The sequence below is a fragment of the Caretta caretta genome, chromosome 25, assembly GCF_965140235.1.
Source record: "Caretta caretta isolate rCarCar2 chromosome 25, rCarCar1.hap1, whole genome shotgun sequence".
Lineage (NCBI taxonomy): Eukaryota > Metazoa > Chordata > Testudines > Cheloniidae > Caretta > Caretta caretta.
Genome location: NC_134230.1, coordinates 16,425,148 through 16,693,009, shown reverse-complemented (window position 1 = coordinate 16,693,009; position 267,862 = coordinate 16,425,148). Strand labels below are relative to the sequence as shown.

The window sequence follows — 267,862 nt, the reverse complement described above, 5'->3', positions numbered from 1 at the left end:
CTCTGCAGGGTGCAGCGGTGGGCAGCAGCTGAGCCCTGGAGTCAGGGAATCGGCAAGGGAGGGCCATGGCCAGTTTGAAAAGGAGTCTCCCCTTTTCACAGCTCTCACCCCCATTTTGCACTGGAGTTCAGGGCTGCACCATGCCGTGGTGAAGCAGGCCCCTGCCTTTAAAGAGGTGCTGTTGCAACTGATGGTGAAAACTGGGCCATCAGCTCAGGTGGTGCCCGTCTATCCGACAACTTTTCACTTCCCACCCAGCCGAATCCGGGGTGAAAATCCTGCCTCCCAGAGCGCTCGGGGGAGAGAGGGTTTGAGGAAGGGATTGTGGGGGAGAGGGACAGCAAGGACGGAGGAGAGATGCAGAGAGGCTGCTGCAGAGGAGAAGCTCTCGGGCCAGGTTGGGAGCAGGGAGGTGAGTAGGACATACACAAACAATAACAAAGATGGGGGGGAGAGGGGGGAAGCAGCCTCTGCAGCCTCATGAAGCAGCTGTTGGGGGGGGGTAGCTGCACTGGGATTTCTGCTGCCAAGGAGCCCTCTCATAAGAGTCCCACCCCTCTTCACGGGGTGCTTAGCTGCACAGGGAGTTCCAGCCCCATGGGGCTGGGGGAGCCCTGCAGTTAGTGCTTAGCACAGTCCCTGCTGGGGATGGCCTGCATGGCCCAAGCTGGGACCCAAGACCTTAGTGAGCCAGGGGAAACCCTCTGCTGGGAGGCTGCTCCCTCCCTTAGGCCTGGCCTCACTGGTTTGGGCCAGACTGAGCCAGGCTCAGCTGGGAGCTGCTCTGTGCAAGGCGTCACCCAATCCAGCCCGCTGGGGAGTGGCCATCTCTGACCCCCGGCTGGGGCATTAACAGCAGGTGGCTGGAGATAAAGGCAGGGAGGTGCCTTGCTGAATCTCAGGGACCCACCTACCAAAGCCCAGGTCACACAGCACACGCATGCCAGAAGCTGGCAAGGTTCCCAGGCCTGCCTCCCCAAGGCTGGATTAGCAGCCTTGCCCACTGCTGCAGGGGGCAAAGGGCCCAGCCTGAAGCCCAGAGCCAGACCGTGGGAAGATCTGGGGGATCGCTTTGTAGAGCCTGGCCTGCTCTTACCAATGAAGCATCAGAGTTGTAGGCTCCTCGGGCTGCCCCTGCCCATAGTGGGAGCTCCCTGCAGCACTCTGGCACCTGGGAAGCTGCCCGGCCGGCTCTTATCTGGCTGCTCTGGACAAGCCTTGGTTCCAGCGAGTAGCACGGAGGGGTCGCCTCAGCCCCCAGCTGTCCGCCTACTACAGCTAGTGCAGGCGAGGGGCTTCCAGCCCCCAAGGAGCAGCCAGGCTGAATCGTAGCTCAGGCAGACGCCAGCTGGTCTCTGCGCAGGACAGCAGCAATTTGGTTACAGGGGGTCAGTACAGCCCCGTGCACCCCACACTCAGGCTTCACTTGGAGGGAGGCAAAACCCAGCCCCAACCTCTTCCCTTCTGCTAGTGGCTGGAGCAGAGGCCTGGGAGCCACGTGTAAGGGGCTCCATGCCAGTTTCTGGCACTGATCTGCTGCATGACCTGGGCCCAGTCATATTCCCTCTCTGGCTCCGTTTTCCTGCCTGGGGGATGGGTACCTGCCTCTCAGGCCAGGACTGGGGTTAACAAACATACCCTGGTGCTGTGCTTTGAGGGCACATGCCGTTACACTTAAAACACCCACAGCTGGAGCACCACCTTTGGACCAGATTCCCAGCAGGGCTGAGCACCCACAGCTCCGGCTCAGGGCCTTGAGGCTTACATGGGGCTCAGCCCCTCCAAGAACCAACTGTGAGGTTAGGCAACAGAAACGTGGCTGCTTCTGAAACTGGGCCTGAGTGCAGGAGCTCGGAGGTACAGGGCTGGGACAGGCCTACTCAAGGGCAGGATTCAAACCCTCTCCCCTTCCATAGGGCTGCATGAAGGCCGCAGAGCTGGGCATCCCTCTGCTTCACCCCCACCTCGCTGGCTGCAGGTCCCACTCTGGCTGAACGGACACAGTAGGACCCGGGCCAAGAGCCAGCATGCTAGGACAGTGCCCAGCCGGCAGCCCCTCTCTGCTGGGTGGATGGATGAGGGAAGGGGCTGGTGTGGCCTAGGGGACCGGGTTAACAGGGCTGGGCAATGCCCAACCAGTCAGCAATGAGCCCCCTGCAGTGCACTCCGGCTTCCCAGCGCAGCCAGGGGCCCAGGGACTCCTCAGCATCTGTGGAGTGGCTGTCTCTTGCCATGCAGCAGCAGCCGGGGGTGCAGGAACGGCAGGGCGAGGCAGGCCTGCATAGCCCTACGGCCTTATAAATGTACCAGTCCCTGCACATCACCCCGCCCCCCCCTCACTCCCCCCGTCCCTCTTGCTCCTGCCCCCAGACTCCCACCCCACCCCAAGCCCTACTCCCCACCACCGAAGCAAGAACAGGCCTACAGCATGCAGCCCCCCCAGCTGCCCTGCTCTGTGTGTTGGGCCTTAAAGGCTCCCCCCATTACTGGGGAGGGAAGCTCTTACAGCTGCAAGCCAGGCACGCCCCCCCCCCCCCTTCTTCTCCAAATGCAGGGATCTCAGCTTCAGAAGTTTCCCAGCCAGTTGCCATGGCAACTCCTCACCCCATCCCTGGCCACTGTAGCCAATGGCAACGCTCGGGCCCAGGCTTCCCAGGCCTGATTTCTGGAGCTCTAAAAACAAAATCAAAAAAACCCCGAGTCAGGGATTTCCACCCCACCTCCCCAAACTCCTGGAAGGGCCTGTGCTCCCCCCAACCTGCCCAGCGCCAGGGCCTCGGCCTCAGCAAGCAGCGATGACGGTGCATGCAAGGCAGAGCCCCGACCTGCACAGCGCGTGGGGAGGGCAGCTTGACCGTACAGCCCTGCTAAGATACCCAGGGCTGCCCTGCTTGGCTCCCGGCAGCCACACCAGGACAGGGGCGAGGGGGCAACACCCAGCTGGGCCAGGTCCTTGGGAGAGCTAGGCCTCCTGCCTAGTCTTAGCGAGCCTGGCCCCTCGTTTAGCCAATGCCCCTTGCTGCTGGAGATTCACCCCACGGGCATCTCCCGGGGGGAGGTGAGGGGAGTTCACTTGAGCTGAAAGAGGAACAGGGTTCTGGCTGCAGCTGCATCAGGCTGCTGCTGGGCCACAAGGGTCCCAGCAAGGATTCCCCACCCACCCAGCCCCTGATCTCCGAGAGCCAGGGGTGCAGGCCAGGCCGGCCTCCAGCAAGGGATGCAGAGGCAGCGCCCCCTCCTGGAGCCACAGCGATTGCCTGGCCCGGTTCTAATCCAGCCCTGCCCCATGTCACCACAGAGGAGGGACAGGGGGAAATGCTGATTGCAGGCTGCTCCTTCCCCCATCCCTCCCATCCAGGATCTAATCTTCCCCTAGGATCAGGAGAGGCAGGATGGCACCCTAGGCTGCTGAGCAGCTACATCCCTCGCCACCAAGGGCTGCCCCACAAAGGGAGCCCAGGAGTAGCCCCCAGTGTGACTGTTTGAACCCTAGGTACAGACACAGGCTGGCTGGCCCCTCCCAGCGGTATGACACTGCAGGGTTTAGCATGCTCTCACAACCAGGGCTAGCATGGGTGGCTCCTCAAGCCAGCAGTTACACCTCTAGTGCAGGGGGAGAGAGGGCCTCAGGGCTGAAGCATAGCTATGTGCAGGAGGCAGGGGGGAAAACCCACAGCCATGCCCTGGCGTAGACAGCGCTACGCTGCTGGAAGAATCCTAGCTCCTGCCCCTTGGGGAGGTGGATTAGTTTACAGGGAAGGGAGAACCCCTCCAGGCCCTGTAGTGAGCAGACACACTGAGTGGTATAGCAGTAGGGCTGCTGCATTTTCACTGTAGATGCACCCAGGGGTGAGTTTTGCACTAATGACCCCAGCTAGCTCTGGCAGCTGCATGGTACAGGCTGCTGCTAGCAGCACTTACCTGGCCCTACCCGGGGTCCTCACATTGTGGCTTGGAATAGTTAGATCAGAGGGCAGTCGCCAAGGCTAATTCAATCCATCATCCCCCTCTGCCGAGGCTGCGAAGCACAGGCCACTTCCACCAGGGTCCGACCTGAAGGACCCAGCTTGATGTCTGCACGTCCCAGGCTTCGCCCAGCGAGGGGAACTTGGTGATGTGAGAGCTGCACCCCCATAGCCTGAGGCAGGAATTTACATCAATGAAAACCAGTGCAAGAGTCTGTGTGAACAGCTGCAGCCTGCTGCACCAGTTTGAGTTCTCTGGCAGATCAGCCCCTGAACTTTCACTGGCCACCCCCAGGTCTTGCTCCAAGAACCCCCACAAACCCCACTGCCTCCCCCTCGTTGTGCATTTGGAACCAAGGCCGCCTGGCCCTGCTGGCAGCCACAGAGCACACAGCAATTTGTTGGGCTAGTGTCTCTTTAATGCTTGTTCAATACATTTACCAAACCATAACATCGTGTGTGCAACATCGTGGCGTGTGTCGGTGTCTAAAACTTCTAGCAAACCCACCCCCTGCCCCGGCCTGGGAGAAGTCACAAAGGGGTGGAGAAACAGGTGGTTACCGCCCCCCACATTTTGAGCTATAAGAAGGTGGGGCAACCTCATGATCTCCTTCCCTCACCCCCTCTTTAAAAACATCTTCTAGCTAAGAAAATATATAAAGCACTAAAAGGTGAAACATTCAATTCCCCTTTCCCCACCCACCCCCCAAACATCTCCTAGACACATAGTACAATACAATCAAATGTAAAAAGGCCTCCAAGCCCAGCCAGGCGAGCACTGAGAACAGGATTAAACCCTTCTGCCATGGATACAAGAGGGGATGAAATCTGCAAGGAGCTGCAGAGCCCCCCTTCCCAGCAGCTCGCCCGGGGGGGACGCACTGGTGCCTCACAGTGGTAATCAGATAAATAAGAACCTTCTGTGTGTAGCGATTTTGGTTTTTCTTCATTTAAAAAAAAATTTACAAAAAAAGGTAAGTTGCAAACTTACAAAACAGGTTAGTGTCACATTCTCTCCCCAAACTTGCTCTTCAAGATGAGTTAGAGAAAAAGAAAGATGCGAAAGCTGTGGAGAAGCTAGAACGTGGCTGGGGATTCAGGCCCCCCACAAGTTTCATGCCTAGCGGTGCCCCCTGAGATCTGCTTGGCCCACGCAGACTGCTGGGGTCAGCAGCAGGGACGCAGGGTACAGGAGACAGGAGCGGCAGGGTTTGCAGAAGGGGGATGTTAGCTGAAGTCAGGAGCATCCCTGGTTAGTTTTGACACAGAGATTGGAGAAGGGGAGGGGGGGCTGTTACAAGACAACTCCAATTCCCCTCCTCCCTGGGAGACATTCACACCCCCCACGCCCAGGCCCTCTGCTCCCAGCGATCACACTTAACATGAACTTTCAAAAGGCCCGTGAAATTTGGCTTTAAAACATTTACAGCAACATTAGGGCTTCTGAGGTCCGCCATGGGGTGGGGCTGGGGTTGCCAGCCCAACCACCCCCACCAGGCAAGGGAGACTGGGCTGGCATGGGAATGCTCTAGCAGGGTTGGGTCACAGTTCCACACCCCATGCAGGGAGAACCCACTCCATGCTCCACTGCTTTGGAAGGCAGGAAAGCATCAGTCCAGTCCAGCCCCCCCCAGCCCCAATTCAGCTTCAAACCTCCCTTAATCTGGGTCAAGAGATCGTGTCCACCTGGGAACCTGGCATCTCTGTGGGTGCAACAGGACAGTTGGGACTTTAGTTTTGAGGGGCACAAGAAGGAGACTAATAGCAGCTGGGGGAAGGGCAGTCAACTGGGATACAGCCCCCCACCACTATAGCAGCCCCCCTCCCTGGCACATGGTCATGCTGTCAGGGGCATCACTGGGGTGTATGACTCGCAGACTCGTTTCACTTGTGCCCTCAGCCAGAGGATGAGACTCCAACTGGCTGCCAAACAACAGGGAAGCAACTGGATGCTACCAGTGATTGGAGCCCCAGTCCAGGCTGCCCATAGGAGCCCTGGGGCGATGCTGCAGTGGGGTGGCCATTGCTGCATCACCTGACCAGTGTAAGGTACCTGCTTGACATCAGGGAGGGCAGACTGGTCCCCTTTCCATCACTGGGGCGGACAGAAGAGGGCCGTGCCTGTCCCGACACAGAGGCTGTGGGGGCAGTGGCTGGGCTGGGGAGAGAGGCAAGGAACAGCTATCCTGTAGCACACCTCGGCCCCCAGCCACAGAACCTGCTCCCCACCTCTGCCAGCAGTGGGGATTACAGACCCTGCCAACCCACGATCCAGCCCCCCCTCCCCCTGTAGGGATACAGAGCAAGAGGCTGGGGCCTGTGTGCATGCAATAACCAGACGGTGAGTGTCTGTGGTGCACAGGATAGGAGAGGCAAGCACTCAGTGTAACCCTTTCCAGTCCAGGGGAAATTCCCTCCCATCTTGCAGGAAGCTGGCCATGCAGAGCTCATTCCAATCTTACAGTGCCTCTTCCCAATGACCCATGGCCAACAGGGCCTTGCCAAGCCCTCCCCCCTTCCAATGGGTTGCGATGTGCGATGACTGTGGGCGATCTCCCCTCTGCAAGGTCCAAAGCACCTGCTCCAAGTCTGGCTAGAAAGGGTTAACGCGGGCCGCCTTCAGAACTCCACTTTGCATGCTGGGAAGGTCTCGTCCTGCATGGCCACTGTACTGTTGCTGCCCAGCACTGTGATGCCCAGCTCCTGCTGGCGCTCGTGGGTTTCCTGGTACCATTCGTGCATCACCAGCGAATCAAAGGTTGGGATCAGGGTCACCTGAGGAGACCAATTTGAGAGTCACTCGGAGGCAGCAAGGTCTAGTGGGTCTGGCCCTGATGGAGCCAGGGCACCAGGGCTTCTATTTCTGCCACTTACCTGCTGGGGGACCCTGGGCATGTCACATCTCTGCCTGTTTCCCCTCTCCCCCCCTTTGTCCCGTCTGTTTCAGACCCCAGCTCCTTGCAGTGCGTCTGCGCAGCACCCGGCCCATGGGGCTCTGATCTCAACTGGGGACGGGGCACTGCTGTGTTAAACACTCTGGTGGGGCAGACGGAGGCCGGAGCAAGGGGAGGTTCTGCCTCCCTCAAAATATGGGCACAAACAGCCTCACCACGTCTCCAGCTGCTTCTGCCCCAGCTCAAAGCCACCCTGCCCCAGCCGCCAACACTTGTGCCAAACAGGGACACTGAGGCACACCAGTGATTACCCCCCAGGTGAGGTCACAGAGTTAACAGTTCAAAGGTCAGGGCCCCTCCTGCCTCAGGAGAACCCAGCTGCCCCTGCTCCAAGCCATGGCTACGTGGCCGAGCCCCCTACGTCGACACGCATAAGACCACAGCTTTTCCGCCGGCATGGTACCGCCACCTCCCCCACAGAGCCGTGCCATGCCAACAGATGCAGCTGTGCCCCGAGTGTAGGGTGACCAGATGTCCTGATTTCATAGGGACAGTCCTTTTTTGGGGTCTTTTTCTTATATAGGCTCCTATTACCCCCCCACCCCACCCCAATTTTTCACACTTCCTGTCTGGTCACCCCACCCGAGTGCCTCTGCACAGCGGGGTTGTCGGGATTAGCTGTTCTGGCAGGGGGCGATCCCCCCCCCCCCCCCCACTCCTCACCGACACAGCTACGCCGGCATAACTCTGCTGTTCAGACCAGGCCAGAGTCCAGTTCCCTGGTGGCCTCTGCTGAGTCCCCCCTCCCGCTACAACCCCCCACAGCAACCCCCGCCCCGCCCGAGCCAGATGCCCCGAACGATACACACCGGGGACTTCTTGGATCCGGCCAGTAGGGGGAGCAGGTTCTCCCCACAGGACTCTGCCAGGGGAGGAGGCGGCCAGCAGCATCCACAGCCAGCTGGATGGCACAGCCCATGCAGTGGGGCAGCAGTCCCGGCTCCCGCTCAAGGCAGAAACACTCCCCCCAAGCAGAGGGCTCGGGATTGGAGCATGGGGCAGGGATATGGTCACCCGAGACCCCAACCAGGCCCCCCCGCAAGCCTGCCTGGCCATGCTCAGCGCTGCCCCCTGCTGCTGTCCTGCCAAGCCCCACCTGGACATCACTCCCCCAGTGACGTTTGCCCGCCAGCAGCGCATCCAGGATGGGTCGCATGACACCCTCTTTGACATGGTCGTCTCCGCTGATGACGTAGCAGAGGGAGCGGATCCGTCGGAAGAACTCCTCGTCCACCGTCCTGGCGCTCCAGGAGCCAGGGATGTAGGCCAGGTCCAAGTAGATTGGCGGCTCAGGGGGAGAAAGGGCCTTGGAGCCTGAAATTGCAAGACGGGGGACCTTTTAGACACAGGGGGCAGGGCCAGGGCTCCAGCAGGGAATGCCAGGCGGCCCGGTGCACAAGGGCCACACTATTGAAACATGATCAGAGATTTTGGGAACCTTGATTTCGGGCATCGCAGAAGGGCTCAATTTGTGCCCAGTGCTGAACGCCAGCCCACAGTCTGGCCCTTCCAGGCATCTCCCATTGGGACACCCAACAATGGCCAGTCACTTGACACATTCGATCCAGGATCCCAGGCTCTCTCTTGCACACCCACACCTGCTAGGGCACTTCCAGCACTGTCTCTTTACTGGAGTTTTAACTAGATTTTAAATCCAGCATCTCGCTCCCTTTGCTATTAGGGATGGTCACTCTCTGCATCTGGCTGAGCCTGGCTGTGCAGGGAATGGGTCACTAGCTCCCTGGGTCTGCAATGCAGCAGGGGGGCTCCAGAAGCTTTGCAAGAGGCTCTTCTGGAATCCACACATCTGGGCCCTGAGTTACGTGGGACTCGGGCTCACCAGCACGCAGGAACACCAGCCTTTTAGTTCCTACGCGCTGCAGGATTCCCCAGGATCCAGACAGCCCAGGCCAAGCCCCCCCCCCAAACTACTGTGCTCACATGCCTCAACTCAGCCCCGAAGGAGCCAACATCTGGGGCATGGCCACCCAGTCTGTGGCACACTCCCCCGGAGCAAGAGCAGCTCCCACCTGGCACATGCAAACTCTGGTGGTGCCATGGGCACCGACAGCAACGCAGCTCATCCCACAGGCCAACACACACCCGCAGTGACTGCCTTGGGCTGCAAGGCCCCATATATCCTCCACCCCCCGAGCCAGCCAGTCCCCTCTGCCTGGGGCTGGGTTAGCATGGGAGTGACAGGCTCTGCTCCTGGCCTGGGATCAGCTGGACTCTACGCCCCATCCCCATTCAGCGTGACCGCGGCAGTTACCTGCGGGAGATGATCTGCCGGCTCCCGAGAGCGGCCTGGCCCCAGCGCTGCGGCTCTTGAGCGATGCTCTGGTGTCCCCGCCGGCCACGAGGCGTGGGCCCTTCTCCATGGGGGTGCCCTTGGCTGGGGGAAGCGTCCTGACCTTGTCTGCTGAGCCCATGGCGCCTCTGGCCTTGCTGCCCAGGGTCGAGTGTTTGGGGTTTTCGGCTTTCTGGGACATGGGGGCCGAGCCCAGGCGGGAGGGAGTCCTCTTCACCTTGCTAGCGGGCTCCTTCTTCCCCATGCAGGCCTGCTCTGAGGGCACAGCCTCTGGATCCACCATGCAGATGCCAGGTTGGGCAGGAAGGGGGCAGGGGTCTTTCAGGGGGCCAGGAGGAGGGTCTCTGGCCCGGGCAGGGCCCCTGGCCAGGTGCTCCGACTCTTCATCTGAGTCCAGCCCGCCATCGGCCGTGATGGAGGGGCAGTCGTCGGTGGCAGGAGGGATGTCTGAGTCTGAGAGCGTGGGGAGGGACTCGCTCCCAGAGGTGGGGGGGGTCTCCGCGGCGTGCGGCGGCTGCAGCCGGCGGCCCTGGCTCCTCAGGCCTCTCCTCTGGGCCAGGGGCTTGGCCAGCTCCTGGGAGAGGTCGCTGTCATTGGACAGGTCCCGGGGGCTGACGTTGAGGGAGGGGGGGCGCTCTGACTTGGGGTGCTCAAACTCGCAGGGCGATACCAGGCACAGGTCCACGTCGTGGGGGGAGTCGGAACGGCGCCCATGCCGGCGCAGTCCGTCCGCCCCGTCGCTGCCCAGCTGGGCGTGGTGGCAGGGCTGGATGGGCAGGGACAAGCTGCCTTTGCCCACCGAGGCATCTGGCTCCGGGGTCAGCCCGCCCGCCTGCGGCCGGTTCAGCTCCTCTTGGGGCGACTCGCTCACCGGGGGTAGCACCTGCTCGAAGGAGACCGACAGCGACTCATCCACCTCGGTGGAGTGGGGGGAGCCCACCTCAGCCGGCAGCGAGGGGGTGGTGATGGTGGGCGAGACGTCAGGGAGCTCGTCCTTGAAGGGGCTGAGGGACAGGCAGCCCGCCTGCTTCTCCTGGGAGGAATGACAGGAGTTGAACTGTTTGTTGTCGTTGTGGCCCGTCGTCAGCTCCTCTACCATGACTGCGTTCTCCACTGGGGACTGGTGGAATGGGGTGTGCCTGGCACTGGCCGGCCCCGAGCTGGAGGGGGACATCATCTCCAGGGTCTTCTCCTCGGAGCTGCCGCATGGGTCCTCGGCGCCCTCCTGGCAGTGGTTGAGAAGCCCCGTGGGCGTCAGGTCGAAGTCCACACTGTGGTCGCTCTTGGGGGTCTTGGCGAGGGGGGAAGGGGGCCAGATGGCCTTGAGCGGGCTAGTCTCTAGGTACCGGAACCCCTGGGGGCTGTCCAGCTCTTCTGGGTCAAGGCCGTTCTCCTGGCAATCCATGGGCCCCAGCCCGGCACAGCCAGCTGGGCCCTCAGTGCCACCACACTGCCCAGCCTCCCCGTTCTCCAGCGGGGACGGCTCCAGCTCACTCTCCGCTGCGGTGATCCCCTCGTCTGTTGACTCCTCCTTCTGCCTGGCCTCGGTGCCCGCCCATGCCGCCTCCTGTGTCAGGGCCTCCAGGGACAGTGACTTGGAGCCTTCCGACCCACCAGCCTCAGGGCTCGGGGGCTTCTTGCCAGCTGCACCTGCCTCCTTGGCCGCTTTGGCCTTGGGCTTCTCTGGCTCCTTCTTGAGAGTGGATTTCTTAAGGCTCCCTGTCCTGAGGGCCAGCTTGCGGGGCTCCAGCCCAGGTGGCTTGCGGGCAGGCGGCTTTGCGGCCTTCCCCTCAGCCTTGCTCTCCTTGGCATCCTTCCGCAGCAGCTCAGCTTTCCCCTCCCTCTTCACTGCCTTCACCTCCTTCCTGCCATCCGCCTTCCCCTCGGCGCCATCTTCCTTCTTCAGAGGCCTCTTCTCCTCCTTCCTCACCTCCTGGGGCAGGGACTCTTTCTTGGGCAGGGCCTTCTCCTTGCTCAGCTTCAGCCTCACATCCGGCTTGAGCTTCTCAGCTGAAGAGTCGAGCTTGGCTCTGGGCTCCTCGGCTCTCTCCTCCTCTGGCCTTGCCTTGGCCACCTCGCCCGGCCCTCTGGCCTTCTCCTTGGGCGCTGGCTTCACCTCCCTCTTCTCTGACTTGAGGGCTTTCTCCTTGAGAGCCGGGGGCCCAGCCTCCACCAGGCTCAGTCTGGAAGCAGACCGGAGGCTCTCCTTGGACGCCGACTTGAGGCTCTCCTTGCTTTCTGCCCTCTTTGGCGTGAGCTGCTTCTCGGGACGGGGAGCAGCCAGCGCCTTCAAGTCCTTCTCAGTGACCACCGGGTGTTTCAAAAACTCCAGGTGCTTCACCTTCTCCAGCCCCTCCAGGATCCTGCCCTGCGGGGTGCAGCCTGGGAACAGGACCCGGATGATCTTCTCCAAAGGGCTGGCGGGATGCCAGACCAGCAGGGCGCAGATGGAGGTCAGGCACTGCAAGGGCAGCTCCTGCTCACTGGGGTGGCCGTTGCCGGACCAGTGCTGCAGCAGGAACTCCAGCTCCTTGCTGCCCCGCACCGGGTTCAGCACGTACATGTCCAGTCTGCCAACACCCATCTTTTGGAACAGCACCGTGGGCCCCACCTTGGGGCCGCTGTCCCTGCAGAGTGGGTTGGGCCTGATCCCCAGCTTCTCCAGGTAGCGTAGAGTCAGGCTGGCTTCATCACAGCTCTTCAGCACCCTAGAGTTTCCCTCAATACCCTTCAGCTTCTCGGACGCATTGAGGAACATGACGCCCAGCTCGGGGGAGATGAGGTTCTTCACCCAGTCCCCGTTACTCTGGGAGCCCTGTGAGGAGGGGTCCTCCTCTAGCTCAGCGACCTTCCTCTGCAGCAGGCTGTTGACCCCCGGCAGGCTGTCCGTGCCGATGTGCGTCACCAGGATGGAGTCAATCCGGTCCAGGTGGCGCACCAGCTTCCAGAAGGAGGATTTGGGGTTGGAGCCCCCGTTCACCAGGACGTTGAACCCGTTGACAGCAAAGAAGGCTGTGTCCCCCCTCCCGCCGGGGAAGACGTAGCAGCACGGCTTGGAGAGCTTCAGGAAGCCCACCATGGTCGGGGGCTCCAGCAGGTCAAAGGGGGACTGTGGCTCCAGGGACTCCGAGAGGTATTCCACAAACTCCTGCAGCCCCTCCATCTCCGGCAACATGCAGCCTGGGTTGATCCGCAGCTCAATGAAGTCCTGGAGGTTGTACTGCTCCAGGCTGGAGTCCTGCCACTCCCCAAAGTCAGGGCAGCTGACTGTCAGGCTGGCCTTGGCCGAAGGATCTGCAGAGCTCAGTATCTCCCCAACCTAGAGAGAGAGAACCCATGGTCAACGCCAGCACCTGGCTGAGTTCAGTGTAAAGCGACAGGCTGCTGAGTCATCCCTTGTCAGCCGATCCAGAGCTCCAGCCTGGCCATCCCAGGGGTTAGACAGACACGCCACCTCCGACCCGGACTGAGACACGAGTTCCAAGAGGGGTGAGGCCAGTCGGCAGCCACTAGACAGCCCCACCCTGCCCTCCTTCACCAATACGGGGAAGGCCATCCCATAGCAGGCTTGGCCGTGACACCGCAGTGTCACTCAGCTCAGCATCATTTCCCCTGTGGTCTGTGCTATCAGATGATTGTGCATGGGGGCGATCATCACTGCGAGCCCAGACTCTTCCCTTTGCATCCTGGGAACATGCCCCACGAGCGCAGAGGGCAGCAGCCCACCTACCCTGCACCCGATCCTCCAATTCCCACCCCTGCACTTCCTAATTGAGCAGCCCTGGCTGCTGGTGTGATTCAGAGCGCGCTCCCTGCTGGGGAAGGAGAGATGCTACTGCCGAGCAAGGCCACGTTTGCACAGAAGCGTGGGCCTGGGATGGGGAGCAGTTCCAGGGCTGCTGGAGAAGCAAAGCCTTGGCCACACACAGCAAGGGGACCTGAGGCTGCCAGACTTCCAGCAAGACTGAACCTGCTGCTACGCCTGCTAGGTGGTGGGGATGAAGAGGCCTCATATGGACAGTTCTGGATGCAGCACTGAGCAACAGCCCAGCTCCATCAGCACCACTAGAGAGTGGGACTCCGCCAGCCCCACGCCCTTCCCACAGGGCTTCGCTGCTGGTGCCTGGAGCTGCACATTCAGCCAGTTTACAGCCACTCCAGCTGGGGCTCAGGATCCATGGGGCTAGTGAGAAAAAAGTGACTAGGGTCCAGAGGGGCCCACAATGGAGTCACCTTCACTGCCAGCAGCCATGTCAAGGTTCTGCAATGTTTCCTCCTGCAGCCAGAGGTGGAAAGGCACACGAGCCCTGAGCCGGGAGAGAGAGACACACATGTCTCCGCATCAGACAGTAACGGGATTACCCAGGCCTCTCCCCCAGCCCCATTAGGAATCAGAGCTGCCTGAAGGAAGGTGTTTCCTGGCCCAGAGCTCACGGCCACGAGGGTTAGCCACCAAGGGACGGATCACGGGCACGGTGCCAGGACACACCTCTTTGTCCGTGAAGATCTGGATGAAGTCCCGCAGAGAGAAGCAGCCTGTCTGCAGCATCAGCTCCCCGGTCTGCTCCACGCAGGGCCCGGTGAACACCAGCAGCTTGTGCTGGGACACGTCCGTGATCAGGTTCCGCAGCTGGGGACCGAGGGCTCGGGGGAGTGAGAATGGTTGAGTTCAGCTGTCCCCACCCACCCCTACCGCGCTCGGGCCCGCCACCCAGGCACACCGGCCTACACCAGCTCTAGGGGATCTTTGCTGCCACACAATGGAGCAGAGACCAAGCCCCGGGGGGGGGGGGGGGGGGGGGGCGGGGGAGGAGGTATCTGCGGGGGAGGTGTTTGGGCTGGGGAGGGAGCAGGCGCCTGGCCTGATGGAGTGGGAAGGAGGAGGACAGGACGTGAGAAGATCATGGAGGGGAATGCAACCCCTACACTCCTGCAGGGTGCTCTTGTGGCCAGTGGCCTGGCACCTCCTTGCCCCCCCCCCCCCCCCCCGAGATGGTAAGGGCCCCATTGGAACCCAGTTCCCTGCCCACCTGCTCACCTCATCGCACAGGGACTTATCCGAAGGGTTGAGCAGCACCAGTGTCTCCAGGACATCTCCCCGGTGGTGGAGGGTCCGCTGACCTGCCCAGGAACAAGAGGCCTCGGCGTTGAGACCAGCTCCCCTCCAGGTTTTGGCCCCCACTCCCTCCAGGGAAGGGCCAGGCTGGCCCGAGAGCTGCACAGAGGGTGGCTGCCCAGGGCACAACGAACTCATGGAATGGCGAGAGGCCGGGCAGCAAGGAGCCTCCAGATAGGAGCCTGGCAGCATACCATGCAGCACTCAGCTGGCATGGTCTGCCCCAACGTATGCAACCCGTCCCAGAGCAGGGAACCCCAGGCAGCTCTTGGCTGACCCAGGAGGCTGTTCAGAGCATGCACAGTTCACCTGCCTTCTGGACCACCGCTCCCCTCTGCAATGCCGCAGCACTGCCCCCCAGCACCTCTGGGACCCTGGGCATGGAGAGCACACCCGGGTGGCGTTTCAGGGAGATGTCTGTGCCGGACAGTAGACAAGGCTGGCTAAGGAGACAGCTGTCAGGCAGTGCAGTGCAGAGACAGCTGTCAGGCAGGGCGCAGGGAGGGGCAGAGGAAGGCCAGTCTTGGGGCTAAGGCCCTGGAGCCAAGAGATCTGGGTCCCTGGCTCTGCCACAGGCTCTGAGTAGCTTGAAGCAAGGTGCCAAGTCTGTGCCACAGTTTCTCCACCCAGGAAGCAGGGCGATCCAAGGCAGGCCCTGGAAGGGCGGTGGGCGAGTACGAGAGAAAGGGGTACCCGTAGTTCCTGACGGAACACACCACAATCCCAGCTAAAGCTAGAGGTGCCGGACGGGATTGGCGCGCCGGCAGCTACTGCAGAACCCAGCTACGACGGAGTTTGCCCAGCACAAGCTCTGGCCATCCCCAGGCAAGACCAGTCATTCTGGCAGCAGGCAGCCTCCCCAGGCAGGGGACACAGGCCCACACACAGACCCCGCTGCTGCATGCCCCCTTCCCAGCCTCCCCCACCCCTTTCAGCCAGGCTGAGGCAGGAGTTCAAGGCTGGAGGCACGGCCGCTGCAGGACCCCACTGGCCGGAAAGCAGAGCTGTGAGCCCGGATGCCACAAGAGGCCAGCAGATCTGCTGAGTCGAAGGATGAGACTCCCCTCCCCCCCACACACACACTTCCTTCCCACTGCGGGGGGGAAGGAAGGAAGCGGAGGGGCTGACTCAGCCCACGAGGGACCCCCCACCCCTGTGCTCTGCTCCCGATATGGCAACAGCACAGGAGCCGGACAGGGATTGTTTTTAAGCTACGAACACAACCCTCTGGGCTCCCTTACCACTCTGGCTGGAATGGGAAACGTAGCAGCCTTGCTAAGTGGCCGGCTCTGCCAAGGCCCCATGGGTACCTCGGCCCCTTGCCCCCATTACTCTCAAGGCCCTGGGGGTCCACAGATGGGGAGAGGGAGGCCCTGGCCTGAAGAGCTTAAATGGAAAGCAGAAAGAACGCACATCTTACTGATTGAGCAGGGCCCGTGGAGGGGAAGTGACTGGCCAGGTCACCCAGGCATCAGCAGGAGAGCTGGGAACCACACAGACCCCCTGCATGATTGACCATAGCGGCCACTTCAGCCTCCCTTCCCCCACTGGCCCCCCCACCAGAAGATAGGCCAGGCCCAGAGCAGCTAGATGACTTGGCCCTGCCAGTCCACTGCAGGGTTGGGAACACACCCTGGGAGCCCTCTCCCTAGGCACCCTCTCCCTAGGCACACCTGAGTGATTCTCCCCTCCACGAGGAAGGTCATGGGCCAGCAGAGACCCGGGCCCACACGGGGCTGGCCCCTTGCAGCCCCAGCTGGAGGGCAGCGTTATGACCACTGGCATTTCCTGCTCTGTGCCCGGACGATGCGGCCCCAGCTCAGGAAGGCCAAGCGGACAGAAGCTGCCTTCCGGAGGCCATCAGCGCACCACCACCTCCTCCCTGCAGGCATTGGGGGGGCAGACTCCACCTTTATTTTCTGGGGTTGTGGGGGGTGGTCCAAGGCAGCACAAACTGCTCCCCCAGCCCCATTTTCCTTCCCAAGGGTAGAGCTGGGGCATGGAGCAATGCGTGTCCAGGGACCACCGAGTACCGCTTCTAAGCCCCTCCCAGCCAGCAGTTGCATGGGTCTCAGCTCACCCGACCTCCCAACCGGAGCAGAGACTCCCAATAAGCCAGAGACCCAAGCTCTGTGCCCCCGGGCATGCAGTCGGGCACCATGCAAATGGCATCTAATGCAGACAGCTGCACTGCCCTTCACTAGAGGGCAGCAATGGGGCAGAGAAACAGCTCAGTGTGGAGGAAAGGAAAACAACCAGGAAGCCCAGCCCCCTAGTGAACTGGGCTGGAGGCTCAACGGGTTTAGTGCCCCAGGAAGGGAACCGAATTGGCTTTAACTCCACATGTGCAGCGTAATCCCAGAGCATGGAGGGAAGTGGTTCCATTGGGCTGCTAACAATCTGCTCTGCATGCCCCAGCTCATGGGGCTCCAGGCCCACGAAGGCCAATTTATGGTCTGGGGGGCAGGAAGATCCGAGGCACAATTAGGCCACAGGGCACCTCAGGGTGTTGGTGCCAGTGAGCTGAGTGGTTTACTACAGCTCAGTCCCAGGAACGAAGAGAATTCACAAGCCTGCCAAGCACAGGCCTGTCGGGGGTTAAATTCTGCCTCCCTGAGCCAGCTGGCTGCTGGGCTGAGTGCCTTGGGGTCTGGAGGCCTGTACTCCACAGCACGGGGGAGCTGAGTCGCTAAGGGCTGGCCTGGGACTCAAACCCACGTTCAATTCCCTGCACTGCCAGAAACTGACCCTGGGCAAGTCACTGACTCAGTTTCCCCATCTGTACAACCGGGCGGGGAGTGAGGATTTCCCTGCCTCACAAGGGTGGGGGATGGGCTGAGGGGCTCAGACACGAGAAAGCTGGACCCATTTAAGCCAGCCCAGTATCATTAGATCAGACCAACCTCCCAGTGCCGACGCAGCTGTATCAGAGTGAAGGCATTTCACACCCTGCTAGCTATTCCCACACAGGAATGGTCTTAAACCTTCCTGGCACGTGGCACCTTTACAGCACCATCCCGTTGTAACAGGGGCCACTGTCCATTTAGAGACGTCCCCTCCCAACCCAACCCACAGTTAAATCAGAACAAAAACGGTTCAGTCCAGGCCTGAGCACCTGAGCTGGGCTGGAAGCTGCAGCCCCCCCGGAGTGGTCCATAGTCCCTTCCACCCTTGGCCTCCCCCAGAGCAAAGGCTGATCGAGCACCTGGACTGGAAATGGGACACCCCTTGCCACGCCCATGTCACAGGGCCACCGAGCAGCTGCTGGCAAGCAGCGATTCCGTTACTGCTGGTCAGTGCTGCCTCTGAACCAGCAGCCGGGGGGGTCAGCGGCTCCCTATCTGGTTACCAAGCCCCCGAGCCACTCAGCCCCGTGCACAGAAGGGGCCTCTGAGTGCAGCCGCCCTAGTTTCCAGAGAGCTCGTTTGGAAGAGCAAACAAACGAACCGTAAAGGAAGTACCCGGGGAGGCTGGTCTGGCCAGACTGGAGGAGCCCGCCGGAGACACCTGGGCAGGAGGGAGAGCAAGGCGAGTGCAGCGCTGGCTGCAGGGAGCCCATTTCACGGCCAGGGCACCCAGAAGGGATTTTAAGCTCACGGCTTTGGGGTGTAAGCCAGCCCCTTAGATCTTGAGCAAGCCAGACACAGGCGGATGTGGGACACCAGCCCACAAGGGTATTTCTTCCACCTTCCTCAAATGCATCCAGGGCCAGCCGCTGCCAGAGACGAGCCCGAGGAAGGGCTCTATGCAGGTGCCTGCATTCGCAGCCCAGCTCCGTTACACGCACGGCAGCCTGAGCTGGTCAGGAACGAAGGCATTTCTACTCTCCCATGGCCAGTCACTTCTGCAGAGAGGCCCGTAAAACCCTCAGCACACTAGTTCCGGCAAGGAGACCCTGTGCTGGGCTGCAGGCTGTCGGGACCCCTGTGCACGGCCCAGCCCCTCGGACAGGATCAGCGGCTCTTCCAAGACCGACAGCGAGGGAACGACGCCACACAGCGCTAGCCCACGAGCCACCTCTCCCTGCGCCGCGGTCACGAGACAGCCACACCAGCAGGGAGCAGAGCCAGGGATCTCCTGGCAGCTGCCCCAGCCCCTTTCCCCTCCCAGCCAGCAGCTGCACGGGTCTCAGCTCACCCCACCTCCCAACCGGAGCATGTGCCACAGCCCAAGTAGATCACAAGGCAACAGATGAGCCCCGACACCAGGCCGGAGCCAGCAGCTCAGCAACTAGCTGCACAGAGCCGGCCTGTTCCCCGGCGCGGGAATTCACAGGACCAGGGATCAGACACGCGTCCAGCCCCAGCAGCAGCCCGGGGCGGTGGGGACAATAGTACTGATGGAGCAGCCCTAGGCTCTCCCCAGGCTGGACGCGTGGAACACGGCAGTGTACGTGCTGGTCTCTCTCTCTCTGGCGCCCCATTGGTAGCCGAGGCTGGGGGAGGGTTTTACCCATAGCAGCAGCACTAGCTGGTGCCCACATTGTTTGAACCCAGCCCAACCAGTGCCTCTGCTCTCCCTGTGCCACAGGAGAGGGATGCTACCAGCACGGGAGGCTCTTTAATCTCCTTGGGGAAGGGGCGCTGTTCCGTCTGTACAGCACCTAGCACCCCCGGCAACAGCCACGCTTCTCCCCGCTCCGGAGCACAAGGTCTGGCTTCACCTCAGCCAGCCTGCAGGGGTTATGCTAGGAAAGCACAGCCAGGCCAAAGTCCTGCTCCACCCATTGGGGTCCTCGAGCTCTTCAGCCCCCCGGAAAGGGGATAGTCCGCAGGACCCAGCTACGCCTGACAAGCAACAGGGAGCTCAGACCCTCATGCAAGAAGCTCCCTTCCGTGGATGCCTTAGAGAAGGGCATAGGGGAAGCAGTACCAAAGTGGATTAACCCCACAGTGGAGCAGCAGGGATCCCCCCAACACTTGTGTCTAGGCACAGATGTGGTGAACCAGCGGTTCCCCCCCTACAAGATGAGCAGGGGAGTATCTTGCTACAGCATGGTTTTGACTTGGAGTCAAGACGTCCCACTGCGAGCGAGGTAGACGGAACAAGCCCGTTCCTCGATCGGGGAGGGCCGGCTCGAGTCTAGGCACTGCAGCTGAAGGCGGTGGGGCAGCGCAGCCAGAAGCCAGCCTGGGTGTGACAAGGCCTCACTGGAAGGTGCGTGGAGAGGGCCGCCGGCCCATCCTCCCAGCCCGGGAACCCCTCTGCGAGCAGCTCCCCAGGAAGAATGAGCGCATTTGTCTGCTTGGAGGGGCCAGGACAGAGGCATCAGCTGAGGGAGAGCACACGCAAGCAACTCTGCACAAAAGCAGCTTTGTAGCCCTGGCTAAATGTTTGCCCAACCCAGCAAAACACCATCAGGAGAGGGCAAGGTCCGGGTCTGCAGCCGACAGGCAGCCCCCGGAGCGACCCCTCCCCACACAGCAGGAAGGACTGCACTGCCTCCGTGTCTATTTCCAACTCCCTGGGCAGCCTGGCCAGAGATACAGATTGCAACACGAATTAAACACCCAGATCCAGGCCGGGCATGCGTGGAATGGGTCACGTGAGGTTTCTGCTGATGCCGAGCAGAACACAAGCTCCCAGACGCTGCATCTGCTGCTGGATGTGTCCGGGCACACGTTGCCATCTGCTCCTGGTGGGCATAGCCAGCATGGATCCAAGTGTCATACAACCCTGCCCTCCCACCGCAGCCCCCCAGAAACCGGAGCAAAGGGGACCAGCCCTATGCACCCCCTGCCTCACAGGGAGCAGTCAGGAGTTGAGATGCTCAGATACTGGGGGGCACTGGAGTACCCCAGACAGGTTATTTCCAGTGCTGCTTCCACAGCAGGGTGGGTGTGTTTGTGAAACCCACCCCCAGCTCACGGCAGGGCCCGCTCGGAGCAGAGCTGCTGCCTCACTCCAGCAACATTCAGACAGTCAGTTGGGTTTGCAAGAGATTCCCCCCGACACCAGAGCAGGGCGAGTTCTGGGCCAAGCAGCCTGGAGAGCTCCTTTAAATACTCCAGGGATGAGTGAATTCGCAGGGTGCAGGGACAGGACAGTCCCTGGAAATTCACACTGCGGAGTACCCATCTGAAAGCAGCAACGTGCAGACAGGGGGCCATCTCCAGCAAGGTGCCAAGCCCACTACAGCTGGGCTGCTGTTCCCGGCAGAGGGCTGGGCCCCTCACAGCCCCCTCGGGGACTGCACAGCTGGGAAGGTGGAGACAGGAGAGGCCTGGCAAATCGCCCTTACCTTTCACGATGCTGGAGAAAGTGGCCGAGTGCCGGGACACAAACAGCTTCAGCTGCTCGTCCAGGTTGCAGGAGGCGAGGTCGATGTCCCAGCAGCGGATCCCTGGGGGGAGAAAGAACAATCAGCACCCACAGTTCTCAAAGGGGTGCAGAGCCCACCCCACCCCAACGCTGCCAGGAGAGGCACAAGGCTCACGGAGACCAGCCACCGCTGGGATTCCCAGGGGCTGATCTTGGCTGTGACACTAGCCCCGCTGGGCAAACAACTTCACCCGCAGTGGCTTCTGCCTCCCTGCCCACCCGTGGAACGAGGCCAGCTGCCTTGGCACGGGGTGAGCAATCGGTCTGCTCTGAGGGCTTCACCCCTGGGGAATGCAAGCACTGGGGACCCTGCGCGAACTTGGCTACAGGGGACAGGGAGAGGACATGCCTAGCTGGCAGGGCAGATTCCTCTCCAGCAGCACGGGCAGCGAGTCCTGGGGAGAAGGCAGGACCTACGGGACATCCTGGGCTATCAAATGGGTCAGCCCCCAGCCATCTCCTACTGAGCCATTTAAGGAAGAGCTTTCCCAGCACCCGGAGCAGGCCCCTATAGGGCCCCCTTTGCCCAGGCAGCTGCAAGGCCAGGACAAGCCACGGAAGGGGAACCAGGACCAGCAGAACTGCCCCAGATGAGGAATATGCTGAGGGGGGAATGGGTCAGCAGGGAGCCACCTAGCAGTGGGTCTGCTCTTGCTCTCCTCTTGCATGTGGGGGGAGGATCAGTTACCAGCCAGGTAAGCCGGGGGAACCAAGCCCCCCTGCCAGGGTCTTTAATCCCTGGCACAGCACTGTCTTGCGGAACAATCCGGATCAGGCAGAAAGGGCTGAAAAGCAGCCGCAGGCCCCTGCGACAGCCTCCGCCAAAAGGGCATGCCGCACCCAGCCCCATCCGGAGAGAATCCTGCCGCCTTACAGGGACCTTCGTGCCCCACGCCGGGGGAATGGTGCCCTACTCAGCTAGCAGCCCGAGGAGCAGGGATGGGAGCTCTGCCCAGGGCTCGCTGGCCCCTCATGGCAAGTTACAGGGAATACACAAAATGGACCGGAGGGAAGAGCATGTGACCCTGCACTGTAAGCCCTCAGGGTCACACAAGCCGCTCGCAGCCAAGGCAGGTGCTACTCCCCGCTCGGGGACAGAGCGGATGGCCAGGTTACAGCGCACGCAATAGAACAACCCTGCCGTGCACACAGAGCCCTCCCCACCGCCATGCGGGGAGGGGAAGGGGTTATGCAGACACACGCTGTGCAATACGACGCACTTGCCGTCACTTCTGCAAGAGCGGGAGGGAGAGAGAAAGTGACTAGAAGCCGCAGCCCCTGTGCTAGGCCTGCTCCCAAGGGCTGATCAGAGTGAGTGGCACTAAAGGCTTGTGCTGACCTCCCCCCGCCCTCAATCCCACAGGCAAGCATAAGCGTTCCCAGGCAGGGCCCACAACTCGCCTGGCTAGTGTCCAGCCCTGCAGGCGTCGCCTATAAACATGAGCAGCTTTTAGGAGACCAGAGAGTTCCTTCAATAAAATGCGGCATGATCCGGGCGCCCTGACAGCTCCGCACAGCTGCCCCAGCCCAGGGCACAAGCTGCTGCCACTGGCCCCCATTGCTGGAAGCCCCTCAGGTTCCTCATCCTCCCTCTTGCCTGGCAGGGTGTGTCCTGGGACAGACAAGTCTGGGGGCCTACGAACAGCCACAGGGGAGGAATAGGCTTCCGGCTCTGGCAACAACAGGCCATTTCCCTCTGCCACTTGGCTAGTGAAAGGGCAAAGTGCCAGCAGATATCCACAGGGGCCGGGCTAGTGAGAGCCGCTCCCAGCCTCACGAGGGAAAGGTCAGCGCAGAGCAAAGGTAGCAGGAGCCCCCCCGTGCCAATCGAGGGAGCGTCGAGTCAAGTGCTGCCCTGAACCCTTGCCAGAGAGAGAAGGGACTTGTGTCCAGCAACGGGCAACCCAGCAAGCCTGGCCTTTGGAGCAACAGCTACTAAGGCTGTCCTGGTGTAACGGGGCTGTGTCGATGCTCAGCAGCAAGGAACATGGAGATTCCAGCCGGGATCCCGACTCCTGGGACATTCAGCCTAAGGCAGGTTGGACCCAACAGGCCAGTGCTGTGCCACCCGACCCTGCCTCAGCGTCCTGAGAACCCAGGCCTCAAACAGGAGTCCAGTCGCTCTGGTGAGGGTCTGAGCCGCTCCCCTCAGTAAGTGAGGGAGTCGGACGCTGCCGTGCTGCAGCTGACAGAGGAGGAATTGCCCAATCACGCATGGCCCCCCAGACTGCTGCAGTCCCAGTCCACAAGGCAGCTGCACGGCCTGTGCCTGCGGGAGCTTTTGCCTCCAGCCTCTCTGCAGAACCTGTCTGGCAGAAAAGAGGTAGTGAGCAAAGGCACTTCTACCTTCCCTCCCACCGCCACAAGACTACCAGGCTGGCTGGCACAAGACACAGCCTTTTCCATGTCTGCATGGACCGCCCCTCTAGTCCAGCCCAGGGCCCCTCTCGCCCCCTGATCTGCAGCTGCCCCAGTGAGATTCCCAGACCGACTCTTCCTCACAACCCAGAACTAGAGACATGAGCAACAAGGGCGGCCCAGATGCCATGCAGCCCGACCAACCAGCTCCAGCTGCGTTCCAGGCTAGGAGTCAGTTTTGCGGCCTTCTTCCAGAGTGACGGTCCCTCAGTCTCCTTCCTGGGGGTCACGGGTTCAAACCCTGGCCCAGATGAGTAGCGGCTCAGTCATTACCAGACGCTGTTTGGTGGCCCCCATGGGAGTTCAGTTGCTCACAGGCAAGCTCCCCAGGGACAGCTGTTCACATCACAGCACCCTTGGCCTGTTCAGCCCTTGGTCTCTGCCAGCAAACAGGAGCCCCCCTTGCCAAGCAGGGCTACAGTGTGCTGGCAGGGCAGTTTAGGGAAGCTGGCACGGCACCAGCTGTGGCTAAGTAAAGCTCAGTGACGATGGCTGTCACTTCACCTGCATTTGGAGTCGCTGACTAGTCCCTGCTCACATACACTGACTGGGTTAACACGGGTCTCTTGCAACGAATTCAAGTCACATCCTGCTGCAAAGCAGGGTCACTCTGCAACTGGCTCCCACACCTCCTTCAAGCAGAGTCTGGAGGCCAGGCACCACACAGCTGGGCTCTGTGCTATTCTGCAGCTCAGCATTTACCAACCCATCCGACCTGCCCATCTTCTCCCCAGCTCCTTACTGCACGGAGACTTACTGGAACTGCTCTGATCTGCACAAGGCAGCAGAGCCAGGCTGCCTCATTCAGCACCTGTGACTGAAGAGGCCTCTTGGGGGCACAATACTAGGACGGCCCTGCCTTTCTCAATGAGAGCCTACGCTGCAGAGACCTGCGCAAGCCGGGGATGACCCAGCTGCATTGCATTCTGCCTCCTCGGCCACCCATTCCAAGCGGAGAATTTGCTGGGGCAGCATCCGGCCCAAAACTCACACCGCAATGGGGAGAGTGTTTTACTGCTATGTGAACTCAACCAACATGCTAGGAAACCCCCCTGACAGACTGTAGCAACAGCCCAACGGGGCAGGAACTTATCGCCACCTCGGCTGTACACAACACTTGACTACAATCCCTTCGTGGCTCGCTTCCTGTTTGGTGTCAGGAGAGAGGCCTGCATGACAGGGCAGTGTGTCAGCCGGAGGCTGAGCTCATCATGGGGCCTGGAAAACGGAAAGCAACATCCACAGCAAGCCAGATAAGAACAGAGCCAGTGCTAATAGTGTCACCCAGGCTTTTAAGTAACTTAAGAGGCTTCCCCTACATTTGCATTAGAGCTACTGGGTGACTGCCCGCCAGGCCAAAAGAGGGACAGCTGGACCACCGGCACAGTACACTATGCTAGCTAGGCGTGGTATCAGCGTGCTTGCAACAGAGAAGAGATCCGGAGTCTGCCCCCAACCCCGTCCCTGATACTTTTGTCCATGGAACTGAGTCTCGAGGCTTGTAAATAGTCTCCTGTGAAATCATCAACCCTATTACACTGAAGGGAAACTGAGGCATGGATGTCCAGTGACATGCACTTGGGATGTGAAGGTCAGTTCCTAGCAAAGCCAGCAATACAGCCCAGGGGTCCGAACTCCCAGACTCCTGCTCTAAGCAGAGTCCCCCCCACCCCTCCAGTGGTGAACAGAACCCACTGGGATGACTGCTGAGTGAGGACAGGTCTGGCTGCCATGGGGGGTGGGGAGGGTGGGGGGGGGGGGGAGAGAGAATCTGCCATTACATGACTACGACCATACTAGGTCAGACCAAAGGTCCATCTAGCCCAGTAGCCTGTCTTCCGATAGTGGCCAATGCCAGATGTCCCAGAGGGAATGAACAGAACAGGGAATCAAGTGATCCATCCAGTCACCCACTCCCAGTTTCTGGCCAACAGAGGCTAGGGACACCATCCCTGCCAAGCTTGGCTAATAGCCATTGATGGACTGATCCGCCATGCATTTATCTCGCTCTTTTTTGAACCCTGTTGCTCCCACTCGGGTAGGGGACAGGACACCAGCAGGGGAAGAGCCCATGGCAATTTGGACAGTTCTGAGATGTGGGTCAGATGCAGGGTGACCAGGGCCCCCAGAGCAGCATGGTGGGGAGACTAGGTCCCAGTAGGCTGCCCCGCAGACAAAGGGGGACCTGATAACATATCTGGAGACAGCTACGGGCTGTTATAAAGAAGATGGTGATCAACTGTGCGCCACGTCCACTGAAGGTAGGATGGGAAGTAATGAGCTTCATCTGCAGCAAAGGAGACGTAGGTTAGATATTAGGAAAGACTCTTCAACTCTAAGGATAATTAAGCTCTGGAATAGGCTTAATTAGTCCCATAGAGTCAGAGCATCTATGGCATTTGCCGCATTTCCTAGATGCCAGGACCGGTGACACATGCCGACGCCCCAGCTGACCCCCAGCCCCGGCTGAGTAACATCCTTCTCCAATTCAGGTTTGAAAATGAAAGGTCAGAAGGGGTCACAGCCCAACTCCCTTCAGTCACTGGCTCTAGAACACTCACGGTGAGTCAGCTCGAAGACACCAGGATCAGATCCCCCTGCTGTCCACAGACAGCTTTATCCCACAGCTCAGAACTCCTGACCCTCACCAAGCGGCTCCTCAGGGAAAGGAAGCCAACCGCTTACTGTGGATCTGCATTTACTGCATCTATATATATTTAGATATATATTCCCCCTTGGGCAGCCTCCCCAGAGAGTTCAATGAACCTTGGTTTATAGCTGCATGCTCCCTGCCCCAAAGGGCTGGTGGAAATCTTCACAATTAGACTTCTGCCCCCTTCCTTACAGGCATCCATTTTTAAGCATCCATGGCCCTTTGAGTCAGCACCAGGTGAAATGCACAGAGCAGCTCACTCCTCAGCTGCTGCTTCAAGCTCCCTTAGACATCACATGCTGTTGGTTTCTTTGCAGACATAACTGCCTGAGGCTTTGGGGTTCAGTCTTGGCTCTCCATGCGCCCCCACTAGCCCTTCACAGCTTCCTCAGCCCCTGGGGAGGACAGAGCCACTCTGCAGGTCTGGCTGGGACATGCCTGCCTCATATGGGATGTTAACGGAGGTGGGTCAGGAGCGTCTTTAAAGGCAGCACCAAAGACGTGCCTTCAGGTTCCCACCACATTACAGGTTCCTTGACGTTCACCTCTTAAGACAGGTGCACGCTTGCTTCCCCTGGAGGCACGCACCTTGCAGGAGTGACTCAGCCGCGCCGGCCTCAGCCAGACAGAAGAGCATTCCCTCCGGCTGTGAGCGCAGCCGCCTTCCCGGGCTGTTCTGTAAGAGGCGGCACGTACAGCCATCAGCTGCGTTAGAAGCGGTGTTCCAAAAGCCAGCAACAGTCTCTGCGTGTCTCTGCGCTCTGCCTCCCCAGCTACCAGACGCCCTTGTACAGCAGCCATCTGTTCATTCCTGTCCCACGCTGGCCAGTCACACTAGCCAACTGGGCTCCTCTCCCCCACCCCAGGAGAGTGGGTTTGATCCCTGCGGCCATAATGCTTCAGGAATTCTAACCCCAGTTCAGCAACAAAACACAAACCCCAGGCCCCTGTGCGGGGATTACAGAGAAGCAGCCTGTTTCACTCCCATCATGTCGAGTCCCTGGAAAGCAGGCTCCTGAGTAGTGATTTACAAACCGGCTTAGCAGGCAGGCCTCTTGCCCATCGCATGAGCCACCAAGACAACAAATGAGGAAAAATACCAATTCATTCCCCCACCATCCCCCAAGTCTGTAGAACGGTCCTTCCAACCAAAGGGAGATGGTGCAAGATTAGGGCATTAGAAGCGATGGGGGGGAAAAAGATGCAGAGTTGCACAAACCTTGCTCAACATAACTGTTTTGGCCTTCTCAGGCTGCTTCCTCAGTTCATGCATGGTAGATACATATATTTTTTTAAAGATCACTTCCAAATTTGTGCCCCCTTCCTGGCCTTGAAAGCACCTTCCGCAGAAGGAGACACTAACTCTTACCCTGCTCCCAGCACCTCAAGTCTCCAGCATTTAATACAAAAAGAAAAGGAGGACTAGTGGCACCTTAGAGACTAACCAATTTATTTGAGCATAAGCTTTCGTGAGCTACAGCTCACTTCATCGGATGCATTCATTGGAATGCATAATGCATCCGATGAAGTGAGCTGTAGCTCACGAAAGCTTATGTTCAAACAGATTTGTTAGTCTCTAAGGTGCCACTAGTCCTCCTTTTCTTTTTGCAAATACAGACTAACATGGCTGCTACTCTGAAACCTAGCATTAACACAGTTTATGCCAGTGCCATGCTAAGAATGCAGAACCCCAGCAGCCAGCCAGTTCCAAGACTGGAATTCCTTGACATCCCGTTCCAGGCGAAGGTTTTAATCACCGGTTCGTTAACAGTAAATGCAGATCCACAGCAAGTCCTTGGAGGAAGCCATGAAGCAGGTTTAATTACAAGTCATCCCTTCCTAGTTTCAGCTGGCAGTTTCCTCAATCCATGCTGGCCCACTATAGCAGAACACACCCGACAGACCAGAGCTCCAGATCACTTCCCGATGCCAGACAAGCTTCTCCAGGCAGACGGCTCCCGAGGCCCAGTGCAGGCCAGCTGCCCCATCCATCATGTCTGATACTCCCCCGCCCCGCTCTAATTTCTTGAGTTGAAAACAGGTCCCAGCCCATCTCAGCGTTAACAAAGCAACCCCCAACCTTTGTCTGTTGCTGCTATGCTCAGCACCACGGGCCTCCATGCATAGGGTGCCGAGGTGAAAGTCTAGAGGGGGAAATGGGATGGAATTATACATATGCACTAAGCAATAAAAGCGTGCGAAATTCACACAGTTGGGGACAGACCTGCTATCACCCCCACCCATGTTAAAAGCACCATGAACTGCCCCCCCATAGGAGAGATTCCCTTTAAACATAAGCAATAATCTGGGGGGGCAAGAAGGGGGGAAGAGGAGGGCTGCACTAGACCACCACAACTGGATTTTGCATACCTATCCCCCACCTAGTCTGAAGTATCAATGCCCCCCCCACCCCCCAACCATGCAACTCAGCAAGAAAGGAAAGGAGACGAGGTGCTGCAATGAATCGAGGGGCGCTACACCCACACACAGGGCATAGCTACATCTGGGGGTGTTGCACCTTGCAAGTACGTAAACCAAATGCAAAGGGGGAATTGCCCCAGTGCATCAATGCACACAGAACAGCACAAAATGCAGCAGGACAAGCGGAAGATCCGGGCCACGCTGCCCAGGGGGGGTGGGAAGCAGGGCCACCCACCAGCGCATAAAACAGCACCCCAGGGGAGAGCCCCTGCGGAATTAGGGCATGGGGCACCAACGCGGACAAGAGCAGCAGAGGAACGCTGCATGGTGCACGAGTGCGGCCTTATACCCTGGCGCATGGGGGAGCCCCGGGAAAGCGGGGGGTGCCCTGGACACAGGAGCTGCGCGCACCGGCGCAAGGGGAGCCCCGGGAAAGCGGGGGCGGGCGGTGCATTGGGTACAAGCAGGACAATGAATGGGGCCCGCGGCACCTCGGCCCGTGCTGCTTGGGGGCTGCAGCGGCGCCCGGCCGGGGGTGCTCGGCGCTGCGCGGGCCCGGGCGGGGCGCTGCTCACCTCTCTCCAGCGCGGCCAGCACGGCGCCCAGCAGGCCGGGCCGGTGGCAGCCGCCGCCCACGATCACCAGCAGCGAGTAGCGGCGGGGCCCGCGGGTCGGCGGCGGCGGCTCCCCGACCCGGCTCGCGCGCTCCACGGCTCCCGCCGCCGCCATCTTCCGGCCCGGGCTCCAGCACGACGTGCGGTGGCTGGCCCCGCCCCTCCCCGCTTTTACGTCGCCGCGGCGAAAGCCCCGCCCCGCTGATATCATCGCCGGCCAATCAGAGGGCACGGAGAGGGGCCAGGCTGGGCGGGACTCTTAAAGGGGCCGGGCACTAGGAGGGGACAATGGGGGTGGAGGTGTCAGAGAGGAAAGACCAGGGACCAAAGGGGGTGGGGCTGGGGGCAGCATAGATTGGGAGCTGGGGAGCTTCAGGGCTTGGGAGACCTGGGGGGTATTGGGGTTGGGGGGGTATCAGGGTTTCGGACATTGGGGATGGGGCATCAGCACTGGGGGGCATCCGGCCTGGGGGTATCAGGGCTGGGGGTATCAGAGGTGGGGGCATCGGGGCTGGGGGTATTGGGGGTGGGGGTATCTGGCCTGGGGGCATCAGGGCTGGGGGTATCGGAGGTGGGGGCATCCGGCCTGGGGGCATCCGGCCTGGGGGTATCGGAGGTGGGGGCATCCGGGCTGGGGAGGCATCAGGGCTGGTGGTATCAGGACTGGGAGATCAAGGGGCATTTGGGGCTGGGAGGCATCAGGACTTATGGAGACTGGGGGGCATTGGGGACTGGTGGGCATCAGGGCTGGAGTTTGGAGGAGTATCAGGGCTGGGAACTGGGGAGGAAGCGGCGCTGCTCCCGCAGGGTTGCCATAAGTACAGATAAAAAGCACTTAAGTCTAGATGCCAAGTACAGCATTACAGAAGTACATAGGAGTACAAGTATGCAGTGGAGATAGTATTTATGTGTTTAAAAGTATACGTGCAAGTATTTCCAGCTCCTGTATTCCCTGCGATTGTCTAGTTAATATATGGACAACTACGTAAACTATAAAAGCACATAGTGGAAGAGAAAGAAAAAGAGCAACAATGACTTTTTATTCATCTACACAAGGCAGCACGGAATAAGAATGAAAAAAATCTCTTACCAATGTAAATAAATGTATAAATTTCCTTTCTGTTACTTACAGCTAGGTAGCTTTGGATGCAGTAGCTTGATCATTATGCTTCAGTAGGTTTTCACAACAATCCAGACCTTATTAAAAAACCCAGGTCCTTTACATTTTTTCTCTAATCTTGATTCTGCAGCCAACGCAACTTAAAAAATGTCTGGGATACGGAAGCAGCAACAAATGACTTTGTACTTCTGCTAGTCACAGCTGTATCACAGACCAAAATATTCCGAAACCGTTTTCTAAGTCCTGCCTTCACATTTTCTACCAAGCAAGAAAAAAGCCCTGGCAGCCAGAACTCAGGGCCTGAAGCTCCCAAGCCAGGTTCTAAGGGCCAAACAGAATATGGGATAGTGGGGAGGCAGGTGATTGTTTCCAAAAACTATTTTGAAAAGGTACTCGAAGATAAAAGAAAGTTATCCTTTCTGTACTTTTAGAATGTATTGAAATACAAGCACTAAGTACAGAATATGTAAAGTACTTAAGTACAAGCACGTAGAGTACTTTAAATACTTAAGTACAAATGTACTTACAAATAGGTGAACGCAGGGTTGGGAGCAGTGGGGGCGTCAGAGCAGGGAGCTGGGGGGGGTGGGGGGAGCATTGGGGCAGGGACATTTGCAAAGAGCAGTACTCCCCACTGTGCCCATCCCTAATGACCTCTGACCTTCCCATAATATCTTTCATTCCCATGCATCCTGACTGTCTACTCACAGCCCCACCAAAATGCAGCCACTTCTGGGGAAGGAGTGGGACATGCTGCACAAGGCCGACCCCATAGTCAAGTGAAACCAGAAAACATACAGGCGGAGTGATTTCTCTACCATCCCTTCAGAGACTTGCATTGAGTAAGTCTTGAATACAGAGCCATATTTACAGACTCAAAATCTGACTAGAGATTAAAAGTTTTGGCTTGACATTCTCCCAACCAACCCTTCATTTAAAGAGGGCCTTTCAACACCTTCTGTTTAACAGGATATGAAATTCCCATCAAGCGAAACTACCCCCTTTATTAATCACACGTCATTCATAATAATACATTACAGCCTAAGTTTACAGCCACAACTCCATGAGGGTGACTATTTCTCCTCCGCTGCTGGGGGTTGCAGCCTGGCCAAGGGAGGACCATCTGAGTGGGAGTTTGCTATGTTGAGGGTGGATTCCCCTGCCAGCCTCTTTTCTGGGAAGCAAGTTGGAGCATTCGACTTCCCACGACTCTGCTCGAGGAGCTACAGCAAAGGTCATCTGTTGTGAGCTTCCCCCCACCCTGTCATCACGTTGCCCGGCGAGGATGCCCCAGCCCTGGGAACTGCACGCTCCCCCACCTGGCTCTGTGCATTCCTCCCGGGAGGGGTGTGCAGCCCAGGTGAGCACCCACCCTCACACGCAACCTAGGCTTCCTTAATAATTCCCCTTTGCCCTACTCAGAGCACTAGACAGCAGCATCAGGACAGGCAGACAGCTGCGGCTGCCACTTCCCCCATGTTCTGCTCGTTGGGCTTTTTGCAGTCAGGACAGTTGAACTGCCACTCCCTCCAGGCTGGCCCTGCTTCCCATGCCCAGGCCAGTTTGCATCTTGCATCCTCACCCTGCACAGGCTGGCCAAGGACAGGAGACAGCTTTCCCAGCTGGCAGCCAGCCCCACGCTCTGCTGGGTGTGGAAGGTGGAGAAAAGCCAGTCTGAAAAAACCACCGGCATGCGCATGTGTGTGTGTGCGCATGCTAGGGGTGCAAGTCAGTCTGCTCTCAAAGGTTACCTGCTCCTTGGCCACTTCTTCATTCCCAGTGGCATCCAAACCACAACATGTTTGCAGAAGCGGGGCTGAAAGTGGGTTATCAAACCTTACCCCACACCTGCTGCTGCTCTGGTGCATTCTCCTTGGGGGGACGCCCCAACGTGCACAGCTAGGAGCCTGTGTGGGTTTCTGCCCCGTGGCAATTGGTGGATTAGGTTATACACTCCCAATATGGATTTGGTTATCCTATAGCCCCAGCCCTAACCACAGGAGCCATTAAACACTGCACGGAAACACACCCACAGAACTGAAATACCTTTGGGGCTAATGCAGCCCCCTCTGGTTTTGAGAGGGTGGCCTTCTGCTTTGGGAGCCCCGAGACCTGGGGTCAACTCCCGCTTCTGCCACCTCCCCGACTGTGTGTCCTCAGGCCAGCCACTGAACCGCTCTGTGTCTCCGTTCCCCAGCTGCCCAATGGGGACTTGTCTCTTGCACTAACAGGGAGCGTCGCTCACGATGTGAATATCCAGCATCAAGCACAACTGCTCCTTGAGTTCAGAAGGGGCCTGGAGGTGCTGCTGGAATATAAACCGTAGATGTGGCCTTCAGGGGCCAATGTTACGTCGTGATGCTGGTGTTGTCACAACGTGACATCCTTGTCCCAGAGGATGACATTTGAAGAGTTGCAACTCCCAAGGTCAGGCTGGCAGTGGCCAAAACTTGTGACCATCCAGTGGTTCTTTGTGGGTTAGGTGGGTCTTGGTCCAGGTGGGCACCCATGACACACGGCCCTCTGATGGCAGGCTCAGCAGAGAGGTGAGGATGAAATGGGCCGTGGAGTTAAACTCCCACATCTGACTCTGGGGAGGAGCCATGGCACAGGGAAGGTGCTGGGGGAAATGGACAGAGCATTCATTGGGAAAGTCAGTTCCAAGTGAGTCCCCTCTGTGAGATACCTTGGCCACATTCTGTGCAATTCTATTTTAAAATCTAGCACCTGGGAGAAGGGACTTGTAGCCATTAACCCAAGGAAGTTGCCCCTGGGCAGTGAAACTGAGGAGACGAAAGCTATAGCTAGTTACAGTCCATAACTAACATCTAAAGGTCTGTGCTGAAGTGAAACTGATTTCACCGCTGCATGCTAGAGCCCTTCACTGGGAAATTACAACTGACAGCTGGCACCTGCTGATCTGACTGAGAAACGAAGCACAAGACTGGATCTCTAGTACACACATGCCCTCATGCCCACACACACACTCACTCAGCTGCCCAACTGCAGAGGGAATTTGGTGTGCTCTATCCTTGTCTGATCCTTCCCATTTTACAGATGACAAAACTGAGCCACAGAGCAGGGACGTGACTTGCCTAAGTTCACCCAGAATGGGATAGGCCCCCAGGTCTCCTGCAGCAGAGCATCTGCTTTCACCCATAGACCCCACTGCTTCCTTTCAGAAGTGAATGAAAATGTTTCCTGATGTGGATTTTAGGCATTTCCCCGCACCTGTATAACCCACAGCACGAGTCAAACACCGGCTAACCCTAGGATGTAGCTCAACATCATTAGCAGAGACAGAACCATATCAGCAAGGCAAAACCCTATATATTTTTACTGGCATTAAATGTATGCAACTTTGCATAAAATGCATAATCCGCATGGATTTACATAGCTGAATCCTGAGGTGCCAAGATGGGGTGTTATAACAAGGGAAGCTGCCTGCCAAAGGACCTCCCCTTCGGGATGGAGCCTGTAGTGGTTTAAGGGCTATAGACGATTGCCTTGGAATTATGGGAAGGTCTTTTTCCCTTGAAGAAGACTCATGGTGGGAGCTCCTGCTGGAGAACTGGGACACTGTCTGCTGGGAGCACAGGTGGGCTACTGCTGAGGTGGAGGTTATGGCTGGTTGAACACTTTCCATCAAAACTTTGAAAAATGCACCCCGTGCATCTGGAGAAGTGGGGTTTTTACCCACAAAAGTTTATGCCCAAATAAATCTGTTAGTCTTTAAAGTGCCACCGGACTCCTCCTTTTTGAAAAATTGGGTTTTCCACCGCACACTTTTTCTGAACAAGTGCCTGTTTTCTACAGATAATTTTGATTTTTCACGAAAAAAGAAAAAAACCCTCCAAACACCTGACAACCAAAATATTTCAGTTTGGCTATGCTGCTGCAATGCCTCCTGAGAACTGTAGTTCAATTACTCCACATCCCCATTTTCCTCTATGGGCCGGGCTCCCTGGCTGCACTGCATCTCCCACAATGCACCATGGCCATGGAGTCCCATGATGCCTCTCCTTTCCAAGATTTTGAGTTTTGGCCGAATTTTTCAGTTTTTAAATTTTCACCAAAAAATTGAAATTTTTACAGGGGAAAAAAAAACATTTTTGAGCAGCTCTGGCAGGTCTGGCCCAGCCTATAGGAAACATGCCTGTTTTCCAGGCAAGTCAAGGCCCTGATGCTCACGAGAAGTTGGCGTGAGAACCTTCCATCGTTGCCATGGTGGCTGATGTGACCCATGGGTAAAGAAGGGATATAAAGGAATCCCCAGCAAGAGTTGCCTTTTTCACTTTGTATGTTGGTGTCTCTCCTTTTTCTTATTTGCTGCTCTGCAGTGTGGGTCTAGTCACCATAACACCCAGATCTCATCCAGCACATTTCATCCTTTCATCTCAAAGAGCTTTACGAAGCAGGTCAACCACCATTTTACAGACTGGGAAACTGAGGCACAGAGAGCAGAAGTAACTTGCCCTAGGTCATCCAGCAGGTCACAGCTAGGAATAGAACTGACATCTCTAGTGCCCCAGCCCAGGGCTCTGGCCAATAGGCCACACTGCTGCCAAGCCACCTGAGTTGCAAGCCCTGGGGTCTGTCAGGTTCGGGTGATGGGCCCCTGCCGTCCTGCAGGAGGCTCCTGCTGGCCAAGCCCTGCTGAGCCTGTCAAGCTGACCTGCCCTCCAGCCTGGCCCAAATGGCCAGGAATACAGGTGCCCCTGCCTGCCCCGGAGAAGGTGCCAGTCTACAACCAGCCACGTGTATCTGCCCATAGCAGACCTTGTGTCTTTCCCTTTGCCGGCTGTCTGTCTGTGTCTGCTCTTTGCAGGGTGCGGGGTGGGGGGGGGACTGACTTGACAAAATCCCAGCTGTGCCAAGGAGCCGAGATCATTTCAGTCGCGACCCGCTGAATGGGATCAGCGGTGCCTCGGTGATGTTCCCCTCACAAGCTGGGCCAGGCCGGCCTGGCAGGCCGAGAGGCCCAGGTCCTTCGTAAGTCGCACTTTCCTGGGAGCGCCTGGCAAAGGAGGGAGGTTTCTGTCCCCTAGGGGAGCAGAGGGGGGCCCGGTAGAGGAATTGGCGCGTGAGCCCATTGCAAAGTCAGGCCTGGGCTAATGCCATCACCACCACGGGGGTGTGGCGAGACGCAGGCACACGTGCAGGGAGGGGCAAAGCGTGGGGCCCACGGAGGGCATGTCTCCACAGACCAGAGCCAGCTTTGATCTAGCTAGCATGGGTACCAACAGCAGCAAAGCTGCAGCAGCAGGGGTCTCAGCACAGGCTAGCCCCCTGAGTAAGAACCCAGGGGCCCAGGCAGGCTTGGACAGCCTATGCCACATGGCTTTGCTGCTCCCGTCCCCGAGCTAGCTGGGGTACACCTATGTGTGCTGCAGTCACCCCCCTGGATTGCAATGCAGACGTAACCTGAGGGGGAACAGGATGAGAGGAGAAAAGTGATCCTGTGGGGGAAGGAGAGGCTAGGCCTGGGGAAGCTGCAATTGGATTAATTTGCACAGATACGTCTCCCATGGGAGGGAGGGAGAGATAAGATTGGGGCTCAGTTTACCCCTCTATAAATAATAAAACCTCCTAGCACTTTATAGTCATCTGACTAAAGGAGTTCTCAATCTCCAAAGCACTCTGGCTTTCTTCCCTTTCCACACTTGTTGTGTTTTTTTTCCAGCCAATAAATAGCCCCTCACCCACTAAGTACCTCTTCAGCCTTCAAACACTTTATTTCCCTTTTTAAATGTTTCCTTTTGAATTAGCAAAACCTGTACGGGTCTTAACAAGGGCTTGGGGATGAGAAAGAATCAATAAAACACTTTAGAAGGAGTGTGGGATGGTTTTGATCCATTTGGAGCAAGTGCAGTGAGTTTCAAATCAAGGCCAGTTGGAAGGTGTAAACTGACTGCTGGCTAGCTGGAGTCACACCTGGTCCATATGGGAATTTAGACCTCAGTGCTGGCCAATCAGAGCTCCTTGAAAGGTATAAGACCCGTGCTAATGGCTTGGAAAGCAGTGAGTAGCTGCATAGGTGGGCTAGTCTGTGAAGTGAGGCTGATGGATAACATGATGTTTTGGCTCTTTTGTGGCCTCTTTTTTCTGATTGAGGGAGCTCAGGGTGGCTTTAGGAATGGGGGGGTTCTTTGGAATATTAGCCAGCTGACCTGTGGGCAGAGAAGCTTGGTATTCACCCTGCTCCCAAACCAGACTGAGATAGCTCCCCTTGTGCTGAGAGCTCTGGGTAAGTTGAACAAAGCTTAAAATCCTTTAGTCTCTCTAAGGTGTTGCTGGGATTCTGGGAGGAAGTTTCCCCTAGCAGGTAAAGCTGAGATGGTGCTGTGGGGTCTTTGATTATGAGTAACTTCCTGGGGTGTTGTCTTCTCTGCTTGCCTCCAATGAGGGTACAAATGTAATACTTATTGACTGTCCCCAAAGATTCTAGATGCTAGACCAGGGAATGCCTTGGGAGTAATTGGCTCAGTTACTTTGCAGAAACTGGCAAGTGCCCAAAGGGGGCTAAAACACCTGACTGCTGGTGCACTAATGAAGCCAGTAATGCATAAGAACATAATGGTCAGACCAGAGGTCTATCTAGCCTAGTATCCTGTCTGGCAATAGTGGCCAATGCCAGGTGCCCTGGGGGGAATGAATACACCAGGGAATCATCTGGTGATCCATCCCTTGTGTCTGCTGGAGACCTGGCTCTGGAGTGAGGTGCATTAGATGCTGAATGACTTGAGTTGGCTAATATTACTCCTTGGCTACAGCTGTAGGGGCGGGGAACTCCTCCTCCCTGAATATGGAGGATGGATGCCAAGCTGCTGAGGTGGTGTGAGGAAGTGGCAGAGTGGCCTTTGTGAGGCCAAATGGAGTGAAACTAGCCCTAAACCACATGGGCTAGCCCATGGCATTGGCCTGTCTCTGAACAAACTCCTTCTGTTCCCTGTAAGGAAGGCTCCTACTCCATCCCCTCCCCAACCACACTGCTGACCTTTGAGGCACTGCCAGTTAAGGTCAAGTGGTAGTGGAAGGGAGGGGTCAGTGGCTCCTCAAGGCCGGTGTGACTCCTCTGCAGAGCCTCCCTGCTCAGGGTCTGGCAATGGGGGGCAGATTTGGGACTAGGAGGAACAGGGCTGAAGGTGCTTTGTCTGATGCTCCTCTCGGCCTCCAGATGCAGAAGGCAGGCCTCGTGTTCTGCAGAGCAACCCTGCCTGTGGGACGCGTGTCGAGCAGCAAGCCAATAGCTCCGTGGTGGTTGAAGCGTCCTATGCTGGATGTTATGTCAACGAGAGAGTAAGGCCCTGTCTGGGAACCTCCCTGGTGTGAATGGGATGGGTAGCAGTGCTTATGAAGGGGAGTGTGAGGAGACCATGGTTGGATCTGTCTGCAAGGGCCTAACCACTAGTGCACAGAACTGGGAATTGGGAGACCTGAGTGCTAATCCTGCCACTAACTTCCCATATGGGGCAAGTCTCTTCACATATGTGCCTCCCAAGCCTGCTCCTGAGCTTCCATGCCCAAGCCTGCTCCTGAGCTTCAGGAAGGCTGAGGCTTGGCTGGTGTCCACACAGTGTCCTGAGAGCCTAGGCTGGCCAGTGCTGTGAACATGCAGTGTTACTAGCCAGGGGGACTTGATATGTGTTCACGCTACTCTCCTTCCCCCACCCCTGCCTTGGAAACACTTACACTGGCCTGGTTTCCATCCCTGGAGCTGGGAGCTAGTGATCTCTCTGCTTCCAGTGTGATGTCATTGCAGCTGGCTTGTCTTGCCCTTGGATCTGCTGCTCTGGCCAGCAATCCCTCTGCTGGCCCAGCTCAGAGGGTGGAGTCCCCCACTCAGGAGAGCTTGGCTGCAGCAATGCGGTGAGGAGGAGGACCCCAGTCTGTACTGGAAGGCCTGAAATCTCCCCCTTGTTGCTTCTCTCCCCATAAAGCTGGCTCCGTCTCTTGGTTAGACCATGGCTCAGCGCCTGCCTGTGTGGGGAGTGGCCTGGCCTAGCAGCTAGGTCAGGGCGTGAAAGTCAAATCTTGGTTTCTTGTCTGATCTGCCACTGAGATGCTAAACCCCTCCAGGCCAACTGGTGCTAGGGTCAGTGACATGGCAATGCCAATCCTCTCCCCTTGAGGAGCCGTGGTACCAAAGGCAGAGTGTCAAGGCTGGGGCGGATGATCTTGGCTTTGCCATACTCCCTCCCCTGAAACTGAAACCTGCTTTAGTGTTTGCTTAGCAGCTGCCGGCTCATGTCAGCTGCCTGCAGCCCTGGTGAGACTTGTGGGCCCATGTGCCCACCCAGGGGATAGGTTGGGCTGCCTGTAAATCCTGCTGTCCCCCTAAATCATTCATGTTCCTGGCTCTCCTTGAGCACATGGTGCTGGGGAGGGACTCTGAATACTTACACCACAGTGATGGTTCATCCTCTGCTTCCTGCCTAGGATGGCAGCTTTGTGATGACAGTCCAGACCGAAGGCCCTGTGGCTTCCTACAAGGAGGAGCTGAGGTGCCCAAACCACCTTCTAGGTAAGGGCAGCACCCATGCCTTGGCCAGGGATGGGACTGCACCATTGCTGGGATCTTCCTGAAGGATACTACTTGGTGTGGCAGGAGGCCTTGTCTCTGGGCATGCTGTACCAGCTGCCAGGAGTTAGCCACCTCCCTGAGGAGGGACTGGGCCATGGGAGATGCTGTTGTCTCCTGGTCCATCCTTTGGAGTGGATAACTGGGGGTCCAGGCACTGACAAACCTCTCCTGCATGGCTAAAGAGAAGCAGGAGTTCCAGCCTGTGGTGCTGGAGGAGGCCAGGCCTCTCTCAGCCACCCCGTGGGGCTTCCTCTGCCCATGGACAGGGTCTGGTGGTTTGGGGGGAGGGCAGCTGTCTGAGCAAGCACTGTCTTTGCCTCTCTCCCTAGCCCGGGATGCCCCGAGCCCTAGCATATGCTCTGCCATCCAGGCCTCAGCTAGGCTGCCGTGCGCTGCCCCACCCATCACACGAGGCGACTGCGAAGCGCTCGGCTGCTGCTACCAGCCCGGTGACAGGCTGACTCCCTGCTACTATGGCGACAAGGGTGAGCGGGGGCTTTCCTCTGCCCGAGGGACCTGCTGGGGATCTCCGCAGCAGACCGATACTGGAGGGTGTGTCCGGGGGGGAAGAACCCTGTTGGGGCCTAGGGCCACCCAAGGGCCTTGGTAGGCTTTAGGACCCAGTGATGGAGTTCCTGTCCCTTTGCACTCAGGCCTGTCCTGGCACTCTCTCATCCCAGTGACTGTTGGGGGCAGGACTAGTTCTAGCAAGTCAACTCCTCCACTGTGTCTAGAGACTCCAGTGAAGCAGGGGTGCTAGCCTGGAGTTTTTGGGGGAGTCCCCAGGCAAATGGCTCCAGCAGAGGCTGCAATTCCCTGCTGAGAGGCTGTATGGCTCTCCCCCAGTGACCGCGCAGTGCACCCCAGATGGCCAGTTCTCAGTTGCAATCTCAAGGGATGTGACCACACCACCCCTGGACCTGAGCTCCGTGCACCTGGTCAGCGCTCACAGCAGCAGATGTGCCCCGGTGTCTAGGAATGAAGACTTCGTTGTGTACCGCTTCCCACTCTCAGCCTGTGGGACCACTGTCCAGGTAAAGAAGGGCACCTGTTGGTCAGTCCACCCTCTGCTGGGCAAGGCACTTCATGAACTCTCATCACTCTCTGATGCCAGCTGATTGCCCTTGAGGTTATGGGGGGGTCACTCAGTCACCATGAGGCTGTATTTGATGTGTCCTGAGACCATCAGATTTGTCCCTTGCAGCCTGGGGTTCTGAGCCTACAGCCTCTGCTTATGGGTGGTCTCCTAAGGTTTGGGCCCTACAACTCTGAGGTGGAGTTGTGGTGAGGCACAAGCAGCCTATCAACCCTGCTCCCCAGTGGCTGCTAATGCTTGTGGTGTAGAAAGGCCAAATAGCCTTGGAGCTAAAGGGGACCCATGGGCAGGAAAAGGGGGAACATGGCACCCATTGATCTTCCTGGGTCCCTACATGGAACAACCTTACAGTGTCTCTGGTGTCAGCTACAGACTGGCCATGAAACCAGCCTGTTCAGTGTAGCTGGAAGTCTAGTGGGTTTGTGAACACTGGGGGGTGTGCTTGTCCTGGAAGCGGGTGGGGACTGGCATATTGACTGGTTTCTGGTTGACTTGAACTTGAGCCAAGTAAAGCTGGGCTGGATCTCTCCTATGCAGATTGGCTCCAGTCAATCCTCACAGGACACTACTCCTGCAAAAGCATGGCGGGGCAGGGAGGGGTGTAGCCTGGGCCATTAGATCTCAGACCTATTGTCTGTGAGGGCTAAGCTGCTGACCCCATTGGAGCTGCTGAGTTCTTGTGCAAAGGAGAATTCATATGTGAAGGCCTTTCTGGTGCCTCCAGCCTCTCTTCTCCCCCTGTGCAGGCATCTGGTGACCAGAGGGTGTATGAGAATGAGCTGGTAGCAGACCGCAAAGTGCTCACATCCCATTCTGGCTCAATCACTCGGGACAGCACCTTCAGGTAACAGGCCTGGCAAAGCTTGGAGGCCTCTGCTGGAAATGGGGGGGGGGGGGCATGTCAGCCAAGCAGTGTTTGGGTCCCTCTCCTAGGGGGGGCACCTCCCCTGCCAGGGAGAGCTAGGGGATATGCACTGGCTCTGTCAGCCCACTGCTGAGCTCCCTGCCTATATCCCCTCCTGCTGGGGGAGGCCACCTGATCCCCTGGAATTAAAGGGGGGAGGCACTAGCCATTCACTGAAGTCTCAGGTCTCCCCCTGGCATCTGAGTGTGCTCTCTGGGGAGTCCAGAGGTGACCAGCTGTCTGGCCTTTCCCCACCCAGGCTGACCATCCGCTGCAGCTACTCAGCTGAGGACTTCCTCCCTGTGAACATCATGGTCTCCACCCTTCCTCCACCCCTGCCTGCAGTTGGGCAGGGACCCCTGGCCTTGGAGATGAGGATTGCTACAGGTGACTGCATACAGGCCTGCCAAGCACTTGAGATGCTTCTGAAATGTTGACATGTCTGGCCCACTTCCATGCCTGGCTATCTCCAGAGCCTTGGGCTGCTGTGTGGCACTCAAGACTTGAATCACTGCTCCTTGGGAGTGGGGGGCGGGGGTGCCACTTACCTGGATGGTGGGGATGACTCTGCTCCTAGAGCAGCTGGTACCCACTGGGAGGGAAGGAAGCTTGGCTTGGCCATGACCTAGCCTGGGTGGTCTCTCAGCATGGCTGCACTGGCCTCTGGCCCTTCAGGGAGATCACTGCTGTCTGAAATGACTTTCCTGGTCTGCCTCCTGTAGTGTCCCAGCTGGGTCCCAGGGCACAACTGCCCTTGCTGATCATGGCTCTGATACTATACCAGTGGGACCTGGTCACCAGGAGACACAAGCCTCACCCCATGCTCCTAGAGCAAATAGGAACCAGGGGGAAGTGGGTGATTCTGCCCCAGTACTTGCCTTGCAAAGTACCCCATGAAATCGGTGATCCTGCCAAGGGTCAGGGCAGAACTTGGTCATCTCATTTCATTCTTGCTGCAGATGAGCATTACAGCACCTACTACACAGACCGTGAGTACCCAGTGGTGAAGCTTCTCCGGGACCCAGTGTATGTGGAGGTCCGCATCCTCCAGAGAATGGACCCAAGCCTGGTTCTGGTCCTGCATCAGTGCTGGGCCACCCCAAGCACCAACCCCCTGCAGCAGCCAGAGTGGCTGATCCTTGTAGATGGGTGAGTCTGGGTGGGGATGGGAGCGGGGCAATCTTCTGCCAGGTGAGAAGCCTCAACCATCACTGCTTGGCCCCTTCTAGGTGCCCTTATGAAGGCGACAACTACCAGACCCAGCTGGTGCCTGTGGGCGAGGCCTCAGGGCTGCAGTTCCCATCTCACCATCAGCGCTTCATTGTCAGCACTTTCACCTTCGTGGACATCACCTCCCAGCGAGCGCTCTCAGGCCCGGTATGGTCCCACTCCCCAGAGGATTAGTCCTGAGACTTCCCGTGGCCAAGCCAGTAGGTCAGGGATCCTCCTGCAAATGCAGCTGAGACTGACCTGAAGCTGCTTTGCAACCTCCCAAGGCAATTCTGCCCCTCTCCTGATAGCTTGGGTGGGGAGCACCTGAGTGGACAGATTCTAGGCTACTGTGTAGCCTCAAGTGACCAGCACTAGCTTACCTGGCCTAAAGCAAACACCATCCAGTGTCAGGGGCAATCATGACCCTGTTGCCATTCTCATGGCCTTAGGCTGCAAAGCCCCATGCTGGATCATGCCTGTGTAGCCACATGGCAAACTAAGTTTTGGCTCTTAATGGCTCTGCAGGAGGCAAAGAATCCCATTGCTGTAACTGGCTGGTGATGTCCTCTCTGGCTTTCACAAGAGCTGGAAGCAATCTTAGGGTAGAGGGAGGCAGTGACCCTCTGGTGCAGGTCCCCTTAGTTCTTCCTTGCCAAGCATGAATTCTCTCTGCTTCCAGGTGTATTTCCACTGCAGTGCCTCTGCCTGCATGCCCTCTGGGCTGGAACACTGTGCAGTCCAATGCCCCACAAACCTGCAGGGAAGAAGTAAGTCTGTTCCTCCTTGGCATCTGCCTCTGGCTCTCAACCGGCCTGAGACCCTTGGGTCTTTCCCATTCACCCTCCTTGGCAAGTGCCAGCTCTAGAACCCAGCGCCCCAGACCCATGGGGTGCTGGTTAAGACAGGCCATGGCAGGAAGGTCTCCACTCTAGGGATACACAGGGCATGAAGGCTTGGCTAGATTGAAGCCACCTTCAGGCCTCCTGCAGGTTACCCCTACAGGGGATATGACCCTGTTGGGAGGGCACCTAAGACACCCCCCTGCAGATTGGTCATAGGCCTCTGGCAAGGCACCCAGGCACTAGCCGGGGGCTTGAAGTGAGACCATGGATCTCCCCTTCCCTGCCTGTGTGCACAATGACCACTTCTATTGAGCCTCTCCCTCAACAGTGACCCTGGGCACCTGAGTGTCATCTGGACTTTCCCATGGGGGCTGGAACTGGGCCACAGGCCTTGCACTGGAGACAGCCTGCAAAGCCCTAGTCCATATGGGGTTGGGGGATTGCCTCTTCAGGAGCTGGGAAGAGAACTGTATTCTCACTTTCTTCTCTCCTAGTGAGAAGAGCCTCCCAGAGCCAAGCCTGGGGGGAGGAGCCCCTGAGCCTGGTGACAGCTGAGGGGCCTGTGGACTTCCAGGCTGGCCAAGAAGCAGAGGATGACCTTGCCCAGGAAGGTAATGGAGCAGGCCCTGGGGGTGAAATGGGACTATGGCACCCACCTGCCTCATGGGTGGGTGTTCATTAAACTGGGGGGTTGAGTATTCTGGGAATGGGGGGCCAGTTCAGAACCTCTCAGGTCCCCTCTCCTGGAGGGGGGGTGATGAGGATCCATGGAAGGAGAGGCTTGTCCCTCCCTCCATCCAGTGGTGAGGCAGCTGAGCCAGGGAGGAGGCACAAAACAGCCCCCAGGCTGCTGGTGGCACCATGAGGCAGTGCTTAAACCTGACCAGAGATGTGAGGAGCCCCTCACTTCCAGTCAGGGCCTAGTGTAAAGCCACTTCACGCTTCAGCAGCTCCTGAGCAGCCAGTCACCCCTGCCCTGGAGACTATCTGAGGGAGCCCCTCAAAGCCAGTGCACCTCCTTTGGCAGAGATGGCTGAGCTCTGCCAAGCCTTGGCAGGCCTAGTGTGGAATGGAAGGGGGCTGTGGGGAGTGAGGCCCCTGCAGGGCAGGGGGAGGACTAGGGCAGGATCTGGCAGTGACCACCTGAGCACTGATGTCTGGCTTGCTGTGTCCTTGCTCCTAACCAGCTCCTCCCTCCACAGGTTCCCATGGACTCAGGCCCCTGGTGGAGTGGGGAGAGGTGCTGGTGTCCCTGGCAGGGGCTGTTGCTGCTCTCTCGGTTGCTGTTGTGGTGGCTCTGGGCCTGAGGAACCACTGGGGCAGGTGGGGACATGCCAGGGGGACCGCAAGTGCCTAAGGAATAAACCAATCAAGTGAATGATGCCTCCTGTCATTACTGATGGTGCAGAGTCTGCTCTGCAGTGTGGGTCTGCCATTGTGCACTGGGGAGGGTGAGAAGCACAGAATCCAGAGGGAATCAAGGCACTGGGGACCCATAGCACTGCGCAGTCCTGGCTCCTCACACCAAGAGGCAGCTCAAGGGTGCAGGCCTTGCTGATGAGGGGAGTGGTGCAGAGGGGACCTGTAGGGCTGGTAGCAGCTAGTGATTAAGGGAGGCAAATGCCCTGCACAAGAAAGCAAAGACCCATAGGGAGAGAAGGGTGGCATCTTGTCAGGTCTTGCCTGCTAAAGCAGCTGGTTCCAGAGCTCTGCTGCTGAATCTCCAGTTCCCTGGGCTCAGCAGGCCCCCCTGTGCCTGGCAGCTTGGAGGGTGGCAGAGCTGGGACCAGATTCCTGCATGCTGGTGTCTGCAACCAGCTAGACAGCCTTGGCCTGGTGCCCTCAGGACATGTCTTCCCTCCATAGAACACACTAATCAGCTGTTACATGGGGAAGGTTAATGGCCAGGGCACTCTGGTGGAAATTAAACCCTCCACCTACAGGAAGGCAAACAGGGGCTGCTGTGCTGGTAGAGTCAGGGACCAACTCCAATTTGTCCAGCTCTTCCTGCTGGCAGGGAAAACACTAGGTCAAAGACCCAGCAGGCATGGGGCTGGTCTTACTGCTCTGAGCCACATTCTGCTGTTGTGATTGCCACTATTGGAACAAGTGGACTCTGTCCCTCCCTATGGGGTGGAGGGGATGTGTGCTCTGGCCTCTCAGCTATGGGTCTATGCTGGGCCCAGTCCAGGGAAAGGGTGTTTCTAACAAGATAGACCCTTGTGCAGAGGGTCTGTGGTGGTAACTCCACCCTGCCACAAGGCAACCTGTAGTACAATTTACCTCTAAGCTCCTGGTGGCAGCTGGGGTCATCCCTGTCCCTGGGAAGGGGAAAGTCAATCACCTTTCCAATTCACTGGAGTAGCTGTGAGTAGCTGCAGGGATGGTAGAGGATCAAGCATGTGCTGCCCCAGCTGCAGTGTTTCCCATACAGCACTGCAGTGCCTTGGCTAGATGTAGCACAGTGAGTAAAGTAACTGGCTACAGGGGAAGTCTGGCTGAAGCCTTGCCTATAGAATTGGACAACATGGTGCCAAGTCACTCCCACAGCTCGTGCTTGAGCCAGGGCACCCAGGTAATCCACTGCTGGGCTGAGAGGAAGGGGAGCAGGTCCAAGAGGGAGTCTCTCTGGGCTGGTTCTAGGATACATCTGTCCTCTAGATCATGTTGGGAGTCTCTTGTATGCAGGGGTGGTGCTTTTGTGCTCATGCTGTATGATTTTAAAAACAGCCTAACTAGAATTGGAAACCAAGTTGAGCAGATCATGTAGAATAACTTTACCATTATGGACCATTGACCTTCAAGAAATCCCTGTTATTTATCAGGGCCAGATACCAGTGGTAGATGGGGCTAAACTTATCAGGGAACTGTTCCCTTTTAAGATTGCTGAACTGTCAGCAAAAAAGCATGCTGAATTTTCTGTGTCAGTGTTGGGATATCTGTGCCTGTAGTTCTGGGTCCACAGAAGCAGTTTAGGCAAAGTTGTGTTTTTAATATTTGCCCTCTAATCATTCTCTAGTTTCCTGCCTTATAGGACCATAAAATAGTTTGCATAGTTTAACAAATCATGTCTATTCTACTGGTACTGAAGGACTCTGTACCATTTTGCACAGCTCAACCTTTAGCAAGTATGTTCTCTTTCAGCTGAGGCATTCTGCAGTAAAACAGCAACTATATTTAATTTTAAAGGGAGGGGGAGCAATTCCCCTTCCTTACGCCAGGGCTAGGCTGCTCAAGTAACCTGGCCTAGGGTCAATACCCCACTTGGCCTGCAACAAACAGCTTGCAGGGGGTGGCAGCAGAGGCTGGTAAGGGGCAGGTAATCAGTGGTTTCTCTGGCTACATGGGAGCTGGTTGAGCCTTGAGGGTGCTACATTAACACTGGGGGAGGCAAAGGCTCATGGGTAGCCCCCTGTTACTGGGGGGGCAAAGTACTAGTTGGGCAGGGGTCTGCCCATTCCACAGGCCACGTGCTGGTGGGGACAGGGCTCCAGTTGCTATGCGTTGTAAGATTCTCAGGACCAGCGTGACCTAGTCTCTCACCCCACCAGCTGCTGCAGGCTGTGGGGTTTCCGCCGTGGTGGGACTCTGGCTCCTGCCCCATCTAACGCACACAGCTCAGCTGCTGTATGTCACACGACAGAACTGCAGCAACTGACCTGCATGGCCCAAGAGCAGGTTTGTTTCTTCCCCTGGGGGGGATTAGGTCAGCTGTGTCATGCCAGTGTGAGGAAACACCCTTTCCCCTCTAGGGCTAACAACCACCGTGGGGTGTGCTGGGTCCTCTTGGGGTATGCCAGACAACAGGGCCTGGGCTGAAGAGGGAGGAGAAGATGGCCAGAAATGGCTGCTCCCAGAGAGGCCTGAAGGCTGGTGTGACATTCCCACAGGAGCAGTGTAGGGATTTTTCTTTAGCGTGAATACCCTTTGCTGCTGGTGCTGATTCTGAACCCCACCTTGGGGCTCAGGAGCGAGGCAGGGGAGAGAGAACCTTCCTTCTCCTGAGCCCAATCTAATAGCCTAGGGCCGGAGCAGGAGGCTGGCCCTGTGCATCTGGTATTTGCATGGTATCTTCCCTCTGTAATGGAACAGAGCTGGTGAGGGCAGGGTCCCCTGCCTCTCAAAGTGGCAGATCCCTAACGAGTTGCAGAGAGCCTGGGGGGAGAGAGGATCATTAGCATTTCCTCCTCAGGCTGTCCAGACCAGCTGGTGCCTAGCCACTGAGCAGGGCAGGTCTGTGCCAGCCACTGTGGGGTGTATACTGCCAGGGCCTACACTCCTCCAAAGCCAGCTGGGCTGGAGGCCGCTCTGGGTCTGCACCCTGTTTGTTGCCCCTGCTCCCCTCCCAGGCTAGGTTCTGCCAAGCTCCCTGTTCCTCTCACGGTGTTTCCCAGCGTGTGGCCGGAGTCTGACTGGACACGCAGTCCTGTGTTGATGGGGCTAGACCCTCCCCATCCTGCAGTGGTCACTTGGAAATTCTCCACGGGCCGGGCCTGTGGCAGGGTTTGCCCTGGCCAACAAGGCCCTGATCCTGAGCAGTCCCTGTAGGAGGTACTGCTGTAAATACCAGCTGACCTAGGAAGAGCTAGACAGAAGCTTTCAAGGGGCATGTAGGTATTATGGGCCCACTGTGAGTCAACGCCTCTGAAAAGCTCCTCACCGTGCCTCCAGGGCTGACAACGTGAAGCGGTGCCCCTGAGGCTGGTTTAAATACACGCTGTCCTGCTTTGGTGCCGTTTGTAGACACCCCAGGGTGGAAGTGGGGCTTGTACCTGTAGACCTTTACGGGAACAAGGTCTACGTTGTATGCTGGGTCGGCCCCACCTTGTATCTGCTAGAACTGTTGGTTTTACCGTGACCGATACGCTTCCACTGGTACAAACTCTGTGTAGAGCAGGCCCGGGAGGACGGGGAATCCTTCAGAGCAGGAACAGGGTCCCCTGAAAGCCCTGGGAGGTTGGCAGGCAGGGAAGTGGAAACGGCGCATCACTGAAAAGAGGAGGCTTGAGGCAGGGGCTTGAATACAAATCATTTAATAGGAACCCCCATCCTTGTCCATTACTGTTTGGGCTTCCCACAGGCTCAATGTGCTCTGGAAAACGAATGGGGAGCGGGGTGGAATTTCAGGGCAGATGCAGCTTTTGAAATAAACTGACCCCTTTAAGGGCCACTCACTATTTCTTTCCCATTCCCCCTTTGCGCTCCAGTCCCTTTGTGGCCTGCCCCTCCCTTGACCTGCCCCTTGTTTGGCCATTCACACAACCAGGCGACGTGCACAGCAGCTGTTTTACCAGGCTGCTTCGGGAACGTTTCTCATACCCAGCTGGCACCGGGGCTAATAAACACCTGGTGAATCAGGGCCTTCAGTGTGATGGTTTCCCTTCTGCTCCGGTACTGGGAGCTCTGATGGTCATTGCAATGGGCGGGTCTATGTGCACACTTCATACTGTGTCTGGGGAGGGGGGCGGGGGGCAGGTTTCTTTGCTGCCGCTACAGGCGGAGAGCACAGACAGGGCAGCTGCCTCCTGTATCTCCATGGTGCATGCTGCTGATGTGGCATGTCTTGGGCTCTGTTTATTTCCCAGTGTCAGTTTGAATTGCAGAGACAGGCTAAAGCAGTTAAGATCTGGAAGCAAGACAAAATCCGCTCATGCATTGACTGCTGCCTTTGGGGAATGCTAGAAGATTACCTGGAACCAAGACTGATTCTCTAAACAGGGATGGGGGCCCTGTTTTCTGGGTGCTGTGCAAACACAGAGTCTAAACAGAGCTCACAGTCTAAACAGACATGATGGGCCAAGGAAGCGTTGTTATCCATGTTACCGGGGGTCCGTGAGGTTGAGTGATTTGCCCCGGTCACACCAGGAGTCAATAGCAGAACTGGGGCTTGAACCTGGATCCCAGCCCTGTGCCTTAACCTCCCAGGCCAGCCTTCCTCTCATTACCTATTGCCTCCAGCTCTCCCCCTTCCCACACCCCATTTGCTGCCATGCTGCACAGCCTGGCTCTTTGCCTAGTGTCAGGGTGAGCGGGTTTCGTGCAGCAGCTGGGGAGCAGGGAGCATGGTTGGCTGGGGGGAGGTTTTAGACATGCGTGTGGGGGACGTTCCTTGGGGGTCTGTGGATCTCCAGTGTTTGCATGCAGCATGGTTTGCTCAGGTCCCCTCTTCCTGCTGCTCCTTCCTCCCCTGGAGAGACAATCCAAAACCACCCCTACTGACGCTGCAGGGATGCCTCTGGTGCTCAGATAACAGAGAACTCAGAGACCATGCCTCAGCAGCCAGCCCCTGGGAGCAAAGCTCCTTCGCCTGCTTCCCCTCCCCTGGCATGAGGGATTCCCAGAAGGCACTGAAGTCTCCATAGCTGGCTCCTATGCTAGCTTCCTCACGGCCTCTTGTGCAGGAGCCACGGCAGGGTGAGATGGGGCAGGAGAGCAGCGTGCTCGTGGCTGGTACCTCGGTGCCATGTTAGAGCAACCCCCAGGCTACTCTACTGACAGCCAGGGACCAAGCAGAGACACGAGAGGCTGCAGCCAGCAACCTCCCCCTCTGCACTGAGCAGAGAATCTTTGGTCACGCGTCTCCAGGCAGGGAAAGCGGGAAGAAGGGATGTGGGAAATGTAAGTGAGGCTGGAGGCTGATTCTCAGAGCTGCTGAGCCCCTGCTGGCCCCACTGAGATCAGGGGCTTGGCACCTCGGAAAAGCAAGCCAGGCTGGCTTCTCCTAGCACCTTGCGGGGCAGCAAGGGATCAAAGCAATTACAAACTGTGCACAGAGAGCTCCTTCCATCGCAGGCACTGGAATGAGGGGGGAGCCTTAAGGGCCGTGGGGGAAGTGACGAGCTACATTTCCTAGCACAGGAGAAAAACCAAACCCACCTCCTGAAACAGGCAAGGTGGAGATATTAGGACCAGAAGCTGCTCCCCAAGCCCCCTTCCCCCCACACCATCCTGTCTTCGTGTTCCTGTCCTCCTCACAAGCACTTGAGGATGTAGAAGTTGCAGGCCGTCCCGCGGGGGCACTTGCAGAGTCTCCCGATCCTGGCTCCTTTCCTCACGGCACACGGCTCGCCAGCGTCGCACTAGGAGAGAGAAGGGCCACTTGGGTTGGAACAGCTGGTCGGATGCCCCTGGCTCAGAGCTGCCGCCCGCCTGGCTGACAAGCCATTCCCAGGCACCGATCTGTCCTGTCAGGGCTTACACAGCGCTGCAGATGTTCATGGCACACGGCCCCCACCCCGAGAGCTCACAATCAACTCCCTGTAACACTAAAAAGAAAAGGAGGACTTGTGGCACCTTAGAGACTAACCAATTTATTTGAGCATAAGCTTTCATGAGCTACAGCTCACTTCATCGGATGCTGTTACTCTGAAACCGCCCAGTAACACTGCAGCGGAGGCTGTCGGGTAAGGACCTTGGAGTAAACGGAATCGTGAGACTAGAGGATCACGAGGGACCCTGCTGGCCTGAGAAAGTACAAATCTAAGGCTGCCGAACAAGGAGTTTATATGGCAAAACCTTGTCTCGAGGAGCCACGTTGGATGTTGCATTGTTTGCATTTGGGTTACTGGGCGTTGTCCCTTTAAGAAGTGAGGGGGGCCCTCTGGACTGTGGAGTGTGTTTGCAGAGAGCTGGGAGATGGCTGGCCTGCTTCCAGAGCATGAGAGACCTGCCTGCGTAAGCGCAGGCAAGGGCAGAATGTGTGTGGGGGGGAGGGGGTTAACCGTATCTTTCAAGGAGCCAAATACCGGGGGACATGGGGCTGGGGGAGCCCCCATTGCTCACACTCGTGGGGGAACACGGGGGGCCGGGGGAGCCCCCCCCTTGCTCTCACTGGCAGAGGCACACGGGAAGTCTCCATTGCTCGCCATGGGAGCTGCTGGGGGCTGGGCCCTACAGAAGATTTGGCCTCGTCATTCAGGCTCCCAAGTGGGAGCTGAGCGCAGCAATCTGGCGGTGGCCGTGCCGAGGTGGCACTCGCAGCTGCAGGGACATTTACTCACCACCTCCCCAGGGCAAAGCGGCCAGGTCACGTTTACCCCAGGCCTTCGTTAAAGCCTCGGCCCTGAGCCAGACATGGGCGGAGCAAGCTGCGAGGGCCCGAAATAAAGGCTCCTTACCGAAGGCACTGAGCCCAGCTTCTTCTCTATGGAGGGCAGCCTCTCCGTCTTCAGTTTCTCCAGCACCTCTTGGAGAGCTTCAATCTGTGGGTGAGAAAGAGCGAGTCGGGCGGGCACCAGTCGGGTGAGCAGGGCGCCAGGGTCCTTCTCCATCCACAGCCAGCACTGCAGCCCGCCGTGCAGTGGGGAGCTGAGATTGGTCGCACCAGCTATTAGCGTGGCAAGAGGATCAGCTTGTCACAAGCACCGGAGTCTTCAGCCACGGCTATGCTTATGGGTGCCATAGTGTAGATATTTCCTGCCGTGGCTGAAGGGGTTTCCATTCCACCTCCCCGAGCCGCAGTAGGCTGGTTGATGGAAGAATTCGCCCATTACCCTAGCAGCGTCGATACAGGAGGATTGGGGGTGGAGGGGAAGGTTGTCTTAACTCCATCACTCAGGTGTGAATTTCTCACGACTGAGCGACGGAGCTAGGGTGCTAAGAATTGTCCTGTGAATTGTCACTGTGAAAGTCAAGGGGGCTTAGGAGCCTCCAGTCACTGAGGTGGGCTGGAAAGCTTCACCCCGCATGGGGCTGCATAGATACACACGGGACATCTGCATGAACAGCATGGCTTGGCATACCGGTGCCAGCCTAAATCTAGCTCGTGCTGGTAACAATGGTAGTGTGGACATGGCAGCACGGGCTGGCAACTGGAGTACAAGCCCACAGGGGAGCCTGGGTAGTCTAGCTGCCCCGGCTACCCTCCTGTTGTTACCCACCCTAGCTAGATCAAGGCTAGTCCGGGTGTGCCGACCTGGCTGTAATCCCATTTCCTTGGCAGTGTGGATGGACGCTGAGCGAGGGATGGTCCCTGCCCCAAAGAATATTTGCACCCTGAGAGATTCAGTGAGTCCCCCGAGGGACTGACCCCAAAGTGCCAGCCCTGCGCCGTGGCCACAAACCCGACCGCTTTACTTGCAAAGTCCCTGAATCAGTGTCTCGAGGGGATCGTTTGGGTGGCTGGAGCAGCCAGTGGCACCAACAAACCAGGACTGGTGCTGCCTGCGTTCTCTTGGTGCTTTAGCCTCAACCCCCCGTCCCAGCAGGGAGGCACATTTATTCTGCAGGTCCACTGGCGTTTTCCTGTCGCTTAGGATTTTAGCCATCGCTCCACAGAGGAGGACAGTGAAGGGCATGTAATCGGAATGCCTTCTGGGGTCTTTTATGGAGAGAGGTTGTTCTCTTGCCCAGTTCCATCTTCCACCCTCTGCAACCCCTTCACTTTAAACACCGGCTGGGCATCTCATGTATCTGTGCAACCTTGGGCGAGTCGCATGGCAAGGCCCAGATTTTAAGAGCCACTTAGGCAGCTAAGGATGGAGTTACAGGTGATCTTGAAAACCCCACTAGTCACCTGTCTGCACCTTTACAAAGCTGGCCCTCACTTTGTACAAGGGAGAGGATGAATTGTCTTTTCACCTCCCCGTTCTCTGTCTTGGCTGCTTAGACTGGGAGCCCTTTCGAGCGAGGACCATTCTCAGGGCACATCTGTGCGGCGTGTGGCACAATGGGGCCCTGACCTCCGTTCAGGATTCTAGATGCTGTGACAACACAGTAAGTACCCTCCCTCGCGCTCAGTACTTTGACGGTCCCTATTACTGCAGTATCCAAGTGCCTCCTGAAGTCGTATTTCCCATTCTACTACCCAGGACAAGCAGGGACCTCTGTAGAGCTCTCTCAGGTGGTGAGAAGGGATCTTTGTAGCTTTCCGGCCCTGTCCACTATTGTTACGGTAACTCCTTGAAGCTCTACCACCTCTTGCTACTGCAACCCTGGATAAAAGGTGGCCCAAAAAGGAGCAATAGATTCACATGCACGAGAACAGCCGTTTGCTGACAAACTTTAAAAAGGGAGACCCGACAAACAGCATGAAAGCTCAGAAATTCAGAGCCCTGGTCCATATTTCTTGTTCCAATAGCCCACCTCAAGCACTGGACTGCTAGTTAAAAAGTTTAAAACATTCATTAAAATACCAGACCCAGAAAAAAATCACCCACTCCGATACATTTGCATCCAGGTCAAGAAATGAAAGGATCCATTGTGGGATCCATTCCGTTTCTTTATGCAACAATCTGTACGCAGAGGCTGGGTGTGTTTTAATCTAATCATACCGGCATATTTAGGGTTTGTTTCATGTCGCTTTTAACCAAACAATATCTCTAAATCCGTGCCATAAAAACCAATCAGCTTTTTAAAGAAAGTGCCTGGTTCTCACTGGACAAACCTTTAGCAAACCAACAGCCGTGACTGATCTCTGGCTGGGCGAGAGCGGAGTCTAGTTGTCACTGTTACTTCGCTAGACCCGCTTCCTAGACTCTTGCTGGCCTGTTTGTTCTGGACGCAGGAAGCCCCTTTCTAGCTAGCTGAGCTGATTGCAGGGCATGCCAGCGCCTCCCGAGCACCGGTGACTTTATCCTTGCAATACCCAAGCGTCACCCTGGCTCAGCAAAGGACTTGCGCCCATGCGATTGACCTGGGGCGTGAAAGAGACCAGAGTACAGCTACCCTTGAAGCGGGAGCTGTGATTGCCAGCGGGGGGAGAGGTGCGCAGGCGGGCACCAACGGAACTAGTATGCTAAAACCAGGGGGGTTGCCACAGATATCTACCTCAGGTCCCAGGCAGGGCAGTGCTCGGGGCAGCTGGCCCGCTCAGAGCTAGCGGCCTAGGGCCGCGTGAGCTGGAAATAACACCTCCAGGGGTGGCGGCGGGACCCGCTGCCAGGGGTTTTCAGTGGGAGCTGGGCAGGGCCGCAGGAAAAAAATCTCAGCCTAAGCGACTTGCCCAAGGACCCACGGTGTCAGTGGCAGAGCCGGGCAATGAGCCCAGAGGCCCAGCTGAGTGTCTGAGCCACGCGCCCACCCTCCCACCTAGCCCTTGAGGAGACGGGCAGCCCCTTGCACGCTGCCCCCAGTCACAGCGTCCTTCCCCCCTTACCAGCTCCTTTTCTTCTTGGCTCTTGCTCGCCGGGCTGCCCGCAGCCCTGGGCCCCAGGGTCTCCTGGCCGGCGGCCAGCAGGGAGAGCAGGGAGCAGAGCAGGCAGAGCCGGGAGCTGGCCATGGTCCTGAAGTTCAGGCGTGACCCCCTTGGCTCGCCCCGGTGCGGCAGCTCGCCGGCTGCTCCGTCGGCTCCGCGCGGGGGGCGGCCGGCTTTATGCAGCGTGTCGCCAGCTCTTTGAATGCGGAGCGACACCTCCGCAGGCGCCGGATTGGTGGAGACGGGGCGGGGGCGGCCTTGGAGGGCTGGCCGGGGAGCTGGAGCTGGCTGGTAGCACCAGGCCTCCTGTGACGGATTTTAGCCTCCTGGCCCCAGGGCGCCCCCCCCCCTTCGCCCGCCACCAGCCAGCTCCCCACAGGACGCAGTGACCCTGAGTGCCAGGAGCACCCTGCCAAGGGCTGAAAGGCAGCAACACCACAGTGCCCCTGGGCCCCGGGCCCGGCCCTGGGCTGCCAGCACACCGCCAGGCAGGGGCCCTTCCGGGGGCTAAAGCTAGCCCTGGCAGCAGGGTAATTAGGCCTGGCTCAGCGGGAGCAGCACAAGCCAAGCGGCTCTGGACCAGTTGGATTCTAATCCCGTTACCACCAGGTAACTGAGCCAGTCCCACTTTTCCTGCCTCAGTTTCCCCAGTCTGCACAATAGTTAATGATGCTTGAGCTGCCTTTGCGAAGAGCTGGAGCCCTGAGGCCGGGAACCCCGAGCACTGGAGCCAGTTGTGGGGGAGGCGAAACCCCTGTTTCATTTAGGCCCTAAGCTCTGCAAGGAACCCAGCTCAACAGAGAACCGAGTGGAAGGGGCAAAGGCTGCTTGAGAGACAGGCAATAACTCAGGCTGCCTGGCTCAGAGAGTCTTAAGTAGGTGGAGACAAGGCCCAAGAGCTGCACTTAGCAGCTTAACTCCAAAGGGTGGAAAATCAATGGATGAAACGGGCCAGGGTTGGGACCCTGAGAGCCTCATCACAAAGTAATTCCGCCTTGTCAAGAAGCATCAGGGCTGATCCGCCAGGACGCTGTGTCCCTGCCAGTAAATCACTGGAACTGTCCAGCCCACACACATTAATGGGCCTGTGGGGACCAGCCAGCCTCTGGGCGGCCGTATGAGGCCAGAGCACGGGATTTCCTCGGTGCATGGTGGGGGCTGGAAAGTGGCAGACAGGCCGGTGAAGGGATTTCTCTTTGAAGGCTACATCCTGGCTCATCCCTCAGTGCAGAGTGATGGGGCTCTGGCTGTGTGACGTCACCCTTCAGGGGCTCACAGACGTTAAGGTCAGAAGGGACCATTGTGATCATCTAGTCTGACCTCCAGCACATCGCAAGCCACAGAACCTCACCCACCCACTGCTGTAATAGACCCCTGACCTCTGGTTGAGTCACTGACGTCCTCAAATCACAGTTTAAAGACGTCAAGTTACAGAGAATCCACCGTTTACACTGGTTTAAACCTGCAAGTGACCCATGTCCCATGCTGCGGAGGAAGGCGAAAAAAACCCCAGGGTCTCTGCCAATATGACCTGGGGAAAATTCCTTCCCAACCCCACATATGGCGATTAGTTAGACCATGAGCATATGGGCAAGTCCCACCGGCCAGAGACCTGGGAGAGAATTCTCTGTAGTAACTCAGAGCCCTCCCCAGCTAGTGTCTCATCTCCGACCATTGGAGATATTTGCTGCTAGCAGTCGCTGATTGGCTACACGCCATTGTAGGCCGTCCCATCAGACCGGGATCTAGGGGGAAACTGTGAAAGGGCTAGGACATCCGGGGAAACTGTGAAAGGGCTAGGACATCCTGTCCCCGCGGGCTAGACATACTCCTGCTTGGACCACAATAGGTGCGTCTTCACTGGGGGGGAAGGGCTTGCAGGACTCACATTAACACCTGCAAAGTAAAATCCGAGGGCCGATATGGCAAGCTATAGTTTTTACATGAATTAGTAGGTTGAAGTGCAGACACTGGGGGAGTGCAAGGCCTGTCCCTTTAAGGGCTCAGGGCCAGCCAGTCCTGTTTAGTCAGCCCAGCCTGCCACCTCTGCTGGGCAGAGGCCTCAGGAGGAAGCCCGGTAGTACGGGCTGGCGGCAGAGGGGAGCCATGGGGCTGGATTTGGATGGAGGGCTGAGCTGCCAGAGTGGCACTAACTCCTGGGCAAGGCCCTCCAAGAAGGGGCCAGGCCAGCGCTCGGTGTCCCCAGGAGGAGAGAGACCGTCATGGTCCATGTTGTACTTGGTGTCCCAGCGGGGAAAAGCCCAGGGAGTCAGAGCCCCACACGGAGCAAGACCCATGAGCTGAGCCCAGGAGGGCCAAAAGACCTTTGGTTTGTTGACTGTGGACTAATGGCAAAGTCGGGGTTTGCTTTGGGAGCTAGACAGTCCATCCCTTCCAGGTACTACAACGCTCCTTCTACACTACGAGTGAGGGGTGAATCCCCTGCTCGGGGGTACATGCTCTCTCCATGCTGATCACACAAGCTGACAAGCTAGCGTGAGTATAAATAACCTCGTAGCTGCGGTGAGCCATGCTGAGCGCGTATCTACTGGTGCCAGGTGGACCTGTCCCTGGCATGGCTCAGCCGTGCCCCCAGGGCACTACCATGGCTACACTGCGACTTATACTCCTGTTTGCTCCACGAGTGCACCCGCACACGAGCAGAGGGATCACGCCGTAGCGTAGATGGAGCCTGAGCCACCTGGGCCAAGGGTGAGACCAGGGAAGCCCCAAGAAGGTGCAGGCCGGGGAATCGGTTCTGTGCACGCGGGGCTTGAGCTGGGGCTGCCAGGGAGCCGAGCGTCAGCCAAGACCTGCAGAAAGAACAAGGAGGACTTGTGGCACCTTAGAGACTAACAAATTTATTTGAACATAAGCTTTCGTGGGCTACAGCCAGACCTGCTAACTGAGGAACTACAAACGTATCAGGCCTCACTAGGATTTTGCCCTGTGTAGTTCCCACGGGTGAAGACAAGGCCCAGCAGCCCGGCAGGAGGAGGAACGTTCCTCTGAGGCGGCTGGTGCCGGCTGGCGCTGGGCTCTGCTCCAGGCTGAGTCCTGGGTTCCTATCACACCTCGCGGGCGCTGAGGAGGTACGTAAACAGCCCGTGCGCGGCCACCGAGCCGGTCACCCCGCAAAGGGCCCTGGAGCTGCAATGAAATTAACCAGCCAGGCTCCCCCGCCCCAGGACATCCCGCAAGGAGCGAGCAGCATCCGCCCCGCACCTGGGACCAAGCAAACAGTGAGGCAGGCTTTCTGCGCAGCCGGCAGCCATGGGAGCAGCTAGGTCTGCGCACACCCCCTCAGCCACCGTCACCCTCCCAGGGCAGGGGCAGCCAATTCACTGAGCCAACATTACTCCCCCCTCCCCAACACACGACGTCTCAGCCTCCTGTCCCCTCCCCAACCAGGCACAGAGCTGAGCCCGGCAGGTCCCCGCAAACAGCAGATGGCTGCAAGCTTCAGCCATGCTGCGGCTAGGGAGACCGCGGCTGAGTAACTGTGTTTGTCAGATTCTGGCAGCGCTGCCTCTTCTCCCCTGCCCCAGGGAGACCTGTGCCGAGAGCGGCGCTCGGCCCTCTGCTCTGGCTGGGCAGATCAGCCCCATCTAGTGGCAAGGAGTTCCCCACACCCAGCTGGTTTCACCCGGGCCAGTGTTCGGGGAAGGCCAGCTGGAGAGCAAGGCAGCCCTTTGTGTAGCTAGGACAGTTACTTTGCAAGTGGGCCTGGGTGGGCGCCTTCCAAGGGGGAGCTGGTGAGACTCAAGCAGCTGCGGGTTTCGGTTCCTTTGCAATAGATTTGATGATATTTTGTTTCACTCTTCGGGGGCAGGGGTGGGGCACTAGCGGCTGGGGTTACAAGGCCTGAGTGGGGAGCAGGGAGAACAGGCTCCTGCAGGGCCAGGCCCCGTGAGTCATGGGCAGGCATGCCCAGCCCCCCGGCCGGCTGTAAACACGATTTGTTTTGCTGAGTCCTTAATGGCACCTGCAGCCGGGCCCCGAGCCATAAATCCTGGCAGCAGGAATAACAGCAGTTAGCCGCTGAGCGCTGGAGGAATCAACTGGCCATCCCCGAAGGGGGGCAGCTCCATCAGCCTCTCACGGCTCCAGCCCCCGTGTTGTGGCTGAAGGAACCGAGGGAGCAAGCAGGGGCTGAGGGCAGATTCCCTGCTGGGCCCGCAAGCTAGAGCAGCATTGAAGGGGGGCGACCCAAGGCTGCTGCTTGCTGGTGAGGATGCGAGGCTGGGAGTGCGGAGGACGTTACCTGTCAGCTCTGTGACTTGGGGAACCAGGGCGCAGTATCCAGCCTGTCTGACTCATGAAGGACACCTCCCTCCCCCCAGCCTCTTGAACCAAAACCCATCAGAAGAAAGACTTACAAAAAGCAATGACAAGGCCGTGGGAGACACCTAAACCCCTGGGACAAGGGTGACAGAATTAAGGGAACTCCCCTAGCCTCATCTGCAGCGAAGATGGGACAGGGAGGCATCTCCATTAGCGCACAGACTGGAGAACAGAGATTTCAAGGCAAGAACCGCCTGGAACGCAGGGACCAGAAAGGCAGGGAAGCAGTGCATGATGGGGGAATCTCTGCTCCAGACGTTAACGAACCCACCTCTGCACACACCCAGCTCTGTAGTTATCAGACCAATTTGAGCAATAAGTCCTTTACTGGCATCCAAAATACTGAAGCTGCCGAATTGCATTGTGAGCTCCCTGGAAGGAACACCGCCCATAGCCAGGAATGAGCAGTTCCTATTGTCTAGCCTGAACGAAACTTTGGTATTCTCCCTTGAGCCATCAGTTTACCCACAAACAAATCTAGTGTTCTCCCTTGAACCATTGTTCTTTCCCGACAAAAACCCTGACCTACGCTCAAGTTCTCTGATGCCTGGATCCAAAATCTGCATCAGTTCCATTGGGACTTCATCTTCTCCTGAGTGATCGTGCCAGGGGCTCTGCCTGGCTCCACCCCTCCGGACCCTCAGCTACCGCCACCAACTTGGACCCTCGACCGATTCCAGCTTCACGGAGAGGTGAGAACCCAGCTCTCTCGCTCTCTCTTGGTGCAGCCTTCTGACCTTGACTTGTGTGATCAGTTATAGCTTTCTAAACCTGATTTTGTAATCAAATTTCAGCTAGATTTACTATTGTAACTGTTTTGTTTGTTTGGCTCCCCTTGTAGCGTTATTACTTGGCAATAAATAACTTTTATGGTTAAACTGGTTGCTTCCCTCCCTCTCTCGTGTTTTTGGCTTCCCCATTTGCTCTTCAGCAACTCTCCTCGTACTTAAACTAAGATCCCTGCAGCGCCCAAAAATCCTGTGGGGTTTGCTCATCAGTGGGTTATGACCAGAACAACTGTAACGTGGAAGTGGGGATAGGGACGTGCTGAACCTGGGGCATAGGAGGGCAGCAGCTTGAAAGAGCTGCTCGGCGGAGCCTGCTGAGTCCAGGGACATATAAGGGGTCAGTCAGACACGCGCTGTAAATGTGTGTGTGTGTTCGTCTGATTTGGGGCTGCAGGACCCAGCCCTGGGGGCCCTAGGTCCTGCAGGATACCTCCATTGGGAGGGAACTTGCAGCAAGAAGAAGCAGAGCTCCATACAAAAACACAAGTGACACAAGCAGGACACTGATAGAATTACAGAACCCCGCCACCCTTCAGAAGAGTAACCCTCATAAATGAGCATACCCCAAAGTAACAGGCAAATCTGGAAACAGGGAGATTTAAGGCACCAGGGCAAATCCTTGCATTTTCTAAGGGCTCATGACTGTACAGGCAGGACAGGGACTTTGGTTTCACCTCCAAGCCAGGCACAGAGAGCGTGCGGCCCAGGCCTAGGCTCACAGGCCCTAGCAGGGCGAGGGGCCCGGATCTGACCCTGTGCTGATGCGGAGTCGCACCACGGCACCTCCTTGAGGCACTGTGGCGCTGGGAGCTGCCCAGACACAGGCCCGAGCCCCAGGTGCAAAGACGAGACAGACGCGCGAGGCGGGGTGGGAGGGACACAAAGGCAGGAGCATTCTGCCCATTTTACAGAGGCCCGGAGAGATGTAGTGACTTGCCCATGGCCACCCAGGGAGTTTGTGGCAGAGCCAGGACTCGAACCCAGGACTCACAGGGACCATCTGATCGTCTAGCCTGCTCCTTTTGTGTGTCACAGGCTCAAGAACTTGTACCCAGTGACCCCCCCATGGCCTCTCCCCCGAAAAGCCACCCAGCCTTGGAGGGGTGCGAACTCCTACGGGCGTAGGGCACAGCCCAGCACCTTAGCCCATCTCGGTCACAGTGAGCGTGTTTCAAACGCGGGAGCCCACTGACATCCCCCCCTCCGGGTCCAGCTGATGGGAAAACCCCTCTCCCTCCACCCATCCAGAGCAATAACCTCCCTGGAGCCCAGGGTCTGACAAACACCTTTTATTGGAAACCACCGACGGGCACCAGCCCTCCCGTCTGCACACGCCTGCCGCTGGGGAGCGATGCCTCCACACCCAGGACGCCAGCCAGGCTCGGAGCCAGCGCGGGACCAAGGCTGCCTCCGTCCTCTCCCTCCCCGGGGTGCACGGTGAGCTGGTACCCAGCACTGCAGAGTCCCAGTCCTCTAAGCATGAGCACCGGCACCAGCATGGAAACCTCTGGCCGACGGTGCCGCTGTCTCCAGCCTGCCGGGGCGGAGCAAGAAGCCAGACCCAGCTGCAAGGAGGAACGGGGGAGGGATGAGGGGGAGGAGACGAGGTGACGCTCCTACCTCCTGCGGGGGGGCTCCCCCAAAGCTTCCCCGCTGACGGGAGGAGCCTGTGAAGGCAGCAGAGGGATGGATTGCCCTAGAGATCCCTGGGGTGCAGGGGCTGCCGTGCGTGGGGCAGAACGGGCCACAAGGACTCATCCGCTTCCAGGGGAGGTTTATCCACATCACGGCGCAGCTTGGCACAACTGGCCACGTCCGCAGGCACCTGGTGGAATAGCCGGCTGGGGGGGGAGGGATAAAGACTGAGGGGCACTGGCAGATCTGGGGGCGAGGAAGAGCCCTGTGCCACATGGACCTGCTCACTTCCTGCCCCACAGCCAGGAGCCAGTGCCCGGTAAACACCCCCAGCATCTCAGCTCCCCCCCCAGTGTCCACACAGTGCAAACCCAACCTGCCCCTAACTGCGCGGGGACGACTTCTTCCACCGTGGTCCCTGCTTTGCAGGGGGGACTGCCGCCTCCGCCCGGCCTCGTCTGAGTCCCTGCAAGGCACAAAAGGGTTAATGTGTAGCACTCAAAGGCTGCCAGTTCAAATCCAGCCCTAGGCACGTGCCAGCTCAGCACCTGGACACACCCCCGTTCCTCTGCCCACCAGCCCCACCCCCACCCCAAAAAACCCCCTACAGTGAGAGGAGCCCCTAAGGGCATCCAGCCCGTGTCCCAGCAAGCCGCTCCCCCATTTAGCTCCGTCCCAGGAGGCTAAACGCAGAGCTGCAAGCAGCACGGCTCACGCCCAGCACCGCCAGCCACCCTCTGCAGCGAGGGGGGGTGGTACCGCAAGTGGCCGGTGCAGCCTGGCCCCCACCCGGCAGCACCGGGGAGACGGGCAAGACAGCCCCACTGTCTAGGGGGCAGATCCCCACCCGGCCAGGCCTTACCATGTAGAAGCCAGTGTGGTACCCGCTCATGTACCAGGCCAGGAGCATGCAGGCCAGGGCGCCCCCCTCATCGTCCTCCGCGCACAGCGGGTCCAGAAGCAGCGGTGGAGGGGGAGGGATGACCTGGAAAAGCAGCAGCAGAGTTCCTGGTCAGGGACCTTCCCTAGCAATAAAGATGCTTACAGAGATCCCCCCTCCCTGGAGGGGGGGGGGGCAACTCACCCGGGATGCACAGGGACCCAGGAGCTTTACCTGACACCCCCCCAGGAGTCCTTCCCACAGTGATACACAAATCAACGGCCTGCTGGCGCCACCTAGTGGCTTCTTTGTGCTCCAGCCTGCGGGGGCTCCCTGCCCCCCTTGCCTCCCAGAGAGGGCAGGGAGAGCCTGGGCAAAGCTGGGGGTGCCCCAGCGCTGGGCTCCTATGCCAGGCTCAGGGGGGTGGGCTCTGGCTCCATAGCTCATGGGGCTGGCAACCCCGAGATCGGACGCTGCAGGATGGCAGCTCGCCCTGGAAGTCTGGCCAGAGCATGGGCTACCAGAGATGGCAGTGGGCTACCAATACTGCCCTTTAACAGCCACCAGGCTTTGGGTTCTGCACTGGTTTGCCCCCTCCTCCAGCCCCGGGGGGAGGGCTGGGGCAGGAGATCAACAGCCAGGGCCCTTTCCCGCAGGGCGGGAGTCGCGGAGGCTCTGGGTTTGCCGTAGAAACAGGTCCCTGACGAGGAGCGTGTACACTCACCGGGGGGCAGGCGGATCTGCGGGGCCGGGGGCCAAAGGGCAGCAAGGGACCAGGCCACCAGGAGCCGCTCTGAAAGGGAGGCAGAGAGAGCGCCCAGCAGGCATGAGCCCAGAGAGAGGACGGGGATGTGACCCCAGTGAGCCAGGGATGGAGACGGCCCCATGGTGTGATCCCAGCATCTCCCACCAGCTGTTCCAAAACCCCAGCAGGGCATGGGTCACTAGCCCCCAGACCTTAATGGGCTGCCCCTGTCCTTCCCCTCCCCTCCCCACACTGCCCTGGGTCTGGGCTAAGTGGGGAGGGGGCCCTGTTACAGGGCCATGACATTTAAAGGGGAACCAGGGCACTCGAAAGGGCTAATCCCACTAGTCCCCGCTTGAAGGGCCATGGGCCCAGGCCCCCCATCGCGCTGCTCCTCTGTAAGGGCAACAGTGACACAGCGCCCCCTACTGCACGGGTACAGGAATGACTCCCAGGGACAGTGACCCCCCCCCCGCCCACCTACCACCAGCACAGCACCCCCCAGCTCCACCCTGACTGCCAGGGGAGAGCGCCCCCTAGTGCCATGTTGGGCACTGGAGTCAGCACCCACTCCAAAGGGACCATGCCCCCTACTGGGCCCCCTGCCCTGCTTCCTGCCCCCTAGCACCACCCTGGGGTAGTGGGGTCAGCACTGACCCCCGGGGGAGAGCTCCCCCCTCTGAGACACCTCGTTCCCATGCAGCAGCCAGGGCTTTCCCCACAGTCTCCCCCACAGTCTCCCATTCAAGGCCTGAGCAGACCAAACCCTGCTTAGCTTCAGGGCTGTGAGGCGCAGCTTGCGTTCTTCTCCCTGCGACGCGGGGGGGACACGACGGGACGACACGTGGAGTGGGGGCTGCGGTTGAAGCTCCCCCAGGTCACTGTCCCGCTGGGGCAAGCCCAGGCACTCACCTTGGGCGGCGGGGGGAAGTAATGCGCCCACTCCCCTTTCGTGCTCGGCCTCCTCCAGCTGTGGGGCGGCTCGCGGGGGAAGCTGGGGCTGCATCCCCTGGGCACTCCAGGGGCGTCCGCTTCAGCCTTGCCAAGGAGACACAAGGATCAGAGCAGAGCGTGCCCCTGGCGTGCCCCGCACCAGGCCTTGCACTTCCACCAGCACGCAGCAGGGACCTGCAACCCCCCTCGCCTGCCCCAGGGGACCCCACAGAGAAGGGGGGAGGCGCAGAGCTGGCAGGGGATCAGACAAGGGAGAGAAGAGGGGACACTAACTGCCGGGGAGAGCGCCCCCTACTGAGCCCCCCCACACCCGCAGCACACCACCCCCTAGCATTGAGCTTTGGGGGTAATCAGGGGGGATAAAGGGAAGTGAAGAGAAAAACGGGGTGTGGGAGGGCGGATCAATGGGCAGAGTTAAGGGGAAGGGAAGTTAATGAGGGATTCGGGGCTTCTGCAATGATTACAGCCAAGATCTCCCCTCCCACAAATCAGTCCCTCACTAACAGAGCCCCCTTTGCCCCCCCAGCCACTCAGTCTTGGGGTGGGGGCTCCTTTAATGGCCCCCACTCCCCGTCCCATGGGGGGCCACTCACCCTCCAGCTGCCCAGGTCCCCATCCACGGCCCCGCACGGGGACAGCAGCTCCTCCAGCACTTGCTGTTCCTTGTTCCCGTAGCCGACAAACTCCACCAGGCACGTCCCCGCCGCGGCGTCCACCGACCGCACAGTGGCCGGGTAGAGCAGCCCGTCCTCTGACCAGATGGCGCTGCAGGCATCGCCCGCCTTCCACTGCGGAGCGGCACCAACCGTGGCTCACACAAGAGCCCATCACACAGAGAGCCTGGCTGCTAGGGACCCCACGAGGCCCCAGAGTCTGTGTCTGCCTCGGGGTCCCGACCAAACCCCAGCTCGGGACAGCACCTTCCACCTCCCCCTGCAGCATCAGAGGGAGGCAGAGCTCTGCTGTGTGTCAGAAATCGGACCCAGGTGTCCTGAATCCCAGACCCGGGCTCTGGTCATGAGGCCCCGTTCCCCTTCCCACACTGGGAACAGAACCCAGGCATCCTGACGCTCTCCCCTGCTCTAACCATTCAACCACACTCCCCCCACCCGAGAGCAATCCTGGCTCCCAGTCCTGTGCTCTAACCACCACACCACACCACCTCCCATTGAGATGGGTGAATCTGAGAGCAGACAGTTCCCCCGTAGGGCGGGCCCAGTGCCCAGGTTAAGGGGAGTGAGCCAGGCCCCTCTGGCTAACCCTGCCAGCACCCCCCCCCACGCAGCCCCACCCCACAGCATCTCACCATTCTCCGGGGCTCCAGCGAGTCGTCTGGGCTCTCGTCGGGGGGGAAGAGGTCCCGCAGCCTCTGCTCCTCCCGATTGCCGTAGAGCTCGTACTCCACCACGCAGGCATCCCCCTCCTCGCTCAGGGAGACGACGTGAGCCGGGTAGAGAAGCCCATCTCCGGACCAGACGGCGCAGCACGTGTCACCCACCTTCCACTGCGGAGACAGAGGAACAGGGCCTCAGGGCTGCAGCGGGGTCACTGGACGGGCCGTAGCCCACGCTACCCAGCATGAACCATCATTGTGCAACGCACATGCTAGTGCGGCATTTGCACTATTCCACGCGCCGCCCTGACTCCAGCGTTGGATCCTGCAGATCTCTTCTTGCTCTGTACTCACCTGGGAGCCTTCCTCCTCTTCCTCCTCCTCCTCCACATCTCCTTCACTCTCGGCCCCGCTGGAGGCTGAAGACTCAGAGCTCTTGGATGCCTGGTCCTTGTCGCCAGTTCCCAGGGTGTCCTGCAATGTTGGAGATACTGAGGCAGCTGAGAGGAGGAGGGGAATTTGGGAGGAGTAGCTGCTCTGTCCCCCCGCCCCACTGAGACAGGCTGGAAGGACCAACCTTTCCCCACAGGGCTGGGGGAGCATCAGACATGGAGAGGGAGGGGACATCCCAGAGCAGGAGGGCGAAGGCAGCTCTCAGACCTGTGCAAGCAGCCAGGTCATTGCCCCATAGGCAGCACAGACTGCAGCCTCTGCCCCAATCCCCAGGGGGCTGGGGTCAGCAAGACCTGGAGCAGGTAGCTCATGGGGCACATCCAACAGGCAGGGACACAGGGGGAAGCATCCCCAGAAGTTCAGCACAGCCCCCCCGCGTGCCTCACCTTACAGGAGCGGACGGCTCGGTCGTAGGAGCGGATCAGAGCGCAGTCATCGGACGCTGTGCAGTCGGCATTCTGCAAACAGCACGCACCCTGTCACGGAGGGTCGTCTACACACACGACATGGGGCTGTGTCCTTCAGCTGAGCCCAGCCACCAGAATCAGCTACCCCGAGAGCATGACACACGCTGGCAGGCAGAGGGGCAACTGCGAGCCCCAGTCCTGTACTGGGACCTGGTCACGCCGACCCACGCAGAATAGGGCCCTTAGCACTAGCAAGTAGGGACGTTCTCTTTGTTCCCTGGCATGCTGCTCGGCCGTAACCGTCCGGCCAATTCGCATGATTGGTTTGAAAGCTCCCAAGCTCTTGAGATCCTGGGATCACAGGAGCATCTTGGCTTCCATTTAAAAATCCAAACAGTTTCTAGCCCACTGAGTTACAGAGGAAAGCTTGAAAACATGACCCTAGAAATCTCAAGCCTCAGAAACCCAAAAAAAAGAGGACCCCAAATCTTATTATTTTTAAGGCAATCACACGCTTTCTGATCCATGATTAAACTCGATAAGTTTATGGAGGAGATGGTATGATGGGATAACATGGTTTTGGTAATTAAATATTCATGGTAAATAGGCCCAATGGCCTGTGATGGGTTTTTAGATGGGGTAAGATCCAAGTTACCCGGGAAAGAATTTTCTGTAGTATCTGGCTGATGAATCTTGCCCATATGCTCAGGGTTTAGCTGATCGCCATATTTGGGGTCGGGAAGGAATTTTCCTCCAGGGCAGATTGGAAGGCCCTGGAGGTTTTTCGCCTTCCTCTGTAGCATGGGGCACGGGTCACTTGCTGGAGGATTCTCTGCTCCTTGAGGTCTTCAAACTACAATTTGAGGACTTCAATAGCACAGATATAGATGTGAGGTCTTTTTTAGGAGTGGTGGGTGAAATTCTGTGGCCTGCATTGTGCAGGAGGTCAGACTAGATGATCATAATGGTCCCTTCTGGCCTAAATATCTATGAATCTATGAATCTATGATTGTGCATGCTTGGGGTTGGCGATGCTGAGATAAGAAAGTAAAGGCATGCCAGTGGAAGTTCATCCAGACCAGCCGGCACCTCCCCGAGTTCTTACCCTGAAAAGCTACAGTCCTGATTAGCCTGGACACATTAAACCATCCCCCCCGGAGAAACTCTGATCCACAGCCGGAAGTGGATTAATGACCCCTCACGCTTCCCCATGTGGTACAAGGCAGGGCTGTGTTTCCCCTTTTACAGATGGGAAAAGTCCAAAGTCACACAGCGTGAAACCGGTAGAGCTAGGAACAAAAACCCAGTCCGCTGCTCTTCCCACTAGGCCATGCTGTTTCCCAATCAAGGTAAATATGAGTGCTGCCCGAACTCAGCAGGGGCTACTCACAGGCTTAAAGTTAAGCACCTGCTTAGTTCTGTGCAGGATCAGGGCCTCCTGTAAACAAATCACAAAGCAAGCAGAGCAGCAGTCGCCCCCCACCCCTACCCCATAATATGGGGCAGGGGCTCATTCACCCCTCTAAAACCCAAGACAGGGAAAACCCCGCAAGTAAGAAGGTTTGGCGCTGTTGAAACCTGTGTAACAAACCCATCCGCGTCTCTGCTGTAGTATGAAAACCCAAAAAAGTATCCGGGCATGTCTACGTGGTACCCAATCCTGGGGGTGGGAACTAAACCCTACCACGACACTCATAAAAGCCACCAGGCTTCCGCAGCCGCTGGTTTCCCAGGGGCTGCTACCACCCCGCAGCTGGGGCTGGATTGCAGGGTATTCTAGCCAGCCCCCCCGCTAACACCCCCTTGGGGGCAGGGGGCAGCCCCCGCGCTCTCGTGTCCCCCCTTTGAACTTGGTGTAAAGCAGGGAAATGAACGACTCCAGCTTTGGCTTTAAGTGCAGCTTCTTCACCTTGGTTTGCAAGTGGCGGGGGGGGGGGGGGCCACACTGAGTCCTATCTGTGAGTCCCCCCCAAAAAAGGCCTGGGGAGGAAGCCCCCCCCCCCCCGGGATTTTAGAGGCCCCAGTGGGGTCCTCCAGCAGCTCCAGAGCCTGATGCATTCGGGTTGCAACCTGCCCCCCACGGCTTACCTGGTGCCCCTCCTTCTGGTACACGATCTCCCCCGCACACTCGGCCATTGCACGCGGAGCCCGCAGCCCCTAAGGCGCCATCGCAGGGCAGGCGCAGCCCGCTCCCCGCACACAGCTTCTTGCACCGAGCCCAGGCACGCACGCGGGGCCCGTCTCCAGGCTCCCTGGGAAACGTAGTTTTCTTCGCCCTCACCCCTGCCTGCGTTCTGCAGCGCAGCCGGGGGAGGCTTGGACTACAGCCCCCAGAGGGCATTGCTCTCCCGCCACAGAGCGGCGGGGGCTGGCAGGCGGCGCGCCGGTCTGCTCTGCACAGCGCCCTCTGCGGGTAGGAGGTACACGGCGCCGCCTAGGGATGGCCAATCTTCACAGGCGGGGCCGCGGGGAGAGGGTCCCCCGGTGTGACGAGCTGTGTCGGGGCTCAGCTCAGGCTGGGTTAGGCGGATTAGGACGTGATCTCAGGCTCCACACAGGGAGGCTGACAAACAGAGTTCCCCCTGGGATGCAGGCTCCCTTGTGGTTCGGAGACTAGACGGAACCCAAGAGACTGGAGCCCAGGTCTGCTCCGGATTTCCTGGGCAAGTCACTACCTCTCTTTGTGCCTCAGTTCCCCCTCTGTGAAGCGGGGATCATGATCCTGTCCTGTCTAGTTAGATAGCAACCTCTTTGGGGCAGAGACTCTCACTCACTCCGTGTCTGTGCAGCACCCCGCACGACGGTGCCCCGGTGAGCTCTCTAGACCCTCCTGGAAACGTAAATAAAAATACTAAACAAATTCTAGCTGCCGTGAAACAGGACAACTATTTAATACCATGCAGCTGTGACCACTGCAGCCCCTCTGCAAGGAGAAGGAAAAGCTCTGGCAAACAACGGTTAAAGCTGCCAAAACTCTGCAACACCCAAGGCTGCATGGACAATTTCTCCAGGAAGCTAAGGCACCTCTGTGTGGCCTTCAGTCCACTGCTCCCTGGGATGGTTTGTGCCGGGGGGGGTGCCTCCCTTTCTCCTTGTCTGAGCAGCACCGCCTGCTATTGGCGGGCCACGGACGGGGCTCCCAGACGGCTGTAACACTGACCCTCTTGGTGGTCTGTTCTTCCGAGCGACCGCTGAGCTCTGAATTCATCAGGAGTGAAAGGTCCGCAGCCCGGATGAAAATCAGGCCCCAGGTACCTCAGCGCTTCCCACCGTTCGAGTGGCTAAAGTGGGATGCCTTTAAAAAAAAATCAGTCGAGTAATTCCACTCTGGAGAAGGTTTGGTAGAGCAACTATTATAACAATATGTTCAAAATAACAAAAGAAACTAAGCCCGACAAAGTGTCTGTCTGTCTGTCTTCACTCCTGGCAAATTCTGAAACGACCGTCAGCACCCAGATTGATTCTGTTAATGAATTTTACAGCCAGTTTTGGCTAGAACAAAAGTAAGTGTTCACCCCAGCAAAAGAGCAGCTTCTGTTCCTCTGCAGAGTGTTCCCGGCGGGGGGACAAACTGATCCATGCAGCAGGTTTTGCAGCTTGGGTGAAGGCTAATGCTGCTGGCACTTCATGTGGGAAAGGATATTTGGTTTAGCACAGAATGGAAAATACTTCTCACCCTCATCCGAACTAGCATCCAAAGCACCATATCATTCAAGGCCTTCGATCGCACAAGGTTCATTTGCAAGTGCTCTAGGTGCGACTGTCCCTTGTATAACAGGGGTTGCTTTTGTGGAAGCACATGCCTAGCTCTCAGCAATTGGAGAGTCTGGGAGCATGGTTTTAAAGAAAGGACTAACATGGTCACTGCTAGCACGAGGGACGTTATGCTCCAAAAGACATTCTGTAAATCAAATTTCAGCATTGGTGATGCGATCACTCGTTTTTGACCCAGCAGATGGGAGCAAAGTTGCCCATGATTTTGACTGTCACAGCCTTGGCACCGGTCGCATGTTTCTCCACAGCAATATGTCTTGAAGTATCTTTGTATTCGCCATGACTAGCAGACAAATCAGATCTGCAACGCTCATGAAAAGCAGACGTTCGCCCTCACCTAGATTTTTGTAGAAAAGGGTGCCGGGACTGCCAAGTGTCTTTAAACAGACATAGACTTTCACTTTTGTCTTGGCCAACCCTCAGTGTCTTCATCAGTTATGGCTGTTGCTGAGTCTTTTGGGGGGTAATTTTATTTTTATTTATTTGTTTGATAATCCTGCAATTTCTGACCTATGCTCAAGTTTCAGTTTTAATCATGTGAGACTCTGCTACCGATACGATAACTCAATCCTGGCTCTGACTCATTTTAACACTCTCACGGTGTGGCCAGCTGAGGCTCTCTGAACTCCTTCTCACATTACAACTCAACTCCTCCTGGGCATGGCATTCCTGGCGGAAGTGGGGGGTCTAATGACACAGGGAGGGTGAGAGTCATAAAAAGAAACATGAGTGTAACCACCCAGTAGAAACACGTGGAGTTGTGACTTTGCGCAAGCGAAATACCGCTTTGCGGCTACGATTGCACACTCAGTTTTAATTGTATTTTCATTCAGTCATAGTAACTGATGCTACTGTATCGTAGCAAGCTTAATGCAGGAAATGTTCTGCTTCAACCAGGAGAGAGGGTTGTGGGGGTCAAAGTGGGACAATCCCTCAAAACCCAGGACTGGTGGGAGGAACGGTGTCTCAAGTAAGGCTCCCTGAAATCAGCAAACAAAAATGTCTCTGTACTTGTACACTAAAGACAGGCCTAAAATGTGACCCGCTAAACTCATTGCACTTGTGACCCAGAGAGGATCTGAACCCAGAGCTCTAGAGAGTAATTACCCAATCACATTACCGACGCCTCGCCTGTCTCACACTGATGGATGATGAGATGATGGGGACATTTGGGGATCGCTAGCTAGATTGGGGCCTCTTTCTCAATTTCCTTACACCTTATGTAGTCACTTACATTAGTGCAAACTGGCTCACTGCCAGCGTGTCACCTCCGTTTTGCAATCGTGTAAATACTCGCCCACGGTGCAGGTCATCGGAGAACCAGGCCCAATAGCTCTGATTTGTTTGGTCTCCTGTCTCCACAGGAGCCCATATTTTAGATGAGCTTTCCAGACACACACAGAAACTGCAAAATTTGAAACAACTGCTCCTCATTAAACTCCGCTCCATGTGCTAGTCAACAACTAATTTCCTTTAACGAGCCAGGGACAAGTTTTTCACTCTTCCCTGCCAAAAAATAATAAGTCATAAATATTTATTTCAAGTGTAATTGATTAGAGTCATGATTTTATCCTTGCCTGCCAGGTTCTGAGCAATGAGAATAACTGCGGATACAGCCAGGAGACAGCTTATGGAGCACGTGGTGCTGTCCCAGTCTTTCACCCTGAAAAGAACAAGACACAAGGACTGAAAAGTGATGGTTTTTCAAATGCGGGAAGTTTCTAAGTCCATATTTGGCCACCTGAATAAATGGTCAGATCTGCCGAGGCCCTTTAGAAGCGACCTCAGTGGAAATCCTGGTGAGCAGCCGACTTATCTCAATCCCTAAATCTAGTCTCAAAGGCGCCTAAGGGAATTTGCTACTCAGCCCCCAGGGGGATCTGGGCACCCAACTCCTTTCGGAAAACCCCAGCCTTAAGTGCCTATTCATTTTAGGCACCTTTTGAAGTGATGGTTTCTGAAATCCCAACCCATCATCAGCTGAGCTGCCCCCACGGCCTTTGCATGAGACACCTTGATTCCAGTCTCACCCCCCTCCCCAGATCAGCAATATCCAGATCAGCAATACTGCCCAGTGCCTCGGTGTCTCTAGTTTTCAACCGACTGGCAGGAGCTGGATTGTCCCCATGTTCCAAGGACTCACTGAAGTTCCTGGAGTGCCACCCAAGGTCCTCAGCGTGATCTTCCCCAGGCAGCTACAGGTTGCTCCCAGTGGTCTCACAGCTGGCTGTGCCCGTCTGGCTTTGAAATGGAATCCGCAGACGGCCACACTGATTTGCTCTCCAGTCGTTCAGTCCTTTGGGCCAGATGCTAATCGCAGTTAGGCTGGACTCCCTCCAGGGGGGTCAGGGGGGTGACTCTGGCTTTGCACCATTGTAACTGAGATCAACCTCCGGCCCTTTACCAAGCTGCCATGCGAGCCGTGAATGATATTTTCAGTTCCTCTCTGAACAATGACTGTTCAGCTCAGGAGGGCCTGGAAGAGGTGTGGAACCAGCCCTACTTTCCTGGAGACAAGAGGATGCTTTCTGCCAGACACACTCGGAAACTGGAACTGAGGCAGCCCCGTGCTGCAGGCAGATCGTTCTTTGTGCCAATTTAGCAAAGCTGAAGGCAATGAAAAGAGGGTGGCTCTGGCTCTAGGCTGGGACCCAGGGTAGCTGGGTTCCCTTCCTGGTTCTTCCTGCATGACTTTGGCCAAATCCCTTTGTCTCTACTTCCTTTCTTGGAACTGGGGATAATAATCCGTCCTTTCCCCCCACACTTTGTCCGTCTTGGCTAGTTAGATCACAAACTCCTCAGGGCAGAAACTGTCTCTTACCATGGATCTGTGTAGGGCCAGGCACACCGGGGCCCTGATCCCAATCAGGGCCTCTCCACCCGGCTCCAAGACAAACAATGACTGAAACTTTGACACGTGCTGAAAATGCCATCTGGGGCACTGGCCCGTTCCACAATCCACACCCAGGGGAGGGAGACATCAGTTCTGCTGGATTTCAGGCCCACCTGAAAAGCTTAGGGAGAGAAGCTTGGAAATGTGGGTCCCAATCAGCTCTCGCAAAATACAAGAGACCAGCTGCTGCTTTTAAAAATCCTGGGCAGGGTCCACAGCGGGAGGAATTCGCCAGCGCTCTGGGGGTGTCAATGTTGCTATGCTGGTGGTTTGCACTGATTGGTCCATTTCCCCAGCTGCCCTTGCAACCAGATGGAAATGATTTGCATCCACATCACAGAAGAGAATCATAGACATGCAGGGCTGGAAGGGACCTCAAGGCATCATCAAATCCAGCGCCCTGCACTGAGGCAGGACCGGAAACCCAGACCATCCTTGAGGGTGTTTGTCCAACCTGGTCTTAAAATCCTCCAATGATGGGGATTCCACAACCGCTCTAACGCTTAACTAGCCTTCTAGCTAGAAAGATTTTCCTAATACCTAACCTAAATCTCCCTTGCTGCAAAATAAACGAATGACTTCTTGTCCTGCTCTCGGCGGACATAGAGAACGGTTGATCCCCACCCTCTTTATCACAGCCCTCAGCATAATCGGGATGCCCTTTCCCATTTGCATGGAACAAACTGCCTGTGGGATATTGTGATGATTAAAGTATTACTGGGTTCAAACAAGAGCTCCATCAATGGCTATTAGCCCCGGGGGTCAGGGATGATCCCATGCTGGGGGTGACCCTCAACCTCTGAGTGCCCGAAATCAGGAGGGGAATTCAGGGGTGGATCTCTCCAAAATTGCCCTGTTCTGTACACTCCCCAGGAAGCTCTGGTACTGGCCGCTCTAGGAAACAGGAAACCGGGCTAGATGGACCATGGGTCTGACCTAGTACGGCAGCTCTTATGAGTCAGAAATTCCCTTTCCCTTGGAAACCAAAGTCAAAAATGAAGCAAATAAGTCTGAGAACCTGGAAAACCCCTCAACTCTAGTCTTTTTTAAGGTGCTGGTGTTTTTCCATTCATGAGTTCTTCTGGGCCCAAGATTTATCTTCTAGTCCGGCCTCGGGACAGCTTTATGAATGGCAGCGTGTACCGTGCAGCATCCTGAGCACCCGGAGATGGGGACAAAGCATGGAGAATGCTCATGTGGAGGAGCCGGGGGCTGAGAGAGAGGAGCCGGGGGCTGAGAGGGAGAGACGTGGTTACAAGAAGAGATGTTAAGGTGGAGCTGCAGTCAGAAAAGTGGCTGTAAAACTGGTCCCTTCTTACCCAGCGGGGACCTTTGTGATGTGTAAATGAAATAAATATAACGGTCAAAACGACGTGCCTTCCTGCCACATACACACCACACTCCCTTGTTCACTCGCGGTGTGCACTGTCCCCTGGCACACTCACTCTGTGCACCACCACACCGCACACACTCACCCTGTGCAGCCTGGCCCGGCACAGCCCCTCGCACACGCATGCTATGCACCACTGCACAGCACACTCTCCTGACACATCCACACGCTGCAGAAACACTTCTACAATCCTCCCACCCTCAGTCCTCCGATTCTCGCACCTTCTCACATGCCCTCACACAGCACCTTCTCCATGCCCTCACACAGCACACCCGTGCACACTCGCACCCCCCATCCTCCACCGCAAGCTCTCCCCTTGCACACCGTCACCACACACATACATGTAACCGGAGAGAGAACCAGCCCTGCCGCCTCCCCCAGGCACCTATAAATACCCACGGCTCATAACCTATGCTTTGCCAGCAGGTGCTTCCCACACAATGGAGCATGTCTGTGCCTCGTCTCCGTGCTGGACGCACACACCCAGCCCGGCAGCCTTGTCATCACAGCCTCCCCCCTTCCCCGCAGCTGCTCACACTCCTGCCACGCTGCTCCTTGGATGCGCTGGGGAGTGAGCAGCTGCCTGTCGCTGCCCGTGGAGCCCATGTGCTCGTTTGTCCCTTCTGGCACATGGCAGCAAGCATGGCTGGCCACGTGCCCCAGCAGCCCCCCTGCCCCCTCCCCCGGGTCGGAGGCCTAGCTCTGAGCAAAGGACTCAGGTGGGGGGGACATGCTCTCTGTCTCCATAGCAAGAGGTAGCGGGGTCCATGCAGCTGCTCCCAATCCCATCTCCAACCAACCAGCCCCGGGAGCCCTCTGGCCTGGAATCCCATCTCCAAAGCTCTCCTCCCTGTAATGCCCCTAATTCCGCAGCTCCATACGCTGATGGGCGGGAGGAGGTTCCTTCCTGACCCTGCCCGCCCCCATATCACACCCTGACTGGTGAGCACCAAGAGCCCACAGCTGCAAACATTCTGGCCCCCAGCCAAGGTCCCCTCTTCTCCAGGGCTGTTTGCCTGGCTCAACCCCTGCAGCAGCGAGTTCCACAGGTGAAAGCGACAGCATGGGGCTGAAAGTCACGATCCACCTGGTGTCAAGATGGGGGCAGCCTGCTGGGAGCGGCTTGTTTCATTCCTGCACCTCACTTGGCTGGGGTGCCGAGCAGACTGGTGGCCTTTCGCTCCAGGTTGTGGGGTGGCAGACACAAGTTCCTTCCGGGGCTAGCATCTGTTTCTGCCAAACTCCTCTTCCTCTTACACCAGCTAAATGGGCCGGGCCTGATCTCCCAGCCCAAGGTTACTGTCAGCAAGGCTGAGCTGGTGCCCGCGGGGTCTGGCTGATAGGAGCCGCGCTGAGCTGGCGAATAGGATCCGTGCGAGGCCTGGCTGGCCCGTGACTCCTCCTCATCAGGATGGCCACTACAGCAGCTCATCTCAGTGCCAAGCCGGGCAGCCAGGGTCAGACACCCAGGTGAAGGTGTTTCTCTGATGCCAGGATCTGCAGACACGTAACACGTGGACATCCAGGAATACAAGAGGCATGTACACATGCAAGAGCAGACGCAACACACACAGCTGCACCCTGACCAACAAACAACACATACGCCCATGCACACCCACAACACACACAGCCTGCACAGACAACACCCAGAGCGCACACAACTCATACACCTGCCTCCACCCATGTGCACCCCGCACACAGCTGCCCACCCAATGTGTACACAGCCCCGAGTACACATAACACACACACGCGTGCCTACTCAGCAACTGCCCACACCAACACACCTGCATGCAAGCATGCACGCTCCCCCACCCACCCACGTGCATGCATGTAAACACTGCCTGCCCCCCACCTCCCTGACCAATCGCCAGATCAGCCCCTCAGTCCCTGGCCCTGGCAGCCCACATGGGCGCCACCTGGCAGCCAGAGACACGTGTGTTTCCGTGTTTCTGGCAGGCACCTCAAATCCAGGGATTAAGAACAAGAATGAAGCAGCCACAGCAGAGCCGGTTGCCTAGAAAATCTGGGCGGGATCAAGAGGAGAGCGGGGGGCTTCCCCCACATGCCCCACACATCACCTGGTCCCAACACATGCCGCAGCTGGGACGGACATATGCCCAGCACGATGCAGTCACTCAGGCAGACACGCATGCTGCTAATCAGCCCCTGCAGCTGGAACAAAGCCAAGTGAATGGCCCCGGGGCTGGATCCACCGCTGGGGTCAGCCAGCCTCACTCCGATCCCCGAGATGTTCCCAGCTGCTGGCTCTGAAGTCCCCTCTGTTAATACCCCGGGGCCACTGGTTCGAAGGTGTTTGCTGCTCTGGGCAAGCCAGGAAACAGCCTCTCCCTGGTGCACCCCGGCTTCCCACGCAGGGAACTGACAGGTTCCAGGGCACCCACCTGCAGCTACAGCAGAGCCAGCCCTGGGCTGCCCCCCTGGCTGAGCTGGGCAAAGGCTGCCCTGGGGTCCAGCCCACCCCCACCTGCCAGCCAGGCACATTCATGCCGGTTCTACCTGCACCATGGAGCCAGAGCTGCCTGGCTGGCGAAGCTCGGGGGCTTCGTCTCTTGCAGGCGAGGGCCAGGTGTCTGGGGGTCGCTAGTTTCACGTACGGCAGTGATCAGAGATAGCGAGAAATGTGGGGGCCAGAGAGAGGGTGGGGTGTATACGGAGAGTAGATGGGGGGGGTGGACAGGGATAAAGGGAGGGGTGACATGCTCCAGCCTCTGTCCTGACTTGCAGAGGACATGGCTGGAGCTGGGGGTGTCTCAGTAATTACCCCCCTTCCACAGCATTGCCATGGCAGTAGCTGCCTCCAGCCCCATCTGGCTGCCCAGACCAAGTGGCAGCCTCCCACGGAACACAGGTGAATGGAAACTCTGTCGCCCTGGCAACCAGGTGGGAGCCCCAGATGCCACCTGAATGCCGCATGCAGGGAGCACAAGGGCCTCCGGCACTAGGGGAGCGGGCCCTGCAGAGCGGGCCCCACGCAGGGCTGGTGGGAGCCAGGCCAAGGCCTGGGAGGAGCGAAGGGTTTGGGGGATCAGAGTCTGTCGCAGCACCCCAAGCCTGTGGAAGCAGCTGCCCGGAGCTGCCTCCTCGCAGGAGCTGGGCTCTGGCTCCAGACAGCACCTCCCAGGGAGGGCTGAGGGCCTACTGCCGCGGCCAAAGTCCCCTGCTCACGTGGTCCCCACCTGGCTGTTGATGGCAGCTGCATGCGCTGACGTCCCAGTGCCCACGGACCCAGCAGGCCCACTGCAGCATGCCTGCACCCACCACTACCCTGCCCCCCGCCATCCCTCTGCACCCAACACCGGGTCCCAGCCCAAAGCCCTAGCCACAAGGCCAGGCTGCACCCCTGGCATCCTGGGGAACCTTTGGCTGACGTCAGACACACGCACTTCCTGCAGCCCCAGAAACACGCCAGCTGCAAACTGCGTCCCCAGCCCCGTCTCTGCAGCTCCCGGGCCGAGTTTGCTGCAGGATAAATCCCAATCAGTGTACAGAAAACCACTGTGCTGGCCAAGCCAGAGCACGGCTGGCCGGTGGCAGGGAGCAGGGACCTGGCAGGGTGCCCTGCTCCTACCCTGGGCCGACACAGAACGTTCTCTGACTGCAGCCGGAGGGAACAGAGAACAACAGGATGGGGAGGCTGGGCCTTAAAAACAAGCCGAGCGGAGAGGGAAATCGGATCCGCCTGGGGCATGCAAGTAGAGGCAGTTTCGGTGGGTCTCTGCCTGCCTGCAGCTCGTATTAACCAGATAATACAAACACCCGGACACAGCTCAAGCCAAGCCCTTCGATTGTTTCACCACCAGATCCCAGCGCGCTTTGCAGAGCCAGTTTCATCCACCCCATTGCACAGAGGGGGAAGCCCTCGGATACTCCGGCAAGCAGTGCGGTACCCAGACCTACACAGAAGAGAACTGCACCGAGAGCAAAGGTGAGGCCAACACAGGAGGCTTTTTGAGTCCCTCAGTTCTGAGGGTCACACCTCAAGACACCTGGAAGAGGAGCACCTCTGAAAATCAGGCCCCTTTCAGCTGTCTCAAGTTGCACCCCCACAATCAGCACCCTCTTTCTGTCACCATATCTTGCCGTGACCGTCTGTGAGCTGTCACCAAACTAGGTCAGCGGGTGGCAGCAACCGACCACAGTTCCATCCCGGTGAAATGCCCTACCCGGGCACCCAGCCCCCCCACTGCAGAGGATGGCGCTGTCGGGGTGGGGGTCGGGACCGACACACAGAGATGCGTGGCAAACTAACAATACATGGAAACAACAGGAGGTTTAAACTGGAACACGGCCTGGAGCCTTCGCCGTTTAATAGACCTGGGGCTTGGAGACTCAGGGACGCACAGATCCCAAGGTGAGGAGGGACCGGCATGATCAGCTAGTCTGACCTCCTGCACATCGCAGGGCACAGAACCTCCCCAGCCCACACCTGGAACCGCCCTCAAATAATTCCCGTTGGAACCAGAGCAGATCTTTTAGGAAAACAGACAGTGTGGATTTTAAAATGGCCAGCGATGGAAAACCCACCATGATGCTTTGCGAATTGCCCCGATGGCTACGCTCCCAGTACAAGATGCATGTCTTATGTCCAGGCCAGCTCTATCCGGCTACACCTGACAGCCATGCGACCTCGCAATACCATTGTCTGCGAGAGGGGAAAGCCCATTAGCAAAGGTTTGTTCCCCGGGTCGGTACTCGCAGACTGTGATCAAGTCACCCCTTAGCCACAGGAAGGAGGCTTGTCGTGCTCAGGGCAGGGGGAGCGTTCTGAAAGCTCCCATCGGCAGGAGCCACCTGATCACCTGAGAATCTCAGCTTGGACCTTTGTAGCCCAGAGAAAAACTTAAACACGTGGCCCCTGGAGGCTCCCAGACCAGGAGCCAAATGAAAAGGATCTTGTGATTTTTAAGTTAACCTCGTGATTTGTGGGGGGTGACTCCGATTTTGGAAAGCTTGGGGATGGCGGTACTCTGTGTCTGCCCAGCGCCTAGCGCAACAGCGGCCCGGCTCAGGAAAGCAGAGGAAGAATGCTAACGAGAAGCATGGCTCATCAGCAGGGGCAGCCATCCCCGAGCTAGGATTTAGGGTGATCTCCCCCTATGCCCACTACAGCCCGGCATACCAGTGGGGCTGTCTGCAGGGCCGGGGATGGCCAGCGTGAGCCCCTTGGGACCTGCTGTTAGCTCCTATCCTTGCAACCTCCTTATTCACATGACCCAAAACGCTACAGCCTTCAGCTAGGGCCACTCCCTACCGCCTAGGACCTCACAGCCTCAGTTTCCCTGAGGGCAGCAGTACTTACCCCAATGGGGGAGGGGTTGATTAGTCAATGTCTCTAAGGCACTTTCAGAATAAAAGCGCCATGTAAGGGCTACATGTGATTAACTTATTGTTATAATTGCTGCAGTAGGGTTACTATGGAGTCTGGCTCGATCACCGTATTTAGCTACCTTATCTATCCATCCCATATACTTCCCTCTGTCTATCCATCCAGCCCTATACACACCCCCATCTATCTATCCATCCATCCATAACCCCATACGCACCCCTCTATCTATTCCTTTTCACACCCCTCTATCTGTCCATCCATCCATAACCCCATACGCACCCATCTATCCCCATATACTCCCCTCCGTCTATGTATCCATCCATCCACCTCCATATACACACATCTACGTATCTATCCCCATTCACACCCTTTGTCTATCCATCTATCCATTGATCTCCATACACACCCAGCTATCTATCCGTCCACCCAGAATCCCATACGCACCCATTGATCCTCATATACACCCCTCTGTCTATGTATCCATCCATCCATCCATCTCCATATACACCCCTCTACCTATCTATCCCCATGCACACCCTTTGTCTATCCACTGATCTCCATACACACGCCTCTATCTATCCCCCCACACCCATCCACACACCCTCTTATCCCTCCAGCATAGGTCTAGGGTTCCCATCCCAGCTGTCTCTCAGGCCCAGAGCCTCCAAGGTATTTAGGGGCCTCCCCAGCCTGGGGGCTCTGGGCGGATGCCCGCGGAACTCCCACTGGGATCAAGGGAGGGGGTTTGCGCTTCAGGTCACAAGCGGAGCCGCCAGCCTGCTGTGCACGCCGGGCCCGCTAGGCGGCGGCCTTGCCCGCCGCGAGCGGCCTCCGCCGGCTGGTTTGGCAGCTGGTCTGCCCGGCGCTGCTGGGCGCCTCGCGGCAGCTACCGGCCGGGTTTGCAACGACAACACACGACCGCAGGGTGCAAAGCAGCCACGCCCGCGCGCCCCGGGCAGGAAGGGTCAGAGGGGGGAGAAACTCGGCCCCCTGCAGCCTGAAGCCCAGGTCCTGAGCACCGCCCCCTGCAATGCAGAAATGTCATTCATTGCACCCCCCTCGGCGCTGAGCTGGGGGCGCTCCCCGGAGCCACGTGACGCGCCCCCCTGCCCTGTGCCTGCGTCTCCAGAGAGACCAGCCGGGCAGCAAGCTGCCAGTTGCACTTTCTGTTTTTTTGCAAATCCACCTGGGGCTAAATCTCCCCCGAAACGTGAGCCTCGAGCAAGCCTATTGCAACACGCCCTGCTTTGCACCGGGGACCTTTTACCTCTGCAAAAGTTCAGGCTCCAAGCTCGTCCTCCCACGTGCTTTGCAGAGCGGGGCGTTATGCGAACCTTGCAGCTCCCCCCCCCGCCCCCCATTCAAATACAAACTGAAGGCCAGCCCAGCAGCGCTCCCTGCAAGTCCCCTGGCAGCTCCGCTGCTCGGGAAAGTACACGGTGTCTTGTTTGCGTTCCCAGGTTTGTGAGGGACCCGGAGATTTGGAGGTTGGTTAATTCTCGGCCTGAAATCAATCTTGCCACCCAGGCAGCTCCCATCGTGAGCGCGAGCCTGAAGCGAGTATTGTCTGCAGCCAGCAGCGTGTGTACCCCAGTAAAGACTGTACGCCTCCCCCCCACACACACACACCCCCGGGGTCTAAGGAGCGTTGCAGAAGAAGAAAAGAGAGGACCCCTAGAAGGTCCAAGCCAAGGAAACATGATGCACGCTGCAGGGGTTGTTGTGAAACAAGTCACCAAGTTTTTGCAAGCTGCAGAAACCATGACTGGCTCTAAAACCTCATGATTAACTCACCCTTTCCCCTCCGCCGCCTACACAACACTATAGACTTGGTGCTCTTCGTTTTCTGCCTGCGAGGTGGAATGGGTATCGCCCTGATCAAATGGGGGTGCGGGGAGGCAACGTACCCCTGCATAGCAGGGAATTCACCAGACAAGTTTGCTTTTTGCAGCTCCAGAGCTCAGTCCTGGGAATATAGACACCTCCTCCCCTCCCACCCCCCAGCATCTCGGAATTTGCTCCGGAGTGGAAGAGAATACTTGTTTTCCCTTTGCATAATGTCCCTGCTTTTCCTTTGCCAAATGCATCCTCGCCTGGACGTGGCTTTTTGGTCCCTGAACAGACTCAGCCCGGGTCAGGGTGGCCGGGGGCTTCCTGGGAAAGCGGCGCGGGGGGGGGGATTTCCAGGGGCATGCATTTCCATGTAAACCCTTGGGATAGTTATCTCCTCTGAACATAGCACGGCTTCCAGCCCTGCCCCCACGGCTGCAAGCCCAGGGCTCTGTGGAAATCCCACGCCTCTGCCCAGCACAGGAACAAAACCTGCTGAGAAATGTCTATCGAAACTCTCGCTCGTGTGCTGTGTGTTTTGTGTGTGTTTTTTTAAGCAAATCCCTCCCTTGGAAAACTTCCCCCGCCCCACGTGGGGCTACTCGCTATTTTCCCCCAGCGGGAGAACCAATCAGCTGGCACCGGGTTTTTTTCCCTTTGTGGCCGAGGAACCAATAGGAAAGGAGACGCCCCGCCCCTTCTGCAAGGCTATAAAAGGCGCCCGCAGCGGCCGCTGTCCCTGAGACTGTTTGGAGGAGCCGGGGTGTTGGAATCGGAGTGGCGCCGGATTGACCCGCAGCTGGAGCGTCTGACGTCGCGGGGAGATTGCTGCCGGGAGGAGCGAGCCTTGTTTCTCCAGTGGATTATTGCACGGCTCCCGCCGGCCCTCTGCGCCGCTGCTGAGGCCCTTGGGCTGAGGGTTGCTGCTTCTCCCCCCCCCGTCTCCTCCTGACTCCAAGCCGCTGTGGATTATAATTGCAACATGACCCTGGAAGAGCTGGTGGCTTGCGACAACGCTGCCCAAAAGTAAGTGTCCCCCTCCTTGGCGGCGCTGCAGGAGCATGCGGCGGTCCCGGCGCTCCCCGCTGGCCCTGCGCCGGCCGGGCTTTCCAAAGCGGCTCCGCATTAACGCCGCCCCCCCTCTCTTGTGCCCTCTCCCAAAGGATGCAGACCGTCAGCGGAGCGGTGGAGCAGCTGCTGGTGGCGGCTCAGAGGCAGGACTGCCTGACCGTCGGCGTCTATGAGTCGGCCAAGCTCATGAATGTGTAAGTCGCGCTGGCCGTGGCGTGTGCAGGGTCTGATCAGCTGATGGGGCGGGGGGGTGCTCAGCTCACTTAGCTCTGCTGGAGCTGGGGGGGTGATGGGGAGCTGGGGGTGGCAGATGCAAGAGAGACGCACTCCGGCATTGGCTGTTTGCTCAGGAGCAGCTGCGGGGGGGGGGGGGGTAGGGCTGAGACTCATTTCCTTAGATGGAGAGTCGATTTGTGGGGCCTGTCTTCCCCCCTGATCCTGACCGGTCTGCTTCCTCCCCGTGCCCTTCAGGGATCCCGACAGCGTGGTGCTTTGCCTCCTTGCCATTGATGAAGAAGATGAGGGTGACATCGCCTTGCAAATCCACTTCACCCTCATCCAGGCTTTCTGTTGCGACAACGACATCAACATCCTGCGGGTGTCCGGCATGCAGCGGCTGGCCAAGGTCCTCGGGGAGAGTTTGGAGGACAACAGCGAACCCCGGGACCTGCACTGCATCCTAGTGACGGTAAGTCCCCTGTGGTGCTGGGTGCCAGGGGTTGGGGAGGGTGTCCATCACCTGGGAGTCAATCCCATCCCTGTAGAGGGGAGCCTGTATTGTTCAGTGGTGCTGATGCAGGGCCATGTGACCTGGGGCTGAGCCAAGGTGCTTCAGTGATGTGTATGTTACCGAACAGCCGTGGTGTGGGTCACCGCTCAAGTATGTCTCCTGAATGGGCGGGGGTGACGTCCAAGAGGCTTGCGTTTTGTTGTTGCTAACGGTTGGATCTGTGTGTCCTCTCCCACCAGAATCCCCACACCGATTCCTGGAAGAGCCAAGGGTTGGAGGAAGTAGCCAGTTACTGTGAAGAAAGTCGCTGTAACAACCAGTGGGTCCCCTATGTCTCGCTGCTGGAGCGTTGAGCCGGGCACTGCCTTCTCGTTTTGTGCTGAATTCATGTTTTTTAACAAAAAAACGACAACATTTTAAAAAAATAAAAAACCACCCCATCAAAATAAAAGCTAAGGAGTAACGGAGAGGAGAGAGCCTGGGCCGGCAGCGACAGTGTGCGTGGAAAGGGAGGAGCGCCAGGGGACTGGCGATGGCAAAGGGGCTGTGACAGCAAAGGGGCTGTGACAGCGTGGAGACCGTTAAAGGAGGAGCAGGCGGTCAGGAGACATGCTTGGGGGAATGGCTGAGTCAAGGTGACTGACTCCTCGAACGTGAAGAGTGCTCGAATCCTGTACGCAAGGCACGACGTGTTTCTCTGACGTGTTTCTCTGTCTGCGTGGGGTGTGGATGCCACTGATCCATGGCAAAAGACTGGATTTCCCTCCGCTCCCTTTCTCTGCAGCGGGAGGGGGCATGACCACATTTTGCTAAGGACTTACTGTGGCAGGGTGGGGAAGAGACTGGATTTTTATTCCATTTTTTGCATCTGCTTTGTGTTGTGGATGGAAGATGCGAGGACTGAAAAGGACAGTTGCAAATGAACTCTTTATTTTTTAATGGACAGAATGTCTTATATTTATAAGCTCAAGATTGCAATTTTTTTTCTTTGCACTCAAGCCACTAAGTGATTCTATATATTCTTGTACAATGAACTTGCAATAAATTTCTGAACGCTAAATATCGCTTCCTCTTGCATCCTTTTTTATTTTTTTTCCCCGTCAAGCTGTGACTCTTCCTGGTCCCTGCATGTTGCATCACGGCACGTCCTGTACTCTGTGAGCGGCTCAGGATGTAGCTGTGTTCTTAAACCAGCTTCCAGGAGGCAGCCCTGTTCTCGCTCTTTGCAAAACACTGTGGCTTTCTGGCTCCATGGCGCCACCACTTCTGTAAATTGACAAAGAGGCTTAAACAAGCAGCAATTAAGGGCTGGCCTGTTGCAAAACGCCATGTGAGCTGCTGGCTGGTGCAGCCTCCTGCCTACTTGCAGCTAAACAGGATTTTGTCTGGTTTCGGGGTGTGGAGGAAGGAGTGTGGGCCAAGTTTGGAGAGTGGGGGGCTAAAGAGAAGTGCTAATTAGGTCCTTAAATTGACTTGCTCAAAGCCCCCCCCCCCTTCAGGATCATGGATAATCAGTGTGTAGGTTTGATTAGACTTACTGAAGTGCATGAAGTTTTTTTTTCCTGGCATCTCCCAGCCCCTCCCTCTCAATGGTGGTGCCCCCCACAAGGCTGAGCTGAAAGCACCCCTTGTTGGGTGTGCGTTTCCTGGGCCTAGCTGCTCCTGGGCAGCGTTCGCCAGCACAGCTGCTGCTGCAGACCCATTTCCACCTACAAGTTCTTTTGGCAGGAGCCTGGTTCTGCCCCGACTCCGAGAAGCAGGGAGCACCTAGGAACAAGCCCCTGACTCATGCTAGCCCCTTTCTGTTGAGCCTATCAGGGCGGCTTACCCTGCGCATAGCACTATGGGGGCGAGTGCTGGCTTAGCACAGGCTAGCTGGGGTGTGGCAGCTGGGCCCTCATGGGGCAGGGTTAGATGGGGCCCCAAGTGTCAGGGGGGGCAGGGTTGGTTCTAGGGCAAGACCATTCCCCTGCATCCAACCCACTTCCCCAACCCCCCTGGGGCATCCAGAGTCCTTACGGCTGAGGCTTTCCTAGGCTGGGATCGAAGCGTATTTTCCCCTCCAATCTGCATGCATCTCTTCCTCCTCTGAGCCTTGTGGGCAGAAAAGCCCCCCCATGGCCCTGCTGCAGGGTGGGGGCATCAGCTGTTCTGTGCTAAACCAGCCTCTGCCTGTGTAGTATAAACGGGGAACTAGACATAGGGGGTTTTTTTTAGATGCCAGGTATTTAAAAGGACATGAGCCAAAATTGTGGGCTACAGCCAGCAATGACTGGCTGGCAAAAGTAGCCTTTAATTCAAACCAGCCATGCACACAGGCTCAGCTAATGGGAGATCTTGCCTAACATCACCGGCTGCGTCAGTGTAACGGGGGGGGGCATCCCACCCATTCAAGATCACTCTACTGCTTTAAATCTAGTCCACTGCTGGATTGCCAGTGTCCCCATTTTACAGAGCGAGAAGGGGGGAAACTGAGGCGCAGAAAGGGGCTTGCCCAAGTCGCACAGCAAGACTGTGGCAAGTGGAGCCTTGGTCTCCTGAGCCTCACGCTAGCTCCTCCTGACTGGGTGAGGTAATTGGTCAGGAGTGACCTGCCCCATGGTTTGGGGGCTTGTTTGACCCAGGGGTTAATGGGGTGGAGGAGACACGAGGGTTGGCTGCCCGGTGGCATCTGCCTTGCAGCTAATCCCCTTGGCTGCCAGTCAGCGGCTTTGCACTTGCAAGCACTGCTGGGGCTGCAGAAAATACGCAAGTATGGAGAGGGGGGCCTGATTCTTCCCATGGGGGTAGGGAGCCCATGCCTTGGACACCACACCTGGTGGAAGGTGCAGAGCCCCTGCTGCTGAGAGCTGCTTTCAATTCCCAAGTCCTATCTCCTATTGCGGTGAAGCCGACCCGCGCAGAGCTCTTGCTTTCAATTCTGGAGGGTGACCTGCATCCCGAAAGCGAAATAGAGGCTGAACAGCTGATTTCCTGTGGTCAGGGCTCCCCAAGAGCCCTGCGGCAGGGAGTCAGGTGCCGGCTGTGGGCTTGATGGGAAATCCTGTTGTTTCTGCAGGGAGCAAAGCGTCTGTGGAGACCTAAGACAAGAGGAGGGAAGCCGACATGAGAGAATCTAATGGAGTCAGGGTTCTTCTGCACAAATAATACGCTCCCTGCAGCTCTCCCCCCCCCCCCCGCTGCAACCTGCAAGATTTGCAACCCCCCATCCTTGCAGCTTTGTGCCCGAGCTTGAAAATCTGGAAATGCAGCTGAGTGGGAACTACAAGAAACAAACATGAAACTGATGAATCTCCCCAAACTGGAAGAATGTAAATAAATAATATGGAAGAAGGAGGGGGCTGTTTGGGGAAAAAGGGCAGGTGTATAAATTGCACATGCAGATAGCCAGGGCGGGGGGGGGGGGTCATTGCACACACACACAGCAGTGGCAAGTGTCCATGATGCACCTGTTTGCGGCCAGAGGGGGGGCCCATCCTGTATGTGTGTGTCCCTGTGTGTGCTGGCACATGCATGTTCCTGTGGGCACATGTGTGGGTGGGTGTCCATGGGGGTGGGCTCACCTTGTGTGTCATTGGCCTTCAGTCTCCACTGCCCCTGCACTCCTGTTACTAAGGCCCCATTCTGTTCTCCCAGCTCCACCCCCTCCCCTGGGGGCTGGGAGGATTGGGAATGGGAGATGGGGCCTTGCCCCCCTCTTAGCCTGCTGGTTAGAATCCAGCCAGAGGGTGACCTCCCAAGCTGTCACCAACCCCCCACCAGAGAGCTGCCCATGGTCCTGGCTGGGCAGCCCCGGCTCGTGGGTGTGGAGAATGAGGGGGTGGCATGATGGGCGCTGCTGGGGATTTCGCTGCCATGTAGGAAGCTGCCCTTTGAGCACACCCCCTCCCCCCTTCCCCAGGCTGCAGGGGCGGGGGGGTTCTTTAGCCTTGCCAGGAGCAGGCTGCCTCAGCCTCCCTGGCTAGGGAACCCCCCGCGCTCCTGGCAGACCTACTGTCTGCTGGGCAGCCACATGCTCACCCCCTCCACGCCCACGCTCTGTGCTGGGGGGGGGGCTTCTCACAGCCACACGGGCTCAACAGAAATCCCCTGAGCCGCCTCCAGCTGGAGGGACTCGGAGCCCAGTGTCTCCGTGATGAAGTCACCACAACCACCAACCACACAGGAGGCAGCTGAGCAGTGAGTGATGCTCACAACCCAGAGGGACAGAGCGGAGGCCGGGGGCTGACACCCAGGCTCCATCTGATCCCCAGGGGCCAAGCGAGGGAGGGACAGAGGAGAGGGGGATTCGGCACCCCCCTTACGAGAGACACGTCCCCGCAGCCTTATGCCCGCCCTAGGCACCTGACCCAAAACCCATCACGGCAGCCGACAGGAATCTTTCCACCCGGGATCAGGCCCCCTAAGGGAAGCGGCCGCTCAGGAGCTGCGAATCCTCCAGCCCTGCCCGGAGTCTTGTTAGAAACAGGGCGGGGAGCTGTGTTGTGGGGTGGGGAGCTGAGCTCTGGAGCCAGAGCCCCTCCCCCCTGCCTTGGCCCTACGGCGGGGCGTGGGGGGTGTGTGGGTGCTGGCATGCAGGGCTGAGATCCACCAGCACCGAGCAGGCTATGAGGGATATCTGACCCATCACTGCCCGTGCCACACCCATTCTGGGCCTAAAGAGAGGATTTGGGGGGAGGGGGAAGTATTTTCTAGTGGTCAGAGCAGGGGCCTGGGAGTCAGGAATCCTGGGTTCCAGGCTCAGCTCTGCCACTGACTCACTGTGTAACCTTTGGGGACATCCCAGCCCTGCTCCGTGCCTCAGTTTCCCCATATCTGACATGGGAGTGATAACCCTACCTAACCCATACACCCTCCCTTCTTGCTGGGGAAGGAGCAAAAGCTGCTCGCTGCTTGGAGAGCCTCAGGCGCAAGGCGCTGGCAGCCCGGGCAGTGTAGCTATTTAATGACTCAGCCACCAGGGCTGCCGGTTTCCCAGAACAAACTCCATGGCCAAGGCCGGGCTGGAAGCATTCAGGAAGGGGGAAGAGCTGGGGATTCCCCTGGGAGAACGCAACAGCCATGAAGCATTCTGCGTCTGGCCTGCCAGCCGCTGCCGAACAGGTGGAAAGGGCTATGCAAATAAAGCCAGGTGGCCAAACAAGCCAATGAGGAAGTGACGCAGGTGATTCCAGCTTAGCTCTCACCCTGGAGGCCCTTCTGGGTTCCAGCCCCACTCTTTCTGTTCAGACCTTAAATCCTCACTCAGACGTGTAACTAGGTTTGGTGGGTCTCAGCCTATCCCCCCTGGTGGACACATGCCCACAGCAACTGGCCTGATTAGCCAGCTCCCCCCGGGGACTATCCTGGGAGCAGGGGTGGGTGCTGTGGGTCAGGAGTGTGGTGCAGTGGGGAGCCCGGGACTGGACAATCCCAGGGTGGGGTGGGAAGCCCAGGGTGAGGCCTAGGATAGCAGCTCAGAAGCTAGGTCTCTGGGGAGGCCCAGTGGCCCCACAGCCAGCAAATCTGATAGTGCTGCTCACGCACGCTCCTAGCCCTGCTAAAGGAAGGGTCATCTCCTATTCATGGGGTGTCCTTGCCCCTGGGACGCCACTCTCCTTTGGAGCAGGGCACAGGGCGGCCGGCTCGTCACATACCACCTCAGAGAGCCCTGGTGGACTGAGATGGGGGGGCGAGAGCAGGCGGTAGTGTGCAGAGGCACGAGCCTAGGCGTGCACACATTTTCACGTGCACCTCCACCTGCCGTCTCACCTTGCACATGCACAGAACATACATGTGCATCCCCAGTTTGTGCACAAGCCTCAAGGTCTTGCACACCTGTGCAGGTTGCATGCACGAGTGTGTGTGTGTGTAGGCTTCTGCCCATGCCCCTGAGGCTGTCCCCTCCTGCAGGGGATGGCAGCGAACAAATGCCGCTGGCATTTCCGGGGGGTAGGGAGATCGGCAGCTTGGTTGACATGAGTTTGGTTGGGTCTCAGCCCAAGTCCGAGCAGCCATGTCATTGAGCCTTGTCACCACTTTGGCCCCCGTCATTGGCAGCCTTGGCAGAGACCCTGAGGACTGACTGGGCCATGGAGGCTGAAGTCCCGTTTCACCTCTAGTCCTTCCAGGGCAGGGGTAGAGGGCCACCTCTCCCTGCTGCCGCCCATACTTACAGGGACTGCAGGTTACTGGCTGCCCATTGCCGGGGCATCAAGCCAGCCCCTGTTGTCAACACCCTGCAGAAAGAGATGGGTTAAATAACCTAACAACCCTTGAGCCACGTCCCCTTATTTCACAGGAACAGAGGTATCCAAAGCTTTGAAGCAGTCAATGGAGCGACACCGATTTTGTTCCCTGGTGATCTGGACCATTGACTCCAATGGAGCTGGGCCGATTTACCCCATCTGCGGTTCTGGCCCCAAGGTCGGTTTCCAGGGGTATTCCAAACACCAGTCTTCCTTAGAGAGCAGTTGTGCACTTCATGGCATGTTCGCATTTGCAAAGGCAGTAACAGCTTGCACGAGCAACAACATGTCACACATTTGCACCATGGCTCTCAGAGCAACTGACAAAGGTGCCGTTAGCCTTAACTTCCAAATGGGGAAACTGAGGCATGGGGTAGGATTTGTCCAACATCACACAAGGAGTCAGTAGGAAAGCCAGGAAGAGAACTCTCCCTGCTCCAATCTCTAGGCAACATCATCCTCCCAGCATCCGGGGGCGAACCCAGGATTCCTGGCTCCCCATCCCCTGCTCTCCCTCTGAGAGCCAGGAATAGCACATGGGAATCATGAATTCTAGCCCCCCTGTTCTAACTATTCACGCTCATTCTTCTACCATAACCCAAGTGTCCTGAAGCCCACCCCTCCCCGCGCTAGTTATTAGACTAGGTGTCTGAGCTATAACGGCCCGTTTGCCACTTGTCCACCTGCAGGAAACACGCAGCTTAAAAACCCTGCCCAGCTCCAGCTCTGAGCTGGCTCTAAAGTGTAGCACGCGAGGTCAGCACTTCCTCCTCCTTGGTTTCACTCCTGCATGCACAGCTTCCCTGCTCACCCCCCCACCCACCCCACCACACACACACACTCACACTCACACCTTCCCTTCCTTGCTTGGAACGCTGTCTTGCCACCCTCAGTGCTGCTGATGACAATAACCCTCATTAGCAAACAGCGTGAAAGTTTGGTGTGGGAGGAGGGAGAGCGCGGTCCGACAGATACTGACGAGGCATGTTCGTTAATGACACCCCCACCCCTAGCACCTTCCAGCCAAGGATCTCCAAGCACTTCCCCAATAGTAACAAATGAAGCCTCACAGCACCACTCAAGCAGTATTTCACCTTTTTTTTGCAGATGGGGAAACTGAGGCTCAGAGCAGTGACGTGCACAAGGCCACACAGAGAAGCAGAGCTGGGCATAGAACTCAGGAGTTCGGACTCCCAGTCTCCCCCTCCAGCCGCCCCAGATGTGGCTGCATTTCAGCGCTGTGGGGGTGCATTTATTTTGCAAAACACTTTGGGCTCCTCACTCCCGGTGCACAGCTCCTTGGTGATGCAGGATTTCACTGAACGCCCGGAAACAGAGCCAGCTTTCTCTCTGCATCCCTCCACTGTGCACCATGTCCCACAGCCAGCCTGCTCTCCGCCACCTGCCGCTCCTCGCTTCCACCACACTCACTGCCTCTGTCACAGCCACACCGACCCGTGAGGACCCCGGGCCCTTGGGATGGAAGAACATGTGTTCCAAAGGCGGCACTAACTAGCATCTCTGCAGCTTCCAAAGGCAGGGGCTGGAGCGCTGATAAGGACTCACACCCTGCAAGCTGCTGCAATCAGCTTTCACCAAAGCAGAGGGGCGAATCTAGGAGCTTGCAAAGAGCTCTGCTGGTTGGGCCTCTCCGAGCCGCATGGAACCAACTCTGGCTTCTCCCGGGACCTTGTTTTTGGGGTGGGGGGTGAAGCTGGTGCTGCTAGGATAGGCCATGCGGTGCATGTCAGTTTCACCCAGGGGCAGGGAGTTAGTCCCAGCTGATCAGTATGCCCCCCTCCTTAGCCCTGTTTTGAGGACAGAAGGGCTGCAGGAACTCTTGGGTGAATTTCACTTCCAGTGGCTAAGCGCCACGGCACACAGGCCCTGCAGCGAGCGCTCGCTGTTCATGAGGCTCCCTGTCTCGCTGCCGGTTAATGATTAGTTACGCACTGGTAAGGTGTTGGTCCTGCTCGTCCCGTTCCTCCCCCTTCTTGGTTCACTGTTCAGCACAGAAGCTGCCTCTGCCAGGTTCAAGCCAGCCGGGAGGGGTCCCGGTGGCGGGCGACGGGCACGTCCTGGGGCCGGGATGCAAGCAGCCTTGGCAGGCCATAGCCTGCCAAAGGAAAAGGAAAAATCTGGTCACCAGGCTTGGTGCAAAGTGGATGGGCCCCGGCACAGCGTCGTCCCCAGAGCCCCGCCAGGTGGGACCCAGGACTTCTGGCCCAGCCCGTGACCTTAGCAAGCAGGTTGGTGGAGAGGAGAGTGTGATCCTGCTCCCAGCACAGGGCAACGGCAAAGACCTGGTCACCCCGCGGCCTGGCAGAGCGGGCAGCAGCTGTTTGCATGGAATTCCTGGCTGCCTGGGCACAGAGCTGAGCAGCCCCACCCCCAGAATAGAGGACCCCCCCCCAGCAGAGAACAATGGAGAATTCCCCCCCTGGCTCCAACAAGAACAGGGGGAGCCTGCAGGGTGCTGGGCACCTTGGGACTCTGTTGGAGGGGAGGGGTCCATGGTTTTTGCACGTACATGGTTGTGCTGGGCTCTGGGTGTGTCTGTGCGTGCACGGGTTTGCGTATGCGTGTGTGCACGGGGGTTGCACCTCTTGGCTAGCTCAAGCCCTGAGCCTCCATTGCTCTCCACGAGCTCAGCTCCCAGTTCAAGCAGCAGAGACGGAGACGCTGTTGGCGCCCTGACCTGATTTAACCGGCTGCTCTGTTCCAGCTTCACCCCAGGGCTGGGCTGGGAGCAGAGGCAGCTTTGCACCTACACTTGCTCACAGGCCCATGGCACCTCTCTGCATCAGCCCCACCAGGCCACATGCACAATACAACCCCTCAGTGGGGGGAGGAACTGGTCTGCAGTCGTGTCAGTGGGAGGAAAACGCCTTCCTGGCCCGTGGGTTCAGCTCTGAGCTCCCTGAAAACTGAGGGCTGCATCCTCAGCTTGTCCTGGAGTCTGACCCGGCAGCTTGGCTTGGGCCCATTCCACGCTGCACGGCCTGCGCCTACCTGAATGTGGCTGGCTCCTGGTCACGCTCAAACCCTGGCACGCCTGGGCTCTGACACCCCCGGGTGCTGCAGCCACGCTGCTAACCCACAGCCCAGGACTCTGCTTGCTGCATGGACTGCGGCGCCCCCTGGAGCTTCCCGGGCGTGTGCACCCCTCTGTGCCTCTCAGGGCCCACGGCACAGTTTGTTCCCCTGAGCGCCAGGGCTCAGGCCTGCCCACCACTCAGCTGCAGAAGCTCCGCGGCCAGAGAGGCCAACCCATTGGCAGTGCCCCGGAGACCGGCTCTGGGGTCCCCTCCCCGGGCCTCGGCCCCAGCAGGCGGATGCAGCCCTGAGTGCCTTGTTGTGGCTGCTGCTTTTCCTGCCCTGGGACGGATCCTTTCCCATACAAGGGTAAGAGGCTGGCCCTGGGACAGATAAATAGATAGCAGCAGGGTGATTCGTCTGGGACAGGAGGTAGCATGTCAGCTCTGCCAAGCCTGAGGCAATGTTCTGGGGCCTGGCCTGGATGTCCCAAGTTGCCACGGAGGTGGAGGAATCCCGAGGAGGTCACAGAGCCCGGGGGATGCTGCCTTGTGCCCTTCACTCTCCAGGCTCTCACACTGCCCCAGAGCCAGCTGAGGAGAAAGGGCTTCGGGAGACGGAGGGGCCAGTCAGCAGGACCTGGACTGGACTTTGTCTCCCAGTCCCCCCTGCGCTAACCCCTAGACCCTACTGTCCTCCCAGAACTGGGGCCAGAACCCGGGAGGCCTGAATCCCAGCCCCTCGCTCTACCCACCAGATGAGTTTAGTGTTCTCGCACGTTTCACTTTAGTTACCCCATGATTACAGACATTCTGGGGGATCCCTCCGCATAGTAGAATTGCTCCCTCTTTCCCCCCACCTCGGCAGCCCTGGCTGCCAGCCTAAGCCTGTTCGCGTTCCGGCCCCGAGCAGGGTCCCACATGGTTCCACATCTTGTATCTAGCCCAGTTTGCAACCATTCCAGGTGGCTACAAACTCCCCATCCTCCCCATGCCAGGCGCGGCGGGTTGGAACCATCCCCGGCCCACTGCCAAGTTAAACCCAGCTGTGATTTCTTCTTTGTCTCAGAGGCTAGGGGCTGGCGTCCCTGTGAGACGGGCTCTGCAAACACCCCAGCGGGAACACAAACACTGAGGGCTCACCAAACCCGCAGCAACCCCCCCGGCTGCCAGGAGAACAGAGGCAGGGTGCACGTAGCTGGGGTTGTGTGGGGTGAAGAAGGGGAGTGGCTGCATGCGCTGTACAGGGACAGGTGCCTCAGGGAAAGTGGGGGACCGGCACGCAGAAGAAAACACCGTGTCCTGTCTGCCAGTGAACCATGCTGCACACACATACGCACATGCATCCATGGGCACAACCTGTGTACATGCTATTGATACCTGGATCCCCCCCACCCCCCCCCGCACATCCCCTGCAGCCCTGCCGCCAGCGTCCCGTCCCTGGCCCTCCAAACCCTCCCTGGGCATGGCAGGTTGGCACTCCCCTGTAATTAGGCTGCATCGTGCCTCGGTGCCGTTTGGAAAGGCGGGGCGCCGTGTTGGCTCAGCCATTACTCAGCCCTACTTGGCTCCTGACCAAGCGGGCGACTCGCACCCAGCACAGACAGAAAAGGGCTTCACGGGCCGCAGGCACTTCCGGCTGCCCCGCCCTGCCCTCTGTGATGGGGCGATGGAGTAGGGATCGGGGGCTATTGCCCTGGCTGATTGCTAGGGAGGCCCCGGACCATGGAGTCAGAGCCGGGCAGGAGTGCATGGGAGGGGCTGCTCGTGACCGGCTGCCTCAGTTACCCCAGAAGCAGTGACCCGGCAGCCGGTGGGGGGGGGGGGGGGAGTCGAGTGGGGGGGGGGGAGAGGGCCTGCTTCTCCTCCCGCTTACACTAGGAAACCTGACTCACTACCCCTTCCCACCCCCAAGCACTAGCCACACACTCCTTGCTGAGCTGGAAGCAGAACCCAGGAGTCCTGACTCCCAGGCCCCTGCTCCAACCACTAGACCCCACCCCGCTCCCAGAGTCAGGTGTAGAACCCAGGCAAGAAGTGGCTTGGACACTGCACAGGAGTGCCCGGAGGTGCCAGCTGCAGGGCAGTGAGAAACCAAGCCCGTCCTGGCTCAGCTGGGGGCTTTTCACCAGTCCAAAGCAGGGGTAAACGCCACCATTCGGATCTGCCGTGGCAGGGAGGGGGGGAGCCAGGCCCCCAGCGCCTGCAGGGAACCACTGCTGATTCACATCGTGGGGCGTGTGAGAAGAGAGCCAGAAAGCCAGGGTGCAAGAGGATGCCCGCACTGGCTGTTTCATGCTGCAGGAAAAGCGGGTCAGTGCGGGAGGGTCAGCCCAGCCTGCGTAAAGGGAGAGCACGCTGGCTCTTGCAGAAGTCAGCTCAGAGACAGCGTGGACTGGTGGGTAGGGCGCCAGGCCAGGACTCAGGACACCTGAGCTTTTTTCCCCCACCATGCCTCAGTTTCCCCTCCTGCCCTTTGTCTGTTTAGACTGGCAGCTCTTTGAGGCAAGGCCTGGCTCTGACTGTGTCTGTGCAGCCCCTGGGACAATGGGATCGTGACTTTGGCTGGGGCCTCTTTGTGCTTCCAGAATAACAGGGGGGCAGGGGCCTGGCCTGGCCACCGACAGCCAGAAAGGGGCCCTGGCCACTGGAATTCTAGTCAATGACAAACCAGCAAGCAGCCCTCCCCCACCTTCTGGGGCTGAAAATTCCCATTTATTTAAAAAATGAGGAACCCCCTTCCCTCCCCTACCCCACGCGGTGCCCCTGTCCTCTGCTGCCCTGCTGGATCCGCCCAACGGGCAGGGGAGACAGGGCTCCAGCCCAGCAGGCGTGAGATCAGGTCAGGGGGGGGGGGGAGGGAGGAGGGGAGCAGTAAGGTGGGCTCCAGATAAACCAAAAAAGGGCAGGAATGCCGGGCCAGATCTGCCTCTTCCTGTCCCTGACAATGTCTCCGTCCTTATCTCAGCCTCTCAGGAGCAAGGGGGCCGCAGCTGGAGAGGCGCTTGGGGCAGCTCCTCCTGAGATGTTTCCAAAGCATGGGGCTCTGAGCTGCGGGGCACAGCTCGCCCCAGGGAGGAATCGCCTTCATCCTGCCCCTTGCTGAGCCACGGACGCTGGTGCAAAGTGAGTGTGAAATGCCGGAGGCAGCCCCGTTTCGCACTAGTGCAACCGACTGCGCCCGGTGCAGGGCCCTGCAGCCACGCCACGCAGGTCTGGGGCAGGCGGCAGGGGACCTGGATGTGCTGGGCCTGACGCCGACTTGCGTGGAAATGCTCCTGATTTGCACTGCCACAGTCAGGCCCACGAATCCGTCCCGCCTCTGGGCCTGAGTCTCCAGCGCCCTGCACCTCCTGCTGTTGCACCGGTGCACAGTGAGCCCAGGGTGGGTGTGAAACACCACTGAATGGGAGCGGCAATTTCGCCACAGGGGGCAAAGAGCGGGAGAGCCGGGTCCCTCTAGCCAACGCGCTGACCTAGGCCAGAGGGCCTGAATTTCCACCGCCCGGCCTCGTATCATCATACACACTTGTGCAAAGTGAGTATGAACCACTCCCCATTGGTGCAAAGCACACTTCTCACTTGACAGCCTTCGCAGCCCCCATGTATGTCGCAATGACCCCCCCTGCATGGTAGCTGCGTGAGCTCACTCCCTGCTTCATACCTCCAGGCCGCTGAGGAGGGGGCTGGGCTGTGAAGCCAGCACGTAAGACCCCACCCGGCTGCTACTCTTGGGATGCCATTCCCTGAGGTCGCCTTGCTAAGCTCATCCCTGGCACAAGGCATGCCCCGTCCCTACAGGCAGCAGCCATCATTTCTATGGGACCTTACAAAGGGGGGAAACTGAGGCAGAGAAGGGCTGCGACATGCCCAAGCTCACTCGGTGAACTAAAATCCAGCTGAACCTGCTCTAACCACTGGGCCCCACTCCCCTCCCAGAGCTGGGGATAGACGCAGGAGTCCTGACTCCCAGCCCTATCGGCTCCAACATGTTCTTAAATCCCTGGGGCTGGAACACATCACTTGGGTGCTGACTCACGTACCAGGTACCTGCCAACAAAATCTACACCCCCTCCCCCACGGCAGCCCTTGGTACCAGATAGGTCACGACCCAGGGTTTGTAGGGTGTTGCTGAAAGAAGGGGCTCAGCAGTGAAGGGGTTAAAAGGGGCCAGGGGTTGCGGCGAAAGGGGGAGCGGAGCCCGTGTCCAAGCCTGGGGCCACGTGACGCTCGGCTGGGGAGCTGGCAGCCACGCGCCCCGGCTGACAGGTTCTGTGGCCTCGTCCCTTTGAAGCGGCACCTCCCAGGGGTGGGGAGGCCCATTAGCCGGAGGATGCCGGGGGCAACGGTGGGCTGCCGGATTTCCGGCCGCAGTGGGAACGTGCAGAGGCGTACGGGCCAATCCCGGCAGCTGTGGGCAGCGCCATGGGAGGGGTGGGGTGTTATTCTCTGCAGCGTTACTCCTGGTTTCCTTGCCCCGGCTCTGAGCAGCTGCCAGGCGCAACGGAACCAGCTGGGGCTGCAGATCAGCAAGCTCCCGGCGTGGCCACGGCCCGTCAGCTGGTGCAGCACATGGGCACTTGTTGACAGCCTCTCCCAGCTGCACCCGGGGCGCTGGGGCTGCTCGCTTGTTTACCTGGGCCACGAGCACGAGGCATGTTCCGGCCTGATGCTTTACTCAGCCACTCCAATCAATGGGCCAGATCCTCCACATAAGCCCTGTGAGGTCCCAAGACAAAAGGTGCTAAGGAAGCCCCAGTGAGGAATTCATTGTCCTTGAGCTGCTGTCCACCACGCAAAGGGGCTGGGTAAATAGCCTTGGAGGCTAAGTCTGGGGCAGGAACGGTAATGACACTGCTTGTGGTTGAGAAGGGCATGAAGACACTCAGCCTGGTGGAGGTGGCAGAGGGACTGCGCTGTGTTTAAAGCGGAAAGGAATAATTAGACTTTGAAATAGGTCACCTGGTTTTCACAGGAGCTCAGCACCTTGCACTTCTGCTTCTCCCCACCCCCATGCAGTCAAAACTCACAAATACAGCCAACAAAAATCACAAGATTGGCTTAAAAATCACGAGATCTTAAAAAGAGTCACAGATTCGGGTTTCACGTTCTTTGCCTTCTGGTTCCTGCGCCTTTAGGGCTGCATTTCTCCACGCCCAAGACGGCTAGAAACTTTTTTTTTTTTTGGTTCTCAGTGGATGCTGAGAGTCAGGTCATCCATCATCCCAGGACTCCAGGGGCTGGTGATTTAAGAGAAAACACCCAAGCATTGCAAGACTCTCAGTAAAATAACTAGAATAAAATTGGGTGGTGAACGCTTGAGAAACCTCTGGCCCTGAGCGGAGGCTCGCCTTGAAAAATCTGCCTTTTCAGTTATTCCCATTCCCCCACATCCTATTTACACGCTACTCGGCCCATAAAGCTACCCCATGCTAAGTGTCTGCAGGCTGGGGCGGAGGGGAGAGGGGGGGTCCTTACAAAACACCAGTGGGAGCCAATTAGACTGTGCTGCAAACCCAACTGCAGATTGGTAATTTAGCCGTGAGTGAGTTGCGTAATCCAGCACCCTGGGGCCCGCCAAGGGGCTTGTGCAAACGAACCGCAGCCTTTGCGAACAGCCTGGTTATTGTTCAGCAATGCAGCAGTAGGAAGGCTTTCCCAAAAGAGAATTACGTCCTCGGGGACACAGTGTTGTCTCCTAGAGCACCACGTGGGGACTCACAAGACCTGAGTTCTAATCCCAGCTCTGCCGGCTGACTGTGGGCAATTGGTTCCCCAGGCCATGCCTCGGTTTCCCCTCCCACTCTATTTAGACGGAGTTTGTCAGAGTGAGGTCTGTGTCTCACCATGTGTCTGTGCAGCACCTGACACAAAGGGGGTCACTAGATGCTACTGTAATAAGAGGAACTATGTGAAACATTGGAGGCTTAGGGAGCAGGGAAAATTACCTCCTTCCTGAGAATGAAATGCTAGTGGGGGTCCAAGCTGGTGTGAAGCTGGGAGGCCAACAGGTGGCAGCTTCCCCAAATTTCAGATGGGCCCTGAGCAGTGAGTTCTTTGCCACCGGGAGGCAAATGACGAATTCTCACTTATTCCACCCGAGCAGCGCTCCACCCAAGTAGGGTTTTCTTGACGCTGTTTCATCTAAACTCCCCAGTTCTGCAGCGTTCCCAGCCGCAGAAGCCAAACACAAGCCCTCTGCTGCCGTTCTAGGACGCGCGTTGGAAAGGTTCTGTCCACGTGGCCTCGGTCTTGTGGGGTCACGGCCGTCCCCATCCTAAATGGAAAAGGCAAGAGCTCAGAAGTTAACAAAACCTGACCAGATTCTTTCCACCGAGACGGGCACCCATCGCTGATGGCATGAAGTGGCCCCTCACTGGCAACCTCAGCAGAGGAGGTGAGGGCTGAACTGGCCATGAGGGTCCCTCTCCGCTCCCCGGGCGAGTTCCCTGCCTTAACTAGGCAAAGAGGCAGTGTAGCCTAGGGGATAGAGTGCTGGATACAGGACACCTGGCTTCTACCTGCATCTGTGCTCCTTGCATTGCTGGGGAACTCTGGGCAAGCCACTGCCCTGCCCTCTGCCTCAGTTTCCCCATCTGAGGCGAAGGAGGCTGGAAAGCGCTTTGAGATCTATGGATGAAAAGCACTGTGCAAGCCCTAGGTATTATTTATTTCTCACTGACTATAAAGCCACTGTGCCCCAGCTTCTGATGGCAACAACAAACCCGGCTCAACCTCGACTTTTCCCACCCCCCCCAGCCCCAGTCGTCCCGCACGGATCAAGTGTTGCTCAGTTCAGTCCTTCTGTGTAAACATGAAACCGTCAGCTGATTCCTGGTAAGTTACAAGGAAACCCAAGAGCCATCTGGCAAGCAGCACCCGGCTGGGGACGTGGATCCTCTCCCTCTGGCGTCACGGCCGCCCTCCCCGCTGTCAGAGAACAGGCTGGAGGTCAGAGCCCTGCAGCCGGACCAATGGGGAATGGAGCGAGGCTTTCTTGGCAAGGCCTGGTCAACTGCACAGGGCTGGGGTCCGTGCAGTGAGAACACAGCGAGTTCCTTCCCATGGAGGGAGCTACCCCGGGTCCCCCCTTCACTGCTGGGAACCCGCATCCAGGCCTGGCCTGCTCTGGCACATGCCCCTGACCTGCTGGGAATTGCAGTGTAAACAAGACTCTGCAGCATTCCCAGTGCCCTGCCAGTGACCTTGGGAAGGGCCCTCGCCTGCTTCCTTGGTGCAGCGTGGGAAACTGGCTGGCTCCACCTGCACAAGGAGGCTGCCTGGCTGGGCATCTCCACGGGGAGACGTGCCCTGGGCTGCTGAGAACCCCGCAAGCTCTGGGGGTCTCTCCGCCTCCCCCCTCGCTCGGGGCCCCCAGCTCCCATCCCTGGTGCAGCTCCCCCTGCTCTACGTAGCACCCCATCCCTAGTGCAGACCCCCCCTTTCTGCCACTCAGCCCCCTGCATCCTACTCAGCATTCTCCCATCCCCCACTCAGCTCACCCAGCACAGGAGCCAGACAGACAGACACTTTCTGTTTTGCTTTTTTTAAAAAAAAAATCGGCTGAAAAAACCAGGTTGAACGTCAGCTGGAGCCGCCCCTCCAAAATACAAACAAGCAGAGAGAGAGAGATGGACCCTCCCCTGCCCCACAGCCAGACACCAGGCCCTGCGAAAATGAAAAGAAAGAAAGAAAAGAAAAGATGCAAAGGATGGTGCAATTTCCTTGCATTTCATTTTGGTTAAGAGTTGGATATGCCTTTGCCCTTTGTGGAGTAAAGAGAGACAGAGAGAGAGAGCGAGCACTTGGAACTAGGTCTGGGATAGATAGATAGATAGATAGATAGATAGATAGAGGGGGTGTATGGGGGTAGATAGATAGATAGATAGATAGATAGATAGATAGATAGAGGGGGTGTATGGGGGTAGATAGATAGATAGATAGATAGATAGATAGATAGATAGATAGATAGAGGTGGTATATGGGGTACATAGATAGATAGATAGATAGATAGATAGATAGATAGATAGATAGAGGGGGTATATGGGGATAGATAGATAGATAGATAGATAGATGTGGTATATGGGGTACATAGATAGATAGATAGATAGATAGAGGGGGTATATGGGGATAGATAGATAGACAGACAGAGGGGGTGTATGGGGATAGATATAGGAGGGGAATGCATGGAGATTGATTCAGATCCGACATTCCTCTTGGAGAACGTCTCTTGGGGGCTGTTGCTGGGGCTGTGGCTCTGGTTTGGGGCTCTCTGGGGGACCCGTTAAAGAAAGGACACCTGGTATGCCAATGCTGGGGCTGTGTTGTGATCTGTGCTCCAGGCCCTCGTCGGGTGCTGATGGCATGGGGCACTGGTGCCATGCAGGATCAGGCCCAAAGGCCAAGTTCGCCCCCTCTTGGTCTCCCCCGTCTGTGCTGTGCAGCCAGAATGGGCATGGCAGCATCCCGAGCCGAGCCCTGCTAGACACACCAGCGGTGCCCAGGCCGCCCAGCTAGTGCCGTGCAGCAGCTTCGCTGCCTCCCACTCTGCCCTGGCAGGCGGTTCCCTGGTGCTTCTCCCTGCTCCCGCCAGTGGCCCGGTGAGGTCCCCGCTGCTCTCCTCTGCTCCAGAGCCCCCCAGGGACACAGGCCTGCTCCTCTCCAGAGCTCTCCCTGCTGACAGCCTCGGCCCGGTGGCAGGATGGGCTATCAGAGCTAAGCTGGCTCCTGGCGTATTCGGGAGGTGCCTGCCTGGAGATGCAGAGACTCATGAGCCCCCAGGCTGCCCTAGCATAACCTCCCTGCCACCCTGTCCTGAGGCTCTGCTGTTGGCCAGCGCCCCCACTCCCCGCCCCACGCTGTCTTCTGCACAGATAGCTGCCTCTCTCGCTCTGTGGGCTTCAGGATCCAACGCCAGTCAGATGGCCCTGTCCTAGCCAGTTGCCTGGCAGGGAAGACAGCTGGTTGGAGACACATGGCACCATTGTTATTTACATTACAACAACTCTTAGAGACCCCCAGCTGAGATCAGGGCCCCATTGTGCCAGGTGCTGCCCATATATGGTAACCGAGATCAGGGCCCAGTCGTTCCAGGTGATGCCCGCACACGGTAACTCAAATCAGGGCCCCGTTGTACCAGGTGCTCCAAAGAGCTCTCAGCCTATACAGACAAGGACTGGGAGGATTATTAACCCCATCCTACACGTAGGGAAACTGAGGCAGAGAGTGATTAAGTGACTTGTCTGAGGTCACATGGGTATTCTGTAGCGGAGCCAGGAACTGAACCCTGACTTGAGGCCCAGCTCACAGCCCTAGCCTGAAAGCCAATTCAAATTGTTCTGCACTAAGCCAGATCAGACTTCTGGGATTCTGTGATCCCCAGTGCCCTGGCTGGCTCCAGGCTCGTTCCTGCCCCCAATGTCCCATAACACTGGCTACAAAGCCCCAGTCTAACAGCTTCTCTTATTGCAGAGGTAACTGTTATAACTCGTGCTGGCCCAAACTTGAGTCCTGTCCGCACACGACTCCTTCGCTCGAACGTGACGTGCCGTTTCGCTGTGTGGCTGGTCTCACTCGAGTGACCTCTGCAGGGCAGATCCCCAGTGAGAGCGACTCTGCCTGTAGGAGTGCAGTGTCCGGCTCTTGTGGCTTTGCTAACCCCGCTGCCCTCCAGTCCTCTGGATCTACCCCCGAACTCTACAGCCCAGGGCTAGCTGCATCACTGTGATGTTGCTTTAACCCAGTTTCATAAGAGCAAGCAGGGAAGGAAGGGTGAGAACATCACTCCGTGCAAAGAGGGGAAAAAATACGACACCTGCTGCTAGCAGGGGCTAATTTATTCCCCTCTCCGGAGAGCGGAGAGCTGTGATCTCCCCAGGACATTGCCTTAAATCAGCCGTTTTTTGACATTATCATGGGAATCTGTCTGGCCCGGAGCCAAGCTTGTCTCTGAACCCGGATGCAGGTCCCACGTAGGCCTCAGTGAGAGCAGCTGCAAAGGCCTGATGGGGGATTCTCAAAGCTCCGTGGTGCAAACAGGCAGGGATCCGGGTCCCCAGGGCAGGGGCTTGGCGGGGCGGATCCTCCAGTGTCCTGCTGTCATCGACACCAGTGCAACATGATGTGAATCGTCACTGCTGGGTCGGTGGCGTTTGCCCTGGTGAGGGGCAGGGCAATTGGGCCCCAGATGATTAACCCCGCAAGGGCCCAGTCTGACCTGCTGCAGAACACAGGTCATGGACAGTCACCCAGTGCTTCCTTTATTGAGCCCAATGGGACCAGGTGAGGGAGGAGACCGGGGGGAGGGAAGGGTTAACAGAACCTTCACTGAATTCACACGCCCTCACCCAGTGCCCACCTGCTGCCCCATGCCCATGGCATGAGGAGATGTGGGCACAGTGGGCTAAGGCCACCCAACTCGCTTCACTTGTGATCTGGTGCATTCACTCAGTCATTCCTGACAGCCGCATCATGCCCCAAGGTGGCGAGAACATTCTGTGCTAGCACTGAGCTGTGGATGGATGTAACAGCTGGAAAATTCACCTGTGTGATGAGCTCGTCAGGCATGAATGACTCATTGCTGCGGCTGGCTCAGAACACCTGGTTCCCAAGCTGTCAGGGCGTTACATAAATAATAACAACCCGCCTGCTGCCAGCTGGACTCTTGGAAGGCCAGGCCAGGTTTAGTAGGTGATGCACTTAGTTCCCCATGAACCACACAGGAGTGGAGGAGCCTGGGGCTGAATCTTTGACCAAAGCTCTAACCAACCCTCAAACTTCATTGCTATTAATTATAGTCCAGTAACATCTGGAGACCCCCAACTGAGATCAGGGCCCCCATTGTGCCAGGCGCTGCACATGCACAATAAGAGCCAGACCCTGCCCCAAAGAGCTCACAGGCAGAACAGACAAAAGGTGGGAGGGGAAACCGAGGCACAGAGCAGAGGTAGGACTAGAACCCAGAGCTGCTGCCTCCTGTCCCAGAGCCATGTCTACTGGACTAAGTTGCCTCTTAGTTACAGCACTTCAAAGGTCTAGGAAAGTTGGGTTCCTGTGTGTCAGGGCTAGACCTGGCCAAGCACAGCAAGGCTGATCCCAGGAAACGGCAGCAGAAGTCCAGCGGCGCTGCCAGCTCGCTAGTCTCTTGGGGTTTGGTGGTCGGCGTTTTCTGGAAAGCTCCTGTTCTGGAGTTGGGCAATGCCGCACGCAGCTCAGGACGTTTCCGGCTCTGGTGGCTAAGGAGAAAACCTGTCTGGAGGGACCTGCCCGGAAATCACAGAGAAACCACCCAGACTGATGATGTTAACACGGGGTGGGGGGGATGTCGGATTCAATAAGAACAAACTGGACAGATTATTCATTAGGACAATTACTATTTATTATTTCTAGCACAGGAGCAGCCGGAAGACCTATTAATGGCCCACTGTGCCAGCTGCTGCAGAAACACAGACCAAAAGCCATTCCCTGCCCCAGAGCACTTCCAATTTAAGACACGAGGCTACAGATGGAGCCAATCAGACGGGAGAGTAAAAGGAAACAATGAGATCATATTGGTCAGCAGCAGAGGCAGGTCTCAAGCAAATGTTTGCTCCAGATTTTGCATGAAAATTCCCATACGTTTCTACTTCAGGCCGTTTCTCAACGCAGAATTTTTTGCGGCACTGGCCCCAAAACAGCCACCTGTCTTGCAGAAACTGGTGGCTTTCCAAAGCCCGCCAGCGCTCCCAGGATTGTCAGCCCCAAACCCAAAGAGATTATTCTTAAAAATGTCCTGACAAACTAGCGCGGCTCGTGAGAGGGAATCGGACTCGGTTTCACTCCAGACCTGGCCGGCACCTTCCCCCTCCATGAAACTGGACCTTTTTTGAAAAAAACAAACCAACCATCACAAGCCATGTAGGATTTTGAAGCTCTTCAGACGGATTTTTTATTTTTTCCCCCAGTAATAACCAGCTTCAGGGGCGACTGGATCTCAAAGCGGCTTTGCGAGGGTCATCCAGCCAGTTTGATCATCTCCCAGAATACAGCCCAAGACCCAGTGAGGGGAGGCGGTTTGGCTGATGGCGCTCCGTGGCAGGAGAACCCAGGAGTCCTGATGCCCCATTTCATGCTTTGGCCACTAGATCTGAGTGTGATCAGGTGCCTACATTTCAGTGGGGTTCAAATTCCAGCCTCGGTCATGCTCTCTCATCCACAGCCCTTCTTAAATTCCTCAGCTGACTTTGATCCGCCTCATCCTTGAAATAGCCTGGGGGAGGGGTGGAAACCTCTGACTGGTGCAAAGGAATCTAAATAGAAAGCAGAGTTGCATGGGGTTGCATCATGGCTGTTGTGGTCCTGGTGAAATCCTGCTGAGTCCAGGGTTATTACAGTCCAGGGCCCGGAAGGGGGTAGGGTCTGGGAAGCCCTGGAACTGGGTGGGCTGCAGAAGGGGCCAGACACAGGCTGGGGTCTGACCTCAGGCCCTGATCCTGCCAAGCCCCGTTCACCGCCTCGCCCTACAAAGCCCGAGGGCATTAACGGGGCTGTCAGCGTTTGCAGGATCAGGCCTGCTGTGGCTCCCAAGCGTTGGGCCCTCTCCCCCCCATGTGTCCTCCCAACCCCACACCCCCTCTCTTCCCCACCCCAACTCTGGGTGCCCCCTTCCCCTCCCCCACCACATCTCTGAGTGCCCCCCCCCGCAGCCTCACACCCTCCCTCTCCCCTGTGCAGCCCCTCGCTCCCCTGCTCCTCCCCCCTCCGGAGCAGTGCCCCCGGCTGGCGGAGCAGCCCCTTGCCAAAGGCATTATCAGCTGCCCCATTGTGCAGGGACCCGCAAGGCTCCTGGGAAAGCTCACTGGGGGCTGCTGAGCATTGAAATCCAGACACAATGAGGAACGCCCTGGCCCTGCCAAGGCCAAGCCTGGGCCGAGGAGGAAAGGAGCAGGAGGGGAGGGGGCCGGGGGCATGGAGGATCCCACTGCAGCCGCTGTGCTGGGAAGGGCTCTGGATTTCCTGTCCTGCTGCCCTCCCATGCAGGAAGAGCACCGGGGTTTGTTCTCAGCCCCTGCCTTAGCTGGGCTAGCCCGCCGGGCTCTGGCTTGATAGCACCTGGAGTGTAAGGGGCAGCACAGAGCCTGTGGGACTGGGGGCAAATGATAAGCTGCTCCTGTGAGAGAGCAGGGGGCTGGGAGCCAGGACTCCTGGGTTCTACCCCTGACCCGGGGAGGGGAGTCTGGTGAGTTAGAGCAGAGAGGCTGGGAGCCAGGACTCCTGGGTTCTAGCCCTGGTCCAGGGAGGAGAGGGGGGTCTGGTGGGTTAGAGCAGTGGGCTGGGAGCCAGGACTCCTGGGTTCTGTTCCTGGCTCTAGGTGTGGGAGGGGAACAGCATCTAGTAGTTCAGAGCAGGCGGGTGGGGTGGGAGCCAGAAGTCAGGACTCCTGGGTACTAGTTGTCTATTCCCTCCTTTGGGAGGGGAGTGGGGACTAGTGGTTGTGGGGGTTGGCTGGGGTCTATACTTGGCACTGTCACTGACTTGCCATTTGCCTCAGTTTCCCCCCCTCTATAGAACAGGGATGATGATACCGACCCACCTCTCCCGCCCGCAGGGATTAAACAGGTGGGCCCTGGCTGCATCTCTGGGCCCCTGTCAGAGCAACCCTCCCGCACTGGCAGCCAAGCCCCGCCCAGCTCCCCTTCCCCTGACGGGGCATGAGAGGGGAGCCCGTCACTGAAACCCCTCTGAATAGCAGCACCAAGGCCCCAGCTGCAGCAGCTTGGTGCTCAGTGGGAGGAGGGCGCCGAGGCTACATATGGGCATCTCGGATGGCGCCGGGAGCCGCACTCAGGCTGGTGGGCACATGCCAAGCAGCATGCCAGCTGTACACCCCCAGGCGGACCGTGTGTGCAGCGTTACCATGGTCCCCATCCAGTAACACACGCAGGGAAAAATCTCACCATCGCTGAAACACGGGCAGCCCTGAATAGAAGCACAGCTGGGTACAGGGCATTGCAAACACCTCCCCCCGCCCCCCCCGCGCCCCAATTACAGACAGGCACAACGACCTACATGGGCTCGTGCACACGCACTCACACCACAGGCAAGCACAACGGGACGCGTGGTGTTGCACGCACGTACACGCATTGTTAGACGCACACACCCGTGCAATTCGACAACGCATGCAACAAACTCCTAGCCTATTGCACACAGTCACCGGTACAGCCAGGCGCAGAATGTAACACGCTCACAGACCCCCACAGTTATAACACAGACACACAAGCCTAATTATAGACATGACCATGCGAACGTATCTACAGGCACATACTCAATCGTCACACACACACAGCCACAATCATGATTTTCACTCACACACAAAATCAATCACAGCCCTCAAAGCTCCTCTACATCCCCCCACAGGACCATGCGTTGTTCATTTCACACACACACACACACACACACTTACTTTCCCAGGGTCTGCAGAGCCGCTCTGTGATCTCGTCTCCCTCCTCTTAGGGTTGGTAACCACCATCCTTTCTTCTTTTTTAATTGTTCATTGTTCCTTCTCCCCCCGCCCCACCATCCCAACCCCTGAGGAACCAGGCCAAAAATAACCCTCTCCCTAACCCGTCCCTGCGCACGCACCCTTTGGATTTTGAACGCCAGGGGCTGCAGCCAGCCAGCCTGCACTGGCTGCCCTGGATGGTAGAGGAGTAGGGGGGAGGTTGGGAAGTCCCAGCAGCCCCTGAGGGGTCTGATCCTCCAATCGCTCCCTTTGGCGTAAATCAGGAGCAACAGCCTGAGTTACTCCACCTGGAGGAAGAGGGGATCTGGACCCTAAGTCATCCTTGGGGAGGGGGTGGGGGGAAGGCGGGTTGGTTCATTAAGGCTTTGTCTAGACTAGGACAAAAGGTGGTTTCTGAACGCATTAACTAGCCAGGCTCACGGCCCGATGGGCCGGGTGAGCTCGGCTGCCAGGGTGAGCGAGATAGGTAGGTAGGTGTGTCTGGGGATAGACAGGTGGATAAAACCCTCAGCATTTAGACAGTACTTCTTAGCCCTAGATCAGATGAAACAGCCGGCCCGCAATGGCTGCATCCCCCGGTCCTGACCCAGTGCCCAGCCCCAGCCCTGCCCGGGAAGTGGCTCAGCCTCTCGGATCCCAGGGCCGTGGCAGCCTGCCCTGAGCCAGCTGGGCGTGCAGACAGATGCTGTGAGAACGCAGCCGTTTCCCAGGGTGGAGGCTGCGTGTGGCTTGGCCAGCAGCAGCAGAGCAGAGCCCCCCTTCCCCACTCCCGGCTGGGCCTTGCCCCTCCTCCCCGGTGGGGAAACCACATGAGAAAGTGACATCAGGTGGGATCCCCCACATGTTCCCTGCGGGCCCCACGGGACAGGGGAGTGCTCGGCAGGGACGTGGGAAACGGCAGCTGCCCTCATCCTCCAGAGGTTGGAGGGGCAGGAAATGATCTAATGGCACATGGGATCCAGGAGTCCTGAGTCCTGTCCTGGTTCCCCATGGGAGTCTCCAGGGGGGGAGGGGGAATGGGGTTCATTGCCCTCCTTTCAGGGGGGCTCCCTGATGCTCTTGGCCTTGGCCTCTGGTCTGGGATGTGAGGCCTCAACCAGCCCCCTGCACTGGGTGACTGATGCTCCCCCAGGCTGGAAGGAGGGTGGGGGGGTCAGGAAAGGGATAGGAAGGGGGACTGGGACCCTGGTGCAGGCTGGTCTTCACACACAGGGATGTTAAAGGGGGACAATTCCCTCCTGCAGAATCACAGGGCTCAGGGGAAGGGGGGGATGAGCCAGCCCGACAAGCCACGCACCCTCCCAGGCCCCCACTCAATAGCAGGGTGAGGTGGTAGACGCCTGCCCTGCCCCCCAAAATAGCTCCAGCCCCTGATTCAGTAGTGGGCACCCAGCCCTGAGTCCCTCACTCCAGCTCTGTACAGTACACAGGGGGGCTGCTCTGGGGGTGTTCACCGCAGCTCAGGAGGGGGCCCCCTCCCAGGCCATCCCTCAGACATGCCCCTTCCCCCCCCCCCACCTCCGGCTGGTCCCTGCTGTCTCCCTTGCCATCTGGCTTGGAAGCATCTGACTCAGCAGTTTTTGGTGGGTCCTTGCCAGGCGGTGGGGCGGGACACGGAGGGTATCCCTGCTGGCCTGTGAGCTGGATTTTCCAAGCAGGGCCTGCTGGCCCAGACAGTGATTCTGCTTCATGGCTTGTCTGGAGGCTTTTCTGGTCTGGGGCACGTTAGCCAGATCTTCCCTGCATGGATTCCCCCTCCCCTCTGGGTCCATGCACACCCCACCGGCCCGGAGCTCACCCCAGGGTGGAGAAAGGGAGCGGGGCCGGTGGCTCAGCAGCGGAGGGATGGAAAACAGATGGCAGAGGAAGAGAGAGGAGAGTGAAATAGAGGGGATGGAGTGAGAGACAATGCCAGTTCCCATGTCCCACACACAGCCATGCCAGAGCCCTGTGCCGTACACACATACACACACACACACAGCCATGCCAGTGCAAATGCCATATGTGCACACCAAGACATGCAGTTCCCCTGCCAGTCCTGCTGCACCCTCTGCCAGGCGCTGGGCAGGGGAGGGGGGCCCTTGCCTGGGGCCAGCTGAGGGGCAGATGGGGAAATTTGCAAACAGACTGCACAACGTGCTGGAACCAGAACCCTAGCTCCCAACCCTGGGGTGACCCAGCGGTTTACAGACTGTTCCCTTTCCCATGCAGGGATCCCCTATACTTGGGATCCCCCCGATCTGCCTGTGACCCCTGCCCCACTCAGCAACCTGGGCAGGACAGAGTGCTTGTGACCCCCCAGCCGGGGAGCCCATGCACGGTGCCTGTTGTGACCCCTGTGCTTTATGCCTTTCCTTTGAGGATCTCAAAGCTTTGGGGGGTTCAGTGAAGAGCTGGGAGGAGCAGGTTCAGACTGGGTGATGCTCTGTCTGAACTGGTTGGCCCCATCCCTAATCATAACCACAGGAGCCCCAGCCAGCCTTGGAGCGCTGCTCCAGTGAACGCCAGACAGATGGCTCAGTGACTGTCCCAGCCACAGCGCTGCCCACCCCGTAACCGATGTCCCCCGGGCCAAGAGAACATGCCTGACCCACACATGGCTCACCTGACCCCACACCCCTCCCACCGCATGGCCACTGACTCCTCCAGCCAGCCAGTGCTGAGTCAGAGCTTCCTGGCACTCAGGAAACCAGCGCATGCTCGAAATTCACTCCCCGGCCAGGCTGGCTGACAGGGCTGGGGGGAGCGGAGCAGGGGAAGGGCCTCGCCTGGGGTTGCCCGGGCCCAGTGCTCCTGGCACCACTCCAGTTCCCACAAGCAGAGGGCACCAGGCTGGAATCTCAGCTCAGCCTGATGCAATGGGGCACCGTACCACGGGCGAGGGGCTCACCGGGGAGAGGTGGCGGCCCGGGCAGCAGGACGGTGACCCCAGCACACGCTGGACTGGGCAGCCGTTGAAAGGCTTTGGGCGACATAGCTTATAGCAGCGTTTGCCAAGTGGTGGGGCACGCCCTGCTGCTGGGGGGGGGGGGGGGGGCAGCACTAGCCGGGGGCACAGAGACCCCCCCCACGCCGCCCTTATTCTCCACTTTCACGGTGAAACGTCTCCAGCTGTTCTGATTGCAGAGCGCAGCGGGTGGGCCCTGCCTGGGGCTGCGAGAGCTGCACGGATAGCGCCGCGTGACGGACCCCGGCCTCCTCCTTTCCGCGGGCGTCAGTGTGGACCCTGCATTCTTGGGCAGCAGTGTTAACGCCTTCACTGCCCGCCAGCAAGGAGGGGAAGCTTTGCCTACCCCACCGACTGCAGCCGGGCGAGAAGGTCCAGCGCCCCATGGCGGGGCTGCCCGCTCCGTTTCAGCTTCCTGGACGGGGGGAGCTCAGCCTGGGGTAGGTCAGCTGGCTCCCGCTGCTCCCCACCAAGCCTCATGCAAACCCCCATCCTCCTCCTGGCCCACCCCCTGTCTGCTGAGAGCCATCGCAATGGGGGGTCAGCCCTGGGACGCCACCAGGCTCCTGAGGGCAGCAGCTCGTGTGGGGGCTCCATTTGCAAAGGACACCCCTGGAGCAGTCAGGGGAGGGGAGGATCCCTCCAGACAGGCTTGGCAGCCCACCCTCCTCTCTCTCTCTCTCACATCCCCAGGCGGAGGAAGGCTGCCGAAAAGCCCGTGTCTGAAGCACACAGGCAGCTCCCGCCCGCCCCCTCAGGATCTCCTCTCCTGGCCTTTCCAGTCTTTCCATGTCTTTCCTGGCCCAGACGCGGGGCGGTTGGAAGGAGCCGGTTGCAGACACACACCTTTTATAAACAGCGCGGCTCACAGAGGCCCACTGTCTGCACCTCCCGCTCCGACGCCGGGAGCCGAGCCAGCCGCAGAGCAGCCGCCAGGCGTCGGTCGTGCTCGGTGACAGTTACATGGCGGTAGGCCCTCGGGGACCCAAGTCAGCCAGGATCGGGGCCCGCTGTGCCGGGCTTTGCACGTACTGCCAGGGCTCCTGGCCTGGAGGGCGCCTCCGGCACTGATCCACCCCCCCACCCCACCCCCAGCAGAGGAGCGGGGTTCGGCTCTTGTGGTCCCAGCTCGGGCAGGAGAACAGAGGGGAAGGGGCAAAGCCCAGGCAGTAAGGAGCGGATTCTGCCCTCCCTTATTCTGGGTAAATCAGGAGTGTCTCCGCTGAGAGTCAGGCCCTGGCTGGTTAATCTCTCAGAGGTGGGGGAGGGGAACGTCACACCAGCACTGACAATTCTATTGCACGTGCTCACACGGGTGCATGCCAACACTGGCGTGTCCGCGCACACGGGCCTGGGAACACACGCGTGCTGCGGATACCTGCGCTCACATGCACCACACAAATGCAGGACACACAGCTAAAGCTGGGTATACGAATACATACGCGGGGGGGGCACATCAGTGACAGACATGCCCATTTCCACACAGGAACATGTACGCAGGGACCTGAATCGTACCATGGAGCGCAGATACATGTAACCACACGCACACGCGTTCAGAGCTAAGTGCACACACCCGTCCCGACACAGGGCTTGATATGCACGCACGGGTAACCAGGCAGAAGCACATATGAACCGACATCTGCACACACCCCCCATGCACGTCGGTTCACACCTACAGTGCCCATGCGCACACATGCCTGTGAGTAGGGTCACACCCACAGTGCGCACACACACCCCATCTGCACACCCCCCCATGCACGTCGGTTCACACCTACAGTGCCCATGCGCACACATGCCTGTGAGTAGGGTCACACCCACAGTGCGCACACAGCCCCTCCATCTGCACACCCCCCCCATGCACGTCGGTTCACACCTACAGTGCCCATGCGCACACATGCCTGTGAGTAGGGTCACACCCACAGTGCGCACACACCCCCATCTGCACACACACCCCATGCACGTCGGTTCACACCTACAGTGCCCATGCGCACACATGCCTGTGAGTAGGGTCACACCCACAGTGCGCACACAGCCCCCCCATCTGCACACACCCCCCATGCATGTCGGTTCACACCTACAGTGCCCATGCGCACACATGCCTGTGAGTAGGGTCACACCCACACTGCGCACACACACCCCATCTGCACACACACCTCATGCACGTCGGTTCACACCTACAATGCCCATGCACACACATGCCTGTGAGTAGGGTCACACCCACAGTGCGCACACAGCCCCCCCATCTGCACACCCCCCCATGCACGTCGGTTCACACCTACAGTGCCCATGCGCACACATACTGTGAGTAGGGTCACACCCACAGTGCGCACACCCCCCCATCTGCACACCCCCCCATGCACGTCGGTTCACACCTACAGTGCCCATGCGCACACATGCCTGTGAGTAGGGTCACACCCACAGTGCGCACACAGCCCCCCCATCTGCACACATACCCCCATGCACGTCGGTTCACACCTACAGTGCCCATGCGCACACATGCCTGTGAGTAGGGTCACACCCACAGTGCGCACACACCCCCATCTGCACCCCCCCATGCACGTCGGTTCACACCTACAGTGCCCATGCGCACACATACTGTGAGTAGGGTCACACCCACAGTGCGCACACCCCCCCATTTGCACACCCCCCATGCACGTCGGTTCACACCTACAGTGCCCATGCGCACACATGCCTGTGAGTAGGGTCACACCCACAGTGCGCACACAGCCCCCCCATCTGCACACACCCCCCATGCACATCAGTTCACACCTACAGTGCCCATGCGCACACATGCCTGTGAGTAGGATCACACCCACAGTGCGCACCCCCCCCCCCCATCTCCTTGGAGCACATCTCTCTGTTGTCAGGGCCCTGCCCACGCCGGTGAACCTCCCTGTCGTCACCACCCCATTGCCAGGTGGCTTCTCCCCCCCACTCCAACGCGTGCTGCGAAGGCCCCAACAGGTAACTCCGGGTGCCGCCTGAATCCCACAGCCGGGCAACTGCCAGGATTACTCACCGAGCTGGCCTGCTCCTTCCCGCAGCGTCTGGGGAGCCGGTGCCCTGGTGGGGGTTCTCCTGGGATGAGCCAACCCGCCCACTGAGTCATTTCACAGGCGGGACGGTGCCCTAGCTGGGCAGGCACAAAGCCCCTGAGCCCGGGCACTGAACACGCAAAAAGTCCCGTCCCCGACCGCGCAGCACCGGCTCCATCCCCCCACTCCCAGCTCCAGGCTGGGACCTCCCACTCTCTCGGTGGGGGGGGGGGGGAGGATATGGGGGGGGCCTGGATGTTGCTCCCCGTCCGTCTCCATCTGTCACTGGGGAAGCAAAAGTCCAGCAGACGGGAGGATCCCGGGTTCCAGTCTAAGAACCGCCCGACTCACTAGGTGACCCTGGGGCAGGGGGGCGTCTGGTGCAGTCCCAGCTGCAGCGTCTGGTTGTCCTGCTCTAGTCAGAGGGGCCCTGGCCCCCGGGTCCGATCCTGCTGCCGCTGGGGAGGAGATGGAGGGGTCCAGAGTAGAGAGGCCTCAGCTGGGAATGTCCCCCCTTCCCCCCCGGCTGTGTGACCCCTGCCCATGCCCCTGTCCCAGTGGAAGCCAGCACAGCCGGGCGAGTGTCCCCTGTGGGGAGGGGGCCTCATCTGGGACCCAGATGTTATGGGGCTCAGTTCCCCCCGCCCACACACACACACACACTGGGCGGGGGTGAGAGAAGGGAGGGGAGAATGAAGAGCGTCTGCTCCGGCACAGGACCCCCCTGGGCCAGCCCAGCTTTGGGGCAGGAGGGGAGGGCTGGCATTACCCCTAACCAGGACGATCGGTTCCCCCCACCCCGCTCCCAGTGCGGCTCAGGCCAATGCGGACGCCGAGAGCTGGGGGGGGGCGGGGGTGTCCCTGCCCCAGCAAGACACTCCATCTCCATGGCACCGTTCTGTAGCGGCTCCCTCCAGGCCTGGGAGGCTGCGCAGGGACCAGCCTGCTGGCCGGCTGGGTTGCCACCTGTCTAGGATTCCCCAGGATGGTCCCTCTTTGGAGGGAAGCGTCCTGGGAAATCTGTCCGGATGCTCAGGCCCTGCTGCCCGCTGGCCAGGGTGATGGGCTCAAGGTGGCCCGGCGTTCTGTACCTCATGGGTAGCAGCCCCAGTCCAGTTCTGTCCTGGAGAGGATCAGGACAAGGCGCCCACCCCAAAGGACAGCTGGGAGCCCTGCCTCCGCTCCATCGACCCCCAGGCTGAGCCTCCCACCCCCAGAGCAGCTGCAGGCCAAGCTTTCCGAAGCCCATCACGGTCATGCACAGCGACAGTCACATGTGCATCCCCAATCACCTTGCCAAAGTGCACGAGTCTCATGATCCCCCCTTTCATACATGGGGAAACTGAGGCATGGAGCAGGGGCTTGACTCAGCTGAGGTCACACCCAGTGAGTCAGTCACAGAGGCAGGAAGAGAACCCAGGCATCCTGCCTCCCTGTCCTTGGATTTCTCCACTCAACCACACAGTGCTCACAGAGGGGGCACCAGACGCCAGGCACCCTGGCTGCCAATCCTCAGCCCATACGCCCCTCTGAGTGCTGGCCCCAGGTGCCCTGACCCCCAGGCGCCCTGACCCCCAGGCCTCAGCTCTCTCCCTTAAACCATGTTACCCCCCTAGAACTGGGAAATGGAACCCAGGAGTCCTGGCTCCCAGTCCTGAGCTCACTCCAGTGCGCCCCAATTAGCGTCCCTACAACGCTGTGGGTGCTCTAGGTGCCCACCGCGGAGGCAAAGGGAAGCAGCTGCCTTTGTCTCCTCAGGGACCCACCTTCCTAGGACAGCTCCGGCCAGGAGCAGGGCTGGGGGAAGCACACGCCCTACGGAGAGTGTGTTAGCGAGAACAGTAAACATCGGGAGCCAGCCCCGCTCGCGTGACAGCCCAGGGCAGGGCCCAGCTGCCTTCCAGGGCTCAGCGCTAGGGGATGGGTTGAGCCATCCCGGTGGCCACTCGATTCTGGGGCATGGCCTGGGGGCAGGAGGGTGCGGCCGGTTACAACAGAGGAAATGGGAAACTTAGCAACAAGAGCAGGGAGAAATGGGAACAGCGGGCGGGGAAAGCGGGCACCGTCCCATCCCTAGACTCATGCCAGACCTTGCCAGGGGCAGGCACCCTGCTGGTTCCCAGCCACAGCCTCCTGAATTCTCACAAGACTCCTCTGCCCTCTTCCAGAGGCTTTCGATTCAGAGCCCCGCCCCACCCGCAGGTGCCAACTTCCTGTGGCTCCCAGCGACATCCATGCCAAAGGTGGTACCTGGCCCCGTCCACAAGAGGGGAAACAAAGGCACAGACTGGGGAAGGGACTTGACAGAAAATCAAGGGCACACTCGTGAATAGAAGTCAGGGCCCCCCACAACTCCTAGGGCTCCCTGCTCTAACCTAGACCCCTCCCCCCCCTCCACACCTTCCAGAGCAGGACTAGAACCCAGGAGTCCTGGCTCCCAGCCCCACTCTAACCCCACTATCTTTGCAGGCACAAGTTCACCCTGATCTATACCCCCGGGCATATCAACCCTTACTGCACTGGGTTAATGTGGTGGGCATTGGGGGCACCCAGAGAACAGCTAGTCCCATAACCAGGACAGCGACCAGAAGGGCCCCTGCTCTGACCCACAGCAGCTATAGGGGCTTTCCTGCCACCATCCAGGCAGAGAAACTGAGGCACAAAGCCGGGAAGCAACTTGCCCAAGGGGACAGTGGCTAGAACCTGGGCCCGCACGGCCAGCTGCAGCCTTGAGGCACGCAGCAGAGTTTGTGGCCCAGGCAGGAGATCCCATGGGCAGCCTCTGCCTGCAGCAGGGAGCAGTTTCCACCTGGAGCAGGAGCTATTGGCCCAGGTCTGGGCCACACACCGCAGAAGGCGGCTCTTTAGTAACGCGCTCGTGACTCTGACTCATGCTCCCAGCCCCTTGGGCACCACGGCTCCAGCTCTGCCGGTTGCCCCAGGGCGCCCTGTAGAACACCCTATCCCAGTGGCGTGCAGCAGGAAGGCAGCGGTGCCCAGCGCAGGGGCGCAGACCGGGGCAGGGCTGTTTGTCTCTCTAGCTGGGTGCAAGGTGGCTGCCTTGAGCAGAGGGCCTCACCCTGCTGAGCAGGTGCAGGAATGTCTGGTGAGAGGGAACCCGGCTTCCCTGAAACCTGCTGAGTCAGTGGCCCGGCTGGCGTGTGTCCCGGGGCACTCTCGGCATCCCAGCAAGCCACGTGGCTGGCTCCTCCCGAGCTGGGGGATGTGCAGCAATCATGGTGGGCATCAGCCATTGGGCACCCACCCCAGTGTTTTATCTTGTTAACGGAGCCTCATCACCCCCCTGCCAGCTGGGGAAGTGAGTGCTAAGTATGCCCATGCCACAGGCAGGGAAACTGAGGCAGAGGAAAAAGACTTCCCCAAAGGTCAAACCACCAATGACAGAGCTGGGGACACAGCCAAGAGACCTGACTCCCAGCGTCCCACCCTGCTCTAACCACTAGACCCCACCTTCTCCCCAAGCTGGGACCAGCCTCCCTTGCTCTAGCCATCACTCCCCTGCCAGAACTGGGGCTGGAGCCTGAGTCCTGAATCCCCACCCTCCCCTGCTCTTACTACTAGACCCTACTCCTCTCCCAGAGGCGACTTGAGCGGCCCAGACTCAGCTGGTGCCTTGGCATTCCCTTCGAGGCTTGGCCTCTGGCTCTCAGCCCTGGGTACCAGGAAAGAGGCCTTGGGGCAGAGATTAGACAAGCCTGGTTCTCCCTGAGATCAGGCTGCCCCAGTCCCATCACGCTCTCTGTGTGCCCTTGGCCAGGCGGCCCATCCCATCCCGCTGCGGGAGATGCTGCTACAGGGGGACCTGGGCCCCCTTGACTGCCCACTGCCCCGAGAGCCAGCACAGCGGCCTTGGAACATGGAGCCGGCTTCGCCGCAGGCGCCAGGCTGGCCGGAGATTAACAAGAATGCGGGTCACGGAGATCAGCTGCACCCAGGGCAGTACAGGTCAAAGGACAGCGGCGTCCTGGCAGCAGCTTGGCGCGGGCCCCTGGCACAAGGTCCAGCAGAGATAGGGGCAGGAGTGGCCTAGAGAATGGAAAACAGATTAAGGGGACGTCACCTGGAAACGCTGTGCATGCTGGCCAGGGACCAGGATCTGGATTTCGGGGTTGGGAGGGGGGACGGACAAGGGGTTGTTAGACAGGGAGCAATAGACAGACATCTGAGGCTGGAGACAGACAGGATCTAGGGATGGACAGACAGAAAGTTTAGACACCACCCCTCCCTCAACCTGTCTGAGAAGTTCACCATGTTTTTAGTAGGCCCCACAGAAACACATTGTTTCACCCTCTCGTGCACCCCCCAGCTGGGAGGGGTGGGCCAAGCCTGCTGCGGGTTTGGAGACTCGCTGGGGCATTCCCAGCACTGTGCCCCTGAGCGTGCATGTGTGTGTGTACGTGTGCACCGCAACGGCCTTTCCTCAACTCTCCCACCCCCGCTGAGTCCCCGTCCCACTCAAAGCCGGGCCGGTATCTGAGCTCCCTGGTTGGATGCGACATCAGCAGGTGATTCCTGTTCAGAGTGTCACGTAGCAGAGGCCATGCACTCTGGGAAGGACTAGGAGTCAGGACCCCTGGGCTCCATGTCCAGCTCTGGCAGGGAAGGAGGGTCTAGTGGTTAGAGCAAAAGAACACCGGGAGCCAGGACACCTGGGTTCTCCTCCCAGCTCTGGGTTCATTCTCCAGCTACAGCCACACACACACACAAAGTTCAGATGTGATCCAGTCTCTGGAATGGGGCTAAACCAGGACCACAAATTCCCACCCCCCGCCAACGCTCTGGGGACTTGGAGCTTCCGGCCTGAGAGATGCTGCAGGAACCAGGATCTCTCTGGACCGTCCCGCCAGCTCCTGCAGGTTGCTCCTATCGGAGGAAGTGGGCCAGCCAGCACCGGGGGGAGCGCTGAGCCTTTCCTGGCAGTCCAGGCTGGCTTCGGCAGGCTGCTCCCAGGCCCTGGCTGGTCCAGCCCAGCTGCTTGTTTATTTGTCCTTTTGCAGCTGCGACTGGAGCGGAGCAGGGCTGGGATGAAAGGGCCCCGCTTCCCAGAACGCAGCGCTTGGAAAACAACCCCTCTCCCCGGCCCACCCATGCCTGGCATCACACCCGGGCTGTGGCGGAAGCAGTGGGCGGGGGCTGTGCTCACATCAACAACAGCACACAGCAAAAGCTGGCTTCCGGAGTGACTCGGCCACTCAGCACCGAGTCCGGCTGGTGGTTGGAGCAGGAGCGAAGCAAACCAGGTGCCAACCATGCACCGCTTGGGCTGGGAGCCCGGGGCCAGGCCTGCCCCAACCCAGAGGGCTGGTAAAAGCCTTCCTCGGCAGGCCACTTCCCCAGCAGTGGGGAGAAGCAGAGACTTCAGGTTACTGTGGCCCCAGGCACAAGCAGGGACAGGTCCGGGCTGGCGCATTGTGCGGGCACGCTGCACGGGGGCACAGGCCAACTCAAACCAGGCGGCTCAGGGGGCAGGCGGAAAGGATCAGCTCCGGGGGCCCAGCCAAGAATCACTCTCCATGACAGAGCTTTGGGTTGGCAACAGCCCTGGAGTGCCAGGCCCCTGCGTTCACCTGGTCTAACGGCCCCCAGCTTCCTTGGGTAGCTTCTGCCCCTGAAGGATCCCAAATGTAGACTGCAATACCCAATATCCACAGGGAGGGCTTCTGCCTGCCACTGGAGTGCAGCCACCTCTGGCTTGTAACACAGCAGCTGGTGAACAGGAAACAATGAACGACCACCGGCAGTTTAGCTGAATGGTAAGAATGTGCGCTTCTGGCACGGCCCTTGGGGCACAGTGGGAATTAACAGCTCCCTCGCCTTTGCCCCCAGAGCAGTGCTGGCTGCTGTACAGACGGACTGAAAAGACAGGCCCCACCTCAGACCGTGCCCAGCGCAGAGGCTTCGGCTCGTAGCGAGCGAGGAGGGGACGGAAAGCAGGGCCATGACACCTAAGCCCATCAACTGGGACTGCTCAAGGCAACCTGCTTTATTTGGGGTCGCCTCCCTCGCCCCTCCGGCCTGGCCGGGCCGCCCCTCTGGAAAAGGGACTGATCATTCCCTGCTAATGAGATGGGACAGGCTAACTCTCTTCCCCCATTTGCAGGTCTCATAGTGAATTCATCCCAACCCTCCCCCACCCCATTAAAACCCCTTTCACCAAGGCGGACTGATTTGCATTGTTATTAGTCAAGATAATATCAAATAGCAGCTTCTGCTGAGCTGCCCAGGGCATCTTTTAACCCAAGGCCTCTCTCGGGCCAGGTACAGGAAAACCACTTCCTCCCAGTCTCTGCAATGCAGCCGCCTCTGGGGTGGAGCTGCTTAACAACGCACAACAACAGTGAAGAAAGGTAGATCCTGGCCCCAGAGGAAGTGAAAGTTTAAGGTCCTGGAGGGTTTAATCTCTCCCAAGGCTGAAAAAAATCCCCAGAGTAGCACCCCCAAAGAGCAGGATTTACAGTGGCAGCTCAGCCCGGGGCAAGAGACCTTTGAAGAAGGGGCACAAGGCAGGCAGGACTCCGGGGTCCGCATCCCTCTGCAGAACTGCAGCCTGAGCCGCCTCCCACTCCGCACTCCCCTCCCCCGTGCATGCTGGCACGTTGCAGGGTTGTTCCCGGGGCTGGGGAAGCCGCATGTATCAGCGTGATGCTGCCCATGCCTTGGGTTAGCGTTGTTCTGTCTGCGAGGGGCTGGTGCCAAAGAATGACGAACTAAGACGCTAGCAGGTTTTGGCTGAGTTTTCTCTCTGGTTTTCAAAGAGGGGGAGGCACCGGCTTGACAGCCCCAAAGAGTGCAGGGGCCTGAGCCTCGGTGACCCCATTCCTGGCTAGGGGGCAGAGATGGCAGTGAGCTAAGGTGGCTTTAAGCCCCCTTTATGCAGGGACCTGCTTTGTCACTGGTGTAAGTTAGAGCTGCCCCGGTGCTGTTCTAATTCACACTCTGTTCCCCATGGACCCTAGGCAGAGCTGGTAAAAATGGCACAGGGCTTTACCTGGCAAGAACCACTGCACCAGCCTTCTTTGCTACATCTAACTGGACCTGACAACCAGAGGCTGCTCCAGCTATGGGCAAGCTGGGGGGGGGGGGGCACCGCAGGTGGGATCACGCAGCAGTGGGGTGACAGAAGTTCTGTCTTTGGGAAGTTTCCCCAGGGGCACGCAGCCCTGAATCTGGGCATCCCAGGGATTGGGGTGACAGACAACCTGGCTGTACAGTACGTCTGGGCAACAGCTCCAGGGATTATGGGGTGGGGGGACGGGGCTGGAGAATGAGCTACCAGGCCTGGGCCGCATCTGCGGGGACTATGGGGGGGTGTATCATTCAGTGCTTGGGCTGCAAGCAGCTTTTGCACTGTTGGAAAACTTCCTGACCCCAATTGCCCCTCCCTGCAGTGCTGCCATTCCCTTGCCCCGAGCCACGGCCAGGCCTGACGGCTGCACCCACGCAAGGCCTGGGGAGATCCCTACAGTGCCAACCCCCGGGGAGAGGCGTAGGGCGACCCAGAGCAGGCTGGCAGGCGGTGGTGCCACAGGGTAGCCACTCCTCAGCCTGGACTCTCAGGGGGAAACTGAATCCAAATCTGGCAGAGGACCTCAGAGAGATTCCCAGCCCCGGCCCCCGGCACTGCACCAGTGCAGCCTGCCCACTGCCCCCGCTCCAGGGCTGGCATCTCCAGACCCACGCCGGCGTCACCAGGGAGAAGGGGAGGGGAACCATGCAAGCAGCTCTGCCAGCCCCTCAGGCTGTGGCGTGGAGCCACAGTTCCCGGCCGCCAGCCCCTCAGCACACACAGAGCCCGCGGGGCTGGGGCCAGGATTTTTCCAGCCGCTCCAGCCCGCTCAGGTTCAAAGAGAAGGGGTGTAGTGTCAGGGAAGGGCGGGCCACGGGTGCCCTGCCCTGCTCGGAGACAGGCTGTGATCTAACTGCCTGTTTTCATCTCCGACTGCCCCGCCACACCCCACAGGGGCTGACCCCCCTGCCAGAGCGCAGGGCCCCTCCTGCCTTTCCCATCCTGTCCATCCCGGGTCGCCCAGGGGCAGGCGTGTTTGGGGAGGGAGTTTCCACTGAAAACATCCGACCCCTCGGCCCGGGTGATGCGAGAGCACGTGCCAGCTTTGAGCAGCGCTGGGCGGGACCTGCACCCCCCTCATGAACCCCATCAGTCCCGCTGGGGTCAGAGCGGCCCGCTGCTGGAGGGGGCTGCGGGGTGAGAGAGACGGGGGACCCGGGGGCCCGTGCGCTTGAGAGGCTGGGCTCTTTCCTGCCTGGGAGCGCAGGATGAGCCATTCCCGACCCTGGCTCTGGAAAGCTGCTTCCAGCCGCAGGGACCGTATTTCACTGCCCAGGCCCAGCTGCCCCCACCGGCCCTGGGGCTCAGGGCACAGGCCCAGCGCTGCACCCTGAGACCACAGCAGCGGCCGGCTGAGCCCTGATCCTACGAAACCCCCTGGGGGCAGGGGTGGCTGGCTGGGCCCACTCCCATGTCACCTCTGCTCTACCCAGGCAGGTGCTGCGACCCCACATGGTCCACTGGGGTGGTGCGCCAGGGGGCTGAGACTGGGGCAGGAACAGCAAAGCCAATAGCTGGGCACTGGGAGGGGGCCTCGCCCCCAGGCATGCACCCTCGGGGCCCTGCAAAGAGCCTTCAGCTCCCTCCTGGGGCTTGCATTAGCCACCAAGAACAAGAGATCTCCCCCTGCCCTCTTTGGGGAGGGGACACATCTCATTTACTGGCTCCTTTCACAGGGTACAACCCCCTACCCCCCGATCAGCCCCTCCAGCCCACCCATCTTCTGGCCCCAGCGCAATGCCGAGAGTCCTCTCCCACAGGCAGAGCCCCAGATTCTCAGGCAAAACAAACTCACATGCCTCAGAGCAGGAGCCCCCAGCTGTCCTGCTAGGGCAGGGCCAGTGGTAGCCCTCAGCTAGCTTCTGCCAGGCCAGCCCCTTTCCACTCACTCCTTTCTCCCGAAAGCTTGGCAGGGCCACAATAACCTCAGAGCCACCCACTGCCCCCCCTCTACAGGCATCTCCTCCAATGCCACCCTGGCCCAGGGGCTCTCCGTCAATTAGCTGCCAAGCAGCCACCTACACAGTTAATTGCTTACAGGTGGACAGAGATGGGCTCCTTGTCCTTAACACAGCCCCTCACAGGTGGACTGGGGCCACAGCTCCCCTTAAAGGGACCACACACACCAGGGCAGTAGCCAACTCTCAGGCTTTTGGGGATTTTTTCCTCTAAGTCAGGTGAATATGTGAGACTCTCAGCTTGCGTTTAAAAACCGACACCAACAAAACCAGGACTGCGAGCTCGAGCGGCTCCGAGGGGACTCGACAGTCATGTTCTCAGGATATCTAAGTCACGCTCAGGGGAAGGCTGCTGGGGTCATTCCCGGGCACTTGGGGGGTGGCCAAACTACAGCAGAAACAGCAGCCAATGAGCACATCAAACCAGACCTAAGCTGCAGGGATGAGGAGGCTGCTCCTGCGCTGCCAAATTCCAGCCAGGATGCAAAGTGTTAACAGCCCTGAGGCAATGTCTTGGCTGGAAGGGAGACCGTGGGGCTAAGGGCACTAAGCTGGGACTCAGGTGACCTGGGCACAGATCCTGGTTCTGCCACTGACTCATGTGACCTTGGTCAAGTCTCTCTGGGCCTCACTTCTCCAGCTGTAGGATGGGAGAGAAAGATCCTTCCTGCATCTGCTTAGACTGGGAGCTCTTTGGGGCAGAGCCCACTCCCCTGCCAGTGCTGGGGCTAGTCCTGGCTCCCAGCCCCCTCTGTTCCAACCACTAGACCCTACTTCCTGCCAGAGCTGGTGCTAGATCACAGGCGTCTGGACTCCCAGCTTGCTGTTCAAGCGACTACATCCGATTATATTCTCTCTCCCATATAAACCATTGTGGATGCAAACAGAAACACCCCATGAACCAAACCCAAATGAAATGTTCAGGGGGTTCAGAAAGTGTCTTATTTGTTTTTAACTGGGGTCACTTTTGCTGCTGCTTCTGCCCCCCCGGCCCCCAGACCAGAGAGGCTGTTAGAGTGTGGCTCACAGGCCGGATTGGCACAGCAGAGAAGGTATATGGGGGCTCCACTAATGCAAACCCAGAGCCCTTTGTACATTCTCACCACACACACACACACACACGCACACAGAGACCTCTGCGAGTAGTGTTAGAAGAGAATCCTCATTAGCTGTCAGCAGTATAGGGCATATGACACATAGCTGAGCACTTCTGATTACATCCTGCAGAGGGCAATGGTGTGCGCTCACACACACACACAAATGTGCACATCCACAGACATGCATCTACATGTGCACACACATGCACGGCCATTGCACATACAAGCTATGCAGCTACATTCCTGTTGGAAAATCCCAAGTCCCCTGTCCTCCTGACTGGCACGGACCCCCCACCCTGCAACTGATCAGTGATGCCCACGAGGATAGGGATAGGGGTTATAACAATTGTTTATAGTCATGTTTTCTCCCCTTTTTAAACTCCCTTTCCTTTCTCTTCAGCCAAGAGAAGGGCGGAGGGGTTCCGGGGGCTGGCTGAGTTGCCCTGCACAATGCAGGCCCCACAAACAGCTGTCAGAGTGGGGAGCAGGGTGGGGGCGGGGTAGTGGGTAGCTGCCTTTTGTATGACAACGCGGGGGGGCAAGGCACAAGCTGCTTCGGATGGGCTGGGATCTCCCTGGGTCATGGGAGGGGAGGGGGGCATATCACAGGGAATTCATGGGGAGTGAGTGAAGTGACAAAGGGCTCAGGGGGACAGTGCCCAGCGTGGGGACCCCCCCCCCCCAACAGAGCCCATTGTGCAGGTGGGGGGAGGGGATAGCTCAGTGGTTTGAGCATTGGCCTGCTGAACCCGTGGTTGTGAGTTCAATCCTTGAGGGGGCCATTTAGGGATCTGGGGCAAAAGAAAAAAAAAGAAAAGAAATTGGGGATTGGTCCTGCTTTGAGCAGGGGGTTGGACTTGATGATCTCCTGAGGTCCCTTCCAACCCTGATATTCTGTGATTCTATGATCTTTTCTCGTTGCTCGGGACCAGGCGGGGTCCCTGCAGGTCCAGACCCGCCCTGCCCAGGGCACTTGGGGGCTAGAGAGAGACGCCCATCTGGGAGTGGGCAGACACAGAGAGGCAATGGGGGGGGGGGGGCAGGGACGGGATCAGAACCGGTCCAGAAGCCTGGGCCTTGGCCCATGGGGTGGGGGGAGATGGGGAGCCGGGTCCCTGGCTTATTTTCACTGCAAAGGACTGATCTGGCCAGACATAAAGGCCCTGTTGAGGACCCCCCCCCCAATCACACAGATGTCTCCCCACCCCACCCCCATCTGGCGTGTGCAGCGTTTAATGTGCTTCCAGCCCGGGGCGCCAGCTGTACGGGGTCAGGGGGCCCAGTGCCTGGCGGCAGCGGGAGGACCCAGGGGCTCATTCTCATGGAGACGGCAGCACAGGCCACCCGGCCCAGGGCGCTGGGCAGATGGCTGCAGGCAGTGGGACAATGGGAGCCGTGACCTGCCTCGCAAACACCCCCAGCTGCAGCTGAAATGGCAGGCGCAGCAGCTGGGCCAGGGACTCCCCTCGCCACGAGCCGTGGCTCCCACTCGTCCCAGGAACGGGCAGGGGCCAGGCTGGAGCCACACGGGGCTGGCACATCTCCATTCCCAGCCAGGGAAACGAGGGCGGGTGGCTAGGATCTAAGGCTGGGAGCTAGGACTCCTGGGTCCCATTCCTGGCTCTGATGCTAAGTTGCTGGGTGAGCCGGAGCTCGTCACGGCCACGCGCCGTGCCTCAGTTTCCCTGTCTAATAGATCGCAAAGCATGTTGTCATTACGGTCGTGCCTAGTGACTCCCTGTTGTGCCTGCCCAAAGAGAACAGAAGGGGAAACGGCGGGACAGCACCAGCATGGGAACCCAGGTGTCCGGAGCCCCCCAGGCCCCGCTCTGAGCCACTGGAGGCCAAAGGAGGTGGAGAAGCACTGAGCAGGGCTAGATCTCAGGCTCTGAGGCCCAGAGGCTCAGTTCAGGTGCCTAAATTCCCTGGGTCTCAGTGCGAGGTGGCCTTGAGGCTCTCGCTCTCCCACCCCTCAGCTCACACCCCACCCCCTATCCCCGCAGGGCCGGCTCCACGGGGTGTCTCACGGGGTGATTGAACCCTGGCTCCCCAATGGCGGCTCCCTGGGCAGATTTACTCACCACATTCCTCAGGGCCTGGGGCTCGATTAGGGCTTGTCGCATCCCGCTGTACCGAGGCTCTGTTCTCCCATCCCCTGCCGGCCAGGAGTGCAGGGCACAGGTGCTGCTCCCTGGGTCCCGGGCTGAGCGGGGCCAGGTCTGGGGGAAGATTGGGGCACTGGGGACAGAAGCAAATGATGGGTTAAAACATACGAAATAAACTGAAGCAAGAGGTGAAGGATCTATCCTGGCTGGAAACAGGAGCCTTTGTAGGAGCCTTGGGAGATGGGGGGGCTGTGCCCTGGCTTCACCCCTGCTCCCCACCATTAACAGTGGGTATTGGCTAGTTGTTACACCAGGAAGGCTGAGAGGTAGGACTCCTAAGTTCTATGCATGGCTCTGTGAGGGAAGTGGGGTCTAGTGAGTTGGGGGCGGGGGTTGGGAGCCAGGACTCCTGGGTTCTGTCCACGGCTCTGTGAGGGGGTGGGGTCTAGGGAAATGGAAGGGGATGCTGGGAGCCAGGGCGCTGCAGCTGTCATTGGGTGGGTAGAGCCATGGCCCAGCCCCCATTGTGCTCGATGCTGTACGAACGCAGAGATGGTCCCTGCCCCAAATCTCACATGCTGAGTAGGAATCTCTTTGCTGCTCTGGAGTGTCCGGCTGCTGCTCCAGCTCTACCCTGGCTCTACCCTTTCAGCATTTGAGTGTCCCCCCCACCCCCCGCCCCCCCCGTCCTACCTGGTGCGCTTTGGGCGGGTTTCATTAGCTGGCAGACATCTGCCCTCCCCCTTCCCACAGCTCCAGCTCCGGCCTTCAATGGCTCTCCAGGCCCCTTGCCAGGCCAGGGGAGCAGATCTGGGCTGTTCTCTCCACTTACAAGGGAGGTGAAGAGCCTGGCCCAAGGCGACGTGGCAGAGGTAGAAAGTGAACCCAGGCGTCCTGACTCCCAGTCCCCTGTTCCAAACACCAGTCCTGCTTCAGACCTCTGGGGGGACTTTGCTACACTGAAGCTTTGAACCAAGGGCTGAAAGACCCCTCCCAGCTGCGGATGGACTCCAGAGATGGGATTTGAACCTACCGTTTATGCCATCACTGCCACAAGCCTGAACCAAGAACTTGGCCATTTCTGGATGTAATCGATTCCATTTAACCAGTTCCCGCTTTCAGCCACGTCTTTTTCCCTTTATGAATAAACCTGTAGATTTTAGATTAAAAAACCCCCTTGTTCTGAACGCAGGACTCCTGACACCCAGTTCTTACGCCCTCGTCCAGAGGCTACTCCCCTCTCAGAGCCAGACCTCCTGACTCCCTGTCCCCTGTTCTATCCACCAGGCCACTAGAATACGTGGCTCCAGGACGGGGGGGGGGGGGGGGGGGGGGATGTCCCTGGGAGCACACAGGGGCTGGCAGATTCCCCCAGGGCTCCCTTCACAGGCCAGAGCAGGAGGGGGACCATTGGCATTCCTGCACCCCAGCCGGGCTGGGCGGGGGCTCTCCCGGCTGCTGGTGAGAGGCGCCCGTCTGGCCCATTAAGATGGAGATTTGGCACACGCTGGCGGGGGAGCAGATGTGCGCAATGGAGACACAAAAGGCAACATGGGGATGTGTGGTCACAACCTGCCCCCCTCCCCCATTCCCTAAACACAGAGCCATGGGCTGGGGGGCTGAGGGCAGCTCCTTCCCTGGGGGCTGAGTGGGCCCAGCCTTCCCGCAGCGACAGGGTGTCAGAGGGGATGGGAAGAAGAAGGGGATGGGAGGCAGCAGGGCTCAGAAGGGTTTGCTCGTCCCACAGGAGGGGAGGTTTGCGGTGTTTGGATCCCCTCGCCCCGGGCAGGCAGAGAGCAAACCCAAACGTGCTGGCTTTTGTGGACCTGAGCATCTGCAAGGCCAGGAGAAGGCGATGGGAGCTTGGCCTCAGGGGAGTTGGGCAGCACCTTTGCAAACCAGGCCCCTAATCCTCCCCCCGATTTGCCCCACGCTGCCCTGGCTAATCAGTTAACCTCCCCCCAGGCCCAGTCTAGCAATGTTTGTAGCTCTGCCTGGCATTTCTTCTAGGGCAGGGAGATTACAAACTCACCTAATTACCAAGCTCATGCCCAAAATAACCGCCACTGAAATGCAGCCACCTCTGGGGCAGCACATGGCAACTGCTTCTACTGGTCTCCCTTGCCCATTGCTGAAATGCAGCTGTCTCTGGGGTAAGGCCTGGAGGCTGTTTATACCAAAATCCCTTGTCCAGTGCTGAAATGCAGCTCTCTGGGGTAGGGAGCAGAGGCTGTTTATAGGGGTGCGGAAATGCAGCAGTCTCTGGGGTGCAGCACGGCAGCTGTTTAACAGGGCACAGGTCCAATGCACAGCAGTGTGGGCCAGGCTGTGAAGGAGAGCAGTGTGCTGGTTGTAACAGCAGGCTGGGACATGAGGATTACAGTGACTGCTCCTGCCCTGGTGGGAATCCCAGCTTTCCCCACAAGGCAGGGCCTCGGGGGCTTTGCCCCACATTGGAGAGGGTCCCTGCAGCCGCACAGCACCCCACACCCCTCGCGGCTCAGCACCGATGCTGAGCGGTCCCAGAGGAGTCACCCACATCACTCCCTGCAGCACCTGGCGCGGCCGGCAGCCTCCCGTCCATGCACTTGCCCTGGACTGGCTTGGCAGCTCAGGCACTGAGCTACAGACTTAGCCTTAGGGGATTCCCTGGCCAGGGCCCATCTCCTGGGGCTTCCCCCATGGGGGTGGGGGGGTCTCTCCCTATCTGCCCCAGGGAGAGCTCAGGCCCTGGGCTAGAAATGAGCTCAGCAGAAACCCCAAGGAGCTCCCAAGCTCAGCAGAAACCCCAAGCAGCTCCCAAGGGCCAGCGCTGCAAAGGACTTCCCCCCGGGGGGTTTCTGGAAGGAGGGAGAGCCCAGAACTTGAGGCGGGGAAGTTCCTTTAATCAGCCCTGATGGGGGGACCCCGACACCCACCTCTGGCCACTGCAGCCTCAGATGCCCAGGGCACTGTGACTAGGACCCCACCAGCCTGCACCCTGACGCCTTCTTTGGGACTGGTCATTTTCATAGAGCAGGTTTCAGAGTAACAGCCGTGTTAGTCTGTATTCGCAAAAAGAAAAGGAGGACTTGTGGCACCTTAGAGACTAACCAATTTATCTGAGCATGAGCTTTCCTGAGCTACAGCTCACTTCATCAGATGCATACCGTGGAAACTGTAGAAGACATTATATACACACAGAGACCATGAAAACCTGGATTTGTGCTGGAAATGGCCCACCTTGATTATCATGCACATTGTAGGGAGAGTGGTCACTTTGGATGAGCTATTACCAGCAGGAGAGTGAGTTTGGGGGTGGAGGGGGCGTTGACACAGATTGGTGGGTGGTGTGTTTAGGGGGAGAAGGGGGCTGTTAATTGCCCCGATCCCAGGTGGGGATGAACTGGGCAGGATCAGGCCCCAGGTGGGTGTCTCTCTGCAGGATGACTGTCGCTGTCACACGCCCACTGAGCCCTCCCCGCCCCCAGCAGGAAGTACAGTGCGCACGGGGAGGGGGGGTGACAACTGGAAGTCCCCAGCCCTCGGTGGCGTCATGGGTTGCACCAGCCCTGAGCTGTTCCAGTGTGTCGTGGGAGCAGCCTCACGCCGAGGAGACCTGGCCCCTGGCGGCCACACAGCGTCACCCCGGGGGAACGGACGTGATCCCCCTCACCACAGCTGGGGGCAGCTCCGACCGCGGCCTCCCCCACACCCATGGGTGGTTCCCGGGCCCCAGGGATCCCCCTTTCCGCAGCATGTGGGTGATTCACAAGCTCCCGTCCCTCGGGGATACCAGGGGAGGAGAAGGGATTGCCCAGAAAAAGAGGGTGGATCAAGATATGCTGCCCCCCCTGCAAGGGCAGGCGAGGCCCCACCCCCGAGGATCTCACCCCTCCCGAGCTCTGGAGATGCCCCCATCCCGCCCCCGATAAAGCCTGATCCTTCTTGCAAAGAAATGGCCCCGAGTAACATGCTGCCAGCCCCGTGGCACCGGATGTGTGCCCAACTCTCCTTAACAAGCTGCAGGAAGCTGGTGGAGATGGCAACATGTGTGCTGGCGATCCCCCCCCCGCACAGCCCCCTGTTCCTCCAGCACCGCCTGGCATCTGCCGAGCCGGGCCCAGGAGCCTGCAGCAGCCCCGGTGCCTGCCCGTGTGCGCCGTGCCCCCGCCCAGCTGGTGGCCTCTCGCCCGCTGGGCAATGCAGGGCACAGAGGGCAGATTGTCTGCAATGCAGGGCACGTGCCCGAGAGACAAGGCCGCAGCCTGGGGTGCGTGTGTGTTAAAAGACTGCACATGCCGCACCCAGACCTGCCCAAACACGACCCCGTCTGCCCAGGGCTGCAGATACGCACACGCACACACCAGGATATGCTGATGCAGGCACAGAAATACACCTGCCCAGGCAGCGCGTGTGTGCGTGCACACACACACGTGCACACACGCACGCACACACACAAACGCACATATGCACACACGCACATGCACGCACACACACACCCCCGCACACACACACACGCGCGCGCACACACGCACACACATGCGCACACACACGCACACACACAAACGCACACACACACACAAACGCACATATGCACACATGCACACGCACGCACACATGCGCGCACACACGCACGCACGCACACGCACGCGCACACAAACGCACATACGCACACGCACACACACGCACACGCACGCACACGCACACACGCACACATGCACACACACACACGCACACACACAAACGCACACACATGCACACACACACAAACGCACATATGCACACATGCACACGCACGCACACATGCGCGCACACATGCACGCACGCACACGCGCGCGCACACAAACGCACATATGCACACGCACGCACACGCACGCACACGCACACACGCGCACACACATGCGCGCACACATGCACACGCACGCACGCACACACACACAAACACACGCACACACATGCGTGCATGCACACACGCGCGCACACATGCGCACACATACACGCGCACACACACGCACACCCAAACACACATACGCACACACACACACACACACATACGCGCGCACACACACACCCAAACACACGTACGCACACGCACACACACACGCGCGCACACACGCACACCCAAATACACGTACGCACACACGCACACGCGCACACGCACACATACAGTCATGCGCTAAACATGGACACCGGCAGCTGTGGACAAATATCTGGGATTAGGGAGCATCAGCAGCGCTTGTGGGTGGGGGGCAGGTAGAAATCCCAGGGCTGGAATAGCAAGCAGGGGGAGTGACTGGGGACGGGTGCAGAAGGGGGGCTGGAACGGCAGAGGACTATGCCTGGGAACTGAGGGCCAGGCACAGAGCTGGTGGGGGCGGGGGGGGGCAGGGCTGGAAGGGCAGGGGGCCGTGGGTCATGCACAGAGCTGGCGGGGGGGCAGGGCTGGAAGGGCAGGGGGCCGTGGGCCATGGGCCATGCACAGAGCTGGGGGGCAGGGCTGGAAGGGCAGGGGGCTGTGGGCCAGGCACAGAACTGGGGGGCAGGCAGGGCTGGAACGGCAGGGGGCCGTGGGCCATGGGCCATGCACAGAGCTGGGGGGGCAGGGCTGGAAGGGCAGGGGGCTGTGGGCCAGGCACAGAACTGGGGGGCAGGCAGGGCTGGAAGGGCAGGGGGCTGTGGGCCATGGGCCGTGGGCCGTGCACAGAGCTGGGGGGCAGGGCTGGAAGGGCAGGGGGCTGTGGGCCAGGCACAGAGCTGGGGGGCAGGCAGGGCTGGAAGGGCAGGGGGCTGTGGGCCATGGGCCGTGCACAGAGCTGGGGGGCAGGGCTGGAAGGGCAGGGGGCTGTGGGCCAGCCACAGAGCTGGGGGGCGGGCAGGGCTGGAAGGGCAGGGGGCTGTGGGCCATGGGCCGTGGGCCGTGCACAGAGCTGGGGGGCAGGGCTGGAAGGGCAGGGGGCTGTGGGTCAGGCACAGAGCTGGCGGGGGGGCAGAGCTGGAAGGGCAGGGGGCTGTGGGCCAGGCACAGAGCTGGGGGGCAGGGCTGGAAGGGCAGGGGGCTGTGGGCCAGGCACAGAGCTGGGGGGCAGGGCTGGAAGGGCAGGGGGCTGTGGGCCAGGCACAGAGCTGGGGGGCAGGGCTGGAAGGGCAGGGGGCTGTGGGCCAGGCACAGAGCTGGGGGAAGGGGAGCCGTTTGCCCACGTTTCTTTCCCCCATCAGCCCTGAGGCAGCAGAGTGGGATTTGGCCCCTTCTAGGAGGTGACCTGGTGCTCCCCACAACCCCGCAGGGCTGGGAAATAAGCGGGCAGTTGCTGGCAGGGCTCCCTGCACGTGCCCCCCCATCCCCGTCCCTCTGCAGCCCGGGGCGCGGCTGGTTGCAGAGCAGCCCGGGGTGTGCCGAGGCTCCTGCCTCGGGCAGGCCGGGGTGCCCAGAGTTTCCTGGCCTCTGACGCCAAGGGCCGATCACTCTAGCCCCAGCTGGGCTAAAAATACCTCCTGGGGGGAAAGGGAGGGTTATTTTTAGCAGCAGCTCAGAGGTTTTTTCCATCAGCAACTTTCCCGACCACGCAGCGGCCGGTGCTGGGGCGGCTGCCAGGTGGGCCCGCCTGGCCCCTCGCTCCTGGCCACACGGCACCCAGCTGAGCCACCCGGGCATGGGGCTGGGATCCCTGAGCCACCCAGCTCCCCCAGGCTGGGTTCCCCTGGCGCCCCGCGGGGCGGGAGGGGGGCCGGAGTTTCTGTCATACTTTGCCAGCTCGGGCTGTGGCTTTTTTTGCCTTGCCTTGCGGTTTCCTTTGAAGAGGGGTTCCAGGAATCCAGGAGCTGAGCCGGGGCCGGGGGAGGAGGGGGATAAAAGCAGCAGGGTCGGCCCCCGGGGCCAGTCTGGGTTTTATCGGAGAAAGATTTTTTCATTTGAAGTGTTTTTCAGAACAAAAAAAGAAGGAGGGTTGAGCGGGAGGGGGTCTAGTGGGACTGAGAGCCAGGACTCCTGGGTTTTCACCCCAGTTCCGGGAGCGGGGTCTGTTGGAGCAGGGTGGGATGCGGCTGGGACTCCTGGGTTCTCACCCCGGTTCTGGGAGTGGAGTCTAGTGGACAGAGACAGGATTCCTGGGTTCTATTCTTTGTTCTCACTCAGTTTACCTGTGTAGAGCATGGAGTTGATTGTACCCCATGCCTTTTCCTGGTTATTTGTAGCATCCTCTGGCTCTCAGGCCTCCCTCTCCCTCCCAGGTGTGGGCACAGCCCCTCCCAGCAGCAGGGCAGAAGCAGCACCAGCCATGGGCACAGGGCCGCTGGCAGACACTTGGGTTGGGCCCTTCCTGCGCCTTTCCCCTGCGTGGCCCCTGGCAGGGCCCCGGCCCCTCGGCTGTCTCAGCGTAGCCCTAGGGGTCAGTTGAGGCTCCCCCCAGACCTACTGAGGGTCAGCAGCTCCTTAGCCCCGGGAAGCCCCACGGGGGCAGATGAGCTGAGGCTCCTGCTGGTTGCTCCATGGCAGCCTGGACCAGCTGGTGGCTCCTTGGCCAGCAAGTCCCAGCCCAGGGATCTTGGTGAGCACTAGCCACTTAGCAGATGCTGGTAGCCCAGCTGCTATTTTTAGAAAGGCCCTAGGGAGACGGCCAGGCGGGTAAAGATGCTGACTCCCGCAGAACCAAACCCAGTCCCCATTGCCCACTTGTTACTCAGCAATAATGCATCGCTGCCGGGCTTGGCCACAAAGACACTGGTCACACAAGGAGCCTGTTCCAAACCCATGGGCTCCCTGCCAGGGCTCCCTCCCCTGGGCCGCCGGGCAGTGTGAGCGCCTCCTGCTGGCCAGGCCCCAGCGCGGCTTCGCTGGAATTCCTGGGTGTTGTGTGTGCGGGAGAGAAAAACCCGCACAGCACCCCAGGGGCGGGGCCAGATGCTCAGAGAGATTCAGGGGCCTGCGCCACTTATGGCCAGTTCGTCAGGGCCCTGGGTACGGGACACAACCAATGCCCCAGCTTCTCTCTCACATCAGGTACTTCCTAGCTGGCCCCTGCCCCACCAACTGGGTCATTTTATTCATACCCAAACCCACTGCGCCCAGCTCCCTGGGGCCAGCCCTGCCGGATCAACCCTCCCCAGAGCCTCTGCCGCCCTAAGGGTCAAAGGCTGGGCATCAAAATAGCCTTTGTGAGGCCCCTCTTCCCCCCCAGTGCTGAGCTTTGTGCTGGGCTCCCCCGGGAGGGGGCGGGAGGGGGAGCAGATGCAGTCACAGCTGGCCCCAGAGCTAGCCCAGCTGCCTGTGATTTGCACCAGGACACGGCCCTTGCTAGGCAAGAGCAGGTCACGGCTGCTGCGACCCTGGCTGGAGCCACTGCAGAGGGGCCCCTGCCCCCAGCAACGGTGACTGGTGCTTGCAGCCAGCCGGCCTCTAGCCTCGCCTGGGAGGAGCTCCACCGTTTCACACTAGATCCAGGAAAGGGCCAGGCTGCATTGACTGAGCGGCTGCAAGCTGCTCCGGCCCCACTGAATCACTGCCAGGCGCTGCTTGATGGCATCCCGCGCGCGGGAGCTGGGGAAACAAGCTTGTTAAATGAGGCAAACGGCTTCCCAAACGCCCCTGGCTCGGGGCCTGAATTCCTGCCGGTGCTGGTGAGCGCCCAGAAGAGAGAGCAGCACTAGACAGTCACCCCCATCCACCAGCCTTTGGGCCTGCTGTGCAGATGGGGGGACAGGGGCATCCCACTGTGCAAAGAAACCCCCCCACCCCCCTAGGCTTGGCTCCGGTTCATGCAATCCAGGGTGGATGCTGAAGCCCTCGGCCACAGACGCAGGGGGACGACCGCAACCAGGCTCCGAGCACATCTTCACGCTCACTGTTCAGCCAGGCTTGGAAAGCAATGACAGGGCCCCGAACCCTGCTCTGCCCAGCCTGGGCCAGCCCTCTGTGGGGAAGTGGGGCAAGCCTCGGGGGACTCCCCCCTTCCAAGCTAGGTTTCGGATAAGCAGACAGGCAGGTTTAGCTGGACACGGGCCGGGGGTGATGCAGCTAAACCTGGCATGGATGCAGCAGGAGGGTCCCTCTCAAGCCCGGCTGCATTTGAGACCTTTGCTTTGTCATGCAGCGGGCGATTGGCTCCAGCTCTCCCTCCAACCCTCCCTGCTCCGTTTCCAGCTCAGCAGTTCCGGGCAGACACTGAAAAATCCCAGCTATTCCAAGCATCTGCAGGAAGCTCCAGCCCCAGACTGCCTGTTCGCAAGACACATTCCTGCCTGGGCCGGGCGGGCGGGAATCCGCTCCAAGTTTTTCCCCACACCCGCCGGCTGAGACTTGGCTTCCTTCCAGGAACTCAACCTGGCTTCACCTTGGCCGGCGTCACCAGCAGGAGGCCTCCTGCCACACAAGGGGCGATTGGCCAGAGGAGCAGCGAAGGGGAACCGAATGCAGAGCCAGGCCAGGGAGCATCACACGCCCAGCAAGCGGCCCCACGGCGCACAGAGCAGACGGCACAGGCCGGGGAGAGGTGCTAAGGGGAGCTCTGAGACCAAGGAAGCCAGTGGCGGTAGCGGGCTGCACTGCATCACCCCAAAGGCCAGCCCCACCGTGGCTCAACAGCTGGGGGGGGGGTCTCCCCTTCCCAGCCCCACTCGGGGCGAGATGTGCAAACCTGCCTACAAGCCGAAACCGCACGCAGCTGGGTGGTTTGTACGCGATGCAGCCCACAAGCCAGGCCCACCGTGAGACAGCTGCAGGCATCTCGCTTTGACTTTAGCGAGCGGGGACACACAGGGAGCCCCGGGGCAGAGCTGGGGCCAGCGCCCCCACTGGCTCCAGGAGGCCTGATCCTGAGCGGAGCCGAGCGCACACAGTGAAGGCAAAGGGGGAAGGCATCGGGAAGCAGCAGGCAATGGCCCTCTCCTCCTCGGGGTACCAGCATTGCACTCAATGAGATGAGCCAGTGCTCGGGGTGGGGGGGCCTTAGCACTCACCGTCGGGGGGAGGTTGCAGTGCACGGGGCTGCCAGTGTTCCAGACAGAGGCTTGTTTAAGGAGGCACCAATGAGCGAAGCAGCCCCTGGGGTCTGACTGCCACCTAGGGTCCGTCCCTGCTGCAAACCTCAGCAGCAAGTCCCGAGCCTGGCTCATCTGGCTGGGGCTGGTGGGGCTCATGGTACTGGACTGAAAACAGCCATGTAGGGGACCCACCCCCGTCACCGGGCACCGCCCGGGCAGGCAGGTCTGTACCCCAGGCCCTGAGAGCTGCTGACCTGGGGCTGGTTGGTTGTGCAGCGTAGACACACCCTGGCAGGGCAGAGGGCGCCCCCTGCTCGGGCGGTGCTGCTGAAGGTGGGGGAGACCCATGCAGGGGAGGCCTAGCTGTGCCCTGGAGCTCCTCCGCATGGCTTGCCCCAGCAAGCTGAGGGGGCTGCAGCTGGAGGCTCTGCCAAGGGAGATAAGGCTTAGCAGCCACCCGTGCCCAAGCAAGTTCCCTGCAGCCTGCACCCCTAGGAGGCAGCACCCGCTGCACCCCAAGCCTGGCTAGGCGGGTTTAAAGCCAACACATACTTCCGGTGCGGCAGCCAGGCATGGTCAGGCGGAGATTGGAGCCTGCCGGTAAATGCAGCTGGTGCTAACAGGAAGGGGGAGCTCAGCCCAGAGTCCACTTCCCCTTTCGGAGAAGAGGAAAGGAACCGCGTCAGCCCTGGGAAGAAACAAGGCTCTCGCTTCCACTCCGGCTCACGCAGGGCTCTGCCTGCAGCCTCCTGGCCCCAGCTTCCCAGGAACGAATCCAGCTCAGCTGGTGCAAGCGGCAGGCAGCACGAGGCTTTTATCTGACTCGGCCACCATGGGGCTCTCTTCCAGGCTGCCCCACCACCAAACCACCCTCGACCTCTGGCCCGTGGCTGCAAATGGAGCAGAACACGAGCCCTTTGCACCCATGGCCTAGTCACCCACCCTGGTGGTGTGGATGTTTGTGTGTGTGTGGGGGGGGCAGATGTGATAATTGGTGAGTCTTGTCACTGCAGGAGAGCTGCACACCAGAGCTTCATGCAGCCATCCCCACCTCCATGGCAAGAGAAAGGGACCATCGCTGGTTACGCTGGCTGGAGCCGGCGGGGACTAACACAGGCCACGTCCTTTGCACTATAGCAGCATGAGAGCCGTGCCCCAAGATCGGGGTGGGGGGGCCTGCCCTGAGGGGTGTGCAATGGAAAGAGACGAGCCAGGAAGGATCCTCATCCCCATGTGACTGCTGAGGCCCAGGGAGTTTTGCTGGAAGGCCACAGCAAAGGCAGGCGCAGACTGCAGGTCCAGGCCAGAGCCAGGCTGCCCCTCCCAACCTAGCCCTTCCCGGACTTGGATGGCCGGAGCAAGGGGGATTTTCCATATCATGTGCTGGGAATCCTGAAGCTTGAGGAGTGAAACAACATGCCGGGAGGGGGGGGGGGGGATTTCCAGAGCTGGCGTATGGCATGTGGCTATACCTGGACGCCAGGAAAGGTGCCAAGACGGCCGGTCCTAGGGAGCACAGAGTGGCAGCGACAGAGAGGGAGAGGAGCAACGGGCAGGGCAGCTTTCGGAGCCCAGACTCACCCCAGAGCTAAGGCCCCCGAGGCTCACCAGAGATCCGTGGGTGGGACCCTTCGTTTGCAGGAGCTTTCCCTACTTGCAGCTCAGCTTTAGCCTTCTGCTGGCTGGGTGCTCCGGCTCGGCCACCCACTGGGACCTTGGTGCAGCCGCGATTCCCAGGGGGCACCTGTCTGGGACCAGGGGGAGGTAGAACTCGACTGCAGCAGCCGGTGATTAGCCAGCGGAGAAGATGGCAGGAAGAACTGCCCTGCGTTCACTGGCTCAGTGGCATCCCTGCTCCAGCTCTGATCCATCTTTACTTAGGAAAGGGTCAGGGGGCGGTGGAAGATGGGACACTTCAAAGCTTTAGCCATCCTTGCCAGCTGAACAAACCGCCACCCTGCTCTGCTGGAGCAAAGCAGCTGGGATTCACCCTGGTGATGCGTCACCCCTGGGACACGGTTTCCGCTGTATCACCTCCCTTAAGTGCTCTGTAACCTGCACACTAGAAATCTGCTCCCTTTGTAATTGCCTCATAAGGGCAATTTCTCCCTTACAGGTTACAACATTGAGAGGTGCAAGTGAACGTAGGAGATCTTCGAGAATTTTTGCTCAGATGCAGTATAATCTAGGGAGAGTCAGGACTCCTGGGTCCTACCGCCGCTTCTGGGAAACCAGCTTTGCCTAGCAGACCAAGTGGGGGCTGGGAATCAGGATTCTTGGGGGTGTGCTCCCAGCTCTGAGAGGGGCAAGGTGTAAACTTAAAGTAAGGGGCCAACAGCCTGGCGGTGTTCTCACCCCCGTTCCAGAGACGCATTGCTAGGGCAAGTCACTTCGCTGTAACTTTCCATTTCCACGGGGGTAAGAAGTGGGTTCAACCTATCACTGCCTCCCAGAAACTGGGCAGGGTTCCTGGGTGGGAAGTGGTTTGAGGCTCCCTGCGTGAAAGGTGCTAAGCACAAGTCAGGCATATTCTGCAAGGAAGTCAATCAGTAACGGGACTCAATGGCTTTGATTTGCGGTTACTGAATATACTCTCCAAATGCTCCAACTCTTGAATAACCCTGACTTCAGAACTGGGCACAAGTTGGATGGGTTGGCTACCATGCTCCAGCTGTTTCTCCCCCAGGGAAATAAACACTTGGTGTGGATTATGTCGTTCGACGATAATCTGACAAGTGACTTTATAAAAGAAGGAAGCCCAGACCAATTAGAAGTATGTGATGATCACTTTAGATAAGCTATTACCAGCAGGACAGTGGGGTGGGAGGAGGTATTGTTTCATATTCTCTGTGTATATATAAAGTCTGCTGCAGTTTCCACGGTATGCATCTGATGAAGTGAGCTGTAGCTCACGAAAGCTCATGCTCAAATAAATTGGTTAGTCTCTAAGGTGCCACAAGTACTCCTTTTCTTTATGTTAAAACCTGCATTTAGCAGCATCCAAACATTTTGCCCTAGTGTAAATGACTGCAGAAGATCTGGCCTAGTGTCAGCCCCTTTTGGGAATGTCTCATCTCAGTAATGCCTGGTTACTGGAGAATCCCAAGTAAGTCTGATTAGCTGCAGTGGCTTTGGAAAACTTACAAGTCATTGCAGGCCGTGCTGGGCCCCTCTGGACAATCCTGGGAGGGCTGCAGAGTAGGAACCAGCATTTATAAGAGAAGGAAATGCCTGACACTATTTGGTTTTTAAGGTATTTGCTGCGGGGAAGGTGCTTAACCAGAAATAAAACCCGGTTATTTTTCTCTAGAGAAACTGATTCAAATCCTGGCTCGCACCACAAACAAGCACTAGCCCGGTAGTTGAAGTCTCTCCTGGGGATACACCCACACCAGAGCATTCGGCACAACGTAGCCTTCCCAGAGAAAACTGGGGGCTGGAATAGCAAGGGATTGAGATGCAGTGTCACACTGGTTCTTGGATCTCTGGACTAGAACAGGAAGAGGTATTGGAAATCAGGGCAAGGGCGCTGTGATCCACGATTGCACTAGTTGCAGGGGTGGGGGGGAGATGAACTAGATGATGGAGTTCAGGTCACCTTTGCTCTCTCCAGTTTCAGGGATTCTAGGAATAGTGCAGCAGAGGGTTGCTGCAGGGAGCTCAGCACCGGAGTGCAGGGACGCAGCAGGGTCTGAGGAACCTCCCGCTGCACTTTCTAGGCTATTGCCAACCCACATTTCTCCTGCCATTTCAGTTAGAAGATGCGGTTTCACTTCCGCCCAGAGCCACTGCGATTCCACAGCAGGGGAAGAGATTCCTGCATGTAAAAGCACTTTGGGAAGTTGGGGCTAAACCCACCACAATACAAATGCAAAATCGTGCTGGCTAGCCATAGCCAATAATAGCCCTCTCTTCAATTTTGTTCATACTGGGCCAGATCCTCAGCTGGCAAAAACTGGGACTGAAGTCAATGGAGCTGCTCTAATTTTCACCAGTTGCAGATCTAGCCGGCTGTGTTTAGTCGCTGGCCCTCGGGCATTCAAGATAATACTCTGCTCAGTCTTCAGGAACTGCAGCTGGCTAGCAGAAATGGCTTCTCAGTGCAGGTGGCTGTACGAAGGATAAACAGCATGCCAGGTAAAATGAAAAGTGAGCCTCTTTATTGTGTTATCAATTCACTTTTTAACAACAATTCCACAAAATATTAAACACTGTGCAAGAAATTGGTCTATGGCACACCAGAAATAAAAACCAGAGATCCAAAAATGCAGACATTCTGAAGAACCTACATTACAGACACTGATTACTTCCTAAAATACAGTTTTTACAACTCTTGATTTGCATTTGGCAACAATATCAGAGTTTGGCAAAAAAATTAATCAGAAGAAGAAACCAGAGAGAGAAATGAAGAGCGCAAAGTGCCAGACGCGTGGCTTCCCGTTTTGATGACGGAAATGCGTTATTTTTACTCTAGTTAAATAAAGTTGACTTTTTAAGTTCTCGTAAAAGGAAGAGGGACTTTTGTTTCTCAGAACTGGGCAAAGAGTGATGAGTTCCCCATTAGCACTTCCAAAGAGCAACGCGGAACACCCTTAAAGCCCCTCCTCACACAGCTGGAAGGTGAATTGAAGGATATGGACACAGTGCTTGAGGCCCAGAGATCACTGCAGTATCAAAGGGGTTGGCTTTTTAGAAGCACCTAGAGCACAGTGCTCTTGTTGGTCACTGGGGCTGCTGCATGCCAGTGCACCAGAGTGCAAAGGGGGCACGGAAGCAAGCACGGTCTTGTTGCCACGTGCTCAGCTGCCCTGCTCTCCTAATGGATAAGCCTGGCTCAAACAGGTAAGGATGCTGGTCGGAGCTAGGTAAGGAAAGCTGCCTTTATTCTAAGAGGAACAGGACCAAAGATGCCTCCTGGAGAGGCAGAGCACTGGAGTTACGTTTATAACGAGGGGGCTGTTTAAGGGGGTTGGATGGGAAATACTCCCAAATCCTAGGCAACCATATACCTGGTTTCAAGTACAGAGACCATCTATGGGGAAGGCTGTAAGTAACGTGATCTTTCCAGCTAGAGGCATCATGCAGCCTTTGTCCTTGTGTAACCTGTTTGTTGGGGCCCAGATACTTGGCACACAGCAGGGTAGCCTCCTGGCTACTTGCTAGCCCAGCTGGAAGCCCTCCAAGAGCAGGGGGAATGGGCTGGCCTACAGATTACATCCCTCACCTTTCTATTTTGGGCAACAGCTTCACCACATGCTAAAGAAACCTCAGACAAATTTGGACATGTGTTTGCCACCCAAAAAGGTCTTTGTGGAGTAAATGCTGAGCTGGCACTGGCTGTCTGGCCACCGATTCAGCTCATAATAGAGGCACCACTACCTTCCTCCCCCCTTTACATTTTGGAGCACTTAAAAAGTCCTGAAAGTGTCTTTTTTTTTTTTTTTTGGGCAAATGCACTAACAAAGTACAAGCAGCTACTGTAATTTGCACTTATATTTATGCTATACAAAAACGTCTACAATATGATCACCCATTTACTCAGACAAGGAAAAACTAAAAAAGGTTGAGGATTTTTCCACCTAGAGGCAAGTCACCAGTTGAAGATACATCAGATACCCAAGTGGCAAGGCTCCTTCCAATTCTCCCGCCCCACTCGGAAATAGCTGTTCAGACCCAGCTGCCTTCGCCCCACCCATTCCCCTTATATAGTGCCAAGGACTTCCATTCGCCTCTATCAGCATCCGTGGAGACCAAGGAGAGGCAGGGACTCCAGACAGCACATGGCATGCATTTGTGAAAGGTTCATGAAAACGTGGTCTGGATCAGTGGGGCCTGAACTGCCAGCTGCCCCCAGCTTCCCTCCTCCCCATATTCTTTGCATAGCTCTTGTGGGGAAACCACAAAAACATCAACTGTATGAATCAAAGGAATTGGCTCTTGCTTGGCACATGGGTCCTGTCCCCTCTCCCCTGACCTTCTCAAATTGTGTCCTGCACCAGAAGACCATTCCACCCCCAGCCCCTCTCCACATGTTGGATAATATGGCACAGTCTAAACTCCACTACAGGTTCATAGTGTAAAGGACTACCCTCCCCGGTTATCAAACCAGCTGGCATGTTAGAGGGATTCAGACAGAGAGAGATTAGGTGAAGGTGCCGAACTGGATATGCCAGGCAGAGAAAAAGAAAAGGAAGATCGACACCAATTTGCTGAACTATTAAGTGACCAGCTGGTGGAATTCAACAATAGAATGACCTGTGGGGGAACCAAGTGTCTGGAGTTTATATGATTACTAAAGACTAACCCTGCAGACATGGTACAGGGCGTGAGAGCTTGACCCAGGGACAATTCGAAAGAGCTTTGGGCAGGAGATGGCAGTTGGTGTGGGACACGAAAGGGCTGCTGGAAGTAGAGAGAGGGATGGCATCAACCTCAGAGGGGTAGGTTTTGGGAGACTCCTTAGGCTGTGCGAGCTAATGACACTGGCCTGTCCTTCGCTTGGGTCTGGAGTGGAGTAGAAGTGGATAGCTACTGCAGTAACCTCTGCCACTAGCTTTCTCCTATGCACATGAAGAACCCAGGTCTGCTAGCTGACCTGGAAATTCATGCATCTGCCTAGATTGCCCACCATAGCACCATGCACTGTTCTCTAACGTAAAGGAAGAATCAGCAATGTGGAGTAGAAAAATAAGGCTGGAACCACACTAGGTTAAGAACAGAAGGAATCCTTAATCTACAAGAGAAAGCCCCACGGGGAGAAACCCAGACACCCCTTGGGACAGCGTTAATTTCCCACGACAGGAGTAACTTTCGACAGAGTTTTAAATCACATTGGACAAAAGAGAACAAAGGCATTGCTTGCCAATTTTATGGGAATAGCTCAGCCTACAGGAAACCCCAAAGGCAGCTAGCTGCCCCGGGAGAGGCCCATTGGGTTTCTTGGCTGACAGATCAAGTTTAACACTGTGCACTGGATGGCCTACAGCAAGCCAGCAGTTCACAGTGCAAAGGAGAGGAGCGGGAATGCCGTGCCGGCCCAGAGGCGTTTAATGAGCATGCCCTGGGGAAGGCTCATCGCAGAGGGAAGCAACACTCTCCCCTTTGCCACCCACTTCCTGTGGCGCACAAGCAAAGGCAGGGCAGGAAAGGGAGTTGGCAACTAGTTATGAGGCTGCTGGCTGATTTCAGGATTGGAACCCAGGGTCCTTGGAAAGGCCAGTGGAAGGTCGAAGCTCCCTCAGCTCAGCACAGGGCCCCAGAAAGCCAGGTGAAAGCGGCAGCCCGACGTATGGTATGTGCGGCAGTTTGCAGTAGTGTTTACAAATGTGATTGTTTTAAAAAATGGTTTAAAAAAGCAAATGATCATGTAATAAAAAGCTGCCGGCAAAATATCTGGAACCCATGAGATCAACAGAGCGTGTCCCTCCTGCATAACAGGCATTCTCGTCCTGTCAAAAGCCAGCCCTGTCAATCAGCTGCATGAACAGGTAGAGTGGAGTGGCATTTAAGAGAGGCAGACTCAGATTATTAGGTCCCCTCCCTACCCTCCATCTGCCACCCCAGTAATAAATCTCACGCTGAATGGATCAAGATTGAGTGTTACTCCCCAAGCAGATAGGCACTGTGTGTGCACTGAGTTGGAAAGAATCGAAGCTAGGTTTCTGGCAAAGGGCCGGTGTCAATGACTCAGCTATTATCCCTATACATTTTAGCCTGTATTGTGGCACTAGCTCCCCTTTCCCCCACCCTTCATTTCACTCAAAGTAACTGCTGTTGGATGGCATGCCAGGATCATGAATCTGGACAGAGAGCACAGCCTGGGCTCCAGAACCGCCTTCGAGAGTGTCATGCTGCAACACTTTTCCCTTACAGGAGCGCCAGGAACATAACCGGGGAGCAGTGCCTGCCTAGGCTGGGCTCAAGGCAGATCCCCGGTTGCTCATTTTACTATTAAAAGGTGTGTACAGTCTCCATTATTGATATGCAAGTCTTCCCTCCCGCAAACTGCACCTCAGAAGAGCCCAAATCCTCAGAGTTCCCATGAAAGCTCAAACCCAGGTTCTCCTCTAGCTTTTCTTGTCTACAGCACAGAGATCGACCTGGGGACAGGAAGCATTCTCTGGCTTTGAGGGTGCCAAAAGTGCAAAGCACTGGGCTTCTATTAAAGGCCTAGACATTTCAAACAGACCCAAAACACTGGGGAAATGGCTCAGTGTGGCAGGCTTCCTAGGATTCCATATTGGAGGCTTTTGTCCTTCTCATCCTGAATACAATCTGGACCCTAACGTGGCAAGAATATGTACAAATGGACACCCTGTGTGTCAAGTGAAAACGATTAGTACTTGCACCTTGAATTTGCCAGTATTCAACTCCCATTTTACCTCAGAAATGAGAAATTAGTAACTGTTCCGCTGCCTCAGAAGCTTGCTCATCCCTCAGAAGTGGGCCACTCCCCGGCTTCTCCATGTTCTCCGTAGAAAGCTGGGTATTCTCTTGTAGGAAGAAATCTAGGCCTGACTGTTTAGATCAAGTGGACAGTATTGGACAGGTTCTCTTATAAGCTGGTACGCAAATCTGCGGCGGTGCCAGAGGACTGTTCAGAATTCTGCGTTCTTATAAAATGTTCCCAGGATGCACCTCATGGTAATAGATCTAACTACCAGGGAGAGGCAGCAGTACTTCCCTGAGCTCTGATCTTTCTCCCAAGCACCATTTGGGTTGCATTGCAGGGGAGGGGGTGCTCAGAACCTGCATGCTGCAGCAAGGATCCACAAAGTAGATTAAAAGGCCCTGCACTACCTTCAGTCCACCTAGGAGCTGTTATTACTGTCGCTTACATCCTGCAGCAGGTGACACAGGCAAAGGAGAAGCGACTACCTCCCTTCCCCCTTGCCTGCTGCTGTGTGTCAAGTTTGTTCCCAAATGTGCAGTGCCCGTAGTTATGTTGGTAAATGAAAAATTAGTTAATTTTCTTATTTCCAAGGGATGGGAACTGTTGGGAGTTAATACTTCTTCCTGACATCCTTAAACCACCCCCCACTCCCAATGAATAGGTTTGAATGCAACAGATCCGCGTTAATGACTAATGAGAGGGAAGGAGAGCTGGGAGGTTAATGGTGGCCAGTTCTAGTGTTTTGGACCTAGAATCTCGGAAAGGCCAGGATAGAAAAGTGTCAACAGAATACTGCAGAACAGAGCAAATCCCACCACCCATCAGAAAAAGGCAGAATAAACCCAACTCGATGCCCTCAACATCGCAATTCTGCTAGGAAAATAGTGGTAACAACACACAGAACTAAAAATCCAAATTGTGACCGGAGGGTGTAGATACCCACATCTCCTTTGCCTTGGGCCAAGCACGACTTAAGGAGAGTCATTTCAGTTTTCATGGCTGATGGGTTACTCTACGAAGTATACTCCCCACAATGGGATTCATTTGTAACAAATACCGTAAGATCATATGATGCTTCAGAACCACATGCCACATTTCATGGAGAGAGAAAGTTTCATGATTTCGTTACACATTACAATGCAGCTGCCAAACACTTTGCTCTCCCTCCCCCACCACTAATTCTGAATTTAGTAATTTGTAATATCCACTTTTAATGTTTTTTTTTTTTTTTTTTTTAAACAAACAGCCACCACCACCACCCCTCCCCAAGAAACAGAGCAATCAGACTGAAATTCTTTGAATACATCAACTGGAATAACTAATTGAATCAAAAGCACACCCAAAGCTTTGCCCAAATACTTTAAAAGGTCAAAACTCCATCTTTTTAAGAGGCCATGAATCCCATTGGCAAATGCAGCTAAATTCTTGTTTCTCCCACCACCCTTGAAAACAGAATTAGTATTAATAATGCGCCCGCCCTCCCCGATGGTTTTGTAAATTGGAACCCCACTGAGTATGCAAACCACCCAGAAGCACCCGAGCCCCTTTCTGAACACTTCCAATTTGAGATTTTAAGTTCTATTTGATTCCAACATTTAGTGTTTATCCCTCTGCGCAGTTTTAAGTTTGGGACTTGGTTTAAATCGATACAGAACGGTGCCCTGCCTGAGAGAGAGTGTGCACGCGAGAGCGAAGAAAGCTATAGGATGATACAAGGCTTTTTGTCCTTAAAAGGATTCTCCGAGGCGGGTACTCCAACCAGCAGTGGGTCATTCCTGGCATTTTGCTCACAGTAATTCATTAGTTCAGAAGATGCTTTGGAGACCTAAATGTTCAGAGAGAAAGAACAGGTTTAGTGAAAATGCCTTGGATATCCCCACAAATTCCCCTCATGGCCAGCACTCAACCCACGCAGTCTGCACCAGACCAGCTGCTTTTAAACGTTTTTGAGTTATACAGATGTGCAGCAAGTGTTCTAAGGAGGGGACAGAGACTGGAATTTTAGGGGTGGTGAAGTTACAAGTCCAATGTTTCACAATGGGAACTCTACAAAACTGATCACCAGAAATAAAAAGGGGAAATGAGCGTGGAAAGAAATGCTTAAGACTCAGGTATAAAAATAAACTGAAGTGCAAGGGAAAACTCTCTCGCTCTCTCTTTACTAGAACGAGAGCACTTTTAAAATTATAGTCCCCCACCCCATAAGTAATTTCTGTCATCTTTCAGAACTTTAGGAGAGAATGCATGTCTAGAAGTGGTGATTCTCTGCTGCTAAAAATGGAGGTTTTGAAAACCACAGCACTGAAAGCATTAGAAGCTGTTAACTTAGAGTCCTGCTTATTTTAGTTCAAAGATTTATTCTGAGAACTTGGAACCCAGAGTAACAACCCAACCAAGACACTAGATGGAAGGGGAGGCTAACTTGGATGCACCTTTTAGTAATTAGAAGCCTGGGATACATGGTTAGGTTAGGTTTAAGTCAGGGAGGTTTTGCTAGCTTTGGAGACTGTACTTAACGCTGTATCCTTTGCTACTGATTTAACAGCTGGTTGTACATAAGGGCTAACACACAACATACAGAATCCTCATATCACAGGGAGGTCTCTTCTGGTCCAGATGTGAATTATTCATATTTAATAGTTTTATTCTAGGTTTCTATTTCAGCATCAGATCCTGCCACTGCAAACCCTACCTACAATCACAGACTTAAGAATGAAGAGACCTATTCAATTTAATTCCATTCCACACCCTTGGGTAGCACAGAATGGTCCTTTAATTTGCTTTCTAGTGCTTTGTTCACACCATGTACAACTGACCTAAGCAAAGGGACTTCCACTATTGCCCTTGAGAAAAGATTTCAGTCAATTACTCCTACCAGTGAGATCTATTAAAGTAAATAATGAGGAGGAGGAGGAGGAGGAAGACAGCCTACGGATACCCTCACTCCAGGATGCAGTCAGGATCCTAGTACAGCCTGCAGAAGGAGAGCTTACATTGGAAGATTCAGCAATTTGGTGCATTTCAGTTTCTGAACCTTCTAGCAACAACGCAGTGTACAAAGAGCCAGAGGAAGGCTGGCCTGGTGCTGGAGGCACTGGGCTGGGATTCGGGAGATCTGGGTTCAGTTCCGGGCTCTGCCACAGACTGGGACTTTGGGCAACTCACTTAATCTGTGCCTCACTTCTCCAGCTATACTTTCTCCCGCCCTCTGTCTTACTATAAGCTCCGAGGGCAGGGACCATCACTGTTTATTTGCACAGCACCAGTACCCAGCTCTGGCTGCAGTCTCGGAGACTAGTGCAATAATACAAAAAGTACTGAAACCCTAGGAGTCATGGCAGGTTTCTAACACCAACTGTCACTAGCCACCCTGACCAAATATGTGGAGGGGACAGTAACTCTCTTCTGCAATCAGTGATAAGGTCAAACCTCCAGCTGAAACCAACTACTCACACATGAAGCCCTAAGGAACAGTAATGACTCCTAATTCCAGAGCAAACGGAGGGGAGAGAGATTATCTTGACAGGAGTCTGACAGTAGGTGGCTTGAAAGTCCTGGCAGTGATCCTAAACCTTTCAGCTGATCTATAAATAGTTTAAGTGAACTGAATAAGGAGGAGGAAGAGAGACAACGGGGATAATACTTAGTCCTGCCACAAGTACAGGGGACTGGACTAGATGACCTCTCGAGGTCCCTTCCAGTTCTATGATGCTGTGTGATATTCTGTACTAGAGGTGTGCAAACTATTGAGGCTGGATGCCTCAGTGAGTTATTCATGAACAGGAGAGATGTGTGCAGTCAATCAGCATTGTGATGCACTGGTGGAGCATAAAACTTGCAGTGTCAGGTCCAGCTGAAGTCATTCATTGCCCAATTCTCTGAGTACCTAATCCTCCATCCTGCCATTCTCCTCTCCCAACTTGTTCAACAAAACGTTGGCAGTGGAGCGTCAGAGGACTGGCATAGGATTTGCATTTATTTTCACAGCTGACGTTTTAGTAGTCACTCCTCTAGGAAGCCCACCTTTTTCTCCCATAATAGAAACAGGAGTTCACCCACATTTATTTGCAATGCAGAGAGACATTTCACTCATTTTAGCTGTGAAACATCCAGAGAAGAAAACGGAGGATGTAGAAGGAAAAAAAAAAAAGACATGGGGGAGACATCTGACCCACTATCTCACAGGACCAGCAGATCGATTGCTTGGACAAGGCTTGGCTCGTGGCTTTAAAAACCAAACAAACCAAAGCTGACCTAGACAGCACATCTTCTCCATACATGTTACATAGTGGTATGTTGCAGTCCCGCCGTTGTTGTTCTTTCCCCCAGCAAAGGCTCTACAATAAGCACAAAGATAGGTAACTACACCCACACCCTTCTTGCTCTTCACCACACATGGTTTTGGATCTGAAAGTTAGAGATGCTTCGTAATACTTGGAGACTCAGCAATGTCTGTGCCAGGGAGACCTGTAATTTGTTGAGTCTTCCCCAAACTGGTCTCTCAGATCAGTGCATCACTGTATTCTGGAAAGTGGTGCCCCTAAAAACAGCTACAAAACCTCAGGCTGGATTTAAAAAAGAAATTCCAAAGCAGTAGCAGCTCCCCCCGCCCATCAAAAGCTCAAGATGATGAATCTATCCCTGCAAGAGTTGCTGAAACTGACAGTCAAAGAAAACATTCTTCAACCAGGAAGCATTTAAATCTTAAACCAGGAGGAATTAATGTATATTTAACCAATATTTTAGTTTTTGGATGGTGATGAAAGACACAGTAAAGGCTTTTTTTGCTCTGCTTGCTGACAGGAAGTGATTTTTCATGAACACTTCTCTGCAGTTACCCAGCCACCCACCCACCTTCCCTCCGCTCCCAGGGAGCTTCACGTCAAGCCACCGACAGCAGAAACATTACAACCTTCCTGCCCCTAAAAACCAGTGTATACAAAGCAAATCATTTTCCAGATTAGAGCAACACTGCTGGCCTTCTGGCCAAGTGCAGTTCTTCCAGGGCACAAAAGACCAGGGTTCTAAGAATGATCTTGTGTGTCTTGTTCTTCGGGGTGGAAAGGTCAGGAAAGTCACAGGAGATGACTGAGTTTGTAGGCAACGAGACAGAATGACTGCCCAGTGGGGCCAGTTAGTACAAGATGCTAATGCACAAACTAGCACCTGTACCCTTCAGCAAAAGCTGCCCACTGGAAATCACATGCTCAGTGGAGATACTGCAGCCTCCTGGAGGGCTGAGAGGAGCATGGATCCCAGAACAGAGTAAAATCCTTAAGGATCCACTCTCCAATTTTCAGGAGGCATGGTGGGCGTGAAAGAGGGCGCAAAGGACATATTCCCTGTGCCCAAAACAAACTCTTCAAGAATGCCAGGATAAAATGCCTCAAATCAGAGCGTAACGTGCGTGTGTGTACAGAGATGTTGCATTTATTTTGTATTCTAAGACACAGCAACGACAGAGAAGCAGCAGTACACCAGAGACCCTTTTGCAGAGATTGTGAACGGTGTTCAGGCAGGGTAGGGAGAAATAAAAGTTGAGATGGTTTGCGGGAAAGCAAAATTCACTTAACAGGTGCTGCAAAACCCAAGTCCACTAGAGAGGTTACAGCAGCATGTGCCTCTGCTACAGGGTACTTTTAGTGCAGAGTTGAGAGAACTGGTTCTGCCCACTGCATGACTGTAAAGGTGACTGAACGTTTTTCCAAACAAGCATGAACAGAGCCGTCTGTAAAGCATACAGCACTTTATCCGGAGGGGCAATATGCAGCCGTTCCGAAACAGTGTCTGTCCACAGGAGTTAAAGGAAGCTTGATAGCAAAAGGCCATGATTCAATAGCAACATGGAGAGGGCCTAATTTATGTTTTCGTAGCCCATTCCGGCACAGGTGAACAAGCACTGTACATAGAGGCCCCCTCTTCCCCTCCTCATAACCCCGGAGAGAAAAGTTACGCGTGCAGGCTGCTCCTGGCCCCCTTCTCACCTTGATCCTCTCAATTCCAGCCTCGATGCGCAGCTGCTCCACCAGTTTCCGGGCCTGTGCTATGTTGTTAGTCGCCGACATTGTCTGCCATCAGTTCTAGCCCCAGCACTTGAGAACGCTGCAACAAAGCAAAACGAGAGAGAGAAAGGTTGGATTTAAGAATCGAAAGGTTCACTCTGCGCTACATCCTCTCGGAAAGCTGGACAGGGAGAGTCCTAAACCAGCAGAATTTCACCTTCTTGTCCACTTCTTGTCTTCTTCACACTGACCCCAATGCAACACATAAGATGTCATTCTTCAGAACTGCAACAAGACACCCATATAATCACTCTGGAAGAGATCCCATGCAATACGTTCTGATTTTTTCCCAAGTTCCTTTTATTCGATACCTTTTATTCAAAACGACAGGTTTCAGAGGAACAGCCGTGTTAGTCTGTATTCGCAAAAAGAACAGGAGGACTCGTGGCACCTTAGAGACTAACCAATTTATTTGAGCATGAGCTTTCGTGAGCTACAGCTCACTTCATCGGATGTATGTATGTATGCATCCGATGAAGTGAGCTGTAGCTCACGAAAGCTCATGCTCAAATAAATTGGTTAGTCTCTAAGGTGCCACAAGTACTCCTTTTCTTTATTCAAAACGTAATTCCTGTGCTCCTATTTATATATTATAAGGGTCTTTTCAGCAAGGGAGAAGCTTACTAACTACAGAGGAAAGTGAGAAGACTATAGAGAAAGTGCTGCCAGATGCACAAATTAAACAGACTGAAAAATTAACAGGAATATTTTTCTGTTATCTTAGGTGAAACATTTTTAGTTAGACGAGTCTCATTGTTTCCTGAGGTTCCCACTCCTCTTGTCTGTCTGTTGTATTTACCAGTTGTCTCATCTCACACTGCCTCAGAGCTTCCAGTCTAAGTAACTGTTTCTCTGCTCGGTGTGTATGGTGCCTTGCACAGTGGGGCCCTGATCCATGATTAGGGCCCCTCGGCACTAGCACAATACAAAACAACATACATTACCACCACCACCACCTCACCCCCTGCAATTTTTAAATGGGTGTCTTTGAAAAGCAGAGTAAGATGCTCAAATGGCTCCATAAGGGAGAAGTCTCCAGTGGGATCTGAATTTAGATGGATAGTCAAGGAGCGGAGGAGACCCAAGGAGGTTCTTCCAGATTGCAGGAACAACAAAGGAAAAGGCTCTCACACCAGAAAGGAGGCCAGTGCTAGACAAGGAGCAGAGAAGTCAGTCAGATGAGCTGATGCAAGGCAATTACAGGGATATTTAGAGCATGTGTCTCAGATGAGGTCTTGCAAAATAAGGACATGAGTGCACGTGAAAGCCAAGTGCACAAGAACAGTGCCAGTGGGGGTGACATGTTTCAGAAAAGGTGGCAGCATGGTTCAGAGTCACAGACAGCAACATGAACAAAATTATTATCTGTTTTCTGAAGTATGACCTGCTCAGCTGCCCTGGATGGAGGGTCCAGCGCAGAAGGGACTGAGACCTGGGTACCATCAATGCTGCAGAAAGTCAAATGCACTGGGGGACTCTTATGACATGGCGAGGCTCCACCACAGCTCACAGTGTTTAGCTGTGCAGTGCAGACACAAGCAAGGTTCCAACCATGCGACCGCCTTGGATTTTAAGAAGGCTGTAGCCTGGCTCAGAACAAACATGGTTCCAAGGGGCTGCACAGCAAAGCAGAGGCAACAATTTAACACTGTCCAGGACTACTACATTCGTCCCGTGAATGAATTTGCAGAGCAGAGGCCAGTAAAATTCAGGGCAATCAAAGCAGAGTAACTGAATACCCCTTCTTAATGGCCAGAAAGTAACAAAAACAATGTTGGGTGCGATCTACTTATCAGCAGGTTTATTCAAATTAAAATAAACCTCTGCTACTGCCTTCCACGTCTGTTGCTGATGAGCAACTTGGCAGTCCCCTGGTGTACGCTCATGGACGCAGCATGCGATATCCAGTAGTGTTACCCTCTGCTACAGTTTCAGCCTGACCCATTTGGCAAATTCTGCTCCCTGATACCAGCCACTGAACGGTCCCACAGGGTGCTGCTACATTTGTATTACAGAAGGGTCATCCGAAAGAGCCTCCTGGGCATCTCCTGACCGTGACTTACCCATGACCTGAAGGAAACTGTAGAGAACTGAGACAAGAGGGAAGGATGGTGTCAACACTGCCTCCTCTCTTGCAACTCCCATGCCGATTGCCAAACCCCCGATAATTGCAATTGAACTTAAAATCAGACCAAACACCAGGCTGGAGATGAACCACACTCCCAGATCTCTAGTCAGCCACGTACGGGAATCCTGGTGTGCTAGCTTTAATCCACAATTTTTCCAACTCAGACAGCTTCAAAGCAGACACTAAAGTGCTCTTTTTAAGAGGGAAAAACAGGCATCTGTCCTGCTTAAAAATATCTCTCTCAGTCTAAATATAGACATTAAAAGGGTGTATTCTAGACCAGAATGGCAAGCTCTGGGCATGTTTTGTTTGGCAGAATTGTGCAATCCTCACTGAACTTTTAGATCCATGACAAATTCTACTCATGAATTTTGTTTTGTAACATCCAACGCTGAAGAAAAACAAATGGTGTTTCAGCCAACATTACTAATTCTATTATTAGACTACTCCCTAACGCAGTAGGGAGGAATTTATTTGGAAGTTTCCTTCCCTATACACTGGAACATGTTATCATTATCAGGGCAAGGTACCAACCCTTAACATACGGTTACTGGAGGATCTGTAGTCAACAACATTTTAAAAGGGCAGGCAAAGCTTTTTTTTTTTTTAAGCTGGTGGAGGCAAGTCAGCTCATGGAGAATTTCTGGTTTCTCAAGAAAAGAAAAAGCCATAGAGAGAAAATCCAGGTGGTTTACAACAGAAAGTAGGTCTTGCCCCAAACTGGTGGCTCCTGCAACTACTCAAATCCAAACTCAGAACTCTGCAGATCAGAGCATAATGGTATCTGGAATTAAAAAGGGATGGGATCCTACAAAAATCTTAATCCGCTGTCTCAGCACACTACCCTCACAAGACCCAAATGTCACAATCTTAAAACCTTTGCTTCCCCGCAGTACAATCTGCCTGCTTGAGATTGCCTCTAAGGGTGCTTGGCACAGCTTTAACTTCTATGACTCAGCACTTTTCTAGACCCAGTCTGACTAGGGAGAGCGCGTGCATAGGACGCTCCAAGATTTGATCTTTTCCCATGATAAAGCAACCACAGATCCACCACCCGCTCACACATACAGAGTTTTGAAAATAGTTGCTTTAAAAAGTAGCATTTCTAGATTGTACCAACATAAGCTGGTAGCTGCAAAAGGCAGCTTACCTTGAACAAAGTTTGCTATTGTCATGTGAAGAGCTACACAAGAACTGCTAGTCTCCCTAACAAATACTGACAAATTCAGAATAGGAATGCCAGTGGCCTGTGATGCAACCTTGTATCATTTATAGGAAGCAAACTTATTTAGCACTGAGCTCTTATACGAAATTAAGCCAGAGTTAGGTATTAATTAGTAGACTGCCAACGTGTCTGTGGCATTAACAGTGCAAAAGGCAGGCTAGTTTTCCCCTGCCCCTTGCTGGTTTTAGTGCAGCCAACAGTGTGTCTGGATCAGTGATGTCTCATTTACATATCTAAAGAAAGTAAGTTGTAGCCTGGTGAAATAGCCTATTAGGCAGTAGGACCATTATTAAAAAGGCAGCTACAGCGGAGTACTTCCTACAGCATATGCAGTGGTATTAGGACCAGGGAAGAGAACTGGCAAGACCTTATTGCAAATAAAGTAGCCAAATAGTCATTGTTAAAATATTAATTGTTCATCCGGATAGGACTTATCACAGAGTTGGAGGGGGGAAATACAAGCAATCAGATGCCTTTTACGTTTGCAACAGCACAAGTCACCTGCTTGTATCTTTACAGCTTTCCGTTTATGGAACACCACTGGTGAATCAGCCAAAGCCTGTTTAATGAAATTATAGCAATACCCTGAGCAGTGCATTGTACTAAGTGCAAGATCATGCACAAATTTGAGCTTATTTACATAACATTCAGCTTAGTTTCCAGATGAGGGACATAAATCTGACACAGCAAAGGACAGATGCACCGCACCGCACAGTTATCTGCCTCTCATGCTAGCTTTACAATTCTTAAGCCAAAAGTCTAAACCTTTTGCAAAGGGTAAGAGTCCTTACTCCTCCCTTGCCCTGGCTTCTTAAGAGGGTCTATCTGCAGGTACACACTGTCCATCGACAGCAACAGTTTGCAACACAGAACTAATGAGTGTATGTCCTTCACTTTTAACCCATAGGTGATGTTTCATTTAGTCACTTTAGGAAGTGCAGAAGAAATCCCTCTAATGGTTAATTTGGGAAAAGCCCACAAATAACTCATTCTTTTGAAGGTAGGCAGATTTCCTTCCACTGCACTATACTATTTTGTGACAAAAAACTCCCCCAACTGATGGGTATAGTAATAGGACATACCAAACAAACATTAGAGAGCAACATACTCCACGTCCTACCAATTTCAAAGCAGACCACCACTAAGAGCCATTGCTGGTATGTTTATTAGTTTTATTGCAACAAAAAGATGAGGTAGGCAAAACAGCCTTGCCCTAGAGTTTCCAATCTAAGTTTTAGATGGGACACCAAGAAGGGAGGAAGGAATACAATCATAAGGATATTCTGCTTAGATAAGTGCATGAAGTACTGGCCCATACCAACATCTGCATGCTTCTGCGATTTAATGGTTTGAGAAAGTGCAGCCTAAAGGTTCCCTTAAAATAAAGTATGGAGAGCAATATAAACCCATCTTTGAAACTATTCAACACCAGAAGGCAGCAGGCTAGGCATGAACTATGTTACTGTAACACTGTTGAGAAACTGATGCTGAAGATCATATTTCCCTAGGAATGTTCTTCTGGTAAGTCCCAAGTAGAGGAACAATTGCTAAAGATGGAGAACACCCTAATGAATATGGTAAACCTTGCTTTGCTTATTCAAGCAATAAAGACACTGAACTAATAACTAGAAAAGGACATGAAAAAAAAAGACCTGAAGAAGAGCTCTGTGTTGCTCGAAAGCTTGTCTCTCTCACCAACAGAAATTGGTTCAATAGAAGACGTTATTTCACCCACCTTGTCACTCTAGTATCCTGGGACCAACACAGCTACAACACTGCAAAAGAAAAATAAAGATCAAGCATCTTGAAGATCAATACAATGCATACAACAAAAGGACCCTGTAGATTTCTGCGCTGTGATGGCACCTTGCAGCGTTCTTATGGCTGGGCTGTGAAACGGTCCACGTTGCCTCCGTACACCCAGGAATGCAAGCTCAGAAACAGACTGGCGTTTGAACCAAGTTAACCCATGTTTAAATGACAAGCCCGGTTTACAGTTATCATGGTAGAAAGATCATTTTTGCAAGTCACTTTACACCACCTTTTTATTTTGCGTCTTTTCCGCTTCACCTGTTTTTTCATAGTCTAACTGCATTCCTGTGAATGAAAGTAAATCCATATGGCTCTCTACGTGCAATGAAACCAGTTGCCTATTGTAATGGGATACAATTGCCATCTCAACCGGGATTGTGCAGCTTCAGTGCTGAAAGGAGGATGCTGAGATATAATCTGCTCTGTTTTGGGGGAGGGGGGTACAGTATCTTTGTATTGTGAAATGTATATGACAGAACTAAGACATGATTCCAACAGCAATAACCACGAATAGCAACAATTCAGTGCGCAAGAAACATAAGTCAGAGTAGAGACGATGCACTATATGCCACCAGTGATAAAATGTTTACAGATCAAAACTACATTTCTATACAGCTTTTCAGCATAAAGGCTTCCAAAGTGCATAATAAAATAAACGCTTACCATGACTAGAGTACTTTGGAAACAAAAAGTGCTATGAAAATATCAACTAGACCTCACAAGAGGACTGTCGTCCAAGAGTCAAACTGGGGGGGGGGGGGGGGGAAGTGGGACAATTTCTCTACCTAAAATAATTCCAGAATAGCTGAATGGTTCTGCTAAAATGATCAAGGTAGCACAGTTGATAGATACTGTACATTTGTCATAATGAGGCTTCAGTGTTAACTGAGATTAATTGTCTTGCTTTATCATCTGCAGAGTCAAAATGACAAGTATTGCATGAGGTCACATTTGGAGAGTTTTCTTCACGGTCATAGAGGCTGGGAAGTTTTTTTAAATGAAAGCTTAAATTCTGCACAAACTAGCGGGGCCCAGAGAAGTGCTGGCAAAGCAACTACACCAGATCAGACCAGACCAATGTTGCTCAGGTCTTGGTCAAATAGATGATAGCCCCATGTTTCAGATGGGGAAACTGATGTACAGAAAAGGGACTTGTCCAAGGTCACACACAAAGTGACAGAGCATGGATTAGAAATCTGACGTTCCCTGGTTCCCAGTCCTGAGTACAGTTCACTGCCTTAATATATAGGGATTACAATCTACCCCTGAAATTCTCTGCAATGGAATGTGGCAGTTGCTTGACAGTGCAGATCAATGATTCACAACTGTCTGGACAAGATGACAGTGAAATTTATATACAGCAAGGAAGTCCAGGCCTAATATGCAGTGGGACAGATTGTGAATTAGTGTAATAGATCTTGATGCTCTTTGTACTGACAAGGTGTGCAAGTCAAGCAGCGCTCCTAAGTCAAAATAATGGTCTCTTGAGAAAGCTAGCACTCGTCTAAGGAAGAAAACCTACCCACAAAATGCCAAGGACCAGTCTGATTACTTTAGTAGCTTCAAAGAGTATTCCAGGTACTTATGATTGTTGTATTGTTTAAACAGACTGAGAAGCAGCCCGTCTTGTCAAATGATAGTAGTGAAGGAAATATGTCCAAGCATAAGGGTATGGGAGCTTACAGTTGCACAGTAAAGGAGAGGTTTCAGAGGAACAGCCGGGTTAGTCTGTATTCGCAAAAAGAAAAGGAGGACTTGTGGCACCTTAGAGACTAACCACCTTTGCCTTGTTACAGAGCAGTTCTTATGGTAGTTTGACACGTCATATGAAGCTCAATCCGAAATGGAGGGGCTGCAAACATAAAACACGTTGGTGACATTCACCAAGCAGGAATAGTGAGAACTACCTTTCCCCAGCAGCATTTGCAACCCAAACACTACAGTGCTGAGCTACTGCATGAGAACCAGAAAGTGACTCAGCTAGTTTGACTGTCCAAGCTGAGAACGAACACACACGTGTAAGCCACATGCATAGTGAAAAACAAGTTAGATTTTAAAAGTTGTGATGTTCTTCTGTAGCTTGAATACTAAAATTAGGTAGAAAATGGGCTTCAACTATGATTTTGTCACTTGAATCTGTCCCTTTATCTTTTGTTTTCTGGAGAACAGAGTGGCTACTTCTGGCTAGGAACATGGCATGAAAAGTGAAAGAACACAGTCTCTGTGTTCTACAGTCATTAAAGCCTGATCCTGAAATCATTGAAGTCTGCAGGAACTGTGTATGCACAATGGGAATATCAGGTAGATAAGGGTGCAAGACTGGCCCATAGTTTTTATAGAGGGCATTCAAATAATTGTTCCCCTCCCCCATCACCGCCATACAGACCACCTTTACATACAAAACTAACTCAACCATGTTTGGTTTAGCTTGAGTTCTGGACCTTAGTAAACTGAAGTTTTCACACGTTTACAACAGAGTTGCACTAAACTCATCACCACAGGTTGACAGTGCAGTGACTGAGCTTTGAACCCCCCAGACTGATGCCCCCCGTATCTGTTAATGCACTGCGGTCATGTATTAACAAAGAAGGTGTAGATAGTTATTATATCTAGTAGGACCATGGGTGAAAAATCCTAGTTTCACTTGGGATTATCTACAGATAATCTGACCAAAGAGTTGCTTTGTAATTCTCATCAGATCAGTGCAGAACATTTAGGACCCAACTCTGCAAAGGGTCAAGAGCCCTCAACTCCCATTTTATGAGCGTGGGCTCCAGTTTGTAGAAACCCAGCTAGGTTTCCTTAATACGAGTATGCAAAGGGACTTTTTGAAGCTATGTGCCATCCTAATTTCTGTTAACTTTTGCCAGTTTCTGGGGTTTGACATCACTACTTGGAACAAACACACCAACTGGAGCTCTGACATGCATAACAAAGGGAGACAGGCATTGTTCATGCCTTTGAGTGTTAATTGTGTAATTCTTCAAAGCCCAGATTCTTTTTGTTTTAAAAATACACATTTCTACCATCAGAGTCTCCTCCCCATCCCTCAAAAGAGTAACCACTGAATATTTCTACTATATAAAACTACTTCAGATGCTACCTCTGGCCTTCGTGCACAACATGCATCGAACGTTTCCAAGTGCACTTAATACCTGTACTGTATCTGAATAAAATGTTCAGATCAGCCTCACCTGAAAGCTCAATATGTTCTGGTTCACTCAAGAAGGTTCATTTGAAGTACACTTGAGAAGTAAAGGCCCCTCTACATTTTACTTTCACAGCCAGATGAAAGGGAAAGTTAAATTTCACTAAAAAAGAAAAGGAGTACTTGTGGCACCTTAGAGACTAACCAATTTATTTGAGATGTAGCTCACGAAAGCTTATGCTCAAATAAATTGGTTAGTCTCTAAGGTGCCACAAGTACTCCTTTTCTTTTTGCGAATACAGACTAACACGGCTGTTCCTCTTAAATTTCACTGACCATTATCAGTTATCCTGCATTTAGCTTCCTTCTAAATTAACTTCATTTTCATTTCTAACCTAGCAATTGGAGTCATGGGGACAGGATGATGAAACTTCATCTCAAAGACCCAGCCGGTATTCTAAGCCTGGACGGCATTTCAGTGCAGGTGCACCAAGCCATTGTTAAGATATGGAGTTATGAAACTGAATACCTTGCTTCTCTCATCAAGGGAACTACATGCCTTGTTATAATCTAGGATGCTTTACATGAAAAGGCTGACAAATGCAAAAATTCAACACAGCCTATGGAAGAACTGGAACTCTGGGAGCTATGCTGTAGATCAAGATATTTAGGGGTTGTGTACACTAGACCGATTTTTCTGATTTCCTATCATTGCTACCACTGGACGTGGCACTGATGAGAGCATAGACAAGGTGCTGGCAGTCAGCGTGTTGTCTAGACCTGCTCTGGGGAGGGTTAGAGGACAGTTGTTAGAAGGCTGGCAGCCCCAGTTGACAGTAGCACTCCCACCAGCCAACGTTACCAAATAGCGTAGCTGCTAGGGGCGGGGAGCTTGTATGGACTCTCCTCTACGATTAGAAAGAACTTGGTGGGACCACAGGCAAGTCACTTAACCTGCCCAGGCCTGTTTCTTCATCTATAAAGTGGAAATGGAAATACCTGCCCATCTCATAGGGATATTGAGGGTTAGTTAAATTTTTTTAATGCACTAGGATGATAAAGTCATATTAACCCACCTCCGTAAAGTCCTCAGCGCTATGGAGAAAAGGTGCTGTAGAGAAGGCCAATGATTTCTTACTGCTGATTCATTCTAAGTGTAGGGAAGAAATAACTGCTTAGACATTCGTCATTTGCTTCCAGACTCTGTGGTCAGTCAGCCAGCAGCTGCTCACCTGGGCTCCTCTGCAGGAACAACTACAGCTGCTGGAGAAGCAGCAGCAGCACTGGAAGTTAAACGAAAAGCAGCTTTGGAGGGAAAACAGGCGGCCTAAGAAACAAGCACTGCAGCTGGGTGCATTTCCTCAGCTGCACTGCATGGCTTCCAAGCCCAATTTCTAGTACAGCATTGTAAACAATTCAATGAGAAAGCTAGTATTTATTTCCACATCAGGTAGACTTACGTTGGAGATTTAGCCAAATACAAAATCCCTCAGCTACTGGAGCATAAAGCAGTTATGCAACTCAGATTATTACAATGCATATGTGCTGCTCTTCCATTGACCCAACATGCACCCCATTCAACACACACATTGCACCCACCGATAGCAGTCCCCTCTTGTTAAGCAAGCTAAAAAGGCTGCTATAACTACAGATCTGGTCATGCATACCTCCAGTCTGAGCTGCATGGTAGCAGTGTGTTCCCAGGCTTTAAGAACATCTCAATTAGTTTCTTTGAAAAGGTGGAGGATAGTTAAATTGCCTCTCAAATTGAGATTGCTGGAATGTTTCAGGTAGCCAAACTATAATACCGGTCACATTCCAGGACTGCTTTGCCAGATAAGTATTGAAAAAAAGATTTCCGTTACCCTGGTAAATAATTGACTAAACGCGTCATTAGCAACTGGAAACCATGAACACAAAAGATCCAGCAGCTTGCTGCATAGCACATGAAAGGCTTGGATTACTGTTTCAGGACCTTTAAGAAGCCCAAATAAACTTTTAAAGATGTCATCCGTAGATTTATAATGGATATGTAAACTCCCAGCGTGAAATCCTTTGGAAGAAGACCTTATGGAAGTATGTTTGAGCAAAGCACTTTTGATCCTAAGATAATTCATATCGGAATGAGGTTTAGGCCACATCTGATCCTCCCTCTTTTTCCCCAGGGAGAACATTTTTAAAGTGTTGTGTACTTGGGAATACAATTTTAAAGAGAATAAAGGGAACACAAAACAGTCAGGACACCTGGGCTGTTCTCAGATCTCTGCCACTGATTTGTGGTATGACCTTGGGCAAATAATTCTCCCACCCAACGTTCCTCACCTGTAAGTCAGGGATGATACATTACAAGAATATAGATAGAGGCACGAAAGAATATTTAGACTTCTGTCTAGGAAGACCTTTCCTTTTTGTGTCATCTCTATTCATGACTCTGCAAAGGCAGAACAGAACTGAAGACTGTTCACATTCCATAGACTGTTCTGCTTTTGCTGAGAAACAAGGTAGAGGAGGGAATATCTTTTATTGGACCAACTTCTGTATCAGGTTTTCTGATTTCCCATGTATGGGAGCATGTGGTGATTTCTTATTTGAAGGGGTACCTTCTGAAGTATGTAAGGTGCAGGAGATGGTTCCTCAGTTTTTCTGAAGTCCTCCTGCAGAGCTGTTCAGCATATTTGAAGTTGTATCGAGTGGTCAGAGGGATAAAGACGGTAAGTCCTCTGGGGATGATGTTTTGTTTCTTGCATCAGGAAGCAGATGTTTCTGTTTACTCTGACTTCCTTCTTCATGTTGTGAAGTTTCCATTTTAAACAGCAAAATTCAGTATCTTTCATGTTGTTTGCAGCACTGTAGCTGTGTCGGTCCCAGGATATGACACACACAAGGTAGGTGAGGTAATATATCTTATTACTACTCAAAAGGCAGCCATTGAGAGAGATGGCAATCAATACAATTAATAACGTGTATGTAAATACAATGTAAGTATTGCACCAATAGAAGATATGACCTCACCTACCTTGTTTTTGATAACCTGGGACCAACAAGGCTACAACACGGCAAACTGCTTTCCATTCATGACTCAGCAAAGCGATGCAATTGGAAAGAAATCTCTTGCCTCATTCCACCTTTGCCTAGGCAGGTTTTAACTCTTTGGAGTCCTGGGTCAGAGAAGGGAGAGATGGAGTCGGAAGACAGTGCTTCTGCAGGGAAAACAGCCTGAGTTTCAGAAACGTTGCATTAGTACATGCAAAGTTAAAACACTCCTATATGTATATTCACGTGGTCATGTGAGCAATTACAGCACGATTAGAGTCATAAGCTTCAGAAAGTTAGGCAGCCTTGAAGTTCTTTGCCTATCTCCATCAGCACAGCACTCTGAAGACGTGAGAAAGGGAACAAACTACAGGTCATGATCACCCGGTCATTGAAAACTCCATGTTGAAGAGGTGATGTAAGCATAGGACACATGCTACAGCAACAAGGTAATAACACTTCCCACATAGCAGCAGCAGGACAGACCTGTGGAAAGAACAGCATTGCTGCACACTCCTGAATGCAAGCAAAATACTACGAAGGCAGCTGCTGGGAGAGAAGGCGTTCAACGAAATTAAGAATGTGTACGCAAATACAACACAGGTATTGTACTAACTGGCAATGTTTGGAATCTCTTTAAGGAAACAAGTGTTGAAAGCAGTGAGGAAGGACTGTACAGTCTTGCAGCAACCAGGCAGTAAATTGAGAATGGGGGTGAGGAACAGAGCAGGCAAGCAGAAAGAATTTTGATATGGGGAGGGTTGCATGAATTCCAGGCAAAAGATAACAGCAAAACTGATCATGAAAAACAAAGAGCAAGTCCCAACAGCAAAGCTAGATTGAGTTGTGGGAAGGCCAGAATCCACTGTTTTCAATTAACAAAATATGCAGATCAGTTAACTGAAACCCATCTCTCACACAGGATATAAAACAATCTCATTGGTGTATAGAGGCATGTGATAGTCTGACACCACTGCCCCACAAACCAGTTCTTTTGATCTAATGACTGGCTAGCAGTTAGCTGGAGAAATCCTTGCAGAAACGTTCCCATGTAATTGTGACAGAAAATCAAGTTCCATCAATAAATCAAACAAAGTAAAGGCTCAAAATAAGGCTGATCTAAAAGCAGGTTTCTCTATTTAAAATACATAAATTCCCTTTAAAGGGTTCAAAAACCTAACAGTTTCTTCAGAGTTTAAGTTCTGATCAAATGCTTAGCACAATGTTTATTACCGCTTACACACCAACATACATGTTGATTTGTGATCCATAAGTTGCAATGCAACAAACATCTGAAAAATGATATTTAGTCATGAAAAAACAAGAGTCCCCAAAGCCTGGGATCATTTCAAATTTGTTTGGTTTGTTATTCCCATGAACTATAGAGAATCCTCTGAGTTTCTCACTACAGTTTCCCTATTCCCAAAGCAATTTTTCATGCCCAAGGTAGTTTACAATTCTAATGATTTCAGAGTTTATAGCAGAATGATTGCTTTGCTGAGTCACAAACAATGCAGGGATACCAGTGATTATTGAATTCAGCTGTGAGAAATCGTGACTCAGTACATTAGAGTACTGGAGTGGAAAACAAGATTAAAAAAAAAACACCCTCGGACTCCATCTTAATTTGGCTTTTAAGGATTATTTGCCCACTTTCATACCCCCGACTCCTTTCCATCAAAACACCCTGCCTGTCTGAATATAGTCTTCAAAATTAGCTCAGGAGCAAGAGACCCGAGTTCAGTTCTCTGTTCAGTACTGTAACATCACTGTGGTGGCAAATGTGTTAAGTGGCAAATTTTTCTGCATATCTTGAGTCTAGTTTTTCCATTCTTCCCCCAACATCAAGAGCATTCAAAGTGATGCATGATCCTCCTGCCAATCCTCCTGGCGTTCTCTTGATGTAGTGCAGTGTTTAATATACAGCATCCAAATTAAGAGGATGAAGCTGCAACACTCAGAAGCATACACAGAAAAACTACAGAGAAACCTGACTTGTCCTGACATGTTTTTGTCTGCAAGGTATGAGGTGACATTCAAAGCAGTTTAATCATTTACCTTGTATAAAATGGAATGCTCAACAACAAATCCCTTTCTCTTCTATGCAATCAGTGCCACCTCCACCCTCCCACCCACAGGGTGCTCTCAAGCTTAAGGACAGGAAGTATTACAGTAGGAAATAAATATGCATTGATCCCTCTGGTTTCAGAATTCTTCCCATACTTCTCATAGCTGGGAAGTAGCCACTCCTAGCTGGCTACATAAACAAGTTAACATCTGAGTTAACTGCTGAAGCTATGTTGGGGTTTTGTTTTTTTTAAATATTAAATAAAAATAACTTAATTCTGATAGATGTTTCTGGATGTCACGGAGTTCAACATGCTACATGAAAAGCATCTCAAGAATGCACTTTGTGATGCTGAGGAAGCTTTGCTTTGGTTTCACATCCCAAATCTCTGAAACTGACTGAACTGTCTCCCACACATCCTACCATCAAGAGCTGATGGAACTGGCCAGGGCATAAGCTCAGCATTTGCACCCTGGGGAGTCTATTTATGAAGTAGATGTCTAGAGAAAGAGGTTTGAGAGAGAAGAACATATCGCTCCTTCAGGATCTCCTTTGGCTACTGCCTCTCATTTACTGCAATTTGTAAGCCAGGGGCTGCATGTAAGTATTACAGCAGAGTGTAATTCCACCTCAGGACAGGAAAACTCTTTAGTACGAAGAAAAGGAGGACTTGTGGCACCTTAGAGACTAACCAATTTATTTGAGCATAATGCATCCGATGAAGTGAGCTGTAGCTCACGAACGCTTATGCTCAAATAAATTGGTTAGTCTCTAAGGTGCCACAAGTCCTCCTTTTCTTTTTGCGAATACAGACTAACACGGCTGCTACTCTGAAACCTGTTTAGTACAGGTAAGACACTATTAGCAAGTTGTGGAGCTGTGTAGAAGTGTGCACACTCACACACTCAGACATAAAAGCCAGTCCCCCATGTGAACATCTTTCTGCATCAATGACCTAGCACTGCTTTCATCATCAGCACTACACTATAAAAGCAATCTTGTCTGGCAGTCTGAAGTAGGTTCTATATACTTCATTTGTGCCCAGCAGGGGACAACCATCAGGGAATTACAGAAAAAGGGTACCTGCAAATTCAGCCTTGTTCCCTCCCTTTCCCCTCTTACATTCTAATTGCAGATACAAAGGGCACAAGCTAAAAAGGCATCAAGACTATAGGGAAGCATATAGCTTAGTAGTTTAAAAGCTAGGATGGGGAAGCCTGACTCAGTGGCTAGTTAGGATTAACACCCTGAAAAGACTAATTCTCATTTTAAAACATCTTAATTTTGCAGTGTTCAATAGAGGGGACAGGCCAGTTTTATAGCTCAGAACAAGTCTGAGATGAGGCACCATCAAATAATGCTACAGTATGTACATAAACCCACCCACTTTTACCTTCTTAACACATTCTTAGGGCCAAGCTTTTCAATAGCAGAGCCCCCACAACCAGGGCCAGATTTTCAAGAGCTCAGCTTCCATTTAGATACAAATATAAGTGGATAGATTAGTTGAGCTCTTGAAAATTTGACCCTTATTAAGGGCCAAACAGGAGTTTAACTCTGGAAAATCTGCCCCATAGTTGAGGATATGGGGCACTTGAAAGTCTGGCCCTGATTGCTGCTTGCTGGGACTACTCTGGGGAATTTGAAAATCCTCTCACATCTAGGAATGGCTTCCTCAGAACATTGTTTAGAGCACATTACTCCTACCTACAATTCAAGCTAGGAGAAGGGTAGCACAGAGTGAACACAACGCTCCTTCCAGACAAAAACAAAACAATCCACAGATCTGTGGTTCAGGAAGAGCATACCGAATCACTGGATTCTGAAGTTCCTGTCGTTCAGTGTAGATACTAGAACAAGGAGTACTTGTGGCACCTTGGAGACTAACCGTGTAGATACTGTGTCCTGCATCGCTTGAAAGATAGCCAAAGCAGTAGGTTATCCACCAATCCTTCCCTATACACCACCACCACTCAGAATGACAGCATAGCTACCTGCCTCAAATATTTACAAGACAATGGACAGCCCTCAGATATCTACCCCAAACACACTGCCAAACTCATCCATTTCATCCTTGCCCATAACCATTTCAAATTCAACAACAAAACACTTTGTCCAAACCATGGGAACAGCCACCGGTACTAGGATGGTTCCCCAATATACCAGCCTCTTCCTGGGCCACCTTGAATAGGAATTTCTCGCCAAATGCACCACAAAACCAATTATATACCTGAGATACATCCTCTTCATAGGTGTTAAACTCTCATAGATTTTCACCACAACTTCAACTACCACCACCTGTCCAGTAAACTCTCCCTGGAACACACACACACCAGCATCCACTTCCTGGACATCATGATCAGCTTCAGCAATGGAACGCTACAGACAACTATATACACAAGAAACCCACTGATCACCACACCTACCTTCATAGATCCAGTAACCGCCACAAACACACCAAGAAATCTATTATCTACAGCCACACACGATATCACAGAATATGCTCCAAGGAGAAGGTCTTGGATATACACCTTAACACACTCAAAACCGCCTTCACCCCTAGTTGTCATTTACCACCCTACACTGGAACCCATACAGGGTATCAAACAATTACAATCCATACTCGATGGGGACCCCATCCTGAACAAAATCTTTCCTGAATCCCCTCTTCTGGGTTTCAAATAACCCCCCAACCTCATCATCAGAAACAAGCTCCCCACAGACCAGGACACACCAACTCATAGCAGCACCAGACCCCGCCAGAACACATGCAAAACCTGCGGACATATCTCCACTGCTACAATGATCAGCATTCCTTTCAAGATCCATGGGTCCTACACATCCCTGTCAACATGTGGCATACCTCATACAGTGCACTAACTGCCCCAACAACTATGTGGGTGAAACCAGACAATCACAACGCTCTCTAGAATAATCCTAACACAGGAAGATGATAAAAGACAAACACCGTATCACCTGTGGGTGAGCACTTTTCACAAAGCTATCACTCTGTATCTGACCTACCCATCCTCAAAAAAAACCTGCGCAACACTTTCAAAAGGAAAGGAGTACTTGTGGCACCTTAGAAACGAACCAATTTATTTGAGCATAAGCTTTCGTGAGCTACAGCTCACTTCATCAGATGCATACTGTGGAAAGTATGCATCCGGCGAAGTGAGCTGTAGCTCACGAAAGCTTATGCTCAAATAAATTTGTTAGTCTCTAAAGTGTCACAAGTCCTCCTTTTCTTTTTGCGAATACAGACTAACATGGCTGTTACTCTGAAACACTTTCAAAAGATGAGCCTGGAAGCTTAAATTCATAACTTTGCTAGTCACTAAAAATCATTGTCTTAAGAAAGACACTGGATTTATGTCTTATTACAACCATCTATAACCCACTAACCCCCCTTTTGTCCTAGGACTACAGAAGTGTTAACAAACCACTTCACCCTAAATGGTCCCGTAGAATATGTGCAAAAAGAAAAGGAGTACTTGTGGCACCTTAGAAACTAACCAATTTATTTGAGCATGAGCTTTCGTGAGCTACAGCTCACTTCATCGGATGCTGTAGCTCATGAAAGCTCATGCTCAAATAAATTGGTTAGTCTCTAAGGTGCCACAAGTACTCCTTTTCTTTTTGCAAAGACAGACTAACACGGCTGTTACTCTGAAACTTAGAATATGTGCTAACTTCTTATGCTAAACGATCTGTTTGAACTTGTCTTTAGCTGTGACTCTCTTACTCAGGTCTTGCCTGACCTGAGGAAGAGCTCTATGTAGCTTGAAAGCTTGTCTCCCTCACCAACAGAAGTTGGTTCAGTAAAAGGTATTACCTCACCTACCTCGTCTCTCTAATAACAATAGGGATTCAATCTGCTTTTCTTATACATGTTAAAACTATTTTTAAATCACAGTGTCTCCTAACATGGTTTTTTTTTTTAAAAAGCGAGGACAGGTCTCCAAAGAAAATCCTTGCTTGTAGATCACTGACCTGCACTGACCCTGGAGGAAAAAAGTGCTCTTCCCACACTGCTCCTGGATGACAGCCAGGAGTGCACTGGCAGCAACTAGAGAAGCAGAGCGGGACTTGACATGAGGTAATGCACATGTTACTGAACTGATTCTTAGCACCAGTCTTAACCCAAAGCAAGGCTGGTGCTTCAGGAAAGGAGGAGGGGGACGGAGACTGGTAACTGAGTGTACGCTCATTTGGTGGTTATTTCTTTTAACAATGACCTCATGCTTTTTTGGAACAGAGAGTGGCTGTTGGCTGATGGCTTTTACTTCTTGTCTCGGGAGAACAAAGCAGGCTCCATTTTTCTTTTACACTTCCTGCATCAGTAGCTCAACAGCTGAATGAGCTATTGAAATTTTTCCTGAGTGCTGTAATTTTTTTTAAACCTCCAAATTTCTATGGTGTGACAAACAATACACGGTGAGAGCACTGCAAGAATCTCTGCAGACAGAGCCATATTTCGGGTTGGGGCACACAGCCTTAAAGGGACAGTGTCAGGTAAAGATAAGCCCCACCTCACCCCCATTTCACTTTTGTTTAAGAGGATTTAACAAACGCAAGAGACGTGCCTGCATTTTGGTTTGGGCTTAAACATTTCCCCGCAGCGTTTACAGCCCAAACGCTGCAGCACAGTGCTCATGCATGAGGACCAGCAAGTGAAATTAACCTAGTCTATTTTCCTAATAGCAAATATTTTATATTCTAACCAAGTGTTTCATCTAGGGTGAGGTTTCAGAGTAGCAGCCGTGTTAGTCTGTATCTGCAGAAAGAAAAGGAGGACTTGTGGCACCTTAGAGACTAACCAATTTATTTGAGCATAAGTTTCATGAGCTACAGCTCTTCAAATAAATTGGTTAGTCTCTAAGGTGCCACAAGTCCTCCTTTTCATCTAGGGTTAGGGCTCCATGGCACTGGGCACTGAACACCTCCTAGAGCACAGGTTCTCAAACTGAGGGTCGGGACCCCTCATGGGGTCATGAGGTTATTACATGGGGGGGGTCACGAGCTGTCAGCCTCCACCCCAAACCCTGCTTTTCCTCCAGCATTTATAATGGTGTTAAATATATTAAAATGTGTTTTTAATTTATAAAGGGGGGTCGCACTGAGAGGCTTGCTTTGTGAAAGGGGTCACCAATACCAAAGTTTGAGAACCACTGTCCTAGAGAATCCCATCCCAGAGGGCTTGCAATTTAGGACTTGCAATTAAGAGCAGCTACACAGGAGACCTTACAGGGGCACAGCAGGGCCTAAATTCAATAGCAGAGCCCCTGTAAGATCTCCTGTGGCTCGGCTATTGAATTTAGACTCTGCTGTGCCCCTGTAAGGTCTCCTGTGTAGCTGCTCTTTGCTGGCAGGAGAGAGATCTCCTGCTGACATAGCACTGTCCACACCAGCACTTTTGCTGGTAAAAAGTATGTCAGTCAGGGGTGTGTTTTTTTACACCCCTGACCAAAAAGAGTTTCAAGATGAGTGGAATCCAAGCAATAACTGAGTATCTGAGGCTGGCTATCACTTTTCCTTTTGGGGTTGACGGGTATATGGTCTGATGCACAGTTCTTGGATTAAAATAGAGGCTAGAACCCGGACTATAGTTTGAGGACCCCTGCCTTTGGTATTTGCTTTCCATCATGGTCCCCCAGATCCAGACACTAGTGAATTTCAGACATCATTTATTTTGTTGCTTTGAGTTTGATTTTTTGGGTTTAGTTATGATTTCGATTAGTAGATCAGCAAAATAAAATAAGCAAGTGACTTTTAGGATAGATAGGATGAAAAAATAGCTTTCTAAGGATTTAGTCAATATGCTGAAGATATGTGACTTCACATATAGCAAGCTGGAAAAATATCATTTCCTGTTATTCTAGAAAGCAAATAAGGGCTTGCAATTCTGAACTGAGGAGTCAAGGACTTCAGTGAATAAGGGGCAGACAGCAAACTGACTATTTTATACATGTGGCTAGCGGGAGAGGAGCGTGTAGAACCATCTTTGCAGTGAAAGTGTGTACTAACATGGTTGCCAAGTTACAACTGTGCAACCCCTGTAAAAACGCCAAGCAGTTTTCTCTGATGTAAACAAGAGCTTCTGTGTTGAGGGAAAGGGAGCGTTAATTGATACAAGACTGTTGAAAGGTGTACAGATGGGCATTGGCGTTTACAGATAAAGCCCAAAGTGTTCGAATGGCACTACCCCAGTCTGACATGAGAGATCAGAGGCTAGTCTACTGCTGACATCAGAGATCTCAATGTAGCTACTGACTGAAATGAATGCTCATTGCCTGATTTAATCAGCCAGTAAGCACAGGTGAGGTCATGCTAAAAATACAGGACTGAGTGCCATTATGCAAGGTCACTAGAATATTTACCCAAAAACATGTGTTTCTCTCCTCTTCTGGGAAGCAGTATAAGCTCTGTTCCTGGCAGCACTGCCCATGGAGAAAAGGGGGATTAGCACATTTACAAGATGGGGAGAGGAATACAATTACACAAATCAGACCTATTCTCTAGCTTCAGCTCCATGGAGTTCCTTTTAAGCTATCCAGTGGATTTTTTCCTCTTTCAGGGCACTAATTTACACATTAGCATCAATTTAAGTGATAATATATGGAAAAAGCCCATGTGGATCAATAGCAACTGCCCCATCTATAAGATCAATTACTTGCATAAATGTTTAGAAACTGGAGCAGTTCAAGAGACTGGCAAAGGATTCTGGGAGGACATTACATCTTAAGAGGTCTATAGCTCCATTTCCTTTCCATTAAAGAAGATGTTACTTGCTAGCAAGAATATGAAATTCTGTAAGACAGCATCAGGGCACTTAAGACACAAGAATTAAAAGGAGGACTCCTTTTCTTTTTGGGGATACAGACTAACACGGCTGCTACTCTGAAACAAGAATTAAAAAAAATACAGATTTGGAATTGTACTAGAATATGATTATTTGCAAAATTACATGGTAAACTTGAAGATTCCACAGAAAAGAGTAAGATTAAAGCACATATACTACTGCAGATAGGCCTGGTGTTAAAAGTAACACTCCCTCCCTTTTCATTTTATCATTAAAAAGCCCTTGGTGTCAGGTAGGTGGGGACTTCTGGTGACAATGCATTTTCACACAATCATAACCTTTGTATTATTGAACTCCGTGCCACCAGGTACTTCTCAGTGTTACAGCAGTTATACGTCTATCCAATATATATATATATATATATATATATATATATATATATATATATATATTTTAAAATCAGCAGGAGCAGCAAAAGCATGAAGCTGAATACGTGCACAAGTCACTACCTGGTTTCACCACCCAGGAGCTCTTTTGTAACTAATCACGTAAATGCAAGAACAGAAGCAACTGCTGGCTTCCGTTTTGCATGCATGTTCAACATGGGCTGCCTATTTCAGCCACCTCCCAGATACCTACAAGTCCTCCCATGCATGAAAGCCACACAATTAGAGTGACAGGTTTCAGAGTAGCAGCCGTGTTAGTCTATATTCACAAAAAGAAAAGGAGGACTTGTGGCACCATAGAGACTTACAAATTTATTTGAGCATAAGCTTTCGTGAGCTACAGCTCACTTCATCGGATGAAGTGAACTATCAGAGTGGTTAACATCATATCTACTCCCTTCCTGAAACCAGCCAACACAGCTCCCTCATCTGAGTAGATAAATTTGATTGTTTTTCTAAAGATCTGAAGCTACCCCACAGGGTTTTTAATATTAGTCCATGGTGTAAGAGCTAGTTATATTATAAATGCTCCACTACATAATTTAGGCTAGACTACTAATACCTAACCTGTGCTAAAAGTCTTTGCTTTCAAGAAGTTGAAGGATTTGGATTTTGGAAGGATGTATAGTCAGGATCTGAGAGCAGAGCAAGACTTTCAACATTAACATCTTCCCTTGTGTGCATTTTAGTTAATTTCAGTCAAGGGATAATGTATGCTGAAAATCAGGCCACTTGTGCACAAAGTGCTAAGTACCTGCAGCTCCCACTAATTTTAATAGGAGCTGCATGTGCTCAGAGCCTTTGAAAATCAGGCCACAGCATTCCTCCTCATTCTCCTTGTCCTTTGGAACAACTGCAGAACTAGAGGGTCTTGGTCAGTATTAATTACATTTTTGGCTGGGAGGGAAGGGAAAAGAGCAAAAGGAATATGCTAGAGAGGCCTGTGAGTTGAGTAGTAATGGCTATAACGTGGTAGCTCAGCAGTAACAGGTGCCTTGCAGATCAGAGACAAAAACTACAACACTGCTATGGCCACACAGTCTGCAATGCTGTGTAACCAGACATAAAAAATGCTTCCCCTCTAGTACCGGAGTAACACTTGCTTTAAATTTTCCTACTTTTGATCGCTTGTGGTTTATTCTCAGCTACTTTCCCTGTGCCTTATACAACCAAATTTTGTGGTGAAATTCGCCCATGTGCAGAGGGCCATTACAAGGAATATGAATCACTTATGTCCCACTTAGAAGTACTATTTTGAGGGCTTATTAGCGTCTAGGGCTGAATTTCATCCATGGTGCTCAAGAATCCATACTGCAGAGAGGAGCAGGATAGTTCCTCCTTTTCCCTCTGATTCAGTAAATTCCCTGAATTATGCTTGCAGACTTGCTCATGGGATATAATAAACTGCACAACTGCTCAATAGTTCTGTCTGCTAAATATTAAACCATCTTTTGCATAAGGGCTTTTAAAGCTAAGGACATTTATGACCTTTGAGCAATACATACAGTAACAGCACGTGTAACCTGTAACCAAAGAAATCTGTGACACTGCCTAAAGGAAAAGGGTAATAGTCTTTATGAAGATAGATACACTGTACAAAGAAGGTTGGGTAGTTATTTTTAAATGTTGAAGAGGAGCAGTAATTTTTAAGTAAAGGAACATTTGTACAGGTTTCAGAATAGCAGCCGTGTTAGTCTGTATTCCCAAAAAGAACAGGAGGACTTGTGGCACCTTAGAGACTAACCAATTTATTTGAGCATAAGCTTTTGTGAGCTACAGGTGTTCATGCTATTGTTAAGAGCAGTACTTGCCAGACACCAGAGTGTTAGCAGTAGCCAGTTACCACACTGTAATATATTTTGAACAGGAAGTAACAATGAATTAGTGTTGATTTTTTAATAACCTGTCCTAGATACATGTTGCAAAACATTTTATTAGGACAGTTCTATACAATGGTATAACTAAATGATGTATAGGATCTTTCTTTGAAAGTCCTACAAAAACTTAGTCTTGGTGTTCTGCAATGACATTTGGAGGTACAGCAAAACACAGAAGTGGATAATAGTATATACAGAAAAGAATCCATTTTAGGAAGAAGGCGACAATCCATGTTAGGAAGAAGAAATAGTACTGCATCCCAGAAAGGCAGCTCTATACTATTTAGCCTATTACATTCAAGCAGACTTCTCACTTTGATACACCACAGTTCCAAAAATGATCCTGCATAAGTCATTATACCTTGATTTAGGAAAGCAACCCTGTTCAAGATCGTAATTAAGCATATGCTTAAATACTGTCCTGAATTGGAGCCCAAAAGGAGGGACTGATTTAAGTGGACAGATTGAGAGCTGAATATGTACAGCTTGGCTCAGCCACCATGGAGGTTGAAAATTGGGGGAGGGAGGGGAGGGGAGGGAAGAGGAGAGGGGCGCTTGATAGTAACTCTGCAACTATCTGTCATGTGTAAACATTAAGCAGGGAGACAGAGAATTTGGGAATTTTTAGAGTGGTACAAGAGGGCGCTGCTAGAGTTATAGGACGAGATTAAGGAAAAGGAAGTTTAGGCTGAACATCAGGAAACCTCCCTTGACTTTTTCATAGTCTACTTGACCTGAGTTGGGAAATAGTGGAAGTACCTCTGAGACATTAAAAGAAAAGTGGGAAGAAGAAAGCTTTGAACAATGTGCTGGACTGAACATGTATACACACATTAGGAGAATCAAGAGGTCTGTGATTTGTACAGAAGGGAGGCAAGTTAAAAAAAGTGTACTATGCAAAGAGAAAAGTAGGAGATTTTACAAAGCCATTAAAAATACAAAGCTGCCACCACCTACTAAAATTAATAATTCTGCTCCACGCTGCTCTTAGAGTCATTTGTCCCAGATCTAAATTGGCACCAGCTCAAAAACAAAATTTCATCTTTCCTTCGCTGCTCTGCAGCTCCTGTGCATGCTCCGAGTGGGTGGAGAGGTTTTGAAATGAATCTTGTTTTCTGAAGATGAGCAAGTGCACCAGGAGGGGAAAACCCCGCCAAGTGTAGTAGCCACATTTGTTTTTCTTCCCTACAAGGAAGGTCTTAAATGGAGGCCAATGTTAAGTGTCATGCATTTGCAAAATTCTCACCTTCAGCAGCCAAGCAGCAGCCTAGCACTACATTGCACCTGAACTTGCGTACAATGTAAAACTGGACAGAAACATACACCAGGCATAACATAACAAGACCGTTCTCTATCCACCAAGAACGTGATGGATCCAAAATGGCCTAAGACTGCACATCACATTTTGAAGCCAAACCCTTGCGGAAGAAGGGCAATGCCTGCCTGCACTATTCTTTAGATGCTAACACATCATTACTCATGAGCCCTTAGAGTAGCCGGCGTTTGGGAGATTAAGAAAAGTTTGGCATCATTTTACCAATTGGAGGGGAGAGGGAATGTATGGATGAAGGCAGTGATTCAAGACACTGAATGAGATTGCTGTTCTTCAGGTGTTTTTTTGGTGGACTTGATGCAGGAGTGAAGAGAAATACCCAGGTAAGTAACATGCCATTTATAGTAACACAGCAAAAACTAAGCTATATCTGTTTATGTCACTGTAGCTGGAAGACAAAGGTTATCTATGGTCTGTAAAACACATCTTTCCTTACATCAAACCAATTTGGCTTATCAGAAAAAGCAGCTACCCTCATATATAGCAGATCTATGCAAAAAATATTTTACATGGTATGTAGGCATTGAAGAATTAAGTGTCAAGTATCTTTGCTCAGCATCTGTAAGCTGAATGCTTTGCTTTTCACAAAAAAAAAAGCTCCACAAATTTATTCTCTCCTAGAAATAGGATCATACTGTTACAAAGCAAGTTAGCCACATATTAAAGAGAGAATATAAAAATACCCTGTACAACACTCAAATAAGTCAAAGCAACTACTGTGAGGAATACACCAGAGCGCATCATTCTTATTATAGCACTGATTTACAAATGGCACTGGGACAGTCAGAGCTCTGGAGAATAAATACACCACAAGAAAAAAAAGGGAGGGGGCATATTTACTGAAACTTTGCACAGCTCTGTATGAGAGGAATGGAAAGGCTAAGGCGTTTGGTTTCATAGGATTTTAAGTTGACTGTGGAAAGTGAGTTTGCTGGGAATGACATCAGAACCACAAGTTATAATATCCTCATTATATGATTAGGCATAACAATCTTTTGTTCAGTCATTGCTACGTGAGATGCTAAGACTACTGGTAAATACTCGAGGTAACGGAACCATTAAAACTTTCACTGGCACAATATGCCTATAAAAGCTTTTTTTTTATTAAATACTTACTGGAAGAAACCTTGGCTTCTGTATTATATTGCACTACAGGTACTAGAAAACAGAGTAAGGGTATTTCTGGCCTAAGTATCAATTCAGGAGGAGCATAGCTGTGATAAAATGTTACTGAAATCCCAGGATAGCTGACCCTCTCAGAAAGACTTCAAAGTAGCAAAAACATGTTTTTTCCAACTACTCTGTTACAGTAAAATGTTAGTAGTACCCAAAAGCTTATTTGTTCTCTACTAGCCTGAAGTTATTGTGCTTTCAGTGGTGATCCATTAGGATATCCCACTCTAATCAGGATTAGGCTTGGTCAGTACCGAGATTAGAGATATCCAGGGTGCTACATGAATCAATACTGGTGGCTTAGTAAGCAACAGTGTTCCCTCTAGATCAGTGCTGAACCAAAGCCCCTATGTGGTACTGGATAGCTGTAGGTACCGTCTACATACAGCCCTCCAAAGCATCTAGGAGGGCTGGTTCCTCTGGACAAGGTACCAGGAGCCTGATCTGCAGAAGTACCCACAGATCCACAGTTGAAGTCAGTGGGAACTGTGGAGGCTTAACCATTTAATAAAAGACAGGTCCCATAAACTTAAGAACAAGCCACGTGACTGCTGGTTGCCTTCACTTGAAATCAGAGCCAGATACTTCTTACTGCAAGAATATTTTCCATTTACTTTGTAGGCAAGTCTACAAACTGATCTATAAAGACTTAAGTGGTTAAGAACCAGGAAGTCATCATCTCTGAGTTGTCCCAGAAGCTGGCCATCTACCAGTTTTAAGATTAGGCAAACAGATGCTTGGTGACAAGATACTCTTCACAGAGGAGTTCGCCACATCTGGTCCAGCACCGCTTTAACTTGTTAACCTTTAGGGCACAGTTCAAGACATGTCTTTTTTCAGGTTTTTGTCTATAAGTGAGCTAAGGGTAGCCTGCTCTGGGACTTGTCCTTCGCATGACTAGTGTGCACAGAGATGTGCAATTGAACATATTTTAGTAAGTAAAGAGTCAGTGCAGGGTGGAGTCTTCCCCCTTTAACACATTTTCTGCAGCTTCCAAAATAAAAATGTAAGCAACAGCCTCCTCTATAAAATCATGACAATCCCATACAGTACACAGATTAGATAGATAAACATAATCCACAATAAAAAGGTTTGGACATCACAGATTCAGTCTTTTACAAATACTTGGGCAAGGAGGCTTCTGGCTTAGACATCTACCTGCAAAAAGTTTTCAAAAATTGATGTTATGACAAATATTTATTTCATATGAAAAGCCCTATGTCTCAGTTTAGGGCAAAATAAACTACCAGCTTGACTCAACTGTTCTCAGTCAAGCTTCATATTATTGGGAACCAGCATTCAGCTGATGCTAAGCAAACAAGAAAAATACTGACAAGCCCTTGGATGTGCCTTGGTGAAGTACACGCCCATAAAAAAGTTCTCCAAGAACATGAGTACCAAACATACACTAACTTCTTCCATGTGCTTTGACAAACCTGATATACAGTCAGCTACACCAGCTCTAAACGGACTTTTTTTGGGGGGGGGGGGGGGGCGGAAGGGGGGAGAGAAGAGTATAAATCACAGCATGTTTTCTGCTGGTCACAGATAATCCTTTGCACGTTGTATGTTCGTAAGGAGTGTTTATGACCACAGCACTACATTTAAAATACGAAGTCTGAACACTTTGCTCCTAATGACAGAGTGCTTGCCAGGAGTACAGTGATGTGGAAGGTCAGACCGGCCAAACCAGCCAACATGGTTTGCACAATCATAGCAGCTAGAAACTTTTTCCTTTTGTTTTCTCTCTACTCCATTTTAACACCAAGTGGGGTTTCTCATTTACTGCTTCTTTGGAAAATGTTTGTCAGTTGCAGCAGATAAAAGCAGACTCTAAAGTGCAGAGCTGGGACCAGCCAACCCAGAACTATCAGAATTACTGGAATTGCTTCCCCTGTTCTGCTTCACAGGAAGAATCCAAGGAGATGTCTGTCTTGGAATGTGCAGCTATGGCCCTTCGCTGCCAAGCAATCCAGTGCACATCAGTGTAATCTGATGTCAACATTTTTACCAGACTAAGAGATATCTATAGTGGGCGGATGTACCTAGGAGTCAGACAATCTTCCAAAAGGGCCTTTTTGGTATTAATTCCCAATACCTTTCAATTGAACAGAATATTTAATGTGCCCGTGTGAACTGGCATTTGCTTTAATCTGGCACAAGCACAGAAAAGCTAGTTTTCCAGTTTCATACAAGAGATATTAAAGTTTGAACTCTGACCCTTCATGAGAACATTTTCTGTTGCTTTACAATGCAGCTGTAGTCAGAGAAGTGACTATAAAAACGGCACCTCCTTATTAATCATATCTGCTATATGTGCGTCTGGGTCATGTCTGCCAGCAGCACTGCCAAGCATACGAAGTTTTGCTGCAGATCCACTACAGTTTTGGAAGAATGAGCTGCTGAATTCTATTGTTAGCTCACAGCTTTGTGTATGGGTAAATTCCCATTAGAGAACCTTTATTACTGGTAACAATGTGAGAGGCAGAATGAGACCAGTTTGGTTTGAAGAACCAGGGTTGAATTTGCAATACTGACTGTTAGAGAAATCTCTTGAGTCAGGGTGAGCAAGTTAGATGCAGAAGTGTGTGTGTTGTTCTGAAAGCCACTGACTAACTGCACTTTCACCCACGTCAGTAGGAGAGGGAGACAGCAGTAACAGACCATGCACTCAGGCCTCTCTAGGAGTTACATCACAAGTACTGCAGGGGGTTAAAGAACAAAAGGCTGTTACTGGGACAAGTAGCCCAGAGTGTTTTTCTCTTCTTCACTGAGCATGCATCAGAATGCACTTCACACAAAATGTGGGACAAAAACCTGACTAACTGCAGAGGACAAAATCCTTTTTGTTGAAATCAAGTGTCTGATATGACAATCTCTACTGAACCATTGAACGGTGGCTGAATTCTCACACAAAGAAGTTTCTATGAATTTAAATGCGGAGTGTATATTTGCCCATAGATTACATGATTTAATTTGGCGACACCCACATTTCTTCACATTCTAAAGGACAAATGTTTCACAGTTAATATTGACAGCCTCTATTTTTAGAAGAAGATTTCATTTTGACCAGTCAAACTTACACAACCACCAGGAGTATATTTCTTTTCTCAGAATCTTTGACTTAGATTTCTCATATAGAAAGAGTCCTTTTTCTTCATCTCACAGACTGCAGTGCCTGATTAGAACAGTCTAAGTGCTCAGCCTCAAGTTATATTACAAAAGTCATTGAACAAATGTCACCGATTCTTGTCCCATCACTGCTCAGCCATTATGTTCTTGTGTCTTATTGTCCTACTTTAGTAAGACGATCACTTACAGGACCAAAAAGAACAGAACAGAACATTGTGAGCACTTAGCATTTGATGCTTCCTACAAGAGTAGGCACAGGGATTTTGATGCCACTGTGCATTGCAGTTATGGATTTTAATATGTTTGACATGATGGAGGAAGGACATTACCATTGGTAAGTAACTGTCTCCAGCTCACATCCTGCATCCCAAGGTAATGCTAGCCTAGGAAGTGCGGCCTGTGAGATTTTGGGACTTCATTTCCCAGCATGCTATGCTCCCTGCTGCTCCTCCTATTTGGTAGATGGCAGGGTAGATTAAGGGAAGATCCATGAGCTCCACCATTTGACACTTTTGGGTCTGCCATGAGGCCCGGGGAGAAGAAAGCATTGACAAGGTATGGAGCCAGCTGTGCTATGAGCTCTTTTGCTGGATTCAAGCCCCATTCAGCCTTAAGTCATGCATGGCAGCTGATGGCCGCCTGGAATAAAAGATGGGGAGAAGAAGAAATGGAATTAAGAATGGATCAGGGTAGGAAAGAGTGCAGACATGGGGAAGGAGAGAAGAGGGGATAGAAAGTAAAGGCATGTAAAGAACTGAAGTGGGAGAAGCAAACTAAAGCCAGGACACAACGTTCTCTATCTGTACAGGTTTCGGAGTAGCAGCCGTGTTAGTCTGTATCCGCCAAAAGGAAAGGAGGACTTGTGGCACTTTAGAGACTAACCGATTTATTTGAGCATCAGCTCTAAGGTGCCACAAGTCCTCCTTTTTTGTCTGTATGGTTTATCCATTCACACAGGGTGTGACACTTCCCGTTCAGAAGAGGGGAGCTAGAAAAAAAACGGTGCTGTCCTCGGGGCTCTGGAAAGGTGCCACGTGTCCCTGTGCCCTGCAATGTTTGGGCACCTCTGCATAGTATAATTAAGGTAATTGCCCCTTCCATTAACACCACCTCCCCTGTTAATTACAACTCCTTGGTCGTTGCAATGTGAGCTGTTCCCTTACATCATGTGTGGTTACTTTGTTCTTGTGAGCTGCTCTCATGCGTGTGGCACTGACTCCACTAAGAAAAGAACACGGAAGGATTTTCCCTCCCCAACAAATAAGTACATGTTTTTTCTGGTCAAGAAAACCAGAAAAAAAAAAAGCAAGCAAGATTTTAGGTCCAGAAACCTTGATGCTGTATCTTTAATATCACACCTTTTAGACCAGTGGTTCTCAAACTTTTTGTATTGGTGACCCTTTTCACACAGCAAAGCCTCTAAGTGTGAGCATCCCCCATAAAATAAAAATGGGGGAGAATTTAATTTTAATGGGGGCTCAGGGCTGTCAGCCCCATGGAACCGACAGCTCGCAAGCCCCATGTAGCCACGTTGTGACCTCCCTGAGGGGTCATGACCCCCAGTTTGAGAATCCCAGGTTTAGGCACTGGCCAGACTACCATGTTATGGGATTTTGAGTTCATTGAAAGGAGGTTTGTATGAGAAACTAAGGAGAGCATATATAGTATACGTAGGAATTAGGGCTGTCAAGCCATTAAAAAAATTAATCAAGATTAATCGTGTGATTAATCACACCGTTAAACAATAGAATATCATTTATTTCAATATTTTTGGGTGTTTCCTACATTTTCAAATATATTGATTTCAATTACAACACAGAATACAAAATGTACAGTGCTCACGTTAGATTTAAAATTACAAATATTTGTACTGTAAAGACAAATAGTATTTTTCAATTCCCCCATTACAAGTTCTGTAGTGCAATCTCTATCATGAAAGTTGAATTTACAAATATAGAATTATGTACAAAAAAACCTGCATTCAAAAATAAAACAGGCATTCGCATAGCACTGTTGTAGCCAGCATGGCAAGATATTAACGTGCCAGATATGCTAAAGATTCATATGTCCCTTCATGCTTCAATCACCATTCCAAAGGACATGCTTCCATGACGTTGACTGGTTATGTTCGATAACTATCCAAAACAGTGCGGACTGACGCATGTTCATTATCATCATCTGAGTCAGATACCACCAGCAGAAGGTTGATTTTCTTTGTTGGTGGTTTGGGTTCTGTAGTTTCCACATCAGAGTGTTGCTCCTTTAAGACTTCTGAAAGCATGCTCCATACCTTGTCCCTCTCAGATTTTGGACAGCACTTCAGATTCTTAAACCTTGGGTCGAGTGCTGTATCTACCTTTAGAAATCTCACATTGGTACCTTCTTTGCATTTTGTCAAATCTGCAGTTAAAGTGTTCTTAAAAATGAACAACATATGCTGGGTCATCATCCGAGCCTGCTAGAACATGAAATGTATGGCAGAACTCGGGTAAAACAGAGAAGGGGACATACAGTTCTCCCCCAAGGAGTTCAGTCACAAATTTAACTAACTTTTTTTTTTTTTTAAACGAGCATCATCAGCATGGAAGAACGTCTTCCGGAATGGTGGCCGAAGCATGAAGATGCATACAAATGTTTAGCATATCTGGCATGTAAATACTTTGCAATACTGGCTACAAAAGTACCATGAGAACAGCTATTCTCACTTTCAGGTGACATTGTAAATAAGCAGCGGGCAGCATTATCTCCTGTAAATGTAAACAAACTTGCTTGTCTTAGCAATTGGCTTAACAAGAAGTAGGACTGAGTGGTCTTTTAGGCTCTAAAGTTTTACATTGTTTTGTTTGAGTGCAGTTATGTAACAAAAAATTTACATTTGTAATTTGCTCTTTCATGATAAAGAGATTGCACTATTAAAAAATACTCTTTTGTTTATCATTTTTACAGTGCAAATATTTGTAAAGTGAACACTATGCACTTTGTATTCCTTGTTGTAATTGAAATCAATAGATATGAAATGTAGAAAAACATCCAAAAATATTTAATTTCAATTGGCATTCTATTATTTAACAGTGCGATTAAAACAACGATGAATCACAATTTTTTTGAGTTAATCTCATGAGTTAACTGCCCTAACAGGAATCCTTTTGATAAAATCGACTGCTTCAGAAGAGTTTCCTAGAAGAGCACATAGAGCAAATGTCACTGATTTCTCCAGAAGGGCACTGATTTCAAACTTAAGAACAGTCTCTTCATACAACACACTGTTTCTATGACAGCTGTGCTTGTTTAAGTTCACAGCATTGCTCAGTTAAAATACATGGACTGTCTCCTTAATATTGACCTCATATGCAACACGGGACACTCCCATATTTTCAGGTGTTCGTTTCACAGGCCGTGAAACTAAACTAAGAGGGTGGTAGAATCATATCAGAAGGCATTAAGAAAAAAGACTAATTGCTCAACTAATGGAGACTTCTAGCTTAAGCCAGAACAGTGACACGTATATCCCATGTGCCCTTTGGGTGCACTCATCCCCCTCCCCCACCCCTTGACATGTAGACACGAGCTCTTTTTCAATCTATGTGAAGCAAAGACAATAAAGAAGATGGGGATATGTGAGCACACAAAAAATTCTCTGAAATTCTCGCAGATTTCTAGACAAGCAATTTTCAAGAGGAGCAACATACTAACCTTCAGGGAACCATAAGAATCAATTAAAAAAAAAAGAGAGAATACCAGAGTAATATTCTTTCTGTGAACACTGCTGTGCCATTGACAATGTATGCAGCATGAATTGAGGTGACCATGTCCTTGAAAATAGGGTACCAAGACAGTCTGTTTGCTAAAGAAAGCTAAATATTGCAAAACAGAATAAGTAAAATACCAGACATTACTGCAAAGCCATGGGCAAGACATCCGGACACCAACTAAAATTACTTCGAGCAGTGAGTTAGGCAGTTTCTACTTTCTAACCTAACCCTGAGAATCCCTCAGTGACCCTGTGTCAAGACAATTGCAATCCCTGGTAGATTCAGCATCTCATCTGGTGGCAGAGTACTATTTAAAGCTCTTAATTAGGACGACAGTGATTCAAGAGAATTAAGCAACCAGCCTGCTCTGGAAATCATTAAGGCTCTGTGCACACTGACAGGGAAACTGTGTTAGCACCTCTAACAAACCATATTTGAATACTTCTTTTGCTAACCTATTTCCCTGACTTGTTCAGCTCACAGGGCTTTACAAAGGCAAGAGAGAGAGTCTTCATAAACCAGAGACTGGGGCCTTGTCTACACTGGGAAAAGTAGGATCCATAATTCCCCATGGATGCTTTTGAAAAGCCCAACCTATAGCACAGTAAAATTCCTAAAGACCTTCCCCAGTATGAATTCAAGAGCTGTCTGCCCAAAAGAAGCTAGGAATGGAGGAGTGGCGCCCAGCATGCCAGAGAGGAAACATCATTTTGCAGGAGAATATGTTAAAACGGCTACAGACTTAAATAAAAAGGAAGACAAAGGATGACTGAATGGGCACTTTTGCACACCAATGACTATTACCTACAGTGAGGCAGAGCCACACAGTGACATGTTTGAGTAGCGCTAATAACCTTTTATTGCTCGTAAGCCGAACCAAGTGAAGCAGAAAGGAAGACTTAATGCTAGTTTTTTATAAATATTTCATTTGTGATGCCATCTTTGCGAGGTGACCTTTGCTTATCAGGTTTCAGTCTCACTCAGCAGTAATCACTACTAGAGTAAAGTTCACACAGCAACAGCAATCAAGATGTACTAAAATATCCTTTTCAATCCATCTGCTCTTGTTCCTTTATGTGCTCTCTTTTCACCCTTGCAGATCTGACTTCCCTCTTAATCCATGCTTAAGCCTCCTACAGTTGATTCCACTCCAGGCCAACACAACATTCCTGAAGCCCTTATATTAAAATTAAGATCTTACAAGGAAAAAAGTGAAGCTTGTATAAGGAAAGCCAAGCAAAGGAGAGCAGCACCTACCCTAAAGATGCAGTTCAGATTGTGTTTTACCTTTCCCCCACCCAGCATCTGTCTTGTTTAGACTGCAGGCTCTTTGGGACAGGGACCATCTACTACTCTGTTTGTACTGCACCTTGCGCAGCTGGATGCCATTCTTCATTGGCCTGTAGGTAGTACAGCAATAATAATAATAGCAGTAATTGCCCATGTCATAGGAAAGTGCATTTATTAACGACACTGAAAAACCAGATCACCTATAAACTTAAGTTCCTATGCACGTTATTTCTTTGGAAGTGGCTGGAGATTTATGGTATCTATGATATCTTTAAGGAGAAGCAGTGGTTGGCATCTTCCCCTAATCGTATGACAGGGATTCCAAGAGATTTCTTTTAATATTTGTGTTCCAGTAGTGCCTACAGGTCCAACCTGATGCCAGGGCCCCACTATTCTACAAACATACTAAAATGACAGTCCCTGCCCCCAGCAGCTTACAATTTAAATGAAAAAAGAAAAGGTGGGTGGGGACATGGAGGGGGAGTGACCTGGCCATGGTCACCCACCAGGTCAGTGGCAGAGCTGGGAAAAGAACCCAAGGTCTCCTGAATCCCAATCCAGTGCCTTAGCCACTAAATTGTTTTGACATGCCCCAATTAATACTGCTTCAATAATGGAAAAGCAAGTTTACAATGAATGGTTAAGCAAGATGCCCCAGAAGCCTGGCAATAAGTTGCCAGCGGAATAAAACAACTCTTTCACATGCTAACTCCTCTGCCAGGTTCAATTACTAACATAAATTGACTGCAGAAAAGATTTCTCATTCATATTTTGAAACTGCTTCACTCCCATGCATAGATAGCTCCTGGTAATTTCACTATAAATGTGCTTGACCTTTTGTAGTGGTCACATCACATGAGGACAGTGAGCGCTAATGGCTTTGTTCACGTTATATAAAACAAAACATACTGGTATGAGAGCAGTCTTGTGACTATCGCTCTCACTCCCTTTCCATACACTAACCTTGTTTTCATTAGGGCTATGTCTGCAGAGGGCAAAAATGAGGTGCCCACAAGGGACTCAAAATAGATTAGCAGTGAAACCAAGATCCCTTAATTAAGTTAGCAGCATGCAAATAAAAATGAGGATAATTGTTCCCTAAACCAGATTAAAATGCAGCTTGATTGACTCGATGACTACTTTCCACTTGTTTCATCCATCAAAGTAATTACACTCCAGCATGTGACTGCAGTGTCTGTGTAGATGTTTTCACGGAAGCCTGGGTCTTTCGGTAATGCTGATGACTGCAACATCATGTGAGGATTTGCAACTGAGGAGCGACTCCCACATGGGCCATGGAATCTGTTAGGCAGGGAAAGGAAGCAGAAGGTCGCTTTCTTTTGTCTCTTTTACAGGAAGTCAAGTCACGTTGGCTTGGAATAAGTTCAGGAGTTGAGCTAAGGACTGGGTAGTTGTTACTAATTTGAAAGAGTTCCAGGCTAGAAAGATAGGGAGACCAAAAAAAGAAAAGTAACTGACGAATTACACAACAGGTTATACAATTACCAATTTTTGTAGAGCTACACGTTTTAGACGATTAGTACAGACTAGAATATAAATCCATTCAAATTTCTCCCAGTTTAGACAACGTATGTTGTAACAGATGCTGTTTTAGTAGTTTGTCCCACAAAACTAAAAATGAAGAAAGAGTCATATTGATCTGACCTATAAACTAGTAGTTTTAGAGATTTGCTTTTATAATACACTGTGCCTTAGACTTCAGCAATTTATCTGTATATACAGAAGTGCATGTCGCAAATGGAGACGTTTCATACAGCACTAGATATAGAACAGCTGCCAGCAGCAGCATGATAAAAAGGCCAGCAGGATGTTATCCTGGAAACAAACAGACCTCATTCCCCCTCCCACCCCCAATTTCCTCCCCCGCACAACCTAACCTGAAAGCACTTAATAGGATGCTCTAGATTAGCACTATTTCCTTATTTCCCAGCATTGCATCCAACTCAGGTGAATGCTCAGTTTCAGGTAGAAAGAGAAAAAAGGTGGGGGAGGGGAAGAGAACGAGAGAGAAGATAAAGGAATAACTAGGGTGACTAAAGCAGGGTAGATTGAAATCAAATTATTTAAATCAGTTTTCCGTTTACTGATTTAAATAAAAAAAATCAATCTAGTTCTGCATTTGTACTTTTAATTCTCCTAAATAAAGACTCATTCCCATTGGTCAGTACCATTAAAAAAAATTGTTAGTCTCTAAGGTGCCACAAGCCCTCCTTTTCTTTTTGCAAATACAGACTAACACAGTTGCTACTCTGAAACCTGTCATTAAAACATGTTTTATTTGCAACCAGCTAAATTTGGTATTTTTTGCTGACACCGCCTATACACATTTATTTATGCAATTATATGCCTGGAATAAATTGATACATTTATCAATTATATGCCTGGAATAGGTCACCAGGACCATGGTATTCACCCAAGAGTTCTGAAAGAACTCAAACATGAAATTGTAGAACTATTAGCTGTGGTATGTAACCTATCACTTAAATCACCATCTATACCAGATGACTGGAGGGTAGCTAATGTGATGCCAATTTTTTTCAAAAAGGTTCCAGAGGCGATCCTGGTAATTACAGGCCAGTGAGCCTAACTTCAGTACCAGGCAAACTGGTTGGAACTATATAAAGAACAGAATCATCAGACACAGATGAACAAGATTTGTTGGGGGAAGAGTCAACACAGCTTTTAAAAAAGGAAATCATGCCTCACCAGTCTATTAGAATTCTTTGAGGAGGGTCAACAAATATGTGGACAAAGATGATTCAGTGGATAGAGTGTACTTGGACTGTCAGAAAGCCTTGACTAGGTCCCTCACCAAAGGCTATTAAGCAAACTATGTAGTCATGGGATAAGAGGGAAGGTCCTCTCATGGATCAGTATCTCGTTAAAAGACAGGAAATGAGAGGTAGCAATAAATGGTCAGTTTCAGAATGGAGAGATGTAAATAGCAGCGTCCCCTCGGAATCTGTACTGGGATCAGTTTTGTTAAACATTCATAAATGATCTGCAAAAAGGGATGAAGAGAGAGGTGGGAAAGTTTGCAGATGATACAAAATTACTCGAGATTCCAGTCTGCTTTGGACTTAACTAAGAGTTACAAAGGAATCTCACAAAACTAGATGACTGAATTCCATCTGCCATTTTACTGCAAAGTAATGTATACTGGAAAACATAATCCCAACTCTACATACAAAATAATGGGCTTTAAATTAGCTGTTATTAGTCAAGAAAGATCTTGGAGTCGTCATGGATAGTTCTCTGAAAACATCCGCTCAATATTCAGCAGCAAACAAAAAAGCTAACGTTGTTAGGAATCAGGTAGGAAAGGGATAGATAAAACAGAAAATATCATAGTACCACTATATAAATCAATGTTATGGCCACACCTTGAATACTGCGTGCAGTTCTTGTTGCCCCATCTCAAAAAAGATTTTAGAAATGGAAAAGGTACAGAGAAGGGCAACAAAAATGATTAAGGGTATGGAAGAGCTTCCATACGAGGACGTCTCAGCAGGAAGAGACACAACTAAGGGGGAATATGATAGATATCTGTAAAATCTTGACTGGTGTGAAGACAGCAAATAAGGAAGTGTTATTTACCCCTTCATATAACACCAGAATCAGAGGTTACCCAATGAAATTAATAGGCAGCAGGTTTAAAACAAACAAAAAAATATTTCCATCGCACAACACACAGTCAACCTGTGGAACTCATTGCCAGGGGATGTTGTGAAGGCCAAAACTATATCTGGATTCAAAAAAGAATTAGGTAAGTTCATGGAGAATAGGCCCACCAATGACTTAACTAAGATGGTCAGGGATGCAAACCCATGCTCTGTCTCTCTAAGCCTCTAACTGCCAGATGCTGGGACAGGTGATAGATCACTTGACTACTGCCCTGTTCTTTCTGTTCATTCCTTTTGAAGCATCTGGCATTAGCCACTGCCAGGAGACTGGGTACTGGGCTAGATGGACCACTGGTCTGACCCAGCATGGCTATTCTTATGTAGCTTAATACATTTATTCAGATTCTTAATTTTTACATTATGTTAGTAAATAGTAAATGATGCATTTCTTATTTCATAGATTATTTTACTTGGGATTTGTGTCAAGTTGCATTTGGATGGAAATTGGAATTCCATTAAAATGTACAAAAACAGGCCTTTTAAAATTGTATTAATTAGTTAAAGAAATCTATTTTAAGTGTGCAGAATACATAAAAAGTTTATCAAAACATGTCTTGTATTTAAAGAAAAGAAATATTAACTTTAGTAAGTGAACTGAAGATTGTTTCTGTTCCCCATGGGGTCAGATTTTCAAAGGTATTTAAGCGCCTAAAGCTGCAGATAGAGGCCTAGTGGGATTTTTAAAAGCGCTTAAGTATAGGTACTTTATAAAACCCACTAGGTCCCTATTCTGCATCTTCAAGTGCCTTTGAAAATCTGGCCCCAATGTCCTTCAAGATCTTAGAATTAGTAGACCTCTTCCTCTCACCCCTGATTTTAATTCCTAGATTTGAAGAGGGAAAACGAGCTCTCCTGCTTCAAGTCCCACTCGGTTTCTTAACTTTGAATGAATTAGTCCAAGTGAAGGAAGTATTCTCTCCACACCCATTAGCTGAATGCAGCCAAAAGTAATTAAGATAAAAGCTTTTCTGCACTTCAGAAACTCAAAGTACTTAAGTTTGAAAAAATGTTAATACCAGCGTTCACTCCATTTTAACAACTGAAGCTATAGATGCTTAATGCAGTATGTGACATTGTGACATTATTTACAATGCTTGAGTTGACCTCAAAAGTTAATGATGCTCCCCAAGCACATATTCTGTATAGAGGAGCAGCACACTAACTTATTTTAGCAGAAAAAAGAAAAGGAGGACTTGTGGCACCTTAGAGACTAACAAATTTATTTGAGGATAAGCTTTTGTGAGCTACAGCTCACTTCGATGAAGCTCATGAAAGCTTATGCTCAAATAAATCGGTTCGTCTCTAAGGTGCTACAAGTCCTCCTGTTCTTTTTGCAGATACAGACTAACACGGCTGCTACCCTGAAACCTGCTGTTTTAGGAGGGCTCACTGATGCAGCACATTTACATTATTTTGTTGAAGTAAATTTAGGCCTTAACAGCGCTGTCATAATTTCAAATTGAGTTTTAAACAGGTTTACTTTTTTTTTATTCTCATTTAAATAAAAAAATCTGATTCAAATAAAACTCACGGATTGATTTAAACAGATTTTTATCCACCTTGAACCAAAACACTTCAAGCCTCCGACACCTTTTCTGGGAAACCTGCATCTCTCAAATATACATACTCACGTGACAACCACTGTAGAAAATCTAGGCATCCAGTCTAGGCATCTGTAAGTGTCACGGCAACCAATGTGTCTAGCCCTTGGTAAGAAACAGTGACGCATGACCTCATGTCAGTGTCACAACCCAGTGCCACAGTACGGTTTCTAGTGAAGACTCAGTGTTAAACTACCAGAAAAAGGACTGCCCTCCGCCTTGGAAAGGTGAGCCTTTCAGTACAAATAAGACTGATCAGCTGCAAATGAGTTAATTAATACAAGCTTGTCTAAACATGGAGTTGTTTCAGATTCACTGTTTCTGATTAACCCCATGTGTAAACATTTATTCCACAATCAATCTATTTCACTTTAAATTCACATGCTACCTTAGTAAGAAACAATTTTCAAATTTAGCTAAGCCCTTGGACTCTGCCTACCCATCCTTAAATCTGCTGAAAATAATTATGTCCCACTGCCTCAACTCCAAAGAAAGTTTACATAAGAACAGACTGATGTAGATTTAAATGTGTTCCAAAAATTTAAAATAGCTCTCCTAAGAAGTTACTACAAACCCACCAAATGTAGATCCTACTTTGCCTAGCAAGTGACTGGCTTGAGGCAAAACAATTAATTCTGCATTATATTTGTGTTGCAATCACTTCCAGTTTAAGTAAAACCTACCACAATGGTCCAATTCCAAGGCTGCAGGCTCACATTTATAGCATTGTTACCTTGATCCAGTTTGCAGGGAGTATGTTTCACATCATGATCAATGCTCCCAGTTTCAAAAACAGACACTTTAGACTGGTACAAGTGTAGGGTAACCACCCAGTGCACACAGAATCCTGTGCTTATCTAGGGATATTCCCAGATGAGTGCACATTTGGATGTACTACTAGAAGGTTTTTCAGTTTGAATTTTAACCAGGCCTCCTACGCAAGATGCATTTTTGTAAACTATTTATATATAATTGAACTTCTCTACATCTCTGGAGGTGGATGTCAGAATCTTATTATGTTACAAATGTGAATGTAAAATGCAAGGAAAATCTGGTTAAAAAAGCCTTAAGCAAGTTAGCTTTTCTTTTGATCTTTGCCCTGCCTGTTAGGAATAAGGAAGGAAGTTCCAATTTTCATGTATTCAATATTGTGTTGATTAAGGAAGCTTATTTCTTTATAAAATGCCTCTGCTGTTTGAGCAAAATATGCAAATCATGATAAAGGCATGATACCTGCCTCTTTGTTGGCTTGAAGAGATCAGGCGCATTTCAGGACACCACAGTGGAAGATGTATTTTCAGAAATTGTAAATAATGAATGAATGGCTAAAAAAAGATACTGAAAAATGTACAGAATACATCTTATACAAAGGATGATCAGTATTTAAAGATGGGCAACCTACAATCACCAATCCACATTCATTCACTTCGTATTAGAAAACTTTGAGTGTATTTGTAATTTACTTTTTCTGTCGTGTTCCATCCTCTCTCAAGGGTTTCAGTGCCTCTATCATTCATTCTAAGACAGGGAAATGACTGATCATACTGTTTCTACTCATCCCTGTTCCGCACTTGGAACGCCAATTCTTTAGATTTCACAATAAACCTGATTCGAAGTTGGAGAGTCACTTCTTTGTACTGTGGTTTATAGATTGCCCCATCAGGGCAGTGGTTTATATTTTGAAGTCTGGCAATTGTCCTGAGAGAAATGTAAGCTTTATTCAAGTATAAATACAAACATATTGGTCTTTTTTTTTTTTTTTTTTTTTAAAACACACTAATTCTAGCAACTAAGCCCAGCCAAAAAAAAAAAAAGCGTGCACTTCAAGGTGTAGAAATCAATTATTAGGGGACAACCTTATGCGAAATCACACCCAGGAATATTCTGAATGGCATATTTACATGAGCCAGGAATACCAATCCCATTAGAATTCTGTGCTTTGTGCCACAGAGAATGCTGTATGCTAGCATGCTTACAGTGTTAATGACAGAGTCCGAGCAAGAGAAGTGCTTGTGTTTTCACATTGGTTGGTTTGCTAATGGAAGACAAGGATGTTTTTAGGTTTCACTAATAGGAGTCAGAGTTCTGGTATGTAGAGCACTTTAAACTTAGTGCCACCTTCCAAAGACACCTAGGACAGGGACTCTCAAATTCTTCCACAGTGTGGACCACATGTACTACAGAGCACTGGCTTACACCACCTGCCTTTCCCGTCATAATTACACGATGGCCTGTGGAACACAGAACTACGGAAACTGCCATACACAGCAAGCTAGTGGCTTATCAAATAAAAATTATCAGTACCAGATGTTTCAGTGCTTCAGAAGTAGAAGGGAAGAAAGATTTATAACCTGCTTTTGCGGCGCGGGGCGGGAAGGTTTCTTACTGATCCTTGTAATTTAATATTGGTTTAAGAGCTGACACACAAGAGTATTTATCCTTTCTGAAATCTCTTTTCCTTTTTCCAAAGGGACTGCATACGTTCTTTTCGTCAGATCTTTTTCTGAATCTACTATGCCATGGATGGGCAAACTTCTTGGCCTGAAGGCCACATTTGGGTGGGTAAATTATATGCAGGGCCATGAATGTAGGGCTGGGGCAGGGGCTTGGGTATGGGAGGGAGCGCAGGGTGCAGGAGGGGGCTCAGGGCAGGGGGTTGGGGTGTGGCCTGGCGCCGCTTACCTCGAGCAGCTCCGGGGTGGCAGAGGTGCACAGCAGGGCTAAGGCAGGTTCCCTACCTGCCCTGATCCTGTACTGCTCCCGGAAGTGGCCAGCATGTCTGGCAGTGGCTCCTTGGGGTGGGGCAAGCGGCTCTGCCGCACGCTGCCCTCACCTGTGGGTACCACCCTCGAAGCTCCCATTGACCGCAGTTGCCCGTTCCCGGCCAATGGGAACTGCATGGGGGGGGGGGGGGGCGGGCGGTGCCTGCAGGTGAGGGCAGTGCATGGAGCCCTCTGCCCCCACCCCCCTAGGGGCCACAGGGACGTGGTGCTGGCCACTTCCGGGAGTGGCATGGGGCCAGGGCAGGCAGGGAGCCTGCCTTAGCCCCACTGCACCATAGGGCTGGCAATCCCATAGGCCGGATTGAAAGCCCTGATGAGCCAGATCCGGCCTGTGGGCCATAGTTTGCCCTCCCCTGTACTATGCTCTTGGCTTCAGTGACAGCCAGGGGCAGCAAGTTCTTCAGGTGAAGTGCGTGGTGTAGAAAAGGAGTTCCTTTCATTCGTTTTAAGTTTGTGGTCATTCAGCATTCTTGAACATCTCCTTGTTTGTGAATTTGTGGGAGAGGATAATTAGGAGCCCCTATTTGCACTTTCTACGTTTCTTCATTTTGTATACCTATCGTGTACTACCCCCACCGAATCCCAGTCTTCTCTTTTCATATGGAGCTTTCCCATGCCTCTAATCATTCTTTTTATTCAACCCTAATGCTCTTCTGTATTCTTTTTGAGGCAGGGAGATCAGATACCCACACAGTATTTCAGGCAAGGACACACTACTACTTATATTTATGCTTTCTGGCATGTACTGCAATGTCTGGGAATTTGGCAAGATCTAAAAAAGCTATTTCAGTGTGCACTGCTCGTCCTGCTCAACTTCTTACTGCAACCAAATGAATTCTAAAGATTTCTACAAGAATTTAGCCAGCCTGTGGCCAACAAGAGATTTTGTGCAATATGGATCTTTTGCAATTCAGCAGGCATAACCACAAAGGTAACTTGACGGAAAGGAGATAAGAGACAGCTTGGTCATAAAGGCTCAGAAGTGCCACATCCGGGGTGCTATGGATGTGAAGGGAGATAAGAGGAAAGCAGATACCCTGCAATATAAAATATGAGCCAAATAAATTTAGACCCAGGCCCACAATGTACATTATGTGCCACAAGCAAGAGCAGGGCGCCAGTGAGCTGCCTCCCTTTCCTGTTGCAGGAGGAGGAAAATAGCTGATCCATGCAGTTTACATGTGAGGCAGAACCACTCAGCAGTAACCTGCTCTGCTTGTTAAGAATAGTCCTTTCAAGACCTCTTTTGAAGAGAGCTGTGTATGGGGCACAGACCAATTCAGCGAAGCCTTGTCCTATAGGTCTAATGATATGGTCAGTTTAAGGTTCAGTTCTGTTTGAACTATCAGAGTTGTTAATGCTGAGCAGTACTACAGACCAGAAACCATTCCTATCAGACAGAGCTGTATGCCATGGAATGGCATGCCAATTTTAGTTACATAGTTTTTAAGAAAAGGGCTCAATATGGCCAGTGTGTACATACCTTTCCTCACTGTTCCTGGATTATTCCTGAAAGAAAAAACATTGGACATTAGTTCTGCGTGATCATTTCAAGATAACACTCGTTAGCATCTAGTGCGCACTTACACCCTTCACAATGGAACTCAGAATGTTGCAAAATGTTGCAGTCTGCAACATCAGATACTGGAAGTCCCTGAGGTTATAGAAGCCTAATGGTATCTGACGACACAAACTAAAACTTCCATGAAGAAGGGTCACTTCAGTTGTACAGCATTCAGTAAATCACTTTCTAGCCAGGGGCTGAAAGTCAAAATGATAGAAGTGATGACCAAAGCTGAAGGCCGCAATGAGACATCCAAGGGCAAGAAGGTATTTGGGCATATAGCAGGGCCTATGCCTGAGGCACTCCATGTTGGCAGGGATAAGGGGGCAGATAAAGGACGTCACCAGCATGGCTCTGTAGTACTGTACATTTTTCACATAACCAGCATTCTTTAAGGAGTCAGTCTTTTTAAAAATGTATTCTGCTTCATAGTTTTAAAAACACAAGGGGGAGAAGAATGAATCAAGTTTATTTACCCACAGCTCCGAGTAAGATATTTAAGCAAACTCAGGTTGGCTTTGCATGGCATTAAAGATGCTTAATGAGACTGTACTATAACTTCTAAGCAAAACTTTTAAACCAGAAATTTCCACTTGTCAACATTGACTGTGTCAGATACCTTTACAAGCTAAAAAGCTTTGTGTACTTCCAACTTTGGGCTCTAGTGTTAAAAAAGGAGGAGCAGAGGACCTGAAGCAAGCTGAAAGCTGGAAAACCATAACCTCCCTATCAAGCAAATTAACCGAAAACGGAACAAGTGACAGGAAACCACCTGATTTTCTGGCATGCTGTTTTATCACAGAGAGTAATGGGGGCAATGAGGGCAACAGGAAATTCATGTCCCACGATCAGCTCACTTGTCATGACCTAGGAAAAGGGTGGCCTTAGAAGGGTTTAATGGAATTTTACCCGTTTACTCAAATCATTTACACAAAATACATGTCAGAAACACACCTGTATTACTGAACCTTATGAACTTATGTCAGAAAACCTTAGCTTGCCATCCTGCTACAGGTTCAGTAGGTGCAGGAGCAAGTTTAATACCCCATGCATTCTCGTACATCCTTATATGTGCATCTTACATTAAAGCATCTAATTTATTTTTCCATCATTTTTACCGGTCTCTTTTTTAAATTAGGAAAATCTAACTGAGCTGCACAGTCTCATGCACTAGCTGAATTCTATAAAGTTTAGGTCGTACACACGGCACAAGTGTCACTTAAAAAACCTTTTCAATATAAAACGTGTTATGGAAAGATTTCTATTGGCTGTAGGCTTTGCAAAAAAAAACCCACCTAATTTCAAAAGAAAAAAGTTTGAGACCAAATTTGACCTGGCCATGTCCCTTTAATCCCCAATTTGCACTCTTGAAATTTGAAGTTCTAATTTAACTTGTTAAAAAAGAGCAAAACAGACAGGTTTTATCCCATGGAACAGAATTTTGCAATTGTCACAGTGTTGCTAAAATGACAAACTGAAGACAACCAATGGTCTATCTACTACAAAAGTGTCTAAGAGCAACCAGTGTTGGGTAAATTGCTGAGGAAGGCACAAACTTCCCCAGAATTCACCTAGCTTTGTAATACTCCAAGACAAATGAGCATGATCATTGGCTATGGAATTTTTTTATCCGGGAGAGCAAATTACAATGCAAAAAGTTACCAGTGCATTTTTACAACTGAAGTACTACTGCCATCTGCCAAGTTGATTTCAACTAGTGTAATGAACTCTTTGTTCTTACAGCTGATGGAAAATACAATCAATACCGGCTGTTACAAGAATACAAGATATAGACAGTCCAGCATTTTCTCAGGAACTTTAAAATAATTTTGACACTATAATCCCACCCACCCTATTGCAGCTTACATCTTAAAACCTGATGCACAAGCATATGAGAAACACAGCCAGCAGTGTCAGGTACATGTGCTAGTACTCAATATTTTAAAACCCTCTGCAGTCCAGTTTCAAGGAAGAGCACCTGTTCATTTCTTGAGGATACACCTTCAACAATTCAGCTAGTTGAGAGTGGTTGGAGATGAGGAAAATGTATTACAATAGGTAAAAACAGCCAGATATATGTTTAATTTCTGTGTGGTTCAGTGTCAAAGTTAATTTGTAGCACTGAAGTTAGTTGATCAAGATTGCTCAGCCTCTGCCAGTGAGATGAGGTTTCAGTTCTCTGGAGAACTACTGTAAATCTCTGAAGAGAAGGGTGGAGGGGGGAACAAAAAGATTTGTAAAAATTAATGGAATTTTTCCCACAACTGCTAGAGAATGTTTTTCAGGCATTTAGCCAACACTGCTTTAGAGTGTAAAAAAGCATGTGGGCTTTTCACAGCTCTGTACTTGAACATTAAAACAAAAAAAGGCAGGCTCAGTGAGGCACCTAGGCAACAGTCACTCTGATGCAGGAAAAACTACGTCAGTGGGCTGCATCACTGCTGAGGCTCTGGGGTTGGGGAACCCTCCTACAGCATATCACTACCCACACAGTGAGTTCAGTTTACTGTTCTTGTCCTCAGTTCTATAGGCTCAGCGAGGAGGAGGAGGAGGAAGAGCAAAAGCAAAGCACCACTTTTCACTTGAGTGAAAGGACAAAACTGACTCACACACTTACACACACGAGTAATAAGGCAAACCAGTGTGTTTGTAAGGTTAAATAAAAAGGTAACACTGCAAAGGACTGAACTGTCACATGCTAAGTTAAACAGACATTGAACACACTGCAAGTTATCATTACGTACAGGTTCTTCTGAATTCCACTTTGAGACCCCCAGGGGGTGGCCACTGAACAAAAGATACAACAAATCCCACATCCCCTTCTGTGTCTACACAATACAGTGGCAACTTTGTTGAGACTCCTGGTTTAGTGTGTTAAAATTAGGCAGGATGATTTTGGTCCTCATGCTGGTCTGTCCCCCCCCAGAGATTTCTCCAACTTGTACTCACAGGTGACTATTTCTATTCAAACTGAGCAAGCCAGAGCAGCACATTTACAGCATAAATACTTGATTTAACACCAAGCTTTTCCATACAATTTCATTTTACTATAGGACATTAACTACCTGTTAGAGACTTGTTTTGCAACTGGCTCCCGACTGTCTGCAGAACTTAATTTAAGCATACAAAAAAGACAGGATTTAACTAAACCAGAAGTGCAATTTCTAGCAATCATGTTTTACTCAGAAAACTGATTCTCAGTGCCTCAAATTTCAATAATTAGTTAAAACAGGAGTTAAGTCTCATTTCCTCCCTCTCTTTTAACCCTTTCTGATCTCCAGAATGAGTCTGGGGATAGCCTCGTGGACGCAGATCTAAAGTTCACCCCACTAGTGTCATAATGCAGTAATGACTTACACTGAGTCATTCCAGGACAGACTTTTTTCTTATTCATCCTGGGAAAATGAAGAACAGCAGGAGAAAGAGCAACCACTCAGACAAGCAGTGTGTCACCACTCAGAATACTGCTGCACCTTAATTTGCTACAGGTACCTGTATCCGATGTATCCGATTCCAGAGTATGGACCATGTTGACTTGTTAATGGCGTTTTTTCAATAGGCCAGAAAATCTGAGGTTGCTAAATGGTGCCATAGGAGATTATTACTGAGAAATTCACATCCGTTCAAGGAGTTTTGCTGTGAACATACAGATGACTTTAGTCTTTGTCTGTGTGGCCACTGGTTTCATGCAACAGATCCCTTACATTAAACAAATGTGATCTTGACAACAGAATTGCTTAACTCCCAAAGCACATGGACTCTGCTATGCCACTGTTTTGTTCCCAAGAGTAAGCTAGAATCAGTGTTGGTATCTACAGCACAAATAGCATAATTAGTTCTGAAAATAGTCCCCAGAGTAGAGAAAGCTTGAATTTAATTTAGGGACATTTAAGGTATTTTTCCTACCACAGTTCAAAACAAAGAACTTTGTTTCTATAGTAATTGGAAACTGTACTAAAACAATTTCCTCTCTATTGGCTGCACAGTAGTTTATTGCTGTAGGGTGGGTCGTTGATGTTTAGTGATTAAAAAGACATCTGTTTAGGGAAAGTATCTGCTTATAAAACATTATTTTGGACCCTGCAAACAGGCTAATCTTAGCAGTGTCCTACTGAAGAAAGTTTATTCATAAGATTCAGATTGCACTTGTTTTAACTAGAACTGGTTTAGAGAAGACAATGCAATATCAGCTTGTCTCTTCAACATGTGTTTTTAAACAGCTTTAGACAGTGAGCTCTTCAGGGTAGGGACTGTGTATTGCTCTACCCAGTACCTAGCACAAGCTGGCCCTGATCATGCTTGATCCATAGGCACTACTGTAACCATGATTAATAATATCTGACATGCTTATAGAATGCTAGAATGAGAAGTGCACAGTTGTTAGCAGCAGTAGTTCATCTCAGAAAGAAAGGATTCCTTTATATTTAGAGATAAAAGCAGGGCAGCCTCCGTGGTTATTTGCACCGTCACAAAGCATTACATAACAGTCTCTGGAGAACAGCCATCTTTTCAAAATAAGAATAATTATGAATGTGTGAAAGCTTAGGGGTGCGCCGTCTTGTCGGTACCGAGTGGAGATTATGGTCAGCAGCTTGCAGAAGCAACAATACACAAAGGAGCCATCATTTAAAAAAAAAGTAAGTAACTGCACAGGAACCAATCATAACACTGCAATTTTAGACTGGATGCAAAAATGGGCATTCACATTTCACCTCAATTTGAGTCTTAACTAGATTATACCTTGAACGTCCAATGTCTGCAACATTAAAATTAAAACAAAGGGTCAGCAAAGGGGCAGACTGTGTGTTTTGAAAAGATCCTGTATATAGGTGCATTGGAGGTGGCTGACAGCTATTTTGACATTAAGTATTTCTAGGGCTAAAAACCATCAGGAAGAACATGCATAAGTCTTCAGTGTCTTGCTCCCTTCCTCCACCCTCCCACTTTATCCACCCCCTCTATAAAGTCACCATCCTGTTCAACTTCAGAGTAAAACTGCCACACATTCCACTCAGAGTGGGCTGTTTGTCAAACTTTGCCTACATTTGTCAGCTGAGGCTAGTGAGTCGCACTGCCTACTCCCCCGGCCTGGAGGAATCAGTGCCCTGTGTACAAACCTCTCTCCACTGCACGTGAGGTTTTGTTTTTGCAGCAAAAGGTTCAGAGAAATAAGAAAATACATCATCTGAGATTCATATTTAATACACCCGCAGACAACAAGTGCGTGGCAGAGCTGAGGGGAAGATTTAAAAAAATCCACTGGGACGTGCTTCTAAATCCACTAGGTGCCTTTGAAAATCTAATCTTAATCCATGAAGCTATTCTCCTAAATCAGACTCATTCAGATCTCAGAATCCTGAAGGAGCAAGTTCATACAAAAAGCTACTTAAGTCTTTTCAGGGAATGCTGTATTCTGACCATTTACAAAGTGCTGTAACTGTTGTGGGTTATGAACTATAGGGTTCAGCATCCAAACTTGAGGCAAAATCCTGTGGGGGCACTGAGTGCCTTCAACTCCCGCTAAGGTCAGTGTGGGAGGAGGGTACTTGGCATCTCACAGGATCAGGCCTTTGGGCTCATCCAATGATTTTAATTACAATTACAAGCAGGGTGGAGGAGAAAGGTTAAAAGGAGAAAAAGGATGCTATGCGTATGGTAGTTTAGGGTAATTCTGGATTAAAAGAGCAAAAGGGTTTTACCTGAAAGAACAGAATAGGTCACAGCAAGGGGTAACCTTCAATTAAGTTTAAGTATTACTCAGACACACTGATGATCTTTCAGGGAATCGTTTAAGATTAGTTAAATTCTTTGCCTGGGATGACAGATAACGCAGCAGGATGCTGTAGCTCCTCCCTGCTTCCACATTGTGTCAACACCTAATTTAGGATAGAAACACGTGCTGTAATTTAAAGTGTGGGTAATTGCGATGGAGGGGATGTAATGTGAATTCCCCAGATACCATTCCTTTCTCTTACACAACTAGCTTGTAGAAAAGGTAAAAGGAGACGCAGAAAGCTAGGATGAGAAGCCAGGTGGGATTAGTCACTGAAGACTTAAAACACAATCAAAATATATTTAGTGCATGCATCCATTCACCCCCCTCCTTCACCATGCTCACACAAGGGATTTCAATATTCCACAGACATTAAGTGCGTAGCAGCCCAGCATTAAAGTAAATGAAGTAAAACTAATTCTCTGCTGGAGAATGTAATTGCTCTAACAACAGACAAGCAGCTTCCATGGAATGGAACTGACAATATGAAGGCAGATGATCAGGTCACTAGGAAACTGCTCCCCAGCATGGTAGGAAGAGAATAATGGCCTCACAGCAAACAAAATTTTCAATCTGGAATAATGGTTAAACTCCAATGATAGGAATATTGGTGTTTTTATTTGTCAAGAAGGAAGGAAGCCCTAGCCAGAAATACAAGGCAAGTTACAAAAATCAGTAGTAATGAGATGTGTCTGTTCTGACCCCTAGTGTTTTGTCATCAAATGTAAACATCCTTCAATTTTGCCACTAATGGGCGAAACAGCCCCTGAAGCTCCCTCTGTGCAAGGTCAGTTTCCCCTTGCCACACTACAAGTAGGAAGATCCTTCCATAACCTCCTAAGAAAAAGTGAGCTATGTTTCATTCCCCATAGAAATATTCTGGGTTTGAACATTGGTTTTGAGCACAATTATCAGATCCACAGCTCAACTCCCGAAAGAGTTCAAGGCATCTAACATGGGAAGTTACTACTAGTTCCAGGCCAACAGTTCAATGGCCAGCCTGGAAGGGTTAACAAGGCTGCTTTTAATCCTCCTCTTCAGTTTTCTGCAAAAACAAATTGTCACTTGTAACAGATATTTAGACTAAAGGTGCCCTATGCACCAACTACCTCCTTTCAACCATACTTTAAAGAGATTCTAAATGCACCAGACCACCAGCTGCAGAGAAGTTACTATATTAAAAAGGCTTGAGCATCTCCCCCTCCTCTTCCCATTCAGTAATTCTAGGCAAATAAAAGATCAGAAATTCCAGCCTTATCTATACTGGGGATTTACCTTTGTTACACTCAGTGAAGGACAGCAACAGTTGGGTTTACACTGGTACAGCTCTCTTATGTAGGCCTGGTCTACACTTGGGGGGGGGGGGATCGATCTAAGATACGCAACTTCAGCTACAAGAATAGCGTAGCTGAAGTCGACGTATCTGAGATCGACTTAAAATCCCTTACTTCACGTCCTCGCGGCATGGGATCAACAGCTGCCGCTCCCCCGTCGACTCCGCTTCCACCTCTCGCCGTGTTGGAGTTCTGGAGTCGAGGGCAGAGCGAGTGCGGATTGATTTATCGCGTCTACACTAGACGCAATAAATCGATCGCCAATAGATTGATCACTACCCACCAATCCGGCGGGTAGTGTAGACATGGCCATAGAGAGGCTATAAACCACTTATTAGCACCAGAGTAAGCTTATGTCAGTTTCAAGTAGGGGTAAACTGCCTCTGAGGCAAATTGTGGCCTACAGCATCTTAGCCTTTCTACACCAAGGGTTTGCCCCAGAAGAAGCTATGGCTAAAATTCCCAGCATATACAAGGGCTCTGTAGAATACTAGTTGCTCCAATTATGGTAACATCTGCAGCTATTTCTAGGGTGCTTGCCCATAACATTAGCTACTGAGAGCTACAGGTGATGGCTAGTAATTTGTAAAGAATTTTGACAGTAGCAAATTTGCTGCTTACAAATGCTCAGAGAGCATTATGCATTGTGCACTCTTTGGCCTCATTAGTTTACAGATTCTGCAAGAGTGACTAATTACACAATCCCCCACACTTAAAAATACCACAAGCTCGTCCATCTGTAGCATCACAAGCTTGGGCACGAGACAGACTGGGATCAAGACTGGGCACAAGACCATAGCACAGTGAGATAGCTAGGAAGCAGTGGATGTTGAGCTGGGCAATCATGAGGAGCCATGTGACATCTAAAGTGGCCTCCAGTTGTAGTGCATTGCTTCTCCTGTTGAAGATCTGTTCGAGGGGGACAGCTGAATAGCAGGATTTCTGACTCAATGCTCCTGCAAGCTCATTTTATGCTGTGGATTGTTCTACAGCTGAACCTTGTGGGAAAATACACACCATTTGCAAATAAACACCCATTAGTACCAGATGAATCAGTGTCAGTCAGCTCAGTCCCTGACTACTCCGATGCAGCAGAAATCTCATTTTCTGAAATGTCAGAGTAGGAGTTTGAAGCTTATTAATGCCTCATCAAGTGCTCGAATAGTCAGAAAAGCGAGGTAGTGTGCCATGTGTAAGTCAAGTCAGTGCCAAATTTAGAGGCTGGGTGAGGATTCTGTTAGTCTCTAAAAGAGGATTTGTTAAAAATAAAAGTTCATTTGGTTACAGCATAATAAGGCACAACGCACTGTTCGGAGCCAGAAGCAAGCAGACACCTTCCCTTAGGTCCAGTTCTACACTATTTTCTGTCATGCTATGAAAAAGACAGAAAGCATCAGCTAACCCCATTCCAGTGGGATGCCTGGGGCTAGATGACTGAAAGATCAGCAACCCACTGGCTGAGAGGTCAATTCAAAACATGATTTAACAGAAAAAACATAGGGCAGAGGAGGCTTCAACGGGGAGTTCATGGCAAACCATGCAGCAGCAGTGATTGTTTAAATACTACAACTAAACTGAGTCACTGAAATGTAGCAATGGACAGCTGAGTCCAGGTTTGGTTTTACTGGGGGGACCCTGTCAATGCCCCCCCCCATACACACACTCCCTCTAAAATCAGAACTAGACCCAGGCACCCTCTCCCAAACTCAGCAGATTAAACAAAAACAAAAAGTTATTTAAAAGTCACTTTAGAGGTAGGTATCTCACTTCAAATAGGGCATACTTTAAACCTGCAAGAAGTGAATCATCACTGAGAACAGAAGAACGCTTCTGTACTCCTCACCAAAAACAAGTCAAGATCTGATGCCAACTAAAATTGGGGGAAATTTAGGACCTGTACTGCAACAGTAAAATAAGATGCATATTTAAACCCACACCTCCGTGGCTCAGAACTGCAGACCAGCAGTAAAGATATTCTGCTGCAAGACTAAACACTCAGCTTTATATGATACACTTGCTGGCAGAGTGAATCAAAGCTAAAAAAAAATCTGATAGAAGCTGAAGATCTCCTCACACCGTTGCCAAAAATCATCCAAGCAAAACCAAGCACTGCATGAAGCTCTGGGCTTCCAAATGGTCTACAACAGGGGCGGGCAACCTTTTTGGGCCAAGGGCCACATCTGGGTGGGGAAATTGTATGCAAGGCCAGGGTAGGGGGTTGGGGTGCGGGAGGGAGTGAGGTGTGCAGGAATGGGCTTAGGGCAAGGGATTGGGGCAGAGGAGGGGTGAGGGGTGCATGAGGGGGCTCAGGGAAGGAGGTTGGGATGCAGAGTGCGGCAGAGAGCTCAAGGCAGGGGATTGGGGCGCGAGGTGCAGGCAGGGGGCTTAGGGCAGGGAGTTGGGGAGTGGGGTGCAGGAGGGGTTTGGGATCCAGCCTGGCACCGCTTACCTAAAGCGGCTCTGGGGTGGCAGCGGCACACACCAGGGCCAGGGCAGGCTCCCTGCCTGCCTGCCCCCATCCTGCTCTGGGAAGCGGCCAGAACCACATCTCTGCACAGCCCTGGTGTGGTGGGGTGGGGAGCCACAGGGCTCCGCGCGCTGCCCTTGCCACACCTCCAGGTACCTCCCCTGAAGCTCCCATTGTCTGCAGTTACCCGTTCCCAGCCAATGGGAGCTGTGGGGGGTAGTGCCTGGAGGCAAGGGCAAAGCACGGAGCCTTCTGCCCCCCCGGGCCGTGGTGCCGGCCACTTCTGAGAGCAGTGCGGGATCTGCAGCACTACTGGGGGCAATCCTGCAGGCCAGATCCAAAACCCTGAGGGGCCGGATCTAGGCTGCAGGCCATAGTTTGCCCACCCCTGCCACACAGCATGTTAGAGTCCAGACATTTAATTAAGAGAGCGAGCAGCCATGGGACAAGAGGGAAGGTCCTCGCACAGATCAGAAACGGGTTAAAAGACAGGAAACAATGGGTAGGAATAAATGGTCAGTTTTCACAATGGAAAGATAAATAATGGCATCTCCCAAGGATCTATACTGGGACCAGTGTAGTTCAACATATTCATAAATTATCTAAAAAAGGAGATAAACAGTGAAGTGGCAATGTTTGCAGATGATGCAAAATTATTCAAGCTAGTTAAGGCCAAAGCTGACTATAAAGAGTTACAAACGGATCTCACAAAACTGGGTGACTGGGCAGCAAAATGGCAGATGAAATTCAATGTGGATAAGTGCAAAGAAATGCACATTGGAAAACATAATCCCCACTACACACACACAGAAAGATCTGGTGTTACTGTGAATAGTTCTCTGAAAACATCTGCTCAATTTACAGCAGCAGTCAAAAAAGCTAATCATGTTAGGAGCCATTAGGAAAGGGATAGATAACGACAGAAAATATAGCACCACTATGCAAATCCATGGTACACACACACCTTGAATACTGCTTGCAGTTCTGGTCACCCAATCTCAAAAAAGGGCATATTAGAATTGGAAAAAGTACAGCAAAGAGCAACAAAAATGATGAGGGGAATGGAACAGCCTCCGTATGAGGAGAGATTCAAAAGACTGGGCCTGTACATCTTGGAAAAAAGAGATGATGGGGAAGGGGGGGAATAACTTTTACAGAGGTCAATAAAATCATGACTGGTGAGGAGAAAATGAATAAGGACGTGTTATTTACCCCTTCACATACCACAAGAACCAGGGGTCACCCAATGAAATTAACAGGCAGCAGGTTTAAAACAAACGTAAGGAAGCCCTTCTTAACACAATGCAGTATCAACCCATGGAACTCATTGCCAAGGGATGCTGTAAAGGCCAAAAGTATAACTGGGTTCAAAAAATAATTCAATAAGTTCAGAGGATAGGTCCATCAATAGCTATTAGCCAAGATGGTCAGGGACTCAATCTCATGTTCTTGGTCCCTAAACCTCTAACTGCCAGAAGCTGGGACTGGGTGATAAGAGAATGGATCACTCGATAATTGCCCTGTTCTGTTTCTTCCCTCTGAAGCATCTGGCACAGGCCACTGTCAGAAAACAGGATACTAGACTACATGGCCCGTTGGTTGAACCCACTATTGTCATTCTTATTCTTATGAAATTACTGTAGAGAAAAAAAAATTATGCCACTTCATAGCTGGAGCTGCTAAAGTGAAGCAGAGTTCACTGCTCCAACAACTTTGTTTTCCTTAGTGTGTTCCACATTCCTTTGACAACTGCAGTCCATTAAAATAAATGGAACATTCCACTGAACCATTCCCCATCATGTAAAAATAAAATTGACACAAAGGGTGGCCATAGTAACTGTTAAAGGTGGAAAAAAAACCAGAGTCAAATCTGCCTTCCCTTTGTTTTCAGATTTTTTTCCAATTAAAGGACTACTGTTGGTGAATGGTAAGAAATTAACACTCAGATTGTGGCAGGCTCAGATGTGCATTTATACAGACAGATTTTTTTTTTTAAAGCCTTCAGAATGCTTGGGGCTAAGGTGCTACTCAGTGCAAAGTGTCTAATATACAATGCTTTAATCAAGCCTTGTATCATCATTGGGTTAGGTATTATCACTGTTTCACAAAGGGGTAAAACTGAGGCCAGTTACTCAAGGCCTCATGAAAGTCAATGGCAGAGGAATGAAACATGCACGTCCTGTTTCTCAGGCCTCTAGTCCCTCACCTCCAAGCCAGATAAACACGGTGCTGTTCAGTGTGCATGGTGTCAAAAGGACTAGGCACTCAGCCCTTTTTAAACAAAGTGCCAATACACAGGCGCACCAAGCCTATCTTTAGCACATAAAAATGTACTAAGCCACTTAAAAGCTGAAACTTTGCAGGAGTTGCTAACGACATGCGCATGGTTTGTCAATGTTAAGGTCATAGAATCATAGAATATCAGGGTTGGAAGGGACCTGAGGAGGTCATCTAGTCCAACCCCCTGCTCAAAGCAGGACCAATCCCCAACTAAATCATCCCAGCCAGGGCTTTGTCAAGCCTGACCTTAAAAATATCTAAGGAAGGAGGTTCCACCACCTCCCTAGGTAACACATTCCAGTGTTTCACCACCCTCCTAGTGAAAAAGTTTTTCCTAATATCCAAACTAAACCTCCCCCACTGCAACTTGAGACCATTACTCCTCGTTCTGTCATCTGCTACCACTGAGAACAGTCTACATCCATCCTCTTTGGAACCCCCCTTTCAGGTAGTTGAAAGCAGCTATCAAATCCCCCCTCATTCTTCTCTTCGCAGACAAAACAATCCCACTTCCGTCAGCCTCTCCTCATAAGTCATGTGTTCCAGTCCCCTAATCCTTTTTGCAAAAAGAAAAGGAGTACTTGTGGCACCTTAGAGACTAACCAATTTATTTGAGCATGAGCTTTCGTGAGCTACAGCTCACTTGAGCTGTAGCTCACGAAAGCTCATGCTCAAATAAATTGGTTAGTCTCTAAGGTGCCACAAGTACTCCTTTTCTTTTTGCGAATACAGACTAACACGGCTGTTCCTCTGAAACCTAATCCTTTTTGTTGCCCTCCGCTGGACTCTCTCCAATTTTCCCACATCCTTCTTGTAGTGTGGGACCCAAAACTGGATACAGTACTCCAGATGAGGCCTCACCAATGTCAAATAGAGGGGAACGATCACGTCCCTCGATCTGCTGGCAATGCCCCTACTTATACATCCCAAAATGCCATTGGCCTTCTTAGCAAGAAGAGCACACTGTTGACTCATATCCAGCTTCTCTTTCACTGTAACCCCTAGCTCCTTTTCTGCAGAACTGCTGCTGAGCCATTCGGTCCCTAGTCTGTAGCGGTGCATGGGATTCTTCCGTCCTAAGTGCAGGACTCTGTACTTGTCCTTGTTGAACCTCATCAGATTTCTTTTGGCCCAGTCCTCCAATTTGTCTAGGGCCCTCTGTACCCTATCCCTACCCTCCAGCGTATCTACCTCTCCTCCCAGTTTAGTGTCATCTGCATCCTTGCTGAGGATGCAATCCATACCATCCTCCATATCATTTATGGAGATATTGAACAAAACCAGCCCAAGGACCGATCCTTGGGGCACTCCACTTGATACCGGCTGCCAACTAGACATGGAGTCATTGATCACTACCAGTTGAGCCCGACAATCTAGCCAACTTTCTATCCACCTTATAGTCCATTCATCCAGCCCATACTACTTTAACTTACTGGCAAGATACTGTGGGAGACAATGACAAAAGCTTTGCTAAAGTCAAGGAACAACATATCCACTGCTTTCCCCTCATCCACAGAGCCAGTTATCTCATCATAGAAGGCAATTAGATTAGTCAGGCATGACTTGCCCTTGGTGAATCCATGCTGACTGTTCCTGATCACTTTCCTCTCCTCTAAGTGCTTCAGAATTGATTCCTTGAGGACCTGCTCCATGATTTTTCCAGGGACTGAGGTGAGGCTGACTGGCCTGTAGTTCCCAGGATCATCCTCCTTCCCTTTTTTAAAGATGGGCACTACATTAGCCTTTTTCCAGTCGTCCAGGACCTCCCCCGATCGCCATGAGTTTTCAACAATAATGGCCAATGGCTCTGCAATCACATCCGCCAACTCCTTTAGCACTCTCTGATGCAGCACGTCCGGCCCCACGGACTTGTGCTTGTCCAGCTTTTCTAAATAGTCCCATGCTGGAGTTAGTACAGAATATGGGCGGGGAAAGAATGCTGCCCTGGGATTCTAGTTAACACTAAGGCCTTGTCTAGACTAGGATATGAACGTGAGAACATGTTAGTGACAGCTTTCTCTAGATGAGGATTGTCTGGTTTAGTCTCCCGAGGTTGGTAATAGTTTGGCCTGATTCTGGCTGTTGGGTGTTGCGTGGTAGTGGCTGGCGTTTGACCTCCAATATAGCACAGCCCACTAGACAATGAGCTGGTGGTCCCTTCTGGCCTTAAACTCTATGACTTAAACATGTGTTAGGATATGTCTTCATGGCAGAGTGTAGCTAACTGGAGTTAAGAGAAGGAACTCAAGTTGAGTTAGCCTAGCTCAAGTGAGAGCACCCACACCGTGAACAACACTCGGGCTGCAGTGTCCATCCTGGAGTGATTTCCACTCATGTGTGGGTGCCAAGACTTCTAAGGGCATATCCAGTGGTTCTTTGCACTGCGGTAAACTGAGCCCCTCTAGGAATTATCTTTCCCAGTGAATTATGGGATAAACTGTGAACATTCCGGGCACAGAGGGGAAATTGTTGGAAGGAACTGGAGAACTAGCGGCACTCAAGTAGAGCTGGCCTGCGTCCACACTGCAGAGTGGTCATGTTAGCAGCTGACTTGTGCTAACTCAAGCTTTTAGTCCAAGCCTCCTGATGGGCCAGCCAACACGAGTTAATAGCAGCACCACTCGACTGAAGAATGTGTGTGTGTTAGGACAGGACTCCAGAATTATAATTCAGGTTAACTTCGCAGTGAAGACAGACCATTAGACTAGTCAAAGTTAAATTTCAAATTCACCTTCACCCCACCCTCCCAGGTTTAAAACTTGGGCCTTTTTAAGGCACATTAAACTGGTCACTATCTTGCTTACTTCTACAGAAGCAGAGGAACAAAGACACTGAAAAGTGGTACAAGGTTTGAGAACATTTCTCATATCCCAAAGCCTTAGGATAGAAGCCAAATGGACACTAAAACAGGTTTATGGATTGGAAAATCCAATTCAACTGTAAAGACTTAATCCCTGTTTTCACTTCTGCTGAAGTCACACAAATGCTTGTATATTCTTAACTCCTATGAGTCCTAGTATTAACTAATTTCACACTAGTGGCTTTTAAGTTTAACAGCCATATCATCATGCATTTCTTGAATTCAACATTCCAAAGAAGTTTTCACTTGCTCAGCGTGATATTCAGCCACAAGACTAGAGAAGACTTTCTATTACAGTCCACAATTCATAAAAGAAAACTATTCTAAAGAGAGACTGAAATTCAACATCTTCAAAAGTGAAACTGAATAGCTTGATTTCATGCTATCTATTCCTAGAAGGGTCACCTGTGGGTAAATCTCCCTTAAGCAAACACCAGAATTAATATTTCACTTTCCCAGAAACATACTATAGACCCCCTTCTGGTGCTTTATTCCCCACCCACATGCAACAAGGCTGTTAGATACTCAACTTCAGCTCAGAATATGAATCAATATGGAAACTCCCCTATCTGTCCCCCATTCTCTTCTGGAGGCTTTTAAGTTTCAAAAGTTGGCCACCTAAGTGCGATTTAACACAATGGGTTCCTGTAGGGGCAAAGATGTACTCTCCATGTGCCTAACTACAGACTGTTGCAGCAGACTCACTGTACTCCTTTGGCAACAAGAGCTCACCTGGAAAGTGGCTGTCTGCAGAGAATTTTCAGCAATTCTCTACCATTTGTCTGGAATCTGAGCAGTATTAAAATGCTAGTGCAATGGTGGAAGACTGGATAAAAAATTTCTGTGCAGAGATGATCAAAGTGATAAAATCTTATTCATGGATAATTAGTCACTGCATTGGGACTTTGTAACATACTGTTATCTTGCCAAGATCTCAGATCATAGCATTAAAAAACTTGTTTCCAAGTTGTCCTATTCTTCCTAGCCCCCAAAATATAAAAGCTACCTGAAAGCAGAACAGCATTTGTGAATGCTGTTGTATTTAACATGGCCACATTTCCACAATGTGGAAGTTGGCTATAAAAATTTTCTCCCAAAGTGAAAACTTCAGCTCCACAGTGTTCTGTTTTGAAAGATCACAGCTCGAAGATCAATGCACCAGATCCTCAGCTGGTGTAAATCTGTAGAGCTCTACATACATGACATCAATGGAGGAACATCAATGTGGGTCAGTTAAGGACTCATACTGGTGTGTTTACCACTCAAAGTAGAAGGCAAACCGCCATTATACTTTCTGGCAGAGGCTAAACAACAATCCTCTGCTCAACAGGTATGAAGAGTCTCAGATTTATGCCACAGTGTGTAGAACAGAAGATCAATTTAAGACCAAACTGAATGTTTAGGAAGATTTCCAATGCATCAAGAGCATAAACATGTCAAGATCACCAGCTCCAGGCCTTTGCTGTCAGGTGTTCCGAGCGCCCATACCATGATAAGTGATGGGAGAAGAAGAGACATTTAACCAAAAGGACTGGGTAACCAAATTGCAAGGATGTAAAGCCATGATTAGAATCAGCAGAATTAAATTTTGCTTATTCCACACATTAATATATTTGAGTAAAAATATCATACATCTCACTTAAAGGAGGACACCAGGCAAGTAATTAAGATGTGTGGTTCAAGAACCCCCACACTTCAAAACTTGTCATATCTGAGAAGTATGTCCAGCCTTGCTTAGATTTTCTAAGCGAGGTTTAACACCCTTCGGATATCAGACATCAAAAAGGTCTGATTTTAGTTTGATCTTTGGAACAGACAGAGCTCAACTGCAGGGTGGTGGGACTGATACACCTGAAAGGTAATTTAGCGGCTCATTTGCCCAGTGCAAGCCTCTTCACCCTAATAATGGAAAAGCTGCCTCCAGGTCCTAGCAACTTAAAGAAAGGACACTTGCACTTAAGGCGTCACAGCTGAGAAATACAGCCCTCCAGCCATAGCACTGCTATGGAATCTGACTTGATATCCGGCAATTAAAATGCTGTTAAAATACACAGGCACTGCACAGGGCAGGTGCATTGCAGGAATTTCAGCTAATAAATTGATTGACAATCTTTGATGTATTGGGCTGGGAAGCAGAGACTCTCTATAGCCTCTTAACAGAAGTAACGTATCTAAGAGATCAGCAATCTGTATCTTCTATTTATACCTGACCTGGTGCCACTGACTGAAGTAGTTTGGTGCCAAAGGGGTATTCCCCTTTCTGTCAGTACCTCTGCTGGAAGAATAGGAATGGTCTGTGGGCTAAATCGTTTGATGTGCTACTTGCTACAGTGTGGTACATTAAAATTCTGAGCTGAGAGAATCAGCCAAGTAAGGACACAGAGCACACAGGATAACCTCAGTTACACTAAGAACATTTCAGAGGGTGCTGAAAAGAACATGTGATGCTTCACAAACTTTCAAAGAAAGGTCCCTGGGCCAATTTCCGATCAATTCCTCCTCTGTAAACTACCAGCCTCTACTAAGTGGGACCTCAACCCCATAGGGTTTTCCATCAACGAACAGGATGGTCGTCATCAACTCCCGTCCCCTACCACACAGGCTGCAGAATCTAAATGAGTGAAAAAACAATTCCTCCACTTCAGGGTGGTAATTATTAAGAGTACTGCTAAAAAGGTCCTTCCAAGATGACCACTGTCTCCTTCCCCCTCTGTAGAGTGCTCATAGAGCCAAGGGAGTTGTTTGTCTTTTCTCTCCTTGTGTCATTCTCACTCAAAGAGCACATGAGTCAGAGGCTGTGCACCACAGATGCCACTGATAAAAGCATACTGCATTTGGGAATATTAGCAACCCCGCAGAACAAAGAGGCAGCTCAAAAACCAAACCAAACCTCCATCGACTCCCAATCAGCTTCTCCAGTAAGTGTCTGGTAAATGTCACTGGCTTTAATCTTCACATAAACATCAATTTCTAGTTGTTCCAGATTAACTCCTAAACTCCTGTGCATTAAAGCAGCACCAGCAAAAATTAAAGGTCATCAGCAATGCAAGCTGTGAAATACCTTTGACATTAAATTGTGTTCTTGTCAGCTCAGCCCATGTAGTTATTGTGAACAGAAAAAGTAAGATTTAAATTCTTCTCTTTTCTTTTTTTTCTCCTAAGCAATATTAAATAGCCTACTCAACACTGCTCCACCGGATTTTTTCCAGGGGAAGGAAAAGTCACTTATTCGTAACAGAACAGCTAGTAAAAACAGAACAGCTAAGAAAAGTAGAACACACACCAAAAAAAAAAAAGGCTTTCATCCAATTTTGAGGAGTCAGTAGGTTGAAAGCTTGACCTAGTAACAGAAAATTAGCCTTCTAATCTAACACTTACTGGGCTGACTTTGTCCTGTGTGTGGTGGAACAAGGGGTGTTATTTGTACCTGACAAAAGTCCAATATTGTTACTGTATAAGGTGCAATGGGGAGTCCAAGTTTCTAGCTAGAATAATGTAGCAGGTTGTGTCTATACAATTTGCACCAATTTAGCAAACATCTGTTTACAAAAATAGATTAAGTCTGTGCAAATGTGCAAAGCCATTGCGTGCATATTCTTAAAAACAGTTTAAAAGTGGCTCTTAATTAAGTTGGAAGCAACCCTACCGCTTAATCCCACAAACACTTAAGCACACATGTAATTTTGCTCAATGGGGCTACTAGCATGATTAAAGTCAGCCACAAGCTGCGTTTACACATTCAGATTCTTAATGAAGCTGCCACCTCTCTGAGCTACTGGACAATACAGTGCAGGCAGTTTTTAATGTGGTTTATAGATCTGTGTCTTTTTGACCAGAGATGTTCCAGAGCTGTGAGTGTTTGAGTCCCTCTAGTAAATCAGACAGACAGTGTGACCCACTTTGAATGAGAAGTACAACGTGTCTATTTTGGTACAGAAGTGAGACAGCTGCAGAGCAGACTGTGTTCTGACCAAGGACAGAACGGAAGTCTTCCTTTGCAGGCACACAACGCTGTGAGTAGGGCTGTAGTATAGCCAGGCAGTTCACAATGAGCAACTGCTAACCCAACAAGCTTTGCTTCTACAGCAAAGCCATATTTTGTATAGCATTAACACTACTCATGAAATAGTCAAAAAAAATCTTATACACAGATTAGTGAAGAAGGATCACATATAGCATCACTGCAGGAAGTTACTTCACTAAGTCTGCGAACACTAGTTTATTTAGCCCTGGCAGTTTTAAAACATTTATTCTGATTGGGGGTTGCAATGAGTATACCTGAAAGAAGAGTTCTATGAGGGAAGGGGCAAAAACTTAACAACAAAAAGGTAGCAAGGAGCATGGAAGACATGCAAAAGCATGCTGTGCGCTTACTAGGCTGCATGCAGCCCACGGGTTGAGAACCACTGCTCTGGACATAGATAAAACCCAGTTTGCGCTTGCAGTGTATAAAGGACTGGACTATGCTTTGTATCCGATGAAGTGAGCTGTAGCTCACGAAAGCTTATGCTCAAATAAATTTGTTAGTCTCTAAGGTGCCACAAGTACTCCTTTTCTTTTTGCGGATACACACTAACACGGCTGCTACTCTGAAAACAGTCTCCCTAGGACCTTTGTAGCTCCCACAGCAGAGAGGAATGCAAAGAAGTCCACAGCCTATTTGCAGTTTTGTGACAGACCGACCAAGGTCAGGACAATTTTCATCCATGCAATTAACTGGAGAGATGGGCTGTATATCCAGAAACTTAACTGCTTGTTTGAAAGTGTGCACAGCTGAGACTTTAACTTAGTGTAAATGGATAAACTTAAAAAACCCAGCAGCATACTAATTATAAACTTTATCACTTGGATTGTGGGAACAACTAGAGACCCCATCAGGATTGGGACCCCAGTGTGCTAAGTCTAACAAAGAGCAACAGACGATCCCAGCCTCGATGAGCTTACATTAATGCATATTTCTCTTTGCAGACTCTGGCAGGAGAATAAATCTCTCTCTGTTACAAAATAACTCCATGATTTTTTTAAATTGAGCTCCTCTGCGAATTTATGGCCCTGCTAACAATGTGGGGAACTCGTTACCAGAAACAAACAAATGAGGTGTTGGGTGTCATTAGCCACTCTTGCCTACCCCAACAAGGGGCTGTGCTAAGCAACTTTCCAGCTGACTCCTGCCTTATGTGGAAGGTGCTAGTTTGGCTCCAAGCCTGAGAAACACAAAGGTGTGTTCAGATTAGGTCAGCAGTCTGCTCCCAAAATATACCCTATGGACTTGTCTTGTTCCATAGACAGTGACTGGATTTATGAAGGCAAGCCCATCTATATGAACAAGAACAAAAATGCTTTATCTAGTCCCTTACTGCTGCTCAGCCTTAATGATCCACTAGCTCCTCACATTAAAAACCTAGAAGCAAAACTTTGCAGCCTTGAATCTGTTTGGCTGATTTAAGTGAAAGCACATAGCACAGTATTGGGAAAGCCAAAAGGTGATCATGCACCACTTCTGCCTACCCAAAATGATCGGAATTCTTCTCTTCCCCCCACCCCCCTGCCACCCCACTCATACAAGTACTAGAAAAGAACCTTGTACTTTCTGGTACACCAGTGCCAAAACATGCAATCAAATGCAAATTATTTTCTCCCCTTCCTCAATAGGCCTGACCTGTAAATTTTAGGTAAGTTAGTTTGTAGTTGACCATTCAGCAGTACACTGTAGTTCTATTTCTTGCATGCCAATCTGCAGACAGTAGGGCAACGTTTGGAGAGCATATAACAAACATTACGCTCTATCTGAGTTTCTGGAAAGCTGTCTTCAGAGTCCTTCAGGAAGCGAGGACACACATCAGCTGCGCCTTTTTGCAGTACTAGAAGAAAAGCTGCACTTAAGTTCGGAACTTGCCACCAGAACTAGTGTAACTAACTTACATTCAGGCTGATTAAAAGGCAAAAACAGCACCTGCCCTTGTTGAAATAAGAATTTTGTTTATTCTCCCTCACACCCACTGGGTTGTGAGCAGATGTGAACACACTGGCACAGGACAGACTATGGTTATCCAGATGTCACATGCTTAGCACTTCATTTGTCAGCAGCAAAAGCAACAGGCCACAGCAGAAAGCCATTTCTCAGGCCCTTCTTGGAAGCCCATCCATTTGCTTTATTTGTTGGTGCTAAGCTGAGAACAGCAGCCAATGTATACAGGCCTGGCTCTGAACTGTTCAGCAGTGGCTGTGATGCTGAATATTTTTGCTCCACTTGGGACTGCACATGTACTATATTTGTTTGCCATTAATCCTTTTGTACCTGCAGTTCCCAGAGTTACCACTGATGGGAATAGACTTGAACATCTTTTTGAAAACCCGAAGGATTTTCCACCCCCAAAGACCCAAGAGCAATGCTGAATGCAAAAAAAACAAAAAACAAAAAAAACCCAGTCTAGAAAATAACCACATAATGTCGCTGGAAGGACACTAGACACGGTGAAGGCACCCAAGGTTATGGAGAGGAACCAAAAGGAAAGAGCGACAGGAGACAAACTATTGCAAGGCTCTGGGTCTGGACAGGGATAATCTTTCCAACAAACAGAGCTTTGTGGCTTATTTATTTACAAGCCACAGGCTAAAAAAAAATTCAATGGGCTTCTTTTGCATTAAGACAGTCTCTGCAAATCACAGAGATGCTCAGTGCTACAAGTTTTGCTCAGGTGTGTACTCTTCAGAGAATGGGGACCAGCAGCAGACAGAATCTTGTAAGCATGAACTTAGCATTTTAGTGCTGTCAACATGTTAATTTAGCTACTGAAATAGCTGGAGGAAAAAAAGTTTAAAAAGGGGGGGGGGGGGACGACTACTGTGCTTGATTAGCTCTATCCCTGGGTATCCTCTGCCCATTCAACTGCCAACTGAAGTATTAAGACAAAGCATGCTCAGAGCAATACCACTCCAACAGAAGTGAAGCCCTGAAAAGAACCTTTACAATGTAATTCTAAACTAAGAACAAGGTAACAAAGGAAGAGAGGGATGAGGGTTAAAACAAAGATAACATTAGCTGAACTGTATCATGCACAAACCTTATTAGTTCTATTACTTGTTAAATTTCTTACCTCCTTGTTAAAGGAAAGAACTAGACAGCACAAAGGGGACATCAGTGGAAAGCAAAGCTCAAGTAGTGCATTTCTGGAGAACAGATGTCATACTTTATGAGTACTGAGAAGAGGCTGCTGGCATTACCTAGTGGGAAAGACCGAACAGTAAGCTTATTTCTTTTAAACACAGTGGACCAAAGCATGGTGAAGGGATACTCTGATACCTGAAAGGAAACTAACTATTAGCATTGGATCCAATTTTAAAGCCAGAAGCAACTGGCCGAAGTTCAAACAGGGTAAAATTTGCTTTGATTAGGAAAAACTGACAGCAAAGATAATTGCACAGTGGAACAGTTTTCAACCAAGACAGTTGTGGCATATTCTCAGCTATCATAAGGACAGGCAGCATTTTGTCTTCAATTCCCAAGCTTGCCAGAAACTCAGAGTAGCACTCCACTGCCTGAGAAGCCTATCTGTGTGTGCTCCTCCAGCCCAGCTCTGTACACCCGCACCTTGAAAAGAGAGGGCATAAGCCAGAATTAGTGAGTGACAGCACAGTGAGCATCGGTATTATGACTGAGTGTATTAACAGTGTCACTTAACTACCAAAAAGAGGGAGGAGAAAGGGTTAGACAATTCTATTTTTCTGTACGTCCCAAATGACTAATCACAAATTCATAGCCATAGAGGTTCTGCTCTGTGGGGCTGCTCTTACCAGGAGGGCCCGATTGGCACATTCAGGGTAACAATAGCTAGCCTGACAGATGTAAGGAGGCTAGAGTACACAGACCAGAGGCTGGCCTTAGCTGCAGTGATGTGCCTATAAATGTCTAGATAAGAAGTTTATCTTCTGTTTCAGAAGGTTTGTGTGTACTGAGCAATATTCGTTCTGTACTGTACATTTCTATTTTTATCTCCCATTCTCTAAGAATGCTTGCCATGTGATCACGCTGGCGAGTCCTCCACAACTGCACTTCCTAGACCACTGGAATTTTAGACTGCTCAACACCTGTTCATATATGTACATCGAATCAGAGTTTGCCAGTTAACCATACTTCCTCAAGATGGTTGTATCTATGATTGAAATTGGCAAACCCCCCCCACCCATGCTCTCTTCCCTCCACCCCAACAGGCCAAATTAACAGCACAGAGATTAACAAAAAGAATCCATATTTTCTCTGAATTATGCATCCTCTTCCCCTGAAAGGATGTTCCATAAAGGCAACTAAAACAGAAGCCAGGCAAGAACTGTGAGGAGACACTTGCTCCCCCTCAAACTGAAAACATTGAATGTATTTTCAGTCCATAGAGTGTTACGGTAGGTGGTGTAAAAGAAATTCATTTCACCACCGGTGGTGACATTAGGCTCCACCCCTGGAATTCATTCTTAGAGTCCAGGAGACTCATGGTTTACACTCAGATGTTTTGGCACACGTCAAATCTTGTGTGTCTCATTCACAAAATAAGCCACGCTGGCCAAATGTTTACATTGCAGCAAAAGTTTGTTGCTTCACATTAAAGGAAGAGTGCTAGCTCAAGACTCACTGTAGAAAGTGTTGCTCCTTCAGAAGTCCTGCGCATAAAATCTCTTGCATCACAACTTTGCTAGCTGCCTGATCTCTAGAATTGTGTGCTAAACTTCTTTGTTGAAGCCTTCCATTGTTACAACCCCCCCACTGGCAGAAGGCATGTCAGGAGTGATAGCATAGCCAAGGCACAGGTGTTCATAACCAGCACATCATTTAACCCCGCTCAGAAGAGGTCTGGCGAGTATGGTGGTTAAATGCTGGTGGCTGCTTAAGGCCTCCCTAGTCATTGCTACTGGAACTGCAGCAGTGGGGGCACAATGATGGGCAATTTCCCTCAAAAGTGGTGTAGACAAGGCCATGGAGAAGGTCTTTTACTCTATGTCTACACTGCATACCGCTGACAACAGGGTGTAGGATACCTGTAGCTGCATGCCATAGCGAAAAGCTGGTTGTTCCACACCGCGGTATGTAACCTTTCCTGCTGCCAGTCTTTCCCCACTGCTGGAATCTTCCTCTGTGGCAGGGAAAGACCCCTGCAGCACGATGCTACACTGCAGGGGGGAGGCACTGCTTGGCAGAGCGTGGTCCATACGGAGGTACATCCCCACAAGGTTTAGGAATGTCCTTACTCTAGTCCCAAAGCAGCGCCTCAGTGTCTACACTGCTATATATACACACCTTTTTTGGGGAGGGGTGGAGGGGAAGAGGGGCGGTTTAGTGTACGTACTCTACACACTGCCAAAAGAAGAGTACGTCTACACTGCACACTGGTAACCATTTTAAAGATACCCCACTACTGAAGTGCTACACGAAGCCAAAATCTGCAAAGACGATTGGAACCCTTTAGCCAAGGGTTATGCTAGTTTTAGTCTGGGGGTAAACCCTTTCCCATTAATGCATTTTCCAGATGCAAAGTTCATGATGGTAAGGGGCTGGGAAACGGCTACAGTGAAAAGAGAACTGTCAAATTTAGCACCTTCCTGTGGGAAAGAAGGGCCATTTTCCAAAGCTAGTGAAAACAGAAAGGTGTAAACTCATTTGAAGAGGTGAGTAGATGGCCTGCACATATTAAAAGGATAGACTGATGGACGGCGTCACTTCTGGGAGGTTCTAGAAGGCAATGATCCCACCAGAAAAATGCCAGCTTTGAAAACATTCCCACGTACAAATAAATGCACTGCATGGATTTCCCATACAGAGTCCAACAGTGTAATACAAACACCCTTATCACTAGAATTCGGTACCCTTCCAGCATCTGGTTTTGTGTCTGCCGATTTCCCCATAACACAGATTTTTGATTAATGTTCAGTTGTGCTAAGTGCTTCACAGAACACACACACAAGATGGGTCTCTGCCTGAAAGGTCTTACAATAGAAAAGCAGGTCTACAACTGTTCCAGCACGTAGAGTACAGACACCGTACACCCACCTAGCAAGGGGAAACGGCTGTTTAGATGCTAAGGCCCTGCTTACGTGAGTAGAGATACAGCAGAACCTACTGTATATACTCTACACGGCTCTCTACGTGCCTAAGAAGCACCTCCCATGTCTACACTGCTATTTTTAGGAGCATAGCTCCAGCAGCAGGACCCCTTTCCTCACTACAGGGAAAGACTCCAGGAGCAGGGAACTGGCAGAGCATTTCTCTGCAGCCTCCCCATCGCTGCCAGAGCCTTGCACTGCAGTGGGGACACAGCCCGCCTTTCACTGCGGTGCACAGTTACACATACACTACATACCAGTATAAGAGCAGACAAGTGCCTCCCTACATTTAGTTTAAACCTGCTGCCTGTTAATTTCATTGGGTGACCCCTGGTTCTTGTGCTATGTGAAGGGGTAAACAACATGTCCTTATTCACTCTCCACCCCAATCAATTTTTATAGATGTCTATAAAATCATCTCCCCCCTTTAGTCGTCTCTCTTCTAAGCTGAACAGTCCCAGTCTTTTGAATCTCTCCTCATACGGAAGCTGTTCCATTCCCCTCATCATTTCTGTTGCCCTTTGCTGTACTTTTTCCGATTCTAATATGCCCTTTTTTGAGATTGGGTGACCAGAACTGCAAGCAGTATTCAAGGTGTGCGTGTACTATGGATTTACACAGTGGTGCTATGATATTTTCTGTCATTATCTATCCCTTTCCTAACGGCTCCTAACATGACTAGCTTTTTTGACTGCTGCTGTAAATTGAGCAGATGTTTTCAGAGAACTATTCACAGTAACACCAGATCTCTGTGTGTGTGTGTGTGTATATATAGTTGGGATTATGTTTTCCAGTGTGCATTTCTTTGCACTTAACCACATTGAATTTCATCTGCCATTTTGTTGCCCAGTCACCCAGTTTTGTGAGATCCCTTTGTGTAGTGGCCTAAGGGATGAGCCCAATCTCCCATAGCTCCAGATCCCAAGAGGGGTTAGAAACACTGAATTCAAAGCAGAACTAAACTTCCCAAAGCTCACATCAACCTCATCCCAGAATCATTAAACAAAGTAAATTACGTTTTGGAGCCTTTGGTTCTTGCATCTGGTTTGTACTCAACACGATTCAACAGTAAAAGAAAAAAATGTATTTCTTTGGAGCTCAAGGGATAGTTGCTTGGATGCTAGGTTGTCCTACAATCAGAAGAACTGTTTGAGACGTTTTTCTCAACTAGTGAAAGACAGAGTTAAGTAATACAGAAGCATACCTTAGTTTGCTTTTACAGTCCTTTGCTTCTGCAATGTAAGTGACCCTAGGTTTCTTTATATTGAGGATGGCAAAAGGGGTGTTAAAAGACGCTGCCTCAAAGGTTCTCAGGAATCATGTCCTTTGTTTTAGGGCTGTCTGAAAAGCTACTTCTGTTGCTGCTCTGAATGGCTACATGGTGGGTGACATGCACCCTTTGATAAAACATTTTTGTTTTGCAAAATCCTGGTGTTATTCTTGAGTTTGTAGACATGACAGTTACAGAATCTGCATCTTGCAGACATCTCAGCAATCTCCACACAAACCTTACTGCCAAGGGTGTGGATTTCACGTAAACCAAGTCTTTACTGCCACAGAGAAAGGAAAAAGGAGGGGGAATTACTGGCAGTACGGACCACTCATGCTGGCAGTGTTCTGCAGCCCCACCAACACTTTATAAGGAAATATCTTGGATGATCTGATTACTGCTCCTGTTGCTAAGTTTTCTGCGTTCTGTGTCAGAGGCTCTCTAATGAAGTGACTTTAGTCAGCATTTCTGAGGACAATTTGCAGAAATATTTATCCAAACCAGCACCTCTGAGGATCAGTTCTCAGCGCTACACCCACCATTCACTTTGATGGGAGGTAGTGAGGGGGTTACGCTTCTTGTCTCTGTTATGTGCCATTCATAAATGCAGAACCACTGCCCTAATTAACAGGGAAAGGAAAAGCAGGCAAAACCTGGGGATTTTTGCTTTTTGTAAAGGGGCACAAGAGTCTCCGATACAGGTCATCAACATGGCTGCAGCCAGACTCTGACCAACCTTTGTTTATTAATGGCCAGAAATCTGTTGGAATCTACCAAGTGCTGTGATCCAGGTAGATCATGGCAAAGCGGCCTTCAAGGAAAGTGAGGTGCTGCAGGAAGCAGCACTCATGTGGGAGGCACTACTTCCTCAGAATCAGGACCAGCATGGCACTCAAGGGATTAACGACACTGAGGAAATGCCATCTTTCTTCAATAGAGGGGTCCTGATTACTTGTGAGAATGGGTTGAGCTTGCAGAGACTTTATAGTCTGCTTGACAGCATTTCTCTGTCTGTAACTCGGTAACTTTTGAAGGTCAGTCAATCAATTCCAAAGTTTCAGGGAACATTCTAGGAATCAATGGCCAGAATCCTCTTGATTTTGGGGAAAAACTGAAAAAACAGAAGGGGATGGGGGCAATCAGGAACACATGAAGTCGCAACAACATGAAGAAGCACCTCTGTAGCTGTCTATAGATCAAACACCTGGTTGATGGCCCCATGAACACCTTCCACAATAACAATACCTCATCTCATCCCTGCTCATCCTCTCAACAGAGTGTAACATGTTGGTACTCTGAACGAAGAGCAATGGGGGCATGCACATATACCATCATATTGGGCTGGAATATGGGACCCTGGTATGGGGATGAGGGAATAGGGCACAGAAGAGGGAGGGAAGGTGTGAACAGGGAGCAGAGCGCGCTCTGGCATGGAGGGAGAATGGGGAACACAACACCTCATGGGGGAAATTGTGCCCCCATTCTCCCCCATAAGCTAGTCCCCACAGAGCCTCTGCAATGGTGCTGGTATGGCAGAGAATGGGAGACCCTGGTGTGTCACTCTGGCTGGCATAATGGTCCTTAGTAGACTGTGGGGAGGAGAGGGAATGAGGGGCAAACAGAGCCCCTAGCTGGGGGAGACTGGGGAGTTGCAGGGAGTCCCTGAAAAAGAGGGGGTTGGGAGGGTGGCACCCCAGGGAGCTTTTGTGGTGGGAAATGGAGTGTGCAAGGAGCTCCTAGGTGCGTGCAAGAAGCTTGGCTAACAAGCGACCAAGTGTGTGACCCCCCTCGTTAAAAACATCTCCTCGTGCTTTTTAGAGGAGCAGAAGGTGTTAACGCCAGTGAGCTGGTCAAGCTCCCGCTCAAGTAATTATGGCTCTCTGAAGCCTCATTGTACTGACCTCCTGCTGTGAACTGTTGTGCAGTGTTTTACCCAGTTTAGATCAAAAAAAAAGCGTACGCACCTTGGGCTCAAGGCGCCTGTGACAATTTAAAGTCACAGAGGAGAGTTGCTGTGCTGTATTAGACACCTGCTGCATTTATTAGTTAATTTTGTAGACCACTTGGTGTCCTTCAGAATGAGAAATGCTAGAAAATGCAATTAAAGAAAGTCAGAACCAAATGGCTTATCTCACCCAAAGAGAGAGGTAAAATACAAAGTTTGCTTCTGCTGAATACATAAACTACTAAAAAACAAAAACAAATCAATCTTCAAACCCACTGAAAAAATAAAAACCAGCATGTTGGGAGGAACATCAAGGAAGACTGGCAGAACAGGATGTACTGTAATCTTTTGAATCAGGAGAGGAGTTGCATTTGTTCGGACTTATATGGCCTCAGAGCAACATGTGTACCAGAGGACAACTTTTTTCTCCCAAGTTATCAGCAATGATAAACACTGGTCCTTGGTGGAAAACTGAGGAGCCCCAGAGATTTAAAAGTCTACTGTTCAAACAATTTCTGTGAAGTGTTAATCACAGAGCTGGTCTTGCACACACTTTTCTTGTGACCTTCCACAGCTACAAGGCATGTAATAATAATATAGTGAGTTCCTCTGGTTAGGACTGGCTGTGAAGCAAAGTTCTTCTCAGAGGAAAGAAGAGCTCATGCATGAGGTCTTGTATACACAATATGAGGAGGAAAAATTCAAGACATGGTTGATTTCTCCAGTCAAAGCTGCCATCGGTCATAAAAAAAAGTAACTTTCCCTTGAGACCTTTAACTGAAAGAGCTGGATGCCTAATAAACAAACTGCAACAGCACTTAATCAGATGGTATTTTGGGATTCAAAATTAATTCCACACACTGAACTATAGCAACAAGCAACTTAAAGTTGCCAAAAATCAACTTTTTTTTTTTTAGTAAGTAGGAAGGAGACTTAAAATGCCACAGGGAAAAAAGTTTGAATGTAACTAACAAAGGTGTCTGGTAGTTTAAGTGATTTGGAGACCGTTCCTAGGATTCAAAATTTAAACAGATCCTAAACAAATGATCCAGTGTAGAGGAAAGGAAGAATACTATTCTAAGGGTTGTGGAATGCAAGTGCGTAGAGACAGGAGCGGTGGGTGGGGGTGGGGGGTGGAGGGAAGGCTGTATAATGCACCCTGAACACAGATCTGAGACAGACTGAAAATATGCAAAGTTAACACTGCTGAAGCATTTTTACATGCATCTATATTTAGAGAAATCAAACACCTAGAGAATGTAAGCAAGCGGCCCTGTCAAACTCGAGTATTCTATGCACTACCGTTTACAACTTAAACAAAAATAAGAGTATGACATTTGATAGGGCGCTTTCACACCAGGTATTACTAGGACAAATATAAAAACAGTGCAATAGCTAGATTATTCAGTTAAATCCACCAGCAAAACCTCACCGAAGATTTGCATTTTAAAACAGACCAAAAATTTACAGCCGGACAAAGTCTTCTTGTCTTGACTACAAGTTCAGACAGGACTGTAAACTAGGTGAAAGAGCAACTCAGCCATGTTTCCTAACCCTCTTTGCAACGATGGGCTTAGTTTACGCCTGAAGTCTGCATTTTGCACAATACAAACATGGACCAGGTTTTAGAGAACTCCTATGCCACAAGAATTAAGGAATTTATTGGCATTTGGACAAAAAAAAATCAAATCTGTTTTAATATAGGCCAACTCAACAGCGTACTAGCTGCATGGTGGTGTTGGAAGCAATGCCAACAGACCGTTTATTTTTTGGACAATTCAGATATGTACGTCCAACATCACACAACACATCATTTCAAGCAAGTAAGAAATGAGTTGCTATTAATGTTCCACAGGAAAAGTGGAAATCAAATGTATTCCAGAGTGATCTAGGACTCTCCTAGTATTACTGAGCTAAGTTATCTTGAAGTCCATTAGATAACACTGACCCAATTCTGTAAGCTCTGCACATTATGTTGTAGGATAGTGAAGTATCAGCCTGGTAATTAGGCTGCCTCTGGAATATAAATGCATCCACATTTGCAAGGAGTTTAGATGTTTCAAAGGAAAGACGTGTTTGGATTATTCTGGCTGTTTGCCAACACAGAGACACCCTGGTAGGCTAACTGCTCACGTGTTAGTAGGAACACTCTTCTCTCCATCGGCAGCAGCCCCTCCAAAAAAAAAAAAAAAAAAGCGCGCAAGCCATTTCTCCTTGTGAAAAAAACCAAACTGTATTTGCGGTGGGAGGATGATCGTTTAGGCAAAAGGAAAACAAAGATTACTTGACTGTTACCCATTGCACAGAGAAAAACCACATCAAGATTTCAGCTGCTAAAGGTTAGACCAGCATGCAGGTGGAGTGTGTAGGAGGGCTGGAGGGCAAAAACAAGAGGCAGTAAAGACTGACTCAGCAGACAGCTCATCCCCTCACATTATCTTTGATCTCAAAGAGGAGACATTAAACACACTTGCAAATTAAAATATGAGCTGAAGATGGTTTATATAACAGGTCTAGAATAGGACAAATATTTTACTGTGTGCAGAGTTTACAGAGTACTTATGTCAGTCGTGTCTGCAGATGTCAGTCATGTTAGGAAGCCAGCACCACAGAGTGATTAGAAATTGTGTTCCGAGTCATGGGTGTAACGGGGCACTTTATTTAATAAGCAATATCACACACATTACTTGTTTCAGGGTTTTAGTGCTACAGACTACTGAAAGACATCCTTCCCACACGGTATTTTGGGAGGCTAAATAAGATAGTGGTATACCCGAGATTAGGGTTGCCAGGCATCCAGAATGCCCAGCAGCTCTGGTCAGCACCACTGACGGGGCTGTTAAAAGTCCGGTCAGTGGCACAGCAGGGCTAAGGCAGGCTCCCTGCCTGCCCTGGCTCCACGCAGCTCCCAGAAGCGACCAGCATATACCTGTGACCCCTAGGTGCAGAGGCGGCCAAGAGAGCTCCACATACCTATAGTGAATCTAATATGTTTACAAGACTCTTCCCAATCTTTTCTTGGGAAGATACTTGATCATCACATGGCAGCAACCGTTTCACCTTGTTGGTGAGCTGCCAAATACTGACCAGTTAAGCAATGTTTTATTAAATCTCCACTTATCTCTCATTCCAGCTCACTGTGTCAAGTTAATGCTGTAAGGTCTTCAGCAAGAGTTGGGAGTAATTTCTATGGAAACGATCAGGTTTCGGTTCTGACGCTTAAGCAGATGCTGCACCTCTATACCACACAAGTGTGGCATAAACTTTTAGATTCAATGATGCTGACTTTTAAGAGAGTGGCACAGAGAGATCCATCTAACAGTTAACTAAATCAGTGGTTTTCAAAAGGCGGGTCGCAATCCCGTAGCGGGTCACAGAACATGAGGCACTGGGTGGTGGCAGCTCTGGTCAGCACTGCTGCCCAGGCTGTTAAGAGTCCCGTCGGCGGTGCTGCCCAGCTAAGGCAGGCTAGTCCCTACCTTCTCGGACACTGCTTGCGCACCTCTGCCTAGGAGGCGGACCTGCTGCTGGCTGCTTCTGGGGCGCAGCGCGGTCCGCGGTGCCAAGGGAGGCAGAAAGGCTGCCTTAGCACCCCCACTACATCGCTGACTGGGAGCTGCCCGAGGTAAGCCTGCGCCCCAACCCTGAGCCCCCCAAACCCAGAGCCCCTTCCTGCATCCCTAGCCCAGAGCCCTGACCCTCATTCCTGACCTCAGCCCTGCACCCCAACCCTCTGTCCCAGCCCTGATCCCCTCCTGCACCCCAAAGCCCTCATCCCCCACTGTTAGGTCGGGAGCATCAACAAGTTTCTTCAACGGGGTCACGAGAAAAAAAGGTTGAAAATCACTGAACTAGACAACGCACATAACAGTCTTTGTACTGCAAGAAAAACTTCCTTAGATAAAAAAGGCAAACATCTGAAGGATTCAATTTATGAGGAAATATTAAGATTTAATCAAAGAGCAGACATAGGGAATGCGCTACAGGGGACAAGTGAGGCAGAAAGTTTAAAAATGAGTGCTGGAGAAGTGTGGTGAACGAACTAAGTGGCGTGATAGATTTCCACGTACAAGAACAGAAATACTCAGAGCGGCTCAGCCCTAGGGGGCCAATTTTATTCCTCTAGAGTGGGATGGGCAAACTTTTTGGCCCAAGGGCCACATCCAGGAATAGAAATTGTGTGGTGGGCCATAAATACTCACATAATTGGGGTTGGGAGGAGGGAGGGGGTGAGGGCTCTGGTTGGGGGTGTGGATTCCAGGGTGGAGACAGAAATGAGAAGTTCAGGGTGCAGGAGGGGGCTCTGGTCTGGGGGGGGGAGTGAGGGCTCCTGGGTGTAGGAGGGGGCTCCGGGCTGGGACCAAGGGGTTCAGAGGACGAGAGGGGGATTAGGGCTGAGGCAGAGGGCTGGGGTGTGGGAAGGGGTGCAGGCTCTGGCTGGGGGTGCGGACTCTGGGGTGAGGCTAGGGATGAGAGGTTTGGGGTGCAGGAGGGTGCTCCAGGCTGGGATCGAGGGGTTTGGAGGACTGGAGGGGGATCTGGCTGAGGCGGGGGTTGGGGCGTGAGGGGAGGCTCAGGGGTGCAGGCTCCAGGCGGCGTTTACTTCAAGCAGCTCCCAGAAGCAGCAGCATTGTCCTTCTCCGGCTCCTACACAAAAACATGGCCAGGCGGCTCTCCACGCTGCTCCGTCCACAGACACTGCCCCTGCAGCTCCCATTGGCTGCGATTCCTGGCCAATGGGAGCTGCGGGGGTGGCACTTGGGGCTGGGGCAGCATGCAAAGTGGAGCCCCCTGGCCGTCCCTGTGCATAGGAGCCAGAGAAGGACCATGCCGCTGCTTCCGAGAGCCGTGTGGAGTGTCCCCTGACCCTGCTCCCTGGCTGGAGTGGGGGGGGGGGGGGGAGGAGGGCAAATACTGCTGCTTCTGGGAGCCATGTGGTGCAGCCCGCAACCCTGCTCCATGACTGGAGCAGGGCAAGCCCCAGTCCCCGCTCCCCAGTGGGAGCTCGAGGGCCTGATTAAAATGGCTGGCGAGCCGAATCCTGCCCGTGGGCCGTAGTTTGCCCACCCCTGCTCAAGAGCAAATAAGTGAATTAAGTGTTCGTGGTTACTCTAGACTAATCAACTGCAATAGGTTCCCCACACACACACACAAAGAAACTCATTTCACAGAGGCCACAGAATAGTCAAATACTAACTGAAGATTTTCTACTCAGTACAGATTCAGTAGCCTAGATGTAAAAAGCTCTGCACACTGTTCCTGAGTCACTCCCAGTATTAGTATAGAAGAGCACAAACAATACTATGTCTATTCATTATCAAGTATGTGAATAACGCTTTAGTATTTAATAGCATCCCTATGTATACTTCAGCATCACTGCACAGCTAATCAGCATTACATAAAATCCATTAGCTATGAGGGTTTTCTTAAACTAATTGCCGTATTATATTGCTACCCATTTTTCAATCCCACCTCCTTCTCAGCAGACACTCAACACCAAGAGCAAAAATGCCCAGCATGCAGTGACTAAGACACCTTTAAAACATAACCAACCCACAAAGGCAGTGCAGCTGCGAGCTACTCTAGTTTCTGGGTCTGAATTTCACTGTATGAGAAGGCAGCTTCCTTATTTAGACAGTTTGAAAAATGTAAATTTAAAAAGGAAGACTATGGCTGAGAATCTGCATAATTGGTGTCTACTCCTTGCTTACCTAACAGGAGAGGAATTCTGTCTGTCAGTTAGTCTAGACTGTGGTGTTCAGTCCATGGGATTCTGGAATCTGTGGGCCAGAAACACCACAACAGCTGAGATGCACCAGAACAAAGAACTGCCACCTGGTGGCTTCCTCATTTTATTGAAAATTTAAGTCTAAATATATTGCTTCATTCATATTCATTCTGGCATCCAAACAGTTATAAAGCAACTCCCACACATGCCAATTAGATTCAGTGCACAGTGGCAACATCTGATGCAATTTGCACCTCAAGTCAAAAGCAAGTTAGGTTTATATTTTTTTTAAAAGCTTGCATACTTTACTTAAGGTTAGATAAAATGCCGGTATCAATAGTTTTTGAATTCAAAAGAGCAGCATTTCTACCCCTGAAACCAGTAAAGTGGTTTAACAGCGACATCTGCAGATCAAATAGGTACACTGCATGCAGCTGCCTTTTCCTTCTTTCCTACCTAAATGAGTTGTGTGTAAAGACAGGAAATTTTCAAAGGCACGAGAGAAACCTGGGTGCCTGGCTGCCATGTGTCTTTGAAATTCTCCCCCGTGGTACATTTTATGGTCCATCTCATGTAGCTCTATGGACTCTGAACACCTTAAAAACAATTTTATGGTGCTCTGCATGTTTCATGCATGAATTTCTCAAATGCTTCAGTTTCATTGGACGTACCTACAAGAAAAGTGGACTGGTGCTCAGAGGATACCAGTGGGTTACCCCAACACTTCATTGCTGATTAAAAGCAAACCAGTCTGCTTAAGGGATAGGACTGGGAAAGCTAGTCTCTATTCCCTGCTCTCCCACAGGTTCCCTGTCTAAGCTTACATAAGTCCCTTCACTTGTGCCTCAGTAAGAAGGGGGAACACTTGCCTCTTTCAGAGCTAATGCCAGGCTTAAGTAATATCTGAAAAGTCCTTTGTGACTCCTATATAGAAGGAGCTATCTAGTTACATGCAAAGTATTAAAACACTGATCCAAACAAGAGAGCACACCTTAGCCCATAACGAAAGGAACAGGACACTACTGGAGTTCCACTTGCATATTGCAGTCAGTTACCCTGCTGTAGAACTCTTAATAGCCACAAATTCCATATTAGGTGGCCCCCAGAGGAGTAGTATTTGACATTTACATAGAGCCTATCATCCCCAAAGGGATCTCAGCACTTTATTTGTACAGGCAAACACCAATGAAAGGTCATGACATCTAGATATACAGTACTGCAGCTGTGGGTATGTGGGCCGGGGGGAGGAGAGATGATTTTGGCCTGGATACTTGACATGCTGAGTCCCAGGGAATCTTCAGCACCCACACAAAATAGACAGAGCCTCTTGGGTCTTGGTGGAGAGATCCACACAGGACAGGACTGCATGAAACTCAGCTGATCTACTTCAGGGGGATAGACAGCCAGAGTCTATCCTGTTGGGATTCAACTGACTCCAGGGAGTCTATATAGTGTGAGCCCAATGCTTAATCTCAGTTATCTCCTTTAAAGTGGCTGCAAATTCACTCACCTAGTTCTGCCATTCTCTCAATGTAATGAATTCTCATTGGTAGTTTAGCACCAGGAATAAATTGCAGCTGTAGACACTGTTCCAGTTTAAGAGTTAAAAACACAAGAAAGATTTTATTTTGAAGAGGGAAAACTCTCTGCAAGAAAAGCCATGTCAGAGTCTGAAGAGCTTGGAGTGAGACCGCAGAGGCTGTAAAATTGAGTAGAGTGATCCCAGACCACCACCATCATACCAAATTACAGGAGGATTCAACAATGTTACTGATACATCACTTGTTATTCCACCTTATATAAAAGGCATGGGATTTTAATTACAACAGTGCTTCATTATATTAATTGGAGTTTGCTTATTTCAGGATTAGTCAGCACAAGACAATACTTTAACGCTGAACGTGTACACAGAAGATTGGAATTGGTGGTTTAATAATTTTGACAGAATATATGGTGCTAATGCCATGCTCAGCAGGAGGAGAACAATGGAACAAATGGCAGTTTGCTTTGCTAGACACTTCCCAGAAAGAGAGACTTAAGTGCGATACCATCAATGTTCAGAGAAGCTCAGCACTTAAATCATTTATTGAGGTGCTGCCTCAGCTGCAGCCATTCTGCTTAATTAAAAGTGATGGGGAAGGTCTGGTATTTCCAGTTCGTCTCATGTAGTCTAGTGCAGAGTAATGAATCCTGCAACACTAAAGCTGAAAGTCACTGTGCTCAATAGCTGCTGTTCCGGTACTACTGGTTAATCAAATACCAGGTTCCAAAGAGGACTGGATTAGATTGATTTTTTTTTTTTTTTAAAAAGTGTCCCTGCTACCCAGTTACAGTAATTCCCCAAAAGCACTGGAGACGACTGAACTCTAAGTGTTACTTAGAGATCTTAGTAAAAAAGATCCAATATGCAGGGCACATTTTGAGAGCAGCAGCCGGCAATGCACATTTACAAGCACTGAGAGGGAAAAAAAAGGCAGAAAGCAACCTCAGATGGATGATGAGTATAGTCATTTTGATCCATCCAGGATACCACAGCCACAAAAAGATTAGCAAAAGGACCATAAAAAAAAAAAAAAAAAAAAGACTACCAAGGCTGCAAACCTCCAGTATTGAAGAATTCCCCATCTCCCTTTACTCCTGCATGGAAGCGTAGAGCTCTTTTACACCCCGTGAAGTAAGACTTCTGGCTAAGAGGGATGAACATCCTTTGGAGCCTATCCAGCTTGATCCCTAATCAATCAGCGTGATCACTGTTGCACAATTCCACATGAGCCAACAGTGCTGTCTGAAGTCAGCAGCAATCCCAGCTTGAAGGATGCTGGAAAAGTCAAGCAGTAGACACAAGAGTCAAGAACTGCTCAGAACATGACCAAAAGGCTGGCAATGCTAGAGCGGACAGCACACCTGCATGCTGAAGCACCTTCAACTGCAAGCAGACAAAACCTTAGTGCCAATGCAATCTAGAATACAGCTAAATAGCCACTCAGAGGTTTGAAAGATTAGAGAGTCCCCCTGTTTGTCATCCAGGTAACAATAAACCTCTTCCAGCTTTCCTGCGGCACAGCAGGTGTCAATGTTTGTGAGCTCAAAGTTATGATTCACTTTATAAAATGAATTGGAATTCACAGGCTTAACAGTCACTTAATGCATCATCCATTTAATGCATTATTAGATGTTACAAACTGGGGCAATATATTTTGCCCTATTTACACAGTGATTTTATTGTAGTCATACTTCAACCAAAGTGAATGTAGGGCCTTGTTTATTACAACAATGAAAACAGCTTGTTCACAACGAATATGAAGTTTGTATACCGAGGTACATGTTGATTCATTTGAATGTTTAAGTATTTCTGATCAGGGCTCCTGTTGAATATGCCAGAAAAACATTGGCAAGGGATTTTTTTAAAAAAAAATACATAATGTACGTGCATGCCCTAGAGGTCAAGCTGTGTTCTTGTGATGCTCAGTCTGACTTGGCAGCATCTGAAACATCAGATCAGTCATCTCCAATTTCAACTACTGGATGAGTGAGTTCAGTTAGAAATAGCAATCTGCTCTCAAATTCTCTGCAGTCTGGTTAGCTGATCACATTCAATGGCTGACTAAGTTATTTGTGCACCAACATCAGGCTCGGTGCTTTAAAAGCTCTGACACTGTCCCGCCCCCATTACAAGGGAATCCAAACAAATAATAGAAGAATTTGTACCCACATAATGCTGATAGGGGAATTCTACACAAAAGCGCTTTTACATTGAAGCCCCTTAGTATCTTTAGTCACGATGGCTAAAAACAGCTCTGGTGGCAAGTCTAACTTTCTCAAGCAGCAAGGACAAAAGACGTTCTAGGCCTGGAAGCAACTTGTATTTTAACAGAACATTAAAAGTCAGAGAGGAAGCATTAAAGGCACAATTAGTTTTTATATGTAGAAGCTCCCCTCCTGCATCACCTTCCGACTCTCCTCAGGAAGAGACTTCCTGCTTACCAGTAAGACATTGCTCAATCTTTTTCCGGTCAACCCTGCTTACTGCACTAAACACAAAGGTGATGTGTGTGTGTTCTGGATCAATTCCAAGAATCCAGCTGAGCTGAAATCTAAGTCAGCTTGTTTCCCCCACTTACTGTTTGAACACAAACAAAACTGTTTTGTGGAGTGAAAAACATGTCACTTATGCTTATCTCTCTACTGGGATCTGGGCCCATGAGTGCCTGGCTCCTTTCACCAATATTTTCCTCCGATTTATTTAAACCTTGGTCAATGCGACATACCTTCTGTACTCTGGCTGGAGGGAAGTGTTCTAATCAAATGTCATTTTGTGATGCAATAGTAATTGCTGCAAGTTCTTTATCACAGGCAAAACTGCCAGCTATCACTACAGATACTTAGGAATAGCAAAGAACTTTGCATGTGCCTAAATAATATGTATTACCTCCCCTTTTGTTTGCTTGAATTCTAAGTTAAAGTAGGGATGAAGAGAAAAACTTGAGACTGATAATCGTTCAGAGATCTACTGCAACAGTTTAGTACTGTTTGTGAGCTTGTAGAAAAGCTCCTTTAGAATTAAATGCAGTCACCTTTTTGCTATTAATAGGCACATTTGCATGTATGTCAATGATCAATAGGTTCCCCTTCCTGTTCTCTGGACACTTAAGTTAATTATTCATTGCAGGAAAATCTGTTTATGTGCAAAGTAAATGTAAAATCCTCAAGCCCCAGAAAGAACTCCAGTCCTCAGACCATGCCTTCCTCAAAAAGAACCTTGCATTAGATCTGAAAGATTAACAAAACCAGGTTCTGGATGACTCAGGGGTCAGGAGAGCAAGTTTAGAACAGAGGGTTCTCATTGTTACAGACAGCTCCTCTGCCCTTTTAGAGAGGGAATTCCATCCAGCTCAGCACCGCCACTGATAACGGTGTAACCTATGACAGGAGAAGAGGCAGACTCAGGAAATCAGGCCCCAAACTACTAAGTACTAAGCAAGGCAATTAGGCTTTAGACAAAGGTCATGTCACAACACAAAAAGCTTGCTTGTAGAGATCAGGGTCACAGAGACTGGGAGATCCAGCAGAGAGATGGGATATAACTGAATGCTACCACCAGGACAGCTATTGTAGGTAAAGGGCAAATGGCAGTAGTTAAGATACTACATTGGCTCCTCTCAAAAGCCTTGTTTTTGGACCACCACTGGGGACCTAGACATTCTTCAGAGTACAAGGTCAAGACACCATCTTGTCACTTTCATGTGCTCCACTTGTACCCACATTTCTTACTCAGTTAAACTTTCTGTAACATTGGCCATGCGTTCCTTTCTGAGGCAACCTTGGACTCAGTGACCCTCCGAAGAATTAACCAGAGTAATGCTAGCAGGGGGAGAACAGGTGGTTAGAATTCCCCTCATTCTTCCTTCTTCGGAACAGATGGCAACGCTTGAGCTGGCTGGTGCATCAGATTCTCACTGAAGCAACAAGGACTTGCTTGATTTGATGCAAGTTCAAATCTCAGCTATGAATATGCACCAACGATTGAGTTTCAAGAAGCTTCCTTCACAATGTCAGGTGAGCACTTACATCAAAGCCAAGGAGAGAGAGTGACAGAGGCAATGGGTTGTGTAACACACCACACTAATTCAACTATGCAGGAGCTGCCTGCTACCTCTGCACTGCCTCTACTTCCAGGAAAGACCAAGTTAAAGATCAGAGACTCAAGAAGTGTCTTCACCCATTTAGGATGTTGAGAAACAAGTTCTTGAAGACAGTGCTATCTACTAATCATTGTGCATTACCATTAGAGAGGCAATTTCAACATCCAGTACCGAGGGCTGCAGACCTAAACACACCTTTAATTAAACTTTAATTAAAATCACTATAAAGGGAGAGAGGGTGTTAGTTTAAACTACAGTAAACTAGTATATCAATAAGCAACTATGTACTTAGGCTATTTCTATGAAATAACTAGTGGGTGGTTGTTGTTGTTTCATAAGGGAAGGGCATGAACTGCTTTCCCAGATGTCCTGCCAGCTCTTACTAGTTAGTGTCTCTGTACAACATGAAGTCAAAGAACTTACTCTCTTAACTCTCAGGCTATACTAGAGTCAGAGTTCACCTGTACTGCCCACCCCAAACGGCAAAGCTTTTAACCAGCCCACTACTATGAACCGCCACTTCCCTAAGCAAAAACCAAACTATCATCTCTCTAAGGCCCAGTCCAACAGCACAATACATTTGAAGTGATAACAGTCAAAGCAGCTCAGTCAGCAGAGATACAGACTTCAGCCATCCCTCCAAGAACAAAGCACCAGAGGGACAATATCATAATTCAATACCTGGATTCCTAGAAAACTCTCACTAGGCTCCCAACCTACCCAATCTTTTATAACTGTACCACAGAGTTTGGTTCACGGTAATATAGGGCCACAGCAAGGCACTGCTTTTCAGCTTTTCCTGAGGAGATTGAAATGAAAAAATTAGCATCCATTTCAAAGCTGGCTCAGAACTACTGCATGCAGTTTTACCATGCCATGGAATAGCAGAGAACATTAGGGGCTTCTAATCTGCAAACAGATTTAAATAGTAAATTACTTGGACCCTGAAAAGTATGCACAGTTGTTTAAATGCTTCTGGTGCTCAGTAAGAGGTGATAAATAGTGAAGTGATAAATAGCAAGCTGCTGAAGGAGTCAACCACAATTTTCAAACTGCAGAAGGAAGCGCAAGGGTTGGTTTATTGGACGACTTAACTCTCTCAGCGGAACACATCTACCTTTTGGCTAGATGAAGCTGTGCTGAGTAGAACCAACTGGTCCCCGCATGGGATGTGACCATAACAAGAGATGTGAGGCTCCCTGTGCAGTGACTTTTTTGAAATTTCAACAAGTGAATGTGAACAAGCACTGTATCCCCCTCTGCAGGTATGTTAAATAAAGCACATATGCTCTTCTATGTTCGCATTCAAGTTATGAACACCAAACACCAACTTCCTAAAATGTTTACACCTAATTAATGGAAAAACTGAAGTGATATAAAAACGAGTGTTCACCTAAGGTTTACTCTTCTATCAGTGATCATCAGAGCTTCCTTAATGTGCCATTTTGAAAAGAAACGTACCTTACCCCAAGGCTGATGAACAGTTCAGGCATAAGGAGCGCACATCAGAATGAACAGCATTACCCAGCTCACAAAACTCTTAGGATTCCAACAGGCACCCGTAATCTTTTAACAGTTATAAAGCTCATTTATTTTACAATCACCAGGTCCATGTTCTCCACCATAATGGAGTACTAGGCCAGCTTATTACAAAAGCCCTAGAGCAATTTCAGAGGCTGTTCCTTTCTGCAGTCCATCTTTTGGATAAGTATAATTGTTACTTACTTTCCACTAATCTAGTGAACAGCAGATGCATTAGCTATTCAGAAATCTTTGGCTGGCAGAAGGGAGATGACCCCAAAGTTTACACAGGAAGGGCAAAGCAGGCAGATGCAATTGTGGTATGGATTCACTTATTGGACCAGCTGGCTGAATGTAGGGAATAGTTCAACTGTAACAACCTCCCCCATACACCAAGTGGCATGTTAAGGGTTTTAAATCAGCTGCTCTAGCTCCAGTTTCCAGTCCCAGAAAATACATTTCCAAAATCCAGAGCCTTCCAAAAAATGTTAAACCTCTTATTACATATCAATTGCAGCAAGCCATATTGAGAGAAGAGGGGCAGTGGAAAGATTTGGTTAATATTTCCCTATTGTAGTTTAAAAAGGAACAGGGTCAGATTCTTGGCAATATTTTCAAATGCTTTTGTAAGGGTTTAAAATTAGTCCCTTAGATTGCTCTTCAGGGCTGGTACCATTTATACAGCAGCTAGCACTGTGGGGTCCCAAACGTGACTGAAGCCACTGGGCTCCCCAGTATAGAGGTTATATTCATTATTCATGAGGAAGAGGGAAGGCAGCACATGCCTACAATCAGCTGGCAAATCATATGTTTGGACTACTAGCTTCATGTGTCCTTTCAAGATACTTCAACCAGGTAACACACATCTAGCAAAGTCAAATTCTTGTAAGTGGGCCTTAAGAGTCACAAACTGCTGTTTTGTTTACTCTGAATAAAAGCTCGCTCACTGGCTTGTAAACAGTGCAAGCACTGTCAGATACTAAACACAGGGCTGATTAATAACATGTGTGGCTGCTGTGATCTTCATGCATATTCAGTCCAAAAGCCTACACAAAAATCTAGGGGTGAGAGTTAGCATAATTTGGAACAATTCTCAGAAATACTAACCCCTCTTCAAATCTTCCTGATAAGCAGAGCACCACCTTTGGGGTTTTCCACAGAAATAAGCCTTTTGTTTACAGGGCTTGCAGAATTCCACTCCAGGGGCTAGCCTGTTCCTGCTCAGAGAAAAAACAAGCCTGACCTCAGATTGCTGAAACAAAAACTGCTCCCTCCCTCCCCACACCATCACTCCCAGTGCAAAGGTAAAAAAAGCACAAGACATCATGCAATGTGACCAAGCTGATTGAGAACAGAATAAATGACAGCAAGAAATCCTGTTTATTGCCAATATCCCTGCAGGAAAAAACAAAAATCCCAGAGCGAAGAGGATGAACTGCATTGGGTGCACTCCTGGTTTAGTTCGTCAGGCTATGTTGGTTGTTCTCATCGTTTCTTAGCTGGTGAAAGGGAGGCAGGAAGGCAAATGGACCACCAGTATGTGAACTGCAGCAGTCACTGCTTATCACAGCCCTCACACTGAATGCATGGAACAGACATTCCATCTTTCACTTGTTACCAGTAGGCTTTGAAAGACCCCTAATGCCACATTACGGGAGCTCAGCAGGAGATCTCTGTTGCAAAGTCTTGCGATTTTATTGATTTTTATCTTGGGATTTTGTTAAGCCTCAATATTTGCCATTTATTTATTTTTTAAAGCCTCAGCCTTCTGGAATCTTGTGATGAAAGAATCTTGGGGGTTTGGTTTAAGTTTCTAGCCCTTGTGGATTCAAAAAAAAAAAAAGCTTGAAAATGGGCCTGAACGTAACCTAAAAGACCAAAAAGGCCAACAGGAAAAAAAAACCTCCCACCATCCCCTTTTATTTTTACATCTCACAATTGGAGGGGAGGGGAAAATAGGGCTGACATGCTTTTTGACCATGCGAAATTGGTAATATATCCTTTGCACTGACTCCAGCTACAGGCACTCCACCCAGCCCCGTGGCAGGACAGCTTGTTTCACAACAGCAAAACATCTCGACAGCAGTATTATGAATTGAAGTTTTAGTGCTTATGTTTTAATACAAATTCAGATTGTATACAACGGCAATTTGCACAGATGGTGAATCAGTTTATTATTTGCACCACAATCGCATCAAGTACCAATCCAAATCAAAGCCCCACTGCACTAGGCACAGTACGTGCCCCCAAAGAATTTACAATAGACAGAGTGGAGGGGAAACAGGGGTGAAGTAACTTCCCTAAGTTCACAGCAGGAAATGGAACCTAGGTCTCCCTAGTGCTCCAGCCACTGGACAATGCTGCAGGCATTGAGATGTAACAGTTACCAGCTCAGGGAAGATGAAGATGTCAGATGGCAAGAGGTTTACTTGTTAGTTGCAAATAGGATTCACTTGCTACATCACTAATCAAGTAACTTAGGGACGTTACATAGTGTACCAATAGGCTAATTAAAACACCACTAATAGTAATTAATTGACTCAGACACCAGGACACATTCTCACATGATTTTGATTCACGGTAATACTGCAATTTTGTATGTGAGGTAACCATTTGGATGTCAGTATGGCTCACCTTGGAATATTCACTTCTGGGCTAGAAGGTCACTAGCCCAAGGCCCATACCAGGACTTTGTACTCCATGGTTACATCAGCATTACGTAAGCCTAAAGGCAGGGGATGCATTACTGAAGGAGTAGTTGCTCAGGAGAGATATTCCATTCTGTCGTAATTGGACAGTAAGAATGCTCTTTTTAATCCTAGTATGTAGTGCCTGGATAGCAATCTAGGGGCCAACCAAGTTACAAATCATGTCCCTTTTCTAAGCAGCCCAGTCGATTAAAATCAGCAGTGTCAGACAGGTTTGGACGGGCAGCCAACACTGCGTGGCTAGTGCGCTTACCCTGATTACAGGGGAGCTGAACCGCTCACCGCCACATTCCCCAAAAGAGCAGCAACTTTTGAATCTCTCCTCATCCCCAGAAGTCTTCACATTTTCCAAAGCCAAGCGTGTGACCCAGAATTCTCAGTAAGCAGCAGCTGCCACAGCCATTCTGCACGCGTCAGATCCTAGAGCAAGTTGCCATTTGTGAAGTTGTTAGGAAGCTTGTTCTGGGAACTGGCTCGGACGATAACGGATTCCTGAAAATGGAAGGCTTAGGGATTGAGGAAAACAAAAAGGCGGCCTTCTCTCTCCTCTTCTACTGCTCTGTAGTAATCCATACATCAAGGGATCAATATTCAGAGATGGAAATCTGCAGGAACCAAACCACCAAGAAATATGCTACTAAGCTCCAGTCACACCTGCTTCTGTAGATTCACTCAGCTGCTTGTGGGCTTCTCAGCAAGCCAGTGGGAAACATTCTAAATAGGGCAGCTGCTGGAAGACAGGGAGAGCAGCCTGATGAGCCTGTGCTCCCTGCATCTAGGAGAAAGGGATCTCTGCATGCATAGTGGTTCCAACAGGGGTCCTAGTGGGAAGGTGCACAGAGTAACAGGTAACAGAAGCTATAAAGAAGTTGCCCGGAGACTGAATAGCTATGGGGAAAGAGGGATTTAAGTAGCCTGGAGCTCCTGCAGAAAGGAGAAGAGGTGAAAAAAAAAAGATAGCCAGCATACCCCTTCAGAAAGACCACCCTCTCTGATGTTCAAGGCAAGCACATGATGGCAACCACATTTGCTTACTCAGTCATTTCACTGCTAGTATCTTAGTAGTTTCTTTGTAAAGCATTCTGAGATACTGAGAATGAGAGACAGCATACAACCATGAAACCATGCTCCTAGGCTGTGTCTTTCTATTAATGAGCAACAGGGAAAAAAGTTTACACATAATAAACCCTGCAGACAGCCACATTCTATCTGCAAGAGTTCATTCTTTAAAGAAACTAGACAAGCTAATTCCATGGTAAATACTTGGAGTTATATACCCTGCTTAATAATATCTTGTTACGCTCTTTCCCAAGGCTTTAAATAGCTAACACTGCAGATCACTCAGGAGAGCACAGCATCCATGGAAAGAACAGAACAGAACTTACGTTTCACTGGTAACGCCGAAAACTATTTTCGGAAACATTAACAGGGATGCCAGTTTCCTCAAATTGGTTGGAAAACTAACTAGGGGAAGAAGTGTGTTACAGCAATACTCCTTTCCTTGGCTAAGAGATGTACTAGATGATTTCCAGATCTTTTCAGTCTCTAACATCATCATCAAAAGCAACCTTTTTCTTTCCTCTTTTAGGGGAAAAGTGGGTTGTGGGGAGGAGAGAAGATAGAAACACACTAAAAACATGCCCAGGTTATAAAACAGTAAGACAGTTCACTATTTGGCAAAATAGCTTCAGTCTAAGGTCTTTTGCAATTTCCGTCATAAAAAAGTGTTTAACTCACCATTGTATTTGGCACACGTTCAAGCTCAGAGTGCGTTTTCAACTAGTTAATTTTATGTCTATTTAGCTTTTCATTAATAGAGTGAAAAAATGTCTGCTGTGTAATGGATGAGATTTAAATTAAAATTTTATTCATAATAAATACTTCAGAAAGAAAAGGAGGACTTGTGGCACCTTAGAGACTAATACATTTATTTGAGCATAAGCTTTCGTGATCATGCATCTGATGAAGAGAGCTGTAGCTCATGAAAGCTTATGCTCAAATAAATGTGTTAGTCTCTAAGGTGCCACAAGTCCTCCTTTTCTTTTTAAAAGATACACTGTAAATTCCAGGGCTGAAACCTAGATGGGACAATGAAGTTAACAATTCTTAAAGCACCATGTGATCTTTACTTACAAGTGGTCAGGTTTTAGATCTCATCTAATGACTGGCTGTATATACAGTGCTCTGCATTGTGACCACTCCAGACTAAGACTGGCAAATATTAGGCCAAATGGAAAGGCACACAGGTTCCTGTAATGAAATTAATGAACCAGAGGTAAGTCTGTTTTGCCTCCAAACCATTATCAAACTATGCCTAAAGTAAGGCGCTCCTCCCTTCCCAAGCTATACTTTCAGAATGGACCTTAGTCCATCATTAGAGAAACTAAAAATTCAGTCTTTAATATAGAATTGAGGGATTACAAGAGAGATTGAGAAGGAAAAAACAATAACTTTAGCAAATAGGGAAAGACATGGAAACAAGGTTAACAGTATTGTATTAGATTTGCATGTTTCTCCCAGGACAGGGCTTCTGAGGTTTCATTTCAATGTGCTTTCATATTATTCAGGTGCCCTAAATTCTAGAGACTGATCTGAAGTCAATGAGCTATTTCAGAGAGTCAATTAATAAGGAAACTAGATAAATGCCTTAATGAATCTTGGGAACACATAATACTCCAGATACAACAGTGATAACTGGAACAGGGCAACATAATTTCTGCTGGATCTAGGTCAGCAACAGAGCAATCTTCATTTAACTCCAGGAAGAGGACAAGAATCACCAGAATTTTAAAAAAAAAAAAAAAAGGTTATATTTTAAAGACCTACTCATAGTACAGAGCGCTCTGAATGAGTCCATTGATGAAGCACTGGTTATTCATCTAGGAGAGATGAATGGAACAAAAGGGTTCTCTTAAATGCATCCTGAAAACAGAAGCCAAATCTAGCAGTGACATTTCAAACATGTGCCCTACTTCAGGAATAAATTCAAGAGGGGGAAAAAAAATGCCACACAGCAGAGGTAGGAATCTAAGCTACAGAAAGCGTATGAGCCCCCCCCCCCGCCCAAACTCACCACTCTAGTGAATACGTAATTTTTATTTCATTGTGCAGGGGTTTACATAGACAGTGTCTATACACTGAAATATACTTCTCATTTGGAATTATAAAATTAGCACCTACTAGGGAGATTACCAGTTAACAATATGTTAACCTCTGAGCCAGACAAGCCGATACTAATGCAACATGCAGTGATTAACAGAAAATTAATCCATGAATGTTTTCATTACGCTTTGACTCAATCAAGCATTTCATTATGGCTCACAGGAGGGCACTCTCCTCCAATTCTGTGAATGCTGCATGGGATACATTTTCTGCACAGCAAAATCAGTTCTAGCACAGTAGGTGGCCAATAGAGAAATGGAGGGGGGAAAACAAAAAAGAAAAAGTGTTGATTTACATTCTGCCCTTGAAGTGAAGCAGGTTAGGGGGACATTTTGGTTGTTAATACACAGCAACAGGAAGTTACTCCATTTCTGCTACCATTTGGAGAAAGCAGGGGGAATTGCCAGTCATACAAACGTGGACAGCTCTAACCAAACTTAGTTGGTACAACCATCACTTGGGCCTCATTTTAGTGAGCGAATGCCTGCTAACATATCCAGGGACCAATGATCTTTCTTAGATAATTGGCAAATGACTGATTCTGCTAGTTTAAAAGCACTAAACAGAAGCTTTCCTGTATGCTGCAAAGCACAAGTCTCATGGACACACTGCCCTCTTGTGGCAATTCAAGAAGTCTTAAGCCAGAATCTATGTGGCAGTGGCAGGAACAGACAGTGTGCTTGTCCCCACCGATGGCATTGTTCTCTTAAAAGTACTGGAATGTGCAAGTCAGAACCAGCAAACTGTTTTGTGAAAGTGCCTCTCCAACTTCTTTGCTGACAAGCTCAATCTGTTTGATTTCTAGTTTATGTTTGGCTTTCAGTTCCATGAGGACTTAGTTTGGAAGAAAGAAAGTATGAGAATAGGTCACCTGAATGAAGGGGACAGGTTTAAAGAGGAATCACCCACAAGGCAGGTCAATTTTACTTAATAACCTTAACAGTATTTTAAGTCACCATATCACTACTTTATGATCCAAGGGATAAAAACATTCATTACTTGAGAAAGTGACCATGAAGGAGTAATCTATATAGAAATATTTGAAGCGGGTACACATCAAGAAAGGCAAATCAAATATTTAGTATTTGAAAACAGTCTTCCCTGTATTTCCCAACAAAAACCCACCAGAGAATGGATAGATTGGCTTCTGAGGGAGCACTACAAAGCTTGGCTAAGCGATGAAAAAAATGCGTGGAAGGCAAAGGGGACACATGAACATCAAGGAGGAAGCGGAATTTAGGAGGATACAAACCCCGGGGGTCACAACCAAGCACAATGGGATAAAATACAGTGGAAAATTTAGGCTGAACAGGAAAATAATCTGAAAGCACAATCCAGTAGCCTGTTGAACAATCTGCCAGAGAAATCACCCCATAAACAGAGATTTTAACACTAGACTGTACAAAGCACGAGAAAGGGTTCAACAATCCTGCATTGTCTCTTGGGTATGGACTAGATGACTTAAGCAAGCAAGCAGTCAGGTATGGGAAAATATTACTGTTTTATGAACCATCATTTTTCATTTTCTATGGAACAATAAGGGGAAGGATGGTGCAGGGGTTAGGGCACTAGCGTGGGATTTGGGAAACCTTGTTTTGACTTCCTGCTCTACCAGACTCTTTTGTGTGACCTTGGGAAAGTTACTGAGTCTTTTCATGCCTCAGTTTCCTGTCTGTAAAACCCAGGTAGCAACGTTTCCCTGCTTGCAACAGTGTGGTGAGGCATTCAGATACAATGGTCAAGGGGGCCATGTAGACACCTTGTAGAGACAGAAGTTGGCCTTTTTGTCATGTTTCACATTAAGGGGCTGTTTGTGCACTGTGCCCTTCAACAAGTCTCTACACTCTATTCTTATAGGCTTCACAGACAACAAATTCTAAATTTGTAGATGTGACCTAAACATTTATACTGATCAATCAATTATCCTTGTGACGCTAAATTCAGGCTGCTCCTTGGTGTTCTCTAGAAGACCCAATATCTATCAGTCATACTATTATCCAAAAGTTAGAAAATTGTAACAATCCTTTCTGACTAAAAGATGCCTGAAGTGCAGTCACAATTCATCTTTGGATGATGCATTTTGTAGGACGTCAGCAAATGGCTGCTCCAGCATTGTAGGGTGCAGCCCGAGCACAATGCATGAAGATTTAGTGTTTAACTGCTATTAGCACAAAAGGTAGTTGTTCAAATAAACCGCTGTGCAGAGTATTGAAAAATTTACTTTTAGGGATAGATACAGCTTTCTGCAACAAAGATGCTGCAACAATCGGCTGGATACACAACTATGTAAAGTTTGCAACAAGTGTCTCACAGAGCATCTGGATTAGGGCAGCAGGCAAATAACCCTTTAAGGGAACTGGCATTACCCAATCTCACAAATACATTCCTCCCCAGCTCCTCCCTGCCCCATATCCCCTAGCATCTTTCCATCTAAACCCATATCCTTTATAGGGAAAAGAACAAAATCCAGAACAGAACATACGATCACCGTTTGACAAACCTGCGGCAAGTCCTATCAGCCCTGGTGGTCTCCCTGATTGGATTCTAAGCATATCGCTACCACTCTCCTCAAGCCACTGGGAGGAGTAATTAAAACAGCTACTCAGTTTTTGAAACTCCAGGATCCACAGATTAAAGAAACTGACAAGTCATTAAGAGGCACAGCAGTTATGTTAGGAGTGTGTTGTGATGTACTGTAACACAAAATGTACCTGTTTAGAGGATGCCAAAACTACAGTTTTCAGCACCAAGATAGCTGATTTCTCTGGCTTGACTGAAGACACTTTTCCTTTAAAAAAAAAAAAAAAAACAGAAGAGAAGAGAATTTACAATGATCAAGACATGGTTACTCTGTTTGACAAGAAACATCATTTGCACTGAATACACTTTGTAGCTGTCATTGCTCCCTGAACAGTGGATGTCCTGTGCAGTACTAAAAAGCATAAAGATGCTGAGCCCAACCAGATACTGTATTTCCTACTTGGCAGGCATTTATTATATGAAGGACACAAACAGATTAGCTACTAGCCAAGTGGGTAAGAGAGCGCCTCTTTGCATAGATAGAGCAGAGATTGTGTGGGATAGATGATATTTTCCCCCTCTATTAAACCATTTTAAGTTTCGATGATGCAAAAATATTTAAATAACTATGATGTACATTTTAGCTTACTGTTTCATGATGATTGGCTGAGACTTTGATCATTGGCATCAATGCAGGCTGGAGCTCTGTGACAAAAGTAATTCTCACTTATGCCTGCAGATGGCTACCTCACCAAAACAACTATCATGCATAAATACAGGGTTTGTTTGTTGTTTAAATCTATTGTTAGGCATGTAAGGAATGAAGAAATATTCCAAGTGCTTAGTCAGCCATTAACTGAGGTATCACAGAGAACTTCTCTCCTGCTGACAAAAGTGATATAGAATGGAATTATGGAACTGGTCACGTACACATTATGCTTTTCTAAAGACGTAAGACAGAAGATTTCAGAGAAATCAGCCAAAACTATTAATGCAAAGCCTGTCATGAAGACAAACATTGTCCTAAAAAGAGAAAAATAATTTAGAAAGATTTAGTCACAGGCCACGCCTACAGCAGTATTCCTGTTTGCTTCCTCACCAGAGCAAACATACTAAGTGCATATTTGATTTAAGCCTAATAAATCACAGAAAAGAACTTGCAAATAAAACATTTCAGAATGTTTTCAGGTAGGGAAAGTTGCTGAAATGCATGTCTTTTGTTGTTCTCTTGCCACAGAGGGCAGGACAAGAAGCAATGGGTTCAAACTACAGCATAGCAGATAGGTTTTTCCTGAGATTTAATCAAATTGAAAGAACAGTAGGACAATAGAACAAATTGCCTAGGGAAGTTGTGAAAGCTCCTTCACTGGAGGTTTTCAAAAAGAGGCTCGATAGCCATTTGTCTTGGGTGGTTTAGACACAACAAATCCTGCATCTTGCAAGGGGGTTAGACTAGATGACCCTTGCATCCCTTCGACCCCTATGGTTCTTTGATTCAGTATGACAAAGAAATATAGCATACCCTATAAAGTGAGCTGTCTAGATACTTCTCAAACGCAAATCAGACTGGTTGAGGCAACACTATGTCTACCATGTTTTCAAAATACAGCCAGCGAAGCGGAGACCCCAGAATTATTAGTTATATAAATCACAGATATGTTTAATATTTTACAAACATTTAGCTCCATATCTGCTTTTGCAGGAGAAAAAAAGTTTTTGCACAAGAAATGAGGTTAACAGTGTTTAATTTATTACCTACTACAATGAAAAACCTTTAGCAAAATCCTGGCTCTTTTGTAGTCAACAGGAGTTGTGTCATTGCCTTCAATGGGGCCAGAATTTCATTCCTTGCATTTACACTGTGTCCACAGCTTCAAGTGTTATTGAAGTCGTTTAATACATGATGACAGGAAGTTGCCTCAACATTTTCATGACAGCCCTATGTTCCCAGGGAATGGTTAGCCAACAAGATTACTCCTGGGCTGGAGCCCTCCGGAGAGGTTAAATTTTCTGAGATATTGAGGGGCAAAGGGAGAACAAGACATCGAAACTGGATTCTTGAATGAAGAAAAGCATTTAACAGAAGATGCTATTTTTAGCCTTACCACTCTGGACAGTGTGGCTTTAAACTATCCACCATCTTAAATGAAATATCTAAAACGGAGAGAAGTCAGGGAGAGTAATAATTTTATTAAGATAATGTTGAAGTAAAAAGAAAATGGTACAGGGTTTAAGCATAGAAGGTTCTGGTTATCAGGGAATAAGGTACAGATTATCAAAGGGTGCGAAATTCGGTTTAGGAACGGGAGGCGTAAGGAATACATAATCTGCAATCTCCCCGATTGGGGGTGAAAGTTTAACCGGTCAAAGTACAGACATTGAGATATGGGGGTATGTCGTCCATATAATGGCTATGTTCAGGTGTGGAGTATAATGAGTGGATACAATGATAGAGATGGATCTACCCTCATTTGGTGGGATTTAATGTTCAGTGACAGGTTTCAGAGTAGCAGCTGTGTTAGTCTGTATTCGCAAAAAGGAATACTAGTGGCACCTTAGAGACTAACCAATTTATTTGAGCATCGGATGAAGTGAGCTGTAGCTCACGAAAGCTTATGCTCAAATAAATTGGTTAGTCTCTAAGGTGCCACTAGTACTCCTTTTCTCTTTGCGAATGTTCATTAAGTTTATGGTTCCAGTTCATATGGTCCAATGGAAAAAGTCTCTCAGTCCCTATCCCATAGTGGATGCACGATGTCGTACCGGCTCACGCCTCCTGGTACTGTTGGTGGCTGGTGATGTGTTCAATGTAGATGTCCCTGGACCATCAGATGGTGTCCGAGACCATGAGGCGTCGCATGAGCCGTGCGTAGCGTCGACCGATCCCACAGGTCTGCAGCACACGCTCGTTGCGGGGGTCCCAAGCACCCAGGACTCCGACGATCAGGGCATCCATCTGCATCTCGTAGCCCTTTGCTCTCAGGGTGTCGGCCAAAGGGGTGTATTTTTCCAGCTTACGAGCTCAGGCTTCGCAGAAGGCTGGGGTCCTGTTCTCGAAGGAGATCGTGATGTCGACAAGGATGATCTTTTTCTGGGCCTCGTCAGTGACTACCACATCAGGTTGCAACTGGCTGTCAGTCCCAGGAATGGCGCAGTTCACAGCGACCTCCCCCAGGTGCAGTGCGATGGCTTTCACTAGGCAGTTCTGGATGGCGTTGTGGCGCAGCTGCCCGGCTCTGGAGTGGGGCAGGGTCTCGGAGTAGCCACACTTCCTGTAACACTTGTCTCGGTTCCCGTGGCGGACGGCTCTGTTGAGCGGGACGCAGTTGAGCCGGGCACGGTGGATGAACCGCCAATCGGTGAAACAGGTGAAGCCGCCCCCGGCGAAAAAGTGGTTGCTGGCGTCCCACTTGCTGGTCAGTTCGAAGGCTTTAGCCTCGTCCGGTTTACGCTTCAGGATTTCCATGTACAGCGAGTGGATGGCTGCCTTCAGGGTCCTCTCCAGCATGCCCCTGGCGCTTGGGGTGACGATGGTGTTGTCATCAGACCTGATCTGTGGCACCAGGACTCCCAGCTCCTGCCGCTCCTTGCGCCACTCCCAGCAGCAGCCGATGCGCTTCCCCAGGCGACGCATGGCATTGTGAGCATGGGACCACAGTGAAGGGATGTCGCGCCCATCCCACCCGAATTCGCCATCCAGGGAACCACTCATGAAGCTGGCGGTGTCTTGGTTGGAGGGGGCTCTGCCGATCTGCTTCTTTGTTGCATCATGGAGGGCATTTGCTGAACGTATTCTCAACTCAGCCCTCCTCACCCATGTCTCAGTATTGCAGCCTGATTGGCCAGGTCTCATGGCTGACACATCTAAGCACAACAGGGCCTGAGTCAAGAAGCCAGGAAGCTGTGTGTGATAATTTAAAGGGAGGGGAGGGAATCTGCTGTAATAAAACAGGGTCAGCAATTCTGACTCCCAGGCTCTGTTCCCAGTTGTGCTGCTGATTTGTGTGACCTGTGACCTCAATTCATCTCCTCTGTAAAATAGGTGCTAATATGTCCTCCTCCCTGGGGTAATGCAGTTCAATGTTTGTCAACTAAACCGACACCCTCTGCTGAAGAGGGGCACCCTATTACATGTGTGAACAAATGAATTAAAGTGTAGTTGTCTGCTCCACCAAGGCTGTGTCAGCAAGTCTCCTTTTACACTGGTCTTGATGCTGCTCCACTAGGGGTGACATAGGTGGGAATGCTCATGTTAACAGGGCAATTGCATTTTTACCACTTTAGACATCTAGACTATGCTTACTCTGAGCAGGTCTAGAGAACATGGTGACAAAAAATGCTGGTGACTTTGAGCCCCCTCTAAAACTTCTATAGTTGTGGGGAGGTTTTGGTGGCTGGAAGGAGAGAAGAGGAGGAATATCAAACATACAAAGGTGCCACAAGTACTCCTTTTCTTTTTACAAAGGAGAGAGATATCTACTAGTTAAAACACATGTTAACTGTAGCCAAAGGAGAGTACAGTGGAGTGCCAAACTCATTTTATTGGGGGGGAAGGGAGAGAGCAGACGACAAAACTCTGAGTTTCTCAAGTCTCTTCAAGTTTTGCTTTCTGTTGTCCTGGCTCAAAAAAAAACAACCCACATTATCAATGGCCTGCTAGGCCACAATGTAACAATACCATTCTTTATGGTTAGGCTCTCAGTCTTCATGGCAACAGTTCAGAAAATACAGATGCTGTGAGCTCATGCGATAGCAAGTACTACAGCTCCTGCCTCCTAGACAGACGCCTTGTTTACGACTTTAATCATTAACAGTTTAAAAAAACAAAAAAATCACCTCTCAATGTGCAGCCAGTGAGGTGGCTGGACATAGTAAAACAGTGATGCATTTCAAGTTTTAGAAAGTCAGAGGAGTCATTAGTGATAATCACCAGGAAGCTAAGGAAGTTTACTTATTCCTGTTATGAATCTTCCATGTTTCTACTGCAGGGGAGGAGGGTTCTCCGGAAACAATTTCAAGAGTTGGAAACAGTCACAGGTCTGGACAGAGATCACTGCCATGGTTTAAAATGGAGAGAGGACATTACAAGAATACCGCTTTCCTCAGGGTGCTAAGGTAAACATGGTCACGTGTCATTAACAGTTATCTGAGGTCCAAGGGAAAGTAATTCCAGAGAAGCTTTGGAGGAAAAGGAGTCAACAAACCACTGTACTAAAATCGAAAAATAGGGTTTTTGTATCCTTTCATCTGTATCCTAATCTCTTAAAATTATGGTCTAGAGATAAATCAAAAGTAAAATCCACCAAAGATCATATGGAATCCTGAGGTAAGCAGGAGCTTCAAGTTGACTCCCAAATATCTGGAAAGAAAGAATGGGGTACTTATGTTGAACTCTCTACTGTGGGATCTTCAAAAGGATACTGCTATAGGTAATCGGAGGGGAGGCAAATTGCTGTTGGAGATTGCAAAAACAACAAAGCATGAACTGGAACAGAGCTAACAAGCTAACAATGTAATTTTGCTCACAGTAAACTGCTGCTCTATGCCTCCAAGAATATATGGAAAATCCATAAAGTTTCATGTAATAGGCAGAGGAACGGAAGTTGCGTCCGGAGCACCACATGTATCATCCTCCTTTGGTTTTTCCACTTGACTCCCTTTATGACTTTACTTCCAAACGGGAGCAAAAACTGACTTAATGATCACTAAAAGCAGCCACGAAATGAATTAAAGGAGCATTAACCCAACAGAAGTATAAAATCTCTTTAATAAAACACAGAAAAGTAACATGATAATAACCCAACTCAGGTTCACTTCCAGAAAATGAAACACTGTACAACTAGCCTCATTCTGGCCATTAAACAATAAACTAAGAAACTCACTGGCCAAGGCCCTTCATTCATCTGTAAACATATTATTATTTGCCAGGAGATGCCTCTAGAGTACTGAGCATCTTTCCTTGGCCATAAAGAACCTGCTTTATTTTCTTTAATGCAATAACAAAAGCCTATATAATGCAGTAAGGCATACCACAGCACTATCCATTTCCATTCGATTTACAGTCCTGTGCAATGAAATGTCACTGACAACTACAGAGCACTGACTTAGGCATCCCAGGTTATTCCAGTATTTCACTCCTTGTAATATAAAAGGATAAATCACACAGCATTCGAGGATATTACCATATAATGCATTGTTAAAGCAGATATATATGAACTGCATTTAAAGTGATCACATAATCTAAGTCTTGTATATGTAGTGAAAATACCTGGATAAAAATAAACCTGCATTGTGTGTGAGAGCCTTGTAGAAATAAACTGGCTAATGACCCTTTCTGAACATGCAAAAAGCCTATTTATAAAATAGTTATACCCTGCCCTTTGACAGTATTTTTCATCCAAGGCTCTCAAGCTCTTTACACATTAAGTAATCACTGTTCTCCCCACGGTTCTGGGTTTTGGAAGTCTCAGCTGCCTGACAATCCAACCAAGTTTTAGTGATCATAAACAGATATTATATTGATCATTATGATCAGTGAATGGTGTAGTAGAAATGCATCTATAAGTGAGGGCCCAGGAAGAACTTGGAAGAGAATCAGAGCTTAAGGCAGCTCTTGAAATTAGTTGCCTTTGTGACAGAATCCTATAGAAAAGTGGTTCTCAAACAACGTCTGTAGTGATGACCCCTTTCACACATCAAACCTCGGATGGCAACCCCCCCTTATAAATTAAAAACACTTTTTAAAAATATTTAGCACTATTATAAATGCTGGAGGGGAAGCACGGTTTCGGGTGGAGGCTGACAGCTCACAACCACCCAGGTAATAACCTCACGACCCCCAGTTTGAGAACCCCTGCTATAGAAATTCTTGAACAACTTGAACTATAAAGTACAACAAGCAACAGACAGGTTTTAGCATCTTTTTACTCCATCCACAGGTGTGAAATGAGGACCCTTGCAGTACAATGAAACAGAAGCATTAAGAGTCTATTTCTTTATCAGAACCACTGACGGTATTAAAAAAAACTACTGAGGTGGCTGGGGTGAACAAATCAGTATGTTGACAAGAGCTCTAGCAATAGGATCTGGTGGCAATGCAAGTTATAACACCACCATTTAACAACAGAAATCCCTAGAACTGTTAAATATTTAACAAAGAAGATTTTTTCCTGTAATCTTAGTGACTGTCTTGAGAAGAAAGCCATATACTTCACCCAGAGAATTAAAAGAACTCTGCTTTCCAAAGCCATCTTCTAATAAAAGCTAGCCTGTTAGAAACTTTACTGGTGTCTCTTCTGCAGCATTTGCCCAAAATACTTAACGCCTCCCCCCACCACACACACACACAAAACTGGCATTTCCCCACTCCCTACATAAACTGGAGTTCAGCTGTTTGTTTAGTATTTCTCTTGTGTTTTCACTTGCCTTTGCTAGGAGCTCCAGTTGACCTGCAGAGGTACTGGGATTATTTCTGAAATCATTGCTCTCCATGCCAAACTACCTACTGATAGCAACACTTTCATTGGACACCTTTTCTAGAATGACCACTCACATTGCAGTAGTTTGGGGAACATTGCAGGACAATAACCAGATGTCACCTGGCTACAGATTTTCCCCTTTCAGAAGGGGCCCATGATCTATGTTAGCCTTCAGCCTGATGCCAAGAACCAAAACTGTGTGCTACAGTCAGTCTAGATTCTGGAACAGATAACGGTTAGTCTGCAATACCCCAAGAAACCAGATGATTATGGGCAAGCTATTTCTTCTTCAACTCTGTCCATCTCACTAGGATAACATTACAGTAATCACATATACTGGCAAATAAAACTGGAATTAACTTCACAATCCCCATAAAAAATAGGAGCAACAGCTGCCACTGGGGAAAAAAACAACCTGGGATTTCTCTAGCATTTGAAAGCATTTCCTTCCTTAATTTTGATCTGTTTACAATGTCAGATTACAGACAAAGTAAACTAATATTTATAAAGCAGCTTAGCAATGGATCTTTGTAAATCTAATTTTGCAAATAAACATCTTTCTATGAACATGAAGCTTATTTTTTGGATACTGGTAGCAAGGACAAGAGACGGGCCATAAATTCACAAGTAGTTTTCTTCTATTTATAAATAAATAGGATTTTTCTGGCAAAGTTATCTGGTAAGAAAATACACCAACAGCTCACAGAAAACCCTGAAAAGAGTAGTTAGAAACAAATCTGATAATGCTACATATTCTTTATAGTACATATTTCTTCTGTTACAAATCACAAGATTTGCAGACATTAGGGACATTTAAGACACAATGTTTTGTTTTGTAACAAGGTCACCTGCTCCTAGGTTTTCCTCCTTGTCAGTCATTTCCACAACAATCACCTACAGCAGAATGTAAGGGACAGTACCCTGACATTATAGAGGAGGAATAAGCATCACAGTGTTGCCAGCCCCTCAAAATACTCTGCTTTTTCTTAAAGGCCCAGCTCATGGAGTTAGGAGATTAAAATCTCATGATTTAAGTCAATCTCCCAATTTCTGAATGCTTGACAATAGTGAGAACAGGTAAATTCTCATGAAACATTATTTGCATGTACATGCCTCCTGAATATCCCAAACAGAGGGAGGGATATACTGAAGATATGCACAGACTGGCGAGGGGGAGACTCAGGGATGCAGGCCCTGGGCGGCGCTTACCGTCCCGGAAGCAACAGCATGTCTATTCTCCAGCTCCTACACGGAGGCATGGCCAGGCAGCTCTGCACACTGCCCCATCCACAGATGCCGCCCCTGCAGCTCCCATTGGCTGTGATTCCTGGCCAATGGGAGCTGAAGGGGTGGCGCTTGGGGCAGGGGCAGCATGGAAAGCGGAGCCCCTTGGCTGCCCCTATGTGTAGGAGCCAGAGAAGTGTTGGATCATATTAAAGAAGTTCTGTATTAAAATCACAAATGAGTTTGATTCCCCATAGTTTAAATTCCAGGGTATTACTAATTAAGAGGTCTCTTGGTTTTTGGTACTGTTTCTCTCCCTCTGTCTGTGAAACTTGCAAGCTGCTAATTGTGTTAGGCCCACCTTGATCATCATACACATTGTAAGGAGAGTGATCACTTTAGATAAGCTACCAGCAGGAGAGTGGGGTGGGGGAGTGGGGGGAGAGAGAAAACCTTTTGTAGTGGTAAATACCCATTTTTTCATGCTTTGTGTGTATAAAAAGATCTTCGATACTTTCCACAGTATGTATCCGATGAAGTGAGCTGTAGCTCACGAAAGCTTATGCTCAAATAAATTTGTTAGTCTCTAACGTGCCACAAGTACTCCTTTTCTTTTTGCGAATACAGACTAACATGGCTGCTACTCTGATAACTGCTTACTATGATTCTTTCTGTATTCACAATAAATGTGGCATTTTGCCTTTTCCCCTTTAATAAGATCCTGCTGGTTTTTATTTTATTGGTATAACAGGAAGGCCATGCTGCTGCTTCCAGGAGCCACATGGAGTGGCCCCCAATCCTGTTCCCCGACTGGAGTGCCAGAGCAGGGCCAGCCTCAGACTCCACTCCCTAGCAGGAGCTCGAGGGCCAGATTAAAACGGCTGGTGGGCTATAGTTTGCCCACCCCTGATTTACACCCTGCTCCTGAGAGTTAATCCAACCCACTGATATCAATCCCACAAGTCTGAGCCCGCATAAAGCTTGCGGCACTGAGGCCTTATTTACATAGAGGACAATAGCTAAAATGACCCTGTAGTGCAACAGCAAACACTTAAATACATAAAGTTACCTAAAACAGGAAGTTCACATGAAAAGCCAGAATTCCACTAGAGATTCTCTGCCTTCTCGGATACATTTTGTAGCTCTTGTTTCTGCAGTTAGTGTATATAACTAAAACTTCGTATGGATACTTTGAGCCAAAAGTTCTTCAGAAACGATGGTAATCAGAATCTACATGGTTAAATTTAGAAAGGCACAGAACTGTAATACTTTTGTCAGTCACAGCCTTACTGATTCAGCTGAAACCGCACCCTCATATCATGCCAGTGTCAACTTCAACTTCGAATTTCCTATAGCGGTTGGCTTTTTGGTAAGCTTAACAAAATTTCCTGTCCTCCAACAAATTTTCTTCAGATTGTGTCTTCCTGGTCATTGTGGAGAGATTTTAATTTTTCTAATGCTAGCATAATTTCCATCTGAAAACATTAGAAAGTGTGGTAATAAGCACTTTCTTTAATACTATTAAACATGGTAACTGCAAGGAATGGCTTGAGCTGCAAAGAGATCATACTTCACCTGCAAAGTAACAGCATATACAGTATTATCCAAACAATCTCTCCCAGGTGTTACTCTCAAACTAGAGCTAAATCTCAGCAACTTTTTACAAGAGACTAGAGAGTGGAGTAACTTGGCATCTTATAGCAGCAATAAGCAACCTAAGAGCAACTAATCTCTTAGGATATTAGGTGATAGACCTATTTTCCTAGATCAGTGAGATTCTAGAAAAGTTAAGTTACAGGTACCACGGCCCTGGTACTGTGTAAACTATTCCCACAATGTAGCACCCTCCTGGCCGATAACAATTGTTGCTATTCCAAGTCCTGGGCCTCTCCAACAGAACCTGACAAAGTTGTACTGAAGTTGTGCATTATATTCAGATGTGCGCTAGGACAAACTACCAAAACACAAACCCATTTCCCCAGCAGTTAAAGACTGATGAACTTACCCAAGGCAACACCAAGCCCTCCTTTCCTAGTTCAGAGGAAAAAATAATAGAAAATTTGTGGCTATCCACCCTATTTTAAAATAAACCCTTAAGTGTTTAATACTGAAATGGGTGCCAGTTCCAAAACAAAAAGAATGGGAGAGGCACATGAAACTATTTGGCAGTAATGTAAATTATGTTTGTTTATTTCACATACTGAAATGTAAGAAGATACTATTGGCCATCATGTGCTTCAAAAAGGCATAGGTCTAATCAGTCTACTTGACCTATCCCCCAAAATATTCATAAGCATAGGATGTTTAACCAAATGAACTATGGAAGCACCAATATGATTCAACAGAGAGATGTGCAGGGACGACAGGGGAGGAGATCAAATGTTCTCAAACAAAATTTTCTGATTAAATCCAGAACTTGTACAGTAGAACCTCAGAGTTATGAGCACCTCGGGAGCAGAAGTTGCTCGTAACTCTAACATGTTTCAGAGGAACAGCCGTGTTAGTCTGTATTCGCAAAAAGAAAAGGAGTACTTGTGGCACCTTAGAGACTAACCAATTTATTTGAGCATGAGCTTTCGTGAGCTACAGCTCACTTCATCAGATGTTTACCGTGGTAAACATCTGATGAAGTGAGCTGTAGCTCACGAAAGCTCATGCTCAAATAAATTGGTTAGTCTCTAAGGTGCCACAAGTACTCCTTTTCTTTTTTCTAACATGTTTGTAACTCTGAACAAAACATTATGGTGGTTCTTTCAAAAGTTTACAACTGAACACCGACTTAATACAGCTTTGAAACTTTACTACGCAGAAGAAAAATTCTGCTTTCCCTTAATTTTTTTTAGTAGTTTACATTTAACACAGTCCTATATTGTATTTGCTTTTTTCGTCTCTGCTGCTGCGTAATTGTGTACTTCCAATTTCAAATGAGGTGTGGGGTTCACTGGTCAGTTGGTAACTCTGGTGTTCGTAACTCCGAGGGTTCTAATGTAACTCCAAGGTCATTAGAAATCTGAACCACTTGTGTTAGTCTAGGGGTAACGTTTTCAAAAGCACTCAAGTGACTTAGGAGCTTTTTGAAATTTTTGCCCTAGATCCATCCCTATAAAGAAAGGCAGAGCATGTGGTGATATGACAATGGATGTCAGATACCTAATTAGCACCTAGTCCAAAGTGCAGATCTTTTTGGTAGAGCACAGAAGACAGTTGCTTATTTACATTCATTCTTGGCAAGTACAGACACCACAATTAAATAAGGGTCCTCTTCTCTTCCCAACCATAGATTTGTTTAGGGTCCATAATGAGAAGAACCTGTAAATCCTGTAGCAATGAGCTCTTAGACTCACAGACTTTAAGGTCAGAAGGGACCATTATGATCATCTAGTCTGACCTCCTGCACAACGAAGTCCACAGAATCTCACCTATCCACTCCTGTAATAAACCCCTAGCCCATGTCTGAGCTACTGAAGCCCTCAAATCATGGTTTGAAGACTTCAAGGTGCAGAGAATCCTCCAGCAAGTGACCTGTGCCCCACGCTGCAGAGGAAGGCGAAAACCCGCCAGGGCCTCTGCCAATCTGCCCTGGAGGAAAATTCCTTCCCGACCCCAAATATGGCAATCAGCTAAACCCTGAGCATGTGGTCAAGACTCACCAGCCAGACACCCACGAAAGAATTCTCTGTAGTAACTCAGATCCCATCCCATCACAGGCCATTGGGCATATTTACCGCTAATGGTCAAAGATCAATTAATTGCCAAAATTAGGCTATCCCATCATACCCTCCCCTCCATAAACTTATCAAGCTTAGTCTTGAAGCCAGATGTGTCTTTTGCCCCTACTACTCCCCTTGGAAGACTGTTCCAGAACTTCACTCCTCCAAGGGTTACAAACCTTCATCTAATTACAAGTCTAAACTTCCTGATGGCCAGTTTATATCCATTTGTTCTTGTGTCCACATTGGTACTGAGCTTAAATAATTCCTCTCCCTCCCTGGTATTTACCCCTCTGATATATTTATAGAAAGCGTCCTTCTTGAAGAAGGGCTCTACCAAATCACCCACGACACCACAACAAGGGCTGAAGTTTTCCAAAGCAATTTGCTGCTTCTGTACATGGGCAGTTCCTAGTGGCACCAAGGGTTTGCAGACTGCACCCTGCAGTTGCTCGTGACCCAAGTTCCACCACATTTTTAGCCAGAAAGATAGGTTCTTCAGCATACAGGTTCAGATTCAGGAAGACTGCAGCCTCCACTGGGTGCGTAAAGAATTCTGCAGAGCCAAATTATATTCTAATCAGTCACCCACTGCAGCTCACATGCAAACATTTTTATACTAATATTCTGGAGCAAGCTTTTCCTTGTCCTCCATAAACTCTCTGAATAGCTTTTGCTCCACAGGGCTGTTAGAAAATAATTACTACTCTAAACCCATAGGCCACTTTTCCAGAGCAGGTCTGCCATATGAACAACATTTGGCAAACATTTGTTTCATCTGCATTGGTATGTTGCAAGCATGGAGCCACTGCTGTCACTTAGATCCTATTCTATCTGTACTAGCCAATGTAGCGTCCTTTTTAGGACTCACCGCAGCAGTCTATGCTCAAAACCCTGCATGTTACTCAATCTTGCTGCTGCCTTTTACAGAAGTTTGTCAGCTTCTAGGACCCCGTAAATAATCCCATGTTTAAGAAACAGAATCTAATCCTTAATCAGGTTTTACAAAATTCCTGATTATAGGTGTATATTTAGGCAAATGCCATACATTTATTGAAAAAACTGCATGGGACCCCTGTAGCGTATTTCCACTGGAAAGCACAGAATCATAGGAATGTAGGACTACAAGGGATCTCAAGAGGTCATCTAGTCCAGCCTCTCGCGCTAAGGCAGCACCAAATATACCTAGACCACCCCAACAGAGGTTTGCCCACCCTGTTCTTAAAAACCTCCAATGACAGCGATTCCACAACCTCCCTTGCAAGCGGATTCCAGAGCTCAACTACCCTTACAGTTAGAAAGTTTTTCCGAATATCTAACCTAAATCAGATTAGCACAATTACTTCTAGTCCTACCTTCAGTGGGCATGGAGAACAATTGATCCCTGTCCTCTAACAGCCCTTAACATATCTGAAGATTGATCAGGTCCCACCTCAGTCTCCTCTTCTCAAGACTAAATGTGCCCAGGTTTTGTTTTTGTTTTTTTTTTTTTAAATTTTCTCAAAGGTCAGATTTGCTAAAACCTTTTATCATTTTTGTTGCTTTCCTTTGGACTCTCTCCAATTTGTCCACATCTTTCCTAAAGTGTGATACCAAGAACTGGACATAGTATTCCAACTGAGGCACCATCAAGACGATGAGAGCTGGACAATTACCTCTCATGTCTTACAAGAAAAACTCTTAATACACTCCAGAATGACACTCACCTTTTTTGCTACTGTATCACATTGCTGACTCACTCAATTTCTGATCCACTATAACCCTGAGATCCTTTTCAGCAGTACTATGCCTAGCCAGTTATTTCCCATTTTGTAGTTGTGCATTTGATTTTTCTTCCTAAGTGAAGTACTTTGCACTTGTCTTTACTGAATTTCATCTTGCTGAATTGCAACAATTCTCTAATTTGTCAAGATCGTTTTGAATTCCAATCCTGTCCGTCAAGTGCAAGCGACCCCTCTCAGCTTAGTGTCATCTACAAATTTTATAATCAAATTCTCCACTCCATTATCCAGGTTCTTAATGAAAATATTGACTAGTACTAGACCCAGTACAGAGCCCTATGGGACCTAACTAGTTATTTCCCGCGTTTGACAACAAACCTTCGATAACTACTCGGAGTATGGTCTTTCACCAGCTGTGCACCCACCCTGTAGTAATTTCATCTAGACCACATTTCTCTGGTTTGCTTATGAGAATGCCAGGTGGCACTGCGCCAAAAGCATTATCAAAATCAGGATCTCACATCTACATGTCTGCAGAAGAGTTACCTTTCCCAGAAGAACATCTGCAAGTGAGTCCCTTCATTCAGAATGCAGAATTTACGTACCCTCAGTAGAACAAGACACACAATTGCACAGGCTGCAGAGGAGTTGAAATGAAAACTTTAAAAAAAAATTCTGTTGCAATTCCTACTCTGGATGTTCTTTCTACAGCTTACTTGCAAACATACATGGCACTGGAGCAGCAGCAGCAGCAAACGTAGGTCTTCATACAAACGAGCAGGATACACGAAGTACAATCTGAGGGACACTATTCTTTGTGACGGACATAATAGCCCTACAGACAGACCTCAGTCTAGTCGGATCATCTTCCATGGAAATTTGAATGTGGGGTATCTGAGAAAACAGAATTTGGTTTGATCTTCACTTTGTCTACTGAAACCCCAGAATGCCCTTTTTCTCAGTATCTAGCCCTGCCTACTAGATTTAAAACAGCTGAAAAGCCAAAATACATGGTCTTGAATCTGAACTAACAAAGTGAAAATTCAGTCAGAGCAGCCCAACTCCTAAAGAGGGCCAAAAGAAATCAGAACCACCTAATGACAATGTCAAGAAAAAACTCAGCATATAAACTGCTTAGTACCTAAACATCTGTAATTTCAGATTGTTACAGTACAAAAAAGAAAATACAAACTTGCCAGTTTTAGAAAGCTCTGGGGTGAAAGGCAAAATAAACCAGAATACACAAAAAAGACTGTTTTACCTCAAGGGTGTCAGGAGAAGGTAAACACCATGTTGCAATTAGATCTGGAATCCTAATTTTGTCCAAACATAGTAAACACAGAATTAAAACCTGTTTCATCACAAGAGGAAGGAGGAAGAGAAGCAATCAGCAAAATTTATCATCCAGCCCATAAAGGTAAAAGAATGATTAAAAAAACCACCACCAAACTTTAAAATGATTACCCAGGTCCTCTCCCCAATCACACCCCCACCTCCCAAAAAAACCCTAAATCATAAAATTAAGCATCTACATGATGTACTTACCTATATGTGACAAGGGAACAGCTTTCCATTAGAGCAATGATACATGTGACTAACCCCTTCCCTGCTTAGAAAGGGTTTGCAACACAGACAAAAGGCTGCGTTCATCAACCCTAGAATGCCTCCTTCCAAAAGACAGGGGGGAGTATAGTCTATCAATGACAACCTACTGTGCTCATGAAGGAAAGGAAACCCTTGGGTATTTACTGCAGTCCTTCTGGCTGGACTGGTGTTTTCTGTTCCCTTTGACTAAAGTAAAGCTTTAATGCTCCCTTTTGTTCCTTAACTCAAAGCAAATATTTGTGCTCTCACACCCTTACCTAATATCTACATGAAAATTAAAGGTTTCAGAGTAGCAGCAGTGTTTTGCTTTTGTGAGCTACAGCTAGCTCACGAAAGCTTATGCTCAAATAAATGTGTTAGTCTCTAAGGTGCCACAAGTCCTCCTTTTCTTTTTATGAAAATTAAAGCATCTACCAGAAAGGGTTCCTCTCACCCACCCTGCATGTCTTTGCCATGAATTAAAATAAATAAATAAATCTAGTTACTATTTCACCAGCAGCCACCAACAGAATTGCCTTCCCCACAAAAATATAGGAATTACAGGACCTTTTGTACTTCAGCCTGTGCAACAATGCACTTCTTTAAAAACACATCAGCCGCTTTTAATACATACCCTTGCTGCAGAGAGCCATTAGTTTATTCTCATGTAAGGTTAGATCCAAGCCCTACCCTCCAAGACTTAGTTAAAAATCCAGTTATGTGGTGGATTTTGGTTATGATAAAAATTGAGATTAAGTGGAGAGCCCTGGTTTCAGCACAGTTAGTGCCCTAAAGTGCATTCTTGGAGCCTGCCAGCTGCCTGACTTCCCAAACTAAATGGCAGTATACTGCAAAGAATGCAACAACGCATGTTCTTAGAAATACATGAGACACTCTAGAGTAGACCCTCCAAACTAATGGCATGGGGCTGAAAAGAAGTGTTTTCTTCTGAAAGCATAATGACTGCTCCAGACTAACAGGTTTTATGCTCAAATAAATTTGTTAGTCTCTAAGGTGCCATAAGTCCTCCTTTTCTTTTTGAGGTTTTGGAGATTGAGGCACCTGACTTTGCAAAATAGCAGTTTATAGAAACTGCTTGCAAAGTGTTAAACACAGTGCAACAGATTTGTAAACTGGAAGAGTGTGGGAAAAGCCAGAAGCCAAATGCCAATTAGGGCTTTGTTTGTTTGGTTGGGTTTTTTTGTACCAGGTCTGTCCAGGCTCCAACTTAATGTTTGACAGAAACCATTGAGAAACAGAAAGAAAAGGAGTACTTGTGACACCTTAGAGACTAACAAATTTATTTGAGCATAAGCTTTCATGAGCTACAGCTAGCTCACGAAAGCTTATGCTCAAATAAATTTGTTGGTCTCTAAGGTGCCACAAGTCCTCCTTTTCTTTTTGCGGACACAGACTAACATGGCTGCTACTCTGAAACCTACTGAGAAACATCTGAGCTATCTGATATTAGAGCCAGTGGCTTTCTTATCATAAAGAGAGACAGTATCAAGATTTTAAAGAACCGTGAAGAAATGGAGTCATTTAAACTTGAGTTACTACACATACATCCTTGACAAAAAACAGAGTTTTAAGCATATCAACACAACACATTAGATTACTGCAATTAAAAACTATTTGAAATCCAGAAATTTAGAATTAAGGTTCCATACTAAATGAACCATAGTTCAGACCCTGAATCTTCACGCTCGGTTCACAGCAGTGTGACAGAACTTTTCCTTACCCTCACTACACTTCATGATGTTCAACACTCATTCTTCCCACTCACCCTCAATAACTTTTACATTACAAAAGACAGATTTAGGTCTAGTCTACACTAGACAGGCTTTGCCAGTACACTAGACAGGCTTTGCCAGTATAGCTAATCAGCATGGCTATCGGCAGAGGCTCGTAGTGTAGACAGCATACGCTGATGCAAGGAGTTTCTGCCACTATAGTAACACCACCTTCCCATACACATTAGTTATGCCAACAGAAGCACCCTGTCAACATAGCTGCTTTTACAACTGGGGGGTTTGCAGAAATAACCTGTGTCAGCTGGGGGTATGGTTTTTTCACACCCCTGGCCAATAGCTATACCTACAAATCTTTGTAGCATAAACCTGGCCTTATACAGGATACAAGAGAAGCTTCTGTCTGCATAGTTTACAGTACATGATGTCTATGTTAATTTCATCACGATTTCCAAGGCTACTTCTGCCATTGTCTGTTAGCAACAATTTAAGCAAGTTATAAGAAACTTCAACAAAACCAAATTGATAGATTCCCAAAACCACGTGAATTAAATGAGCTTCCAAACTATCGGACTTGTTTTCAGTTGTGGTCTCAGTGTTCTACAGCTTTCCTTCCAAACTTGACTCCATTGTCTTTCCTATTCCTGTTAGGCTAGCCCTCTCCAAAACTGCTCAACCATTATTCCTTTGGTTCAGCATGTTCTTCTGATCCCTACTTGCTTTTCGCCACTTCATTTAAATAAACAAATTATAATTATAGAACACTTGTTTCCCCATTTCCAAGCAACATGGCTTTACTTCTCCTCAAGTAAAAAACATCCCCAGTGCCAAAAGATTTGTTCCACTTTTATTTCCTAGATCTAACAGGTACTGTACAACGGTTCTCTTTTTTAATATAAAACCCACTGAAAAAAAAAAAGCCTTTTGTTTCAAGATTTAAAATTTTATAACAATAGGAAGCTATGGGTCAAGATTAACAGCATAAATCCATATATGATTCAATGACTGGAATGATGACAATGTTTAATCTGGATTAGCTGACAATTAAATCTGTCTGATTGTATTAGCCTAGCACAAAACTTTCTGTAGAATGCCCCCACAGAGGCGCTCCGTACATTCATAGGTCATAGGAAAAACGATTTGCCAACATTTTGTTCTAGATACACTATGAACTTCCTATTGTGATGAGGCTGGAAGAAAGGAGCACTGATCCTCTTGAAAGTTTGATCCTACCTCCACTGATCGTCCTCTTCAATGGAATAAACACACATTTGCTCTTAAACATCCAAGCAATACTGCCTGTTTGAGTGGTTGATACTACCAAAGCAAAATGTTGTCATTATTAAATTTAGAAAGTAATACTATCAGAGAAGGGATTGTATTCATTAACCTTAACTAAGGATTTTTTAAAAGGTTCAATATTTAAATTCTGTAACTATTTGCCCTCAAAACTGTTTTTAAATAAAGAATTACATAGTAATCTTAAAGTTAACAGAATTTGTGTTTGGGAATATTCAAGTGGTGTACCACAGCCAGTATCACAGCTCTCGTTTTCAGTAATCCTAGTTAGTTTTCACTAACAGTCATGACCTACAGAGCAAAAACATCATTCTGTTGCCAGCCAAAACAGAAATTTCACCACCAGCACATTGCAGGGATCACGATATCACCCACCAAACGAGGAACAAAATACTACTTTCTGTAAAACCAACTTCTGAATGACATCTGAAGAGAAACATTTGTCTGATTTTAGAGGAAAAGTATCAGAAAATAAGCACTTAGCTGGGAAAAGGTTAAAACACATGGGGGAGGGGGGAGAGAGGAGGAGGAAAGAACAGAAAACACCCAAGGACTAAATTGTAAGAGCAAAGCAAGCAGAAATGGACAAAAATCCCGCAGGGCTTTGGGAAAAAAAAATAAAAAAAACCCAAAAACCACCATCACCATCAACTCTTCTATATGTTTAAAAATAGACCTTACGCCCTCTGAATGGGATAAGTTGAAAAGCCATTTGAAGAACTTTAATAGAATGCCAATTTCTAATGCTGATTGTTCCAGGAGGTCTAATGGAAAGGAGAGGGCTGTCATTTCTCTACAGCGACCAGAGCACGACTGGGCAAGGTATCGAGTATGATGAACAACACATCCTGCAACTGTCATAGGCCCTGTATTCATAACACTAGCTTCAGGACTGAAAATGAAGGAAATCCTGCTTGCACTAAGACCTCTGGTTCAGTTACTGTCATATTCACACTAAAAGGGGTGGGTTATTTTCAGAGAGTACACACTCACACAAATCCATTTTCTACCTTTTTCCTCCTACTATAGGAATGACAAAGTAAAACAGTACATGGGTGACTCAAGAGTTCTCAGATTTTACACCTTTTAATATTTTAAACAGAAGTAATTATTTCCAAGTACACGTCTGAACACTTAACATTTTGCAAAACAATATATAATAGGACAGGTCAGGATAAGGCAGACACACTTGTGTCTGTTCGAGTGGATGGGGGAAGGGCAAGTTATGAGACAGCCTTAACTAAGTTTCCTGGTTTGTGTCTCAACACTAACAGTTTGCCTAAATTTCCTCTTTTTTTGTAAACAGTAGTTTTAAAATTCTGTTCATAGAAAGTATTTAGAACAAGTTTAGACCAAAGATGATAATGAGTTATTGGAGCTATTTCGGTCACAAACACTTATTTAAGATCAGTAGCATACATGTAACCCAATTCAGGAAAAAAATAATCTGGTTTCCATGTTAAAAAACAAAAACACACATGCTTTAAATATTGCTTCCACTCTGCACAAGCAAGACATTTGTATTGAAGAAAGCCAAGAGACAATTCTAAGATTTCTATTTACTAAAATAAATCAGTGTAGTGAATATTGAACTTTTTCAAAATTAAGCAGATTTTCTCTTGATTTTTCTGACCATTTGTAGTCTCTTCTCTTGACTTAAAATAACTTTGATTCTAATCTTTTTGGAGGATAAAGAAATAGAAGATTTACAAAATACAGAAAGAAAAGAAGTACTTGTGGCACCTTAGAGACTAACCAATTTATTTGCGCATAAGCTTTCGTGAGCCACAGCTCACTTCATCCGATGAAGTGAGCTGTGGCTCACGAAAGCTCACGCTCAAATAAATTGGTTAGTCTCTAAGGTGCCACAAGTACTCCTTTTCTTTTTGCGAATACAGACTAACACGGCTGTTACTCTGAAACCCTACAAAATACAGGTAATACTAAAAATAAGGCTAAACAAAGACACCCCTTTCCCATGATAATCTTTCCCATAATATAAGAAGTTTAAATACTAGAAACCTCAAAAACTCATGCATGAAATAAAGGTGCATAACTGGTGTATTTAAAGAAAATGCAACATATACATCCAAGTTTATCAGTCTATTCTTGTATATTTTGTCAAGATACTTGCTGGGATATACAAACCCCACACTGGTCAGGAACAGGTTAATAAGCTGCATGGAGCCCCCACCAGCCCCCCTACATCTGTGCTGGGCCTCAGGCATGGAAGAAGGTGTTAAAAGGAGGGAGCACAGCTCAGTTTGGCCCTGACTGGGAAGGAAAGCAGACTGGCAGTCCCCACGTTCAGAAAGAAGCCTGGGTGGGGCCCCGGAGGTGACTGAAGACTACAGTCTGCCAGAGCCTTCCTGCGGAAGGGTAGGTCAGACAGTTTGATTTGTTACCAGGAACTGGCTGGTAGTCATTAAGCCAAGCCACTGCAGCTGAGGACCACCTGAGAGGAAGGGGGCTGAAAGTTGAAGCCACCAGGCCCAAAGATTCTTTTTGTTTGTTGGTCTTAGACTTCAGAGGTACTGAAGTCCCCACATCAAAGCCACATCCATGAACAAAGTGTCCTGAAGACTTCATTGGGTAAACAGAGGCAGAGCTGCTGCAGTACCACAGCACCTCTCCCACAGCTACCTATTTAGCTGACCTGGATGGAGCAAATAGAAAGGTGAAATGCTTACGTGATAGCAATAAAACCTAAGGCACTCACTTCAATATTGTAGGCTAGCCCAGAGTAATTTGGTACAAGTTCTACCATTAGATATGCATATGCAATGCACATGCAACTCCCACTGGAGTCAAAAGTTTCATGCATGAATCCAAGGGCAGAACTTGGCCCTTTGAATCTTATCTATGCTGCAAAAGTTTGGGTAATTTTTTTAACAAGCGGAGGATACCAGCATGAAGACGTGGGTAAAAATTATGCCCTCTTCAGCTTTGCTGGTAGTCCTCTAACAGGCTTAGGTTATTAACCAGGTGAGACCACAGAGCAGTGTGGGAAGGAACATTACTTACATTTTTCTTAATCTTCATTTCCCTCCCCCCTTTAATATCTTCTCTTAGTTTGATGTGCAAAATGTCAGACCCACAAAGGAGGAGGAGAACATCACATCACCTTGGCAACATAGTATTTACCACCTGTTAGGTCTCTCAACCTATCAGGAGGGTTACAAAACAGTCATACTAGCAATTTTCAAATTCAACACTTTCTGACAACCAACTGGTCAGGGTACCACCCAATTTTAAAAAAAGCATGTCAAAACACATTAGACAAGGCAAATGATAATTTAACACTTTACACTTCAAAGTACCTGTTCAAACAGTAGCCAGTCAAGCCTCAACCCTTTTATCTGTTTTAGAGATGGGGAAACCGAGACCTTGTGCAGACAAAGGATTTCAAGCATTCATAGCTAGCCACCACTCTAGTTAGATTGGTGCAAACCTTTAGCATTGACAGGCAAAAAAACATGGACTGGAGCAAGCTGCTGTTTATAGCTTCTTATCCTAGAACCCCGCTTGAAACTCTACAAGGGGTTCACTTCTCATATCACTATCTTCTTAGCAGGGGTCTGATAAAATTAAGTCCCCCTACGGCTCTTAAAGAGGAGTTCTCGTCCTACCCCTCAGCTGCCCTAACCCCAGAATACCTCATCTGTTGTGGACTGTTTCTCTACAATTCTTGCAACCACCATTTTTGGGCCATCCTCCCCCAGAGCCTGCCTTTTTCCAAGCAGCAAGACAGTGAAACTGTCATGATTGTTTTTCAGCTTTACTGCTACCCCCAGGGTTCTGATAGCAGCAGTGAAATTGATCAGTTGTCAATTCTACACAGCACCAGGGTCTGCAAATTCAGTAAGATAACACTACACAGGCCCACATTTCTTCACAACTGAAAGGACAAGAAGGTATTTTTTTTTAAAATGGCAGCTTAAATTCTGCTTCTCTCCACCCCCTCCTGAACACATTAGGGAAAACTTCCCACTAGTTACTGGTAAGTGGACAAGTGACTATTTCAAGCCTTGCACAAAGCATAAACTATTCTAATGACAACCAGTTAAGCCGAGGCATTTTGCCAGCACCAAGGCTCAAAGGACCAGCCACTGTGCTAATAAGATGTCTTTCAGTATGAGGAATCATGATTTCCCCTATTACTAAAAGTGACAAATTCAGTTATGTGATTTTCATTTTACAAAGTAGTGGGCTACTTTAACCAGCGGGGGGAAAATGGCATTTAATACTTTCTGAAGGCCAGAGAGTCTGCTCAAGTTTGAGGAGAACAGTGTCTAGTAGCTAGAGCATGAGTTTGGGAGTCAGGAGCTAGAACTCCCCAAATTCTCAGTCCTGACACTATTTCCCCATATCTTTAGATCTTATCCAGCCCCCCATTACAGCAGTATCCAAGCACCTCATAATCTTTACTGTATTTATCCTCAGTACCCCTGTGAGATAGTAACATTGCCCTATTTCCATTTTACAGATAAGCAGCTATGACCCAGAGAGATTAAATTATTTGCCCAAGGTCACAGAGGAAGTCTGTGTAGGGTAAGGAACTGACCCTGGGTCTCCCAAGTCCCAAGCTAGCGCCTAACAACTCATCCTTTCTGCTTGTCCTAGACTAGAACAAGTCAGTGTGTGCCTCAGTTTCCTCACCTGTAAAACTCCCTCTATGTTGTGAGCATCTAGTTAATGCTTTTAAAATATTTTGAAGTTATATGGAGTATAAACACTACATCAAGGGGGAAAATAAGGAACATTACAAATGGAACACGAGGTACATTTAAAAACTGCTTCCTATGGAAGTTGTAACATGTTACAACACTTGGAAAACCACAAACAAAGAAAGTGTTATTCTTGTTTGGTTTAGAGCTACAAAATGCATGAGAGAAACTTAAACACAAAAAGCTATACTTAAGTATTTAACTAGTGTTATTTTGTGTAATATATTTTATATTGGCCATAAATACGGTTGAAGTAATCTAGGTAACACCATGAAGTTAAACTGCAGCAGATAGCACACCTTCATAAAGCAAACAGATTTAGGCCCCAGTACCTACAAAAAAATACCCACTTGGAACTACGCACAGTGCATAAAGTTAAGAATATGCTTTAAATCTGCAGAATGAGTGTTAGTTCACTGCCATGCTGTTGTAAGGGTAAGAATGTCCTGAAAGCTAATATGCTTCAAAAGAAAAACACAAGAACAGTTACTTGAAGTTCTCTTATAGAATTGGATGGACTCAGATTAAATATCAAATTACTGCTTCCTGTGGCCTATGAGGAAGTCAGCTCCTCTACTGGTAAAGTCACCAGAGTTGTATTTGTCAAAGTACATTTTTTAAATACCTACACCTATAAACAAATAGTTCTAGGTTGTCAGTTTCACCAAGAACCATCCATCAAGTGCAATTCCACCCTATTTTTTTAAAAAGCTGTACTGACAGGGAATTTGAATAATTCAAAACAATCACTAATATAAAAAGATACAAAGAACAGAATAAATCTAACACTAGACTATAACCTAATTAGTTATTTCCCTCTTTGTTTCTATTTTAAAATCACATCTGCTAGCAATGGCCTAGTACAAAAAACATGAGTGTTTAGACCCTCCAACACAGCCTAATGAAACAACTTTGAGAGGAAATCCACTGCCTCCAGAATGAGCCATAACACCCCCCTCCCACAAACTCTTCCCTTCCTAATCCCCCCTGCTCCCCCAGAACACCTGCTAGTATTTGGCTTCCATACCAAATTCTATACCACCTCAGCCTGAAATTCAACAAGGAGATGGAGAAAGAGAATTTCCCTCCCTTGTTGCCTGCAACACCGACATTACCTGTCTAGCCCCCACCTCATAAAAATGAAAAACCTTGATCAGCACAATTACTCCTCCCTAAACTAGCCTGTGATTTACAATCCATCACACACCCCTCCAAAATACTCCCCAAAAAGAACAGGAAAGCTACCAGTACCACCTTCAACCAGCCATCAACTCCTTGCCAGTGATATACCCCACCCACATCTTTAACAGCTCCCCAATACACCACACTCGCTACCTCCCAACACACTATAACCATATACATATATATTCACATGTTACCAGTCCCACATACAACTCATATTACCCCCATGCTCTCCAGCTGTCCCCGATACCCATGTTATATCAAGTACCTGCTCCCCAGTTATCTAAAAATGGTCCTATCCAACTCCCCACATTCCTCCATTAATTACCCTGACATTCCTCTTTATTCCCCCACTCCACAGACCTATTGTCTTATTACCCCAGAACCCCCACATGCCCCTTTATTACCCCAAACTCACCCATCCACATGCCAACACCCCCTTATTCCCCCCAGGATTCCAACATGCCCCTCATTACCCTCCGCTCCCCAACCCTCCGCTCCCCTTTATTCCCCCAGTATCCTCACATGCCCCCTACTCCTCCATTCTCCCCTGATGCATATACCCTTATTACCCAGTACCCCCCTATTCCTCCACTCATTAAACCAGGACTTCCACATGTCCCCTTATCCCCCTACATGGCCACTCCCTTATTACCCCAGTACCCCTTGTTACCCTCTTATCCCCACAATGTCCACACATGCCCCGTTACCCCTTAACCCCCAACTGCCATCCCAACCCTGTCTGCCCACTCCACTCCCCACCCCCGTATCCCCCACCCCACCCTCCCCACAACCTCCCCCCACCGTACCCCACCCTCCCCCCCATCCCCGTACCCTCCTCCCCCCACCACCCCACTCCCCCCAACCTCCCCATCCCCGTACCCTCCTCCCCCAACCTCCCCACCCCCCACCACCCCACTCCCGTACCCCTCCCCTTACGCCCGCCCCTCTTCCGGCCCGACCGGGCCCCGAGGGGGTCCCTGGGGCGGGGGCTCCGCCAGGCCGCGGCCTGCGCCGGGGTTTCCCGTCGCTCCCTCCCCGGGCTGGGCGAGAACCCCACCCGCCCCGGGGCCCGGCCCCTCCTCACCCTCCGCGGGGCACCGAGGGGGCGGAGGAGGGGAGCCCGCGGCCGCCTCAGACACCAACCTCCGCCGCGCAACCCAACCTGCTGCTGAGCCCCAGCCGGGGACGGGGTGGGGGCCCCGCGGCGTGACTGACAGCACGGGAGGACCAATCAGCGCCCAGCACCCCAACGAGGAAGGCGGGGCCCGGCACAGCCGCCGGGTTAGGCTGCAACCTTCTTAGCGGGGCCTCCAAGTAACGGGGAGCAAGAGAGGAGGGGCCGGGCGGCGGGCCAGGGAGTGACAAAGGAACTAGCCAATCAGAGCACAAGGAGCCAAAAGAAGGCGGGGCATTCAAATGAAGTTCATGAATATTGATCCGCAAGGTGGTGGGGGGGGCATGTGATCATTTCACTGGTGTTTTTGCGGGCGGGTTATTTACATTTATTTAAATGAGCCCCTATGTGAGCCCTGATTAGTTATTCACTGTTAAGGGTTCACGCAATTAACATCTGTTGGTTAGCCTGGCTTGAGCTCTTAGTAATCACCGGGATCCGTTCTGGATCGTTCTCTCCACTGGCCCCCGGGGGGGCTCCGCGCCCCTGCCCAGCAGGGCCAAGGCCTCTCCGGCAGGGCCCCCCGGAACCGCACAACGCGGCGTCTACACGGGGGCTTTTGCCGGCATGGAAAGGTCCCTCGCCCACCCGCCACCCCGACCTGACGCCGTGACTGCCAGCGCAGGCCTGGCCCAAACCATGCCGCCTCTGACCCTGGGCAAGGCCACCGGCGTTCAGCTGTAGTCGCCTAGAAATAGGTCAGTTGGGCCATTAGAAAAACATCCAGCCATGAAGCCAAAATCTACATTCACCTTTATTTTGTTGTCCATCTTTCATGCGATCTGTGTCCCCAGCTCCTTTCCAGAGCGAAATCATGCAGGCAGAGCGCTAATGAGTGACAGCAGAGGGGAAAGAGGTAGCAAGAGCTTGCGAAACAGAGGAAACACATGCCGCCTGAGCTTCAGGGTCAGATGGAGAGTAAAAGAGGTGGAGGTACCTAAAATCTATCCCAGATGTCAGAAGCTACAGGGGAGGAGGCCCTTGCACCTGCAGTGACCGGACTGTGAGAAAGGAATGCAGGTGTGTCAGGCCATGAACCGATCTTCTCCTTACGGTGCCTGTTTAGGAGAAAACCATCTAATGCTTGAAAAGAGTACAGATTAGAAAGTTTAGGTTAGTGTAGTGCAGCCCCTTGCTCTCTAGTGTGCTCATTGTTCCCTCTAGTGGTCCCTTTGCTGAAAACATAGCTCATTTAGAA

At 50.9% G+C, this 267,862-nt stretch overlaps 6 protein-coding genes and 2 long non-coding RNA genes across 57 annotated transcripts; 3 read left to right on the top strand and 5 right to left on the bottom strand.

The window, feature by feature from the left end:
• Positions 1-4,362: 4,362 nt before the first annotated feature.
• On the bottom strand, positions 4,363-28,911 carry MAP1S (microtubule associated protein 1S). Its single transcript, XM_075123344.1, has 7 exons — positions 28,735-28,911; positions 20,588-20,689; positions 14,269-14,351; positions 13,720-13,860; positions 9,192-12,549; positions 8,016-8,233; positions 4,363-6,740 (listed from the first exon to the last, which is right to left on the bottom strand). The coding sequence occupies exons 1-7, from the start codon at positions 28,886-28,888 to the stop codon at positions 6,585-6,587; spliced, it is 4,212 nt and encodes a 1,403-aa protein (XP_074979445.1). The 5' UTR covers positions 28,889-28,911; the 3' UTR covers positions 4,363-6,584.
• Positions 28,912-35,965: 7,054 nt separating this feature from the next.
• Positions 35,966-43,888, top strand: LOC125627119 (zona pellucida sperm-binding protein 4-like). Its single transcript, XM_048830932.2, has 12 exons — positions 35,966-36,140; positions 37,071-37,192; positions 38,333-38,417; positions 38,807-38,962; positions 39,324-39,511; positions 40,320-40,417; positions 40,737-40,864; positions 41,437-41,626; positions 41,707-41,854; positions 42,369-42,456; positions 43,026-43,142; positions 43,734-43,888. The coding sequence occupies exons 1-12, from the start codon at positions 35,966-35,968 to the stop codon at positions 43,886-43,888; spliced, it is 1,650 nt and encodes a 549-aa protein (XP_048686889.2).
• Positions 43,889-47,548: 3,660 nt separating this feature from the next.
• Positions 47,549-54,010, bottom strand: LOC125627124 (cocaine- and amphetamine-regulated transcript protein). The gene is made up of 3 exons (XM_048830941.2): positions 53,627-54,010; positions 50,649-50,732; positions 47,549-49,610 (listed from the first exon to the last, which is right to left on the bottom strand). Exons 1-3 carry the CDS (start codon positions 53,747-53,749, stop codon positions 49,503-49,505), a joined length of 315 nt encoding a protein of 104 aa, XP_048686898.1. The 5' UTR covers positions 53,750-54,010; the 3' UTR covers positions 47,549-49,502.
• Positions 54,011-60,071: 6,061 nt separating this feature from the next.
• On the bottom strand, positions 60,072-67,453 carry LOC125627121 (uncharacterized). Of its 3 annotated transcripts, none has more exons than XM_048830935.2 (11): positions 67,293-67,453; positions 66,595-66,642; positions 65,184-65,255; positions 64,699-64,818; positions 64,318-64,515; positions 63,605-63,799; positions 62,970-63,095; positions 62,037-62,105; positions 61,295-61,417; positions 60,809-60,898; positions 60,072-60,362 (listed from the first exon to the last, which is right to left on the bottom strand). In XM_048830935.2, the coding sequence occupies exons 1-10, from the start codon at positions 67,338-67,340 to the stop codon at positions 60,815-60,817; spliced, it is 1,083 nt and encodes a 360-aa protein (XP_048686892.2). In that variant the 5' UTR covers positions 67,341-67,453; the 3' UTR covers positions 60,072-60,362; positions 60,809-60,814. The 3 variants fall into 3 exon arrangements, with proteins under 3 accessions (XP_048686892.2, XP_048686893.2, XP_048686894.2); XM_048830936.2 differs by having other exon boundaries at positions 60,813-60,898; XM_048830937.2 differs by lacking the exon at positions 66,595-66,642 and having other exon boundaries at positions 60,072-60,898; positions 67,293-67,452.
• Positions 67,454-81,159: 13,706 nt separating this feature from the next.
• Positions 81,160-83,299, top strand: GADD45B (growth arrest and DNA damage inducible beta). The gene is made up of 4 exons (XM_048830939.2): positions 81,160-81,464; positions 81,602-81,703; positions 81,981-82,197; positions 82,479-83,299. Exons 1-4 carry the CDS (start codon positions 81,421-81,423, stop codon positions 82,590-82,592), a joined length of 477 nt encoding a protein of 158 aa, XP_048686896.1. The 5' UTR covers positions 81,160-81,420; the 3' UTR covers positions 82,593-83,299.
• Positions 83,300-94,488: 11,189 nt separating this feature from the next.
• On the top strand, positions 94,489-102,979 carry LOC142070098 (uncharacterized). Its single transcript, XR_012666039.1, has 3 exons — positions 94,489-94,627; positions 98,261-98,338; positions 102,890-102,979. It is a non-coding gene; the product is annotated as an uncharacterized LOC142070098 (long non-coding RNA).
• On the bottom strand, positions 102,854-106,112 carry LOC142070097 (uncharacterized). The gene is made up of 2 exons (XR_012666038.1): positions 105,942-106,112; positions 102,854-103,788 (listed from the first exon to the last, which is right to left on the bottom strand). It is a non-coding gene; the product is annotated as an uncharacterized LOC142070097 (long non-coding RNA).
• A 32,213-nt stretch (positions 106,113-138,325) lies between these two features.
• GNG7 (G protein subunit gamma 7) lies at positions 138,326-266,769 on the bottom strand. Of its 48 annotated transcripts, XM_075123271.1 has the most exons (8): positions 266,575-266,696; positions 241,003-241,079; positions 213,324-213,450; positions 195,005-195,148; positions 191,432-191,457; positions 153,730-153,769; positions 148,564-148,681; positions 138,326-144,404 (listed from the first exon to the last, which is right to left on the bottom strand). In XM_075123271.1, exons 7-8 carry the CDS (start codon positions 148,642-148,644, stop codon positions 144,279-144,281), a joined length of 207 nt encoding a protein of 68 aa, XP_074979372.1. In that variant the 5' UTR covers positions 148,645-148,681; positions 153,730-153,769; positions 191,432-191,457; positions 195,005-195,148; positions 213,324-213,450; positions 241,003-241,079; positions 266,575-266,696; the 3' UTR covers positions 138,326-144,278. The 48 variants fall into 48 exon arrangements, 46 of the variants coding, with proteins under 46 accessions (XP_074979372.1, XP_074979393.1, XP_048686563.1 ...); XM_075123292.1 differs by lacking the exon at positions 153,730-153,769 and having other exon boundaries at positions 266,575-266,768; XM_048830606.2 differs by lacking the exons at positions 195,005-195,148; positions 213,324-213,450 and adding an exon at positions 159,971-160,154 and having other exon boundaries at positions 266,634-266,756.
• Between the last annotated feature and the right edge of the window lie 1,093 nt (positions 266,770-267,862).

Bases quoted from the DNA above. Each gene is read 5' to 3' on its own strand.
- LOC125627121 (XM_048830935.2), bottom strand. From the start codon at position 67,340: ATGGCCGAGTGTGCGGGGGAGATCGTGTACCAGAAGGAGGGGCACCAG. The intron at 64,516-64,698 runs GTGAGTACAGAG...CTGTCTCCGCAG, and splicing joins AAGAGGAGGAAGGCTCCCAG to TGGAAGGTGGGTGACACGTG. The intron at 62,106-62,969 runs GTGAGTGCCTGG...CCTCCCTTTCAG, and splicing joins ACTTCCCCCCGCCGCCCAAG to AGCGGCTCCTGGTGGCCTGG.
- MAP1S (XM_075123344.1), bottom strand. From the start codon at position 28,888: ATGGCGGCGGCGGGAGCCGTGGAGCGCGCGAGCCGGGTCGGGGAGCCG. The intron at 20,690-28,734 runs GTGAGCAGCGCC...TTCTCCCCCCAG, and splicing joins GCTGGCCGCGCTGGAGAGAG to GGATCCGCTGCTGGGACATC. The intron at 12,550-13,719 runs GTGTGTCCTGGC...CTCTCTCTCTAG, and splicing joins AGATCTTCACGGACAAAGAG to GTTGGGGAGATACTGAGCTC.
- GADD45B (XM_048830939.2), top strand. From the start codon at position 81,421: ATGACCCTGGAAGAGCTGGTGGCTTGCGACAACGCTGCCCAAAA. The intron at 81,465-81,601 runs GTAAGTGTCCCC...CCTCTCCCAAAG, and splicing joins TGCGACAACGCTGCCCAAAA to GATGCAGACCGTCAGCGGAG. The intron at 81,704-81,980 runs GTAAGTCGCGCT...CGTGCCCTTCAG, and splicing joins TCGGCCAAGCTCATGAATGT to GGATCCCGACAGCGTGGTGC.
- LOC125627119 (XM_048830932.2), top strand. From the start codon at position 35,966: ATGATGTTTTGGCTCTTTTGTGGCCTCTTTTTTCTGATTGAGGGAGCT. The intron at 37,193-38,332 runs GTAAGGCCCTGT...CTTCCTGCCTAG, and splicing joins GATGTTATGTCAACGAGAGA to GATGGCAGCTTTGTGATGAC. The intron at 41,855-42,368 runs GTATGGTCCCAC...CTCTGCTTCCAG, and splicing joins AGCGAGCGCTCTCAGGCCCG to GTGTATTTCCACTGCAGTGC.
- LOC125627124 (XM_048830941.2), bottom strand. From the start codon at position 53,749: ATGGCCAGCTCCCGGCTCTGCCTGCTCTGCTCCCTGCTCTCCCTGCTG. The intron at 50,733-53,626 runs GTAAGGGGGGAA...TCTCACCCACAG, and splicing joins GCCAAGAAGAAAAGGAGCTG to ATTGAAGCTCTCCAAGAGGT. The intron at 49,611-50,648 runs GTAAGGAGCCTT...TCTCTCTCCTAG, and splicing joins AGCTGGGCTCAGTGCCTTCG to TGCGACGCTGGCGAGCCGTG.
- GNG7 (XM_075123264.1), bottom strand. From the start codon at position 256,518: ATGGAAAGCTGTTCCCTTGTCACATATAG. The intron at 191,458-256,489 runs GTAAGTACATCA...TTTTTCTTTCAG, and splicing joins TGTTCCCTTGTCACATATAG to GAATAATCCAGGAACAGTGA. The intron at 160,155-168,435 runs GTAAATATTCTA...TTTTCCCTGCAG, and splicing joins AGAGAAACACATGTTTTTGG to AAGCACTGTCTTCCGACTCC.